Here is a 283,835-nt window from a genome sequence, read left to right as displayed (position 1 = left end):
TTTGATTTATAAAATTGGAATGAGAAATATGTGATAGGGAAAAAAATTTATAAAAATGTTTTAAGGTCCCCTGAGAAAAGCACAATCAGAAACCACTGCTGGGTTGGTTTTTTTAAACTGAAAATATCTGATCTTGTCAGTAAACCTCAATTTGAATATCACTTAGTTTATTTTTTTAAGCTGTCATTTAATTTCAGGTGCTTTATGAACTCTTCAATTTGTTAATGGAAAGAAATGCCATTTACACAGGATGGCTACATAGCAACTTTATTCTGGTAAAATAATCCCTTAAGTCTTTATACACACAGCCCCTAAGTGCTGGCTTTATAAGCTCAGTCCTAGCAGACCAGCCCTGTGGCTGTCAGGAGCCTGACAAGTCCAAGATAACAGCAACTCCAATACACACACACACACACACAACACAAGAGTTTAAATGGTACCCAGTAATTCCAAAGTAACCCAGTCTGAACAGAGGACTCAAGGAAAGAAACTCCCTGTGAGTTACAGAGACTGTCGTGTTGTGGAGTTTGTCGTTGTGTGGTTGCTAAGTGATGTCCGACTCTTTTGTGACCACATGGACCGTAGCCCTCTAGGCTCCTCTGTCCATGAGATTTCTCCGGGCAGGGATACTGGAGCAGGGTGCCGTTTCCTTCTCCAGGGGATCTTCCCTGCCCGGGGACGGGACCCGTGTCTGCTGCGCTGGCAGGCGGGTTCTTACCACTGAGCCCGCAGGGAAGCCCTTGCGGGGTCCAGCTGCTGCTGCTGCCGAGTTGCGTCCGTCGTGTCCGACTCTGTGCGACCCCAGAGGCGGCAGCCCACCAGGCTTCCCCGTCCCTGGGATTCTCCAGGCAAGAGCACTGGAGTGGGGTGCCATTGCCTTCTCCAGAGTTCAGTTACGCCTTCGTAAAGAGCAGAGGCTAAAGAGTGGAGTCCCGTCCACTGAGGTGTTCCTAAATGAGCAGGGACCCCAGCTGCAGGCCGGCTCTTATTTCTGACTGCTGCCTCCTTCTCAAGGAGAAAGCTTTGGAAACTCACACTCCCGTCCCCGAGGCTTCCAGGAAGCCTGGTCCTGTGAAGGAGTGGATTGTTTGGGCTTACCAGAAGCCAGCGGCTCGAGGAACTGGGAACGCCAGGCCCCTGGCTTGTGGGTTCCCGTGTTGACCCTGCCCGTGAGTCACCCTGACCAGTCAGCGCTGTCTTGAGCGTTTCCCTCTTTACAGAAGAGCTGAGACTGTTGACTTTTTCAGCGGTTGCAAAACACACTGCTGAAGGGTAGAAAGTCACTATGCAAACACGTAAATACGAGACACTGGAAGGGCACACTTGAATCAAGATAAACGCATTCTTTGCATAATTGGGAGTTTGGTTTCAAAATAGATTTTATGCTTGAAATTTTTTATTTGGACAGTGGGAACTTGGGTCATTGTTCTACTAATTGTGTTGCTTACTGAAAGGAAACTGTTACCAAGTTGCCTTCCTAGAGTGGTTAATTGGTTATCAGAGATCAGACCCTCAGGCCTTCTTAGAAAAGTACATTAAAATTTAGGAACCTGACTTTAGGAAAGGGAGACTAACACTGGTAGTCTACTGGGCACTGTCCTTAGGTTGCTCTAGGGACCTTACGGAAGTGTGTGTGTGTGTGTGTGTGTGTGTGTGTGTGTGTGTGTGTGTGTTAAGGAAACTGAGGCACCCATTTTATCCCTCACTTTCTCAGGATCACTGTTCAGTGCAGGTTGGATTTTTAAATTCTGACTTCTTGTTGGACATCACCTGGACGTCTCATTTATATGGCAAGCCTTTCTTATATGGAGCTGAATGCTTTTTAGTTCTTTTAATGGTACAGCCAGCCTCTTGTCAATTAAAAAAAAAGTATAATTTAATTTTTTTATTTCTAAAATTAAAGTATTTTTAAATTGGAGGATAATCACTTTACAGTGTTGTGTTAGTTTCAACATGAATAAGCACCAAGTCTACATATATCCCGTCTCTCTCGAGCCTCCCCCCAGCCCCCGCAACCTACGCCACCCCTCCCGGTCATCGCAGAGCACCAGGAATAGAGGCAGAGACGCAGAGGACGAGCGTGTGGACACGTTGGGGCGGGGACGAGGTGGGACCAGTCGAGAAAGTAGCATTTCCGTGCTGCACAACCACGCGTACAACTGACAGCTAGTGGGGAGCTGCTGTGCGGCACAGGGAGCTCAGCTCGGTGCTCCGTCTTCGGCCTTCTTCCTCCTAGTCCCGCCTGTCCTGAGAGCCTCTTAGTTTTTCCATCTGTGTCTAGCGGCTCTCTTCTGACTCCCAGTAGAAAGTACTGTGTTCCCATCATCTGTAACTAACAGCTATTATCAATATAACAACAATATAAGTATTATAACTATTTCTGTTGGCTTCCCTGGTGGCTCAATGGTAAAGAACCCACCTGCTTCAGTCCCCGTGTTGGGAAGATCCCCTGGAGAAGGAAATGGCAACCCGCTCCAGTACTCTTGCCTGGAGAATCCCATGGACCAAAGAGCCTACAGTCCCTGGGGTCACAGTCAGACACAGCTGAACTACCAAAACGAGCACTATCATTTTCACCATATCTGTTTCAGTTCTTTAAATGAATGAACTATTGAAGACAAGGTCAAGTTCCCTTTGAATAGGAATTCCATTCCTTCCCTTAGCTGCTAAGTCGCTTCAGTCGTGTCCAACTCTGTGCGACCCCATAGACAGCCCACCAGGCTCCCCCGTCCCTGGGATTCTCCAGGCAAGGACACTGGAGTGGGCTGCTATTTCCTTCTCCAGTGCATGAGAGCGAAAAGTGTAAGTGAAGTCGCTCAGTCGTGTCCGACCCTCAGTGACCCCGTGGACTGCGGCCTCCCAGGCTCCTCCATCCGTGGGATTTTCCAGGCGAGAGGACTGGAGTGGGCGCCGGTGCCTTCCCTGTCCTTCCTTCTACCTTCTTCTATCTTGCAGAGTCCGTGTTCAGTTTGATTTGTGCCTTTAAGACATTTTACATACATTTACATGTGCTCACAATTAGTATGCAGCACCGTTTTATGTATGCATGTATTGTTTTATGAGTGCATATATGTATATGCACATATGGACCCATACATGCCCATTGTTCTGTGATTTGCTTATGTTCACTGAACAGTGGTTTTGAAATTTACCCCTGCTGCTGCTGCTGCTGCTGCTGCTAAGTCGCTTCAGTCGTGTCTGACTCTTTGCAACCTCGTGGACTCTAGCCTGTTAGGCTCCTCTGTCCATGGGATCCTCCAGACTAGGATACTGGAATGAGTAGCCATTCCCTTCTCCAGGGGATCTTCCCAACCCAGGGATTGAACCCAGGTCTCCTGCATTGCAGGCTGATTCTTTACCATCTGAGCCACAAGGTATATATGATATATAAATACACACAAACACCTATTTTTTTAATTAATATTGCCATTCATCCCATCACATCATGGTATGAATAACACCACATTTCATTAATTAGTCCACTAGTGGATATACAGATTAATAAAAAATTTTCACTAATAGAGATAACGCTTGGATTACTTTTCCCTAAGCTGGACATAGGAAATGTTTTCTAAGGCAGATGTCTAGAAGCAGAATGGCTGCATGGTGAACATGCCCAGTTTCACTTTTAAGAGATACTACCAAATTTATTTTCAACTGTTTCCCCAAATATTCTGCAACACCGGTCAACTTCTTTTTATTCATTAAAGGAAAGTTTTATTCTTGTGTGTGACGATAGCGTTCAAGCTCTGCTCTCCTGTTGTTTAGTTGCTTGACCCCGTGGGCTGTAGCCTTTGAGGCCTCTCTGTCCATGGGCTTTCCCAGGCAAGCAAACTGGAGTGGGTTGCCATTTCCATCTCCAGGGCGTCTTGCTGACCCAGGGATGGAACCCGTGTCTTCTGCGCTGCAGGCGGAGTCTTTCCCGCCGAATCGCCCCGGGAAGCCCTGCAAACAGGAGGACCATGTTGTCGCGTTACCTCCCTAGCAGGCTTCTTCCTTGTTGCTGACTGCGGGGGGACGTGGTTTCCACTTGGGTTTTCCAGTTTCACTTCCATCTGCTGCCCTGCAGGCCCCTGGGCAGCTGCGCCAGACAAGTCACCACCTTCCCAATCCCAGCTTTTCCTTTCTGCCTCTGCAACTTGATCCTGCTCTTCTGACTTTCTTTATTGATTCAATAAATATTTATTGAGTCCCTTGCTTCCTGCCAGGTGCCGGGGGCATGAGGACGAACACGAAAGACAACATCTAGGCTCTGCTGGTGTAGGGGGTGGAGGAGGAGGGGCAGAAAGGAAACGAGTGAAAACACGGACAAGATGGCCTTTCACAGTTGTCAGCGCCGTGAAGCAAGTAAAACGGAAGAAAGTTGCCGTGACTCTGTGCGTGTGTGTGCGCGTGCGTGCGCGCGCTGCATAGAGTGTGTCCGGGGCCTTGGGCATGTCCATCCAGGTGCCCAGGGAGACTGTTCCTCCTGAGATGTGGCATGAGGCTTACTCACAGGCCCGGGTTCTGCCGAGCCTGCCCAGGTGCCCCCAAGCCCCAGGCTGCCCTCAGGGCTCTGTGGCAGGTGGGCCAGGAGGCTGGCAGACGCGAGGGGGAGCAGTGCCCTTTAGAGCTGAGATCGTGCCCTCTCTGCACAGCTGTCCCCGAGCCTACCTGCTCAGAGGCTCTTCCCCGATGTCCGCATGTCCACAGCCCAGGGTGGCGCCCCTCATGGCATGTTGCAAAGCGCTTTGGGATCTTGGTGACCATTCGTCCCAAGAGCTGGTTGGCTTTCCTTTTGCCGTTGTGCTTTTTTCCTCCTAAGGGGCTGTCTTCTGCTTCTGGAATGAGGAGAGAGCGGGGTAAAAGGTGCAGAGCAGGGGGGTCCTGTCCCTTCTCGCAGCGTCACTTTGGAATGAGCCACATCTCAGCAAAACCCACATTCCTTCAGTGTGTCCAAGCTAACTTTCAAATGAAAGAAATCTCATTTTCCTTAGTGCGTGTTAGTCACAGTTGTAGATCTCAATGGGACGCTCTTCACCCCACCTAGCTTCTTTTCTCAGAATAGCAATGGGTTATTAATACGTAATAGTTGTAAACCATCTTGTTAATGCTGCACCCACTCTGGGCTTCAGCTTGTTCTCCTGAAGGGATGGTGTGTTATCTGCAGTGGGGACCTTCCTCTGGCATTGCCAGCTGTGAAGGTACCACCGCGTAGGAAAAGTGGAAAGTGTTTTGCTGGGAGTCAGGCACCTTCAGGATCATCTTTGAGTTGTGTGTTAGAGTTCTTTTACAGATGAAAATCCTGAGCTTCATAGAGGTCCTTATTTGTCCCCAGGTTGCAGCAGTCAAGTGGGCGAGCAAGAGCGTTTAAATTTGGGGCTACTGACCACACCTCTGTGAGGCCGCCTGCTTTAAATAATAATAGAATAAACACCAACCCACCGCTGCTATTTCTAGACACAGCCTCGCGTAAGCACTGAGCTACAGTCTTGATCACCCTTCCTTCTTTAACTCTCGTCTCCTCTGAGCGTTCGTCAGACGGCGAGTGGCACTTTGTACAGGAGCTGGTGCTGAGCAGCGGCTTGGTCTGGGGCGCCCCTGCCGGGGTCAGGGTGTTCTTTCCGAGCCAGCTCACTGCAGCTTGGGCAGGCTCCTCACCACGTCTGGAGACGGGGTTCGGTTTCCTCATTCTCGAGGCAGGGATACTATGGTATTGACGTTCCTTGGGTGGTTCTAAGGATTGAATGGGATGATACGTTCCATCCTTAGCAGGCGTGGAAGGAGCCTGAACCTGGGGAGCGCTCAGGTGATGTTTCTGCGTCTCAGGTCTCAGCTGGCCTGTCCAGACCCCACCGGGTGCAGGAGTGTCCCCCACTCCTGGCCCCCGCACCTGGACTTGTCTCTGCCTTTGCTGCCTGGACTTCAGGGCAGGCTGTCTCGTGTAGCTGGCCCCTGCTGCCTCTTTGTTGAGTGGCTTTCTCTCTCTTTTTTTTTTTAAGATTTTTTTGTTTTGATGTTGACTATTTTTTAAAAAGTCTTTATTGAATTGGCTATAACATCGTGTCTATTTTGTTTTGGGTTTTTGGCCTCAAAGCATGTGGGATCTTAACTTCCCGACCAAGAATCAAACCTGCGCCCCCTGCACTGGAAGGCAGAGCCCTAACCCCTGGACCACCAGGGACGTCCTGCCGAGTGGCTCTCTGCCTGCTGCTTTGGTCCCCAGCAGCCTGCCCTCGGGACCCCTGGTCCCTGAAACTCCACTCCCGCAGCTTCAGCGATGACCCTGAGTGACCCACCACCTGGTCTCCTGCCCCTGCCCCTAGCTCCGTCTGTATTCCCAACCAACCACAAATAGAACAAAACCCCGCCGCACCCCAAGCCCGAGATCACCCTGTTCAAAGTGAAGGCCCCCCTGCCTTCTCATTCAGGCTGGCCCCTTGCTCTGTGTCCCCCACCGGCTGACCACGTGGGCCTCCCCGCCGCGGAGAGGCCTGGGAGAAGACCTAGGCTCGGCACCTCCCTCACCGCGCTCAGCCCGTCAGCCAGCAGGGCCGCCCAGCTCCACGTGGGGGTCTGGCGCGCGAGGCCCCTGCCCCAGCCTCAGGGTCACGGTGGGCTGGTCTGGCCCTGGTGGGTGCAGCAGCCTCCCAGCTGCCCCCAGACCCTGCGCTTGCTGCGCAGCCCACGCCCACCCTGTGACGGGCGTCGCATCTTTCTGGAATGCGGCTCTGCCCCTAGGAGCCTCTGCTGGCTCTTTCAGTGCCAACCTCACCCCACATGGCATCAAGTCCCTCTCTCCTGCCCTGTCCCCTCTCCTGCCGGCAGCTAGACCAGGGCACGAGGCGGGCTTGGCACGTGCCGCTCGGGGCCCAGAACACCCTTCCTCCTCCTCGCCGAGTGACACCTTGTCATCCTTCAGCTCACAAGCCACATCCTCTGCGAAGCCTTTCAAAGAGGCCCCCGTGGCTCCTCCTGCCTAGGCACCCTCTGCTTCTGAATCTCAGAAGGGCGGCTCCCACAGCGCCGAGTGCGCTCCTGGAGACAGAGGATTGGACCAAGACCCCGAGGACCTCCTGAGACCCTTCCCTTTTGGCCCTCGCTTCCCTGTGAGGGCCCTTCCTGGGCAGGGAGCTGTTGGCCTTCCCTGGATCTGCCCAGAGGCTGACCCAATGCCCCAGCACAGCCAGTGTTTCCAGAACGTGTGAAAATGATGCCACGTTGGAGAGTCCAAGACCTCAGGGGTAGATTCCTCCAAACAGCCAACCTCCCCACCCGCAGACCAGTAAAAGCCATCGGTGGGAATCTTGGCTCTATCGCCAGAACAGTCAGCTTCTCTGAGCCTCCACTTCCTCATCTGTGAAATGGGGCTGCTTGTAACCACCTCCAGGGGTGGCTGAGATTATAGGAGGGAATGGAAGGAAATTAGCTAGCCCAGGCCCTGGCTGGGAAGTCTCTGTTGCATACAAAGATATGTGTAGCTAATCATTCTAAACAGGAACTGGGAGGCAAGGTCACATCCTAAAATAACTGCATAAATTAGAATTTCACTGGGAATTTTAGAAGTTAGGACAGTTAAGTATGTCACTAATGTTTATAGCAGCTTTCACCTAAGAAGATGCATCCAAGTACATTTTAAGGCTCTCTGAGTTTTCTCGCACAGGTCGTGGAGGCGCCGGGGGCGCGCGATGCGTACAGCGTGTTTTGCTGCGCCTGTGTATTTCACAAGCTCCGTCTGATCCTGCGCCCAGTGGGTGTCGGGACCACTGGGGGAGCATTTTAGATTCCGAGGCCCCATCCCACACCTACTGAATCAGAATAGGGGCCGGAAGGGGAGCCACAATCTGCATTTAAGAACCTCCCTTGTGGTTTCGTAGTCTGCTGGGTTTGGGAACCGCCAGCACATACACCAGCAGAAAAGCTCAAAATTCTCAGCTTTATAGCTTCCGTACATAAAAGAAGAAACTGGCTTATTTGCCGTTTTGTCAGGGATTTGCCTTCTCCAGGCCTGCTTTCACCCTCACTGAGGTCTGTTTATCTGCCAGTGGGAACCCGGCCTTCTCCGGGCCTGCTTTCTCCCTCACTGTGGTCTGTTTATCTGCCAGTGGAAAAAACCTGGCTCTGCTTGAACAATGGGAGGAGGAGAGGTGCAAACCTCACCGGCTTCCCTGTCTTTTTAGCACCAGTGGGGTATTTCCCCCGCATCCTACTGGGGTAATTTAAATGCTAATGCCCTTAAGTCCAGCAGTCTTTTTAGCAATCAGATTAGAATTGTTTTTATGAGAATCTTATTTCTCTTTTCTCTGTTCTATATTTGTCTTTTTGTTATTATTTTTGCTAGAGAGGCATATGTTTAGATTCGTTGACCTTTTAAACCTTGAGTTAAAAAAAAAATCCCATCCTGATATCGTCTCAGCAGTATCTTCTAGAGGAGAGGAAGAAATCCACCCTGTAAGCCTGAGGTCTGCAGTTTCAATATGCTGAGTCACCTGGTGTTTGCTGGGTCAACCCATTCTGCGCCCGGGAAAAGAACAGCAGAAAAATCGAACTGCGAGCTGGTCTGCCGTTAGTTTAAATGTGAATGAGACTGGAAGATGCTCGTGCGTTGATGCAGAGTGACTTAGTATTAGTTTTAGAACTTATCTCTGGAGATTTCTTTTCACTTGTTTGTTTGGCTGCCCTGGGTCTTTGGTCTTAGCTGTGGCGTGGAGGGTCTTTCCCTGACCAGGGATCCAAGCCAGGCCCCTTGCGCTGGTAGTTTGGAGTCTCAGCCACTGCACCACCAAGGAAGTCCCTGGAGGTTTCTTATGGTCTGATAAGTCCTTTTTCTGATGCTCATATGTTGGTGAGATTTTGTAAATGTTTCTTCCCATTCTTAGAAAGTGAAAATGAACATAAATGGAAAAGCCCTGGTCTCACATGGTTTAGAAAAAAGAGAAACTTAATTCTGACCATTATTCTGAGGTTTTGCCTAATTATGTTTCTTGAATTGGTTTTCTTGAAAAGAGCTAATAACTGGGAAACAAACCACATACAATAATGAACCAGATCTTGAGAGGTGATGTCCACCTTCAGCTGAACTTTCTGGAAGTCTGTTTTCCTATTTTGATTGTGGAGTTGAATAGACCCTGAGGAGGTCTGGCTGTGACTGTTACTAGAGGAAGCGACAGGAAGCTAGAGTTTCCTTCGAATCAGAAAGTTTATAGAACTCTAGATGGGGACGCAGGCTACAGATGAAGATGAAAGTCAGAGTAATTTGTACTGCTGCTTTATTTTTATCCTTTAAAAGTGGTTCCTGTAAAGTCAGTATCTGGGACTAGAGAGGATGCAAACACTCCAGGAAGTCAGAAATGTCTGTTTACCAGTGTTAACAAACATCCTGGGGGTCATTTCACAAGGTGGGAATTTGCCACGGGCCAGTTACCGTGCTTGGCCTCCAGCAGGTTCGCGTCCCAAGTGGGGAGCAGCTTCTGGGCCCTCTGTGGCCGAGCCTTGGGCACGGCGCCCCTGGACCCATCTGGGTTGGAGCACTGGCCGCTGCCCCATGTGAGTGCTGCCCACACCCGCCACGGTGCCAGGAGCCTCCATCGCCTTCTCCAGGCCGGCCTCAGCCATCTTCAGAGAAACAAGCTGCATTTTTTGTTTTAATGACTGACTGATGGCTGTGCTGGGTCTCTGCTGCTGTGCGTAGGTTTTCTCCAGTCGCGGCGAGCAGGGGCTGCTCCCGGCGTGGAGCTCGGGCTTCCCGTGGCGGTGGCGTCTCTTGTTGCCGAGCGCAGGCTTTAGGAGCGCGGGCTTCAGTCGTTCCAGCACGTGGCCTCGAAAGCTCAGGCTTAGCGGTTGCGGCCCACGGGTTAGTCGTCCCAAAGCATGTGCGATCCAAGCTCCCAGGCCAGGGATGGAACCTGCGTCCCCTGCAATGACAGGCAGAGTCTTGACCACTTGACCACCAGGGAAGTCCTGTGACTTGCATTTTAGATACCTTCAGGCTGAGTGTATGAAATCTCAGAGGCCACACCGTCCCCACCACCCTCCTTGCCGTGGCTGAGTGAGTCGGCCCCCAGGCAGGACCCTATGCCCTGGTGTGCCTGCAGAGAGCAGGGAAGGTCGTTGTGATGACTCACGGGCAGGAACGTTGTCAGCGGCTTGGAGAGCGAGTTTCCCTCAGTGACTGGTTTCGGGGGAAAGGGCAGAGAAGCTGGGCGGCCAGACGGGCTCCGAGAAAGAGTCTAACGTGGTGCGCTCTGTACTTGAGGCTGTTGTCTGAAAACGTGAACCGTATTCAGTATCGGTTGTGTGTTTTCCCAGCCTAGATTGATGGCCGTAATATGGTGACTTGGCATTAAAAGGACAAATTACACCCCTCAGCTACCTGCCTTTCACTCGACTCTGCAGAACTGGAGGTGGGAACAGGGCACGTGTTTGCAGGACGAGGGCGCGGGGCTCCAGCAGTTGGCCGGGCCTGAAGACCAGGTGCAAGTGGGCTGCAGGCGGGTGCGGCTCTGTCTCAACTGTCATGAGCCTGGCGAGCGGGGACAGTTGCTTTGATCGTCGTGAAGTTGGACGGTTTCTTCACAGGTCCCAGTGTGGGCCGGAGGAGACACGCAGCAAGGGGGAGCTTCCCTTCTCACATCCTCAGAGGCCCAGGCGCGACTGGTCCGCAGCACAGCATCCCCGAGTCCCTCGGAGCAGAAAAATGCCCTCGGGGCGGGGCGGGGGTGCTGTCTAAGCTGCTAAGTCACTTCAGTCGTGTCCAACTCTGTGCAACCCCATAGATAGCAGCCCGTCTATGGGATTCCGTCCCTGGGATTCTCCAGGCAAGAACACTGGAGTGGGTTGCCATGTCCTTCTCCAATGCATGAAAGTGAAAAGTGAAAGTGAAGTCGTTCAGTCGTGTCTGACTCTTAGCGACCCCAGAGACGGCAGCCCACCAGGCTCCTCTGTCCATGGGGTTTTTCAGGCAAGATTACTGGAGTGGGGTGCCATCTCGAAGATGGGCTTTGAGCAAAGATCTGAGGTCAGTGAGTGCGTTAACCCTGTTGGGGGGTCTCAAAGGGAGTGGTTTTAGGCAGAGGAAATAGCTGAGGTGAAACGGGAAGTTGCCTGCAGGCAAGACTTAAGATGAGCAAGGAACTCAGTGTGGCTGGAGCAGAGAGAGGGGCGCTAAGATCTGACGGGCCTTGGGCTTTACTAGGAGAGAACTGCAGAGTCACTGCTGCGTGTTGAGCTGAGGAGGTGCTGTGACTGAGGTCTTAAGAAGATCGCTCCGATGGCCGGGTTGAGATCAGACTTCCGGAGGCAGGTTTGAGGCAGGGAGGCCAGTGAGGGGCCGCAGCCTTGATCCAGACAGGAGAGGGGAGGAGAGCGTTGACCGCTGCTCAGAGAGGCAGTGAGTGGGATCAGATCCCGGGCACATTTTGAAGGTGGTCTCAGTGGGATCTCTCAAGGACGAGGCACGGATGTGTTCGGCATGAATCCTTGGCGGTAGGAGTTTGCCAACACATGGGGTCGGGGAGGAAAGGCAGATGGAACTGAGCTGAGGGGAGACCAGGATGGCATCTTTGTCCACGTTGAGTCCCATCCACTGGGTACCCAGGTGGGAAAAGGGGTGTGTCTGGTGACACATTTGCAAATTTTCAGCGTCAGTTCAGTTCAGTCAGTCAGTTGGGATCCGAGGTCTCGCCCCCGCGTGCTGAGTGCCTGGCCCTGTGCTGAGAGAGTGGCACGGCCCTCTGGCTTTTTGCTTCTTTGGCTGTGCTGGATCTTGCTTGCGGCCTGTGGAATCTTAGCTCCCCAACCCGGGCGCCCTGCCCTGGGAGCCCGGAGCCTTAACCACTGGACGACCAGGAGGCCCCAGCACGTGACACACCTTCAGTCCCTTCATCCTGATACCTGCCCTGTAGGAAAGGGAGTGTCCTTATCTGCAGGTGAGGAAACTGGCTCAGAGAGATCAGAGGCCACTGCAGGTTATCTTCCTGCAACTGCTGGTGACCCAGGCGGCCCCGTCCCCAGGTCCATCCTCTTAACCACCAGCCTGCCTTCTCCTGGGTCAGGTCCTTCTCGGCCACGCTCAGATAGTCAGAGGCCAAGGGCTCGAGGCCTTCCCCTGGAGACTGCGGGCTTCCCTGTCTCCCAGAGGAGGCGCTCTGCAGGCAGAGGGAAGGATGTGCTCCTGCACCTACCGGTCTGGCGGCAGTGCGGGGCAGGAGTGCGATCTAGGGGAGCTCAGCTGGGCGTGGAGCTCTTGGGGCGGCCTGAGGGCTGACCAGCCATGTGGCGGCTGGAGAAAGGCATAGAGTGGGGAACCAGGCTGGGGAGAAGAAGGAGCCTGCGGTCTGGGTGATGACACCCCTTTCTGAGAACAAGCACGTCCCCCTCCCACATGGCAGGAGAAAGGCGCGTCTCCTGCCCTGTTGTGTTCCGGGGCGTGTGTCCCCACCCCTGGGCTCCAGACAGAGGGAGATTCAGGGGGCTGGGGTGGTGCTCGAGGGCCCCGGGATGCTCCCCCACACCATCAGGCAGTTCGAGGTGTTTGCTTCCACCTCGCTGGGGGACCGAAATGTGGTTTTTGATGAGAGGCCAAAGTGATCCTGGGGCTGTGATTTGCACAGATTTCAAAGATTTGAGTAATGTTGCTCTGAGTAGAAAGCTTGTATTTCTTCACTTATGTGAGAAGAGTTCCTCAGGGGCTGTGTCTATAAAAAGAAACGCAGAGACTTCCCTGTTGGTCTGGCGATTAGCACTCAGACTTTCCACTGCAGGGGGCACAGGTTTGATCCCTGGACTCAGATCCCACGTGCCTCATATGTAGCATGACCAAAAAAAAAAAGCGGTGATGCCAAGTTATGCCAAAATGTTTCATTGTAATAATGAGGCGTCCACAGACCCATGCGCTAACCATTGGGATATAAATCCAGTTCATCTTGTTAAGGGATGTATTTTCATTAAGATTTTATCTTTTATGTTGAATCATTGTCAAAGTTTATGATATGCTTCTGATGCTTCGACTAACTCTGTACTGTTAATAATTGGGATTTCAGTTCAGTTCAGTTGCTCAGTCGTGTCTGACTCTTTGCAACCCCATGAATCCCAGGACGCCAGGCCTCCCTGTCCATCACCAATTCCCGGAGTTCACTCAAACTCATGTCCATTGAGTCAGTGGTGATGTCATCCAGCCATCTCATTCTCTGTCGCCCCCTTCTCCTCCTGCCCCCAATCCCTCCCAGCATCAGTCTTTTCCAATGAGTCAACTCTTCGCATGAGGTGGCCAAAGTACTGGAGTTTCAGCTTTAGCATCATTCCTTCCAAAGAAATCCTAGGGCTGATCTCCTTCAGAATGGACTGGTTGGATCTCCTTGCAGTCCAAGGGACTCTCAAGAGTCTTCTCCAACACCACAGTTCAAAAGCATCAATTCTTCGGCGCTCAGCCTTCTTCACAGTCCAACTCTCACATCCATACATGACCACAGGAAAAACCATAGCCTTGACTAGATGGACCTTAGTCGGCAAAGTAATGTCTCTGCTTTTGAATATGCTATCTAGGTTGGTCATAACTTTTCTTCCAAGGAGTAAGCGTCTTTTAATTTCATGGCTGCAATCACCATCTGCAGTGATTTTGGAGCCCCCCAAAATAAAGTCTGACACTGTTTCCACTGTTTCCCCATCTATTTCCCATGAAGTGATGGGACCAGATGCCATGATCTTCGTTTTCTGAATGTTGAGCTTTAGGCCAACTTTTTCACTCTCCTCTTTCACTTTCATCAAGAGGCTTTGTAGTCCCTCTTCACTTTCTGCCATAAGGGTGGTATCATCTGCATATCTGAGGTTATTGATATTTCTCTTGGCAATCTTGATTCCAGCTTGTGTTTCTTCCAGTCCAGCGTTTCTCGTGATGGACTCTGCCTAGAATTTAAATAAGCAGGGTGACAATATACAGCCTTGACGTACTCCTTTTCCTATTTGGAACCAGTCTGTTGTTCCATGTCCAGTGCTAACTGCTGCTTCCTGACCTGCCTACAGATTTCTCAAGAGGCAGGTCAGGTGGTCTGGTATTCCCATCTCTTTCAGAATTTTCCACAGTTTATTGTGATCCACACAGTCAAATGCTTTGGCATAGTCAATAAAGCAGAAATAGATGTTTTTCTGGAACTCTCTTGCTTTTTCCATGATCCAGCGGATGTTGGCAATTGGATCTCTGGTTCCTCTGCCTTTTCTAAAACCAGCTTGAACATCAGGAAGTTCACGGTTCACATATTGCTGAAGCCTGGCTTGGAGAATTTTGAGCATTACTTTATTAGCGTGTGAGATGAGTGCAATTGTGCGGTAGTTTGAGCATTCTTTGGCATTGCCTTTCTTTGGAATTGGAATGAAAACTGACTTTTTCCAGTCCTGTGGCCACTGCTGAGTTTTCCAATTTTGCTGGCAGATTGAGTGCAGCACTTTCACAGCATCATCTTTCAGGATTTACTGCTTCTCAATCCAGAAGATTTTTTGTGTGCTTGAATTATGGTCACAGCAACTTTGAACACTTTAATTTTGAATTATGTACATAGCTTGTGGATGACTTACACGGAAAAGTTGTCAGTAAAAGACTTTGAAGCATAAAGGTAAATTTGGCTTAATATCGGTGAGCAACATAAAAGCTTGTTCGTGAATGTCTACAGCAGCAGTGTTCAAGACAGCCCACACGTAGGAACAAGCCAGCGGTCCACCACTGAGGAGCGTCCGAACGGAGTGTGGTCCATCCGTCCAGGGAGCAGCTTTGGACAGTAGGAAGGAGAGAGCCTGGATCATGGAAACGCGATGCTACCTGAAAGAAGCCCCTCACAGAAGACCGCATGCTGCGTGATGGCCTGCGCTTGAAGTGTCCCGAGGAAGTGAACCTACAGACAGACTGCCGTTGGCTCTGGGCTGCAGTACAGGAGTGGGGGATGGGGGTGATTGCCAATGGCGATGGGTTTCTTTTAAGGAGATGAGAGTGTTTTAGAACTGGGTGTGGGGGGCGGTAAGAAAAGAGGGAAAAAAGGGTCCGGGAGGGGGGTGTTGTGGGCGGGAATTCCCTGATGGTCCAGTGGTTAGGACTCAGCCCCCTGGGTCTGTCCCTGCTTGGGGAGCTAAGATCCTGCCAGCTGTGTGGCCTGGCCGAAAAATAAGCAAAATAAAGAAAATTGATTGTGTTGATAGTTGCACAAATCTATGACTATGTTAAAAACCACAAAATCTGTACACTGCAAATGGATGAACGGCGTGTTATACGTCAGTAAAGCAGTTAAATCTGGGGGTGAGTGGAATGGAAAAAGAGAGAAAGAATGATGTGCCATTTCTGGCTTCATTAAAGAAGATCTGCGCACTGACAACACTGGTAATGGGTTGCTTTGCAGCCATTTAAACTTGGGTTAAAAAATGTGGATGTCAAATTGAATATTGCCTAGGGGCATGCAGTTTTCATTTTAGGATATTCATGAGGAGAAGAGTTTGAAGCCCAGTGAATCTGATCTCCTAAAGGCAGTGCTTAGGTTGGGGGAGCCCAGAGGCTGAGGAAGGAGGATTAGAAACAGCAGCCTTGGGAATCAGTGGCTCGGGCTCATCGTTTTCACCGCTGGAGCCCGGGTCCTATCCCTGGTTGGGGGACTAAGATCTCAAAAGCCCCACGAGCAGCAGACTCAGAGCAAGGAAGGGAGGGTGTGGGGACCGCTTCCAGGTGCAGGGAGTGGCTGGAGTCCCCTGCGGCTTTGCCCTCTGAGGACACAGAGCCGTCTTTGGGGACCATGATGGGGGCAATGATGAGGTCCTCGACTTGGTTCCATACATTTTAATGACCTTGTTGCAGCCTCGTGCAGAGTTGGTGGCTGGAAGCAGAGTTCCGGGAGGTCAGAGGAGGGGGTGACAGGGAGGAGGAAGTGAAGACATCGGCCTCGGAAGCTGAAACAGATAGCGGGGCGGAAATGTGGTAACTTTGGGCAGGAGTGGTGTAAAGGTAGTTGCCGCTCTGTGGACGCAATCTCCATGAGCGTGTTTGTGGATTAAGGTGAGAGGCTGGTGAGCAAGGCTGAGGGTGGGGGACAGACGCCCTTCCCTGCACGGCGCCCAGAGTCCTCAGCGGAGGCAGGGTGAGGGGAGCCTCCCGTGACCCCAGGACCCCCAGCAGCCAGGACGCCGTGGCCCTAGGGAGTCCGCCTGTCTCCCCGCGGCCCACCAACGACGTCGAGGGCGTCTAGGCTATGACAGCATCAGGGGAGGGGGTGGGTGCGTGCCTCACCTCGCAGCAGTCTTGAACTTGGCTGAGGGTAAGACTGACTCCCAGTGTCTTGGGTAGGAGAGGAAAGGGATGCTCAGGTTTACTCACCTCAGTTAATTTGAAAGATGCTGGATGAAAAAAAAAAAAAAGAAAGATGCTGGACGTTAGATGCTGATCCACCTCCAGAGCTAGAGGAAACGGGTGGGTGGGAGGGTGGAGCTGCCTCCTCCAAGCCTGGCCACACCCCTATGTCGCCCTGACCCCCTGGGGGCAGGAATCACAGCCCCATGACCGGGGATCCTGTGAACACTCACCGGGGACCGGGCTGCCCCCTCGGTGCTCCGCGAGCACCCCATTCCAGCATGCTTATGCTCATGGAAAATGTTCTCAACAATAACTGCACCAGCAAGAGAGAGGAAAAGAGGTGTTTAGACACAGGAAGAGAGAGGTGCAGTTGGGACGAAGCATCTTGCTTAATCTCCATGGCAACAGGTGGAACAAAAGCCTGAGCGAAGGCAGGTTCTTGTGGTTGTGCGTCTGGACCTTCATGGCCATTGAAGGTCACATTGTACGTGGCAAGGTCATGGCAAGGGAGCTGACTACCCCCGCCCAACCCCCACGTCCCCTGAACCTTCTCAGTACTCTTTCCATGCTTTTATGTTAATGCTGAGAGAACCAGAGACTCTTACAAGGAGGCCAGGGAATAACGTGGTCCCAGGTAGATGTATCTGAAGCCCCGTGGCCGTCAGTGAAGTTTCCCAGGTTACACTTGGCTGTGAGCACCCTAATAGTAATTGCAACAGTTTAGAGCAGGAGAAATTATTAATCTTTGTTTTTGAATTCATATTTAGTGTTGTCATTGTTTTTACAGTGTTTGGTATCTGGATATTACGTTCCTCTTGTGTGCTAGGAGCTTTGAGAACACAAAGATAAATTGCACATGGCCTGAATAGCAGTTCTTACCCGGGCGGCCACGGATCCTTGTCCTTGGGTGGAAGTCAGGGGCTTTGTGAACATGGATGGGAAAGAAGGGTACATTTTCAGCAACCTCCAACTGCAACGTAGCGTTTCCTTCAGAGATGAGCAGTGATAGAAGCCCAGGGCCGAGCCGTCCCTGTGACTGTCGGGCGCATCACAGCTGTCGGTAGCTCTCTTGAAATACAGTGCCTTTGTAGCACTACTTTGAAATAATGGCAGCTACCTGACCTAGACACCCATGTTACTGTGTACATCAAATGTGTATTTTACTATTTCATAATTGTTGTTTCGTCGCTAAGTCATGCCTGACTCTTTGCAACCCCATGGAGGCATGCCAGGCCTCCCTGTCCATCACCAACTCCCAGAGTTTGCTCAAACTGACATCCATTGAGTCAGTGATGCCATCCAACCATCTATCTCATCCTCTGTTGTCCCCTTCTCCTCCTGCCTTCAGTCTTTCCCAGCATCAGAGTCTTTTCAAATGAGTCAGGTCTTTGTATCAGATGGCCAAAGGACTGGAGCTTCAGCTTCAGCATCAGTCCTTCCGACGAATACCCAGGAAGGATTTCCTTTGGGATGGACTGGTTGGATCTCCAAGACATTCTAAAGAGTCTTCTCCAGCACCACAACTCTAATTAGCTTTCTAATTCATAATTTCTAATTCTATAACTAGCTTTCTGCATATGTCTATGTATTTTGCCTGATTGTGGGGAGGTTTCACACAGCTGCCAAAGGAAACCAAGGCACCAAACAGGTTAAGAACCCCGTTAGGTATAGTCTGGGGTGAGGGGGGGTGATGGGAGCTGAACCAGAAGCCTGAACAGATAGTCAGCACGAAGTGGTGAGAGGAGGTGAGAAAGATACCCGGGGGCCCTGGGCACCTGGGGAGGGGCCCCTCTGCAGACCCCAGAGCTGCACCCGCAGGACTGAGGAGGGGGAGAGAGGCAGGGCCGCGGGGTGAGTCCGTGCGGGACCCTGGGGGAGGGGGAGCGCCGAGGCCAAGCGCTGGCTGGGCTGCGTCCCGGGGGCTCCAGACTGACTCACAGACAGCTGGGGGGCCAGTGAGCTCGCCTTTAGAGGCGGACAGGGTGGGCGATGCTCACTTTTCTTGAAGGAATTCAGTGACATAATAGAATTTTTCAAAGTGGCATCATCAGTATGTGATTCACATACAGTCAAGGCACATATGTGCCAAGTTTTAACATTTGTAGCCACCTTGCTGGCTCAGATGGTAAAGAATCTGCCTGCAATGTGGGACACTGGGGTTTGATCCCTGGATTGAGAAGGGCCCCTGGAGGAGGGCATGGCAACCCACTCCAGCATTCTTGCCTGGAGAATCCCAGGGGCAGAGGGGCCTGGTGGGCTACAGTCCATGGGGTCGCAGAGTCGGACACGACGGAGCAACTGAGCACGCGCATATGCGTGCGCGCACACACACAAACACACACACACAACCCGTGAAAGCATCAGAGTCACGGTAAGGAGTGACTCCATATCGCCCCCCGCAGAGGGTCCTGCAGCTCCTCCCGCCTCCATCCCCAGCTCCTGCCTATCCCTGGCCCTCGGGGAGACCCACAGGCCGCATCCTCTCCTGGCCTGGCTTCTTCCAGGGTAGCACGTTTGAGATTCAGCAGGGCTCTTATAGTCACTAGTTCCTCCCTTCTTACTGTTGAGTTGTATTTACTGTAGAATCATGTACTTATTTACGTTTGGCTGTGCCACGAGGCGTGCGGGATCTTGGTTCTTAGTTCCCCAACCAGGAATGGAACCTGAGTCCTCTGCAGCGGAAGCGAGACCACCAGGGAAGTCCTGAGTCGGGTGCTTTAAAAAGGGGAAAAGCCCAAACCTTTATTTTCATAACAAAATTTGTAAAGGGAATGAAGTTCCTAATGCTTATCAAATGGGAATGTGGGTTAAGACGTGTGGTCAGAGTGCATTCCGGCCCCGGCTTCTCTTACCAGCATTGTCAAATTTGAACACATTTGGAATGTTTTAGACCTGCAGGACGGCAGGCCCCCAGGACTTGGACATAAGCACCTGCGTCTGAGCCCACAGGCTCTCTGGTGGGAGGACTGGGGAGGACGCTGAGCGACGGAGCACGGCTGGCGGCCTCTGGGTCGTCCCAGCCTCCTCCTTCAGACGCCACCAGGCAAGCACCACGTCCCGCCTTGCACAGAGAGGAAGCGGGGTGCAGTGAGCTGTGAGGATGGTTACTCAAGACAGATGTGGCTGCCCGTGGCCGCGCCCCCGCCTGGCTCCCATTTAGGAGAAAATGCAATGATTTCACTTTCACTTTTGTTCTTACATGGCCTGTGGTAGGATCTTTAAACTGGAGGAGCTAAGGTTTTCTTCCCAACACTGTCCTCTTTCCACTGGGTCTGGGCCAACATTTATCAAGGGTTCACAGCCCAGTGCCCTGTGGACCAGGGGGATGCGGGCCCAATGCCCTGTGGACCAGGGGGACGAGGGCCCAATGCCCTGTGGACCAGGGGGACGCGGCCCGGTGCTGTGTGGGCCAGGAGCACGCGGGCCTGGGGCTGTGTGGAACACAGTCACTGGGGTTGCTGGGCTGGGTCAGTCCCGGCGGTGACCCTGGCGTGGGTGGGGCATGTGGACTGAATGAGGATTCAGTGGTGTTCTGACCCCTCCCGGGTCACGGGAGGTTTGAGGACCTGGTGAAGTCCTGGGTCCTCTTTCCCAGAAAGCGACAGCTGTGCACACACACCGTTCTGCAGTGATTCCAGAGTTCAGAGACTCCCCGCAGCTGGTCCGTAAGAATGACATCAGGCTGAGTGTTTCGGGCACTGGATGATGTGGCCGTGCCTTCAGAGTCACTGAGGAGAAAGGTCAGAGATGGGGCCGGGTGGGGGTGGTGCGGAAGGCGGTATCTTGATAGGCCTATCTATCAGAGAGGACTAACACCCCACCCCAGCCAGTGCCCTGGGCAGGGTGGGTGTTAGTGTCTGGGAGGCGGTGCTCCAGGCAGAGGGAAGAGCCTGAGAGGGGAGAGTGGAGCCCGGCCTGGATGGAGAAAGATTATGGACTCGCTGGAAACAGCCCCATAAAAGTGAAAGCGAACGTGTTAGTCACTCGGTGTGTCTGACTCTTTGTGACCCCTGTGGACTGTATCCCGCCAGGCTCCTCTGTCCGTGGGATTCTCCAGGGGACAATACTGGAGTGGATTGCCATTCCCTTCTCCAGGGATCTTCCCCACCCAGGGACGGAACCTGGGTCTCCTGCATTACAGGCGGCTTCTTAACTGCTGGCGCCACCTGGGAAGCCCCATAGAAGTGTCACGCGAGTGTATGCTCCTCGGTTCTTTGTCTCATCACAACAAAGATTTGGAGTGACGGACGTTAAAGTCCTCGGCGCGTCACAGCTCTCGGGTCTTGGACAAACCGTGTTCTAGCTCTTAGGCAAATCAGTGTTACAGCTCTATTTCATTTAGAAGATAGCAGGAGAATCCATCCTCGAAGCGTGAGGGCATGCCAACCCAAAGATTTGAAGGGAAGAGAGTGGAGGATCGCATGGGAGAGGGGGAGAGAGAGGGAAAGAGCACACGCACGCGGGAGAGAAAGAGAGAGAGAGAGAGAGAGAGAGAGAGAGAGAGAGAGGGCGAGCGCTTCGCCGCCTCCCCCTGGGCCTGCCCTATGCAGATTGAGCTCAGCCAGGAGTGCTGTTCTTCTGCCTGGAGTCTTCACTCTGGTCCTCGGACCTTCCTTTGACCTTCCTTGTTTTTTAGCCACCGCCATTTTGGACTCCGTTTCCCTGTTCTACCTACCTAACAGAAGAATCGTGAGGGGTCCTATCGCAAGTGATACTAGAACCAAGGAAAGCGCTGCTCCCCACCATCACCTGGTGAAATATTCTGTGACTCCTTTTATTTTATCATTATTTTTTAATGTGGGGTTTGGGGATGTATATAGGCGAATAATGCATATTTGTTGTCAGAAATTAAACGTGGTGACAAAAATAGTTCTTATATAATACGCTCTGATCTCTATTAGTAGCTGATGAAAGTGAAAGTGAAAGTGAAGTCGCTCAGTCGTCTCCGACTCTTTGCGACCCCGTGGACTGTAGCCCTCCAGGCTCCTCCGTCCATGGGATTCTCCAGGCAAGAATACTGGAGTGGGTTGCCATTTCCTTCTCCAGGGGGTCTTCCCGACCCAGGGATCGAACCCAGGTCTCCTGCACTGCAGGCAGACGCTTTAACCCAGCTGATAGTTTTGCTTTCTTTTTTTCGTCTTCTGGCCGAGATGCGCTGCATCTGGAATCTTAGTTCCCCGACCAGGGATTGAACCGAGGCCTGGCTGCCTGCTGTTGGATTCCCTTCTGCTGATTTGACTTCCTTGCTGTTTCCCCCTAAGTGTCCTGTGTCTGCTCCTTAGCCTGTTTCTCAGACACTGGAGCTCCTGCCCACCACCTCTCCTGGACCTGCACTCTGACCTATTCTCTTCCTGATCTCCCTTGATAAGGCAGCCTGTGTCAAGCGCCTGTCGTGCACCCAGCACTGTGTTGAACAATATCACACGTAATTTTCACCACACCCTCGTTGCATAAGGGTTCATCTGTCCCCTGCACAGACGTGGGTGCTCAGGGCGGAAGCTGCTGTCCCGAGGGCACGTCCCTGGGTGCGTGTCCCCAGGTCTGCGGCTTCCCTCCACCCAGCTCCGGGGCGGCTGCACATCCCTTTCTACCTGGGGTTTCCATGGATACCCAGCTCAGCCTGAATGCCACCCTCACCTGTCAGCAGTGACCCCCAGCCTGCCCCCTGACATCGCTGAGCCCACGGATCACCCTGACGGTGTCTCTCCCTTCTTGACCCCCCGCCCACGGCGTGCCTGGGTTTGGGGTCGGTCTCCATCCTCCGGCCTCGAGGGGGCCCCCTCGGTAGAGGCCTCCCCACTGGTCTGTCCGTGCAGCCGCAGCTCCACGCAGCCGGTCCCCTGCCTCCCACTGAGCATCCACTCAGCGTTCTCCCCCCAGAACCTGTCCTGTCTTCTCCCTGCCTCAGCGACGGTCAGTGGCTCCCCTTTACCTTGAGAATGCGATGCAGCAGACTCTCAGCGGCTGAACCACCAGGGAAGGCCCAGGGCAGTGTCTCAGGGTGATACGCTTGTGCACTGTGATGCCCTTAGCCTCCCCTCCACCCCTCGGCTCTGCTCACCCTGCTGCTTTCTCTCCTTGCATCCTGGGTTCCAGTGCCACGAAGGACTTGAAGTTGTAAAGAACAGGGTCCCAGCTAGGTCTGTCCTTTGCTTCTCTGCCCTGAAAACCCCCTCCCCACTTTCCAGGCTGACTCCCGGGCCTCAGGGCCCGGAGGTCTTAGTCCCATCTCTTCCCCTCTTCTCCCGCACCCCCAGCGATGCTCAGAGTCTCTGATTCCGACTGTGCTTCCCCGTTTCCTCGAGTAGGGATTTGAGGGTAGAGCCTGACTCCTTTGATCACCTCCAGGCTCCTGTGGACTCAACAGATGCTGCAGAAATGCCAGCTGAGTAAACCGCAGGGTTGTCCCCGAGCTTCGGTGGGCTTAGCAGTGAGTAAACCGCAGGGTTGTCCCCGAGCTTCGGTGGGCTTAGCAGTGAGTAAACCGCAGGGTTGTCCCCGAGCTTCGGTGGGCTTAGCAGCACCGCAGTGCTCGTCACGCCGCCGTCTGGGGCAAGTGGACGCGAGCCTGCATCTCTGACGTTGTAAGAATGAACCTTGTCAAGTGTGTGAATTGCAGTCTGTTTCAACGTGTCAGTCGCTCAGTCCTGTCTGACTCTCTGCGACCCCAAGGATTGTAACCTGCCAGGCTCCTCTGTGCATGGGATTCTCCAGGCAAGAATACTGGAGTGGGCCGCCATTCCCTCCTCCAGGCATCTTCCCAACCCAGGTATCGAACCCGGGTCTCCCGCATAGCAGGCGGATTCTTTACCGTCTGAGCCACAGGGAAGCCCGAAGTAGCGTTCTGAATTGTGAAACGTTGTCCCGTTTTAATCAAATGGCTTCTTGGTAGGACCACAGTCCCTCCAGCTCTTGCCAGATTTAGTGGCTTCAAACAACCAAGTCTCTAGCTTGTGATTCTGCGGTCAGAGGGTTCAGCTGTGGCAGCTCCAGGGATTTCTCCTGGGCGGGTGGTGTGTCTAGAGTCAGCGGTGGGCTAGATGGTGGCCACACACCCAGGAGGCCCTGCTGTGGTGCCTGGAGGGTGGCTGGATTCTGTGCTCCACCTGGCTGACTCGCTCGTTCACTCGGGGGTGCTGGGCCCCCAGGTGCAGGGAGAGAGCACCTCTCACACACGGGGGGAGGCGGGGTTAAAGTCACGACTTGCATCTCATTTGTGTCACAAGCCCTGGGACGGATACGCAAGGCATGGGGAAACTGACTTTTGACGGGAAGGACCTCGCTATGACTATAAGAAAATGGATGCAGGGAAGAGATATTTTGGTCACTTTTACAAACTACCTCACGGGAAATGGAGTTCTGCAGTGTCTGATCGCTATTAGGCACTTAACAAAAACCTGGATTTTTGGATAAATTTTTGGCTACACAAACACATGTACATGCATTATATTTATTTCGCAGATAAAGTTGAAGCTTTTGTGGGAAAAACTGACCTTCTCTTTCCAGGTCATTTTATTTTTGGATCTTTGACATTCGTGTTATGTAGAGCTCAGCTATTGCAGAGCTCCTAATAAAATGCATCACTACCTCAGATGCAGTTTTGGAAAGGGGAGTTACTGAAGAATACCGAATTCAGTGTAGAATTGAATTAATTAAAGATGATAACCGAAGTCTAATATTTTGGGGCCAGTGCCTGAGGTGGTTAAAAAGCCACAGAGGTTTGGTTTGCATTTTAAGAATCTCTCAGGCACGAAGCCTCTCCGTATCTCCGTGCTTTGTTGTTGTTTCCAAGGAAAACATCTAGCGACTAGAATAACTTCATTTTTCTGAAGTTGTTTGCGTTTCAGTGGTCAGGTCAGAGTTCAAGCTGCCTAACGTGATGATTTTACAGATAAGCAGGCTGGACTTGGGTTACAAAACAGTGGCGGAAATAAGGAGTCAGGTGGGCGGTGTTTATTGCTCTTGCATGCCAGGGTCCAGCCACCCGACTCCGTCTGACGCAGCAGCCTCAGCAGCCGCTGTGACACACGGATGGATGGGGCCCAGACCCGCCCCGCCCCCCGGTCCCCCACCCCCCCCCAACCTCCGGTGCTCAGTCAGAGCTGGGATGGAGGGACAGGCAACCTTCCCAGAAACCCCTGCTCAGGAAATTGTACAGCTGAGCCTCAGGTTTTTAAAAATCCCTTCCCTCCTCCCTTCCTTCTCTCATTTGGACCTAGGTGTTTTCTTTCTCTTTTTAAATATTATTTGGTTACGCTGGGTCTTAGTAGCAGCATGCAGGATCTGGTGCCCTGACCAGGGACTGAACCCACGCCCCTTGCACTGGTATCACAGAATCTTTTACCACCGGACCACCTGGGATGTCCCTTTCTTTAGTTTTTATTATGTGAAGCGTTGGCAAGCCAGGCTTCCATCATTCAAAGGGTTTTGAAAGATTCTTTTTTAAGTTCATTTCTGATTTTTAAACATGGCCCTGGAATCATTTTGTCTTATGATATCCTTCATTATTCTCCACCCAGTTTTGTTGAGCTATAATTAACATGTACCGTTGTGTTCATTTCAGTCGTACCTCACTTGTTGTTTTGAGAAATTTCAAGCCTAGAGAAAAGTTGAATGAATAATACAATGAACGCCTGCATTCTTTTTATCTGGACTGACCGGTTGTTAACATTTTTGGCATTACTGGCATTTTTGAAAAGTCCAGATCAGTTATTCTGCAGAATGTGCCTTGATCTGGCTGTGGCCGTGTCCTCCTGGGCAGAGTCGGAGGGACAGCTGGTGTCTTACTCAGGCGAGGCGGGTCCTGTCAGAGCGTCCCATCGGACGGACGCCAGGGTAGGAGGAACTAGAGAGCCTCTGGCGAGGCTGAAAGAGGACAGCGCGCAAGGTGACTGGAAACTCAGCATTAAAAAGACTAAGACCGTGGCATCCGGCCCCATCACCTCATGAAATGGGAGGAAGAAACGCGGAAGCAGTGGCAGGTCTAATTTTCTTGGGCTCCGAAACCACTGCAGATGCTGACTGCAGCCCTGAAATTAAAAGATGCTTGCTCCTTGGAAGAAAAGCTGTGACTAACCTAGACAGCGTATTAGAAAGCAGAGACAACACTTTGCCAACAAAGGTCTGTATAGTCAAAGCTGTGTTTTTTTCAGTAGTCACATGCAGATGTGAGAGTTGGACCATAAAGAAGGCTAAGTGCTAAAGGCTGATGCTTTTGAACTGTGGTGCCGAAGAAGACTCTTGAGAGTCTCTTGAACTGCAAGGAGATCCAACCAGTCACTCCTAAAAGAAATCAGTCCTGATACTCATTGGAAGGACTGATGCTGAAGCTGAAGCTCCAATATTTTGGCCACCTGATGCGAAGAGCTGACTCAGGAAAAGACCTTGATGCTGGAAAGACTGAAGGCAAAAGGAGAAGAGGGTGGCAGAGAATGAGATGGTTAGACAACATCACTGACTCAATGGACATGAATCTGAGCACTGTCTCTAGGGGATAGTGGAGGACAGAGGAGCCTGGGTGCTGCGGAATATGGGGTTGCAAAGAGTTGGACAGGACTTTAGCGACCGGACAACAATAACAAGATCTGACCACCTGGCAGACTCCTTCCCTGCCAAGTCATCCGTCTCCTTTTTAACTAAGAAGTAGTCTGAGGCTGGGAGGGATTGGGGGCAGGAGGAGAAGGGGACGACAGAGGATGAGATGGCTGGATGGCATCACTGACTCGATGGACGTGAGTCTGACTGAACGCTGGGAGTTGGTGATGGACAGGGAGGCCTGTCGTGCTGCGATTCATGGGGTCGCAAAGAGTCGGACACGACTGAGCGACTGAACTGAACTGAGTCTGTTGAGTGATTCGTAGAGTCTGTGTGAACGTCCTTTCTTCCAGGAAACTTTTACCCCTTAGCTTTAGCCTGCAGGCTGATCTTTGCCCGAGTCAGTTGCTCCCGCGGTGGTTTTCCAGTCGATCTACGTTTGTTTGTTGGCAGCCAGTGACGGTGCATCCAGGCAAAGATAGTTCAGGAATTATCTTCACCTGTGACTGTTATCTTTTATTTGGAAAAAGGAGTCTTTGCTGATACAATTAAGGATCTTGAGATGAGATTATTCAGGTGGGCCCTGAATCCTTGAAGGATGTCCTTGGCAGGGGGAGACAGTGTGGCCGCCATGGCCCCCCGATCCCCCCACTGACTCACGAGCAGGTGCTTCCTCAAGCAGGGGCTGAGCCACCGCACCCCCTGTTCTTATGGAGCTTTCGAACTCAGGGTGGTGTTTACATTTTTCAAATTTGTTGGAAAAAATTAAAAGAAGAAGAGTTCATGACATGTGCAAATGATACAGACTCCCCATGTCTGTGTCCAGACACAGTTTTACTGGAGGACAGGCACACAGACATGCACACGTGAAGGACAGGTGCACACACACGGACCCGTGAAGCTCAGGCACACACAAGTGCACCTATGAAGGAAGGCGTGCACGAGGGACAGCCACACACACGTGCACACGCGAAGGACAGGTGCACACACACGGACCCATGAAGCTCAGGCACACACAAGTGCACCTATGAAGGAAGGCGTGCACGAGGGACAGCCACACACACGTGCACACGCGAAGGACAGGTGCACACACACGGACCCGTGAAGCTCAGGCACACACAAGTGCACCTATGAAGGAAGGCGTGCACAAAGGACAGCCACACACACATGCACACGCGAAGGACAGGCACACGTGTGCACATGTGAAGGACAGCCACACACGCGTGTACATGCAAAGAACAGGCACATGTGTGTACTCACAGGCACACACAAATGCACACGCGAAGGACAGGCACACACACATGTACACATTATCTCGGCTGCTTTCCTGTGAGGCTGTAGCCTCGGCTCATTGTAGGAGAGCCCATCTGGATGGCCCGGTCCTGACTGTTCACTCTGGCTCTGACAGCAAACATTTGTCCTCCCCGACCTCAAGGATGAGCTGGAACTGCTGGAATACAGACTGGTCTCTGCTTCCTGGCCCTCAGGTTTTCACGTGTGTGTTTGACTCCACTTTGCCCAAACAGTTATGTGTTCAGGAAATATTTAGTGAGGTCAAGGGGCTCAGCCCCGGGTGTCTCCCTAAGTCAGTAGAGGGGTGTCCGGAGCCCTGGGGGCAAGGGACTGAATCTGTGTTAATTCCTCCCCGGCAAGGGGTGTGTGGCGGCTGTCAACAGGAAGAAACCAGGGGCAGGACTTCCCTGGTGGTCTAGCAGGTAAGAAATCGCCTTCCAACGCAGGGGGCTTGGGTTCCCTCCCTGGGTGTGGACCTGAGAGCCCTCATGCCGCGGGTCAGATAAGCCCCCAAGCAGCAACTGAAGAAAGGCCGTGTGCTGCAACGGAGACTCAGCGTTGCCAAAGCGGAAAGAATGAACGAAGCTAAAGAAATCGGTGGAGGAAGCCGTGTGCTCCCTCGGGATGGACGCCTCGCCCTGGGCCACGTCGGCTCCCTCGGGATGGACGCCTCGCCGTGGGCTGCGTCCGCTCCCTCCAGGAGGGGCTCCCACTCCTTTCCAGCTTGGGCTCGCCTGGTACTTGCGGGGCTCAGAAGCTCTGATCTCCGCCTTGCCTCTGCCTCCTCCACCTGGGCCTATAAACGTGTCTGAGACACCCCAGAGGCCCCCTTTCCTCTTCCTCCATGGGTTCCACTTCCTGCCCCTGTCCCAGCTGTTAAAACTGCTCTAGCTGCAGAGGAGCTCAGAGCAAGGAGAGCCGCCAGCCGCGCCCAGGACAAGCGCCCTCAGCACGCTGCAGGCACGGCCGGTTTTAATCTTTTTGTTCAAGTCTTTTCTCTAAATGGGAAGAAAAGACAGTGAAGTCGCTCAGTCGTGTCTGACTCTCTGCAACCCCGTGGACTGGAGCCTACCAGGCTCCTCCGTCCATGGGATTTTCCAGGCAAGAGTACTGGAGTAGGTGCCATTTCCTTCTCCAGGGGATCTTTCCAACCCTGGGATTGAAGCCAGGTCTCCTGCATTTGCTTTACCATCTAAGCCACCAGGGAAACCCATCAAGTGGGAGGTATTATTGTTCTCCTATTTTGCAGATGAAAAGACTGAGGCTCAGGGAGGTGAAGGAATTGGCCCGAGGGAACAGGGCTGTGGAGCATGGAGCCTGGAACTTGAAGAAGAGCAGTTCGGTCCCGAGCCAGGTTTCCTTGGGGACAGGCGCAGCACTCGGCGCACTCTGTGACCAGAAGGACGTGCCGGTAGGAGCCGTGGCCCCTTTCTCCGTAAAGGCGCCTTTGCTCACATCCTCGGGTACATTGTTGCTGTTGTTCAGTCGCTCAGTCGTGTCCGACTCCCTGTGACCCCGTGGACTGCAGCACGCCAGGCCTCCCTGTCCATCACCAACTCCTGGAGTTTACTCAGACTCATGTCCATTGAGTTGGTGATGCCATCCAACCATCTCATCCTCTTCCGCCCCCTTCACCTCCTGCCCTCAGTCTTTCCCAGCATCAGGATCACCCCCAGGTACAGGCTGAGGACAAAATCGGTCTCTCGGGCTGACCACCTTCCACCAAAGGGACTTGAAAGACCTAACAGGCCAGACGCTGAAGGAAGGATGGAGGGATGGAGAGAAGTGCTTTCGTCGTCTGGGGTTGCCACGCCTTGGCAAGATTAAAGCATCTCCCCAGCCCAGGGTGCGTCTCCCTGGGACCCCGGTTGTTCAGAATACCAGCAGCCAGGCCTTCAGCAGGACCGGCTACCTGGCAGTGCCCGAGGCATCCGTGGAATGTCACTCAGGTTCCCAGAAAGGTGGAGCGGTCAGATAAGGACGGGAATGTGGCGGCCAGGCAGGATTCTTGATGGAGCCTCCCAGGCCCTCGGGCCTGGAGCGGGAGGCTGTGCGCGCTGGTGACCTGACTCGGCATGGCCCCGCCTGCTGCAGGCACAGGACAGGTGCCCCTGGGCAAGGCTGCCCGGGCCCCTGCTTGCTCCATTTCAAGTCCCAGACACGGAGGAGGCCTACCTTGGGAACTTGGGATTAATAGATCCGTACCACTAAATAAAAGATAGATAAACAAGGACCCACTGTTTAGCTCAAGGAACTAAGAAATGGCAATCCACTCTAGTATTCTTGCCTGGAAAAAATTCTTGTCCATGGAAATCCCATTACAGAGGAGCCTGGCAGATTACAGTCCACGGGGTCAAAAGAGCTGGACATAACTGAGTGACTGAGCACACACACGTTATAGTCAGTATCTTGTAATAACTTATATGAAAAAAATCAGAAAAAAATAGATATGCTGTTGGAAAAAATACATATATTGTTGCTGTTTAGTCACTCAGTTGTGTCTGACTCTTTGCGGCCCCAGTGACTGTAGCCCACCAGGCTCCTGTGTTCATGGGATTCTCCAGGCAAGAGAACTGGAGTGGGTGCCATTTCCTCTTCAGTGGGATCTTCCTGACCCGGGGACCGAACCTGCGTCTCCTGCATTGCAGGCGGATTCTTTACCACCGAGCCGCCTGGGAAACCTATGCACATGTTATGAATGTGTGATTGAATTGCTCTGCACTAACCTGAAGCATGTTGTCACCCTGCTTGCTTAACTTCTATGCAGAGGACATCATGAGAAACGCTGGGCTGGGTGAAGCACAAACTGGAATCAAAATTGCCGGGAGAAATATCAGTAACCTCAGATATGCAGATGACACCACCTTTATCGCAGAAAGTGAAGAACTAAAGAACCTCTTGACAAAAGTGAAAGGAGAATGAAAAAGTTGGCTTAAAACTCACCATTCAGAAAACGAAGATCAAGGCATCTGGTCCCATCACTTCATGGCAAATAGATGGGGAAACAGTGGAAACAATGAGAGACTTTAGTTTTGGGGGCTCCAAAATCACTGCAGATGGTGACTGCAGCCATGAAATTAAAAGGCACTTGCTCCTTGGAAGAAAAGCTATGACCAACCTAGACAGCATGTTAAAAAGCAGAGACATTACTTTGCCAACAAAGGTCCATCTAGTCAAAGCCATGGTTTTTCCAGTAGTCATGTATGGATGTGAGAGTTGGACTATAAAGAAAGCTGAGAGCTGAAAAACTGATACTTTTGAACTGCGGTGTTGGAAAAGACTTTTGAGAGTCCCTTGGACAGCAAGATTAAAGCAGTCAATCCTAAAGGAAATCAGTCCTGAATATTCATTGGAAGGACTAATTCTGAATCTGAAACTCCAATAATTTGGCCACCTGATGCAAAGAACTAACTCATTAAAAAAGACCCTGATGCTGGGAAAGATTGAAGGCAGGAGGTGAAGGGAACGACAGAGGATGAGATGGTTGGATGGCATCACCGACTCAATGGACATGCGTCTCAGTAAACTCTGAGAGCTGGTGGTGAACAGGGAGGCCTGGCGTGCTGCAGCCCATGGGGTCACAAAACGTCGAACACGACTGAGAGACTGAGCTGACTGATACCTGAAGCACTGCAAATCAGCTGTACTTCAGCTAAAAAACAAGCGCAGAGTGATACGCACAGGCTCTAGGGAATTCCAGGAGAACGGAAGTTCCCTTGTGCTCCAGTGTGTGTGGAGGGGAATTACTAAAACAAAATGATCTTTAAAGTTTATTTTTTTTATTGAAGTATAGTTGATTTACGATGTTAATTGCCACTGCACAGCTAAGTGACTCAGTTAGACACATTTACACATTTTTAAAAAAATACTTTGTTCTTTAAGCTTCAGTAAAATTATAGTCTTCAAAAGGGAAAAACAAAGAAGAGGTCCAAGCAGTCGAGTGACTACAGGGAGGTCTGTGGCTCATGTCAATTCACCGCTGCCTCTAGGCTGGAAGGGGACGAGCGTAACTCCAGGTTTCCTGGATCTATAAACCCTTGTTCGGGAAGTTTTGTAGAAATTAATCATTCGACGTGATATTAATGGCACAAAATTAGCTTGGCGTTTCCTGACGGTTTTTAGTTATAGCAGAAGTAAACTGGGGGCTTCCCTGTGGTCCAGCGGTTAAGACTCGCCCTCCCACGTAGGGGACACGGGTTCAACCCCTGGTCAGGGAACTAGGATCCCACATTCGGAGGCGCAGCTGAGCCCTGGAGCCCCAGCTACGGAGCCTGGAGCCTCAAGGAAGACCCAGCCCAGCCACAAATAAGTAAATAACTGCCTCATGTAAACCTTTCTCAAGTGTTCATGTTTTCTGCATTTTAGTTTGTCCACTCCTTTAACAAAGCGTTCCAAACAGCAGGACCCCGGAATACAAACCACGCCCCATCTCCAAGGATGGACGTAAGCACACACTCGTGCGACTCTGACACGGGACTGCGGCCCCTGGGCCCTGGCTCACTCCTCGTGGGAATATGTGGAGTTTACTTGTCGTTTTCAGGAAATAAGGTGTCATTGTTAGGAAGGTTTCCTGTCATAAAAATTTCTCTAATTTGGTTTTAAAATAGCAACTTTAGATGTTGTTTTTGACTCAGAAATCTATAGGAAATCTAAAATTGTATCTTGTTTTTTTTTTCCTTTTTATGTGTGAGCTTGAGTGTATGTGGGAGAATTTTCCATATTTTCCACAGACAAAAAATGAGCTGCTTCTATTCCTGGTAGTGAGCAATGTGGTGATGTTTGTATTTTTTGCACGCACATGTGCAGACGCCCGGACGTGAAAAGGAGGAGAACTCTGTGTTGGTTTTGGTGATGGGTTCGAGGTACAGAAACCATCCTTCTCACTCCTCGAGCCCTCGTTCTGAGAGCTGGTCAGCCTGCCAGCCTTAAGGTCATAGCCCGGGGCCAACAAACAGTTTCCAACCCGGAGCTTCCCTGGCTTGGCCCTCCTGACCAGGCTCGCACTCACAAACAGAGCTGGCTGTTTCTGGTTTGCTCAAGCCGTGCCTTATTTGTAAAAGGAAGAAATAGTCTGTCCTTAGTTTCTTTACATAAAGCATCAGGAAAATAAATACTTCACTAAAGTCTTCGGAGTGTGATTGAAGAAGTTAAATATTGAAGATTCAAAACCCAATCAGACAAAGAAAACAAACAAGGCCGGCTGGGAGGAAGCTCTGCTCTTTGTGGGAGCAAGAAGCTGCTGCTTTGGGGGACGGCGGGGGAGGGGGCTGTGCGGAGGGGAGGGGAGGCTGACGCCGACGCTCTCGAGAGCTGTGGGCACCGGACCAGGTGTCCAGGACCCCACACCCTGTGGTCTCCTCTTAACCCGCGCCTTTTTAAAAACTGTGATACAGAGTATATGACAGAATTCACCGGTTTAACCATGCCAAAGTGTCCAGGTCAGCAGCATTTGGGGTTCCCAGTGTCAAGCCCATCACCATGGTCCAGTTCCGGAGCATCGCCCACCCCACGCAGCAGACCCGCCGCCATGGAGAAGTGCCCCCGCTTCTCTCCCTGCCGGGGTCCCTGCCATCTCTGTAGGGCCACTTCACGCAGCAGAATCGCACAGCGTGCGGCCTTTTGATGGGCTCTTCCTGCGCGGAGTGTGTTTCTGGTGCCGGTCTCTGCTGTGGCGTGCGTCAGGATCGGGTGCCTTCTCAGGGCTGAGCTCCATTGTGCGGATGGACCATGTTTCATTCGCCCACTCATCTGTCGCTGGGCGTCGGGGTTATTTCCACCTTTGGTCTGTTGTAAATAATGCTGCTGTGAACATCTATGTGCAAGTTTTTATTTGAAAACCTGTTTTTAATTCTTTCTGGTGTATAGCTAAACGTGGAATAGCTGGGTTATATGGTAGCCTGCAATGCAGGAGACACTGGTTCGATCCCTGGGTCAGGAAGATCCCCTGGAGAAGGAAATGGCAGCGAACTCCAGTATTCTTGCCTGGAAAATTCTATGGACAGCGGGGAATGGCAGGCTACAGTCCATGGGGTTGCAAAGAGTTACGACTGAGCGACTCAACAGCAACACAGCAGTAGTCCCGTGTCTAACTTATTGAGAAAACGCTAAACTGTCTCTTCTCTTGCCTTTTAAAAGAAATGGTCATTTTGTGTCTTTGGCTGCACCAGATCTTAGTTGCAGCGTGTGGAATCTAGTTCCCTGGCCAGGGATCGAACCCAGGCCCCCTGCATTGGGAGTACAGAGCCTCAGCCACTGGACCAGCAGCAGAGTTCCTCTCTTGCCTTTTAAATGCCCCTCTTAAACATTTACCACACAATTGATATTCCAAAATAAATTATGGGATGTGTTAAAGAACGGTTATATTTCTAGACAGAATGTTAAACATCTAAGAAGTTTCTATGGCGCCCAAATGCACTCAGCACAGTTTGCTAAATAAACAAGCAAACACGCACCACTTAGATTCATTTACTTCCTGCCAGAGCTGGCTCTTTCCTACAACATTCAGCCTTTCACACAATCCAGCGTCTCCTAAGAGGACGGTTATAAATGGATTATACGGTCACTGTCCACTTTGGTTTTCCACTTTCTGGGTCAGACGGCAGCTCTCTAATCTCTGATTTGGCTGGGTGCAGAGTAATCCCAGGGCGGATCTGAGTTAGTGCTCGTCTTCCATTGTTTGTTTGCCACTGCTTAAATGTCCTGGTTCCCCAGGGCAGGTAGGAGAGAAAAGACATGATCACAGATAATACTGATGGCTGGGGACTTCCTGGTCCCAGCTTCCAGGGGACATAGTGAAGACCTGGACGTTTGCCTGCCTGGGACAGTGCGAGCTCACTGGAGGGGCCAGCCCGTCCCTGCAGGGGCAGCTCCCACCCCCAGCTCCTCCCTGGGTTCCAGCCTCTCCAGCTCCCTGGATTTGGGGATGTAGTTCAAAGGTGCTTCTTTACAAGGCGTCCACTGTCACCCAGGGCAAAGATCCAAAGCACTCAACAGTCATATGGCGGAGGCACCAACCAGTTGGCATTAGGCTGTGGGCTGGGGAAGGGGCAGCAGGTTCCGGAAGCCCTCCCAGGGCTCACACTCCAGCAGCAGTGGCTGAAACGCCAGCTGGTCTCAGGGCCCTGGGTTAGGATGCAGAGGCAGCGGCTCTGGGAGGGAGTGTTAGGGTTGTGACTATGGACCAGCTGACATGCAAGTATTTTAACATCTTAGCAAGCAGCGGGGCTGTCCCGCCAGGCGAGGAGGATCTATCTTCTGCAAGGCTGTCTTCGTGTGTCCTCACAGTGCAGCGATGCCCCATCCGCAGAGGGTGAGGGCCTGGGGGAAGGCAGGGAGGGGAAGGTAGAGCCTATAGAGGAGAGTTCCGGCTCCCTCCTGTCTTCAGAGACGAGGAGCGTGTGTTGAAGATGTACGAGGCAGTGGTGGGGCCTGGAGAGGGCGCTGTGGGCGGGAGAGGAGGATGGAGAAGCAGCCAGCAGCAGGGGAGGCCCCGAGACGGGGGTGAGAAGGCAAAGGTCACATCCGGGGAGGGGGCGGCGAAAGCGGGCGTCCTCTCCCAGTACGGCCGCCAGGTGGGAACTGGGAAGGCTCAGCTGCCCTGGGCGAGGAATCTGGGTGGCTAGGGGTGGGTGGGGCTCCTCTGGGTCTCCAGCGTTGACTTTCCAGCCTCCCATCTGAAAGCTGCTTCTGCCAGGTCCTTGGGTGAGGAGCCGGAGAACAGCCTTCCAGCCTTACCTCTAAATCGTGTGCATCCTGGTAACGCTGAGGGTGCTGCTGCTAAGTCACTTCAGTCGTGTCCGACTCTGAGCGACCCCATAGATGGCAGCCCCCAGGCTCCCCCGTCCCTGGGATTCTCCGGTGCTAACCCTGGCCTGCAGACACTGAACTCAGAGTAGTGATAAAAGCAGCATTACTACTATTGTGTTGATCCATTATATAAAACCTACTGTACTAACCCCATGTAAAAAATTTGGCTTCTGTAGAAGTTTCATAGACTTGGTTTCATTCCATTTGGGGGGGGGGCGGGGTCCTGCACCCTGTGGCTCCTGGGATCTTAGATCCCCTCCCCACCTCCCAGGGGCTAGGTCCATGCCGTTGGCAGTGAAAACGCAGAGTTCTAACCACTGGACCACCAGAGACGTCCCAAATTGCTCTCACCGATTTTGTAGTGATGACATCTCGTTTGAAGATCCATGGGTACCTCCAGCTCTTTGCAGCTTGTTATCCCTAGAGATTTGCTGTTCATTTAATGTACTGACAACCACAACAACAGATGTCCTTTGCGGGTCCATAAGCCCCAGCTCTGGAGAGAGGTCACCTGGATTAGAATCTGACCTGACCCTCGGTGACTGACGTGCCTGGGCCACTTACAGGCCTCCAAGTCCTCTCTGCAGGACGAACCCGAGTTACGGGGTTAAACATCCTGGAGCGTGTGACGTGACCGCACAGCCTCTCGGACCTAACTCGCTCTCGGTCCAGGTGAGTTTCTACGAAGGACAAATGTGCTTCTCCTCCATGCGCGAGGTAGAGCAGCTCTCTTCCCGATTCCGATTCCGTACGACGGGCTCACATTCCTTTCCTTCCGTCCTTGAGGAAGCGAGGGTCAGAGAGGAGGGGTCTGCCTTGTTGGTGAGGGAGGGGCGGGAGGGCTGCGCTCACAGGTGCCTGGCTGGTCCTGGGGCAGCTGCACCGTCGTGTCCCAGGAGCCCAGGACGCTGCTGGCCACACAGGCCGAGGGCCTGAACGCCGGCGTCTGCCTCGCCCTGCAGGCTGAGTAGCTTCAGCCGTGTCCAACTCTTCGTGACCCCATGGACAGTGGCCCACCAGGCTCCTCTGTCCATGGGATTCTCCGGGCCAGAATACCATTCCCTCCTCCGAGGGGTCTTCCCGACCCAGGGATTGAACTCATGTCTCCTGCAGCTCCTGTATTGCAGGCAGATCCTTCACCACCAGCGCCACCTGGGAAGCCTCACTGCCGCTTCTTCCATTCCACTTTTGGGCGCTGCAGGGTTTGGCTCCCGTGGTATCACAGCCCTCTCGTCAGTACTTGGTTTCTTGTCTCTAAGCCTTCGTTTGTGCCTGGCCTGATGGCCGGGGTGGCCTTGTGTTCACGGATGCAGCAATAAGGCTTCAGCCTGAGAGAGCTCAGGCAGCACTTTCCAGAAAGATTGTTCTGAACATGCAAGGAAGGGGTGTCCTGACTTCCTCTGATTTTAAAGATTCAGGTACCAAATGCACCCTTGACTGGCTGATTCATGTTTTGCTTTTTTTCTTAAGTTGAAATATACTCGATTTCCATATGAAGTTAAATTCTGCTGTCCATCAGAGTGACTCGGGTTAGACATAGAGCCTTCTTGTTCGCATTCTTTTCACCGTGGTTTATCCCAGGACACTGGATACAGCCCCGTGCTCTACAGGAGGACCTCGTTGCCATCCGTTCTGTGCGTGATACGCGCTTTGCATCTGCCAGCCCCCCACTCCCATTGCCCTCTCCCTTGGCAGCCACAAGTCAGTTCCCTGCGTCTGTGAGTCTGTTTCTGCTTGGATCCTTCTTAACTAGGATCGAATGGATGAAGCTCTTCACGTTGGCAGCTCACCCGGAAGTGGACGTGTGGCCGCTTCCAGGTCTGCTGCTGCTCTTGGTGTTGGAGGCTGGGGGCTCAAAGGACAATCCTGGGTGTGGGCTGGAGCCCCTGAGCCTCCTGGGCCTCCGCTTCCTCACTTATGCGCTCCTCAAGGTCAGTAGAGACGACCTGTCTAAAGGGCATTATAGCCGCAGAGGCGCATGGAAATCCAAGGGGCCACCTGGAGAGCTTTAGCGATAAGCAGGAGTGGGAACAGAGCCCAAGTTGCCAGTTTCAACACAGAGTCTCAAAAGAACACGCCCGAGATTCTGCTTTTGTTATCTCTGAGTGAGAAGAACAGGGTCATTTTATCTCCTCTGTTTTGCCTATCTGCATTTCCTAGCTGTGCTATTATCAACTTTTTTTTTTTAACTTAGTTGAGTCATTTTTTAGAAAGAAACATCTTTAAAGATGTCCAAGAAGAGGGTTGTACTTACACTCTGATATTTAGTTGATATTTGAGGATCATTGCTGTAAATATCTGGTATTGTACAATAGCTGTAGTTAAGTGACCACCTAGCTAATACAAAATGGATGGATAAATAAATAAAAATATATAAAAAAATAGAATGGTCTCCATTGAATTTTTTTTTTTAAGGAGCTGTGTTTTCCTGCCACATCTGGTGGCTGGTTTGGTTCCTTCTCCAGCCTGGCTTCTAGTGTGTGGCTCAGACTCACGGCCCTCTGGGCTCTGCCCCTCGGACTCCTGAGTTTGGATCCAGATAATCACAGGGACACAATTTTGCAAGTTCTTAGGGGTTGTTGTTCAGTTGCTCAGTCGTGTGTCTGACTCTTTGCAACCCCATGAACTGCAGCACGCCAGGCCTCCCTGTCCTTCACCATCTCCCGGAGCTTGTTCAAATTCATGTCCACTGAGTCAGTGGTGCCATCTCACCATCTGTCATCCCCCTCTCCTGCCCTCAGTCTTTCCCAGCATCAGTAAGTTCACAGTAGGCATGGCTAAATTTGACACATGGACTACGACAGGGTCAAAAGAAATCCCATGTCATCTACGACCTTTTGGTCCTAACATTTCTGGGGAATTCTTCGTATTCTCCTGAACTTGACCCTCTCAATTTATTCTTCAAAAAATATCACTTTGAAATTGTCCGGGAATTGTGCGTATTCATTACCAGTTATGCTTCTTTAAGCTGCTGAGTATTCAAAGTTGCCAAGTTCCAACATTACATCGCTCCTGCCTTCAGATGGGCCAGCTACCCTTGAAATTCCCTGGGTCTGGGTCAGCTAGCAGTTAAGGTTGAGAGGGACAAGCTCCGTGTGTGGTCCCCCGGGGTCCCAGGCTCGTCGGGCATTCTTTCTGCTCACCCCACGTTGGCCACCGATGTGTTTATTGAACTCAGTGTTCTTGAAATGTATTTGCCCATATATGCCTCTTAAAAAAAATTGTGTTCTCTCTTGCATAATTTCTAGTGGACATCTAACATTTTTCATTATAAAGTTAAATATTAAACATTGAAAAAAATCTATAAGAAGTGTTCCATTCCTTGTCTAAGGCTTCTCGGGACTTCCCTGGTGGTTCAGTGATGACGACTCTGTCTTCGAGTGCAGGGGGTGTGGGCGTGATCCCTGGTCGGGGAGCTAGGACCCGGCATGCCTTGGGACCAAGGGGCCAAAACACAGAGCGAGAAATGGTCCTCTAAAAACAGATCCTCCCAGGAGGCATCTGGGCAACTTCTGGAGGCATTTGTGGTGTCACACAAGTGTGAAAGAGCATGTACGTGTGTGTGTGTGTGTGTGTGTACACTAGGCAAGCTGCTCAGCACGCTACAATGCAACGTGCAAGAAAGAGTTATCAGGGCAGAATCCCGACAGTGCTGAGGTTTGAGGAACTGATCTGAATGCTCCCCAAGATTAATGGAGAAGGCAATGGCACCCCACTCCAGTACTCTTGCCTGGAAAATCCCATGGGCGGAGGAGCCTGGTGGGCTACAGTCCACGGGGTCACGAAGAGTCAGACACGACTGAGCGACTTCACTTTCACTTTTCACTTTCACACATTGGAGGAGGAAATGGCAACCCACTCCAGTGTTCCTGCCTGGAGAATCCCAGGGATGGGGGAGCCTGGTGGGCTGCCGTCTTTGGGGTCGCACAGAGTCGGACACGACTGAAGTGACTCAGCAGCTTAGCAGCGAGAAATATGAGCATCATGGCGAGTTTATGCTCAGCAGCATCCACTCAAAAAGCACATCACGATTGTCTATGGCGCTGTTTCTTTTTCTCCCTGAAACTGTATTTCCATTCTTATCCTCATGAACGATCCTTACTTTCCAAAGCCTTACTAGTTGTCACGCAATTCTCTGCTACAAAACTCTACACATAAACTGAATTTGGTTTTAACTCCTGCACTATAAGGTTCTAAAAGTCAACATTTTCCTTCTGTATGAGGTAGTATTAGAAAGCGATCACATGACATCACTATATTACAACTTTCGATAGATGGGTTTTAAGCACAGAAACCTCTTGGGTGAAGTGCGTCTCTTCACGGAGTGAGTCAGGGAGGATCTTCAGGGACCTGGTTGATAGTTTTTGGTGATACAGAGATTCTCACCTTGGGGGCCAGGTAAGACTCTGGGGGTGAAAGGGGTGCCTCTTGAGGTAAGGTTGGAGAACCGCAGTGGAGAACAAGGGTGAAAAAACCGAATGGGCGTGATGTTTACTGAGTGAGACCAATTTTGGGGAGAAAACATACAGACGCTGAGGATTTTGAAATGGCTTTTCATGCGCACACACCTCCTGGAAAGTCTTCGTGTTGTTTACATACTGGTTGGATTTAAGGAGCTGAGTAACCCAACAGCTCTCTTCTTTCAATGATTCAGATGTTTCTGCACAATGCTAAAGCATGCTACAGGGCAGTAAGCCAACGTGCATTATAAATACTTTGTGGATCCGGCAAGTGGGCTGTCTTGCCGGGGGTGTCAGTCTAGCAGAGGTGGCCTAGCATGTAGGGGACTGTAACTAGTTCTGGAGCCAGACCCAATGTTTATTCGCTTCTCCATCATCCAGCTGTGCGACCGGGTCAAATTATTACCAGTTCTGGTCCATCGCGTTCTCACCTGTAAAGTGGAACTAAAAATAGATTTCTCATCGGGTTGTGAGACTTCAGTGAGGTCAGGCATGCAAAGCACCCAGTGCCTGCCCCGTGTATGCTAAGTGCTGGGTGAATATTAATCGTCGTTTGGCTTCAGGAAAGAGCTCTGTAAGGGTGGTGGGGTCATCATCTCAGCCTGATTTCTTCCGTCTCGTGACTCTTCCGTGCACAGGGTGGTGTACAGCCCGCCCTGGTTTTACGGTCGACTGTAGACCTTTGAGATTCCAATTGACCTTGGGGCTCTGGAGCTCCCTGCAGGGGTCTGCCCACACTAGCCGGGCGCCTCATTTTCCACTCAGCCTCTCAAGGACACACACAATCACGCTAAGGCCGCCTGCCGCGGGGTGGTCCTCTGAAGACCTGAAGGCGTCTTGGGTTTTCTCAGAACACTGTCTAGGAGCTGTGTCGGGTGGCTGGCCCACGTTGTCTCCTCCGGGGCGACTTGCACAAAATCCATGTCAAGGCAGAGCTCCCAGGAGCAGCACACGCACCTTAATCCTTGTACCGACAACTGTTCCATTGGGTTACACAGTTTTCATCTCAGAGGAATTGTCTCTTGACATTAAACTGTCCAAACAGTATTTATATCTGCGACTGCCCTGCAAGATCACTTAACCCCACACAGCCGTTTAAAAGTAGTTAATGACAGAAGCGGCCTGACTAAACCCTGATGAGTGATGGGCCACGTTCGACCGGGCCTGTCATGGTTTATGGAGGAAGGCGGTTTGTCCATCGCTGGCTTCAACCACAGCAGGTAATTTGAAATGAAATGAGACAGTTTCTACAAGCAGATTGATTTGGGAATCTTGCCTGCTCTTCCCTTTGACCCTTGACAAGTTGACACTACAAAGATTGTGACTTTAAAAAATGATTGGGTGCAAATACGTTTAGGTAGATGATTTACTGGGTGCCGAGGTAAGGACGGTGCGTTTGGAGTAATGCTGGGAGAGAAGGTAATTGTCCAGTCTAACAACTAGGCTTCATGTTTCTCAATCTAATTAATTATCCCACCAGGCCAGTCTGTTAATGATCCTTGATCAAGGTGTCCATATTCTTGGTAAGAGGCCACAGACCCAACTGCCTGGTCAGAGACCAGGTAGCCGACATCAGGATGAAGACTCTGTCTCCTATTTATGTTATAAATACTCTTACTTATGATAAACTTATTAAAAGATACTGATTTGGTTTGTCATTTTGGTAGAAAACCCACAGCTTCCATATGAGGATAAGAAATTGCATTCTCTTTCATGGGTTTCCTTTTTTCTTTTTTTGTAAATGTGGCTAATAAAATACATGGGGGAGACACTGTGATTTAAAGGATGATAAGATTCAATTTTTTGAAGAGTTACCAGACATACCAGGGAAAAAAAAATCCTGCAGTATCAAAAAATTTTTTTCTAATTCTTGGTAATCACACTTAGGTTTTCCTTCCAGGTATTCTACACCTACTTTATGTGTATGTAAAATGTTATGTGATACTTTAATATGTAACAACTAAGCAAATATTTTCCACATTATTTTGATGCTACTCTTTGGCAGTTTTTTCTCTTAGAAGCGAAGTTTTGTCATGAGTAAATGTTATCTTACACTAAATTTAAAAATTAACTATTTTCCAAAACAAGAATAAAAATGACAGTCAGGAAGATGACTTTTCAAAAGCAGTTATCTCAGCTCATGATTATGTAATATTTATGCCCGGATTTCTTAAAATGAACTTGGCAATGGAACTGTTGATTCATTAATGTTGGGATTTGCCTTGAAGTAGCCATGTTCCGGAACATTTGCCATTGAACCCGGGCTGTTAACTGCAGCTTTTGTGGTTCTCTCTATTCTAACCACTTTGTTTGAAATATAATTTTGAAGATGCTAGTAAAAGATATAACAAATTCCTTATTGGTCTCCGTTTAAATTATTTACTACCCTTTGGAGCCATATCTTCATTGAACTATGCTTAAAGTATTTTGCAGAAATGTTTCTTTATGTTGTCCATCGGGTTTAATAGACGTGCCATTTAATAAGCTCTCTACCTGTAAGGATAGACTATTTGACCTCTGTGCCCTGCCACGGGTAGACATAGTATAAGATTGCTTTGTGAAATAAAGCTGTCGGTAACATCAACAAAATAAAAAATGATCGTATTCCAATACCCTCTGCTGAGTCCTATGACAGCGCTGAAATATGGAATAAAATTGAAAGTAGATTAGTTTTGGGTCTTAAGTCATGTTTTGACAAGAAATAAGAGAGGAGAACATATCTTTGAACTTTTAGTTTTAAAGTTTTTTAATGGAAATATTTATCATTTTGTAAGGTTCCTTCTTTCTTTATCACACCGCGGCTGTATAACCTGAAAACAATCCGTTCTCTTATTGTGAGGGATATAAATACTGTTCTGTCTTTACGTTAAATACCAGAAAGGGAGCTCGCGGGGAGAGACGGCCTGACACTCGTAAGGGGAGGAGTGTCACGATAATAAAAAGGCTTATTGAAGAGGCTGGGAAATCAGTCATTAATAAGCTACGTATTTTTAGGGCATGTAACGCATGTAAATACTGTAGACAAGCGGGCCGGGTTTGCTGTATTTTTTGTTTGCCTTCGGGAACGGTTTGAATCTGAAGAGGAAGAATAAATATGTCTGGGTGGGGAGAAAGCCGGGCTGGTGATTGCTGTTGACCTGGAGGAATCCGAAAATCCGGGCGGCTTGCAGGTTGTGAAATGGTTCCCTTCACCCCCGTGGTTATCTATTAATTGAGGCGAACTCGCTGCTGGTCCGTGGCCCGGGCGGTCAGCAGGGGGTGTGGGCTGCGGACACTGACCCTCCCCTCCAGGGCTCTGCGAGCAGCTGGTGCCGGCGGAGCTCTTACACCCGCGGCGCCCGCGCGCGCTTCGTTCCCCACGCGGGCGGTTGCCGCGAAGGGGCAGCGTGAGCCGCGCCCCCGGCCTCCTCGGGATGAACCGGGATGCGGACTCTGCACACGTTTGCCTCTTCTTCTGCTCAGAGGCCCTCCTTCAGGGCGAGGCTCGTGTCTGAGAGCCATCTAACTAGGGCTTCTTTGGAAAAAAAAATAAAAAATCCAAGTTGGCTTTTCCGCCTAATGGACGTGAATCACCCACGCACGGCAGCATCGGGCTAATAATGCTAGCCAGACCCTCCTGGGACTCTGCTGTTAGTTCTGAAAAAAGCAATCCTGCTGTCCTAATCTTCAGTATATTCTATAGTCAGGGGTTTTGAAAGTAAGTTTAAAAAGTAAAAGATTATTTTGGCTAGCACTTCGCTGGTGGTATAGTGGATAGGAATCCGCCTGCCAAAGTATGGGACACGGTTTGATCCCTGGTCTGGGAGGATCCCACGTGTCGCGGGGCAGCTGAAGCTATGCACACAGCGACTGATCCCGCGCCCTAGAGTCCGGCAAGGAGAGAAGCTGCCGCATTGGGAACCCAGCCCCCCTTGCTGCAACGAGAGAAAGCCTACGGCGGCGGTGTAGACCCAGTGCCACCGCAGAGACATAAATTACTTAAAAAATATTTTAAAAAGATGATATTGGCTAACAGTTCTGAAAAAAGCTTTCAAGAGGGCTCTGACAATCTCTCCTGATGTATTTTGAGGCTGTTCAGTTCAGTTCAGTTGCTCAGTCGTGTCCGACTCTTTGCGATTGAGGCTGTTACAAAGAAAAAAATTTTTTTTAATCTGAGATGAGTAGGAGACACAGCATGGCTGGGTTGAGGTGGGTGCCAAGTCTTGCGGACTCCGTTAATTCATTCTGAGACATGGCATTAACCTTGGCTTTGCTAAATAATACCTTTAAACAGGACGGTGAATTACTGAGGTCATTACGTTGGCGTCGTTTGTCATCACGCTGAGTCCTGAGTGCAGAAGGTTTTGAGTAATAACTGTATAGTCACTGATGACGGAGACCAGGTTTACATGCGTGTTTTATTCATGATTTTCTGTCAAATGTCAAAATCCAAGAGGAGCCCTGAGCATCCCGGGAAGGGTCGGCGAATGTGCTCAGACTCCCGGAGGGCTCAGGTCACAGCTGGTCACACCGTGTCCTTGGAGGTGGAGGTCACCAAGAAGAGAACGAGGCCGGGACACCCAACCCCAGAGGGGAGGTCGGCTTCAGCCTTCTAGAAGCCAGGAGAGAAGGAAAGCGCGGGTGTGAAGAGGCTGCAGCGCACGCAGGAGAGGGCGGGGACGCCTTTCGGGGCTGAGGGGCTCCGCGCAGGTGGGTGGGACAGCTTTCACAAAGCCCGGCCCTGCTCTACCAACAGCGCGTGCACGTCCACCTGGGGTCGGTACTGCTTCTTGCGCTGGTAGCTGTGGCGCCTTCAGCGTCAGACGGCAGTCTTCTGGGCCCCGAAGTCTCTCATCTGTGGAGCGGGGCTGAGACCGCGGCGCCTGTCTCCTGGGTGAGCCGGTGAGGTACGGGCCCACCGAGAGCCCAGCTTGGGGCTGGCCCCTGGCCACTGCCCCGGAACACACGGCCTCCCCTCTCTCTTGCGGGCTCTGAAATCAGGATGTCAGCATCTTCTTCCCCTTCGGTTTCATGAGCCCGGTGAGGCCTGTCCCCCTCTTGTGAAGAAACGTGTTCTAGAAGTCGTTGTTGGTTTTTTTCACCTTCTGCAAACCAAAAATTCTTATTCCTATTCCGGTTAACTCTGGTTTCTGGTTTAAGAAGTCTAGACTAGACCCTTGATGTCGCTGAGTTTGAGAGATGATCTTTTTGGTGGTAATCAAGCTGGAGTTAGCATTGTTTTAAATATTATGGGCAGAGACAGATAACCCACAAGGACCTACTGTATAGCACCGGGAACTCTGCTTAATGCTCTGTAATAGCATAAATGGGAAAAGAATTTGAAAAACGCTAGACTCGTGTATGGAGAAGGAGATGGCAATCCACTCTAGGACTATTGCCTGGAACTCGTGTATACAGATAACTGGGCTTCCAAGGTGGCTCAAACAGTAAAGAATCTGCCTCCAGTGCAGGAGACCCTGGTTCAGTTCCTGGGTCAGGAAGGTCCCCTGGATAAGGGCATGGCAACCGACTCCAGTATTCTTGCCTGGAGAATCCCATGGCGGGCTACAGTCCATAGGGTGGCAAAGAGTTGGACACGACCCAGTGACTAACACTTTCAAACATATAACTGAAGCATTGCACTGTAACATGATGCTGTAAATCAGCTACACTTCAATTACAAGGAAAGGGCCAGGGCACTGGGCGCCTGAGTCTGGTGAAGCAAGGCCGTCCTCCTAGAAAAATGGACTGCAGAGATCAGGGGAGCGGGGGAAGCTGCTCTGAGATCCTGTCCAGAGGGTCTCCCAGGGCACGGGTGACAAGGGTGAGTCACCAGCAAGAGTGGGCAGAGGGGCTGGGGGTGCCCCCTGTGACCTGTGCACCCTTGTGGTGCCAGGACTCACTTCTGGGGTGCCATCCCGACACAGTTAACCTCTTCACCACCTACGAGTGCAGCACCGCCTCGAGAATGTCTAGTTCTAGGAAAGAGAGGCAAGGTACAAGTGGACATCATTTCTTAAAACGATGAACAGGGACAACTTTACAAGAACTGATGCCATGTCCCACGTCTACCCTTCTCTTGTGAGACTGAGCTTTAGGGGAGCTCTCTGGCGGTCCAGTGGTTCAGACTCTGTGTTCTCACTGCAGGGCCCCAAGTTTAGTCCCTGGTTGGGGAACTAAGGTCCTGAACGCCGGCAGGCCCAGCCAGAAAACAAACAAACAAAACACCTCAGCTTTAATTGACTGTGTTCACTTTTTTCCTTGTGAGGATCATGTTATGTTTATGAACAAATGAATTTAAAATCAACTTTTGGAACAAAAGCTGTTATTCAAGAGAGAATTGCTCTCATATGAGTATAATTGCTTCTAAAATATCTACTTGTAGACAGACTTGTATACACCATCATTAATTATTTGTATAACTCATGTATAAAATGCAGCGTTTCCATTAATGGAAAAGGAGACTCAAGCATCACACTGACAATATCAGTAATATGCATTTGTAGTTACATGCTGTAGATAGCTGTGAAAGCTACATTTTATTATATTAATAAAACTCCTGAAGCAGCCCAGCTTGGGCTAGAGGTGACATTATTAAGGCTCATGGCTTCAGCAGCTAAGAGTCTGTCAAATCAGTCTTAGTTGTAGCAACACACAGCATGTTGGGGAAGCTCTCTCCCACCCATAAAATAACGATGATTATTTTTCAGGATAAAATACTACATGCTGCTGGAATGACACGCTACCTGAGAGCTATGAGAGTAACAAAGCAAAGATAAAACTCAAACTCAGTGAGAACAAAAAGCAGATTGAGAGGGCCTCTTGTCCTCTGGGCAGATGGGGCCATCAGGTTCTGTGTCCAGCAATGTTAAGCATAATTTCTTCCCCGAGTCTACAGCGGGCACAGGGGACCCCGTGAGGAGAGTGTTCGTCTCGAGGAGGGGACGTGTGTAAGGTTCCAAGTGTTTCTGGGTCAGCACCTTGGGCACGCTGACAGGTAGAAAGACCAGGGCATTGGACCGGCCGGGTGGATCGATAGCTCTTTAGGTGTCTGCCAATCACCCATTAGGGAGGAAGACCAGGTGGATGAGTCCCAGCAGCTCCTCAGATGCTCTAATGACTGTGCGTCCCCCTCCCTAGGTGGGAAATGGGAGGCAGGGCGATGGGGAGGACTCCAGATCAGGAAAGCACAGAGTATGTTCAGAACAGGGGGGCTTCCCAGGCGGCTCAGAGGTAAAGAACCACCTGACAATGCAGGAGACATGGGTTCCATCCCTGGGTCGGGAAGATCCCCTGGAGGAGGGCATGGGGACCCACTCTGGTATCCTTGCCTGGGAAGCCCCATGGACAGAGGAGCCTGGTGAGCCAGGGTCCATGGGGTTGCAGAGTGGGACGCACGGCACGGCTGAGCGTGCACACACCATTCAGAGCAGCACAGAGGCAGCAGAGCAGGCTGGGCACAGTGTTCACAGGACCAGGTGACATCGCTGCGAACCAAGCCAGTGATCAGACCACAGGCTCCAGACTGTCACCTGCCCATCGCTGTGAACCAAGCCAGTGATCAGACCACAGGCTCCAGACTGTCACCTGCCCAACAGTCAGCTCCGGGACGACTTGCGAGATCAACACGGGGGTGTCAAAACATCATGCTTCTGTTGGAAATGTCACCTGGAATTCCCAGTGAGCCTTTCCCACTGATTAACTTTGAAATTCAAACATTCTCGGCTGCAGGGAAAGACTGATGGAGGTTATTTATTTATTTTTTAAAATTCTTTCAATACACAGCTAATTTTGAACTAAAAATCAGAATTATCCTTCTGAATCTCGCATTCTAGTGATCCTCCCGGATCGCCCACTTTCTTCCACGCTACAGATTTTTGTGGTCATCGCACAAAACCTGAGGCTGCGCCGCTGGGTGTGTGGTGTACTCAGGCGTGGGAGCTTGGGAGGCCTTCAGGGTCAGGATTTTTATGTGCACGTGTTTTTCCCCAGAAAGAAGGTCCGGGGCTTTCACAACTTTCTCTCCAGGAGGGTCTCTGGGCTCCCTTCCCCTCCTGTAAAAGCACGAATACCACAGGGAGACAGCTTGCGACACGGTTCTGCATGGAGGTGTCGTTTCTGGTAAGGCCGAGAGGTGGCAGGGTAAACAGCAGCCTGCAGCGGCCCCATTTTCCCGGAGAGAAGCCCTGTGAAAGGAGAGCCTGTCTGTAACCTCGCCTCTGCTTGCACAGACTGTGGATACGGGGCCTCCATCCCTGGAGGAGGAGAGCAAGGCTGAAGGGGCAGCCTGGGGTTTTAAAGGTCACAAACATCCAAAGACAACATTTGGTAAATGTTTCTTGGGGTGCTGAGCACCACGCCAGAAATGCACAGACCTCAATCATTGGCAGAATCAAAAGTACTTATAAAACTGATGATAATTTCCCAAGCTATGATTAGCACTTAATTTTACCACAAAGTATCATTGTTCAAAGATGCTATAAACTGCCTGAAGAAATGACTTCTGAACAGAAAAAGACCAGTTTCCTTGCATCAGCACCGAAAGATCTCTTTCAGTTCTTCCACTTCGTGGGGGTTAAAAATAACAGAAAAAGGGGAAGTTGCCTCATGTAGGTAGATTCAGAGGGTTTTTATTTTGATAGTTAAGTATCACTTTCATTTTCTGTGAAAGTATGAGAAGCAGGGATCTTTGCTTGCAAATTCTTAACCAGATCCCCACTGGATAACATTTTCTACTTTAAACATATCTAGCCAATTCAAATATGAGTATTTAAAGAAGCAGATGCTAGGTTTCATATAGCTGAGCACAGTGAACTTTCTCAAGGCAAACTCACTTGTTTAATGGTATATGTGATGTGATAACCTGTAGTTCTTAGTGATGAAATTAAGCTTATTTATATCTTTAAAAGCAATCATTTGGTGGGCTGAGATGAATCTATTTTTGCCTATCATTTCCATTCCTTTAAGAAGTTTCCATAAAATTCATAATTATTAGGGGACAGAAAGCAAATATGCACGGATTCCAGCTATTCTGGGAGAGGATGATAAATAGGAAGGGCTTGAGGGCGTTTGACAAATACCATCAGACGTAATGCAAATTTTGTGGGTGGAATAGATTCTGAGAAGTATCTGCCCGCATGTTCTGGTTCATTTTTCACAGTCCAGTTTAAACTGTGAGACTCCTTTGAAACAGAAAATAATCTCCTGGGGGTAAAACAGGAACAAAGTGTTTAAAGTCCAGGTTCTCTTGGTTAATAAATAACTTTAGAAGGGGCATCAGCTGATCAGTTAATTAACCAATCGATTAGTATTTGTGGAGCATCTATTTTTTTTCCACTCAGTGTTGAGAGGAACATGAGACAAATTCAATGCATAATTTCTTAGTTATATTCATGTTACCTGTTGTGCCTCAATGTGTGTGTGGGGAGGCGTGCAGAGAAAGGGTCCTAGTGGGAGCCTTGGGTGGGAAGGGTTATCTAAGCCCGATTTGTTAAGCGTTTTAGGTCCCTTTGCTGTCTACCTGAAACTATCACAACATTGTTAATCAGCTATACTCCAATACAAAATAAAAAGCTTGATTTAAAAAAATGCTTTTCTCTCACTTTCTAAAGACTCTGATGGAGAGATTTCAATACAACTTTCACGTGGCTGCTCCTTGCTTCCTATTACGTCAGGCGCTTGAAACACCTAGAATTCCTTTTATAAAATGTTTTATTGAATCCAAGTTGGTCCGATGGGCCACAGTTTGAGCAGCCATTAGGCTGCTAGTTTGACTTTCTTGATCTCAAGGATGGTGGTTGTGTGTTTTTTTTGCCCTCTGCTGTAAGGGAAAGAAGAGGTTGAAAAGACTTGTCAGCCATGCAGGCCTCTGGGAGCATAGAGCCGGTTGGCGGGCAGGATGGTCTTCTGGGGACAAAGGCGGGGTTCAAGCAACAAAGCAGGTTTGGACTGGGGGCCCCTCCCCTGAGCACAGCAGGAGACTGTATCTAGGGCAGGGGTTTCCAAAACCCCAGCTGTGCTGGGGGCTGACTCAACAAAGATGGTATCTGCCTTACTTGGGGTTGTAGCTCCCACGGGCAAAAAGAGATTATTTCTGGAAACTTCTTATTCTGTGTAGTTCCAGAGTTTTGACACAGTGTCTATTTATATACATTTATATAGTGTATATACATATATACACAGAATATATATATATATTTTCCCAGTTTTATTGGGAGGTAATTGACATACAGCACTATGTAAGTTTAAGGTGTAGAGCATAATGATTTGACTTAGAAACATTGTGAAAAGATTATCACAGTTTAGTGAACATCCATCACGTCATACAGACACAAAATTAAAGAAATAGAAAAATTTTTTCTTGTGTTGAGAACTCTTAGGATTTACTCTCAGTAGCTTTTGTTTACAACATACAGCAGAGCTAAAAACTTTTATTATATTGCACATTACATCCCTAGTGCTTATTTATCTTATAGCTGGAGGTTCGTACCTCTTTTGGGGGGTCAGGAATATAGGAGATTTTTTATTCCTTTTTTTTTCTCACGTTCCTTTTGCTTTCAAATGATCTACATAGAATCAGAGTGCTTTCACAATAATTGATACATTTTTAAAATTTTTATTTTATTTTTATTATTATTTTTAATTTTAATTTTTACTTTATTTTACTTTACAATACTGTATTGGTTTTGCCATACATTGACATGAATCCACCATGGGTGTACATGAGTTCCCAAACATGAACCCCCCTCCCACCTAATTGATACATTTTTGAATGTTCTGTTTCCTCTGAATTCCAGAGATCGTCTTACTTTTTAAAAATTTATTTTTATAGAATTATATTTGATTTATAATGTATAAATCAAAAGTATATATTTGATTTATAATGCTGTGTTAGTTTTAGGTGTATAACAAAGTGACTCAGTTATATACACACGCATATCTATGTTTTCAGGTTCTTTTCTTTTATAGTTATCACAAAGTCTTGGGTATAGTTCCTTGTGCCATACAGTAGATCCTTGTTGGGGATCCTTGTTGGTACCTTTTGAGCACTTTCATCGAGTCCCCCTTTCCCCACCCCTAGCTTCTGGGAACCACAAGCCTGATCTCTTTTGCTATGAGTTGTTTGTGTGTTTGTCTCTGAAGTATAATTGACCTATATAGCACCATGTGAATTCTTGTTACACAACATTGTGATTCAATATTTCTATACATTTGAAACTGATCACCATGAAAATCTAGTCAACACTTGTCACTGTACAAAGATATTACATAGTTATTGACTCTATTCCCCACCCTGTATACGTCATCCCTGGGCCTCATTTATTTTGCAGCTGGAAGTCTGTACCTCTTAATCCCCCTCTCCTGTCTCTCTCCTCTGTTTCCTCCCCTCTACACTGACCACCACCTGCTTGTTCTTTGTGTCTATAGCTCTGTTTCTGTTTTGATATGTTTATTTGTTTCACATATACTGTGAAATTATAAGGTATTTGCCTTTCTCTGTCTGATTTATTTTGCTGAGCATAATACGATCCAATCCATCTATGTTGTTGCAAATGGCAAGGCTTCCTTCTTTTTATGGCTCAGTAATATTCCAGTATATATGTGTGTGCATGTGTGTATCCATCTCTATATATCACATCTGTATCTATTCATCTGTTGATTGTTCACCTAATATTTAAAGCATTTTTTAAATGCAGTGGATTTATGAAATTCACTAAGGGCAACTAGGGTCAGCTTCCTCTTCATTCTCTGAAAAAAATTCTTATGCTGCAGCTTGGCTTATCCCAGCTTTGAAAGACCCATCCATACATTAGGTGGTTTAAATCACTAATTCCTAACACGTAATCCTAGAAGTGAAAGTCCCACAGCATGTTACTGAGCCTTGTTTGGACACAGTTTCCACACTCAGATCTGAGAGATGCTGAACCATGGAGAGCTCTGCAGGTGTCTTGACTGAGTGCCTGGTGTGATGTGGAAACACCGCAAGGGGAGAATGAACAGGGTTTTCCCAGGTGCTCTGGCCAACTTTCTTCCCACAGGTGATCTTGCAAGACTGGTGGTGGAAGAACCACACTGTGGGAAATGCACATTTATGGATTTGTTCATGCTTAAAAACACTTTGTCAGAGAAGTGGGGAAAGCTTACAGAGGAAGAGTGGACCTAGGAAAGACCGACCCTAAAGGGGCTTATTTTGCAGGAGATGGGCGTGAAAGAGTGCATCATTTTGGAAAACCTCTTTTTATTGTACATTCTATCCTTTGTTCACCCCCAAATAACCTAAGACCAAAAAGAGCAACCACCCTGAATATTCACTGGGGAGACATGCTGAAGCTCTCGGCTCTTAGCTCTTTGGCTGCCTGATGCAGAGCCAGCACACTGGATGAGACCCTGATGCGGGGAAAGATTAAAGGCAGAAGGAGAAGGGGGCGGCAAAAGATGAGACGGTTAGATAGCATCACCCACTCAGTGAATATGAATTTGAGGTAACTCTCCATATTCGAATTTCCTTTTGCAAGAGCAAGAGGAGCCTGGCATGCTGCCGTCCATGGGGCCGCAGAAAGTCAGACACGACTTAACAACAAACAGGCCCGTCTTAAGGTAGTGAATGAACATATTCTAAGAAAATGTACTTTACAACAATTTTTAGGAAATGCATTTAGGGTTACAAATTGGTCAAAGTATAAAGAGTGATCTAAGATATAGCACACTCTCAGGCATCATTTAAAATAGGATCTCATTAAGATTCATGTTCTGAAAACGCTGCATTTCTAAAACAGGCTTGGTGGCCTTTTATGTATAATTTAACAACGGAAACCATAACAACAATAATGTATGTCTAGGAGGAATTTATCCTCTTGAATGAACAAATTAGGTCATCGTCAAGTAGTTTTATGTAATGGGAATCCCCGAGAGGTGCTTACTTAGAGGGAAATGGCCCTTCTCCAGGGGCAAAGGTCTGCTGGAAAGGCCGTTCCAGCTGGTTTCACACGCGCGTGGGAGCGCACATGGAAGCTGGCCGTGGGTTAATCTCTGTGGAGCAGGCGCGCGTGGGGACCAGGGCCGGCCTACACGTGCCCGCCGCGCAGCCTGGGCGAGTCCGGACTGTTGGAAGGAAGGCCACGTCCCCCTTGGTCCCTGCCCTGCGGCTCCAGCTGGAAAGGAATGGGGGTCTCCAGAAGGCCTCGGATGTGGGGGCTTGTTAATAATGGAAGTCCATCGATTAAACATCAAACCACGGACACCAAGTGTGCCCGAAATACCACTTCTTACTGATGCTGGTCATAGTACTAAGGACGCCGACGTTCCAACTCAACTCCCCGCGGGCGAGGGGCGTCAGCTGGTGCGGAAGGTGCGGGTAACCCCTGGGGGACCCGCTCCCGCCCTTTTCTCTGCTCTGAACCGGGAGCCAGGTGGTGTCTCTGGCACCGGAGGAGGGGCTCTCGACTTGTCCTTCCTCGGGAGCGAGTATAAGCTTCCGAACAGATGCCCCGAGCAGGACGATCATTCTCGGACGGTGTGGATGAGAGTAGCCCTCAAAACGGCGCTGCCCTTGCAGCTGTGTTCCTCGTGGCTCTGCAGTGTGAACGTGATTCTTCCCGGCGAGAGAAGCTCGGAGACGCCTGAGCTCTTTTCGGTTTTCCTTTCGCGACAGCTCGCCCCGCGTCCGGTCCCCAGGGAAAGCCCCGCGCGTGGCCTGGCCCTGCGCTCCCGGCCGGCTCCGCAGGGGCTGCGGACTGAGGAGCGGGGCCGAGGGCGCTCGGGGCACCGGGGGGTGGTTTGGGGCCGCGGGCGGCGGCGCGCGGGTTTCGGGGGTGACGTCGAGGAACCAGGCCCAGGAAGTCCCCGCGCCCCGGGCACCAGGACCCCGGCCGCTCGAGCCGCCCAGCCGGCGGGAATCACTCCTGGGGACAGTGTGTGTGCGCCGGGGAGGGGAAGGGGCGGTCAGTGGCGCGGACGGGGCTTCTCTGCCCCCTCGAGACCGCTCCCCCGCGCTTTGCAGGCGTCCTGATCAAGGTTGCCAGGTGGGTGAGAAGGCGGTCCTGGACGCGGCGAGGAAGGCCGAACCCCGAAGACCGCGGTCCTGACTCTGCCCGCCCTCCGCCGCCCCCACCTCGGGAAGAAGAGTCGCTGCGGGGAGGCGGCGGCCGGGCGCTGCGCTGCGGGCCGGGGCCGTCGGGGCGCCGGGGAGGCTTGGGAGCGCGCGCGCGAACTGAGAGCCGCTCGGCCGGGTCCGCGCCGCGCGCTCGGGGGCGGGGCGGCCCTCCTGGGGCGGGGCCTGGCGCGCTCGGGGGCGGGGCCGGCTCTTCCGGGGCGGGGCGCGTTCAGGGGCGGGGCGGGGCCGGCTCTCCTGGGGTGAGCGCGCCCCTGAGGTTGCACCCGCCCCGGGGTGGGAGGCCGAGGAGGGTCGCGAGCGCGCGGCGGGGTCAAGGTCACTGGTCGGCGTCCGGGTGTCCCCGCGGGAGCGGAGCGGGTCCCGGGGCCCTCCGGAGCACAGCGCCTCCTGCCCGAGGTTAACGCAGGCGGTTCGCAGGGAGCTGCCGTCCCGTCCAGTTGGCCCCGCCGCGCGCCTCCTCGTGGGTCCACGACTCTGTCCTGCTTGTTCCTGCCTCCCTGACCCCCGCACTCACTCTCCGCCAGTGTCTGCTTCAGCCGGCTGCTGTGTGTGTGTGTGTGTTGTGTGTGATGTGTGTAATGTGTGTGTGGTATGTGTGGTGTGTATGTTTGCATGGTATGTGTGTGTGTGTGGTCTGTGATGTATGAGGTATGTGTGGGGTGTGCGGTGTGGAGTACATGTGTGTGGTGTGTGTGATCTCTGAGGTGTGTGTTGTGTGTGATGGGTGAGGTGTGTGTCGTGTGGCATGTGTGGTTTGTGTATGCTGTGTGGTGTGTGTCACGTTGTGTGTGCATGCTATGTGTGTATATGATGTGTGTGTGATATGTGTATATGTGGTGCGTATGATGTGTGTAATATGTGAGTGTATATTGTGTGGTGTGTGGTATACTGTGTGCGCTGTGTATGTGTGTGATGTGTGAGTGTATGTTGTGTGGTGTGTATGATGTGTGTGGTGTATGTGGTGTGTGTCTCGTGTATGGTGTGTGGTGTGTGGTATAGATTGTGTATGTTGTGTGTATCATGCATGTGGTGTGTGAGTGTATGTTTTGTGGTATGTATGTTGTGTGATGTGTCTCATGTGTGTGATGTGTGTGGTATGTGTGGTGTGTGATACAGATTGGTGTGTATGATGTGAGTGATGTGAGTGTGTTGTGTGGTATGTATACTGTGTGTGGTGTCTGAGTGTATGCCGTGTGGTGTGTGTGCTGTGTGTGGTGTGTGTGTATGCTGTGTGGTGTCTCGTGTGTGATGTGTGTGGTGTGTGTGTATGTGTGTGGTATGTGTGATGTGTGTACTGTGTGAATGTATGTTGTGTGAGTGTGTATGTATGTTGCGGTGCGTGTCTCGTGTGTGTGATGTGTGTGGTGTGTGTGGTGTGTGATATGTGTGTGTGATATAGATTGTGTGGTATGTATGATGTGAGTGGTGTGTGTTGTGCGGTATGTATACTGTGTGTGGGGTGTGAGTGTATGTTGTGTGGTATGTCTGATGTGTGTTTTGTGTGTCTCATGTATGGTATGTGTGGTGAGTGTATGCTGTGTGGTGTCTCGTGTGTGTGATGTGTGTGGTGTGTGAGTGTATGTTGTGTGGTGTGTGTCTTTGTGTGTGTGTGTAGTGTGTGAGTGCTGTGTGGTGTGTGTGATGTGTGTGGTGTGTGTGTATGTTGTGTGCTGTGTCTCATGTGTGATGTGTGTGGTGTGTGTGTATGTTGTGTGTCTCGTGTGCATGATGTGTGTGGTGTGTGAATGTGTATTGTGTGGTATGTATGATGCGTGTGGTGTGTGTCTCGTGTATGATGTGTGGTTTGTCTCTTATGTGTGATGTGTGGTGTGTATGTATGTTGTGTGTCTCGTGTGTGATGTGTGTGGTGTGTATGTTGTGTGGTGTGTGTCTTGTGTGTGTGTGTAGTGTGTGAGTGTGTGCTGTGTGGTGTGTGTGCTGTGTGTGAGGTGTGTGTGGTGTGTGTGCTGTGTGTGTGCGTGTGCGCCGTGCGCTCTTTGATGCACGTGGTGGACCGCGCGCTGTGTTTGTGTGGTGTGTGTGTGTGCTCTCCAGGAGGGAGAGCCGGCGCTGCAGGCGGGGCGCCGCGGGCTCTCAGGGGCTTCCGTCTGGGGGAGCGGGCCAGGGCCTGGCCGCGTGGACCCCTGAGGCGTGGACGGGAGCGCCGCCCGGGCAGCAGGGACCCCCGGAGAAGGCGGCGGGACGTGGAAGGGGGTCCGGGGACCGGCGGGAGCCTCGGGCGGCCGGGAGCCGAGGGAACCCGGAAGAGGGGTGTCTCCGCGGCCTGATGAGCGGTTTGGCTGAGTTTTGCTGAGACTGTGAGAGGCGGAAGGGAGAGGGGTGGGGGGTCCTGGCCCAGCGGTGAATGACCGGCCATGGTGAGGGTGGGCTGCCTCGCGGGGCCTTGGCCTGCCTTCCTGCCCAGGGCTGAGGTCGCTGGCCTGGGCTGGAGGGGAAGGCCAGAGGGCACCTTTCCGTTTTCATGCTTCCGGGGCTCTGGGACCTCTTTTCTCATAGAAACCTTCTTCCAACAAATGTGTCCAGGTTCCAGAGCAGACTCATAAAGCCTGTTTAATCCGCAGTGTTTCACATCATGTCATAGCACATGAAGCTTATGCAGCTCAACAGGCATACCAGTACAGCTGGTATGAAAATTACTAAGACCCTGTCTTAGAGTTTACTGCCTGTGGGAAGATTCATTGCAAATCCCAAGTAACCAGCTAGAAACACTACGGTCAGATGGGGACTCTCTGATGTGAAATGGTTACACAGGACAATACCTGTCCTGTTACAAATGACCAGATATCACCAGAGTTGGCAAAGGAGGAAAGTGCCTTAGATTTTAGGTTTTTTTTTTAATGGTTAGAACTTAAAAGTCAGCAAACGTTGTCCTTCTATCAGATTTGCAGTTAATGCATTTTTATCTGTATAATTGAGGGGAAAAGACACTTCACTGACTGCATTTGTTTTCAGTATCCGTTCTTGACCGTTGGCCTTTTAAACTGGTGCTAGGATTGTTTTCCTGTCCTGGGGTTTTAGGATCAATGCTTAATATCAGTATCATAGGTCTGGCTTAGACAGCTGTCAGGGTGAGAATGGCAGAGACCTCAGTCGTGTGGTATTTAGAAAGGGGCTCTTCTTATATTTTGTTACGTTATTGTTGCATTTGTGGTTGTCATCGTCAGCAGCAGCAGCATCACGACTGAGATTTATTAAACGCATACTGTGTGCCCAGCACCACACTTCGAGAGCCTCTTCTTTAGAACACCCAACAGTTGGCAGCAGAAACTAGTTTCTGCCAAACGGTGTTTCGAGAACTGCCCTGGCCGTCATTCACGGTTTTTGGTCAGTCAATAAACACAGAGCACGCTGCACGTACCAGATCTTGCGGTGGACCCTGGGGGATCCGCTCTGATGGAAATGAACCCCAGACATCGCAGGACTGCGAGTGGGAAAGACACCTTGTTAAACTGATAACAAAGTCCGTCATTGCAGATGTTCGAAGGGCAGACATCGCACAGAGGGCCCAGGTCACGGGGCCTGTCCTGGGGGCCAGGGCTGGGGAGGGGTTTGAGTGCAGGCGTGGTGGACAAGGCAGAAAAGCAGGAGAGGGAGCTCCCGGGGGGAGCGGGCTGTGTGGGAGCTGGAGGTGGTGATGGCCCAGCATTTGAAGAACCGAGAAGGGTGGGAGGGGACATGATGAGGGCGAGAAGTTGACCGAGAAGCTGCTCTGAGGGGTAAGGCTGGGGACCAACGGAAGTCAGAGCATTCGGGGCCTTGGAGACCCTGCCTGCGGAGTGAGGTTGTTTAAGCCGAGAGAGATGGGGTTTGTACTGGAAGGTCGGACTTGCTGGAGACACTGCGGCTTTGGCAGCGGGGTGGGGCAGGGACTGGGGGCAGCAGAGGAGGGGTGCGGGGAGGGACGGTGCCTGCCGCGTTTGGGCTCAGGCCGGGTGGTGACGCTGGGTCAGGAGGACTAGCATTTCAGGTAGGCCATATTGATCACGCTGATTTTGGAAATGTACATGGTCTCTATCTTCATCTTTGAAACTGTGATAAGCTTAGATTTGGCCTTTTTTTTTTTTTGCCTTTTACTTTTTTTCCTTTGAGGCCCAAAAGATAACAGTGCATCTAACAATCACTGGCTATCTATTAGGTGAAATACATTGGGTAGGAAACACAGCTTGGGGGGGTCTTGGTTTCCCAGAGGTCAAGGGGCCAAGAGTGCCCAGCTGAATGGCAGGGTGGAGGCTGGGGTGGGGGGTGGCTGTTTCAGTGGAGAAAAAGTTCTGCGGGCACAATTTTATTCTTACGCTTTTTTAGAAGCAAATTTGGCACAGTCCAAGTCAGAAAAATCATTAGTTAATCTCTACCAGGAGTTGAATTGCCAGTTTTGAAGACTGTGAAGTAGAATGTTGTTGTTCAGTTACTAAATCATGCCAGACTCTTTGTAACCCCATGGACTGCAGCATGCCAGGCCTCCCTGTCCATCACCAACTCCTGGAGCTTACTCAAATTCATGTCCATTGAGTCGGTGATGCCATCCAACCATCTCATCCTCTGTCGTCCCCTTCTCCTCCTGCCCTCAATCTTTCCCAGCATCACGGGCTCTTCACATCAGATGGCCAAAGTATGGGAGCTTCAGCTTCAGCATCAGTCCTTCCAATGAGCAGTCAGGGTTGACTGTTATCTATGAAGCAATTGTGCTGCTTACAAATCGCTTTCACTTGGCTTAACTCATTTAATTAAACAGTAAACTTTTTAGTATCAGAAACTACTGTTTTTTCGCTTAAGTGAACACTGGTCTGAAGTAGGATATCTCCGTTTTAATTACTGATATTAACTGTAGCTAATTGTTGCTATTAAGCAACTTTTGTTAATTTTACTAACTCCGGTTTTCTTAACTGTTGATATGCAGCTAATTTGGAGTATAGACTCGACCTCTCGGTCTGCACAGCTCTCCCTTTAGGGCAGGACACTCATAGTTCCTGCTCCCTTTAGCCTTGCTTTCTATCAGTTTTGCTCCCTGCCTCTTGTGGACACAATAACTTTAATTTATACGTAACTGACCACGTGGTGATAAGCACACGTTTGTCGTGTTGGTGTTTTTATGGCTCAGATGCTCTGGAATGTCCAGGCTTCCACCGCCTCTTGGCAAAGTGATCAGATTCAGTATAATATTTGTCAGGGAACAGGAGTCATTGCTGGTCTTAGACAGTGAGCAGGTGTAGTTGTCTTCCAGTTCACCCGGCATGGGGGGTTCATTACCTGCCCGTGGGCTTCCCTGGTGGCTCGGATGGTGAAGAATCCATCTGCAATGCAGGAGACCCTGGTTCAATTCCTGGGTCGGGAAGATCCCCTGGAGAAGGAATAGGCTGCCTGCTCCAGAATGCCTGGGCTTCCCTGGTGGCTCAGCTGGTAAAGAATCCGCCTGCAGTGCGGGAGACCTGGGTTCAGTCCCTGGGTTGGGAAGATCCCCTGGAGATGGGAAAGGCTACCCACTCCAGTATTCTGGCCTGGAGGATTCCATGTATGGTTCAGGGGGTCGCGAAGAGTGGGACACGACTGTGCGACTCTCACCTTCACTACCCGCTTGTAAGTACTGGTGGTAGTAATCTGAACAAGACATCCCCGGGGTCCTACCCTGGCCTGGCCTGTGGGGGACCCGGCCCACTGATCTGTTGCTCTTCTCCGTCCTCCGCGTAAGCCCAATGGTTTAGATGCGTGCTTCTGCACTTCTGACTAACGATTCTGATTTGGTGGTTAGTTGTTAAATTCCTAGTATTGATTGGAAGGTGATCATATTTATTCACATTTTAAATGCATGCCACATTTTTACCGATTTCTAAGTGTTTTCCCGGGTTTCCCAAGGGGAGCAGGTGGTAAAGAACTCACCTGCCAATTCAGGAGACGTAGGAGATGCCTGTTCAATCCCTGGGTTGGGAAGACCCCCTGGAGAAGGGCATGGCACCCCCCTCCAGTAGTCTTGCCTGGAGAATCCCATGGACAGAGGAGCCTGGCCGGGTCACAAAGACTTGGGCACGACTGAAGTGACTTAGCATGCACACACAAGTGTTTTCCTGTGGAATGGATTTTACAGCAGACTGGGAAGGTCATTTGACAACTGCTATGGGCCTCCGTGCAAGCAGGTTCTTGGGATCCGGGGCTTCTGTTTTGGCGGGGTCATGAGGTGATCCCCTGTGTTGTCATTTGCTCTGGGGAGTAGAACTCTGGAATCCTGCTGGGTGATTGCCACACTTGCCCTGCTCACACGATGAAGCCATCCGTGTGAATAGAGTTTGGAGAAGGTGGTTCAATGGAAAGGATTCATTTGTCTCACTTGCCTGGAAATGCAGTGAGTGGTGCCTGACTTAACTCAGCCAGGCCTGCAGCTGAGGCTTTCTGGCTGCTGGAGTGGAGAGACCGGGAATATTAAGTAAAACAGCCTGAGCTTGCGATAGAGGTGAAGCCACGGCCCGTGCCTCCTCTGGTACAGCTCTTTTGCCCACAGCTATCAATAATCGTTTAGCAAATCCTGTCTTGGTTTATATGTGCACCAGTATATGTTATTAAGGGGAATAACCAAGATTAATTTATTTAGAATGTAAGTAGTCGTTTCATGAATCAGATGATCATGTTGATCTCATGAAACAAAACGAAGGCTGGCTAGTTCCCAGACGCGCAGGGGCGATTACAACACTGCCTGCCCCTCTTTTTACCTGTCGCTTTAAAACAGTATGACCTCGGCTGCAGCCTCCATACGCCGCCGTGACAGGCAGGATGCTGGGGGAGTGAGCCCTCCTATGCTTGCTGCTCTGGCACCTGCTTTCAGGATCTGTACGAATGAGAGTTATTGGCTTGGGTACCTCCTCAAGCTTCCTGACTGTGAACATTAAAAATCATTATGAACATCTTAGATTGTCATTGGATAATTTAAACATATATAAGTGCTGGAATGCTGAATCTGTATCTTTTGTTTTTCTCTGCATCTGTATGTTGACTATTTCTTGAGAATACTTATCTCATTGTTGGTAACTGATGTTTATTACTAAGTAATAAACGATCAAAAGCATTTTATAATAATGAATAAATTATTTGTAATAAATATGTAAAAGGGGTTGATGTTTTCACTAGACAGAGAATTATGGCTCGGTGTGGTGCACTCGTGGGAAGGAGAGGTCCCTGGTCAGATGAAGCTGGGCTGACAGGATTCCGTGTGTGTGAAAGGCGCTCAGTCTTGTGAAACTCACTCTTGACCCCATGGACTGTAGCCCACCGGGCTCCTCTGTCCGTGGGATTCTCTAGGCAAGAGTCCTGGAGTGGGTCGCCATGCCCTCCTCCAGGGGATCTTCCCCACCCAGGGGTCGAACTCGCGTCTCCTGTTTCCTGCATTGGCGGGCGGGGCGGGTTCTTTACCACGAGCGCCACCTGGGGAGCCCCCTTAACCCCGGGCTAGATTTTGGTTCCGTTGATAAAGAACAGCCATTATGTGTCTTTTGTGGATAAATAAAGCCTATGCTGGAGCTGTGGGTGGATTAAGGGTCTTGATAGAAAGCAGACTAAGGTCCCTGTGTGAAGCCTGGAAAGGGACAAGGAAGGGCTCTGCCGCACAGGGGGTGCTTCTGAGTGACGGGCAAAGGTGCCCTCCCCGTGCACACGGCGCGCAAGTCTGGTGGCTGATGGGCTCAGACTCGGCCCCAGCTGGGCCCCGAGCCCTGCCTCCGGAGCGACCCGGCTCCCGCAGGTGACCCAGCATGTCTCGGGGGCTTGGCCCTCCGCCCCGCTGCCCCGCCGAGGCTGTGAGGGGCTGCACCGCGGCATTGTGACTGCCGCAGTTAGTGGAAATGGGCCTCCGTGCTGCGGTGGGGTGAGGACGGAGCCAGGTGTGGGCCGCCTGCCTGCGGGAGCCTGGGGTCTCGGGACATCCCCCGGGCGGGGAGGACGTTCCTCGACACGCCGGACGCTGGCACGTCAGGCTCTGGCTCCACAGTCCCTTGCCTGGTCCATGGACTTTGAATTGGGAATATTCCGGAACTTGCCTCTGTCTGATCCCGCCCCACGCGTGCTGGCCCTGAAGGGACGGGCGGGGCCAGTGCCCTCAGCCCTGGGCTCCGTCACCTGCTCTCCCGTTTCATCCGAGAGGGGGAAAACTTCTGCTAAATTCACAGGCTGCCTCAGCTCCTCCCTCTACCTGAGTAAACAGGGAAACCGTTTATCGTTCGACTGGGCTGGGCCCCTCATTTTGCATGACACCAATCTTACTGCGTGTCATTAGTTGCTGAACTCGCAGCAAGCAGTCCTGGAGTGCCGTTGGTGGTGAGAGTTCCAACTATAAAAGAAACAGTGAGAGCAGTTCCTGGATCCTGGATCATAAGACTCGAGCCAGTCGCCGCTCGAGCAGAGTAAAGCCCCTGCCGTCAGGAAAGGATCCTTAGAAGAATCCTGTTTCTTGTGGTTTTTTTAAACACACTATTTCAATGCCACATGCACAGTGTAGAAAACCTGAATAAGGAATGGAAAAGTCCAGTTCATTAGAAGTAGAGCCCCTGGCCCCAGGATTTATGTGTCATAGATACACAGTTTTCAGCTCCCCTGTGGAAGATATATGTTCCCTGATTTTTAAAAAGATACATGCTCATTGAAGAAAATGTGGAAAATACATGAAAATACAGAAAAGAAAATAAAAGCCATCCATAACATCACCCCCAAGAAAGAGTCATTTTGAGTTTTTTAAGATTTCAAACATATTCAGTAAAATTCTGCAAGGTGAATTTTGTCCTTTTTAAAAAATGATTGTTTTTGTATGCGGGGAAAGTCGCGTTAATATAAAGCATATTACTTTAACCATATTTAACCGTACAGTTCAGCGGCCCTCCGTGCCTTTACACTGTTGGGCAACTCAGAGTGGTTTTCGATTGCCTCTTGTTCTGAGCCCCCCACACCCAGCCCCGTGATTCTTGTGTGCGTGCGTGCTAAGTCGCTTCAGTCGTGTCTGACTCTCTGGGACCCCTGGACAGTAGCCCACCAGGCTCCTCTATCCATGGGATTATCCTGCCATGCCCTCCTCCAGGGGATCTTCCCCGCTCAGGGATCGAACCCATGTTTCTTGCGTCTCCTACGTTGGCAGGTGAATTCTTTACCACCAGGGACACCTGGGGAGCCTGATACTGGTGTAGTCTAGTTAAACTAAGTTTTCCAGCCTTCACATCTTCTGAGTGAGCTGGCTAGTCAGTGCGACCCCACCCTCCAGGTCACAGAAGGTGATCACGCTGGGCCTACCAGAGTCCCTCTGGCGGGATGGCTACCGGGTGAAGATCTGGGCTCTGTTCTCCAGGACTGTCGCTCCAAGGATGGTGTTGCCGGGGCTGGGGGCACCGTCTCTGCTGTGGGGCTGGAGCCAGTAAATGAAGCCAAGTGGAGGCGAGAGCACGGCCAGCTCCTCTCAGCCCTGGGTGAGGCCGGGCCTCCAATGTGAGAGTTGACTCCCAGTGCGGGCTGGGCTCTTCTCCCCTGGGAAGGTAGGGCTTCTGACGGAGGGAGGCTCCAGGACTGGCTCATCATGGCAGCAGACGTCTCGCTGCAGGTGCTACCAGAGTGTGTGCTGCAGAGCTTGTACGCTTTACACCCACACTGAGAATTGCTGTCTTATCAGACGCAAGCCGTGGCTTAAGCACCACCGATTCAAATTGGTGCTAATCTTATTGGTTACAAATGAAAACTTATTCTGGATTTCTTTAATTATGAGGTTCAAACATTAAAAAAGTGTTCATGAAACTATATTTTGTCTCATCTAGAATTTCTAGTTTCTATTATTAATTTCGGAATCTTTCCTTGTCATTAACGTCTTAGTTTTCTTTTTCCTTTAACTTTTAAGCCATCTTAACCATTTGGAGTATATGGTTCAGGGGCGTTATTCACTTGGTTTTGCTTTTTTTCTTTTTAATCAATCTGTAAAATCTCTTTTAAAATAAGATACTTTAATGCTTATGGAAAATTTTTTCCTGCTTTCTCCTTTTCTTTCTTCCATCCAAAAATGTAACAGTTTTCCTAGTCAATTAATTTCCTTTGTGATTTCTAAGGAAAATCACAGGGTTTAGGTTTAGAAAAGATTCCTCACCTGTGATTAGATCAATCTTCAAGTACATTTTCCTTTAAAGTTTGTGTTTTGTTTTAATTTGCCTTCATTTCCACATGTGATGTTTCATTGGTGGATTTTGGTGAGCGGTGTGAGGCACACCTGGCGTTTCATTGGTGGATTCTGGTCACATCTGACGTTTCATTGGTGGATTCTGGTGAGCAGTGTGAGGCGCGAGTCTGATTAGATTTCTTTCTGGGCACAGAGTGTGCGCTCCGCCTCTTCTGTGCAAGAGGGAGTGAGTGGGCGACGCAGCGGCCCCCACCGAGGGCGCTTTGGAAACTTTGGGGCGTTCCTGGTTGTCTCGATGATGGGGGCGCTGGCACTTAGTAGGCAGTTTGGTCCCTTTCACTCTTGTAACCCTTACTTGTCTTTCTCCAGCACGGATCAGTTAAAAGCTGCTATGATCTCCTCCAGTGTTCACAGCTGCTCTGTTCCCAGGAGCCCAAAGGTAGAAGCACCCAAACGTCCATCAGCAAGTGACTGGCTCAAGAAATCGTGGTGCGTCCACGCGGTGGAATATCCTTTGGCCACGAGAAGGGATGGAGCCCTGACTCCTGCTACGACGTGAACCTCGAGAGCGCTGTGTCAAGTGAGAGGAGCCGGACACCGAGGGCCCCCATGGGGAAGGTCCAGACCTGGCAGAGACAGAAGGCAGGCCGGGGGGCCGGGGGCTGGACGGGAGGAGATGGATGTCCCGCAGGTGTGGTTTTATGTGGGGATGAGGGAAATGTTGCGGAACTAGACGCGGGGTGGTTGCTTAGCCCGTGACTGTCCTAGATGCCCCTGCTCTGGTCACTTGGAAATAGTTCATGTTGGGTTAGGTGAATTTCACCGCAATTTGAAAAGTCAAACAACCTTAAGATGATCCTTAAAGACAGTGGGCCCACTGCCAGCCTGCCGTCCCTCCCGGAGATCACAGCCTCTTCTCTTCTCTACCGCCCCCTCGTGGCTGCCATCCAAAGTCCAGGCACCGTCTCGATTCCAAGGCTTCTTGAAGCAGTTTTCTCCGGGTCCTCTCCCCTTGTGTGTTCAACCACAGTCGCAACCGACTCTGCAGCCCGCCAGGCTCCTCTGTCCATGGGGTTTCCCAGGCAAGAATGTTGGACTGGGCTGACGTTTCCTTCTCCAGGGGTCTCTCCCCTTACCCACCTGATTTTGGAGAGAGGGATACTGAAAGAGCGCTGAACATAGGTGAATAGAGGGAACCTAGACTTTTTGGAGTAAAAAAGACCTGGATTCCATTTCTGTCCTACTACTTACCCGTGACTTTGAGGACATGTTGACTAACCTCTCTGAGCCTCGTTTTCTTAACCCTGTAACACCTTTAACACACACAAGGTCTGCAATCATGGTTCTGACGCGTGGATGGCATACCGCACATGAAGCTGCCTGAGCAGTGCTGGCCCCAGTGACCTGGTGATGAACGTTGGACGTCAGGGTGTCTGTTAGTTCCTAGTCCTCCTTCAAGGTCTTGGCCAGAGGCCGTCTCTTCTGTGCGGCCCTCGTGGCTCCGCAGGGAGAATCCCGTCTGTGTGTGTATATATATGCACACACTGGATGCAGACCACCTTTAAAGTCTTCATTGAATTTGTTGCAATAGTGCTTCCGTTTTAAGTTTTGGATTTTGGGGCGAGAGGCGTGTGGGATCTTAACCACCTGACCAGGGCCAGAACCCGCAGCCCCTGCCCCAGAAGGTGAGGTCTTAAGCACTGGACCCCCCGGGAGGCACCTCCATGCCGCTTCCGGCTTTGAGCTGGCTTCTGTCTGCCTGCCCTGTGCTTTTTGTCGCACTTGCCTCTTCCCTGGGGGCCCGAGAGCCCTTCAGGTCGGAGGCTCTCCACCAGTTGTCAGATGGGTCAGACGGCGTGCATTTCCTGTGCTCCTGTCTCCCTCAGGGCTCCCAGGTTTCTCTTCAGCTGCCTCATCCTCCTCACGACCCAGAGCCAGTCGGTTGCGTGATTGGTGGTGTGGACGGAACCCACTGCCCCCTGTGAAGTGCTGGGTCTCGGCTCACTTTCATCTCAGTGAGGGGCTTCCCTGGTGGTGCAGTGGTTAAGACTCCGCCATCCTGATGCAGGGGCTTGCGTTCGATCCCTGGTGGAGGAACTAGGTCCTACATGCTGCAGTGATGGTCCCACTTGATGCAACGAAGACCTGGCACAGCCAGATTTAAAAAAATAAAAAAAATCGCAGCAATCATGTGGCCCCTGTTCTGACTTTGGAGCCTTTGGTGGAAAACTGTGTAAACTCTTAACATTCCTCTCTGTCTCATCCGTGCTGAACCATGTCATCTGCTCCTTTCGGGCTTTTCTGCTGACAGTGCTGTGATGGTTTCTGGGGTCCTTACATACCCTGACTACAGCGTGTGGCCAGATTGCACCCACACGTTGGGGAAGAGGAAGCCCAGTGCTGGACGCGAGCCCTGGGATGGCTGTGGGATCCCAGCTGGTCGGAGCTTCTTGGAACTTTCATTTAAGCCCAGTAATTTTTGCCGGGAAGAGTATCTGTGGTCCAGTGTTCTCAGAGTCCTTGGATGGGACTGTCTATTGGCGACTTTGTGCAGCTTTTTAAAACAGATGATCTGCCTGCTTGCTTCAGGCAGTGCTGGGTCCTCACTGCTCTGTGGGCAGCCCTCAGCTTGCGGTGAGGGGGCTGCCCTTCCTGGTGGTGGGCGGGCTTCTTGGCGGGTGGCTTTCTCTCACTGTGGGGCACCGACTCCGGGTGAGGGGCCTCCGGTCACTGCGGCTCTGGGGCTCTGGAGCACAGGCTGTGTCGCTGTGACACACGGGTGGAGTTGCCCGGTGGCAGGTGAGGTCTTCCTGTACCAGGACAGAGCCGTGTCTCCTGCACTGGCCGGTGGATTTGTAATCACTGGAGCCCAGGGAAGTCCTCCCTTGTGATACGTTACGTGCCTCCTGTGGCCTGCTCACTCCCCCGCCCCCTGACACTCATGAATCCTTTTCAGAAAAGTGAGACATTTGTCTGGGTTGAAGCTTAGGAAGAGGCGCGAGAAGCGCAGAGGCTCAGGAGCAGGTGGGCGCGGCTTGGGACCCTTGCGCCCCCGCCCCAGCTCAAGGAGAACTTTCGGCGAACCTCCAGCCCTCAGCTTCCTCATCTGATCAGTGGATAAGATAATACCCTAAGGCTTGTGTTGTGCACCAAATAAGGTTTTTCTAAAGAGCTGGCACACGGTAGATTCTCAACAAGTATGAGCCCTCCTTGGCTGTCTCCCTCTTCTCTCTGTGCCCCAGGTCGTAGAAGTTTTCCAAAATCGAACTTGTTAAGAGTTTGAAAAAAGGCAGAATTACTGTTTTTCCTTTTGGTGCTCTACTGCTAAGCACATGAGCTTTTCAGCAGCAGTTCTGTTGAAAGAACCGCACGCCTTGTGTTGCTACAGTGTTAAACCGGCTGGGGTAATGGGCGCCCTGTAGCATCAACAGATCAGGCCTGTGATTACCGCGTCGCTGGCTCTCCAAGGCCTGGAGCATGGTGGAGAGAGTAAGGAGCAGAAGGTGGTATATAATCTAATACCACCGAATCAGTGGAAAATGCATGCAGGGTCCTGGGGATAGGACCCACATGTGTGAGCTCACGTACACAGATAATTCCTGCAGCTCTGGTTGTGGTGGTGAAACACTGAGCACAAGCCCCCTGCCCATCTGTCAGGGAAGGGCAGACGGGACAGCTGGGCATCTGTACCAAGAAATATTATGCAACGATTAAGAAGGATGCACGAGGCACGCATCTACTGACCTAGAAGGGTGGCGGTGAAGCGACCCTACGTGAGAAGAGTGAGGGGCAGAGACGTGGCTTGTGAACCCACTTCCACTGAACCAGATGCTATGTCGTACGCACACACATCTTTACGAACAACACCGCCACCGCACGTCTTTCAGTTCAGTTCAGTTCAGTCGCTCAGTCGTGTCCGACTCTTTGCGACCCCATGAATCGCAGCACGCCAGGCCTCCCTGTCCATCACCATCTCCCGGAGTTCACTCAGACTCACGTCCGTCGAGTCAGGGATGCCATCCAGCCATCTCATCCTCGGTCGTCCCCTTCTCCTCCTGCCCCCAATCCCTCCCAGCATCAGAATCTTTTCCAATGAGTCAACTCTTCGCATGAGGTGGCCAAAGTACTGGAGTTTCAGCTTTAGCATCATTCCCGCCAAAGAAATCCCAGGGCTGATCTCCTTCAGAATGGACTAGTTGGATCTCCTTGCAGTCCAAGGGACTCTCGAGAGTCTTCTCCAACACCACAGTTCAAAAGCATCAATTCTTCAGCGCTCAGCCTTCTTCACAGTCCAACTCTCACATCCATACATGACCACGGGAAAAACCATACATATCCATAAATTTAAGGGAGTGGGTGGTCTGGAGGAGTTGTGTACACAGACCTTGCCCGTGCTGTGAGGAGTGGTCACGTGCTGGGGGTGCAGGGAGATAAGAAAAAAAGATGACTGAAGACCGGGAAGAAATGTGAGACGGACGCTGGGAACACAGAGTCGCTACCTCTGCCCTCACTTACAGTGTGTAGGCGATGAGAACAGACAAGCACAGACCGGCTTGCAAATGAGCACAAGAGATACTGGGTCAGAGGCAGCTGAGCAAAAAGAAAAAGGTGTGAACCCAAACAGCAGTGTCTGAGTATCCAGAAAAAATTCCACATTCAACCCCTCAGGGGCTGCTGTGGCTGGGGGGGAGGTGAGTGGGAGTGAGTCGAGGATCAAAACGGAGTTTAAAGAAATTAAAGAGCAGGCATGTGTGTGGGTTGGTGGCGTACCATGGGCTGTGGCATCTCAGGACTCCACGGTCTGCACCTAGGGTTAAAAAGTCACATGAGGGGCTTTCCCTGGAGACGTCGGTGAGAAGAGTGTGACAGGAGTTCCATATGGAGGACAGGCCCTGGGCCTGGGTGTCTGCTTCTCTCTTGAACATAAGGTGAGGGCAACTGTGGTCGTAATCCAAGGGTGACTGAGGTCAGAGCCTGAGGGTGACTGTGTCGTAATCCAAGGGTTACTGAGGTCAGAGCCTGAGGGTGACCGTGGCTGTAATCCGAGGGTGACTGTCGTGAGCCAAATCCTCCAAGACGGAGTAACGACAATTTAGGAAGGGCCTGGGTAAGACCTACTAAGTGTGGCCACCATTCCTGGCCTGCGGATTCCCACCACCGACCTGAGGGGATGCAGACCAGCCTTACTCTGCTTTCTGATCTTTATGCTCCGGCACAGTTAGAACCTTGGCACACTTGCTCTCGTCAGCCTTCCAGGGGATCTCTCTTTGGGGAATATTAGCAATTATTTCCCTTAAATAGTGGCTTTGAGCTTTCGGAATTAAAATTAATCGATGCTCTGAAAGAACACGTTATCATTTTCATGGCCCTGAGACTATTTCCTAGAACTCATCTAACTGTTCTTCCCCCTTGTGTCCTAGGGCGCATCCTTTTAGCAGCTGACCACACTTCTCCTTTGAGCTCTGGCCCTGCCCCAGGGGATGAGTACTTTCATGAAGGTAAACAGTTGCCAGAAACAGCTTGACAGTGAGTGGCTTGTTCGGGATCGCAGGCCCGGCCTGCTGTCTGATGTCTGAGGCTAACGTCTCAAGCCTGCTGGTGCCCAGAGCTGGGGTCCTTTTTTTTTGGCCACAGTGTATGGCTTGTAGGATCTTAGTTCTTGGACCAGGGATCAAACCTGTGTCCCCTGCAGTGGAAGCGTGGAGTCTTAGCCTCTGGGTTGCCAGGGAAGTCCCTGCAGCCCCCTCTTTATCAGCTGCCCCACAGGTGTGTTGACCTCTCTTTGGCTACAAGGAGGTGGTATGAATAAGCTGGGGGTGCAGGGCCGACCTGGGAACCAGGAGGGGTGGGTCCTGACATCAGGGCCAGTGCCGACCATCCTGGCTGCCCGCCTTCCTTGTCGCTGAAGGGCTGTGTTAGCGCAGTGGCCGTCTGTCTGCTGGCACATGTCCTGTAGGATGGCCCTCATTACAGCTAATGAGCTGTTAGCATTTCCATTAGGGATTTTTTTTAAGGGTTTATAACCTGGTAATAACAATCATTTGTTTTAGCCCCAAACTCTAGTAATAGGTGAATAGCCCAGCGATCGCTTTTGTTCATGGTTGCTGGGGTGGGGAGTTGGTTCTGCCCATGTTCATAGCAAATGGAAAAGAAGCGTGCCCGCGGCAATCATGTGACTTTCCAGGACGTCCAGGCACAGTCTCTGACCTCTGCTGTCCCAGGGGAGTTACTTGTGTATGAGGCGGTGGAACCGGGGGTTGGGAGCAGAGACGGGGGAGTCCGGGAGCGAGGGTCATAACTCATCAGCTTTGTAATTAAACCCTCTAGTTATTAAAGCAGAAATTCGTCAAGGCTCCTGCCTGTGTGGGACTGGGGATTATTTATCACGGGAATTCAGTCTGCTTTGCTATAAAAATGTTGCTGTATTATCGTGTTCAGGAGATCTAGAAATTGATTCTTAAATATCTGTGTGGACATCATGTCAACGTTCCTTCTAACGTCAAGCTTACTGATTTTCCTGTGTACATGCGTGTGTGACTAGTGTCTTGTGGGTGTGCTAAGTCGCTTCAATCGTGTTCAACTCTTTTGGCCCCATGGACTGTAGCCCACCAGACTCCTCTGTCCGTGGAATTTTCCAGGCAAGGATACCAGACTGGGTTGCCATTTCCTTCTCCTTCTCCAGGGGATCTTCCCGACCCAGGGATCTAACCCTGTCTCCTGCGTTGGCAGGCGGGTTCTTTACCACTAGCTCCACCTGGGAAGCTCTGTGACTAACGTCATACCTTTTCTTTATTCGGTCTTGCCTTTTTAGGGCACCAGGTAGGTGTTTCAGGCTCACAAGAGCAGTTAGGTGGGGAGCAAATGAGTATATAGGGGCATAACGTCTCCCTCTGCGACGTCAGCCTCCGTGCGGTTGCGCCCGCCGCATTAGTCTCTACTGGGGGACTTCACTGATGTAACTGGAGTCGAGAATTATCCAGTGAGCTTTTCCTTCCACGTGGGGCCAGTGACCACTTGGCACGTGTGAAATGGAGACAGACACACATTAAAATATATTGACATAGGTTTAACACCCTTAAAAAAGTCTAGTTTATTTTCTGGCTGTGCCACATGGCGTTTGGGATCTTAGTTCTCCAAGTAGGGATCAGGCCCGCTGCCCCTGCATGGGAATCGTGGAGCAGGGAGGTCCCACCGTTGGTCTGTCTTAAATAAGACGTGCTGGGCTCTCAGCACGATCGGATTCAAGCCTACCATCTTCGCTTCGCATCTGCCCCAACAATTCTTTGTTCCTCTCCTCCTCCTTTCCTGCCTTCCTTTGGGTAAACTGAATATTTTTCAGGATTTCATTTTATCTCCTCTATTGACTTTTAGCTAGACCCGTGTGTGTGTGTGTGTGTGTGTGTGTGGTTGCTTCAGAGATTACAGTACGTTTCTTTAACTTATCACAGTCTACCTTCAAATAACATTATATTACTTCACTACCATCACTGTAGTTAATTTTTTATATGATCGCGAGGGAAAAATCAATGCTCTACCTATTATATTTATGTGAAGATTAGTTGTGTCCAGATTTGCGTTTTAAGATCAATGTGGACGCGCAGGGCTCCTCTGCCTGATCACGGAATTGATCATGCAGTTCACAGACATTGCTGGCTTACCTGAGTACTTTATTTATTCCAAGACAAATCATTCTTTCAGTTACCCTTTTTGTAATATCAGATGTAAATTAAGAAAACAAAAGGAAACATTTAGCAGACATTTTTCTTTAAAGGGAAATTGAAACAGGGCTGCCGAAGCACAGGAGTACAGGTCTGTGGTATAGCGGCCTTTTTTCACAGTGAAGGTGATGGGATTTTTCACCACTCAGACGCAGGTACCGTTTTGTTGAGGTCCGGTTTCTCATAGTTTGAGAAAGTGAGTGGACTTGTGGGGCTCAGGCTGGGGGTGAGTGCCCTTGGTGAGTGACGGAATGCCTTGCCGTGGTCTTCATGTTTCCATATATGTATAATTTTATGTATTCATTTAGGCTGTTCTGGGTCTTCGTTGCTGTGTGGGTTTTTCTCTAGTTGCGGCGAGTAAGGGCCACGCTCGAGCTGCGGTGCTCAGGCGTCTCCTGTTGCAGAGTGCGGGCTCTGGAGCACAGACCCAGTAGTTGTGAGTTTAGTTGGATTCCCAGGTGGTGCGGTGGGAAAGAATCCACCTGCCAATGCAGGAGGTGCAGGAGACCCGGGTTCGATTCCTGGGTTGGGAAGCTTCCTCTGGAGGAGGAAATGGCAACCCACTCCAGTATTCTTGCCTGGAGAATCCCATGGACAGAGGAACCTGGCGGACTACCGTCCACGGGGTCGCAAAGAATTGGACAGAACTGAGCCCTCACGTGCGGGGTTAGTTGCTCTGTGGCCTGTGGGACCTTCCGGGACCTTCCGGGACCTTCCGGGACCAGGGATTGAGCCCATGTCTCCTGCATTGGCAGGCAGACTCTTCACCGCTGAGCCACCGGGGAGCTGGTCTTCACGTTTCCTCGAATTCCTGGGTGACACCTGAGCCGCATCCCCTGTGTCTCTCGCAGAGGTCCGTGTCTTGTGGGCTGGGGTGTGGGGAGCCTTCTGGCACAAGGACACGGACCTGCTAACTGCTCAGTGCAGATGAGGAACCAGAATTTGGCAATGAATCTGCTATGTCTTTGCAGACTGTCCATCTCTGGAAACTAATTTTCTTCTAAAAATCAGCGCCTTTACAAACAGCACGGTGAAACATTGCCCCCTTCAAGTGCTGAATCCTGCAAAATGCCATCTGTTAACTACTTTACTATGTACAGGAATTCACATGACTTATCACTGCTTGTGCGTTTAATTTTCGAAGTGGCATTTGAGTGGCCTGTCATATCATATAGAAGGTGATGCGTGAGTGGTTATTTTAGCTGATTAGAGAAATTAATAGGTAGGTGTTTGTGATGACTGAGAAAAGAAAGAAGGGCATGCATTATTATTCAGAATTACTTTCCAGAGTATTTTTACCTGTTGAATAGACACATACATCATCAGATAACTATTTTGCTTTTAACTGGATACCTGGAATCATTGCTTTCCAGGTTCTTTTATTAGGAACTATAATCTCAGACTCACTAGCATTAATACCTTTCAAGAAGCCCTGCAGAGAGAAATAATATTTACGGAGGAGTGCCTGAAGGTTTCGCGGCCCATCCGCTGTTTCAGTTATCACCTCCTGTCTGCAGTCTCCCAGACCCCTGGGGGTGTGTGAAGTGCAGACAAGGTTGCCTGCGTTCCTCCATGGAAGGTGTGAGTATTTCTATCTTATTATCTGTGAGGACTTCACAGGGATGTCGAATAGTTTGTTTAAGGGAATAGAGCCTTCTCCAACAGCCGGGTCTTTACTCAGAAGAAAATCGTGTAACAAATGAAATCAGGGGTGGGAGATGGAGCTGGTGTCTCCAGGCTCTGAACTTAACCTCGGGTATTTCACACACCACTTGGGCATCGCGGGATCCAGCACTGGACAGGACCTGAGGGCTGGCCACTTTGCTTATCTGGGCGGGGTACCAGACAGCCGGTGACACAAGGAGGGGCGTTTCCTGGGATTAGCTGTTCTTTGCAGCTGGTATCCTGGAGCTGTGGTATGTGGGAAGTGTCACTATACTGGAGGTGTGCTATGCAGGGAGTGTTAGAATACTTGAGGTGCAGTACATAGGAACCGCTGGTGTGCTGGAGGTGTGGTGTGCAGGAAGTGCTGGGTACTGGAGGTGTGGTATATAGGAAGTGCCGCTGTACTGGTGACGCTTGTATACTTGCAGTGGCCAGCATAGGGACACAAGGACACAAGGGCCAAGGTCTCTGATGTCATCGTTATAAGACTTGCAAGTTAAATGAATTAGATTTATAAGTATTATTTAGGTACCTGAGATTTTTTGTTATCAGTCAATTGAAATACTTAACATAAATATGATAGATTAAATTTATAAATGCAATTTAAATTTTTGTAAAAATGTAATGTCCTCAGTGAAAGGCAAGACATATTAATCATACCCTTAAAAGTGGTGTGAATATCTGTAAATATTTGTAATAAGTAAAATAATATTTGTAAATATTTATAAATAAATATAATAATAAGATGTGATGTCGTTCTTAAAATATAAGGAAAAACTAGGCTTTTGAATTTGAAAACAATAAGAATTAAGTATTGATTAGAGAAAAAGTAATTTTCAAGTCAATTGAGTGTTCTTTTCTACATACTAAAATTATCCTCAAGAGTACTCAGAAGTTCACGTTTCGTGAAGAGGAAGCCAATCCCCATGGACTCAGGAGCCTGGTGGGCTACAGTCCAAGGAGTCGCAAAGAGCTGGGCATGACTGAGCGACTCAGCACAGCACAAGGCGGGGTGCTCCTGTGGGCGGCGGGGAGCGGTGTGCTGTGCGTGCGTGCGCTCAGTCGCTCAGTCCTGTCTGACTCTTTACAACCCTGTGGACTGTAGCCAGCTAAGCTCCGCTGTCCATAGGATTTCCCAGGTAAGAGTACTGGAGTGGGTCACCATTTCCTTTTCCAGGGGATCTTCCTGACCCAGGAATCTAACCCCCATCTCCTTCATTGGCAGGCAGACTCTTTAGCACTGAGTCATCTGGGGAACCCTGTGATGTGCTGGTAAATACTTAATAGCCATTCTCTGGCGGGAGGGTATATGCCAAAATACATTTATGGAAGATTATTATAATTTTACAGATATAAAGAGTGTGTAGATACGGGAACATTATTTCATGCGTGTTTTGATTCGAGACAACCTCATTGCTTTCCCATTGCTTTACAGCAAATAGATGGGGAAACAATGGAAACAGTGACAGACTTTGTTTTCTTGGGCTCCAAAATCACTGCAGATGGTGACTGCAACCATGAAATTAAAAGACACGTGCTCCTTGGAAGAAAAGCTATGACCAACCTAGAGAGCATATGAAAAAGCAGAGACATTACTTTGCTAGCAAATGTCCATCTAGTCAAAGCTGTGGTTTTTCCAGTAGTCATGTATGGATGTGAGAGTTGGACCATAAAGAAAGCTGAGCATTGAAGAATTGATGCTTTTGAACTGCAGTGTTGGAGAAGACTCTTGAGAGTCCCTTGGACTGCAAGGAGATCCAACCAGTCCATCCTAAAGGAAATCAGTCTGAATATTAACTGGAAGGACTGATGCTGAAGCTGAAGTCCCAATACTTTGGCCACCTGATGTGAAGGACTGACTCATTGGAAAAGACCCTGATGCTGAGAAAGATTGAAGGCTGGAAGAGAAGGGGACAATAGAGGATGAGATGGTTGGATGGCATCACTGACTCAACGGACATGAGCTTGAGCAAGCTCTGGGAGTTGGTGATGGACAGGGAGGCCTGGTGTGCTGCAGTCCATGGGGTCGCAAAGAGTTGGACATGACTGAGCAACTGAGCTGAACTGAACTGAACTGAACACTGCTTTCAGAAAAGAGCCAGCGGTCAATCAGTAGAAGCACAGGCCAAAAGGAGTCTGGTAAAGGTCACAGGTGTGTCCAGTTTCCCTGAAATCAGCATATCTTTCCTGAGAACCTTGAGAGCACACCGTGGTGGGTGCTGAGATCAGGTGCGCACTCTTACCCCGCGAGTCCAGAGGTGGGGCCTCAGGCCTCACTTGCAGGGGTGTCACAGAGGACTTCCTGGCCTGGGAGGCAAAATCTGAACCAAACTTTGAAGGGTACACAGAAGTTGGAGACAAAGTGCTCGTTACCAACCACACACAGAGTTGGTATAGTTTTCAAAAAGTTTCAGCAGAATTTCTTTTGCTGAAAACTCTAGTATTAGATTCAACAGCTGTTGAGATGAAGACAGCAGAGGATTCCAGTGTAAACAGGGGAAAGCAGCCTTCTGAGGACGTGTGATTAGTGGGGAGTGGGTCAGAGACATGGTCCTTGCCTTCGTGGGTGTAAGGGGACTGGAGGAAGACAGAAGAGCAACAGGTGTGGGATGCCTATCGTGATGGCCGGTGACAGGAGGCTCCAGGGGCACACAGAGGCAGTGGGTCCCAGAAGACTTCTCTCTGTTTAAACCCAAGCACTGGTCAGGAATTAGCCAGAGAAGGGAAGAAGAGTTTCTCAGGAGGAGGGAACAACAAGTGCAGAGGGCTAGCGATGAGACCTTGACATCTTATTCTTATTTATTTTTTAAATTTTATTAAAAAAAAAATTGGCTGCACCGTCCGGTGTCCAGGATCTTAGTTCTCCGACTAGGGATGGAGCCCAAGCCCGCTGCAGTGGGAGCTGGGACCACCACTGGACCACCAGGGAGGTCCTGATGACTTTTTATTAAAAACAAAAACATCCCTGGTGGCTGGAGCCCAGGAGGAGGATGGCTGGGGCCCAGGAGGAGGGTGGCTGGGGTCCAGGAGGAGGGTGGCTGGGGCCCAGGAGGAGGGTGGCGGGGGCCCAGAAAGAGGTGGCGGGGGCCCAGGAGGAGGTGGCTGGGGCCCAGGAGGAGGGTGGCTGGGGCCCAGGAGGAGGTGGCTGGGGCCCAGGAGGAGGGTGGCTGGGGCCCAGGAGGAGAGTGGCTGGGGTCCAGGAGGAGGGTGGCTGGGGCCCAGGAGGAGGGTGGCTGGGGCCCAGGAGGAGGTGGCTGGGGCCCAGGAGGAGGGTGGCTGGGGCCCAGGAGGAGGGTGGCGGGGGCCCAGGAGGAGGGTGGCTGGGGTCCAGGAGGAGGGTGGCTGGGGTCCAGGAGGAGGGTGGCTGGGGCCCAGGAGGAGGGTGGCGGGGGCCCAGGAGGAGGTGGCTGGGGCCCAGGAGGAGGGTGGCTGGGGTCCAGGAGGAGGGTGGCGGGGGCCCAGGAGGAGGGTGGCTGGGGCCCAGGAGGAGGGTGGCGGGGGCCCAGGAGGAGGTGGCTGGGGCCCAGGAGGAGGGTGGCTGGGGTCCAGGAGGAGGGTGGCTGGGGCCCAGGAGGAGGGTGGCTGGGGCCCAGGAGGAGGGTGGCTGGGGCCCAGGAGGAGGTGGCGGGGAGGTGAAGCTGGAGAGGTGAAAGGGTTCTAGGGCACCATTGAGAGGGGACTGGATTTTAACCAGAGGCAATTGGAAGGCTTTGCAGAGTTTTTACTAGGGAGGGGACAGGATGAGATCTACATTTTCAAATAATCACTGTGGCCACGACGATTGGACAGTTGCTGGGTGGTCTCATGAAACTTAAAAAACAAATGAATCTCCAAATACCCTTTTTTTATTTGACTGGAGCGACTCTGAAGCTAGCACAGAGAAGATTTCAGCACATGATGACTTGAGAAATACCCACAACCCTCTCGCCTCAACGATACTTAATTTCTCCTTCTTTGCCTCCTGCTTCTCCTTGCAAATTCATTTCTTAGTCCCCGTGGAGGGGAGGGGCTACCTCAGCGCTCATTACCCACCGCTAAGTAAACCCCAGCTGCTACCCACCCCGGAGCGCGCGAGGAGCGCAAGTCCGCTTCCAGCGACGGCTCTGATTGGTGGCTTAGAACCTGGGCTCGTGTTTGGGACCACTGTTTTCTCCGATCCCAGCGGCTTCATGGTCGCACGTGCCCTCGAGCTGCGTGACAGCGGTGCCGCGTGTGACCGAGACTCGGTTCTCCACAGCCTGGCCTCGGAGTGTCTGTTGCTGTTGGCAAGCATTCGTTCCCCTCCACTGCGGCAGATATTCTTCTCTGTCTCATTCATTTTGGACTTGGCCGCGTGGCTTGCTTTGGTCAGAGGACTGGCAGTTGCTGTCCCTTAAATGGTGTGGATGGTGTGGGCCTGAGCTCCAGGCCTCTGCTCAGTTTCTGCTGATTGGGGAAGGCCAGGAACCCTGGTCTGCAAGATTAACACTGAGAAGGAGGAAAAGCCGTCACAGGGCTTCAAGCAGGGCGGAGATGGGTGATCCCACCAGCTGACCTTCAGTCCGGGGAGTTCAGCTGGTGAGTGAACCGTCGGAAGAGCCGGCGTGGGGGGGATGAGGCGTCAGTAGGGGCTGGGGGCTCCTGCAGTCAGCCCGGCCTGGAATCCCGGTGAGGGGCCGGGGTGACCGGGGCAGCGGTGGGCGGAAGGGCGCACGGTTGAGCTGTGTCGGGAGGTGAAGTCTGCAGAGCTTAATGCTTGGGGAGAACATTGGTATTGCTTTTCAGCTTCTCTGCTGAAAACAACGTTTTACGTGTAACTCCTTGGTGCCCGCTACCCCACTCCTTGGTGGGCTTCCCCGTGGAGCCCCAGTGCTCGGAGGAGAGAGTGGTTTTCTGGTTCAGCGACATCTCCTTGAGGCTGGGGAGGAGACCCCGCCTCCCCCCTGCCCCAGTGAGCCGGGGCGCCCAGGCGATGGCCCAGCCCCTGCTGCACTGGCCGCGCTCCGGGTCTGCCCCCGCGCTTCTCATCCGGAAATGGTAGGAACCCGACAATGTCAGTGCCTACAGTCCACAGTGCGGGGATTGAAAACTCCCCGTTTCGGAAATGTTGTCTCTTAGATCTCCGGGAGGGGATGGCGGCTCAAACGGAGAATACCGAATGAGCCGGGGCGATGCCTTCAGGGCTGACGGGGGTGAATTTCGTGCTGCTTTCCCAAGGTTTAGGAGGGTATTAGGCCCTTTCCTGGGATGTAAGGGTCTGCTCAGTGAATGCTCCCTAGTCTTAGAAGCTCTTCTTACCTACGCGTGTATTAAACCTGGAATGAATGCAAATTGAAGGGAGTTTACCTATATTCTGTTCGCCTCTTCCATTTCAAGGATATCTGATTTTTGACTTTAAATGCCTTTGGAGATACACTGGACCATTTTAGGTGATTAATGGGTTAGGAATCGTTTGCTTCTGGTGGGTCTTTCCTGAGCATTTTATTTTTTATTTTATTGAGGTGTAGTTGATTTACAATATTATATTTGTGCAGATGTATAATATAGGTTTTCAGTGCTTCTATGGACTCCATTTAAAGTCATCAGAAAACAGTGACTGCATCTCCCTGGGCTGCACAGTGTCTCTGGGCTGCTGATGTGCTCCTCACTCAGTGCTCTGTGCCCGCGGCCCCCAGCCCCCGCCTCAGCCCTCCTCTTCCCCTCTCCCCACTGGTGGCCTGCGGCCCCCAGCCCCCGCCTCAGCCCTCCTCTTCCCCTCTCCCCACCGGTGGCCCCCGCCTCAGCCCTCCTCTCCCCCTCTCCCCACGGGTGGCCTGTGACCCCCAGCCCCCGCCTCAGCCCTCCTCTTCCCCTCTCCCCACGGGTGGCCTGCGGCCCCCAGCCCCCGCCTCAGCCCTCCTCTCCCCCTCTCCCCACTGGTGGCCCCCGCCTCAGCCCTCCTCTTCCCCTCTCCCCACGGGTGGCCTGTGACCCCCAGCCCCCGCCTCAGCCCTCCTCTTCCCCTCTCCCCACGGGTGGCCTGCGGCCCCCAGCCCCCGCCTCAGCCCTCCTCTCCCCCTCTCCCCACTGGTGGCCCGCGGCGCCCAGCCCTCCTCTTCCCCTCTCCCCACTGGTGGCCCGCGGCCCCCAGCCCCCGCCTCAGCCCTCCTCTCCCCCTCTCCCCACTGGTGACCTGCGGCCCCCAGCCCCCGCCTCAGCCCTCCTCTTCCCCTCTCCCCACTGGTGACCACTGGTTTGTTCTCTGTGTCTGTTTTGTTAGACACATTCATTTCTTTTTTTTTTAATTCCACAAATAAGTGATAACATAGAGTATTTGTCTTTCTCTGGATGATTTATTTCACTAAGTATAATACTGTCTAGGTCCACCCACATTGTCGCAAATGGCAGAATTGCCTACTTTTTTATGGCTGAGTAGCATTCCATTATGTATATAGACCATGTCTTCTTTTTTTTTTTAATTTTATTTATTTTTTTATTTTTTAAATTTTAAAATCTTTAATTCTTACATGCGTTCCCAAACATGAACCCCCCTCCCACCTCCCTCCCCATAACATTATACCATGTCTTCTTAATTTGTTCGCCTGTTGACGGACATTTTGGTTGCTTCCACGTCTTGACTATTGTGAACAGCACTGCTGTGAACTGTCAGTCATACAATTTGCAAATATTCTCTCCTGCATTAAGGTGTGTTTTCATCTTGATGATTTATTTTGCTGTGCAAAACCTTTTATGTTAAATTGGATCCCATTTGTTTACTTTTGGCTTTATTTCTTTAGCTTTAGGAGACAGAGCCCCCGAAATACTGCCTGATTTATGTCAAAGGGTATTCTGCTTATGCTGAGTACTTTATATTTCGAATTTTCAAAGAGAATTATTTGATTATAATTTGGAGATACCAATACCATTTAATATAACATCCTTAATACAAAGCTTTCCAAGATGAAAAATGGGACTATAACTAATATATAAGATGTTTTGTATCAAAAATAGTTTTACTATTAAAATATGAGGTACAAATTTTCAATTATAATGTAAATAATTCCTGGGGATGTAATATATGGAGACCACAGCTAATAACATGAGTGTGTGCTCTGACTCTGCAACTCCCTGGACTGTAGCCGGCCAGGCTCCTCTGTCCATGGGGTTCTGCAGGCAAGACTACTGGAGTGGGTGCCATTTCCTTCTCCAGGGCATCTTCCTGATCCAGGGATGGAATCCACAGCTCCTGTGTTGGCAGGCGGATTCTGCACCACTGAGCCGCCTGGGAAGCCTATAGTTAGTAACACTGTATTGCAGAAAAGATGTTTGTTATATAAATATATGAGCAGCATATATGTATTAGCTTCTTGCTGTAACAAACTACTACTATAAACTAAGAGTGTACAAATAGCACACCCTTCTCTCACTGTTCTGGAGGTCAGGGTCTGAAGTCAGCTCAGGGAACCACAGTCAAGTTGCCAGCAGTGCTGCGGTCCTTCCGAGGCCCCTTGGAGGAGCCCAGGTCCCTGCCTCTTCCAGCTTCCAGAGTGGCACTCTGGGATCCCGGGGCTCCGGATGTCTTTCTCACTTTCGGAGCTGGCAGGGAGCGGCTGTCCTCCCCTGACTTTCTTTTCTGTCAGATCTTCTCCCTGTCACCTATAGGGGCGCGGTGATCACAGCTGAGGTGCACCCAGACAATCCAGCATCCTTATGTTAATCCAGGATCTTCATCTCAGCATCCTTATCTGAATCACACCTGCAAAGTCCATCTTGCCGACAACCATTCTCACATTCCACGGATTAGGGCCTGGGTGTTTTCTCTGGGCCATCATCCAGCTTCCCAGGCTTCCTTGGGTTAGGGTTAGGGTTAGCACTGCAGGAGATGCGGGTTCAGTCCCTGAGTAGGGAAGATACCCTTGAGGTGGGCGTGACAACCCGCTCCAGTATCCTTCCCTGGAGAATCCCACGAGCGGAGGAGCCTGACGGGCTATGGTCTAGCGGACCACAGAGTCGAACACGACTGCGCACAAGCAAGTCCAGTTCTAGGGAACAGTTTGTGTAGTGAGGCAGGTTCAATAAGCACTCGCTTTTTTTTTTTATTGTGGTGAATGAAGATTTAGCATGTGAACCATTTTTAGGTGTTGTGAGTCCAGTGGCTATAAGTCCTTTCAGCCGTCAGTCCTTTCAGTCCTGTGCAGCCGTCACCACGTCTATCCCCAGACTTTCTCCTCCTCCCAAACCGAAGCCCCGCCCCTCAAACTCTTCCCCCTCCCCAGCTCCTCCTCCCTGAACTGAAGCCCCGCCCCCTCAAACTCTCCCCGTCCCCCAGCTCCTCCTCGCTGAACCAAAGCCCCGCCCCTCAAGCTCTCCCCCTCCCCCAGCTCCTCCTCCCTGAACCAAAGCCCCGCCCCTTAAACTCTCCCCCTCCCCCAGCTCCTCCTCCCTGAACCAAAGCCCCGCCCCCTCAAACTCTCCCTCTTCCCAAGCTGAAGCCCCGCCCCCTAAGCTCTCCCCCTCCCCCAGCTCCTCCTCCCTGAACCAAAGCCCCGCCCCTCAAACTCTCCCCTCCCCCAGCTCCTCTTCCCAAGCTGAAGCCCCGCCCCTTAAACTATCCCCCTCCCCAGCTCCTCCTCCCTGAACCAAAGCCCCGCCCTTCAAACGCTCCCCCTCCCCCAGCTCCTGGCAACCGCCTTTCCATTTCCTGTCTATTAATGTGCCTACTCTGGGGACCTCATACAAATAGAACCGTACAGTATTTATTTTATCCGTTTATACATACTTTTCTTTCTTTCTTTTTTTTTGGGGGAGGATAATTGCTTTACAATGTTGCGGTGGTCTCTGCTATACATCAACATGAATCAGTCGTAATTATATATATATGTATCCTACATACATTTTAAACAATTTTGTGAACTTGTTGATCTTAATACACATATTCTCAGACTTTAATTTGCGATGTAAATGTGGGAACATCTAACATGAAAGTTGGATGCAGTTAAAAAGGCATCAAACTTCTTGACCATTAGAATTTCTGAGAGTAATTGCTAGAATCTGCTGGAGACCTTGACTTTTATCCTTCTAATAAAGAGACGGAAGATCAAACCAGTCAATCCTAATGGAAATAAACCCTGAATATTCTTTGCAAGGACTGATGCTGAAGCTCCAATACTCTGGCTACCTGACGTGAAGAGCCGACTCATTGGAAAAGACCCCGATGCTGGGAAAGATTGAGGGCAGGAGGAGAAGGGGACGACAGAGGATGAGATGGTTGTATAGCATCATTGACTCAAACATGAGTTTGAGAAAACTTCAGGAGATGGTGGAGGAGAGGGGTGGGAGCCTGGTGTGCTGCAGTCCACGGGGTCGCAGGAGAGTTGGACACGGCTTAGTGACCAAACAGCAGCAGCAGCAAGGTCTACCCTGTGTCTGGCTCTCTAAGCATCCCTGAGTCCCACCTGTGTCCACCTGTCCCCACCTGTGCCGGCTCTGATGCACCCCTGGTCTTTCACGCCCTCCCTGACCGGGGCCGTCTGGGTCCTGTAATCACTCCTGTGGCCCATGATCCTCATCGTGGGTGCACTTCCTGATCAGAGCTTGAGAGAGACGGGCTCTTGCGAGGGGACTGGATGGTGGGATGGGAACCGCCCTCCCACCACCTCCAGCAGCCTGCGTGGCAGCAGGGGGCTCCCCTGCAGCGCTGAGGACACAGCCCGCGGGGACGGGCCGCTTGCCCAGCTGCGGGGCCCCGGGTGTGCAGCGTGAGGCTGCTCCCGCCCCTAGCCTGTCGCCTGCTCAGGAGGCGCTGCGTCCAGTTCAGTCCCGCTCGGCCACACGAGGCCACCATGTGCTTGCAAAGTAGTTCCTACAACTTGGAAAACTCAATTTTAAGTTGTGACAAATTAAAAGTAAAATTAAAATAGGAAAAAGGGTGACTCGAGTCAGTTATCCAAAAGCTTTCAGTATGATTCGGAACAAAATAAGTACGTGAGTCTGCATTTTTTACTTTGAATTTTGTAAAACCTAAATGTATCCATTATATCTGATGAAAATTTATAGTTGAAATCGAAAAACCTTCTGACTGTAAAGTATACGTTGTGTTTCAAAGATTTCTATGAAATAAAGATCATAAAACACCATGTTAATGATTTTGTTCTGTAAATTACATGTTGGAATAATAGCATTTAAATGAAACAATATATCTGTAAAATTTCCTCTGTTTCTGTTTCCCTTTTTTAAAGTGGCTACAAGAAAATGTGAAGTTTAGTATGTGGCTGGTGTGTTTCTATGGACAGGGCTGCTCTAGAACTCAAAAGCAGCACTGTGGATAAGGTGACCTGCTTACTCGTTTGTCTTTCTGTCAACTGGGGTACAGAATTACCTCCTGGCAACATGGCTGGAATTGGTCTGACACCTTGAAGAGGTCCTGAGCTAGGGTTCTACTGGACCGTCCAGTGTGAATTAGACAATGTCTTTACACAATGGCGATATGTATATTTTTTTTTGGCTGAAGCTATGACGTGAATGGGAGACAAATATATAATAAACTACAAAACACATTTCACAATGCAGGCGACAAAGAATGTCTTTCTCTTTTCAGGGGAAATTTTGGTGAATTTAAATCTCTGTGTTCCTGGATATTTAGGAGAGTTTGTATTTAGGGCAGTTTTCGAACTTGGATCTGAGATTGATCAGCCCTCTTTGGGGAATCTCACAACTCTGGGTGTTAAGAAGCCTGTCTTTGTTGAAAAAGAGGCTCAGGACATTTTGATAAATGCTGACATGAGGTAAGCACAAATTATATGCAAATGGAATTCCTCCGGGCGTGGAATACTGACTCCAGAGCTGAAACGGCTTTGTAATATCATTCCTTTAATTGGTACTTGTGAGGGTCAAACTGAGGGACTTGTGAATAAGAGCACAGCTGGCGTGAACTTCTAAAACTTTCTGCATTAATCGACAGAGATGCTTTTCTGTCCCATCAGACCCAGGCCCCTCGGTGGGAGATGATGGGAGGAGTGGGGGGCAGTGGAGGAAGAGGGGGGGTAGGGTCCACTCTCTGCTTGAGCTCCTAGTACTGCCACAGGGGCCTTGACCCATGATGGGAAAAGCACTGCCTCTGGGGGCTAAGTAGAAGCAAGCTAAGCGTGAGTCCAAGGGGAAGTGCAGAGGGAAGGCAGTGACCGTCTTTAGGAGCAGTCTAGGTGTTCCCCGATGCCACCCACCCCTCACGTGGTCTCCGTATTGTGCTTCTCATGAAAACAAAATGTGGAGAAGAGCAAGCGAGGGCTTGACCATCATGGCTGCGGCAAGAGCCGCTTACGCTGAATGGTAGCTCTTTGTGGAAAGGGCTTTATGCTACAATTTTTAAAGCCCTTCACTGAAGCTTTCAAGCAAAAACCTACCCTTTGTCTATGTGCCTCAGCCTTTCTTGTGCCTTGGTTCACCAGGTCCCTGGGGACGGGGATAGCAGAGCTCAGAGTGGGAAATAAGATTACTGACCCGTACTAAAATGTTGGGTTGGCCAAAAACGTGGTTCAGGTTTTTCCCTCAAAGTGGAGAAACCCAAATGAATTTTTTGGCCAACCCAATATTACCGTGAGAACTGGTAAGACTGAGTCAGTTCTAGAGAAACAAAATCGGTTGTTCATCCTTGGAAGAGTTCTAGTGAACACACAGGCAAACACTTGTTCATGTGTTCCCCAGTCATTAATAAACAAGCCAGTTTAGCAAAGGGACTTTTGCTTACCCCAAGTTGCGACCTCTCCTCCTCCGTCCCGGTTATCCGTGAGTCTACCTAGGCAGGCATTGTGTGTCTTTAGGAGGGAGAGACTGGGCGGGTTGGCATGGACACTGGCTTGTTTCGACTGCACTGGGTCTTCGTTGCCGTGAGCAGGCTTCTCTGGCTGTGGCGTGACGGCTTAGTTGCCCCGTGGCATGTGGGATCTTAGTTCCTAGACCAGGGATGGGACCGTCGTCCCCTGCATTGGAAGGTGGATTCTTAACCGCTAGACCACCAGGGAAGTCCCTGGGCCTTGGCTTTTAATGTAGCCAAGGTGAAGTTTTGCATTTCCTCTTGGGGCAGGGAGAACCGGGGCACTGTTAAGTGGCCCCGCGTCCTTCTGCCTGGAGCAGTTTTCAGCTGTGCACACCCCTCCTGGAGCCTGGGAACAGTGTGTCTGCTGGTGTCCAGCGGTTTCCAAGATAGAGTTCGCAGACTGTGGGCCTGCTGAAGGGGAACATGAGTGCTCCCGTTTCTATCTCATCTCCCTTTAGCCTATCTTTTTGACCTAAGTTTTACCCCATAACTGTGTGGCAGTAGAGGTTTGCAATCCCTTATCCTGATGTCCAAAAGCTCTGAAATGCACAAGCTAGTTTGTAATTCGTTTGTGGACTTAGCCTGAGCTGACTGGAATGGGTGTGTGGCTATTTGCAGCTTTTACTGAGCACAGTTGTCCGAGTCCTCAGCATAAGCACAGGTGTCTGCAGAAGTCCTGACGCCCCCTCGTGTCGGGTGGGAAAGGGGGCACCCCGGAGCCCTGGGAATGTTGTGTGATGACCGGCGCCCTGTGACCTTGCTGAAATCGGAAAATTCCAAAGCACATTTGGTTCTGAGGATCCTTGGGACCGCTGGTGGTGTCTAATTTATAAACAAATAAAAGTACAGGTGGAGGAATCAGGTCCTGGTAAGTCTTGTGACCAAAGGGTCTTGGAGTCCAGACACAGGCTGGGGTCTCTGACCTTGACCTCGTGTGGATGGGGACCTCCTGACTCACAGGGCAGGTCTCCAGGCCTCCCGAGCGAAGACTGCAGAGCCTATTGACCCCTCACCTCAGGGTAAAGACAGCAGGGAGGATAGATGTGCGGGGCAAACCAGAGACAAAGAGGATAAAAGTTCTCTGCGCCTCGCTAAGAAATTTCTGGGACTTCCTGGTGGTCTGGTGGTTAAGAATCTGCCTTCTAGCGCAGGGGACCTGGGTTCGCTCCCTTGTTGGGAAACTGAGATCACATACACTCCTCAGATCAGCTGAGCCCGTGCACCACAGCTAAGACCCAACACACTCAAATAAATAAATATTCTTTTTAACAAAGAAATTTCTCACAGTATAGAGCAGCTGAACTGTGGACTCAGGCTCAGCTGTGCACCTCGGCAAGGGGGCGATGTGGCTCGAAGCTGTACCAGCTAATGATGTCTGTGGATGCCAGCGACACGCAGGGCAGGATGGAGGAGACCTGGGGCTGGTGATGCTGGTCCCCTGTCCCCTGAGAATGAGTGCCCCCGCCTGCTGGGAACGGGACCCCTACCACAACAAATGTGTCTGGAAGGTGTGGGCCAAGTTTGCCCGTTAGAAGCCAGATCCAAGGAACCAGAGGGAACATGCAACTCTCTTGAAAACTGAGGGTGTGTATGCTAGAGAGGAAGCTGAATTCTGTCTAGGCAAGGGATGTGCTGGCTAACGTGTACAATGCCAAGCACAACAGCAACTCTGAGGGGAGGTCCTCACAAAACCAGAGTCACGTGGGGAAAGATAATTCGCGTGCGTGGAACAGTGGCTTTGGGGAAAGATAATTCGCATGCGTGGAACAGTGGCTTGGCTTCTGCCGAGTCCCGAAGCTACCTTCCTGCTGGGCTTCCCTGGAAGCTCAGCTGGTAAAGAATCCACCTGCCATGCAGGAGACCCCAGCTAGATTCTTGGGTCGGGAAGATCTCCTGGAGAAGGGATAGGCTGCCCACTCCAGAATTCTTGGGCTTCCCTGGTGGCTCAGACAGTAAAGGATCCGCCCTCAATGTGCAAGACCTGGGTTTGATCCCCGGGTCGGGAAGATCCCCCAGAGGAGGGCATGGCAACCCACTCCAGTATTCTTGCCTGGAGAATTCCATGGACAGAGGAGCCTGGGGGGCTATAGTCCAGCGGGTTGCACAGAGTCGGACATGACTGAGCGACTAAGCCCAGCACAGCACCTTCTTGCTGAGGCCGTTAGACACAGAGTCCGTGGGATGCTGTCCCCTTCAAGGATCTAAACTTATTGAAAAGTAAATATGTAAGAGTGTGGATTTGATTAAAAAACAGAACAAAACAGGAAACATCTCGCCATTTAGAGCCTGACACTTCCTTGGGATGGGGTACCTCTGGCTGATATTTTCTGGCCAGGTAATCTATTATCTTTTTCATAATAAAATTTTAAAAATCATTCTATAGATAATGACTTTTTGACAGTCGATGGAAGCGGTGATTCCTATTTTGAATCTGAGAGAAAGAAACATGGTCCTGAAAGTTATTAATTAAGTGGAGAGTCCCAGTGTCCTGGCTGCCAGGATGGAATGATGAAGTCACAGCGACAAGAAGAACCAAACGCTGGAGAGCAGTCTGGCGAGGGTGGCCGCGTCCCCTTAGCTCCCTTAGCTTTCTTGTGAGTTTATACAGACTCAGCGCCTTGAAAGACACACTTGGTGCCATTGTGAGGGCTTGGCCCATCCACTCTTGTGTTCACCATGATGCCAAAGATGCCAAGGTGTAGCATCCTTTCTGCCGGGCGCCCTGGGCACCTGCAAGGCGTTTACCCCTGGGCAGCAGGGCGGCCCGTGCAGGGCTTGCTCCTGGAGGTTTTCGGTCATCTCTGGGGACACCGAGTGTCACTCCGACTCCAGTAAGTAATGCCAGGGGCACAGGTGGATGGATCTGACAGGCCCGAGGACTCACAGCGCCTCAGCAGCCTCTCTCCAGTGAAGGCTATCCATCAGCGCTCGGAATCTGCTGGAGCCGCAGAGGGTGACAAGGGAATAACATCCCTTTCTCTTCCATCGACAGGGGTAATAACTCCTCACTCTCTGGGGACAGATTGTAAAAGCCAATAGCCAGGAGCTGTGAAGCAGGGAGGGTGGAAGAATTGAAAATTAAAGAGGGAGTGGAAATTTGGCGTTAAGGCTTTAGTGAGATGGAATAAACCATCACACCTCAGTCTTTTAATTGCCATGTTGTTGACAGGAGCGTTTGCAAATACCCGTTTTGATTGCTTAAGTATTTTAAGCTGATTATTAAGATTGGGTACATTTCATAAATGTGGGTTTATGCTCCATGCTTGTATTTCAGTCGTGAATGTTCAAACAGGCTGAGACTTATTATCTGGGTATTTTTGAAGTCGCTGCTGAAGAGTCCTTTTTGACAAGGTATTTGAAAATATCACCATGAAGAAAGTTGCTAGAGCACATCTCCTTCGAATGTTTAATCCGATGTCTTTATTTCCTCTTGCGTCTCTGCGTAGTTATCGAAGTGGAATTGGACGCGGCTCCGTTTAGGCATATCACATACGATATTTTTGCACGGTTAACAATTTCTGTTTTCGAGTAACCTTCAAAATGACTTCAGTGCCGTGGGGACATCTGTCTTCTTCCGGTAACGATGATGAACAGAGAGCTCTTAAGGTGTGTCGTTTTAACGAGAGCTTCACGTTCAGGGCACCACATTGAAATAGTGAGGTTGGGGGCCCACTCGTGGCTTTGCCTTAAACGTAGCCCAAAGAAAGGTTTCGCTTGTTAGAAAATCGTGCCGTGGGCAAACAGATGCCTTTGAACGCCTCCTGCTTTGCAGGAAATGCACTGCCTTAGTTTTTAAACTAGGCCTGGCGTTTAGTTAAATCTCCCGTGGACTCAGTTCACTGAAGGTGACGGCAGCCCTCACTCGGGCTCAATGAGAAGGAGAGGAGACAGTAAATTTTTCCCGCGGCGACAGGAGATCTTGTTATAGGAGTCAGAGCGGGGGTCAGGGCAGGGCCTGTTGATGACGGAGGAAAAGAGAAGTAAATCCATTCTGCTTCAGGCACTTTGTCAAGTGCCAGGAGCTTACCATTGAGAACTAGTCACCCGTCCCCGTCTTACGGCCCTGGAGGTCACCCAGCGCATATAAATCACGGCCCCGCGTGGGCGCAGCCACCCATTGCAGCTCGGGGATGAAATAAAAAAGAGAAATGCAGCTTTCGGAAGGCGAAGGGCTGCCGGCGCCCCACCACATGTTGCTGTCCAATGCGAGCTGCGGCTCCATATTGATCTCCCGAATCAAGTCATTAAAATGTGCAGTTTTTGTTTATTGGAATGAAGCAATTAAATGGTTCAGTTATGCCAGACCTTACCTTTTCTGATGAAAACTATTGATTTCTTGCCACAGCTTTATAAGCGACAATGTTTTTGATTACTCTTGACAAACCTCCTTGGAGTGTTAATTAAAATTGTACCAGATGAGCAGGTGGGGGAGATCATTAGATCGGCCGGATCACACAGCCACACTTCATATCCTGCAGCCTTGCATAATGAATAGGGCACGAGAGGGGAAGACAATGTCTTCATCAGCAGAATTAGCATCTTCACTTTTTAAAAAACTAGGTGCCATTCCATTTTACCGTACAGATGCTCTGGGATCGCTGGCTTGCTCCTTCCACTACGTTTGATCAAAATTTGCTTTTTATGTTTTGCTTTAATTTTTCCAGTGTCTAATGAGTTGCTGGTTTTGTTTCTGAGGTAGCAAATATTTAAACACATATTTATACAGAAAACTGAGGAATCAAATAAGGCCCTTCCAGTGGTTATGCAGATGAAGTCATGAATATTAATTTGATTCCACTGAACACGGTCAAAATCCCCTCCGTAAACATCTTCGCTGTGATTCTGAGAAACATTTAACCTCTTGTTTTGGGGACCCGCATGAAATATGCTTATTTAGGCAAAGCTCTTTTGAAGACTTTATTAATTTATAGTCTCACTTTCTTCTGTAGCTATTGTAAGAGTGTTGCATTTTAGAAATTAAAAATACTAAAATCAGAGGCAAATAATATTCATGTTTATAAAATCAGAGGCAAATAATATTCATGTTTTTGGGAAATGAACGATTTTTACATTTGTGCTATTTGTTATGAAAAAGATTCAATTATCACTTCACTGATATAGGCCTTGAGGTGAGCGTCTTTATTTTTGCAGAACACACAGAACTTAAGTAATTGAAATTAAATTCAAAATCCTCTGTGATCTGGTGTCTGTGGATAGTAAGGCAGCTTGCATCTCTCGGATTCATGGGCCCTGAAAAGAACTTTGAGAGGTCATTTAATCCAATCCCCTCTTGGCAAAGAAGCTGTTTAAAAATGCACAACTTTTCATTCGTCTGGAATTTTTAAAAGGATTAATGACTTTATAAATGTATTATTTACAATGTTCTGGTCATGTATATCTAACTGTAGCCAACTGTTAGATTTTGAAGTGATAAGCTTTTTTTAAAATCTCAACTTCTCTTAGGAAAATGTTTTATATATAGTTCACAAAGTGTTTTTCCATTTATATTCCTTCATTGAATCAACAACCAAACTTTATATTGTACAAAAAGGTTTTATAATTTTTGAAGCACCCTTCTGGATGGGTTGTTCAGCTTAATAATAACATTTATAAGCTCTACTTGTTTGAAGCTATGTTGTTGTTTCACAAACAGCTTCTGGAGAGCGTAAGTGAGCGCTGCACGGCCACTTGTGTTTTGTAGGTGAAAGGGAGTTCGGATAAAAGCTTCAGGGTAGTTTGTTTAGCACTAAAATGTAGCCTACTATTTTAGAGAATAAATGTGTTTGTTTTCTCAGCTGTGATGAGTCTCAGTTGCAGCACGCGTGGTCTTTAGCTGCCTCCTGGGAACCCTTAACTGCAGCATGTGGGATCTAGTTCCCTGGCCAGGAATTGAACCCAGGCCCCCTGCATTGGGGGTGCAGAGTCTTGGCCCCTGGACCATCTGGGAAGTAACCCACTATTCCTGAGTTCTACAGCTAGTCGCTGTACTCAATCAACCACTTGAGCAAAATGTTATAAATAATAGAATAGCTTTTGCAGGATCTTTGAATTCTAGTGTTAGAATGTGTACTTGTATCTGCATACAAACGTAGTCATCTGAAACAGATAAATCATTAACTTTATTACCATTTATTTGAAATGCTCATGCATTCTCATGTTGGGCTGAGTTCATCCACTGAGCCGGGGGCTGAAGCTCCCTCGTCAAGGCAGCTCCTTCAGATGGTTGGCAGGTTGGCGTGGGCTGCGAGCTGCAAGCTCGGCCGGGGCTGTGATGTCCCCTCATGGGCTTCCTCTAGGCAGCCTGGCCGAGTTCCAAGAGCAAGTGTCCCAAGAGAATAAGGTGGAGGTACACGGCATTGTACAGGAGACAGGGATCAAGACCATCCCCATGGAAAAGAAATGCAAAAAAGCAAAATGGCTGTCTGGGGAAGCCTTACAAATAGCTGTGAAAAGAAGCAAAGTGAAAAGCAAAGGAGAAAAGGAAAGATATAAGCATCTGAATGCAGAGTTCCAAAGAATAGCAAGAAGAGGTAAGAAAGCCTTCCTCAGCGATTAATGCAAAGAGATAGAGGAAAACAACAGAATGGGAAAGACTAGAGATCTCTTCAAGAAAATTAGAGATACCAAAGGAACATTTCATGCAAAGATGGGCTCAAGAAGGACAGAAATCGTAGGGACCTAACAGAAGCAGAAGATATTAAGAAGAGGTGACAAGAATACACAGAAGAACTGTACAAAAAAGATTTGCACAACCCAGATAATCATGATGATGTGATCACTCACCTAGAGCCAGACATCCTGGAATGTGAAGTCAAGTGGGCCTTAGAAAGCATCACTACGAACAAAGCTAGTGGAGGTGATGGAATTCCAGTTGAGCTCTTTCAAATCCTGAAAGATGATGCTGTGAAAGTGCTGCACTCAATATGCCAGCACATTTGGAAAACTCAGCAGTGGTCACAGGACTGGAAAAGGTCAGTTTTCATTCCAATCCCAAAGAAAGGCAATGCCAAAGAATGCTCAAACTACCACACAATTGCACTCATCTACGGAGAAGGCAATGGCACCCCACTCCAGTACTCTTGCCTGGAAAATCCCATGGATGGAGAAGCCTGGTAGGCTGCAGTCCATGGGGTCGCAAAGAGTCGGACATGATTGAGTGACTTCACTTTCACTTTTCACTTTCATGCATTGGAGAAGGCATTGGCAACCCACTCCAGTGTTCTTGCCTGGAGAATCCCAGGGACGGGGCCGGGGGGAGGGGGGGTGCCTGGTGGGCTGCCGTCTATGGGGTCGCACAGAGTCAGACACAACTGAAGTGACTTAGCAGTAGCAGCACACGCTAGTAAAGTCATGCTCAAAATTCTCCAAGCCAGGCTTCAGCAGTACGTGAACCGTGAACTCCCTGATGTTCAAGCTGGTTTTAGAAAAGGCAGAGGAACCAGAGATCAAATTGCCAACATCCGCTGGATCATCGAAAAAGCAAGAGAGTTCCAGAAAAACATCTCCTTCTGCTTTATTGACTATGCCAAAGCCTTCGACTGTGTGGATCACAATAAACTGTGGAAAATTTTGAAAGAGATGGGAATACCAGAGCACCTGACCTTCCTCTTGAGAAACCTGTATGCAGGTCAGGAAGCAACAGTTAGAACTGGACATGGAACAACAGACTGGTTCCAAATAGGACAAGGAGTACGTCAAGGCTGTATATTGTCACCCTGTTTATTTAACTTCTATGCAGAGTACATCATGAGAAACGCTGGACTGGAAGAAACACAAGCTGGAATCAAGATTGCCAAGAGAAATATCAATAATCTCAGATATGCAGATGACACCACCCTTATGGCAGAAAGTGAAGAGGAACTAAAAAGCCTCTTGATGAAAGTGAAAGAGGAGAGTGAAAAAGTTGGCTTAAAGCTCAACATTCAGAAAACGAAGATCATGGCATCTGGTCCCATCACTTCATGGGAAATAGATGGGAAAACAGTGGAAACATTGTCAGACTTTTTTTTGGGCTCCAAAATCACTGCAGATGGTGATCGCAGCCATGAAATTAAAAGACACTTACTCCTTGGAAGAGAAGTTATGACCAACCTAGATAGCATATTCAAAAGCAGAGACATTACTTTGCCGACTAAGGTCCGTCTAGTCAAGGCTATGGTTTTTCCTGTGGTCGTGTATGGATGTGAGAGTTGGACTGTGAAGGAAGCTGAGCACTGAAGAATTGACGCCTTTGAACTGTGGTGTTGGAGAAGACTCTTGAGAGTCCCTTGGACTGCAAGGAGATCCAACCAGTCCATTCTAAAGGAGGTCAGCCCTGGGTGTTCTTTGGAAGGAAAGATGCTGAAGCTGAAACTCCAGTACTTTGGCCACCTCATGAGAAGAGTTGACTCATTGGAAAAGACTCTGATGCTGGGAGGGATTGGAGGCAGGAGGAAAAGGGGATGACAGAGGGTGAAATGGCTGGATGGCATCACCGACTTGATGGACATGAGTTTGAGTGAACTCTGGGAGATGGTGATGGACAGGGAGGCCTGGTGTGCTGCGATTCATGGGGTTGCAAAGAGTCGGACACGACTGAGCGACTGAACTGGACTGGACTGAACTGACACGGCATTTGGGCTTCCATGTGGTTCAGATGGTAAAGAATCTGCCTGCAGTGCTGGAGACCAGGGTTCAGTCCCTGAGTGGAGAAGATCCTCTGGAGAAGGGAACGGCTACCCACTCCAGTATTCTTGCCTGGAGAAGCCCGTGGACAGAGGAGCCTGGCGGGATACAGTCCATGGGTCGCAAAGAGCTGGACACAACTGAGGGACTAAATGAGAACAACATCTCTAGCCTCAGAAGTCCCAGCATTGCCTGTGCCAAACTCTTGGCTGACGTAGGCATAAAAGTCCACTGAGGTTCACAGAGAGGGGACAAAGACCCTACCCCTTGAAGGGGGAGCATCAAAGTCAGATTTCAGAAGAGCTTGTGGAATGAGAGACTCTGACGTCACGGTTGCATGATACAACTTGTTGCAGAAGCTGCGTACTCCATCCCGTTGCATAACATTTATTATTTTGGGTGTGATTTAATTTGAGAGAGGCAAAAATGAATAGAAAATCAAACAAGATTCTAATGATTCAACTGTAGTTATTCTTTAAACAGCATACTTTAAATTGTGTTCTTTTTGTTGTTTTTTTCAGAGAAAAGGGAATAAAGGCAGGTCATTCTTTCTTTCAAATATTTTTATTTTATTGAAGTACAGTTGACTTATAATGTGTTAACTTTAACACAGGTCATTTCTAATGAGATAATGAGTGTGAAAGTACTTTGAAATCTATCATCTATAATGTAAGATTCTATGGGAAGTAAAAACTATGAATTAAAAGATATAACCATTGTTTAGTCAATATCTACTTCATCATCCTTTGGAAATTAGTTAGGTTCTGATGAAAAGAAGCCACACGCTTTCCCGAAATTCTGACTATTGCCAGTTTTTCTGTTGTGTGGTCGCTTCCGGGGCTCACTTGCTGTGATAATCATGTTTGCTGTTTGCTGGCAGTCGAGATGGCTGTGTTGCAGCATCATGTATCCAGGGTCTTTAAGAGTTCCTCCTTTAGCCAGTGAATATTTGTTGTGCTTCTATCCTGAACCAGCGAGTATTCTAGGCACTTTGGAAATTATTCTCAGAGTGGAACTTTCAATGTACACAATGATGCATGTATAAATTTTATTTAACAGATGTAATATGTTTCTCTGTGCTCGTTTCTTTTGAACTATGGAGTAGAGTTTCTTTGTTTAATTTGGTTTTTAAATATTATCTGTTGATGTACTTTTGGCTGCGCCGGGCCTTTGTCGCTTTGCGCAGGCTTTCTCTGGTCGTGGTGAGCCGAGGCTGCCCTTCACTCGGGTGCTGGCTTCTCATCACGGGGGCTTCTCTCATTGGGGAGCACGGGCTCTGGCCACGTGGGCTTCAGGAGTCGCCACACACAAGCTCAGTAGTTGCGGCACCCAGGCCACTGGGGAAGTCCTATTTAATTTGTAATAAGGAAAAGAATTGAGAGATAAAGGCAATTTTTAGGAGCCATTGGAAGATGTAATTTGCTCTTGATACACAATTAATCCACAAGTGTAACTTAGAATGTTTGGTGTAAATTGTTTTAGAGAACACAGAGCGCAGCCTCACAAAGATAACTGACATAGCTATTTATCAAGGCATTTTAAAAATATTCATTTATTTTCATTTCTTTATTTGGTTGCACTGGGTCTTAGTTGCAGCAAGTGGGATTTAGCTCCTTAACCAGGGATTGAACCTGGGCCTCTCCAGAGCCCATGCAAAAACTCTGCATAATCAAATTTTCAGTATAGATTTTCTAATAATAATTTTCAGCCAAAGTTTGTTGAAATACATTACATTGTATATATGTGACATCTTTTTAAAAAATTTTATTTATTTTTTTATTGGTGGATAATTGCTTTACAATTTTGTGTTGGTTCTGCCATACAACTTGAATCAGTCATAATTATATATATATACATGCTCAGTCACTTCAGTCAGCAACACGTGAACCGTGAACTTCCTGATGTTCAAGCTGGTTTTAGAAAAGGCAGAGGAACCAGAGATCAAATTGCCAACATCCACTGGATCATGGAAAAAGCAAGAGAGTTCCAGAAAAACATCTATTTCTGCTTTATTGACTTTGCAAAAGCCTTTGACTGTGTGGATCACAATAAACTGTGGAAAATTCTGAAAGAGATGGGAATACCAGACCACCTGACCTGCCTCTTGAGAAATCTGTATGCAGGCCAGGAAGCAACAGTTAGAACTGGACATGGAACAACAGACTGGTTCCCAAATAGGAAAAGGAGTACGTCAAGGCTGTATATTGTCACCCTGCTTATTTAACTTCTATGCAGAGGACATCATGAGAAACGCTGGGCTGGAAGAAACACAAGCTGGAATCAAGATTGCCAGGAGAAATATCAATAACCTCAGCTATGCAGATGACACCACCCTTATGGCAGAAAGTGAAGAATAACTAAAGAGCCTCTTGATGAAAGTGAAAGAGGAGAGTGAAAAAGCTGGCTTAAAGCTCAACATTCAGAAAACGAAGATCATGGCATCTGGTCCCATCACTTCATGGGACCAGATAGGGGAAACAGTGGAAACAGTGTCAGACTTTATTTTGGGGGGCTCCAAAATCACTGCAGATGGTGACTGCAGCCATGAAATTAAAAGACGCTTACTCCTTGGAAGAAAAGTTATGACCAACCTAGACAGCATATTCAAAAGCAGAGAAATTACTTTGCCAACAAAGGTCCGTCTAGTCAAGGCTATGGTTTTTCCAGGAGTCATGTATGGATGTGAGAGCTGGACTGTGAAGAAAGCTGAGCGCCGAAGAATTGATGCTTTTGAACTGCGGTGTTGGAGAAGACTCTTGAGAGTCCCTTGGACTGCAAGGAGATCCAACCAGTCCTTTCTGAAGGAGATCAGCCCTGGATGTTCTTTGGAAGGAATGATGCTGAAGCTGAAACTCCAGTACTTTGGCCACCTCATGAGAAGAGTTGACTCATTGGAAAAGACTCTGATGCTGGGAGGGATTGGGGGCAGGAGAAGAAGGGGACGACAGAGGATGAGATGGCTGGATGGCATCACGGACTCGATGGACGTGAGTCTGTGTGAACCCCGGGAGTTGGTGATGGACAGGGCGGCCTGGCGTGCTGCGATTCATGGGGTCGCAAAGAGTCAGACATGACTGAGCGACTGAACTGAGCTGAACTGAATTGATGGATTGTAGCCTGCCAGGCTCCTCTGTCCATAGGATTCTCCAGGCAAGACTACTGGAGTGGGTTGCCATTTCCTTCTCCAGGGAACATTCCCGACCCAGGGATTCAACCCGAGCCTCTTACATCTCCTACACTGGCACCTGGGAAGCTGCCCAATTTTATATACATACATTTATTTATTTATCTCCCCTATTGTATCGACATCTTTGCATGACTTTCAGTTTAATCCTCAGAAAGGATGAGCATACCCATTTCACAGATGAGTATGTCTGGTCTTCAGTATTTCTTCTGTTCCTGCAGGCGTTTTCCAGGCCTGTATCTGGCCTTCCAATATAAAGGACAGTGCCACAATTTCAGGCCTTGTCAGAACCAGGTGTTATCTGAATCTTGTATCCAGGGTTACACAAATCATAGATTTCACTTATGGGTAGAATTTCTGCCCCTCATGTCTCCTGTCCGTTGAGATTTGGCAGCACTCCAAACACAGGATGGTATTGGTGTGTTTCCCACGTGAACAGCCTGAGATCAAGTCTTACATATCCATCATCCAGTTTCTCTGTCTTGTGCAGTAATGCAGAGTTCCATTTAGTAAACCATTTTTTAACTGACATAGTAAAAAAAAAAAAAAAAAAAAAAGCGGAGCAGTGTTTCCATCTCAAGCACTCGGGGCTCCAGGGCTGGCATCCCCCGGATTCACGCAGAGAGGGCAATGCCAGCAGTGGGTCCAACAGGGGGGCATGTGACACGTCTCACAGGGGCTCCCGTGAGGCCGTCGGGCTGGGGGTGATCGGGGAGACTTCTGAGCCCTCCTGGTGCTCCGTGGGTCTCCACTGTGCTTGTGGCGATTTTGTTCGGGGCTGGATGACGCGGGGAGTCCTCCGGCTCTTCCCACTCCTGCAGCGCCAGGGCCAACAGGAGGAACCGCTCTGAGTGAGCAGGGGCCCCTCCCTGGGCACAGATGCACCTCGAGCCCGCTTGTGCAGGGGAAGGAGAGTGAGCTTTTAAGGGATGCTCTCTCCTTTCCAGACCCCCAGCGGCTCTGCGTTCATTGGCGGGGTTTTCTCAGTGGCGCTTTACTGGCTGGCTTGTCAGGCACATTGCGCGTGAGACCAGCAGAGCCTGCCTGCTCCCAGGATGCCTTTCTTTTTTCCTCCACGTTGAAAGTAGGTCCTGTGTGCCCGAGCTCTCCACGCTGCCTGCAAGAACTTTGGCATGTTTTTCCTAACCTTTCAAACAGCAAAAACAAAACTCTCCTTTGATTATTAAAAAAAAAAAAACAAGCCGGAGGACTCTGGCACGGAGCCACGAAGGATGCAGGCGATCTGAGGGAATATTCCACAAAACACTGCGAGTTCCCTCTTGGGCCCCAGCGCCGGCGACGCACTTTGCTTGCACTTAACATACATCAACTGTCACCCAGCGGCAGTCGGCATCCAGCCGAACACAATGGAATATCCAGATGGTCTGAACAAAGCCGACAAATGTTCACTGCTATTAAAAGCTGTTTACAGCAGCTTCCAGGGTTTCACGGATTGGACGTTATATTCTGTCACCGCCGAGGTGCACAGGTCCGCGGCCAGGACTGCCTCTTACAGAGTCTTGCTGCTGACGTTCCCACACCCGGTGGAGACGAAGTGAGACAGTAACTTAGGAGGCAGGATAATGTCAGCTAGAGCTGTCACCGCAGGCACGCTCAGTGACTTGCCCCCAGTTCTGTTTTATGGATGGTCCATCACAGCCTCGGCCCCAGACCCAATAAACACACAGTGGACCCTCCCCGCTGGTGGTGGTGGTAGGCCTGGGTGGATGGGTGGGTCCCTACCTGCCCTGCAGGCAGGCCTCTGGGCCTCCTTGCTCCCCAATGGGGATGTTTTAGGCCATGAACGCTTCTGTTTTCTTCCTCCGAGATGCTCTGCTATCAGGCCCTGTGCAGCTGGGGATTAATATACTTGAGTGGCCGACCTGCATTCTTTTTCTTTCCTTGTCTTTGTGGCGTGATGCATCGCTGGCGGTGTGGGAGGTGTGTGGCCTCCGTTGTGTAGCGGGAGGTGTGTGGCCTCTGTTGTGTAGTGCCATTCACAACACTATCCCCGGGAAGGATGTCCAGCTCGTTTCTTGTTAAAGAAGAATCTGAGAAACTGTCCCTGTTTTTAACAGGGTATGCTCACCATTGCCAATTTCTCTCATTATAACATACCTGTAAAGTGAATAAACATGGAAGCGTATTGTACATTAATTTGCCCTAACATTCAAACCAGTACAAGAACAGAAAAGAGCCTCAACAGAATAATTCAAATCATTGTTTTCTACATAAATAGACAATCTTAACTTTATGTCATATTTGGGTTAAATTTCACGCGTTTTTTGTTGCGTCGTTTCTGAGTCACCACGCTTCAAGTTTTCTGATGTATTTTTCAAGATGGGGGAGCTCATAAATGACTAAAGTAAAATGTTTAAGAAAATATGATTTGTTGGCCTATTTTCTCCAGAAATAACCTTTAAGATCAAGATGGGTAGGGAACGAGGCCGTACAACGTGACACAGGACTGAATTTTACTGATGCTATGTAAAGGTCCTCAAAGCAAGATTGATGTGGGCTGTTAGGAACACAGTGAAGACAGGCTCTCCCCTATGGATGGGGACCAAGCTCATCTTCGCAACTGTCCTGCTGGAGCAGATCATTTCAATAAATTTGATAAGAAACAGGTTTTGATCTCCTATATTTTTATAGGGTTATAGGCTTTCTTTATATTATCACTTGAAATTCAAAGCTTTAAGCTCCCAGGTTTGAGCAAGAAAAAGATGTTGTCCATAAAACGTTAGTCTAGGACTTCCCTCGTGGCTCAGTGGTAAAGAAGCCGCCTGTCAATGCAGGAGACACGGGTTTGATTCCTGGTCAGGGAGAATCCCACATACTGCGGAGCTGCAAGAGTCTGTGCCCTAGAACCCAGGAAAAGCAACTCTTGGGCCCACAGGCTGCAACTACTGAAGCCCGTGCTCCCTAGCAAGAAAAGACACGGCAGTGAGAAGCCCGTACATCACAACTAGAGAGTCGCCCCCACTTGCCACAATTAGAGAAAAGCCTGCCCCGCGATGAAGACAGACCCAGTGCAACCAAAGATAAATAAATAAAATCATATATTAAACAGTTGCTCTACACTGGTGTATTTCATGATCATGATGCTACTGAAACAGAAATGAGGAGGTCCTCCTTACAGAGCTTGTAAGCATTTGAAACTTTTCGCTGATAATAGTTTTGTCAAATGCTATTTCAGGAAGGCAGCCTGGGAGCGGTGAAGACGTGATTCACACCTCTATAATTTGGATTAGGGAGATCATTTTATTGGCTGTTGGTATGTGTGGTATTTTCATAGATGTCTCAAGAGTGAGACATCTTAAAGAAAAAAAAAAGGATAGCACAGAAAAGGAAAAAAGAAAAATGTAACAGAGCCAGGGTGTCGGCTTGTGCCCACCCTGGGGGACGTGCTCCCCGCTGCCTCTTCTGAACCAGCGTGGGCTGCTCCCTTTCCTGTTTTTCGGGGAGCCCACTGGAGCGGCAGGCTTTTCCGCACACCCCAGGAGATCGCTTCCTTAAAATGGCTCATTATTTATCATTTAAGTAAGCCATCGGAATTTTGTTAATTCCTGTTTGACTTAGCACATGCAAAATGCTATCATTATCTGGGGGAAGATAATGTTAACTTATAACTGTTACCCAGAGTACTAATTAAGTGACCTCTGCAAAACAAACCTGATCAGGGAGTCAGCCAAGGAAACCGCCAAGATGGAGGCCAAGTTGATTCCCTTCCAGGCCTTTGGGTCTATAACCTGACAATGCATGGCAGTTAAAGACTGTCTAGTTATTTGAAGACATTCTAGAGTTTGCCTTGACTAATGTGGTCCAAATTTTAGAGATCTCTTTAGCTTCAGCCAAATATCGAGTAAGCTGCACTTCAGCCTGTGTGGTCCCTCTCTTTACTGCCTCTGTCTTCCTCCTCTGCATCCAGATTCTCCATCGTTTCTGCTGGTCTCTTGGCAACACTCAGAGAGATTATGATACCCTAGCTTACACTCAAGTATAAATGACAGTTTGCTGAAGAGTTGCATAGTCACCTTTCCTAGGAGCATTTTGTTTTAAAATGAGACAAAATTCTAAGCTGGAAAAATAAGATTTTGGAATTTTAGGTTTCAATGAACTCAATTCAGTTCAGTCACTGAATCATGTCTGACTCTTTGCGACCCCATGAATCGCAGCACGCTAGGCCTCCCTGTCCATCACCATCTCCCGGAGTTCACTCAGACTCACATCCATCGAGTCCGTGATGCCATCCAGCCATCTCATCCTCGGTGGTCCCTTTCTCCTCCTGCCCCCAATCCCTCCCAGCATCAGAGTCTTTTCCAGTGAGTCAACTCTTCTCATGAGGTGGCCAAAGTACTGGAGCTTCAGCTTTAGCATCATTCCTTCCAAAGAAATCCCAGGGCTGATCTCCTTCAGAATGGACTGGTTGGATCTCCTTGCAGTCCAAGGGACCCTCAAGAGTCTTCTCCGACACCACAGTTCAAAAGCATCAATTCTTCGGCGCTCAGGCTTCTTCACAATCCAACTCTCACATCCATACATGACCACAGGAAAAACCATAGCCTTGACTAGACGGACCTTAGTCGGCAAAGTAATGTCTCTGCCTTTGAATATGCTATCTAGGTTGGTCATAACTTTTCTTCCAAGGAGTAAGCGTCTTTTAATTTCAATGAACTCAATAGGAAGGGTATTTCAACTTCAATGAACTCAATAGGAAGGGTATTTCAATTTCAATGAACTCAATAGGAAGGGTATTTAATTTCAATGAACTCAATAGGAAGGGTATTTTTCGAGTGTGAAGAGACTTCTCAGTGGCCCTGTAAACAAATCAATGAAAATGTGTTTCTTCAAAGCCAGATCGACACTGTATTCTCTTCTATTTATTAGATAGTATAGAATGCTTTTTAAAAAATTCAAATTTAGATGCAGTCCAAGTTTAGTCTTACATAGTGAGAAATTACACACCTGAGATGTCTATTTTTTCCCGCCCCAAGTCTTCTGGTGACCTTATTTCTTAATTTTGTCTCAACAGAAAGGAACCCTTACTTTTGTTTTCTTACTTCTCCTATAATGGACCATCCTTTCAAACATTTTTTAATTTCAAAAATCATTTATGGATGTTATATTATTTTTAAAAATTTATTGACTTTTTAAAAACTGCCTATTTTCTTTTTATTGCTTATAGTTTATTTTTGATAATTAATTAATTAATTATCTTTTAAATTAATTTTTATTGGAGTATAGTTGCTTCTTTTCATACTGTTCATGGGGTTCTCAAGGCAAGATCGATAATCGATGGATCATCGAAAAAGGAAAAAAGTTCCAGAAAAACATCTATTTCTGCTTTATTGACTATGCCAAAGCCTTTGACTGTGTGGGCTGTGGAAAACTCTGAAAGAGATGGGCATACCAGACCACTTGACCTGCCTCTTGAGAAAGCTGTGTGCAGGTCAGGAAGCTACAGTAAGAACTGGACATGGAACAACAGACTGGTTCCAAATAGGAAAAGGAGTATGTCAAGGCTGTATACTGTCACCCTGCTTATTTAACTTCTATGCGAGTACATCATGAGAAATGCTGGGCTGGAGGAAGCACAAGCTGGAATCAAGATTGCCGGGAGAAATATCAATAACCTCAGCTATGCAGATGACACCACCCTTATGGCAGAAAGTGAAGAATAACTAAAGAGCCTCTTGATGAAAGCGAAAGAGGAGAGTGAAAAAGTTGGCTTAAAGCTCAACATTCAGAAAACGAAGATCATGGCATCCAGTTCCATCACTTCATGATAGATGGGGAAACAGTGGAAACAGTGTCAGACTTTATTTTTGGGGGCTCCAAAATCACTGTAGATTGTGACTGCAGCCATGAAATTAAAAGACGCTTACTCCTTGGAAGGAAAGTTTGACCAACGTAGACAGCATATTGAAAAGCAGAGATATTACTTTGCCAACAAAGGTCCGTCTAGTCAAGGCTATGGTTTTTTCCAGTGGTCATGTATGGATGTGAGAGTTGGACTATAAAGAAAGCTGAGTGCCGAAGAATTGATGCTTTTGAACTGTGGTGTTGGAGAAGACTCTTGAGAGTCCCTTGGACTGCAAGGAGATCCAATCAGTCCATCCTAAAGGAGATTGGTCCTGGGTGTTCATTGGAAGGACTGATGCTGAAGCTGAAACTCCAATACTTTGGCCACCTGATGTGAAGAGCTGACTTATTTGAAAAGACCCTGATGCTGGGAAAGATTGAGGGCAGGAAGAGAAGGGGACGACAGAGGATGAGATGGTTGGATGGTATCACCCACTCAATGGACATGGGTTTGGGTGGACTCTGGGAGTTGGTGATGGACACAGAGGCCTGGATCCCTGTCATGGGGTCGCAAAGAGTCGGACCTGACTGAGCGACTGAACTGAACTGATAGTTGCTTAACAAAAATACTTATTTTTAAACAAAGAACTTACATGCCATTCCAGTTTCCAATTTTCCTCTGTTCACCTACTTCCATAAGCTGTCCTGGCATCAAATTTCACTCAGATATTTGGGGGATAAGAGTATAAAACATGTAAAATAAATGATAATATATATTTTTTGAAAAGCTGAAAAACATTCTGATTGAAGATTGTTGCTTATTAATGCTCTGATTCTATAACATTTGCCAAATTTATTTGTAGCTTCTGCCTTAATTATTACACTAAGAGAATTTTTTTTTTTAGTAATTGATGGAGAAATCTTTCAACACACTGCTCTCTGATTTATAAAAGAGCACAAGATTAAAGCTGGGAAGACTGGATTAATCTGACACTAGGTTTTCCTATAACATAGTTGATATATGGTACGATACCAGTAAACATGTAATAAACAGTCAAGGGAGTTTATCCCAATATAATTTTTTTAAAAAACCAGACACTTAGTGGCTTTACAAAGAATTAAAAATACAGCAATTATTTATCTGACTAGGGTTGAAATATATCCAGGTCTGGATATAAGATTCTACAGAATTGAAATGCTAGTAGCTGGAATATTACTGCACGTGGTACTTGATTTTACCGGGTCTTGGGGATGAGGTTAGTAATCAAGGTCTTTTGATCTGTAGGGGGTCTTCTCCTTCCAACGCTGTATGACTTGATTACTTTCTCAGATTGCTTACCCTCATCTTTCGACACCCACAGTCCTTTCCCAAATGTCCTTCTGTACCACCGTTTCCTATTATCTACAGCTTGGAATGATTTATTTTTAGATTACTGGACAATATTGCTTACCTACACTCCCCCTTTTTTTTTCCTTAAAGAACATTTTCATGAACCATCATTGTTCTGTGTTATATGGCTAATTGATTAAAAGAGTAAAAATCCAGCATCTCAGCAAGTACTCCACAGTCAGTCATATTTATAAACACAGCTTCATAAAAATATTCCATTGGCCGTAGAATGACTAACCCCTTAATTCCTTGGAGAATCCTGCTCATGTTCTGTGACCCATTCACACACATTTTATCTATCACCAAAAGAGCATCCCAGTTAGAGCCTTTCCCCATGGTAATCAAGGTTCAAGCCAGAGAAAAATTATATTCCCTTCAGAGACAACATCAAGATGAGCTGAATAGTTATAAGAGGCGAGCCTGCTGGATCAATTTCTTTCCGTGATAATATCGTCTTGACTAAACTTGACTAAATTTGACTTTCCCGTTTCACTGCCAAGATGTTTGTTGACTTTTTTCTTGAAAAAAAAAAAAAATCAATTTCTAATGCCTTTTGCCTGGAGGCCGGAGTATACTGTTTCTTTGATTATTACACTTTCTCTTTCTTCAACTGTTTGTTGTAAAGATTGCTGTAAGATTTGTTTGGTTCAATGCTCACAGTTTCAGCAGAGTTTTGGCAACATGCTAATGTGCTTGAAGCTGTAAAATACTTTTAGTATGCTAGTATTCCTAAGCCAGGCTTCCCTGGTGGCTCAGCGCTAAAGGATCTGTCTGGAATACGGGAGATGTAGGAGGCGCGAGTGTGATCCCTGGGTTGGGAAGTGCCCCTGGAAGACGGCATAGCAGCCCACTCCAGGATTCTTGCCTGGAGGATCCCACGGACAGAGGGGTCTGGCGGACCACAGTCCATAGGATCACAAAGGGATCTCAGAGGGCCGGACATGACTGAAGTGACTGAGCGTGCACCCAGGCGCGCATTCATGGGTCAGTTCTTAAGAGTGGTCAGCCCTCCTAATCTTGCTTCCAGCGTGAGGTGCTCCTGTCCTCTGGACAGCTGCAAGTATAATGAATTCATTCAACCCATAAGTACTTACTTAAATCTCCTATATGCTGTTCGCTAGGGTCGCGGTGGAGTAAGTCACCATCCGGGGAGCCTAGTGTTAATAAAGGAGGCGACCAACATTCATCTTACAGTGTGAAACCAAGACGTAGGGGCTGGCTTTAGGAGCTGGGAGAGTGGGGGGATAGCCCGCCTGCGCTGAGCTGGAGTGGGAGTAGGTCCGCTGACTGTGCTCAGCCTGGCGTTAAGGTTCCTGGTGGAGGGAACGGCCTGTGCAAAGTGTGAGGGAAGAGGGCCATGCCCAGAACGAACCGCAGGGACTTTTTGGGGATCCAGGGGTCGGGGCGTCACCTTCCGATGCGGGGGGTGCAGTTTGACCCCTGGTTGGGGGCTGAGATCCCACATGCCTCGTGGCTGAGAAACCAAAACATAGATCAGAAGCGGTGTTGTGACAAATTGACTCAAAGACTTTAAAAGTGGTCCGTGTGAAAAACGACGACAGAATCCCAAAAAACTAACCGTGGGGCATGCGGGCGGGCAGGGAGGAGGGGCCCCTCTGGGTGGTGGGGCTCGAACTTGACGGCTCTTTAGGCAAAACTTGAGGCCTGAGGGACTTTAGGTGATCAAGTGACAGGAGAATACAGCAGTGTGATGGCTGAGCGCTGCACTGGGTGGGTCAAATCCTGTCCCAGTTACTTTATTTTGTTTGGAATATAGTTACAGTTTTTCATGTGTACAGCAAAGTGATTCAGTTGTACATATATGTATATGTGTGTGTGTATGTATGTATAACTGAATCACAGAAACACACACACATGTACGTTGTTGTGCATGCTGTTGCTCAGTTGTGTCCGACTCTGCAACCCATGGACTGTAGCCCGCCAGGCTCCTCTGTCGGTGGGATTTCCCAGGCAAGACTCCTGGAGTGGGTTGCCGTTTGCTCCACCAGGGGATCTTCCCGACCCAGGGATAGAATCTGCCTCTCCTGTGGCTTCTGCGCTGGCAGCTGAATTCTTTACCCCCGCGCCCCTGGGAAACCCCCCACCTCCACACACACACATACATACTTTCTGGCCATGCCTCGAGGCCTGTGGGACCTTAGTTCCCCAGCCTGGGGTTGGGCCCATGCGTCCGGCCGTGGAGGCCCAGAGGCTTGGCTATGGGATGGCCAGGGGCTTCTTGAAACACAGCTTAAGTTCGTTTGACTCTGGTGCAATTTGAGCAGGTTGTCTTGCACGTGGCAGAGCTGCTGGAGAAGATTAATATAGGAACTAGCTCACGGAGAAGGAAGGAATTTTATCGTGCACAGAGAATTTCAGTGGCTGGTAGCACAGCTTGTGAGGTGGTGTGTTAACAATACCTGGCCTTGACTGAGTTCTTACTGTCTGCTGGATCCTAGGTCAGGGTCTCGTTAAGCCTTCACAGTGACCCTGTGACCTACTCCTAGAGCATTACCCTTGACAGGTGAGGAGGCTGAGGCTCCTCAGGTGAGCAGGTGGCAAGGCCGCACACTTGGGAGGTGGCAAGGAGGCTTGCGCCGGGGTCTGTCTGCAGAGTCTGTCTTCCCAGCCCGGCCCTCCTCTCTCCTGAGGGTGGAAGCCAGCCCCTCACTGAGAACCCGCTGCCTCTAATGAAGTCTCTGGTTTCTTTCAAGCCTTTGCCTTCAGTAAGCTCTGGAGTATTTAGCTGATGGTGGGCTTTCAGCTATTTCTTTTCACTGCAGCTGTTTCTCCCTCAGAAAGGCTGAGAGAAACCATGGCTCGAAGAAGGCTGGGATGTGGGTCTTACCCTCTCTGGCCATTTGTTAAGGCTTCCCTGATAGCTCAGCTGGTCAAGAATCCGCCTGCAATGCGGGAGACCTGGGTTTGATCCCTTGGTTGGGAAGATCCCATGGAGAAGGGGATGGCTACCCACTCCAGTATTCTGGCCTGGAGAATTCCAGGGACTGTATAGGCCATGGGGTCGCAAAGAGTCAGACACGACTTTTGTCATTTGTTACATGTTCGCTCTCAACAGAAACCCAGCTCAAGTCCCCAAGTTCCAGATTCAAGAGGGAGGCGTTTTTATAAGGGGCCCAGGAGTACATAGGTTTGTAAGCATTTTATGGGGGAAAAACCCAAGCCCCATGGCCCTGTACGTATGGAGCATTCAGGAAACGGCAGCTGAGCCCGGGCCTGTGGAGGGGGCCCGGCTCCCGGCTCCAAGTAGCTGGGCCTCGTGCTAAAGACGGCTGACAGGGACTCCGAAGGACCTCAGTGGCGGGGAGCGTGTGTTCAGAATGTGGGGAAGGGTAGACCAATATGGAGTCAGCCTTTATCATGGATGTATGTGGCCAAGATGGGAGGCGGAGGGACTTCCCTGGGGGTTCCGTGGGTAATACTCTACGCAGAGGGCACAAGTTCGATACCTGGCTGGGGAAATAAGATTCCACATGCAGTGTGTGCGGCCCAAAATAAATAAAAACAAATTTAAAAAATAAAATCAACTGCACTTTAAAAAAGTACTTACTGCCTCATATTTAAAATAAAGATGGGTGGCCGAGAGAAGAGTTAGGAAGCCATTGGTGAGGGTCTAGGAGACGGAGCGGAGGGTTGCCGTGGTGGATGTAAGGACAAAGCTGAGGCTGGGGAGTGAATCGGAGCCAGGGCACAGAATCAAGAACCATTTACCAGTTGAGAGGGTTCTGGGCTGGTTGTTGGGTTTCTGACCGGCTGACCGGTGGTGCGTGTCACGGGGACAGCTGGAGAGCAGGGGGATGGTGGGGTTGGGTCCTTGTCCAGAGGGTCCAGGGTGTCCCACATGAGGAACCCAGAGGGGAGCCAGGGGGCCCAGAGATGCTATTCTGGGGGAGAACAATGCGATCAAAACAACAATAAAAAAAGACAAATGATTAAAAACTCGCGCTTTTGCTTTCTTTTCAGACTAATTTTCCCAAGGTGGCATTTCTTGAAATGCCATATTTCAGAAAAATATGAGAATTTCCTCTTTATGGCCCCCTGGCCTGTGAGATGAAGACTTCTTGCAGTTTCAATCTCTCTCGTCAGATCCGGGGGTAAATAGGCTTCAGTCACCCCTGACAACGGCGTGAGGAACAGCCCCTCCGTAGGATGGAGCGGCATTGATTTTTCATAAAAGTTTAATAAGATGCTACAGGTCAAAAGCTTTGCAAAGTTTGCTATAAATTTTAGTGAGGAACTGAGCAAGCTGTAATTGGATGAGAAAATGGAAATGAAACTTGGATCAGGGCAGCAGCGTGGATGGGGGACAGGGACGAGGAGGCCCTCCCACCCTCCCACTGACCTTCAGGAACAAGGCTCAGGCCTGGCCACTGGCCACCTGGAGCACCTGTTACCCACCAGTTACCTGCATGTCACTCACATCGCTCAGGCTCATTTAGGGGTACCCATTCCATAGGACTACCAGTATGCTTTGCAACGGACTTGATTTCCAGGTTGTACTTTCTGGTTATGTTTGTTTAATCCCAGAGTAAAGAACAGTGTAAATTATCTTCCTTTAAAACCAGCACCACAATTTCCAGCACCTATGATTTATGCCATATTGATTTACTTCGAATTTTCTAGATGAATGCAAATTTATATCACTTTTATGTGAGATACTCTCTCTTCCTAAGTAGGACTCTGTGTCTCCCATCCACAATCCATCTTAATTTAAGATTTTTAAAGTCCGCTTTCTTGCATTAGCATTGGAATGAGGGCCATCCGTGCACTCCTGTTTTCTCATTACTACAGAGTGATGGTCTCTTTAAAGACCTGTGGGTGGTGTCTGCCATTGGTTTAGATTTTCTTGCTCCGTGCTCGCTTCAGCAGCACATATACTAAACATCCTGCTCAACACAGCACACTCTACCCAGCCAGTCTGCTTGTAATCAATTTAACGTCATGGAATATCACACATACACATGAACGACATTTCTCCCAACTCTGTTCCTGTGGAGATACGGGGGGAAGATAAGCTTGTTAGACTTAATCGTGTGGGTCCCTTTGCCGTATTACTTTCTCAGTTGTCACGTAAACCTTTTATCCCCCTTGTCGGTGAAATTTAGGATAGAGGGATGCTTTTAGAATCTGTTCTCTGCTATGCTAAAAGCAGCTAGTTCTCTTTCTGGTTTAAAAGCCCCGAGCCTAAACGAGACTGGGAGGGTGAGATGATGGAGGCAAAAACATTTTCAAGAAGCAGCCTTATAATTTAGGATTCCTGTAAATTACTAGGAAGTTGTGCAACTGCTATTTAATAGACACGGACTAATTATAGCCCCAAGTGCTGAGTCCCATCCTGCGGATATGCAGTGTAATTCCTTTTAGAGAAGCAATGACATGTTGTTAATACCAGGCCATATTAGTGTATATCCCCCCAATCTCAAAGGGCTCTCTAAAAAAAGGGACATGTGACACAGAACCAGCAGGTAACACTCTGAGCTTTGGAGCTATCCTCTGGTGGCTCTTTTGTAAATGGATGTACGTAACTCGAAATTCTGTGTCACAGTCCTCTGCTCCTGCAACACTTGTGTCTCCATAACAACCGCTTGTATTTATTAATGATCACAGCCAGTGATTGCTGAACCGTCACTCTCTCCTTAGGGGTTTATATAACCTGCCAATCACCCTGAGAGAGTGTCATTCCATTATCTTATAACGGATGGAAAATGGTGGCTCAGAGAGGTTAAGGAACTTGCCTTGTCACACAGTTAATAAGTGGGGGAGCCTGGATTCACACCCAGGTCAGTCTATGCAATATCATTCATCCTATTCAGAGATGGCTAATTGGGCCACTCCTAGTTCTGGGGCTCAGTGTGACTGAATTTTCCTGTCCCTTGAAGCTTTCAAGGGTATTAGATGCTCTTGAAGGAAAAGAGGCAGGTTGGCGCTTGAGCTCCAAAAGGACTGAGTTCTGTAATTTGACTAAGATTGTCCGGAGAGCTGGGTTTCACGCCAGCGGGTCTCTGGGAGCTGCTCCAGGTCTTGGAACCCTCAGATGCTCCTGGGGTCCTCCATGTCTCCTTAGTGGGAAGCATATTTATCCACATGATGCGTTTATGCCTTGTAAGATCCAGGAAACACCTAGGCATGTACATATGTGAACCTGTTGGTTTATTTGAGATCTGCTTCTTCAGTCTCTAAGTCCTGCCCAACTCTTTGCAACCCCATGGCCTGCAGCACGCCAGGCCTCCCTGTCCATCACCAACTCCCGGAGCTTGCTCAAACTCATGTCCATCGAGTCAGTGATGCCTTCCAACCATCTCATCCTCTGTCGTCCCCTTCTCCTCCCGCCTTCAATCCTTCCCAGCATCAGGGTCTTTTCCAATGAGTCATCCACTCCAAAGTATTGGACCTTCAGCTTCAGCATGAGACATACTGGTAAGATTCAAATCCTTTTGGGTCTTTGAAGAACTTAACTTCCTGCCAGTTGCTCTTCTTGCCAGGAACCTCGCCTGTTCTAGCCACCGGGCGTCCTCAGGAGCTGGGGCTTCTTTGCAGCAGCCTGGGTGAATTCTCCAGTCTTCACGTGGTCGGGTAAGACAAGGGAGCCTCTCGGTGAGGAGGGCTCCCCTGCCCCCAGGTCAGCTCCTCCACCAGGCACCGAGCGTCACCCCTTCACTCCTTTTCTAATGTCATGCCAGGGGTCGTGGAGACTTCCTGGGGAAGGGGAGACTGCGGCGAGGCGTGGGGTGCAAGCAGTGATTGGCTGGGCAAGGGATAGAAAGCGGGTTCCAGGTGCAGGGACTCACCCACGTGGGGTCAGGGGTTGCAGGAGGGTGGGGCAGCAGTGCAGTGTGGGGGCAGCAGTGCAGTGTGTACACAGCAGGCGGTGAGAGGATGGGTTCGCAAGACTTGCAAATTGTACGTGACGGAGCTGTGCACGAATACATTTTTAAAAACGAGGTATCACTATTCTGTGATAAAGACTCTACAAAAGAGTGAATATATGTATATATGTAACTGAATCACTTTGCTGTACACCTGAAGCTAATACAACATTGTATATCAACTACACGCCAATAAAATTTAAATTTTTAAAAAATCAAGAAAATAAAAATTGAGGTATCATCAACATATCAGTTTCAGATGGACGTGATGAGTCACTATTTGTATACGTTGCAAAACGACCACCACAGAAAGTCTAGTTAATATCTGTTGTATTATGAGCATTAAACCCAAACACACAAATGCATTTTCGTTTTATTTTTTGGTTAAAATGGGATCTTTATTCAATTTCAGTATCAGTACCAGTTCAGTCCCTCAGTCGTGTCTGACTCTTTGCAACCTCGTAGACTGCAGCAGGCCAGGCCTCCCTGTCCATCACCAACTCCTGGAGCTTGCTCAGACTCATGTCCATCGAGTCTGTGATGCCATCCAACCATCTCATCCTCTGTCATCCCCTTCTCCTCCCGCCTTCAATCCTTCCCAGCATCAGGGTCTTTTCAAATGAGTCAGTTCTTTGCATCAGGTGGCCAAAGTATTGGAGTTTCAGCTTCAGCATCAGTCCTTCCAACGACTATTCAGGACTGATTTCCTTTGGCATGGGCAAAATAGAACTGTTAGAAAACAAAAATTTCAGAGAGAACTCTGTTAGGAAACCCCGTTCACATGTAATTATGTACCCAGCTGAGGAGTGTGCTGTGTTTTTCTCATTTCACTTACTCTTCATAGTCAAGGCTTGGTACATAGGATGAGTGCCAGGCATGCGTACAAACGCCCTTTTAAACTTCAGAAACAAGAGAATACACTGCCGTGAAAGACGCAAATCACAAAGGGGAGAGAGAAGGGAGCTATCTGCAGTTCGCAGAGTGAGGCTCTGGCCCTGGGGCAGGGCTCGTGTCCCCCGACGCTTCTGGAGGCCGAGGTGGAGGAAGGCGCACCCCTGGCCTGGCCCCGCCCTGGCAGGCCCTTTCCCGGCACGCCCAGGCAGCGCGCGTGCCCCTGTTTTCCGTAACCGACCCCCAGCCCTTTTATAAACAAGTTATCTTGGTAACAAAGGATGCGGCGCGGGCAGGAAGGAAGGTCAGGGAGCGCCGGAGAGCCGGGGGAAACACATCACGCCTGGCCGTCCTTTCCTGGGGAGACCGGTCTGGCCTCGGAGGGCGTCACGTGGGCCGACGGGGAGGTTCGGAAGCGCCGTGTGTTTCGCTGGCCCGGGACGGAGGGAGGGAGGGGCCGCGCACCGTCCGCGGGGCGGCGGGTCCGGGCTCCCCCGGGAGGCCCCAGTCGTGGTGCGCTTGCGGGTCTCGCCCCAAGACTCCGCGGGAGGAGGAGGGACGTTCTCGTGCGGTTCATGGAATTCGATTTAAGGGAAAGCGACTCACTGTGCTGCCTTGCTGCACCGGTGAACCTGAGACTCACGTACTTATTTCCATTTGATTTTTTTTAGTGAACGTTTGTGTGCAGCGTCGCATGTCTCCTGTGTGCAACGCTGTTCTTCCAGTGCTGTTGACACTACCAGACGCTCACCGCCAGAAGCTGAGCATCCGGCCATCAGCGTTGATCCCCTGCACCGGCCTCCTCTCCCCCACCCCAGTGGAAGCCCTCGGGTTGCCACTACGCTGTTCTCTGTACCTACGTGATAAACCACGCTATTTGGTCTTCTGTTAATATATGCACTATGTTAATGAAGTAGCTGGCAGATCCTTTCCCAAGGTGCATCTCCTAAGGGCAAAGATCGCTACTTTGCAATAAACATGCCTTTTCGCATATTTTGAAACCTCACTGGAGCCCCAGGCTCTCTCTGGAAGGTTTGTGGGGAACAGTTAGAAGAATTAGGAAGCATTTTATTTGGATGAGTGTGAGCAACTCTTGTTTACTTGAGGCAGTTAAAGACAAGACTGCTAGAAAGTCCCTGGCGGTCCAGTGGTTAGGACTGCAGGCTTTCACTGCTGAGGGTGTGGGTTCAGTCCCTGTGTGGCACTGAGCCAAAAAAAAAAAAAAAAAAAAAGACAAGATTCCTCAAGAAACCATATAATAATACGTTTCTTAATAAGAATTCTGGTATAACCATGAATTTCTAATTTTCTTTGAAGGATCTAGGCAAAAATGCCCCAAGACATTGTTATGTTTATTTGTGTGTTTCAAACTATTCTTTATGGTTCAGTTCGGTTCAGTCGCTCAGTCGTGTCCGACTCTGCGACCCCATGTACCACAGCACGCCAGGCCTCCGTGTCCATCACCAACTCCCAGAGTCCATTGAGTCCACTCAAACCCAAGTCCATTGAGTCGGTGATGCCATCCACTATCTCATCCTCTGTCATTCCCTTCTCCTCCTGCCCCCAATCTTTCCGAGCATCAAGGTCTTTTCAAATGAGTCAGCCCTCCACGTCAGGTGGCCAAAGTATTGGTTTCAGCTTCAGCATCAGTCCCTCCAATGAACACCCAGGACTGATCTCTTTTAGAATGGACTGGTTGGATCTCCTTGCAGTCCAAGGGATTCTCAAGAGTCTTCTCCAACACCACAGTTCAAAAGCATCAGTTCTGTGCTCAGCTTTCTTTATAGTCCAACTCTCACATCCACACATGACTACTGGAAAAACCATAGCTTTGACTAGACAGACCTTTGTTGGCAAAGTAATGTCTGTGCTTTTTAATATGCTGTCTAGGTTGGTCATAAGTTTCCTTCCAAGGAGCAGGCGTCTTTTGATCCTTTATGGTAGGAAACTACAGATTGCATATACGTCTCTCTGCTTGTGTAACTATATATATTTTCTGGTGGTTGTTCAGGCCCTAAGTCGTGTCCCACTCTTTGTGATCTTATGGACTGCAGCACGCCAGGCTTCCCTGTCCTTCACTGGAGTTTGCTGAAACTCGTGTCCATAGGAGCTGGTGATGCCGTCCAAACATCTCATCCTCTGTTGTCCCCTTCTCCTCCTGCCTTCAGTCTTTCCCAGCATCAGGGTCTTTTTCCATTCATATATTTACCTATGCATAAAAATGATACAGTGCCAATTCAGCTTAAAAGCTTAGAAAGAAGCGATTACTGCATACTGGTGAAAGGGGCACCAAAGTTTTACTTTGTACCCTGATTAAGGGACTTGCTACAGAACTTCCTTCCTCTTTGCAAATAAGGCACATAGCCAGGCTGACCATAAGGCAGGAAGCAGGCAAATATACAGAACGGCATTAGGACTGTCTTCAGTCTTTACAAGAGATTGTATCACACCGTCTGTTTCCCGCCTTTATCAATACCCTGAGTTGCACAGCTGCTCTAAGAGGTGCCTGCTCCTCTGCCCCCACCCTCCTCCCACACCCCCACCCCCCTGCTCCTGGAGCAGGTCCGTGGTCCTCAAAGGGTATTTTTTCTGAAGTTGCTGAGGTTGAGCTTACTGCGTGTCTCTTAGAAAGCGTGTGTTGTTATACACAGCAGCACTCGGTCAAAGCTCAGAGACGGTCAGCCTCCAGGGGAAGCAACACAGGCTGGGGGAAATCAGGAAGGCTTCCTGGAGGAGGAGACTTGGGCTTGGCTTTTAAAGTAGGAGCTGGACTCAGACCAATTGCAGAAGATGAGGAAAATGGTTATTCTGGACAGAGAAAAGCTTCCACTCCTATCTGAGCCCCACGGAGTGTAATAATGAGCAAATGCTTCCAGAATGGTCCAGGAATCACAGAGCCCCTCGGCATTTCATGAGCCTCATTTGTAAAACCAGGGTCTGGACTCGTCTCTGGACCTCCCCCCAGAGCTCTGTGGTTAACTGTGGTTCAGAGGTAACCAGGCTCCCTTTCTCTGCCTGCCTTCAAGAACGAAGTATAAACCCATCTGGTAGAGTCTTTTCAGCCCAAGCCCATCACAACCCCCCTGCTTCGGAGTCGAGAATCTTTGTCACTCTTGCCTTTTCTGCCGTGAATCTTCCTGTCTCTTCTCCGGGGCTTTCGTTTTCTATCTGCTGATTGAGACTAAAGTGATCACCGAGCTCCGGGCAGGAAGCGCAGGTGCTGAATCGTCAATTCTCCCTAATCCATCCTCACACTGCCGGCTTCCCTGCAGCCTTCAGCCCGGATGAAGAGAGGAGGGGGAGGGGATTCACTTCCGATGTCAGACATCGGAATGAGGGCCGGCTTTCCTGCCCCGAGGTGCTCAGAGGGATCTAGAGTGATGGACTCCCGCCCGCCTGGGAAAATGGCAAGAGCACCCCGCTTAGGGACCAGGATGCTGCCCTGCGTTTCAGGACATGCCGAGTGCCGAGAGCACAGACGTCTGTCTCAGAGACTTCAGAAACGTGCTCCCACCTCTGCGTAGACCTGGGAGCTGTCGCTGTTGTTCAGTCGCTCAGTCGTGTCTGACTCTGCAGTTCCACGGACTGCAGCATGCCAGGCCTCCCTGTCCATCACCAGCCCCTGGAGTTTGCTCAAACTATGTCCGTGGAGTCAGTGATGCCATCCAACCATCTCATCCTCTGCCACCCTCTTCTCCTCCCACCTTCAGTCTTTCCCAGCATTAGGGTCTTTTCTAATGAGTGGCTCTTCACATCAGGTGGCCAAAGTATTGGAGCTCCAGCAACCGTCCTTTCAGTGAATATTCAGGACTGATCTCCTGGACTGGTTGGATCTCCGTGCAGCCCCAGGGACTCTCAGGAGTCTTCTCCAACAACCCAGTTCCCTTCTCTAAGTGACACTGATTCTGAAAGTTTCTTCTTTTTTAACACTTATTTATTTGACTGTGCTGGGCCTCAGTTTTGGCACATGGGATGTTTAGCTGTGGCATGCGAACTCTTAGTTGAGGCTGTGGGATCTAGTTCCCTGACCAGGGACCTCCTGCCGGGCCTCCTGCCTTGGGATCATGGAATCTCAGCCACTGGACCACCAGGGAAGTTCCTGAAGTTTCTTAGGAATTAAACTGAAAAGTCAAATCCGAGGGCCTGTGGTTGGTAGAATATCAGCGTCCTCTTCAGAAGGCCTGCTTTGGGCTTAGCTCCCTGGCTCTAATGCCTCGTTCTCCTGCTTTGTGGGTATGTGGTGTGCATCTGTGTGCTTCTGCGAGCGTGTGTGTGCACACGCCTAGTGCCTCTTTGCTCTTCAGACCATTCTTGAGTGAATGGAACTGGTGTCAGACAGCTGAGATTTGCAGTGAGAACCTGGATTAAGAGATCTTCCCGTTAGCGATGGAGTTACTGGTGCAGCGGGTGCAATTATACGATTCCCCTTTCTTTGCCAGTTCTTGTTGTGCTAAAAATAGCGACGGCCCAGGGCTGCCAGGTGGGAGGTTTGCGGTTTAGATTTAAATCCCTCTGACACGGTGGAAATCTCTCAGGGACAGCGCCTGCATCCTCTGCAGGCGAGGAGGAGGAGAAAGAAGAGATGTTCAGGCATTTGCTGTGTCAGGCTGAATGAAGCAAGCTTGCCTGTGAGTTGACTGAAGGACCTTTCTGCCCTGACATAGTTTAGGTCCTTCGGAAGGTGTGGGGAGAAGATGCTTGAACTTCATCAGCAAAACGTTTGCTCTACAGACTTGCAATTGTGACCCTGGGCTGGAGACCCTTGGAAAATGCAGAGGACCGTACATTCACTGGTGATAACGATTTTTCTGAGACTTGGCTTCGGTATTCCGAAGTGAACTTCGGAGCAAGGTATAGAGTAAATGGGGGCTTCCCTGATGGCTCAACGGGTTAAGAATCCAACTGCAATGCAGGAGGCACGGGAGATGCAGGTTCAGTTCCCGAGTCAGGAAGATCCCCTGGAGGAGGCTGTGGCAACCCACTCCAGTATTCTTGCCTGGAGAATCCCACAGACAGAGGAGCCTGGCGGGCTCCAGTCCATAGGCTCACAAAGAGTCAGACACGACTGAGTGACTACACGCAAAGTAAACAACCCAGGAAGCGTCTTGATACTTATCAGGAGCACTTGCGTCCTCGTATATCCTTGGAACATGTATTTTATTGTGGAAACTGAAAAAAGAATCGCATTTACTGAGAATAAGTTTGAAAAATACAAAACTTATCTTGATCTTTCTAGCTGTTGCTATGGTTTTGAGTAATACATCATTAGCAGCCTGGCACCCCAGTGATGTATTGAAGCCATACATTACACCAGTGCCGTAGCTTTGATGATATATTAATGTAATTCGTGGTTAAGGCGCCATTGGCCCCATGATGTACGACTCAAAACACTACCAATTGGTTAGATCAACACACAGAGACCTGTGTGTTTGGGACAGGAGAATGGCAAATGGTTCTGGACCAAAACGCAACTGAACTTCTCAGGGGTGTCTCGGTGGTCTGTGCTGTAGGTGAAGGGTGGGCGTGCGGCTGCTCTGACAGCGATGGAACCTGTGCCCGGGGCCATGTGGGCACGAGGCAGGGGAGGAGCAGGCCTCCGCTTTGCCTGCCCCAGCCGTGACCTCGTGTCATCCCTGCGCAGATGTTACTCACCTGGAGCTAGAGATTGGGAGCCCGGGGTTGAGAGGTGAGTGAGGTGACTGCCCGGAGTGACGGGGCTGTGGTGGGAGCGCTGTCGGCCCAGCTCTTGAGCCTGGTGGGGCGGGGTTCCTTCCGATTTCGTGCCCCACATTTCGAGGAAGGATATTTCCCTCCCTGAAGAGGGACTGGAGAGTGAGGTGTCTTCCCATCTTCCCCTCCACCTTCCCTGCCTCCACCTTCCCTGCCTCTACCTGTGGATGAACGGTGTCGAGGGGAGGGATTTGAAGGCACAGACCTGGGGAGGCTCAGGCAGCGTGCTGGGCTTCTGGCACATCTCCTCAGGGTCCTGCCAAGTGCCTGCCCCCCTGGCTGAGGGCGGGTGGCCCCCGGAGGGCAGCTCAGCTGGTGGCCCGAAGCCCCACTTGGCTATGCTGACCCGCCTGCTCCCTGGGGTCTAGCGTCTGCACCAGCTCCGGCACAAATGCATCCCACGCACGGTAGCCAGCATCGTCATTTAAACGTGTGAATCCCATCGCAGAGCCATTCGACTTGGGTCCCTTCGAGGCTCCCCGCTGCACTTAGAGGAAAATCGAACTCCTTACCTGGGTCCCTGGAGCCCTGACCTGTGCGGGGCTTCTTCCTGCTGCCCGAGGCTTTTACATGCACTGACGACCTGGGCTAGCACTGGAGGCTGCTTCTAAGGCCTCCCCTCAGACGCAGCGTCTCAGAGAGGCCATCCCAGACCTCCCGGGCACTCTTTTCCGGCTGTGCTGGGTGTTAACTGCAGCCTGTGGGATCTTTCATCCCATCGTGTGGGGTCTTCATTGAGGTGCACGTGTCCTTTCTAGTTGTGACTCCAAGAATCAGTTGCCCCGAGGCATGTGGGATCTTAGCTTCCGGACCAGTGAATGAACCTGTGCCCCCGCCTTTGTAGCGTGGAGTCTTAACCACTGCATTGCCAGGAAGCATTTAGGGGACCCTCAACTCAAGGGAGGTTCTGACTGCCCCTTTATTAATAGCTTAAATAATTAAGCCAATTTGTTGGGTGTCTTCTGAGTGGTAACTGCTGAGAGTTTAACAGTGACTCAAATCAGAGGCCGTGTCCCTTAAAATTACGTTTGCAGGAATTATACTTCCAATTTCCAATTTACTCCTAAACGGTCATGTTTTATGTGTCATTCACTAGTGTTAGAAAATGTAGAGCGTTTGGCTTTAATATCAAACAATTCAGGATTACAAAATTTTAGTATGCTTTAAAAACTTACCTGGCCTTAACTAACAGTGAATATTAGTTGTCTATAATTCAGTTCAGTTGCCCAGTCATGTCCGACGCTTTGTGACCCCATGGACTGCAGCACGCCAGGCTTCCCTGTTCATCACCAACTCCTGGAACTTACTATATTAATATACACAATTAGAATTCACGTGAGCAAATGAAATTGATAAGTATTATTTGTGTTTGTTGAGAGACCTATTTAGGACTTGGGAGATTGGGGTAGGGAAGACATTTCATGGTGCCTGAAGAGATAAAGCCTTAACTCGTCAAAAATAGAAATAACAGCACAAAAAATAGCAAAACAATTGTATTTCACGGTTGGTTGCTAAATTGACTTATAGGTGAAAACGCTAGGGTAGTTTTAATTTTATTTTGGTGTACAGTCAGTTTCCAGCGTACAGCAAAGTGACTCAGTTATGTGTTTACAATATTCACTCTTTTTCAGATTCTCTTCCCATATAGCTTATTACAGAATACTGCGTGGAGTTCCCTGCGCTGCACAGCAGGCCCCTGCTGGTGATCTGTTCTATATATAGTGTGTGTATGTTAATCCCAAGCTCCTAATTTATCCCTCCCCTGCACCTTTCCCCTCTGGTAACCATAAGTTTTTCTCTATGTCTGTGAGTCCATTTCTGTTTTGTAAATGTTCGTTACTATATCACCGTTTTAAATTCCGTATACAAGGGACATCACCTGGCACTTGTCTTCCTTCTGACTCACTCAGTATGATCATCTCTAGGTTCAGCCATGTAGCCGCAGATGGCATCATTTCATCCTTTCTTTCAGCTGAGGAATAAAGGATGAAGGAACCCTGAAGGACAAAAGGGCCAGGCGGCTTTATGGAGGTGATGGAATCTGAGCTCTGTCTTCCGAGGCTGAAGAGGAGTCATTAACCAGTTCAAGAGGTTATTAATTAGTTCCCTGTTATTTTATATGCTTATATCTTATCTCTCATCAGGCTAGCTGAATATGAAATGACTTCTGCCTTCAAGATACTTTCAGTCTAATAGGGATAGTAATTAAAAAGATGGAGGCTTCCCAAGGGATGGGATCATGTGAGCTGCAGGACTAGGGGGCCGTCGTGGAGCTGGTTTGCCTGGAAGGGCAATTTCCTGAGTGCTAGGAGAAGCCCAAGTGTGGATGGCTGAGGGCCTTCCAGAATTTTTTTCCCTGCAGCCAGCGTTGTTGTTCCGTCATTCAGTTGTGTCCAACTCTTTATGACCCCCTGGACTGCAGCCCACCAGGCGTCCCTGTCCTTCACCATCTCTCAGCTGCTGCTGCTGCTAAGTCACTTCAGTCGTGTCCGACTCTGTGTGACCCCATAGACGGCAGCCCACCAGGCTCCCCTGTCCCTGGGATTCTCCAGGCAAGAACACTGGAGTGGGTTGCCATTTCCTTCTCCAATGCATGAAAGTGAAAAGTGAAAGTGAAGTCTCTCAGTCATGTCTGACTCTTCGCGACCCCATGGACTGCAGCCTACCAGGCTCCTCCGTCCATGGGATTTTCCAGGCAAGAGTACTGGAGTGGGGTGCCATCGCCTTCTCCGCATCACCTCTCAGAGTTTGTGCAAACTCCATTGAGTTGGTGATGCCATCCAACCATCTCATCCTCAGCCTGCCCCCCTTCTCCTCTTGCCCTCAATGCAGCTAATAAGGAATCATTTCAATACCATGAGCACACATGTTCTCTGAGTTCTCCCCACCTCTACCCATCACACTAAGCACATCCATTATCTTTTGAGGAAAATAACACGATTGAATCCGGGGCTGCCTGGTCCCATGTTTTCAGGTGGGTGACGGTGCAGGAGCGATGGGGGCAGGACAGGGAGGATGGAGGCAGAACCGACAACAGAGGGGCTGGAGGCAGAGTCAAGGCAGTGCAAGGAGCGAATCAGGACGCGCAGAGCATTTTAACCACCTGAAACAGGAGCAAGATGCATTGCTGTGGATTAAGAAGTTGTGGGACCCGTACAAAGGAATGTTCCTCAGTCGTAAGAAAGAATGAAATGACGCCATTCGCAGCAACAGGGACGGACCTAGAGATGGTCATACTGAGTGAAGCAAGTCAGACAGAGAAAGATAAACACCACGTGGCATTACTCCATGTGGAATCTAAAAAGGGGATGCAAACGGACGTCTTTACAAAACAGAAGCAGACTCTCAGCAGACATAGAAAGCAAAGTCATGGTTGCCAAAGGAGAAGGGGGGAGGGATAAACTTGGAATTAACAGATAAAAGGAAAGATGCATTGCAACAGCTCTTCCTTTTGGTCCAGCATGTCATCATTCCCCCCGGCTTGCTGTGTTTTTTCCAGCTATTATTAGTCACATACGACCAGAACCCATGGGGCTGCCACCAGGACCTGGAGGGGCCTTGGTTAAATGTCGTTCAGTCATAGGAACAGCTGCGTGAAACGTGACAGTGGTACCTTTCCTCTAGGTCTTTCCTGTACCCTCATTTGTGCACCTGCCTTTGAGTTTTTCGAGACCAAAAAATCTAAGTGAAACATGAAGCCTGCAGGCTCTGGGGTCCCCAGGGCAGCCAGACACGGTCGGGGCGCTACCGCAGACCCCGGCTGCCACGGGGTCATAGCCCGCCTGTCGGGTTCAGGACTGACAGATGCCTTCTCGCTGTTCCCTTTGATCTGAGCTGCAAGGAGCTTCTCGGAGACCGTCACCCTCTCTTGCAGGCTGTGTCAGGGGCTCTGAGTCTGTCATAGGTGTGGCAGGGGACATGGTGTCTCTGCCTGCTGGATCGGCCCCTGGCAGGGCCCAAATCCCCCAAGATTTACGGCTGCTTGGAAGAGCTGGTGGCAGTGAAGATGCAGAGTGAGTGGAAAGTGTGCTGGTCCTGATCTCGGTGGATCAGTGCAGTGAGCGGTGTGTCCTGAGCTCCTGGCCATGAGGGAGGCCTGAACCAGAAGGAGAGAACTGGGGGCGTTTTCCAGGGGTCCGTGAAGTCACCCTGCTTATTTACCTTATATGCAGAGTGCATCATGAGAAACGCTGGGCTGGAAGGAGCACAAGCTGGAATCAAGACTGCCGGGAGAAATATCAATAACCTCAGATATGCAGATGACACCACCCTTATGGCCGAAAGTGAAGAACTAACGAGCCTCTTGATGAAAGTGAAAGAGGAGAGTGAAAAAGTTGGCTTAAAACTCACCATTCAGAAAACTAAGATCATGGCATCCAGTCCCATCACTTCATGGCAAATAGATGGGGAAACAATGGAAACAGTGACAGACTTTATTTTGGGGGGCTTCAAAATCACTGCAGATGGTGATTGCAGCCATGAAATTAAAAGACTCTTACTCCTTGGAAGAAAAGTTATGACCAACCTAGATAGTATATTCAAAAGCAGAGACATTACTTAGCCAACAAAGGTCCGTCTAGTCAAGGCTATGGTTTTTCCAGTGGTCATGTCTGGATGTGAGAGTTGGACTGTGAAGAAAGCGGAGCACTGACAAATTGATGCTTTTGAACTATGGTGTTGGAGAAGACTCTTGAGAGTCCCTTGGACTGCAAGGAGATCCAACCAGTCCATCCTAAAGGAAATCAGTCCTGAGTATTCAATGGAAGGACAGATGCTGAAGCTGAAACTCTAATACTTTGGCCACCTGAGGCGAAGAACTGACTCATTGGAAAAGACCCTGATGCTGGGAAAGATTGAAGGTGGGAGGAGAAGGGGACAACAGAGGATGAGATGGCTGGATGGCATCACCCACTCAATGGACATGAGTTTGAGTGGGCTCCAGGAGTTGGTGATGGACAGGGAAGCCTGACGTGCTGCAGTCCATGGGGCTGCAAAGAGTCGGACACGACTGAGCAACTGAACTGAACTGAGCTGTGGAGTTACCCTGCAGGCACGTTTCTCGGATGGCTGTATGGCTGTGTTTACACCAGTGAGAAATTCACCTTGAGAGCTAAGTAGTGACTGTTCTTTCCTGTACACATGGAGTACTTTTGCAAGTATGTCTATAAGCTAATTTCCTAGAAATGGACTTATTCAAGGAGTCTACACGTTTTAACTTTGTGTAGACGTTAATAAATTGACCTCTGAGAGGTCTGTACCAATTTCCATTCTTACCCAGAGCATCTGAAGTGTCAGTTTCTTGACACCCAGTGACCCTTGACACCCAGTTTCTTGACCCAGTGAATCTAAATGTTTCATTTTAGCTAATCTGACCAAAGGGTGTATCCTTGTTTTTATTTGCATCTTAAAATGAGAAATGAAGTTGAGCGTCTTTTTAATATAAATGTTTAGCCGTTCTCTATTTAACATCTGTGAATTCAGAGTCTGTTCTTTATACTATCATCAAGATACTAATGGTTGGATTATTTCCTACTCTGTTTTCCCCTTGAGAGTTCATTTAATCCTGGTCATGTCGTACGGCCTTTGTAGATTTATCATCCATCAAATCCCAAGATGTTAGAGCTAGAGTAACTCTTGAGATGATGCCAGGATGCATTTTCATTTTCAGGTAAACAAACTGAGGTCCAGGGAAGCAAACTCAACTGTCCAAGATCGGAGACTGGGTCAGAACCAGAACTTGTGCCATCTGGGCTATACCCGGGGTCTTTTATTCTGCTGTTGATGACAACGAGAGGTCTCTCTTGGACTTTGAAAGCACTCATTGTAATCTATGAACATCCCAAAGAGTTTTTTGACTGTAACCTCGGCCCAGTGAGCCAGCTTGTCCGTGCACGTTTTGGGGAATGGCGTATTCGATCACCGTCCGGTGGTCCCGCAGGCTGGATGTGTCTGCCGCGAGTGGTAAACTGCTCTGACTGCAGCAGCGAAGCCCCCTGCGTGGCCGGGGCTGCAGCTCAGGGACAGAGAGCTTCCAGTGCTCGCGCGACGCCAACGCAGGGCCGATCGAGAAGGGGAATCAACAGTCTCACTCTTGTCTTTATGGTTTTCATGGATTCTTTCATATAACAAAATAGCTACAGGAAAAAAAGAAGTCTAAAACGTACTATAGTCTCATCTTTGTAGAGCTATCCCAAATTCGTCATAAAATTATCCTCATTTAATTTCAGTCTTGAAATCGGAATTTTATCTTCTATACATTCCTTAAAGGACCCCTAAATGATTACTAAAATCTGAGCTTATCATTCAGTTCAGTTCAGTTCAGTCGCTCAGTCATGTCCGACTCTTTGCAACCCCATGAATCGCAGCACGCCAGGCCTCCCTGTCCATCACCAATTCCCGGAGTTCACTCAGACTCGCGTTCATCAAGTCAGTGATGCCATCCAGCCATCTCATCCTCTGTCGTCCCCTTCTCCTCCTGCCCTCAATCCCTCCCAGCATCAGAGTCTTTTCCAATGAGTCAACTCTTCACATGAGGTGGCCAAAGTACTGGAGCTTCAGCTTTAGCATCATTCCTTCCAAAGAAATCCCAGGACTGATCTCCTTCAGAATGGACTGGTTGGATCTCCTTGCAGTCCCAGGGACTCTCAAGAGTCTTCTCCAACACCACAGTTCAAAAGCATCAATTCTTTGGCGCTCAGCTTTCTTCACAGTCCAACTCTCACATCCATACATGACCACAGGAAAATCCACAGCCTTGACTAGATGGACCTTAGTTGGCAAAGTAATTTCTCTGCTTTTGAATATGTTATCTAGGTTGGTCATAACTTTCCTTCCAAGGAGTAAGCATCTTTTAATTTCATGGCTGCAGTCACCATCTTCAGTGATTTTGGAGCCCCCCAAAATAAAGTCTGACACTGTTTCCACTGTTTCCCCATCTATTTGCCATGAAGTGATGGGACCGGATGCCATGATCTTCGTTTTCTGAATATTGAGCTTTAAGCCAACTTTTTCACTCTCCACTTTTACTTTCATCAAGAGGCTTTTTAGTTCCTCTTCACTTTCTGCCATAAGGGTGGTGTCATCTGCATATCTGAGGTGATGAAAATGAGAGTTCATCTGTCAGACTTTAATCCAAGCACCCTAAGTACATAGACCCCAGGCTTCACTGTCTCCACCATGTCTCCTTGTTTTTTCCCCTTCCAGAGGAGCGAGACTTTTTATTATTTTTATAATTTAGATAGATCTAGGTCTTCTTTTTTAAGACTATATTTTTAAAATTAAAGAACTTATAACTTTAAGTTATAAAGGGACGGGTATAATTTTCCATTTGCTAGAATAAAAGACTTGATTTTGAGGGAAAGAATGAACAAAATGGGAATAATTTGCCATGTAATGCTTAAACTGCATGTTACAAAGTAGTCTACATTAGAAAGCAAAAAAGTGAGATCAAATATAGAAAAAAAGAGTATATTTGAATTTTAAATACTATAATTGATAGAAAATGCTTAACACAAGATCTCAGAATTTTTTTTTCAGCCCAATGTGTGCAGCTCGACTGCAGTTCGGGAGTCGAAGCGTGCTATTTCTGTTTTCTGAGTGCACTGTTTAATCCCCCCACTCCATTTCCAGGTTATGGTGAGCTAATTATGAAAATGCTGAACGTTCTGTTCTGATACTTAAAAGTTCTTGACTTCTAAGTATAATGGGTACCAGCGAAATTCTCCCAGTCCTGTTTTACTGACCTTCTCTCTGAGTACATTCGTAAGGAACTGTTCAAATCAATGGAATTGTACCTTTGGTTTCAGCTAAATGCAGCTGGGAACTAGTGTATTCCTACCAATAAAGATGTTCCTGTTTTCAGAAGCTGACTGTGGCAGTCATGGCAAATGTCAAGTGTTCGTAATACATGCTCAAGGGAGCGGATTTCTAATGAAAAGGCAGAGCGGCTTGGATGAGGCCAGGGGACAGCATCACCCTGGGCGGGTTCCTTCCGGACACAGCACAGAGGCTGAGAGCTGACCTGGGAACAGCAGCTGATGAAAGACACTTCAACCTAAGAAAGTGCTCTGTTGTTGCAGAGTTGCTTCAGTCGTGTCTGACTCTGTGTGACCTTATGGGCTATAGCCGGCCAGGCTGCTCTGTCCGTGGGATTCTCCAGGCAAGAATCCTGGAGTGGGTTGCCATGCCCTCCTCCAGGGGATCTTCCCGACCCAGGGATGAAACCCGTGTCTTTTACGTCTCCTGCATTGGGAGGCAGATTCTTCACCACCAGCGCCACCTGGGAAGCCCCTTATATCCATCTGCTGTTCAGTGGTCAAGCTGTGTCCAGCTCTTTGCAACCCCAAGGACTGCAGCACACCAGGCTTCCCTGTCCTTCACTGTCTCCCTAAGCTTGCTCAAACTCATGTCCATTGAGTCAGTGATGACATCCAACCATCTCATCCTCTGTTGTCCCCTTCTCCTCTTGCCCTCAATCTTTCCCAGCATCAGGGTCTCTTCCATTGAGTCAGCTGTTCACATCAGGTGACCAAAGTATTGGACCTTCAGCATCAGTCCTTCCATTGAATATGCAGGGTTGATTTCCTTTAGGACTGAGTGATTTGATCTCCTTGCTGTCCAAGGCACTCGCTTCTCCAGCACCATAGTTCAAAAGCATCAGTGCCTCGGTGCTCAGCCTTCTTTACAATCCAGCTCTCACATCCACACGTGATTACTGGAAAAACCATAGCTTTGAGTAGACGGACCTTTGTTGGCAAAATGGTCTCTGCTTTTTAACATGCTGTCTAGGTTTGCCATAGCTTTTCTTCCAAGGAGCAAGCATCTTTTAATTTCATGGCTGCAGTCACCATCTGCAGTGATTTTGGAGTCCAAGAAAAGGTAATCTGTCCCATTACAACCTGTAAAATAACTGGCGAATGGAAAGTCGCTGTATACGGGGAGCTCAAACCCCCTGCTCTGTGCTGACCGTGAGGGGTGGGGTGGGTGGGAGGTGAGAGAGGTTCAAGAGGGAGGGGCCGTATGCATACCTAAGACTCACTCATGTTGAGGTATGGCCAAAATCAACACAACACTGTAAAGCAGTTCAGTTCAGTTCAGTTCAGTTCAGTCGCGCAGTCGTGTCCGACTCTTTGCGACCCCATGAACCACAGCACACCAGGCCTCCCTGTCCATCACCAACTCCCGGGGTTCACACAGACTCACGTCCATTGAGTCAGTGATGCCATCCAGCCATCTCATCCTCGGTCGTCCTCTTCTCCTCCTGCCCCCAATCCCTCCCAGCATCAGAGTCTTTTCCAATGAGTCAACTCTTCTCATGAGGTGGCCAAAGTACTGGAGTTTCAGCTTTAGCATCATTCCCTCCAAAGAAATCCCAGGGTTGATCTCCTTCAGAATGGACTGGTTGGATCTCCTTGCAGTCCCAGGGACTCTCAAGAGTCTTCTCCAACACCACAGTTCAAAAGTATCAATTCTTTGGCGCTCAGCCTTCTTCACAGTCCAACTCTCACATCCATACATGACCACAGGAAAAACCATAGCCTTGACTAGACGGACCTTTGTTGGCAAAGTAATGTCTCTGCTTTTTAATATGTTATCTAGGTTGGTCATAACTTTTCTTCCAAGGAGTAAGTGTCTTTTAATTTCATGGCTGCAGTCACAATCTGCGCTGATTTTGGAGCCCCCCAAAATAAAGTCTGACACTGTTTCCACTGTTTCCCCATCTATTTCCCATGGAGTGATGGGACCGGATGCCATGATCTTCGTTTTCTGAATGTTGAGCTTTAAGCCAACTGTTTCACTCTCCTCTTTCACTTTCATCAAGAGGCTTTTTAGTTCCTCTTCACTTTCTGCCATAAGGGTGGTGTCATCTGCATATCTGAGGTTATTGATATTTCTTCTGGCAATCTTGATTCCAGCTTGTGTTTCTTCCAGTCCAGCGTTTCTCATAACGTACTCTGCATATAAGTTAAATAAGCAGGGTGACAATATACAGCCTTGACGTACTCCTTTTCCTATTTGGAACCAGTCTGTTGTTCCATGTCCAGTTCTAACTGTTGCTTCTTGACCTGCATAAAGATTTCTCAAGAGGCAGGTCAGGTGGTCTACTATTCTCATCTCTCTCAGAATTTCCCACAGTTTATTGTGATCCAGAGAGTCAAAGGCTTTGGCATAGTCAATAAAGCAGAAGGAGATGTTTTTCTGGAACTCTCTTGCTTTTTCGATGATCCAGCGGATGTTGGCAATTTGATCTCTGGTTCCTCTGCCTTATCTAAAACCAGCTTGAACATTAGGAAGTTCACGGTTCCCATATTGTTGAAGCCTGGCTTGGAGAATTTTGAGCATTACCTTACTAGCGTGTGAGATGAGTGCAATTGTTCGGTAGTTTGAGCATTCTTTGGCATTGCCTTTCTTTGGGACTGGAATGAAAACTGACCTTTTCAGTCCTGTGGCCACTGCTGAGTTTTCCAAATGTGCTGGCATATTGAGTGCAGCACTTTCACAGCATCATCTTTCAGGATTTGAAATAGCTCAACTGGAATTCCATCACCTCCACTAGGTTTGTTTGTAGTGATGCTTTCTAAGGCCCACTTGACTTCACATTCCAGGATGTCTGGCTCTAGATGAGTGATCACACCATTGTAATTATCCGGGTCATGAAGATCTTAATTGTAAAGCAATTATCCTCCAATTAACAGTAAATAATTTTTAAAAACAAAAAAAAAGAATTGTTTTCTAAGTTTTTTTTCCTTTATCTATAGATAAAGGACATAGAAATTAGGAATTGTGAAAGCACAATGTTTGGTTCTGTTTGAAAGCAGTTATAAGAAAGGTGAGAAGGAGGGTTTTCTTATATTTCAGGATGTGTCTGTCTTTTTTACGGTGAACAATCATTAATCCTGCTTTTAAAACTATTTGTGTTCAAACATATTTTAAAAGTCCCTTGGACTGCAAGGAGATCCAACCAGTCCATTCTAAAGGAGATCAGTCCTGGGATTTCTTAGGAAGGAATGATGCTAAAGCTGAAACTCCAGTACTTTGGCCACCTCATGAGAAGAGTTGACTCATTGGAAAAGACTCTGATGCTGGGAGGGATTGGAGGCAGGAGGAGAAGGGGAAGACAGAGGATGAGATGGCTGGATGGCATCCCTGACTCGATGGACGTGAGTCTGAGTGAACTCCGGGAATTGGTGATGGACAGGGAGGCCTGGCGTGCTGTGATTCATGGGGTTGCAAAGAGTCAGACACGACTGAGCGACTGAACTGACTTAACTGATGAGTAGGTATGGAGTTACAAGGGCTTCCCTGGTGGCTCAGAGGGTAAAGTGTCTGCCTGCAATGCTTGAGATCCGGGTTCGATCCCTGGGTCGGGAAGATCCCCTGGAGAAGGAAATAGCAACCCACTCCAGTATTCTTGCCTGGAGAATCCCAGGGATGGAGGAGCCTGCTGGGTTACAGTCCACGGAGTCACAAAGAGTTGGACAGGGCTGAGCGACTTCATTTTCACTTATGGAGTTACAAGACACCAAGGGTGTGAACAGGCATGGAGGTCCCTGGCAGAGAGCCTGGCCCTCGAAAGCCACACTTGGGGGTGTTGCTAGACCTCCCTGTCTAAGTCTTTAGGCCCACGTGAGGGCACGTCTCCCTGCTGGAGACTTGTGACTGCTGCTCTGCAGGCTTCTCGGACAGCACAGCATGGTCAGGAAGTTGGGGCGGGGGGATGGGAAGGATGTCTGGGCCAGGACCGGGACCTCTGCTGCCCTGAGCCCTTGATCACCAGTGGATGGTCTGCCTGTTCACCTTCCTCTGCCCAAGGAAAGCGCAGGTCTGAGACTGTGCCCCCAAGATGCAGAGAAAGACCCAGGAGAGCTGGGGGCAAAGTCTGAGGCAGGGTGGGGCGCACACATCCCTGTAACCTGATTTACAGGGAGCTGATGACAAAGCGGGAAGGTGAGGCAGGGCGGGGCAGCGGGGACCCCCTGCCTGCTGCTCTCCGCCTCCCCTCCACCTCCAGGAGCGCGACGCTTTCTCTGTCGTGTCCCCAGGTATACAGGGGCAGGCGTGTAGCCCCCATGTTTGCAAAGCCACTGCACTTCCCCCACCCACCCACGACAAGTCCACACTTCTGACCAGGGGCTGAAGGCAGCCAGGACCCCCAGGGACGCACCTGGGGGACGATGGTAGCTCCTTTCCACTCCTGACCCCCTGAGAAATTCCTGTGAGAGACAGGAGGAGGTCCCAGGCCTTTATTCTGCTTGGAGGGCTTAGAAGCAAGCAGAGAGGATTAACCATAAAAGAGTAAGTGGTTCGTGAACAGATTACAAAATAAGCAGGCTTGGGGTTTCCCTGTGCCCCTGGGACGATCCTGCACCGTGTTCACGATATTAACACACTCGCAGCCCGGGTCCCCAGCCACCCCCTCCTGCCGACACCTGCTGGGGGCTCTGTTGCCCAGCAGATCGTATCTGGGAAAGTTCCCCGCAGGGCTGGAAAAACAGGAACTTGGCACCTCCGAGGGTCATAAATCAGAGCTGGGTGGAAACCCCCTTCTCCTGACTCCGCATCAGGGAATCGCTTGCTGCTGCACGGGAAAATAAAAGCAGGAAGTTTTGAGGGCGCTTCAGCAGAGCTGCAAACCACACACCGGTGAGACCATTCCATGTCACCTCCCAACACCCCAGCTCCTTATTTGGCCACGGTTGTCCACAGAATGAGGTAATGCAGTGAAGGTTTAACGTTAGAACAATGACCCTTCTCACTGTTACCCGGCGGATCCCAGATTGCACACTTTTTCTTTTGCAGGGTGGGGTCCCCCCCACCCCTGCTTTACCCCCCGCAACTCTGGGCCCATCCTCCCATCCCGGCTGGGCTCTCGCGTTCCTTGTCTGTGTCTCCCTCATACCCTCCGGTTCCCACTTCTCAGTCGTCACCAGGGCTCAGCCTTTCAGGCCTCTGTGAGCAGCGTCCGCGTCTAAATACTGCACCTTCCACCAGATTCTCTTTGGCCAGTAATTCTAGGCACCAATGTGGCTGCAGAAAGTGCCTGCATTTTAGTGTTGAAAATAACCCAGGTCCTCATTTCAGTCCCTTTACATAAAGCACCGAAGGACTGATGCTTTCAACTGTGGTGCTGAAGAAGACTTTTGAGAGTCCCTTGAACAGCAAGGAGATCAAACCAGTCCATCCTAAAGGAAATCAGTCCTGAATATTCATTGGAAGGACTGATGCTGAAGCTGAAACTCCAATACTTTGGCCACTTGAGGCTAAGAGCGGACTCATTAGAAAAGACTCTGAAGATGGGAAAGATTGAAGGCAGGAGGAGAAGGGGATGGCAGAAGATGAGACGGTTGGATGGCATCACCTACTCCACAGACATGAGTTTGAGCAAGCTCCGGGAGTTGGTGATGGACAGGGAGGCCTGGTGTGCTGTGGTCCACGGGGTCACAAACAGCCGGACACGGCCGAGCGACTGAACAACATTCATACATTAAAATGAAATTAAGCAAAAGCAAACAAAGGGGAAAAAAGCGGCAAAAAAGCTGGGGCTTACTACCACCCAGGCTTGCTGTTTTTACTTCTGTATTTAGTTATGTCAAGGTGGCTGTTTTTACTGACACGAAATTGTCATGTGACCAGAGTGTGTTGCTTTGCTGCTTCTTGATATGGACCTAGATCTCAACTGAACTTGGGCAAAGGGACCTTGGCCCCAAGAGTTAGGCAGCATGATGATGAGATGAGGAAGCAGGCGAGGAGCTGAGCACCTGTCTCCCCGTGTGCTCTCGCGGGTCTGTGTTGATCTGGGTGAGCTGCTGGGCTGCGTGGAGAAGTGGAGCTGGGTTTGCATCCTGGCCTTGCTCCGCCAGCTGTGTGACCTTAGGAAACTACCGTGATTCAGCCGTGGTTCCTCGTCTGCGATGCGATGGTGACAGAGTCCACCTGTGAGACTCAGGGGAGGTGCTTGGACCGAGCGGTGCTCAGGGCACAGTCGCGGTTCCCCATCGTCATCCTTTTCTCATCAGCGACACTGGGAGTAAGTCGTGGAGGGGAGACCTCTTCTCCCACGGGACGGGCACTCGTACGCTTTCTGCTCCTTTAAGGGAGGTGGGAGGCTGGGTGACCCCGGCCGGGCATTGCCTGGGGAGCTTGGCTGCAATCCAGGCCACACAATAGTTGTAGGAACATTTGACTCTGGAATAACACGAGGCCGCGGAGGAGCAGAAGGGAAATGAAACCTGTTGCGGCCACACCAGGGGCAGCGCGACACGTGTTTCCACCTTATTTATAGAAGCTGCTCCTCCGCGGGGGCAGAGAGATTTTGACAGTCCTGATTTATTTCTGGGGAAAATCCTTGGGACAAGATTAAAAAAAAAAAATACTGAATACACTAGTAAGGGGGCTAATGGCAAAGGAAGTGAGCTGAATTGATAGCAGCAAATGTTTATTCTTCATGAACATTATTGCCCTGGATTCCCAGACAGGCTGTCTATGAATATATATATTTTTAATATTTATTTATTTGGGTGTGTCAGGTCTTAGCGGCATGCAGGATACTCAGCTGCAGCCGTGAAGCCTTTTCTTTTTCTGTAGCTGTGGCATGTGCCCTCTAGCTCCCTGACCGGGGACCGAACCTGGCCCCAGACACTGGGAGTGCAGAGTCTCAGCAACTGGACCGGCAGGGAAGTCCCACAGACAGGATGTTATGAACAATGGATGCAGATAGGATGCTTCTCGAATGGTTTTGTGGTGACACTAAATAGGCAAACTACTTGTTGGATTACAGTATGGGAGCTTTTAAAGTTGTAACGTGGTCAGGACTAATGGTGGACGGTGGTGGTGGCGATGTTTCCTGTCGAGGTGTACAAATAAAGGTTTCCACCTCTGGTTCTCCTGTGGGTAAGGCTCAAAGAATTTGTAGGTTTTGGGGGTCCCTGAGGCGCTTGGCAGTCAACACCTGGCTTACTGATGCATTCATTTTAAACCTTTTATTTTTTATTGAGCATAGCTGATTAACAATGCTGTGACATTTCAGCTGGACGGCAAAGGGACTCAGCCCTCGTATATTAATACACGCGTCCATTCTCCCCCAAACTCCCCTCCCATCCAGGCTGCCACGTGACACTGAGCAGAGTCCCTCGTGCTTTGTGGTAGGACTTGGTTGGTTATCCATTTTAAATAAAGCAGTGCGTCCATCCATGTCCATCTCAAGCTTCCTAACTATCCCTTCCCCCATCCTTCCCGCCGGCAACCACAAGTTCATTCTCTAAGTCAGTCAGCACCTGTTTTAGATACCAGTGATATCTGATAACTGATCACTCCTGCTCTTGTTGAGACAAAGTACGTTTTTGGGCTTTGGGTGCCACTATTTTAAAAAGTGTGTCCGTCACCATTGCGTCTTTTGAGTCCTGAAGAAAAGTGTCAGGAATGAACACGAGTCCTGGGGTGCCTAGGTTTGTGCTTCCAGGGGGTCCAAAACATGGGATCAGAACCGTGCGCACCCTGCCCCGCCGTCTCCTGGCTGGGACTTTGGCAAATTACTTAACTCCTGTAGATGCTGGTTTCCTTGTTGTGAAGATGGGGTTGCCTTGAGGATTCGGCAATATCATTTTTGTATATTTGGGGAAATATCAAGCTTTCAAAACAGAGAGACCCCATCATACAGTAGCTTAAATAAGAGCAGTTCATTTCTCTCTCCTCTGAGCCTGGTCAGTGGACGTGCCTCAGCAGGTCATTCCGGGACCCACTGTGCCCCCAGAGAAGGGACACTGGGGAGCCAACACCTCCACTACCACAGCTCACCCCCCTCGACGGCAGGTGCTGGAGAGGCAGCTTTAAAGCATTTTATGCTGTATTGGCGTATGGTGGTGTTCAGTCACCCAGTCGTGTCCGACTCTTTGTGACCGCATGGACTGCAGCACACCAGACCTCCCTGTCTCTCACCATCTCCTGAAGTTTGCCCGCTTGTGTCCATTGCATCGGTGATGCCATCTAGCCATCTCATCCTCTGACACCCTCTTCTCCTTGGGGTAAAGCTGATGAACAGTGCTGTGATAGTTTCAGGTGGACAGCAAAGGGACTCTGCCATACACATACATGTATCCATTCTCCCCTAATCCCCTCCCAGCCAGGCTTCCACATAACATTGAGCAGAGTTCTCTGTGCTATAAGGACCTTGTTGGTTATCCCTTTAAAATATAGCAATGTGTATATATCCATCCCAAACTCCCTAACTATCCTTTCCCCCCATCCTTCCCCCTGGCAACCATAAGTTCATTCTCAAAGTCTGTGAGTCTCTTTGTGCTTTGTAAGTTAAGTTCATTTGCATAATTTCTTTTTAGATTCGACGATAAGGGATGTCATATGGTATTTCTTCTTCCCTGACTTACTTCACTCAGTATGACGCTCTCTAGGTCCATCCATTTCGCTACAAATGGGATTATTTCATTCTTTTTAATGCCTGAGTAATAACTTATATGCAGAGTACATCATGAGAAATGCTGGGCTGGAGAAAGCAGAAGCTGGAATCAAGATTGCTGGCAGAAATATCAAGAACCTCAGATATGCAGATGACACCACCCTTATGGCAGAAAGTGAAGAGGAACTAAAGAGCCTCTTGATGAAAGTGAAAGAGGAGAGTGAAAAAGTTGGCTTAAAGCTCAACATTCAGAAAACTAAGATCATGGCATCCAGTCCCATCACTTCATGGGAAACAGATGGGGAAACAGTGGCTGACTTTATTTTTCTGGGTTCCAAAATCACTGCGGATGGTGATTGCAGCCATGAAGTTAAAAGACGCTTGCTCCTTGGAAGGAAAGTTATGACCAACCTAGACAGCATATTAAAAAGCAGAGACATTACTTTGTCAACAAAGGTCCATCTAGTCAAGGTTATGGTTTTTCCAGCGGTCATGTATGGATGTAAGAGTTGGACTATAAAGAAAGCTGAGTGCCGAAGAATTGATGCTTTTGAACTGTGGTGTTGGAGAAGACTCCTGAGAGTCCCTTGGAAATGCAAGGAGGTCCAACCAGTCCATCCTAAAGGAGATCAGTCCTGGGTTTTCATTGGAAGGACTGATCTTGAAGCTGAAACTCCAATACTTTGGCCACCTGATGTGGAGAGGTGACTCATTTGAAAAGACCCTGATGCTGGGAAACATTGAAGGTGGGAGGGGAAGGGAACAACAGAGGATGAGATTGCTGGATGGCATCATCGACTCAATGGACATGGGTTTGGGTGGACTCTGGGAGTTGGTGATGGACAGGGAGGCCTGGCGTGCTGCGGTTCACAGGGTCTCAAAGAGTCGGACTGAGCGACGGACTGAACTGAACTGATATCCCTTTGTATGTATGTACCACATACTCACGATCCATTCCTCTGTCAGTGGACATTAGGTCGCTTCCATGTCTTGGCCATTGTAAACAGTGCTTCAGTGAACAGTTAGGGCACATACATGCTTTTGGATCATGTTTTTCTCCAGATATACGCCCAGGAGTGGTCTTGCAGGGCCATATGGCAGCTCTATTTTTACTTTTTAAAGGAAACGCCATACTGCTCTCCATAGTGGCTGCACCAATTTATAGTCCCACCAACAGTGCAGGAGGGTTCCCTTAAAGAAGCAGTTTTGAATGAATTTATAGAATTTTTCAAAAAGTTGTTCTTGCAAGGACACCTCCCATCTCCTCTCGGCTCTTTCTCACTGACTTGGTCCTGAAAACAATTTTAGACACAGTGGCCCAGGGAGGCTGGTCTGGGGACCACCAGACCTCCCGGGGAGCCCAGGGTCCGCCCCACACCACCCTCAGCTCGGGAGGGGGGCAGGAGGGCCTGCAGTCTCTAGTCTCGGCTTTCTGATCATTTAGTGCCAAACTCACATCAGGGGATACTCAGCGATTAGTCTGATGACACCCCCTTCTTCCCTCCTTTCCAGCAACAATTAAACATGTGACGTTTCAGACTGGCTCTAAGCTTTCCTGCAAACAAAACCACCACCACAGCCTGATCTGAGTCCCTGAATTATTAATTCCTCACTTAACATAAAACAAATGCCTGTGTGTAGCAGTTAAAGTCTTGCAGGAATATTTATTTTGAGTGACTAAACTATACACTTCCTGTTCGGCGTGCAGGAAAATTGGTCTTTATTGTTCCAGGGAAATGTCAAGACCACTGAGTGTCGGAGCATTTTGACCCACGTTGCGGAGAACAAACCGTCCACATGGTTCTCATAAAAATATACATCAGCGGCGGCTTCAAACCGAACGTCAAACTTCGTTAAAGGTACAACCCCCTTCAAAGTTACTGTGAATATCGAATATAACAGTCAAACGCACATCGGCAAGAACCATTTCCCGCCCCCCCCCCGCCCCACTCCAACCCAACCCAGGGCTGGTTCATGCTGACGGACTCAGCAACTTTGTGAGAGTTATTCCAAGGGCTGGGAGTGAGGTCTCTGCTTATTAGAATCACCTTCACTGGCTGCCGGGCTGGGCTTTTGGAAAAACGGCCCCTCCACCAACTTTTTAAAAAATGTATGTAGCCTTTTAAAAAGATTAGAAAAATGTTCGATGACTCCCTTGACCTGTATACCTGTGTAAAAGTCTATGGACTTTCTGTGTGTTAAGTGGCAGATCACGAATGGGCTATGTACATATTCGCATGTGCGAATGTAGATAATGTATGAATATGTGCAGTTTTCATATTCCATGGAATGTCGGCAAGAATTGTCAGTTCTTCCTAGTAAGAGGTTGACAAGGGAGATGTCTTTTGTGGGCCACTGTTTAGTTGATTAAAAATCTTAGCTCCATGATCAGCTAGACCTCAGGCATGGCATTCTGGTTCTCTGGTATCCTTTGTGTGGGTAGCTGCTCAAGGGCATCCAATTCTTTGTGACCCCATGGACTGTAGCCCGCCAGGCTTCTCTGCCCACGGAATTTTCCAGGCAAGAATACTGGAGTGAGTTGCCATTTTCTTCTCCAGATCTTTCCCACCCAGGGATCAAACCCTCACTGCTTGCATCTCCTGCACTGGCAGGGGGGTTCTTTACCACTGTGCCATCTGGATAATATCATCGATAAAATTTGTATCAAGTACCAATAACTTAGTACCAGATGCCTGACTTTGTCTAACATATCTTTTCCTTTTGAAGCAAATCCCAAGTGTCATCCTGGCCTAGAGACAAACACAGTCTTGTGTTTAAGGGCTTCTGAGTCTTGGATCCACAATTCCCACTGACTAAAGTATCACTTTGAACAAGAAACTGTCAGGAGGAGGATGCTACCTCGAGAGGCTGGTCCGTCGTTGTCCAGGCGCTCATTCATGTCTGACTCTTTGTGACCCCTTGGTCTGCCGCGCGCCAGGCTTCCCCGTTCTTCACCATCTCCTGGGATTTGCAGAAACTTGTGTCCATTGAGCCAGACTTTGGAGCTAATCCGAGGATCAACTGAATTGACCGAACACCTGGGAAAACGACTAGGGCACAGGGAGGGCTACAAAGACAGATCCTGTAGGATACTGCCATCCGCTGTAACAGTAAGTGATACAAAACGCTGTATTTTATGTATGGAGAGGTGACGCACAGGTTGAGTTCAATGCTTCAAGTTCCCCACTGAGGACAGTGTCTGTGCGTGTGGAATTCTTCTGACTCCACTCCCAGTCAAGGGTCTCTGTTACTTTAGATGCTTTAGAACCCTGTAGAATGAGGACACCATAAAAACTTTTAAAAATGATCAGGCTGGGCATATCAATATTTATTGAAATATTGAAAAAAAAAATTCCATTTTGTTGAGAAATTCCTGGCAGGAACCAACATGACAATTTGATTTCACGGATACAGTTAAGTAATGTCAGCGAGGAACTGACTTCACACTCTCGACATCGCGTGGATTCAGATCCAGGGGGCAGCAGAAGATCCGTAGGATAAATATCCTGTCTGTTTATAAACACAGACCGACGACAGTGAACCCGGCCAAGCCCTAAACCTTCCTATCCGAGTCTGCCTTTACTAGTGAATCCTGCAGCTGATAAGGCAGTGGCTAAGCCAAGGTCTGGTTGCAGCCCAGCTAATGACAAACACTAGAGAAGGTCTGCATGCGCCACGGACGCCAAGCGGCATTCTTGTTTACCAGCTTCTGTCTTTAATGTCACCATTCGCGTGGCTTAACTCTCTACGTTCCCCATCTTTCTAACTGTTCTCATGGTGTAATTTATTAGGTTAACAACACAATAATATGTGGCCTTGTTTAGATAAAATAGTCAGTGGGGAATACTGTACATTTTAAATAAAACTTGGACTTTTGGGATCAATGTATTTGTTTTTGAAAAAAAATTTTTTTCTTTTTGCAATGTTAAGGACACTCCAAATAACTATCTCCCAGACCTAGAAATTGTCTCAACCTGTGTACCACATAGAGTGATGGAACCATCTCATAAACTGTTGACACTTTTCTCTTCCAACTTGGAGAGAGTAAAGATGCTGCTCTATTCACCGCTTTGGGTATGGACTGTGATCAGCTATCCTCCTGCTGTCCTTTGATCAGTGGAGACAACACAGGTGTCCTCTGAGTGACGAGCTATGGACGCCCAGCTTAGCTATGGGTACCCTTCACTTGGACGTGTGTTAGAGGTGATTAATAAAAATAATAAAATAGTCTTCTCTGTACTCACAGAAGTAATAACTAATATCTTTGGTATACAACTTACAACGCTTGGAAAGAAAACCAGATAAGACTCCACCCTTGTTAAATTTACTAGAAAACAGAGGAAGCTACAAGTCACATAATTTACAATAGACATTAAATAAACTACGGTAAGAACCATGAAGATTTACAGACATTTAATCAAGTGAATGATTTAAATTCATTAAGACCCCTCTCTGTCTCTGAACTATGTTCCACTAACTTGACATGCTACAATAAACACATAGATTTGGCTTCTTCAGTCTTGGCTATATTTTAGACAAAGGTGAAACCAAGGAACAATAAATTAGCATCATAATTGTCTACAGTTGAACCTATGATATACAATATAAATAAACTATTCAAAAGCCAGAAACATTTATGAAAAAATTAAGGGACTAGGAGATACTTTCATTTTTTTTTACAGTTTCTACAAGTGATTGTGCCGCCAATACTCTCAAAAAAAAAAAAAAATTAAAATCTAAATGAGATCCCCGTTTCTGATTTTAGTGTCTCACGACATACAATAAGTAAGTACTGTTAAAAATAATTACCGATCAGAAAAATAACAGTAAGGAATTGCTACTTCAGCTCTTTCGTTACATCACAGTTCCCCCCTCCCCCCAGAGGCCCTAAGGAATGTAAACACTCTATTTCATTGGACTTTAAAGTAGTAATACTTTATTTTAAACAAGTGTTGATCCACATCTGCTACCTTGGAGAATTGTGAAGTAAGGCAAGACTTCCGTGTCTCTGGCATCGCCTGTTGATAATACTGACAGCGTGGTCTGGAGACTGTTCCGCAGTTCTCTGTCCTCCAGTATTTGTTCTATAGCAGACTTTGGTCTACGTAGCGACTTAGAAAGGTCACTATCACTCTCTTCCCTTCCCTACTGGGGAAGAACTCTCTTTCCAGGCTCACCGTTTCCTCTCTACGTGCAGGGGATGGTCAACTGCAACACGGCAATCACTGTGTCTGCTCACCCCCGCCTTTATCTTGCATAGCTTAACATGCTTCCGTGTTTTCCTGTTCAGAACGGTGACTATTTGACATTCCAGCAAAATATGTTTCCTATTGTATTCTTTTTAATGAACTACAAACCTTGATGGTTAAAAAGGCTGATGTATCCTAATAAGCCTTTCTGCTGGGATTTTTTATGAAATCCAGTAATGCTAAAGCTAAAGCTTTAAAAGTTTGTAGTCGCTACCCTTAATATTAATGAGCGCTTGTAATAAGATCAGAAGAGGGACACTGCCTGCTTTTTTTTTTTTCCCCAAACATTATGAACACATGACAAAACAAACCAGAACATGGTCAAAATGGCAAGCTCACGTATCAGTGGACTGTTCTTATTAGCTGTTGGCAGGTCTAAGATACAGACAGTCAAGAATAGGCTTTTCAAGGTTCGGCGGAGCTCCTGGGGGGTGTGGCTGAGCACAGGTCCTCGGTACAGACTCCGGGATCACAGGACAGAAGGTGCCGGGTCCTTGGAAGGAAGAGGAGAAGGCTGTTATCGGTGCAGCTGAAGGATTCTTGAGGATGGTTTCAGTTCAGCTTTACCACGGAGGAAGTCTGTAAGCTCAAATTCCCTGCCACGTAAGCCTAACGAAGAACACAGATCAGTTCCTAGATTTCTTCACAGCGGAGATCAGTTTCAATATGCAAGAAAGCTTCTGTCCGTTCCCAGCCTGACGTGGGGTTGGGATCCGTCTGTGGGTTCAGTCCACTCCGCTCCAGTGTCTTTTGCACAGGACGCTTTGGGGATGGGACGCATTTGATTCACAGTTTGCGATACAAACACCCTGATACATCATTTATTGGCCATTCAGTATCTGGCTACTATGCCTTAATAAATTCAGTATCTTTAAACCAAGTGTTCAATCCATGTTGCTTGGAGCCGTTCAGAGTATTTTTTTTTCCCCTTTCTTCCTGTTCTTCTCCTCCCCCACCCCACCGATCTCTGTTCTGTTGCGAAGCCGAGCTCGTGGCGGCTGGGACTACGCTCGTTTTGCGTGCAGCATCTCGATCAGCAGGTTGTTGTAGGGGACGTCCCCGTTCAGGTGCTTGTAGTACAGGTACTCCTCGGCCTGCATGCTGATGGCCCGGATCTCCGGGAGGCGGAGCAGCAGCTGCCCGAACTTCTCTGCCTGCTGCGGGTAGTTGCACACGGTATAGTCCAGCAGGGCGGCGTTGACCTGCTCCTGGACGCCTTCCACCAGCTGGGAGTTCTCCAGGTTTTTGACATCTGGATTAAAAAAAAAACAAAACAAAACACAGTATTTCAATGGTGTTTTAATTCCTGTTTATAGCAGTGTTCAATTCGGGGTTGCATTTTCCTCCTGACATAAAGCCCACTCGATGCACCGACCGGACGGTCGGTCAGCCCCACTCATGGAGACTGCACAAACGTGCTTTAGAAGAATGTCCTGTGGAAATTCTGCCTATGCCTCCAGTCAATTAGACACCAGTGGGTTTTGAGCAAGGTCAGTTCTTTTCATATCTCACAAAAGAAAAGGTTTGAGGATTCCGAAAGTAGAAGGGTCATAATATATTACCACCAAATGAGTCCCTTGAGGAAGACTGATCTTAACCCAGTATATGACACGATGCATACAACTCTGTATTAATTTTTCTGACCCAAGGTGAAATCTGTGTCCAGGCTATGATGTAGTTAATTCTAATAAAAAGTGACAGGGTTCTTGTTTCTGTTTGACATTTCCTGGATGGTTCTGAAAGCCTCTGACTTGTCTAGCCCATGCTAATGAACCATCTGGTACACTCCAGTGACTGCCAGTGGAGCTGTCGCTGCTGGGAACTCTCTAAAATATGTGTCTCGGTGACTAATGATCTTTATCAGATGAAAGCTTCGTCCTTTAGGCAGAGTGCAAGCAGGATGGCCGGTGCCCTTTAACCTGAATGTGGTTTCTGCAGTTGATACGTTGCTTTTTTTTTCCCCTTCTAGACACGAGCCATTCCCACAGAGGGGATGGATTCAGACAATCCACCTGGCCTGATTCCTAAGGATCCTCGCCCTGCAGGTCCTCATAATGTGGAGTGAGAGGGCAACAGAGTTAAAAGACAGACTGACATGCACAGACACACAGACACTGAGCAGGGAAATGGTCATGGTGGAATTTCTCTTCTGGAGTCTGTTTATGTGAACTGTACAACTTGTTTATGGTGTGTAGACAGACGCCTCTGGGAGAAATCTACAGATACGCGTGTGCGTGTTTACATACATCATCCGTGCTGAGAAAGTAAACAGACGCAGGCACCTCTCCCCCTGCTTTATCTTCTAATTGGACAAAAATAAATAAGAACGATTCTGTAGAAAACCAAATAATACTATGGCTGAAAGGTTAAACGCACCAAACCCCGCTGAGTCACCAACTTGCGTCCCGTGTTTTTGCCACCGTTCGTTGTGACACTTAGTACACACGTGCACGGCCCTTTCGGTGTCTCTACGTGCTGCGACAACAGGCTGCCTCACATGTGCTGTTGAAACGTGCCCAGGATGATTTCGGTGTTTACATTTTGAGCCATAACTTTGCATGAAGCATGCTTCCCCAATTCCGTCCTCAAATCTCTGCCCCAAATTAAAAACAATGGGGAATTAGTACCGAAATAGCATGGGCACTGGTATGATCACATCTACTTCAAAGTGCAATGGGGGGGTCAAAAATACCTGGTCATTCATTAACGAGGCACACAGACAACTGCTCCCCGATGAGGAGCTTCGCCTTCCAAGGTGTCGCCCACCAGACGCTACGCAGGCAGCACAAGTTAGCAAGGCGTTTCCCATCGATCTCACCCATAGTGTCTTAGAATTCAATTAAGATACTTATTAGTTATGTCTGGTTCAACATTACAAGATGCAAACAACTGGAAATCCCTTGAATACGCTGAACCAAGACAGATGACAGAAAAATCCACGTTCATGTCAGCCTGGTTCTCTGCCACACCGTTTGCATTTCACAGGCGCACACCCTGGTTACAGACACTGGTCCTTCCTAAGGCATCGCGGCAGAGAACCAGTGATTCCAAAATAGTTCATCTGAATTCTGACCAGTTTCTTAGTGCTGCTTCTCTTTACCCTCCTGCTCAACCTAAAGAAAACATTAAAGCCTGACACCTAAGGAATAATTTAGTTTTTCTCTTTTATATACTACTAAGAAGTTGAAAGGAAAAAAAAAAAAAGACAAGCAAGTTCCAGTGTTATAGTGATTTTAACACAATCATAGGAAAAAAAATCGAAGTATTATTTTATGCTACAATGACAGATATTGTCACAGCAAGAAACGCTAACAAAAGTCACCGAGATTCATAGGGAGGGTGCAGGAATTGCACAGTATAAAACGCAAGATAAATGAACAATAGTCCTTTCGGAAAGTTGTTTCTGAAACCTTTTTTTGATAAATGTATTTTTTGAGAATAAGGTTCAGCCTTCTGTGATAAATTATGTCACTCTCTTAATAAAAGCAAAGCAAACACAATGAACTGCTAAGAAACAGAAAGCAAAGGACGGGTCGTAGGCTCTGGTTAAATCACTTACTCTTGTTACAGATAAACATTTAAAGTCTTCAGGTCAGCATGTGCTGGATAATTTCTAAGAATACTGGTCCAAACTCCCCGAAGTTTAAAACCACATGCAACTGTCTTTCTGAGGGAAAATCCTGTTTACTGTGTTTATCATGAACTGTAACAGAAGTTACGCTGCTGGTTGTCCCAAACGTACCTACTTACTGAATGCATGTCTACACACAGTTTGTAATTCATATGATCTGTTTAATGCCAGTGTCATGAAGTAACAGAAGTTACGCTGTTGGTTGTCCCAAACGTACCTACTTACTGAATGCCAACTTTGTTTCTATGTCTACACAGGCAGTTTGTAATTCAGTGGCAGTGATTCTGATATTAAAGCTATGCAGTGAAAGAAAGAGAGAAAGGAAGGAAGGAAGGAAGGAAGGAAAGAAAAATTATCTTGACTGAGTTCCTCTCATCCACTGACCAAGAAGCTTCCAAATCCCAGCTCCAGCTGATCTGTTTCAGCTCTGTCTCTCTCACAGCGTCTTGCCCTCTTTTATTAACCGCCCATTTCCCCATGGAAACTACCAGCATCTTGAGATGAGAACTGTGTTATCTTTTAGTCAAGGCCTCCCCAGAGGTTTCTCCAACTGCTTGCTTTATATTTAGGTGTATTTGTCCAAAAATTGCTTAATTGTAAAATGACCCATTACGTTAGCTGCTGCATATCTTTACGCCGCTCCTGTCTGGCTCTCTGCGACCCCATGGACTGCAGCCCGTAAGGCTCCTCTGTCCGTGGGATTATCCCGGCAAGAATACTGAAGTGGGTTGACATTTCCTCCTCTGGAGGGTCTTCCCATCCAGGGATCGAACCTGAGTCTCCCGCACCTCCTTCTGTGGCAGGCGGATTCTTCACCACTGAACCACCAGGGAAACCCTTGAGCCGCTATGTAGCTGCTAAGTCGGTTTCCTTTTTTTTTCTAGCTTGACACTGGCTTTCAAAAGTCGACTTATACCATAAATCTCTCCCTGAAGAAAAACAGTTTAAATGTACTAGTGTGTTCTACTCAAGAATCCTTGGTGAGCCTTTTTATGATCTGAATAACCAAGGCTGAGTTCACGTGTTCTGACAACGGGGGTCAGTTCTGCTCTAGGGAGAACGTGCCCACGCCCTCATCTGGGTGTGGGATATGGCCCCTTGTTCTTGAGTCTCTCGTATTTCCTGTCCGACAGGCAGAACTTGGCGTTTCCATGTGGAGAATGTAAATTGGTGCAGCATAGTGGAAGACAGGATGGAAGTTTCTCAAAAAACTAAAAATGCAGCTACCACATGACCCAGAAATTCCACTCCTGGGTACGTATTTGAAGAAAATGAAAACAATAATTGGAAAAGACACACGCACCCCAATGTTCATAGCGGCACTATTTACAATACCGAGATGTGGAAGCAACCTAGGGGTCCATCTACAGACGGTAAAGAAGGTGTAATGAGCTCAAGCAAACTCTGGGAGATGGCGAAGGACAGGGAAGCCTGGTATGCTGTGGTCCACGGGGTTGCAAAGAGTCGGACATGGCTGCATGACTGAACAACATATATATATATGTATAATGGAATACTTTGCCAACAATGGTCCATCTAGTCAAAGCTATGGTTTTTCCAGTAGTCACGTGTGGATGTGAGAGTTGGCCCATAAAGCAAGCTGAGTGCCAAAGAATTGATGCTTTTGAACTGCAGTGTTGGAGAAGACTCTTGAGAGTCCCTTGGACTGCAAGGATATCCAGCCAGCCTATCCTAAAGGAGATCAGTCCTGGGTGTTCATTGGAAGGACTGATGCTGAAGTTGAAACTCCAATACTTTGGCCACCTGATGCAAAGAGCTGACTCATTGGGAAACACCCTGATACTGGAAAGATTGAAGGAGGAGAAGGGGATGACAGAGGATGAGATGGTTGGATGGAATCACTGACTCGATGGGTATGAGTCTGAGCAAGCTCTGGAGGTGCTGCTGGACAGGGAGGCCTGGCATGCCGCAGTCCATGGAGTCGCAAAGAGCTGGCCACTGCTGAGAGACTGAACTGAACTGAATAATGGAACACTCCCCAGCTGTAGCAAAGAAGGAGATTCTGCCATTTGCAATAATATGGATAGATGTGGAGGGCATTATTCTTAGTGAAGTAAGTCAGAAAGAGAAAGACACACACTGTGTGATATCACTTGTCTGTGGAATCTAAAATGCAGCAAACTAGTGAATTTAATAACAACAAAAGGAAACAGACTTGCAGACACGAGGAACAGCCTGGTGCCTGCCAGTGGGGAGAGGGCGGAGGGGAGGGGCGAGACACGCCCTCCAACGCAGGAGCACAGCCAGGACGCCACAGTGACGACGAATGGAACATAACCTTCAAAAACTGCGAATTCAAGAAAGCAAGCAAGTAGAGACGAAAAGTGCCGAAACACAGCGCCGCCGCCTCTCCGAAGACTGGGAATCTTCTCTTCCACAGAGGCCACTGTGGGTACTTTTTAGGAAGAGACCAGATTAAACTGTGCTCACGGAATTCATGTTTAGGCTCATTCATGCCCTATCCTAAAACACGAAATACCTTTAAAATGCTAGTCATTTTCTCTGTGACGCCGCCTTACAAATCAAGCCCCACTCTACAAGCGACGAATGGGCGCTGGCGTGCCTCGGGGCCTTAGCTCATCTCTAGCAGGAGTCCATGACGCTGGCAACTCGTGAATGAACGGATAGCTAATTATATGGGAAAGCAAAATTTGGACAAATTATGCCACGTTCTGGGGTCCTTGGAAATCTGCTTTTCGGGACTTGCTCTTCAGCTCCCAGATGAAACAGCCTTGCCCACATGTGGGTTTGAGGAGGCCCAGCTGGGGAGATCGACAGGAGAGCAAAATCCGCCGCCAGCTCTTCTGGGGCGTCACGCCGGATCCCCGAGCCTCCTGCATTTGGCACGCTACACGTTTCTTTGAAACTGATGGAAGCTTCATCTTAATACAATTTAGAAACGCAAGTTAATGAACCCCATCATTACAAATTCTGAGTCGGAAACAGTACGTAAACAGGCAGAGGCACCCCCAACCCTTTCTCCCCCGCCTTTAAATTTTGATGACTGGCAAAAAAGCATTTTGAGCTTCTCCTCTAAGTATCAATCTCCTATCATCTGCTCCGCTTTACTCACTCAGGGACTAATTACCAACTTGTTATATGGAGCAGCCTGATGATCAGCTCACAGTGGGGGCCCAGAGCCCCTCCATCCTTATTGGAAAGTAAACCCTTAGGTCTTCTTGAATACATTACCGCTGGCTTTTCGGTCGCACGCAGCGTTCAGCCTCCTTCTGAAGCTGAAGACGCTGGTTTCTGCCGCCCTGGTCTCTGCCACATGGCACGGCTCCCGTACAGCACGCTCTTTCGGGAGACCGGTTCTCTGCAGAGCAAGGGGGCTGGGGGCTGGGGGCTCAAACGGCCGGAGAATATAATTATCTTGGCTAACTTTCCGCACATTGGGGGAAAAAAGAAATTTCATCTGGTCCTTTCAAAGATACAAAAGTGAGGGGAAGAGGTACCACTTCGCATCTGGAGAATACTGCTTCCCTTTGAGGCTTTTGGAGGGGCGACCTCTAAACTGGGTCGCGACTTGTCCTGCAAAGACCTTTTCCTCTGATAACGTCAGCAGAGGAGAAAACAAACGAATTTTCTCTTGGGAATTCATTTTTAAATTATTTTTAAAGGGCTAACCTTAAATAATTTGTAGAAATAATTTTGTAGCAACTTTTGCAGAGCAACATGCTAGAGAAGGAAATGGCAACCCACTCCAGTGCTCTTGCCTGGAGAATCCCAGGGACGGGGGAGCCTGGTGGGCTGTCGTCTCTGGGGTCGCACAGGGTCGGACACGACTGAAGCGACTTAGCAGCAGCAGCAGCGGCATGCTAGCTCTTTTCCTGTGAAGCAAGTGGCCTGAATAAAGAGCGAGGGCTGTCGGGGTGGAGACGGGCAGACGGCACTCCCAGTGCCGGCGCCTGCATTTAGAGTCTACACTTGTTTCCGGCAAAACTGAAACTCAAGACTTTAAATTAACTACCATTAAGTCCTTTATAAAGCTAGTTGAGGGGATGGAATTCCAGCTGAGAGCTATTTCAAATCCTGAAAGATGATGCTGTGAAAGTGCTGCACTCAATATGCCAGCAAATTTGGAAACTCAGCAGTGGCCACAGGACTGGAAAAGGTCAGTTCTCATTCCAATCCCAAAGAAAGGCAATGCCAAAGAATGCTCAAACTACTGCACAATTGCACTCATCTCACACGCTAGGAAAGTAATGCTCAAAATTCTCCAAGCCAGGCTTCAGCAATATGTGAACCGTGAACCTCCCGATGTTCAAGCTGGTTTTAGAAAAGGCAGAGGAACCAGAGATCAAATTGCCAACATCTGCTGGATCATGGAAAAAGCAAGAGAGTTCCAGAAAAACATCTCCTGCTTTATTGACTATGCCAAAGCCTTTGACTGTGTGGATCACAATAAACTGTGGAAAATTCTGAAAGAGATGGGAATACCAGACCACCTGACCTGCCTCTTGAGAAACCTATATGCAGGTCAGGAAGCAACAGTTAGAACTGGACATGGAACAACAGGCTGGTTCCAAATAGGAAAAGGAGTACGTCAAGGCTATATATTGTCACCCTGCTTATTTAACTTCTATGCAGAGTACATCATGAGAAATGCTGGGCTGGAAGAAACACAAGCTGGAATCAAGATTGCCAAGAGAAATATCAATAACCTCAGATATGCAGATGACACCACCCTTATGGCAGAAAGTGAAGAGGAACTAAAAAGCCTCTTGATGAAAGTGAAAGAGGAGAGTGAAACAGTTGGCTTAAAGCTCAACATTCAGAAACCTAAGATCATGGCATCTGGTCCCATCACTTCATGGCAAATAGATGGGGAAGCAGTGGAAACAATGGCTGATTTTATTTTTTGGGGCTCCCAAGTCACTGCAGATGATGACTGCAGCCATGAAATTAAAAGACGCTTACTCCTTGGAAGGAAAGTTATGACCAACCTAGACAGCATATTAAAAAGCAGATAATATTTTGCCAACAAAGGTCCATCTAGTCAAGGCTATGGTTTTTCCAGTGGTCATGTATGGATGTGAGAGTTGGACTATAAAGAAAGCTGAGTGCCGAAGAATTGATGCTTTTGAACTGTGGTGTTGGAGAAGACTCTTGAGAGTCCCTTGGACTGCAAGGAGATCCAACCAGTCCATCCGAAAGGAGACCAGTCCTGGGTGTTCACTGGAAGGACTGATGCTGAGGCTGAAACTCCAATACTTTGGCCACCTGATGCGAAGAGCTGACTCATTGGAAAAGACCCTGATGCTGGGAGGGATTGGGGGCAGGAGGAGAGGGGACAACAGAGGATGAGATGGCTGGATGGCATCACCGACTTGATGCACATGAGTTTGAGTGAACTCTGGGAGTTGGTGATGGACAGGGAGGCCTGGTGTGCTTCGATTCATGGGGTTGCAAAGCGTCGGACATGACTGAGCGACTGAACTGAAGTCCTTTATATAAATCTGTGTATGTGTACACATGTGTATGAATATTAGCCATGAACTATTGGTAGCAACCAGAACAGACAATCCAGCATCTTCACAGAACAAGAAAATCCAAGTCTTGTGTGGGAACTGCGTGTAAAAATGTGGGCATATAGGATATGTATTATTTTTGTACATAGAAATGAGCCCATACAACTTGCTCAGTTCGGTTCAGTCGCTCAGTGATGTCTGACTCTTTGTGACCCCATGGACTGCAGCACGCCAGGCCTCCCTGTCCATCACCAACTCCCGGAGTTTACTCAAACTCATGTTCATCACGTCCGTGATGCCATCCAACCATCTCATCCTCTGTCGTCCCCATCTGCTCCCACCTTCAATCTTTCCCGGCCACAGGGTCTTTTCAAATGAGTCAGCTCTTCCCATCAGGTGGCCAAAGTATTGCAGCTTCAGCATCAGTCCTTCCAATGAATATTTGGGACTGATTGCCTTTAGGATGGACTGGTTGGATCTCTTTACAACTAGCTGATGCTTTATAAATGACAAAGCACCCTACTGTGCTTTACTACTTCACACCTTATGTATACACCGTCTATGAATTCATTCATTCACTCAGCCCTGTGTGAGATGATGAAGATATAGGAATAAAAGACAGACTCTGGGTCAAGTGCTAGGGACAAACAGCGGGTGCCCCGGGCACACACAGGGCCGAGGGGCAAGCAGCGTTCTCAGGGGAGGTGACGTCTGGGAGCTTTCGAGAAACGAGGCAGAGTGAGCTGAGCAACATGGGGAAGTGAGAGCAGCGACCCGCACACAGAGCCCCGGAGACAGGGAATGGGTCCCTGGAGCAGCTCAGCTTCTGTGAAGGCCTGCGGGGCGCGGGCAGTGGACACAGCAGCAGGAGGGGTACACAGGGGTGGACTGCGAAGTTTGGGGTGGGTGGTGCTGTACACAAGAGTCTGTCTTTTGTTCTGGAAGCCACACAGAAGCACTGCAAGATGGGAAGGAAGGAACGACGTGGTCAGCTCTCCGAGTGGGAAATAGCAGGTGTCTGCAGGACCATAGGCGCCAAACTCGGTGGCCACAGGGGTGGGGATGGACATGAAGGCCATCCAGGTGGTCACGCCGCAGGGCCTGCTGGCCCAGGTTAATCGGGAGTGGGAGAGAGCAGAGGCCCTGGCTGGTGGTCTGGGTGTCAGTCAAGAGAGAGAGTGGTGGGCACCTTCACCCCTGCCCCCGGCAGGAGGAGAGGAAGAGGCGTAGGACGTGGTGAGTTCAGGGGCAGGTGGGCGTCCCCGGGGATGCAGGGCAAACAGCTGGAGATGGGGGGGGGGGTCCAGACTCAGCGGGGAAGCTGGACTAGTGTCCAGATGCGGAAGCCATCAGTGGTAGGTGAGGATGAGACCCCAGGAGTCAGGGGAGTGTGTGGAGAGAGACGAGAAAGGGCCGGGGCTGGGAGTCTGGAGACTACCAACTCGCCAAAGATTCTCTCGTGAGAAGGCATTACGGGTTATGAGATTTAGACTCGGAAAGATTAAATAGCTTTTCCATGATTTCTAAGTTAAGGACAGACCCAGAGAATGCAGGAATGGCTAACATTCAGCCAGCATTAGTCAACCTGCAAAGGATGTTTTCACAGACCTCTTAAGACTGTGAATGTGTCCCAGAGCCCCAAGTTCCTGCCACCGAAGGGGGTTTCAGAATGGGACGTACTGGGTGGTCCAATAGCTCAGCTTCTAAAGGGTCTCAAGGTCTGTGAATGAACAGTTTTCAGAGAATTTGAATGAAGTAACATACCCCTGACACTCATACTGATGCATGCTAAGTTGCTTCAGTCATGTCCAACTCTTAGTGACCCCATGGACTGCTGCCTGCCAGGCTCCTCTGTCCACGGAATTCTGCAGGCAAGAATCCTGGAGTGGGTTGCTATTTCCTTCTCCAGGGTATCTTCTGGACCCAGGGATCCAACCAGCGTCTCTCATGTCTCCTGCACTGACAGGTGGGCTGTTTAATACTAGCCCATATTTATGTATTCAGTTCAGTTCAGTTCTTAGACACCTTAATCGTCATAATGCCCCAGGTCACGGTTATGAACAGCCGCAGTTGACACTGAGCAGAGACCAGAGTCGTGAGCACCCTCCTGGAGGGCTTCTCTGCGCACCACCCCACCCCAGCCTTAACACTGGGGCTGTTTCATGGCAGAACAGTATCTCTCATGTTTTCCAAAATCAATGAAAGGTAGAGGATTCCTTGCACATTTATCCCATTCTCATTCACAAAGAATATTTAGGAAAACATGGCCAAGCCTTAACTTTCAGTTAGAGACTTACTTTCCACTCCCTTTTCTTAACTTTGAAGTGCAATTTCCCCAAACATGTACGACGCTTCACAAAAAGCTGCTAACGCGGTGCCTCCCGGAGCTGCCGAAAGCGCAGGCTCAGGAAGCGCCACTGCAAAAAGAACGTCACCTGCGGGGCCCACGCGTGCGTCAGCTTTGCGTTCAGAGTTCGTCACCCCTAACGGGCAGGAGCTTTTTCCCCAGCGGAAAAGAACACAGCATACTAACCAAACGTCACGCTTCTGGTCCCGATCCTGTCTCTAACTGTGAGATCACGGGCGCATCGCTCTTTGGGGCCCCAAAAGGCAAGGGCTGCACTCGACCATCTCCCATCGCCCCAGCCCTAAGAGTGCACAACTGCGTGCCTATGAAGCCAAGCTTTGGAAGGAAGGCGCTGGATTCGTGCTGTCAACACAAAAGTAGTGACACGTATGTCTCTACACCATATGCAGCAACCGCAGTGCCTGTTAATGGGTAAAGGAATAAAAAGCAGGGTCTGTGGATTCAGTGAAACAGTGACCGCTTAGGAAGGAGGGACATTCTGACACAGGGGACGACGCGGGGGAACCTTGAGGACACCGCGCCGGGTGCGAGAGGCCAGTCACAAAGGGACAGGTGCTGCAGGCCTCCGCTCACCTGCATGCCCGCGGCATCCGATCCATAGACAGCAGTGTGGCGGGGCTGCCAGGGCCTGGGGGACGGCGGGTGGGGGTGTCTCACGGGTTCAGCGTTCTGCAAAGTGGAAGGAGTTCCGGACACTGACTACACACCGATGTAGATGCACCTGACATCCTTGAACTGCCCACTTAAGAAGGGCAAAGGTGAGGAAGTTTATGCTCCGTAGACAGACATGCGGTTGCCAAGGGCGAAGGACGCGTCGAGAGTTTGGGGTTAGCAGATGGATAAGCAAGGCCCCACTGCCTAGCACACGGAGCTGTGTTCAACGCCCTGTGATAAACCACAGTGGAAAAGACTATGGAAAACAGGCATATAAAAATACATATGTAACTGAGACTTCACCAGCATTGTTAACACAACTGTAATTCAATGGAAAACAGCAAATTTTATGTGCTGTGTATTTCCCCACAATTAAACACTGAAAACTGTACTGTCCGTGTGGTGTTTAAACACAGTGAAACAACGCCCTGAGAACCACCACCTGCAGAACCAGACCATCCCCGACGCGCTCCAGGCTGCCGAGTCGTGCGTTCCTTCCATGGACCAGATTCCCGCAGCTGAAGGGTGACTGCTACCCATTCCGCGCTCCCCTTCGCTCACATCCTTACGCTGCAGCTTCTTGTTGGTGCCTGCTTGACCGACTTCACAGTATACAGTTACTCGTCTAATTCTTTGTAAAGTGTTTACCTGATCTTTAAGCTTGCCTGTCGCCCTCACGAGGGGCGCTGTGAAGGCAGGGGCACGTGGGCCAGGGGCCAGCACACGGGGCGCCCTCCCCGGTGTGGAAGGGATGACTGCAGAGTACACTTCTTGAGTTAATGCTGTGTGGCCCTAAAAGTATTTCCTCCTTCCCCTTTTGGCCTCTGACACGCTCTTCATGCTTCCACATCAAATTCACGCCACACTGGGTTTCCCTTTCGTGTAGAGCGGTTTCATGATCAGCAGCAAAAAGCACCAGCGCCACTATGTACTGCGCTTTCCAGGGACACAGATTCTGAACCGGCTGCTGGCTGTGTGCGCTGACGGCAGTGCCAGGCCCGCCAGCTTCCCCGGGCTCCTCCATACCTTCCGTGTGCAAGGCACTTATTTCCTCTGCCCGGGGTCCACCTTCCCCAGGCACTCAAGGCCCAGGATGACAGCTCCAGGGCGTGACTTCACTCTGTAGATCCAACCGCTTCTGGACCTTCTGGCTTCTGCACCTCCCGCCTCTGGCTTCTGCACCTCCTGCCCAAATGGCGAGTGGGCATCGCAGACTTGGGTGGTAACATCGCCCTCCATTCCCTGGGCACCCAAGCCTGCTCTCTGCCTCCGGGTTTCCCTGATCACCAGCCAATGTCCCCAGGCCTTGGCCCCGACAGCCTGGCCTCCAGGGGGCCTCTTCAATCCCATCGCTGTGGACTGTGCTGTTTGCACATCACAGGGGGTGTCGGGTGCCATGTGGTCACCTGTCGATCGTGGCGACGGGATGTCGACCTTGGCAACGGCCACCCTTCCCCCGTCCTGCCACGGGGCCTGGGCAAAGTTGGAGCCCCCTTCGCATTCGGCGAATGGAAGAAGGCATTCTCACGCTAACACACATGTCCCTCTTTGCCTTGCTGTGTCTGAAGGCCCTCTGAACATGTCTGATCGGACCCTCCCAAACCCATGACCGACCTCAGATCCAACAGCAGGATGCCTTTCTATCGTTTGGCTCTGGGACGATGACACTGAGCTCAGTGGACTTCAGAAGGAGCAGCATCTGGTTTGCCTGGTATTATGAAGCGGCACGTCATCTGAGGATGCTGAGAAAAGCCTGTCTGGGCACTGTGGGCCACGCCCAGACCACTGCTGACAGAGGGCATTCATCCTTTCCTTCCCTACACACATCTGCAGTGTGTTTTCCAGAATGCTAGGGGATAAAAACGCAGAAGGAAGCCCATACTGCAGGGGTTTTAAGACCAAGAATTGAAGCAGGTCGTACGTTTTATCAAGTTAAATGCATGCAGAATGAAAGGCCAAAAAAAAGAGAAAAATCTCTGACTGGGAATTAACACAGCAGTTTGGACCAGGAAACAGAACTGAAAGAGGCACAAGACAGAACGATTTTCCGGTCTCCTCCTAAATTTCAAGCGAAACCGTGTGTCAGACAGACTTAATCCTTAGGGCAAACGCGTACAGTGCTCGATAAACCGGAACGACCTCTAGCTGGAGCGGCCCTGGCCAGCCAGCCTTGGCAGCCTCGGTCCTTACCTTGTTATAAAGACCATCTGTCTGCTCAGAAGACAACCTGTCCACATGCAGGAAAACCTGTCCGCCTTCAGAGAAAAGCTCCTCCCCCACTCTCGTAGTCACGTCCCAGAATAGGTTTCGACTCACAAGTCTGCATTTTTGATTTTGACTCAGGAATTTCTGTGGTTTTGGCCAAGTTTTCTTACTCTCTTCGAGTAAGGTTATGGTCTTTAGTTTGTTCAGGTGGCAAGTCAAGCCTATGAATAAACCAACGTTATCATATGAAAGAGAATTAAACAGGCAGATCCAAGTGGGGATATATTAAGCCAAATTTAAGCTCCAGTTGTTGAATTTAGCCCGGGCTTGCTGTCTGGTTTGCCTGGGGATAAATTCAGCTTTCCAACTAATCGAATGAAGAAAACCGCCTCAGGTATGATAAAATTTACAAGAGAGCACTGTCCAACCGTTCTTGTTAAAAATATTCGCTTAAAGGCATTCTTATCGTCTTTGGGATGAAGACCATATTTGCATTTAATGATCTGGTTTCAAACTTTTATGAACTTGGATCCAATATTAGCTTAGCCAATTAAAATCTTATTTGGAGGGAGAGTGAGGGGCAAAAAGCCCGATCTACTCAGCTCTGGTTAGTGTTTTAGAACTTGCCTACGAACTCTCGAAGAGGTTATTTCTAAGAGAAAAAACAAAGGGGAGGGTAACATTTCAGAATATAAATGTACATTTAGTAAACAATGTTATATTCACAATACGCAATTGACTTGAAGATTTTCTGCACGTTAGAGCCTTGGTCCAGAAGACAAAAGATGTAATCTTCCAGATATTTCCACCCTACAATCAATACTCCTTCATAATTCAGCATTTGAAAGAAATGCTTTTTCTCTAAACTGCCGTTAGTCCACAGGCCACAGGGCGGTTGCAGGGCCAGGGGCGGCCTGCTCCCTGTCCAGGCCCAGGAGGAGGCAGACGGGGCCAGGGGTGCGAAGGGCTGAGGGTCCACGGGGAGAAGGAGCTGACTGCAAACTAAAGGGTGGGTGGAAACGTTGGAAAAAAGCATTCAGAATCCTCCCCCAGATAAGCAGTTTATTCCATATAACTTGCATCACGCAGACCTCAGGGCCCCTGGCTGCCTGGGCAGGAACCTCACGGACTCTCCCAGGGCACCACGTCCACGAGCAGCCCGGGGTCAGAAACACAAGTGTCCCCGCTGCCCAGCTGTGGTCCACCTTTCGGGGTGACAGCTGTGGCCTGGCTTCAGTGTCCCCAGTGGCAGCTGGGACGAGACGGAAACAAATCAGACACCCCAGGACCAATTCTCCTCTCACTCATTTCAACAGAAACCAAGACGTGAATAGAACACACAACGTCATTTGGAAGAATGAGCACCCGTTATCTAAAGGATGTAACCCATGACAGTTAGGCCAACACAAGACTGTGTGACAAGGCAAGCACTCCTGTCTCCCGAGCAGCCGGACACAGGGAGCGAGAGCCTCCACTGCTATTCATGGTTGGCTTGCGCATGAAGACCCAGCAAGTTGAGCTCTATGCACATTCAGAGGCTGTATCTGGGCTTTATTTTTGATAAGAAGTTTCAAAGGTGCCTTTCCGTTTCATGGGGCTTCCCTTATAGCTTGGTCAGTAAAGAATCTGCCTGCAGTGCAGAAGACCCGGGTTCGATCCCTGGGTTTGGAAGCTCCCCTGGAGAAGGAAATGGCAACCCACTCCAGTATCCTTGCTTGGAAAATCTCATGGACAGAGGAGCCTGGTGGGCTGTAGCCCACGGGGTCGCAAAGAGTCGGGCACGACTGAGTGACTAACACTTACTTTCTGTTTCACAGTGTAAATATCTTAATTCATGAGAAATAAATTCTATCTGAAACCAGCAGCAGAATCAGAAATTCAAGGAATTAAAAGGACTGTTGGGACTTCCCTGGTGGTTGGGTGGTTAAGAATCTGCCGTGCAATGCAGGGGCTGTGGGTTCAATCTCCAGTCGGGGAACTAAGATCCCACATGCCTTGAGCCAACGAAGCCTGTGAGCTCTATGGTCCTCAGCTCTGCAACTAGAGAAAGCCCAGCACCACAAGGAAGACGCAGCGCAGACCAAAAAAAAAGAAAAAACAAACCCCCAAACCTACTATTAATGTGTCATCTACTTTAAAACCTAGTTTTAAAATGTTAAAGGCTTTCTGTAAGGCATTTTATGAAATGTAGGCTCAGCACGTTTTCCAGTTTCTGAAGATGAAGTATTTGTTTCGCTCTTTGACATTTTACCACAGGCTTTCCCTCTAGCTCCCTTTAGCTCCCCCCGCGGCACTTGGGGCACCCCCAGCACTTGTCTTCTGAGACACCAGGGCGAATGCAAAGGCTGGATGGAAAACCGGGGATTTTTAAAATGCTGCATCTGGTGCCTCCAATCCTCTTCTCACAGCACCCCACCCTCCCATGCTGACTCTCTTATTTTAGAGGAAGCATTGGAGTGAGGTCCCAAAACTGCATTTCTTTAATTGCATGTGAATTCAGCTTTCTGTTGAAGCTGAATTGTTAGGAATCAGTGAGGTTTCTTGTACTTTGCATGTTCTGTTTTCGTACTAAAAGATACTATCACAGTCGGTAGAATGCTTGCAACCCTCGGTCCACATGAGAACTGTTATTTATATACATCTGATCAAGATGGCCAAGGTTTCTCTTTAGTTTGTGGGATTAAAATAAAACTATCCTTCAAGAGCTAGATATACTTGCTACTTATCATTATATCATTTTCCTCAGCTTATTAAAATTCTGCTCAATAAGATCAGAGGTTGAATGAATGGGGAAAAAAATCATTCAGTTGACTGATACTTATCAGAATCATTTGATATAAAAAGAAAAGAGAGGTCTTTGGGGTGAGAACCAGGGAGGAAGGGATACTGACTACCTAACAAGATCACTGAAGACAAATACTCATCAATTGTTTGGATATAAATTAATAATTCACCCAACTGCTTAGGGATATGTATTTGTTAGCGAAAGACAGAAAATCCATCACCAGTTTGTTTTCTGTTTAATGATGCGAACTTTTCAGGGACTTTCCTAGTGGCCCAGTGAAGAGTGTGTCTTCCAATGCAGGGGACTCAGGTTCCATCCCTGGTCAGGGACCTAAGATCCCATGTGCAGCGAGGCAGCTACACCTGTGCTCCACGACTCTGGACCTATGCTCCGCAACCAGAGAAAGCCTGTGCACTGCAATGAAGACCCAGTGAAAAAACAGAAAAAAGAAAGAAAGAAAAGAACTTTTAAGAGCCTGAAACATTGGCAAAGGAAGCTCTCTGCCCCTCTTCTCTGTGACTGGATTTTGCTGAGACAGTGATAGCGCTGGTATACAATACCTTACACTTAACCATATTCGTTCTGGGGAATGTTGTGCTCAACTCTAAGCCTGCAGAGCGAGGGAATGAGGAAGAGGTGGTCACCTCACCTTTCCCCACCTATCGTGGATGTCAGAGTCGGTAGACGTTGGTGCCCTTGAGGCTGAATTACAGCCAACGCTTGAGTATTTAGGGGAATAATTGGTCTGTGCATTTCCACGGCTGGGAAAAAGGAAAAGGGGTGATTTTAAATCTGTGAATGTCTCACTGGTCAAATGATCTTGGAACGAGGAAACGGCACCAGGGCTCAGATTCTTCTTCTTTGCAATGAATTCCAATGGTGATTCCACGAGGCGGGACACCCCCTGTAAGGCTGTAAGGTACCTTCAGTCATTTCACCCACAGTGATGACTTTGCTGCTGTGAAACATCTCCAGCGCAGAGAAGGCTCTTCCTGATCCAAGGGTCACCCGCAGCGGCTCTGCTAAGAGTCAGGGTCAGCAGGGATGATGCCGCACTGCCCGACCTCCACCCTGAGCTCACCCGTATGGCAAGGGGGCTGCTCCCGCGGCCCCGAGGAGCCTGGGGTGAGAAACTGCCGTGTCTCACGGGCACTTCCAACCTTAAGTGGGTGTCCAGCATGTGAGACAAAGCACTGGATACGCCTTCCCCATGCCTGGCGGTGGCCCGGGACCTGACCCACGTCAAGTTCAAGGGCAGCTCCAGACCACTCTCTGAGATGTGGCTGCTATTAGCAACAAGTCTCATCTTGTGCAGCAGGATTGAAGTAACGGTTTAAGATTTGATTTGTGGAAATCTGCCGACTTTGTGTTGTGCTTCGTTACAGAAAACCCAGAAAAATTTTTAAAATTCCCATGCAATGACATTAGATCACAAACAGCAAACTGGGAGTTGACTTGGCCGCGACCAAAGGCAACGGTGTTTCTGGAATCAGGGATGTTCTTTCAAGGGTGAATGCTCTGTGGTTATGCTTCAGTTGTGAAGGAACATGGGCTTCCCTAGCAGCTCAGCTGGTAAAGAATCAGCCTGCAATGCAGGAGACCCTGGTTCGATTCCTGGGTCAGGAAGAAACCCCTGGATAAGGGCACGGCAATCCACTCCAGTATTCCTGGGCTTCCTGGTGGCTCAGACAGTAAAGAATCCGCCTGCAATGCAGGAGACCTGGGTTTGATTCCTGGGTTGGGAAGATCCCCTGGAGAAGTGCATGGCAGCCCACTCCAGTATTCTGGCCTGGAAAATCCCTATGGACAGAGGATGCTGGTGGGCTACAGTCCATATGGGGTCGCAAAGAGCTGGACATGACTGAGCAGCTAAGGGCTGAAGCACTGTGAAGAAACAAGGACGCTTCCATTTCCCAAATTTTAGAGAAACACATCTACAAAGCATCAAGCACATCTCAAAAAAAAAAAAAAAAAAAAATTCTCCAGATGCTTGACATTTGTGGATGGAAACGCTTCTTTTAAAAAGGCATAAATCTTAGATTGTGTGAGGTGAATAGAGCAACTGTTTACATTCACTATTTCAAAGCAAACAAATCCCTCACCATCTAATCAAGACCAGTTCTTATTTCTCCGATTAAAACAGAAGTCCTGGCAGAAAGAAGTCCACTGGATGTATGCAAATAAATACATTTTAACAGCCGTCTGAGCACTTTTAGCTTGTAAGGGGGTGGAGGTTGTATATTTATGATGAATGGCCTATTAACCAACAATGTCAGCAAGTTTCTTAAGTGTCTATCTGTGTTTGCGCTCTCTCATTCAAGGCTTCAGATGACCCAGTGGGCTGACGGTGTGCTTGTCGTCTGCATTCTTTTACTTGGTGCTCGTTGGTGGCAGAACTGGGCTCTGGATTAGCCTCCAGTCTGCCCTCCGGGCCGTGACTCACGCTCACCTCCGTTCCTGGGAGCCTCGCTCGTCCGTGGGAGTGGAGGCTCGGGATGAAGCTCCTCCCACCCTCCTGAAGGGCGTTGAATTTTGCTCCCAGGGTTGCAGCATCCATATTCCCAGAGCCGTGTCTACAAAGGGGATTCCCTGAGAGGCTGGCAAGTGCAGAATGGATGGGGCAGAGACAGGAAACATCTTAAAAACTTCGGAAAGAGCTTCCAGTCGTTCAGGTAGACGCCGGAAGAGTAGAGATGTGAGACCAGCTTCAACACAAACCAGGCATCAGTGTGGGAACAGGCGGCTTCCTGAGCACGCGTCCGTCACTGTCTCTGATGAGACCCTTCCTCACCGTGGGCTTGGGATCAGGCATCCACTTCCGAGTGGTGGGACCACCAAAGGAGAGGGCTCCCTCCGTCTTGGGCATCACCCACTGCTCTGGACACTCACAGGCCACGACATCTGCGACCAGCTGAACCAGTGCCAGGCCAGCCGGTCCCCTCCTGTGGCCAGACTAGGGCTGTGAAGAGAGCGTGCATGGCCTCTGCCGCAGTGCAAGCCTGTACCTTCCTGAACATGTTGAGAGTGAGGACAGGCATCATCTCGGGGGAGCCTAGCTCAGGAAACGACGCCCCCTGTGAGGCTGGTCCTAGAACCTTCCCGCACAGGTGCTCCTGACCACGCTCACGTGCCCGGCTTCCAGACGCTGCGACAGACCCCAGGGGTTCTACACCGAGGAGCTGGAAGGGGAGGGCCAGCAGGGACCCTGCGATGGGAAGACCTCGTGATGGGGTGAGAGTGGAAAGAACGCTTGTGAAAATATTACAAATGCTCAAGTTATTTTTCTTAACTAATCTGGATAAAGAATGCACCAACTGAAGAATTCAACTGGATCGAAGACTAACGCTTATGCTAGTGCCGTTCTAACTGATCTCTCCTCCCTTCTCTTTCCTTCCCTCCTTTCTTCCCTCTTCCCCCGTTTATCGTCTCATCATTATCACCTCATTTTCACTGCATCTTCAACTCCTGCTTAAAATGTACTCTTTCACTGTACCTGCTTTTAGAACAGTCAACGCCCCCCACGGGTGGCGATGTCTGACCCGCAGCCTCCCTGGTGGGGAAGCGGGGGACCGACGGAAAGCGAGCTGTCCTTCTGGGTTTCCCCCCTCACTCGAGCCCACGGGGCCGAGGAAGCTGGGCTGGGAAGCCCCCTCCTGGCACTGCACCCCGCTCCAGGGCTTCCTGCCAGGGTCTGTGCCCCCTGTCTGTGGCCTCCAGCAGCTGTGCGGGCCGCCCCAGCGGGTTGGTATTGGGGTAGGTGTGTCGTGGAAGGACTGCTTTTTAACTGTGCAAGATAACGGATGTGCAAAGAGTGTTTTTTGGCCGCCAGACGACAGTATTATTAAAAAGCACAGGTGTGACATCGATACGCATTAGCTGAGTTCACGGGGATTCTGTAATGATGTCCGGTTGAAAACTGTCCAAATGATACTCCATTTGACTCAGATCTCCAGTTATAGAAGGGACAAGCGCCTCTAAAGCAGGTTTTTAAAAAAAATACTGCCTGTTAAGTAAAGGGGAGAATAGCAAAAGAAATACTGAGAGCAGGGATACAGTTAGAGATCGGCACTGTAGGAATTGCCTGTGCGGGTTTAACTGTTGGGGCCGTTGCAAATAAATATGGACATCACGGCCACCTGACCAGTCAGGCAGGGGAGTGCCTGTCTCCGAGGTCGTCCTGCAGAAGGACAGAGCCTGTCTGTCCTGTTGTCAGAATGTCAAAAGGAAATTTAAAACATTCTCACGCAAAATCTAGTAGCAGATAAACATGGAAGGAAAAAAAAGCCAGAAACTGGGAATACTATGAAAGAGAATATTTGAAAAATCCATCATCAAAATAGTCCTTCCTCCACCCCCATCTCCCAAGAACTCAAACTGCTTGTTGACATTCATCTTCAAATGCTGCTTCGGGAAGGTGGCCCCCTGCTCAGGGTTTTTGCTGGTTTGTTGTTTAATATTTCAAAAAAAAATTTTTGTAGTTCTTCAAGACTCTTAGACAAATTAAAAAATTATCCACGTGTGAATTTCTACTTTCTTGATAAAATATGTTATCTCTAAAGGTAATTTTTATAATGGGGGTTTGGAGTTGGCACACAGTATTAATATCGAACTATGAAATACCTTTATACAGTAGGTCCCCTACATACAAACAAGTTGTGTTCTGAGAGCGTGTTTGTAAGCCTAATTTGTTCCAAGTCCAACAAAGTTAGCCTACACGTCCAGCTAACACGACTGGCTACATATTGCTGCTTTTATGCTTGCTTCTGGACAAGCTGGGCTTGAAATTGAGATACTGTACTACCGCACTCTGTAAAGTACACAAACGCACAGCCACTCGAAAGGATGCACGCACGTGACAATGTGTGCCTCACATGTGAACTGACGTGACTGAACATGCGAACACACGTTTGCACCTTTGAAAAGTTCGCATGTGGGGGACTTACTGGATAGATCATCACTGTCAGGAAGTACTGATAAATGATAAAGCATTTCATTGTCCATGTATTTGAGACTGGGAATTCAATAGGACTTATGATTCCACACAGTTCAGATTCGAGACGTGTCAGGATCTGCTCTGTAAATTGCCTCTTTATGTTGCCGAAATTGACGCCGAAATGCTGGAGATGCCTGAGGTCTTGCCTGTTCCCCAAGCATGACCGGTAGCCAAGATCCTCTCATTGCTTTAAAATCCTATTTCTTTTCTTCGGTCCTCCAACTGGGCTCTGAAAGACTATTCAACTCATCCACCCGTCCGGCCGGCCTCCGGGGCTGACTGGACTCTGGCGACATCGCTTTGCAGGGACACGGTGTGCAGAGGCGTCACTGCTGGGCTGGGCGGCGTGTGGCGTTTGTACCTTTCGCCTCAGCAGCGGCCACTCCCGGCTCCGAGAGTCAGTCTGGGGCACGGTCACCTGGAGCATCCTTCCACGGCCCAGAGGACCTGAAGGGCCGGTGCAGAGCAGAACCCACAGGGGCAACACCTTCACGTCCACTTAAAGACGCCAGCACTCTCCACGCGTGGCCTTCCCAGGCTCTCTACCCTTCGCTTTCAAATGCAGCAGCATTTCTAAAGCCCCCTACAGCGGGTGTGCAGAATCCCACCGTCTTCTGTTCAGCCTGGCAGAACACGGTCACGTGCCCCTCTGGCGAGCTGGGTCTCACCAGGTGTGCTCCTGCCACTGGGGCTCTTTGCTTGATGTAGACGGTAATGAAAGCTCGCTATTGATTTTCCTGTAGCTGCTTGTAACTATTATAGTTGATACATCAATAGAAAAGGAAAGCACAATGTTTCACGAGAGGCAGAAAATCAGAGTCTGCGTGATGCTCTGACAGTGAATCACGCCATAATCTTAGGAATTGATGGATGGTCCCTGCGAACGTGGAACCCACAGCTTTCCTGAAAAAGACCGTCCTACGACCGCCCAATGCGTCCTGACAGACGGACTGCCCACGAAGCTGCTGCAGGATCAGGGGTGCTTCATCTTCTCAACACGCTCCTCTCCCTCGGGGCGGGGGTGGGCCGGGGGCGTGGGGCTGAGGTCCCCACCTCAGGGTGGGATGCGGGTGAGTGGGGTCACTTCAGCCGGGTGGTAGGCTGCCAGGAGGGCCATTTTCCTGTCCCCCTCCTCTTTCTCGGTCTGAAACGTCATAACCTCTGGGACACCATTAAGTGCACCAACATTTGCATCATAGGGGTCCCAGAAGGAGAAGAGAGAGAGAAAGGGTCTGAGAAAATGTTTGAAGAGATTGTAGCAAAGAATTTCCCTAACACGGGAGAGAAAATAGCCACCCAAGTCCAGGAAGTGCAGAGCGTCCCATGGAGGAACCCACGGAGCAACGTGTCAAGACACATAGGAATCAAACACATAAAAATTGAAGACAAAGAGAAACTATTAAAGCATCAAGAGAAAAGCAACGAATAACATACAAAGGAATCCCCGTAAGGTTATCAGTTGATTTTTCAGCAGAAACTCCACGAGCCAGAAGGGAATGGTACGATACATTCAAGTGAGGAGAGGGAAAAGCCTGCAACCAAGAACACCCAGCGAGGCTCTTGTTCACATTTGACGGAGAAATCAAAAGCTTCACAGACAAGCAAAAGTGAGAGAATTCAGCAGCACCAAGCCAGCTTCACAACAAATGCCAGAGGAACTTATCTGGGAAGGAAAAGGGCTACAGTGCCACAGACTCTGAGAAAGCAGCGAGAGTGGGTCATTTCCGAGGACAGCAAACGACAGAGAGGAGTCAGAGCGCACCCCACCAGTCCTTCTCTCCGTGGGCCCCGGGCGCTGGAGGGAGAGGGCTTTAGTTACTGGGTCTGCAAAGGTGCCCGGGCTGGAAGGACCTGCACTGTGGCAGCGTCTGCCTCTTAAAAAGGTACATGGCAAACTGCCACTTGTGCGTGCTGCTATTACTCATTAGAATCATTCTCAAAAAATGTCTGGGGCACCAACAACGCCCGTATCCTGCCTCTACAGAGCCTTAAAAAAAAATCTGAAATCAGTAGCACGAAGAGCACCCCTGGTGGTCCAATCGTAAAGAGTCCTCCTGCCAATGCAGGGGACACGGGTTCGATCCCTGGTCTGGGAAGATCCCGCGTAAGCGACGAAGGCCTTGCACAACTATTACTGAGGCTCACACGCCTGGAGCCCGAGCTCCCCCACAAGAGAAGGCACCGCAACTCGAGAGCAGCCGCCTCGCGCTGCAACCAGAGAAAGCCCATGCACAGCAGGGAAGACCCAGCGCGGCCACGGAAGAGTAATCCTCAAAAATAACACCGAGACCTCGGTATCAACGTGCCGTCTCATGACCTGTCTTCCCCTTTGTCTCCCAGCCTTCCCCAGCCTCACTGAACATTTGCCCACTTTTTTACACGCAGGGTTAACATGGCAACAATTACACCTATGCCGTACGCTTCGTGTTTAAGCCATCTTACAAGCATCTTGTAATCAGTCCATTAATTATTGGAGCTCTGAGCATTGTTTGAAGCTCTCCCCATCACATGTATCAATTATTTAACAAGGAGTCATATTTTTAAGTGGTGCTGATAATCAGCCAGGGTCTTACTGCTATAAACACAGAGGCATGAAATATAAATGACACTCACTAATGTAATGTCCAGGATTGTTTTAGACTCTCCATCACACTGATGCTATAAAAACAAACCTAGCAATGGACAAACTGGCTTAGCTATAACTCCGTGAAGGGATAGCACAATTTCATATTTCCCCCACTAACACATACCAAGCATGACAAGATACGGGTTAGGGTTCTTAGTTTTTCATTTGATTTTGGTCCCTGTTTGTGTCATTCTGGGGATAGAATGAATTAGAAAGTGTGTGTGAGAGAGTGCTGCTTCAAATTGCTCGACCTGCCTGCTAATCGATGACTGTTTTGCCCATCCATCCATGCATCATCCATGCATCTACCCTCCCCACTCCCTCCATCCAGCCAGCCAGCCATTCCAGGCTTCTTGAACACCGTCATCTGCCAAGACTGGGGTTACGACTTCAGCAAGTGGGGCAAACCCCAAGACAGATAACTGCAATTACTACACGGAAGCTGGTAGAAAAAATGTCGTGGGGAGTCAGGCAGCGATCTGGGAAGAAGCAACACTTAGATGGGTCCTAGGGAATGAAAAGGAGCCCACGGGTGGAATCAGAAGTTCCACGAACTTCAGGCAGGTACACCTCCTGCTTGGTCAGCGCTGCTTGGGATATAACGCAGAGAAAGATGTGCTCCCACAAGGGAGGAGCTCCTGGTGGGTGTGCTCCCAGCCCCGGGAGGCGCACACACTGCTGGCATCTGGGGCCTTCTGAGTTTGCAGCTCGTCCTTGCTACAAGCAGCCCCAGCCCGCAGCCTCTCCCTGGGAGAAAGGCCCCTCCTCCCGAATCAGATCCCCTCAACGTGCCTGCAGCGTGCGGAGGGGCGGGGGGTGTGAGTGGACGCTGTGGGTGGTGGGGAAATCCTAGTGACTCTGTGGCTAACGCTGACTTGGTGGTCATGATCAGAAACAAGGAGCCTCTTGGACTCAGCACCACCGGACATGTGATTCCAAGAGCAGCAAAGGGAGGGCCCGCCCCGAGGCGGGCAGTGGTGCAGGCACCTGGGGGCCATGCGGGCTGGGAAGCACCCTTGACCACACACGCCAGCTACCACAATCCCCTCATCAGCCACAGTCACTCTTCTGAATACAGGGGGGTGAATTTACAGCACCAAGAAGCATGAGCAAACGGACTGTCTGCAAGCAGGCTGGGACTGAACCAGGAGCTGGACCAAAAAGATGGAGGGCTCCTCTGCACCCTCATGAGGGCAGAACACGCCCTCAGGATCCCCTTCACACTTCCTCGTGGCTGGAGGTCAACTGTTATTCCATGTTTCTAGCTTATTCAGCTAAGGAAATGTATAAAAGGGAAGAGAAAACCACTCACGTAGAAATGGTGCTTTTAATACATTTTAAGTTTATCAGGGAAGTTTTTATTCTCAAAAATTGTTTTTTGCTTGTATTTACAGTCTATGTCTATCTTATTTTCGTTTTTTGAATGTAATTCTTGAAGTCTCGTTGATTAATAGTGAGTTTCAGGTGAACAGGCATCTCTGGATCACACCGTTCACCTTCTGTATTAGGACTGCCTTGCTTCTTTTCACTCTCTTGTACTGTTTTTTCCCCCAATTCTTGGAAAAAAAAAATTTTTTTTTACTAACATGATTATTAACTAGTAATTAACCAGCCTTCTATTTGTTTATAACCATTGAAAAAGATAAAACTGCCAATCAGACACCTACTCAGCATGAGATGACTTCTGGTATACTGACTTGCTGTCACCAAGTTAAAAGAAATGCTGTGTTATTTAGCCCTGGAGCTCTTACTGTAGGTAAGTGTACAGTTTCTGAATGGAGTTTTGGAAGTAGTGAAAACAGCTGGGGCGGTTTGAGTGCCCCAGAAGCTGTGATTCTCAGGATGCACAGGGAGGGCATGCTTCGCACCTCCCCCAGCAAGCTGAACGTAGCGGTTGTTAATACATTGTTCTAATTTGATTTTATTTAATATTTAAAAGCCACGAAGATCTTTTTACTAGTGGAACACTAGACACTGAACGTATCATAAGTTGCCTTCGCTGTACTCCAGCACCCAGAAGCGAAGGCGGGCGGGAGGTCTCCATGGTACCTACTGACGGCCACTCACGCTGGCTGTTAACATCACCGCTGTATCAAGCCAAAGCAAATAAGCCAAGAACTCTGTCCTGCGTCTGCCTGCACACACTTCCTGCGGTAGCCCCACCAGGTGATTCCGAGCAACAGGCCACTGAGCCGAGACAGAAAGCAGAGCTCCTCTTTTTTTCTTGTTTACACATGGAGGGCTGTTGACAGCTCATGTGTACTTTGAAGAATTCTCCACAAACCAGTGACGTATTTCCACAACTAAATTAGCAACTCAAGAAGTTTACTGTTGATGTTCAGCAACCTTATTAATCTCTAGTAATCCTGTATCTTGGATTTCACAGTATTTTTAAAAATATGATTTAATTTTATATTGGGGTATAGTTGATTTCCCTGGGTCAGGAAGATCCCCTGGAGGAGGAAATGGCAACCCACTCCAGAATTCTTGCCTGGAGAATTCCATGGGCAGAGGAGCTTGGCGGGCTATAGTCCATGGGGTCACAGAGTCAGATAAGACACAGCAGCACAGCACGGCGTGGTTTGTAATAAACATCCACCACCTGGAGAATGAGTAAATAGACTGTGGTACATTAAACACTGAAATCTATGGATCAGTGAAAATGATGACCCAGGCTCTGGATTTAGGAAGGCTTCCAGAACCACAAGAATCAAAATGCGACTCTAAAAAACATGGAGAAAAAGGGTAAATGAAGATGCGTTTTAATCCTAAAAGCCTCCATTCTTTTGTAAGCTCCGCGTTAAGTTTCTGCAGCTGCCTCTTCCAGAGAGGAAGTTCCCTGAAGTTACGATTAGAAACGATACTGTTACAGTATTCATGGACCCAATCCTTTTTGATATGGGTTGTTCTGGACAAACGCCAGAACATGTGGCTATGCAATTTGCCCCATAATTCTTTTGCAGCAAGCAATAACGACAGTAACTTTTTTTTTTTTTGAATTTTAAAAGAAACAGATAATTACTAAAACTCCAGGCTATGAGTATCAGGAATGTACTAAAGACGTTTATGATAAAAACTTTCATTTTGGTAATTCTTAACGTACTTTAAAACACGCACACACGTTCGTCTTTTCATCTCTGCTTCCTGTTCCTGCTCTACTGAGCCCAGTCCTCTGGGCTTGGAACCAGCCACAGCAGGAAAGGGAGACGCTGCTGAGGACCCAAGCTACCATGTCTGATAAATCAGAAGATTCTGTTCACAGTAAAGACCTGGAAGGTAGGAATTTGGACACCAGATGCGTCTTCTCATTAAAAAGGAAATCTGCATGGAATCAGCCAGTCAGTATGGAAGCTAAGTGTCCTGAAATGTCAACAGTGCTTTCGACTTTGCATTGAGAAAATTTGCCATCCCCTTCCTAAAACGGGTCAGGAGAAAGCAGCCCTGGGTGAAACCACACGTGGCGGTCCTGAGCAGGATGCTGGGGAGGGGACTTCCTAGCCAAGAAAGAGGTCCGGCAGGTAATCCATTCTTGTTGCAAGAAAGGTGTAGAAGACCAGACATCCTCCACATTCCTGACTGGTCCACTTAGAACGGGTCCTCATTATCCTAAATGACAAGCATTGGCTGAGAGCCTTAGGGCTTACACGCTTAAGCACTGAGCACACTCGCTAAGCAAGTACCGGTTTCAATATGAACGACCTGCCAGGCACGGCGCTGAGCACCAGGAATGCAGAATGAAGGACAGGCCTGCGGCTGCACGCGGGACGCGCAGTTCGATGACGAAACACGGAGGTTGGTGGAGATTTGTGAAAGAAGCAACAGGAGTCCAGAGGAGGAAGCGTGAGCCGGTCTGTGAGACAAGGAGGGCTCCTCGGAGTCAGTGATCTTGACCTGAGATGAGAAGGGTGACCGCACACACCCGCGAGCCAGGCCCCGGTGTCCGTGTTTACACTGGAGGCGGAGGAAGCCCCAGGGAGACGCAGGGTGTGGGAGGCTGCCAGCGTCAGCCTGGGCGTCCCAAAGCCCACCCCAACCTGCTTCTAGAACCCAGGACTCCGAACCGAAAATACTTTAAAACGCGCCATTTCTCCTATTCCATTGAGCCCCTTGAGTCGGAAGCCAAAAATATTAAAAGGTGGGGGTGGGACAGGAAATCTGTTAATATTCCCGTTGTTCAGTCACCCAGTCGTGTCCAACTCTGCAACCCCATGGACTGCAGCACACCAGGGCTTCCTGTCCCTCACCATCTAAGAATCACTATTAATAATTGTTATTAATAAAGCATCCTCTTATTTTAAAATGTGTTCACAAAAGAACAAAGTTAACGTCTCTGAAAGGTTTCAGTTTGTGAATTCCAACAACTCCCTTGGAGGGAAAAGGTTATCCAGGATTTTTGTTCCAAAAGAAATCGCTTTCTTTAAGTGAAATCTTCCATTTTGAATATTGGAAGCTGTGAGAGACCAAGTATTAATATGTCTGAAAGAAGAACTTACAACCTTTTTAGGTAAAGTTAACTACAGAGCATTGATAATCCTAGACAGTTGGAGGGAAATGTTGAATCTCTTGGAGCGAACATTTTCATAGAGAGCAGGTATTGACCCAGCTACTCCACGTGGTCAGAACATCATGACTGGGGCCCCGGCAGCTTAGAAAGAGGACCGGTTGCTTATTTCGTGTGCCTTCGGTGGAATTTGAAGGTTTGTAGAATACGGAGGGAAGGGAAGTGGCTTGAATTTGCTTCCTCTGGCACACTTCAAAATACCCAAGGTAATCATGGCGCCGTGGGTCAGTAGATGGAAGATTCCAAACTATCTCCTGGTGCTGAATTAATAGAGTAGTTTCTGCTGCCTCGAGGAAGATCTTTTTCCATATAATCTGTTCACCAGAGATTACATTTTTGGAAAGAGGCATTTCCCAATAAGGGACCTTCACTTACATGACTTCTGCTGATATAAACAGAGATGCTTTAAACAATATTAATAATTATTGGTACCTTGCTGGGACCCTGGGCCAGGTGCTGAGCTGAATTCCTCATAATAATGACTGCATTTAGCCCTCACAACAGTGCTTTTAGGAGACCACTATTATTTCAGTTTTACAGATGGGAGACAGGAGAGCTCAGCTGCCTAGGAGTGGGGATCCAGGCCTGCAGCCTTCCCTGCCTGGGTAGTAAGCAACTGGTTACAAACACATCCCCCTTCTCTCCTTTCCTACTTTAGACCCAGAATCCAAGACCACCTTCCCTGTGGGTGTAGACGGATGGCTACAGGTCTGGGATTAGAGAACTGGCTTGGGTCACAGGCTCTCAGACTCCGAGCTGTGTGGCCTTGGGCATGTCAGCCACAGTTTCTGAACCACTTGTAATGTTATGCTATATAGAAAGAGTACTTTCTAAATAAAAGCAGTTCTGCATGATGACTGCAGGTATTAGAGGGGAAAAGGGAAACTGAAGTTGCTCAGTCGTGTCCGACTCTTTACAACCCTGTGGACTGTAGCCTGCCAGGCTCCTCTGTCCATGGAATTTCCCAGGCAAGAATACTGGAGTGGGTTGACATTTCCTTCTCCAGGGTATCTTCCCGACCCAGGGATTGAACTCGGGTCTCCTCCACTGCAGGCAGCCTCTTTATTGCCTAAGCCACCAGGAGTATAGTAAAAGGCAATAAGCACCCCTTACTTCCCTGGAAAACTACTTTTATGAATCGGAATGATGACAGATTTCCTTAGAAAGATACCCAAGAAATAGCTCCGTCTAACTTTGAAATCGTGCAAAAGCAGTAACGCAGTCATGCTGAAGTCCAAGCCTGTGTGCGGAGTCTAATCCGTCAGTTCAGACTGATGCCGTGGGACCGGGCGTGGGTCACCTGACCTGTTCGGCCCCATTTCTTCATCCAGGGAGAAGTGCCTGGACTTGGCCTTGGACTCAGTGCAGGGTCTTTTATGCGTAAAGTTCTAGGATTTGGTGTCTTTTTCGGGGGCAGGCCCACAGTTTCTGCCAAAAGTCCAGGCAGCTCAGGGTGCGGGTCAGGGTCCCCTCCAGAGGTGCTACTGGACCCCACGCCCGGCTTCCCGCTCCTCCTGCCTCTGCGGGTGGTCAGACTCACGCCACGTGAGGGCTGACGAAGGCCTTCTCACTGGTGAGCCGGCCACGCCTGCGGCCTGTGATGTGGCCCCGGGAAGGAAGCAAGCAGGGAGGAAGCCCCAGCATCAGGGTATGCGGCCCAGGGAAGGCCTTTTCTGGGATGGCGTCCCTGGGTTCTGTGTCCGAGGGGAAGCTTCCTGCTCCTTGGAAAGACTGTGTGGAAAGACCCAGTGCCCAGGGCAATGGTTTTACCTGTAGCAGGCACTCGGTGTGTTTTGTCATTTAACGCTTCAAAACGATGAAAGGCCTTTATCTTTTATATTTCTTCTTGGTTCCTGGCTTGAATTGGTCTTTCTTAACCAAATATCCTAAAGCAAACCAGTCCATCCTAAAGGAAATCAGTCCTGAATATTCACTGGAAGGACTGATGCTGAAACTGAAGCTCCAGTACTTTGGCCACCTGATGAGAGGAGCTGACTCACTGGAAAAGACCCTGATGCTGGGAAAGATTGAAGGCAGGAGGAGATGGGGAAGACAGAGGATGAGATGGCTGGATGGCATCACCGACTCAATGGACATGAGTTTGAGTAAGCTCTGGGAACTTGGTGATGGACCTGGCGTGCTGCAATCCCTGGGGTTACAAAGAGTCAGACATCGCTTAGTGACTGAACAACAACAAAAACCAAATGTACCCAGAACTCAAGACTGGATTTTATCAAAGAGGAAAACGGTTTACGAGTGTTTCAGCCATGAGAGACAGACTGGCTCCATTCTAGAATGCCCCCGAGGGGTCTGGGGTTAACTAGTGTGTGGACCTGAACTGGCCACATTAACCAACTAATTTCTTCTGAGTCCAGACTAAGACAGCAGGTTCTGGGGTCGTCACAGAGCAGCTGACAGGACCAAGGCAAGAGATACCTGGGCAGAACGTCCCGCGCCCCCCACCACTTCCCTCCCTGCTCATTCCCAGTTTGCCAGCCCAATCACACTCTGAAAAATCGTCTCCCTAAATGGCAGTAGTTAGCAAAATGACAATATTGGTGTGAACAACTAAAAAATGATAAATATTTTTAGGCATAAGCTATTCAGAAATATGCCTAAATAAATGCTAGTCAAGCAATTATATTCTTGCGCCAGCAGATAACAAATGATAATCACTTCTTCCACGGCTGTAAATTCATATCGATTCAGCTCAAACTTAGAACTCCAAAATGAATTATATCTGCTCATTGCTAAACTGCTTTGCTCACTGAAAGAAAAAAAAAATCCACACAACACCTATTATACCGCATTTAATTAAGACAAGCATCAACTTTATGTGCCATTACTTGCTCCTGCCAAATCTCTATGGTGTGAATATTGAGCGGGGGCATCTCCTGAATGCTAATCAATCCTTTCTGAATTTCAAATGATTACATAAATTTTAGGAAATGCTTATTTGCCAGCATTACCTTCCGCTGCATCTCCATCAGCCGGGCATTACTGTGGAGATCTGGATAGTGTCTGGTGAGTGTTTTTCTAAATTAGAGTATCATACACGAAAAGGGAAAAACGAAGACTGAACGCTAATTGTGGGAAGAAGCCGGGAGCCCTCTCTCCCTTATGTTTCACAAGGAACAATTTAACCAGTGCACTTGGGGGACGATGTGAGGGGAATACCAGGCACCAGTCAGTGACGGCGTGTGTGTGTGTGTATGTGTGTGTGTGTGTGTGTGTGTGTGTGGGGGGGGTGGTGTGTGTGGGTGGGTGTGGGGTGTGTATGTGTGTGTGGTGTGTGTGTGTGTGTGCATGCACACAGGTGAGGGTTTGGAAGGCTACAATAAAGCAAATATTGAGACCAGCTTCAGGAAAACCAATGACCACATCACGGGAAAACTGGTTTTTGCTGTTCCATCTGTTTTGCAGATACCTTGTAAGTAGTTCTATGACGTGTAGAGAGCTGCACCTGTTTTCAGAACTGAATCAATATTCAGACACACAGGGGGATGCGCAAATAAGGAGGTCTGCTAGGGTTCCAGCCTTCGCAAGCTCTCCCAGCACTTCTGGACCGAGGCTGTAAGCTGAGCACAGCAGCACCCTCTGGGTGGGCTGTGGGTTTGCTCCGCAGTTGACCCTACGCCCGCGTGTCGGGGTCTGATTGACAGAGAGCACAGCTCATTTTGCTTCAGGCGCTGCAAACGTAGCGTTAACCACCGTCATCAAATCTGCTGGGTCTGGGCCCACTTTCATGAATTAGATTTAATGTTGCCAAAAAGCAAAGCAAAGGGGATTTTGTGTTTCCCTCGGTTCCTGTGGCTTTGCTTAGAACTGTGGTCTCATCCGCCTTCCATTGCCCCTTCCAACTCAACAGGGGCACACAGTCCAAAGGCAAAACCCCTCAAACCCAGAAAGCTGCTGGGCCTCTGCTGGAAAGGCAGGCAAAACGAGCTCTTTCTTTTGCAGCTCCTCTCCTGGCATCCCCTCCTTGAAAGGTGACTGTCCGTACTTCCAGACTCATCTAGAAGTTGGGGGGCAGAGCACGGGGCCTCTGCTGTGTCCATATGTGTGCCTCCTGCCAAGGCTGCCCGGTTCGGGGTCAGCAGGGCATGGGGGCACAGCCCAGGCCAGAACAACCCGACTTCCCATAACTCACCAGTCATCACCGGATCCTGCAAAACTGTCTCCTCCCCGCAGGAGGCGGGACTGAATGCTGATGCCTCGGTGACCTCTGGACTGGAACTGGTGAATGGAAGGCAGCTGAGCAACCAGCTCACACCCTGGTCTGTTCTCAGGGCAGAGGGGAGGAGGCGGGCGTGCAGGGGGGTGGTCTTCTCTTATTACAGGAGGGCACACGCCACCCTTGGCAATGCCTTCATGGTGGTCTTTCCCACCCAGTGAAGGAGCAGCGGCCTCGGTTAGGGAGGTTAGCACTGAACCGCTAAGGCCGCCAGGCCGGGGACACGTGGGCCTTTCCCGTGTGCCACTTAACCACGCAATGCTGACTATTCCCGCAAGTCCTGTGGCCTCTGGTTAACTGGGGTCTGAAAGCAACAGTTGCTCTGCGATTCCTGGCCCACTAGGACATCCTCATTTTAAATGAAATCTACACAGACAAGCCGGTCCTGACAGTGACGGGAGTCCCCTTCGGGGACAGCTTTCTGAGCTCTGCACAGGGGCTCTAACTGCACGTTCTTCTTTGCCACCTGCTCCCTGGGGAGCACTGACCGTGCGTCTCGGCCAGGTTCTGACACTGACAGCCAGGAGGAGAAATGACGTGCGCAGGAGAAGGAGACAAGAATAAACCCTCATGTAAAAGCGCCAAGCAGAAGGATTAACTGGACGAGATTAAAAAACAAACACAAGACAAAACCCATCCCATCAAAGAATAAGCTCTTTGGGAAAACCAGTGACCAAAAATACTTCTCTTTAACTCAAAAGACGGAACTCACCATCCACACTCTCAAGCTAGAAAACCGAGTACAATTTTATTTACTATTAGCAAAATCAACATCACATTGCAAGAGTCCGGGCGGACCCTTTAGCAAAGCAGAAGACAGAATGTCCTAATTCGTCTCCCCACCAAGGAGCGTCACGTCCTGAATCTCCTAGACTCTTTTTCTGTTTAGGGCGTTTGATGCTGTTGACCAACGGGCAAGAGGATGACTATCAAGCTACTCTGGCTAATCGTCTCCTGTGAACATCACAGAGTCCAGCTGGAGAGAAAGCAGACACATGAGTTCTGAAAGCCTGGGATCACTCGTGCAACTCTCCTAAGGGGTGGGGTTCGTGGTCAAAAGAGGCAAAGCTGAGGTAGCAACCAACTTCGACGAGGGATTCTTTGAGAGGGAGGCACCAAGGCTATGACACAAATGCTTTCCACAAGCTCGCTGCAATCCTGAACCCAGAGTGCACACAGACATACGGTATCGCACACACGCGCACATTTAGAAACCAAGGGAAGTGGAAAGCTTTGCAATTACTTAGTATAGTCAATAACAATGGGAAATTCATGCAAAGCAGCTCCCTGCTTTTACCCAAGAGAGTATGGTCGGCTCTCTGGCCCATGTTCTTCAGATGACAGTCCTGATTCCCTGCATCTTTCTGTCTGTAGAGACGGTGCCTTAGGATGCAGGGAGCATTTAGGAAACACTGCCTGATGAGCTCATAGGTCCCTGAACAGTCTGTTGTGCCAGACTGGGCTTTGGGGCTGTCAGTTCCAGACATGGCTCTAAGCCTGCAATGCTGGGGCAGACTACCTGGTCTTCTTTCAAACACGAAATGAAAGGGGGACAGTAAGACGTTTACCCACTTGAAGGCATTTAACAACGTTTTTTAAAATTTGCTGAGTCTCTGTTGCAACACGCAAGCTTCTCCAGTTGTACCACTTGGGCTTAGCTGCCCTGCGGCATGTGGGATCTCAGTTCCCCAACTGGGGATCAAACCCAGATCTCCAGCATTGGAAGGAGGATTCTTAGCCACTGCACCACCAGGGAAGTCCTGAGGGTACTTTATGGTTAACACTAGAGGAGAAACGCCTTCCTGCCCCCTCCTTCCATGGCTCACGTTGACATTGAGCCTCTTAGCGCCACCATTTCAACAGAACCTGAATACTGAGCATCGGTCCTTAATTTCATTGACTATGTTATTCCCAAAGGAGAAGATTCTGTTTAGTCTCTACTTCCCTAGCAAGAACTCCACTCAAAATGCGAAGACTCATATCCTTAATTTCTAAAATAAAAAGATGTCGAATTCTCTAAAATGTATCCAGAGGATCTATTTTCTAGCCTCCTGCCTTGAAACTCTGTACATTTCTTAAAACTAATTTTTCCAGTTTCTATTACTTAAAAAAAATTTTTAATAATATAAATATTTTATATTTTTATTGGAGTGTCATTGATTTAGGATGTTGTGCTAGTTCCAGGCGCTCAGCACAGTGAGCCAGCTACACATACGCGATCCTGCTGGTCAGTCTCCAGGCCGTGACCCCGTGGACTGCAGCCCGCCGGGCTCCTCTGTCCATGGGATTCTCCAGGCAAGAATACTGGAGTGGGTTGCCATTTCCTTCTCCAGGGGGTCTTCCCGACCCAGGGATCGAACCTGAGTCTCCTGCACTGCAGGTGGCTCTTGACCACTGAACCACCTGGAAAGGCCAGGTTTGCGTAGATGTATCTCCTCTCTTTTTAAGACCGTTTTCCCACATAGGCCATTACAGAGTACTGAGTAGCTCCCTGCACTACACAGAAGGTCCTCGTTACTCATCTAGTCTATATATAGTACTGTGTATACATCAACGCCAATATTCCATTTTATCCCTCCCCTCACCAGGTTTCACCCCTTTCTTTTTAACCCGGAAGTTGGGTGGAAAAGCATTTCATTTGTGAAACACGCAATACGTATTACTTAAAAACCTACTATATGTTCAAGAGAAAGCTTGGCACAAACCAGATACACGTCCCCTTCTCATGGGCCAGAGAGCTGGTTAATCCGGGGGCTCAGCGGCATTGACCTCACCGAGAACAACGGCTGGCCCCCGGTGTCGGGTCAGGCTGCAAAGCTTACGGCAGCCACAGATAGGAGAAAATCACTCTCTCCGGCCTTAGAAATATCTCGCTTTCCAACTTGTAATTTTCCAAGGACTTTCGGACCTGCAGGCGCTACCCAGCCACCGTCAAAACCCCTTCTGACCCTGGATCAGGCCACACTAACGCTGTTTTGTTCTTGGACACTCAGCAATTGCTTGGACGGTTGTTGGTGTTTAAGACACTGTGCCTGATGGCCCTGAGGTGCAGGGGCTGTGCTGAGCCCGCGGGACGGAGGAGCCGAGCCAGGGGACGAAGGAGCCGAGCCAGGGGACGAAGGAAACACCTCTGCTCACTCGGCACTCCTCCGGGACGGGCTGCGGGCGGCAGCTGGATGAGGGCGGCTGTCAGGCTGGGGATTTCACGTCAGTTGTCACCCGGCCCCACCTACCCCACTCCGCTGGGGTGTCTGGCCTCAGAGCATGACTCTTCCCTGCGCTGTGTTACTCGTGAGCAGCACCCCAGTCAACACCTGGACGCTTGGAGCGAAGCTAAGAGCTGCCACGATGGATTGAGACACGACTGTGTCCACCCTGAGAAGGACCAGACAGCCGTCCTCAGCCACTGTTTGTAAACATGGGCTGAAGGCTTACCTTCTTGCATTTACTTGCTTGGAACAGATATGCGTTAACCACCTGGTTTTAGCCACTGATATTCTTTCTAATGTTACTACAACTTCACTTTCCCTAAGAGCTTATAAACAATAGCTCTCCACATAACCTGGGAGAATGCAAACTGGGAATAGAAAATAATGCAATTGTGCAACATGGTTGGACCTAGAGGTTATCACACTACATGAAGTAAGTCAAGACAGAGAAAGACAAGCAGTCTAGAGTGAGTTAGCGTTAGTTGCTCAGTCATGTCCGACTCTTTGAGATCCCATGGAGGCTCCTCTGCCCATGGGATTCTTCAGGCAAGAACACTGGAGTGGGTAGCCATTCCCTTCTCCAGGGGACTGAACCTGGGTCTCCTGCACTGCAGGCAGGTTCTTTACTGTCTGAGCCACTAGGGAAGCTCATGATATCACTTACAGGTGGAATCTGAAAAAAATGATACAAATGAATTTACTTACAAAACAGAAACAGACTCACAGACAAAGAAAATAAACTTATGGTTACCAAAGGGGAAAGGTGCAGGGGATAAGTGAGGAGCTTGAGATTAACACACACACAACCAGGTATAAAGTAGGGAAACCAACAAGGACCTACTGCACAGCACAGGGAACTAAAGTTAATACTGGAGAAGACCCTGATGCTGGGAGGGATCGGGGGCAGGAGGAGAAGGGGACGACCCAGGATGAGATGGCTGGAGGGCATCACAGACTCGATGGACGTGAGTCTGAGTGAGCTCCGGGAGATGGTGAGGGACAGGGAGGCCTGGCGTGCTGTGATTCATGCGGTCACAAAGAGTCAGACACGACTGAGCGACTGAACTGAACAGGCCGTATTGAACAAGAATCTGGAGAAATATATACACGTGCACTCGTAACTAAATCACGTTGTTGTGCACCTGGAACACTGTGAATCAACTACACTTCAGTTAAAGAAGAGAGAAAGAATGAGTTTAATTTTGAGGAGGTAGTTTATAGAGTACTTTGGAAAAAAATAGTCTCTGAAAATTAACCTGCACTTGGGTAGATAAAGAACCCACCTGCTAATGCAGGAGACGTGGGTTCAATCCCTGGGTCAGGAAGATTCCCTGGAAGAAGGCATGGCAACCCACTCCAGTATTCTTGCCTGGAGAAGCCCATGGAGAGAGGAGCCTGGCGGCCTACAGTCCATAGAGTCACAAAGAGTTGGACACCCCTGAGTCAACTAAGCACTTAGACAGAACTTTCTGACTGAATACCTCCTATTACAGACCACAAACTATTTCGGTAAAGGCTTTGCCTTGAGTTTAAAACTGAATAAGTCGAACTGAATCATGTTTCTGTATACCTGAAACTAACATAGCATTATAAATCAACTATATTCTAATATGAAACAAAAATTAATAAAAGTTGCTTCTAAAAAAATAAAGCTGAGTATGCACAGTACATCATGAGAAATGCTGGGCTGGAAGAAGCGCAAGCTGGAATCAAGACTGCCAGGAGAAATATCAATAACCTCAGATATACAGATGACACCACCCTTATGGCAGAAAGTGACGAGGAACTAAAAAGCCTCTTGATGAAAGTGAAAGAGGAGAGTGAAAAGGTTGGCTTAAAGCTCAACATTCAGAAAACAAAGATCATGGCATCCGGTCCCATCACTTCATGGCAAATAGATGGGGAAACAGTGTCAGACTTTATTTTTCTGGGCTCCAAAATCACTGCAGATGGTGACTGCAGCCATGAAATTAAAAGACGCTTACTCCTTGGAAGGAAAGTTATGACCAACCTAGATAGCATATTCAAAAGCAGAGACAGTACTTTGCCAACAAAGGTCTGTCTAGTCAAGGCTATGGTTTTTCCTGTGGTCATGTATGGATGGGAGAGTTGGACTGTGAAGAAAGCTGAGTGCCGAAGAATTGATGCTTTTGAACTGTGGTGTTGGAGAAGACTCTTGAGAATCCCTTGGACTACAAGGAGATCCAACCAGTCCCTTCTGAAGGAGATCAGCCCTGGGTGTTCCTTGGAAGGACTGATGCTGAGGCGGAAACTCCAATACTTTGGCCACCTGATGCGAAGAGTTGATTCATTGGAAAAGACCCTGATGCTGGGAGGGACTGGGGGCAGGAGGAGAAGGGGACGACTGAGGATGAGATGGCTGGATGGCATCACCGACTTGATGGACGTGAGTTTGAGTGGACTCCGGGAGTTGGTGATGGACAGGGAGGCCTGGTGTGCTGTGGTTCATGGGGTTGCAAAGAGTCGGATACGACTGAGCGACTGAACTGAACTGAACTCTGTTGATGTGTCCACTTTATCAGTGACATTTCCTAAGTCCCTGCTGTGTACCAAGCAATGAAATCTGGGCTATAGAGAAAATTAAAGGACAACTTTTAACCCCAATCAACTTTTTAGGTCGGGGAAATCGTCTCAAAGAGAAGAAACAATCTCTTCCACTCAGCTGAGTATGAAAAAGTGCTGTCAGGAATGCTGAGCAGACAAGAGAGTGACTCACAACAGGCCAGGGCGCACGCCAGGCGAGACGCGACATAGTACATGTCTATTTTCTCCTGCCACCCGGGGTCGAACGGGAGTCCAGCAAGTCCAGGCACGGAGCCCTGAGGCGGAGAAGATCCTGGCCAGGGTGACCTCTTAGCTGGGACACTGCTCTGAGCTCTCAGACCGCATTCACGTCCCTGCTGGCCTGGACCGTGCAACGACCTTACCCAGGAAGCAGCAGCTACAGGCCAGGTGACCTTCTCAGCTCAGCTCAGACCTTTGCAACTCTGCATGTGTTTCCAGGTGATGCAGTGGACGGGACCAGTCTACTGGTCTTGGAAGGCACACGGTAAAGACAGTATTGGGATCATGACCCCACACGCCTACCTCTTCCTCTATGAGAGTCACCTCTGTCCTGGTGGCTGACAGCAAATGGCATCAGCAACCTTGATTCCTCTTTAAAAGGTGGGAGTACAAGCCAATAAATAAACATTTTATTTTGGCCTCTCTTGGGGCATCTGTTTGCACTGGACAATTGAGAATTGTCTCCACAGATGCAAATTATGTTATCTCATAGTAAGGTGAGAACGGTTCCCAGGTGGCTCAGTGGTAACGAACCTGCCTGACAACGCAGGAGCCACAGGAGATGTGGGTTTGATCCCTGGGTCAGGAAGATGCCCTGGAGGAGGAAATGGAAACCCACCCCAGTATTCTTGCCTGGAGAATCCCGTGGACACAGGAGGCGGGGGGACTACAGTCCATGGGGTTGCAAAAACTTGGACACAACTGAGCATATTTAGGTGAGAAAAAGAAAAAATAAGTAAGTAACAGGATTTTAAGGAAACAAACAAACAAACAAAAATATTGAGGACTAGGACTCGAGTTTATTCTATCACACAGAGAGAGATTCGGGAAGACAGGGCATTTTTTCACTTTTTCTTTTTCTAAACCAGCTTAAAGCAACTGATGTCTGCTTATGGACACAATCTGAAGGGGAAAAATTCAGGTAGCAGATTGGAAGAATTTGGGTCAGCTGCAACTTTTACTTTAGTTCTGTCATTAGCTGTTCAAGAAATCAGGATGCAGCTTCAGTGTAGGACAACTTTTAGGAGAAGCCTAGTTGCCTCCCTGGTGGCTCAGACGGCAAAGAATCTGCCTGCAATGCAGGAGACCCAGCTTTGATCCCTGGGTCAGGAAGATCCCCTGGAGGAGGGCATGGTAACTTACTCTAGTATTCTTGCCTGGAGAATCCCATGGACAGAGGAGCCTGGCAGGCTCCATGGGGTCACAAAGACTCGGACATAACTGGTTGAACTCAGTCCGGGGATGCTCCTGTAGAATCTCCTCTTCTGTGTGAGGAGCCCAGAACCCCGAGATGCATCCCAGCCTCTCCTCTGCACTCCTCTGCTCCTCACATCCTGAGGTCTGTGCCCTGTGACAAGTCCACACCCACCTCACTCCTGTCTTCAAGGCACATTAAGTCCACTGAATACAGTTTCTAGTCCACTTTCCACGTCGCTACAGGGAGGGCAAATCCCCTTCAGTGACACGCCTCCACCCCTTTAAAAAGCATCCGGACTTTCTGCAGGATGAAGACTGTGGCCCCCACTTTTGGTCTCCACTGCATCCCCATGGCTGGGACAGGAAGTGCTCAGCTCAGGCAGTGCCTCTCGCCTGCCTCTCCGGCCACATCCCCTGCTGGTCTCCAGTTCCTCTGCCCTCCCGCCTCCCGTGTTCTGCATGGCGTGGCATCCTGTGTCTTAGGAGGCTGGACCTGCGAGGGCTCACACCTACTCTCACCACATCCACCTGGAAAGCCCACCTCATCTTTCAGTCCACACAGCCCCTGACCTCAGATGAGTCCACACGAAGCCCCAGCCATCCCCAGGATCCCAGGGGCTCAAGGCTGGAGCCTTGAGATGGGAATATCTCAAGGGATATTGACCACAGCAATACAGGAATAAACCTGGGACAGGAACACTGCAGGTTTCAGACTCAGGGGCACACGGTCAGCTTTTGGGGGAGGCCCTGATCTGATTTCACATCCATCCTGGGTACCACAGGCTTTGGCGGCTGTCATAGGTGCCCAATGGTGAATTACCACATCCCTTCCAAAGACTGATTATTTATTGTTTCTACGGGGGACTAAAGTTTTCCATTCACAGATTGGAAACTACTTGGACTTTATGCCCCGAAACTATTCGTGATTCTTTAAAAATGAACCCCTGGCCAGACTTGATTTACATCTAACCAGAAAGCCATGCTTTCCTTTCTTCCTTAAGCCACAAACAAGCATAGTTTTAAGGGACATTCAACTGGGTATTCCCTGATGCTCAGGATCCTGAAACGGTTAACATACTCACTAAAACAGAGAGTGCGGTTCTGGTAAACACACGGCTCAACTGTTCAGGAGGAAAACCTGTGAAGTTCGAGTGTTTCGAGCACTTCAGAACTGCCCCTCCCGCCTCCCGGCCCACGCCCCTGACCACCCATCCATAGGATTTGGCAGAGAATATAATAATTTTGAAAAAATGATGAAGGAAGATAAAAGCGATGAAAATGAAACATGGCTGATGGTTAATCTCCGCATCTTCAAATGTCACGCAGTTCTTCAACGAATTTAAAATACCATTGAAGTGAGATGACTCTCTTTAAATATTTTATCACTGAAATGCTGTAAGATTTCTTACACACACATTACCACATTTTTCATTTAATTACTGATCAAATGCGTGAGTTGAAAAGACTAAGATCTTGCGATAAAGCAGAATAATTTGTGAGATGACAGCAAACAGGCCTGTGCGTCATGTTCCTTTCCATTAAAAAAAAAAGAAAAGCTCTTGGGTAAAAGGCAGAGACTTGGGTGAACAGAACTCTCCTATTTCTTGTGGTTAATATAGAAACCACACAGGTCCCAGGGCTGGCATGTAAACCTTTGAACACTGCATCTATGAAGTTCTGGTGTCTTTTCAAATTTTCAGTAACATTTCTTTTTGCTATATTTATCACATTTTCCAAAATATGAAAATGTCCCTTTTCTTTTAAATGTTGACTACATGTGAAAAATTAACTCTGGTTCTATTACTTCAAACTATGCCTTTATTAGCAACAGTTGTGCTGCGTTGTCAAGAAGAATTTTAAAACGAAAGTACCAAATTTGGAGCGTAGACACATCTGTTTTACTTTGCAGTGTGTTTTATTGTTTTATTTCTTAGCATATGAATTCACAACTATCTTATAACTGAAGACTAAAGAAAAAACATATGTTGGTAAATCTGATTTCTGCATTTTTTTCATTCAAGGGAAGTTGCCTCCCTCAGCTGTCTGCCAATAAGTAATAAATGCACTTGGCAAAAAGTTTATTTAAGTTGGCTTTATTAAGCCAACAAAATACAGAAATCAAGTATGGGACAGGCAGAAAAATCTGTTCCTTTGAAGTCAATAAAAATCCATCTCCTTAATCCTTTTTTTATTCCAAGCAGTGGTGATTTTTCTCAGCTGACTCACTGGGAACCTTGATTTAGCTAATCTGTCTTGCTTAGTTATCTTTCTTCTCCAAAGCTTTCCTAAAGAAGCATCCTTTCCCCTTGACAACCATCATCTTTCATGCTTGCACAGTGTGCGTTTGGTTATGCACATACTCTAGTTAATTCTGATAGAGATTTAAGAATCAAGTTTTTTATTACTCTCCATATTTTATAAGAACAAAAACAGCAGTAGCTTGCAAGCTGAAGCAAAAGGTACAGAGAAATGATTAACAGCAGATAAGGCAGCCCCAGTGTGGCCCCACGTGTCCTTCCTGGCCCTCTGCCTCAGCTTTCCATCAGGGTCAGCCACTTGTTACGGCCGTCAGTCATGACTCCTCCACGCCCCAGTCCACCCACTACGGAGCTACAACTCAGCCAGGACCACACAGGAAAACATGATCAAGCTGGAAGATGTCATGATTAGAAAAGAAAGTTCTTCTCTTTTGCAAAAACAAAACCATGGATGGACTTCAAGGCACTCAAAGGTTGGGATCATTTAGTCACTTGGATGAGGAAAGGATTCCTTACCTAAACTAAAGAGCACCAAGAACTTCAGACACACGAACTCTCGTTGATCAAACTGTAGAGAACGAAGCTTTGCCACCAATTCCTGTGCATGGCTCATGAGGTTGTTGAGCGTGGCCCCCGCCTGTGAGGCTATGACGGAATAGTCTACCTGTAACACAGAACCACGGCGTGTTAGTAGGAAAAACTGCAGGTGTGGAACTGGCAAGTCTGGTACATTGACTACTTATTGAGACTTTAAACACACATATATACACAGACATGGGGCTTCCCAGGTGGTTTAGCAGTAAAGAATCTGCCTGACAATGCAGGAGACTTGGGAAACACAGGCTCAATTCCTGGGTCGGGAAGATCCCCCAGAGGAGGAAATGGCAACCCACTCCAGTATTCTTGCCTGGAGAATCCCATGGATGGAAGAGCCTGGTGGGCTACAGTCCATGGGATCTCAAAGAGTCTGCCTCCTAAACAGCTGCAACAACTAGCTACCCTAACGCAATTATTAACACATCACTCTCTAAAGACACAACGATCTTCTTTATGAGAAGAATAATTTCTTGATTTGAAAACGAAAAAGGCTTATTTTCTTCTCTGTTAAAAGAAGGAAAAAAAAAAAGGAGCAGCGGAGGCATCCATCTCAGACTATTCACAAGGACACCAAAAGTTCGACCTACAATAGCAAGTTAAGATGTTGGGGTGGCTGTCAATGGCAGAACCGGCTTTGCTGCTGCAATTACGGCATAATGGCAGAGCCCAGTTGGTACCTGCCGCCCCCATCCTTTTCTTCACTGGCGGGCTCTCAGGCAACCAGATATTCTTTTAGGTGCATTTAATATTTGCAGCAGCAGCAAATTTGTCTGGGAGGCAAGTCCTCATCTGCCACTCACCCGGAGCAGACTGTATTAAATTTTTATATTTATTGACATTTCATTACCATAATTGACTGCACTTGCTTCTCTAGGAGAAGGCACAGGGCTGCCTCCTAAGCAGGAGAATGAGTCCCTCGAGGAGAATTTGCAATTAAAAATAAGGCAGAATGGATTTTGTGTGTGTGTGTGTAAATATGATGAGTTGAATTTTCAGCTTTAACTAGAGAATACTGGGTGCACAGAAACCTTTTTTCGAGGAAAAATTATGAGTCAGTGGAAAGACGCCGCCCCCAAAGGTGTCAATCAGTTTACAGAGAGTCAACTGTGCATGAAAAAGCCCCAGTCAATGGGTGTCCTCGGGAGGCCCCGCATCCCACCACACCGTCCTCCGCGCCTGGGCCAGGTGCCCGCCTCTCCCCCTAAATTCCCACGTCAGCTGCTCTAAGTGCTCCTGTGACTTCTGTCTCAGACCGAGTGAAAGGAAGGGCCAGCACGCAGGCGGCCTGAAGCCTGAGCCGGAGGCAGAGGCCCAGCGGAAGGATGGATGCCACAACCACTGCAGGGTCACCCGCCGGGCACGCCCAGGGAGGCCCCACCCTCCACTGGACCAGGTCCCGACAGGAGAACTTCCACCTCCAAGGACGTTCTTCTTACTTAACAGGGGCGGCTCAGCTCCAAATCCCTCGGGGACTGTACAGGGTCCACCTACTCCTCCTAATGAGAAGAATATAAATCCTACAGGGACAAAGTGAGGCAGAGCAGGCAATGGCAGCCAGGGTCAGAGGTGGGGGGCCCGGGGCAGAGCAGCAGGGAGGGCGGGGCCTGTGGAAGTCTCGGGAAGGCCCCGTCCTTTCGCGCCCTCCTCTCAGTGAGGCGTTCTGCTGGATACCAGCAAGGGGCCACCCACGCCCACCACCATTAAGAAACGAGAACAGCTGGGACATTACCAACTTGGAATCACCAGCTGAAAGCATCGTCACTACAGCTCAGAATGCACGTAACACAGTAAAAAAAGTCACTAGTCAGCCCTGCACCTGGCAAGTGTGCTAAAGTGGCCACAGACGCTGCTACTGGACATGGGAACGGCGGCCCGCTCCAGTAGTCTTGTCTGGGAAATCCATGGACAGAGGAGGCTGGTGGGCTGCAGTCCACAGGGCCGTAAAGACACAGACACGACCGAGGGGCCGAACACACGATTCTTTTTTATTATTAAGATGGGGTTGAATCAGTTCTGCTGTGTGTGCGGTTCTAATAGGTAGGCAGTAACTTACAAAGGAGATCAGTTCCTGGGTGTTCACTGCAAGGACTGATTCTGAAGCTGAAACTCCAATACTTTGGCCACCTGATGCGAAGAGCTGACTCATTTGACTCATCATGCCAGGAAAGATTGAAGGCAGGAGGAGAAGGGGATGACAGAGGATGAGATGGTTGGATGGCATCACCGACTCAATGGACATGGGTTTGGGTGGACTCTGGGAGTTGGTGATGGACAGGGAGGCCTGGCGTGCTGCGGTTCATGGGGTCGCAAAAGAGTCGGACACGACTGAGCGACTGAACTGAGCTGAAAGTTACAAAACTAAAACTTCATAGTTGCAAATGAAGTACATTGTAACTGGAAGGACGCTAAATTCATTTTTTAAAGAGATGGGTAAGTTAAAACTTGGGAGGTGTATATAGATCAGATAGGTCTGAAATAAGTTCAACTGTCAGAATTTCATACTTGGAAACATAAACACATTCTAAGAGAAAGGAACTGAAATGGTTTCACGCGACTCTGTAGTGAGGTGGACTTCGGGAAATCAATTGGCACACCAGCAACTTTATCGCTATATATTTATATACAGGCTAATGCGTGAGCTCAAATATGCTCATCAAGTGGGGGCTCTGATAACCTCTCCTTCAAGGATAATTTATCAAATCACACGGCTCTGAAGGAGGAGCAGTGATTTATTCCTGAAACAGCGCCCAGATCTGCAACTTCTTTACATTTTATTACAAACATAATTATATTTTCATTGTCGAATGTGGAGTTTGCGCTCACCGCAGGAGCAGCTGGCCTTGTCTTTTATGTACTTAGTAAAATTAATTTATTACTCCCTTACCCGGAATCTTTGTGCCATTAAATTCAAGGGAGATATTGAAGAAATACTATAAGTGGATGTCCCCTTTGGATAAATTTCGCTCATCATAAAGGGAGCAACAGTTTTAGCTAAATTGCTTTCCGTTCTGATAGCTGAAATTTTTGATGACTTGTATGCTGGAAGATGCCTGTCTTTTTAATACGACACGCAATAACAGAAGATAATGAAAAAGGTGCCAGCAGGCCCTTCCCATAGGAAAATGTTACAGCGGCTGTTCATTAGCGACAATATGTAAACACTAAAAGCAGCGTCACTTCAAAATCCTCGGTTGCTATTTCATATATGCACTTTCAGCCATATGTTTTGTGTGCATGTGGTTTAAAAATACGGAAAAGAAATGGATTCTTATCACAGTGACAAGATGCTAAATACTGATGTATAGAATTGACTTGGCGATGCTTAATGTTACTGACAATCACTTTTTTCCTTTTGGCTTAAAAAGGTTATTTAGTGCACTCTTAGAGAAGCCAGAAGAAAAGACAGCATTAAAATAGCTAACTTCAGGGTTAAGTAAGAAGTTCCCTTGTGATGGCAAAACACGAAGCAGCAATAATTGATCCTGAACACGAGAAACGCCAGCCACTCCTTGACCATTCTTGGTTTGGAAAATCGGAGGAAGAGGGCACTTTCTCTACTTTTTACATGGTAATTGCCTTTACCCAGGGTCAGCACTTAGCGCAAAATGAAACGTGAAATGAGGAGCATTTCTAAGAGCAGGAATGGAAGTGCTCTGAGAAAGAACGGCACAAACCCATTTGATTTCTGGAACTCGGAAGGACAAAATCAAATTAATTTGTGGGCTGAGTCTTGTTCTTCTAATGGAGCTCCCGTGGGGCCCGGGAGGGAGGGGGCTGGGAGGCGGGCTGTGATGAGGCTGTGAAAATGGGTACACTTCTTCCAAAGACCCGGGTCACAGGCTGGAAATGCTCAACGGAAATTCAAAAGATCAGGAAGTCAAGCCCACTGAGGCTTGATTCTAGAAAGCCTTTTTCTCAGGAGCCGTGCAGGAAGCAGGGGCCAGGCAGTGATGGTGGCTGATCCGACCTGCAAAAACTCTGAGACAGTGCTTGCCTTTAACTTGATTAGGAACATGTGATTTATCTATAATTCAGCAAATGATGTGGAAACAGCCTTTCACTTTCAAATATGCACTGCCGGGCTTTCACAGCACATAAACATTTATGGTTGGATGTAAAAGATCACGGTGCCTGAGTTCTGAGGCCTGCAGCAACCTTCAATACAAGCCTGGAACAGCCTCCCGGACTAATCGGGTCTCTGCATCCCTCCCATCCATTTCAATAACCCACAGAGAACAGAAAACGGAGTTCAAGAACCAGGAGGGACAGGCCAGAACCCGGTGAACCTGGAATCAGGTTCACTAGGCAGACTTTCTCTCCTCCCAGGTGTCCAGAAGGCCAGGTGTCTTTCTTCCCTCAAGGCTTTGCTCAAATCTCACCTTCTGAATAAGGCTCAGCCAACCTGTCCCGTTAACACTGCAACCCACGGGTCGCACAGCAGCACACCAGGGAAGGACGCCAATCCCCTTACACGGCAGTCCCCTTTTTTTTCTTTTAACTCAACAGCACTTTGACTTTTCACATTTATTAGGATTACTGATTACTGTCAGCTTCTCCTGCTAAAGCGTTAAGCCCCTTTATCGTTTGAGTACTCTGCTGTTTTGGTCACTAATATATGCAAAGCCACAGGACAGTGACCGAGGGACCCTGCAGGATACTTGTGGACCAAACAAATACCCATTCACAAAGGAGCAGGAGCTCACGGCGACTTCCTGTTTCCATCTTCCTTTTCGATAATGACTGGCTAGGGGAGAGGGGGACGAACCGAGCGAATAGGACTGACATGCACACACCCACCTGTGCAAAACGGATGGCTAGTGGGAAGCGGCTGCAGAGCTCAGGGGGCTCAGCTCGGCGCCCGTGACGACCGAGAGGGGTGGGCCGGCCCCATGGCGGGGTGGGGGGGCACCTACGAGGGGGGTGGATACGCACACACAGCGGACTCACTTCCCTATACAGAAGAAGCTAACACAGGAGTGTAAAGCAGTTGCACACCAATTAAAAAGAAAAAAATAAAGGTGGAGCCGGCGGGGGGGGGGGAAACAGTGACCGACTCTTGAAAATGAACACTGCCCTTCCTTCTCACTTGCTTGCCCTCAGGCCAAAGATATAGATGATCGACATACTGTATCTGAATCAGTCTCTTTCACCAACATGACGCCAAAATACCAAGATTTCATCATTTCCAAGTGTTTTTTTTTTTTTTTTTTTTAATGGCTAACAAACAAGTGTGATAGATTCATGCAGAAGCTTGGGGAAGAAACCCAAGGTACCAACCACTAATCCTGACTCAGCAATTGTTTTCACCCTTCAAAGCACCACTGGCAACCCCAGCAGGCTGGCAGGGGTGGGCGGTCTGGGACAAGTTTCACTGTAACCATCCGAGCAGGAACAGGGCGCCCCAAGTCAGCGTCTCTAAATTATATGCAGCCAATATATACCCCTTTCAAAGTGAAAAAGAGCTTCTGACCTAGTTGAATCCCTGCCATCCTGCACATGCTTAATAAAAAGACACTTCTTTTTTCCTTCTGGCGTCTACACTCACTTGTTGCCCAGTAACCAGGAAGATGGAGCCCTCCTTTCCGTGAACCACTTGTCGGTAAATGTGGTCGAGAATTAAGAGCTCACTCCAGCAGTTCTGAAGCAGCTTCATTTGGTCATCCACCTGTAAAAGAAATGGAAAAAAAATGACTCTGTAACTCACTACTATTTTTTATTTTGCATGTTTTTTTTTTCCCCCCACAAGAGAACCCACCATATTAGCCTAGAAAACCACCAACGGTCACCAGATGAATTCACACCCTCCCTCCTGAAAGTCATTCTTTGCATTTGGACAAATACATTTCAGGCCACAGAGAAATACTTAAGCAAAGTATCTGTAATCAATGAGCTGCTAGGAAAAGGTACTCCATCAGATGGGTCTACCTGTCACGAGTACATCTATTAGCGTTTGCTCGTGGGAGGGACAGGCGCCTCAGACAGTCCTCAGCGGACCCCACTAGAACGACCCCGGATAGGGACTTCCCTGGCGGTCCAGCAGTTAAGAGTCTGCCTTCCAATGCAGGCAAGTTGGGCTCCATCCCTGATCCAGAAACTAAGATCCATATGCCTCGGGGAGAAAGCCTGCACATCACAGTGAAGACCCAGCACAGCCAAAATAAGAATAAGATACGAAAGAAAAGGAGAAGAATGACTCCCAGAGCCCAGGCTTGTATACCTGTCCAGAGGCTAATACACTGGGCCCAAGCTGAAACAGTGTATGGATATTAGCAAGTCAGGAATTGCCAGGTGGCTCAGTGGTAAAGAATCTGCTACAGGGCAGGTTTGATCCCTGGGCAGGGAAGATCCCCTAGAGAAGGGAATGGCAACCCACTCCAGGATTCTTGCCTGGAGAATTCCATGGACAGAGGAGCCTGCTGGGCCCCAGTCCCTGGGGCCTCAGAGAGTCGGCCACAAGTGAGTGGCCGAGCACACACACACACACACACACACGCAAGCTGCCAAACCGTGAGGATTTATATGAGAAGCAATCAGCACAACAGTTCAAGTGACTTTTGAATTTAGAGGCCCAGGGCCGTTGTCCTCAGTCTCAGCTAGTCCACATCACGCTAGACCTTGACTGGAACGATCACCAAGCCCAGTCTTGATGCTCACCTGCACTTGCTTTAAGATTTGGCCAATCCTCCCACAAACTACCTCCATTTCAGTTTCGGCATGTGAAACACGGGCCGAGAACAGCACCTCCCTCCCACGCCAGCAGAGGGGAGTGAGGTGCAGAGGGCTGAGTCACAGTGAGTGCTGCAGCCACACGACGCCACCCCCTCCCAGGGGACCGCATTCTTCACACACCTATTCAGGCACAAGTCACACATCCACCGTCAGACGTGGAGGGCACACGGATCCATTGCCAGGGCTATTTGTAGCAGCTTCTCTTCATTTTGCAACTGTAACCAGCCAAAGATCTGACTGGGCCTCAATGTGGATACATCATGCTTTTACGTAGATAACACCTGACACTCAGATGTGGTCTAACAGCTAAAATGGGAGGGGTGGAGGAATAAATGAGGAGTTTGGGATTAATATTACACACGACTACACAGAGAATGGGCTTCCCTCGTAGCTTAGTTGGTAAAGAATCTGCCTGCAATGCAGGAGACCCGGGTTGGAAAGACCCCCTGGAGAAGAAAATGACAAGCCACTCCAGTATTCTTGCCTGGCTCCTCTGTCCATGGAGTCGCAAGAGTCAGACACGACTTAGCAACTAAACCACCACATATAGAATAAATAAGCAACAAGGATTTAATGTGCAGCACAGAGAACAATATTCAGTATCTTTAACAACCTATAATGGAAAATATCTGAAAAAATATATATCAATGTATGTAATTGCATCAGTTTGCTATACACCTGGAACTAAACACAACATTGTAAATCAACCATACTCAATTTTTTAAAAAAGTGCTAGCATTTTCTAAACCATTTTTTTTTCAAATTAATTTAACTCACTTTTAACAAACTCATTTTTAAGTGCGTATTCAATGAGATTTGGATAGTTGGGGATTCTTAAGAAGTTTTCACTCACACATTAGCAGTGATACGAGCTTGCTGTTGTTCACTCTCTGTCTTGTCTGACTCTTTGCAATCGCATGGACTGCAGCATGTCAGGCCTCCCTGTCCTTCACAAACTCCGGGAGTTTGCGCAAACTCATGTCCATTGAGCTGGTGATACCATCCAACCATCTCGTCCTCCTCTGTTGCTCTCTTCTCCTCCTGCCTTCAAAGCTTCCCAGCATTAGGGTCTTATCCAATGACATAAGCTTCAGTTCAGTTCAGTCGCTCAGTCGTGTCTGACTCTGTGACCCCATGAATCGCAGCACCCCAGGCCACCCTGTCCATCACCAACTCCCGGAGCTCACCCAAACTCATGTCCATCGAGTCAGTGATGCCATCCAGCCATCTCTTCCTGGGTCGTCCCCTTCTCCTCCTGCCCCCAATCCCTCCCAGCATCAGAGTCTTTTCTAATGAGTCAACTCTTCGCATGAGGTGGCCAAAGTACTGGAGTTTCAGCTTTAGCATCAGTCCTTCCAAAGAACTGACTATTTCCACGAGTCTAGGAAACGGTGAATGTGGTCAAGCCAGCCCTGAACTTAGACTAAATCAAGGATTCCGGGCACAACTGTGCGCTTTCCAGCTCCAAGGGCTTGGCCAAGCCACTTAGTTCTCTCACCCTTATCTTCTCACCTAAAAATACACGAGATAGCTCTTGTCACGAGGATGGAGTGAATAAAGTGTGAGACAGTACATTAATGAAGAAACAGTGTCAAACACGAGGCTCCCATCTGGAAGACCACACTGACCCTGTTTAGAAGGAAAAAGGCAGCTGCAGAGATTGAGGCTACTTTGTGATCAGGAAAACAGACCCAGAAACATCTCCATCAGAAATGATCTGAGCTAGTGAGTCAGCTCTGACCAAGAGGATTGCACTCCTTGAATAAACAGATGTGAAGAGCCACTTGCTGGTTGGGAGTAAGTGTCACGTCTGGGCTGTAATGGTGAACGAGGCAGAAGCAGGCCCCCACTTGTGGCAATGACTCCTCTGCGGGGAGAACGCTCAGCAACACTGGTGCGTGGGCTCGTGAGAGCAGAAGCTCAGACCCTGCTTCACAGGAAACCTTGGGCGCTCTGAGTACAGGTTGGGCTGGGACAGCAGCTGATGCAAATCCACCTGGCAGGTCTCTGAGCACAGCTCACACTAGAAGGCGTGGGATTGTCTTCACGTCCACCCCTGCCCACATCCAGAGGCAGGAAGGAGACAGACTGGCTTTGGAAATCTATTTCCTGGGTCCTCAGCGTCTTTGGACCTAGAGGAGGAAATGGCAACCCACTCCAGTATTCTTGCCTGGAAAATCCCGGGGACAGAGGAGCCTGCAGGGCTACAGTCCGTGGGGCTGCAAAGAGTCAGAAACAACTGAGCAACTAAGCACAGCTTGCTTGGGAGCTGCAACAACGAGCGAAGCTGAGCACGCCGATCTCTCATGCTAGTACTCATCTTCGGCTTTGTACTTGGTGCTGTTCATGTCGTCATTTCTTCTGATTCCACCAAGTGCTGTGCTTGTTTACCTGTCTCCCCGCTTTTTAGCCGGGGGTGCCCGGAAGCAGCAGCTCTTGGGGGTCCCTGCGCCACCTCGGCAGAAATGCTCGTGAGATAAACGGAGGAACACGTGACTGATGGAGGTACTTTCACTCCCGTAAGTGCCTGCCTGCGGCCTGTGTCCCTGGCACTTGACAACAGACAGAGCCACTACTCAGGGGCTCGTGGAGGGCAGGGCCCTCGAACACTCAGATGACCCCACATGCGGGCTGGTGGGTCTGGACCCACAGCTGGCGCTCGGTAAATACTTCTTGACTAATTGTAATTTTAACACCCCTCTCAGGCAACTGATCCCTTGTTTTAAGGCTCTCTGAGGAGGCTTTCCAGGCTGACACCCCATTTCAGTATTTCCATAATTGATTATAAGATATTTTACGTTATCTTGAAATTGGTGAGTATGCAGCTTCCCTGGGCTTTGCGTGTCCTAGCTTGTACGCAGCTCTTTGAATGAAAGGACAAGGCAAATATGACGACCAGCTTCTTCTTTATCTCCAGATAAGAGATGGTGGCAATTTAAAGATAACTTCTCTTTAGAAAACAAGCTTACAGGTGATACAGTGGAGGGGGGGTGGGGTGGGAAGGAGAAAAACTATCTCCTCCTTTCGAGTCAGTTCTCTGGGTATTCACACTGTTAACACTTTCGGGTGGACGAACGGACTATAACTTCCAGGACACATCAGAGCCTCTCGCTAGCTGGCAATGCCACTTCACACGATCCTGCGTTATCAGCTGTAATAAAAGGGAGGGCTTATCTCAGAAGCCTGGCTGCTCCGCGGGCAACGACTCAGGCTGACATTATAGATGAGCGTGTGAACAAGCGCAGGCCTCACGGGGTTGCCCGCACCCCTCCCCACAACCCAGGAGGTTAATCATTAGAAACCTGTGCTTTCTCATAAGTGCAGTGAGGCTGGCAAACAATTAGAAGAAGCAAAATGTGTGGATCTTTCTCAAGCCCACACGGAACTTATCAGAGCCTCTCTGATGCCCCCTCCCCCTTTATCTTCTCACCGTCTGGCCACGGAACTGTGAGTCCACATTCCCTCCCCCAGGGGCCTTTATTTGAAAATCAACGTCATAAGTCACTGTGGGGCAGCTTCAAGAAAGGCATTTAGGAAAACGTTCAACTGACGTGGGTCGGTAACTGAAAGTAGACAAAAACCCATTTCCCATTTCTGATCATTAAAGCTGGTGCGTACCAGGCCTCGTACTAGAGACTCGGGGGACAAACGGAGGTGACCAGGTCACACCCTGCCTTCAAGAAAGTCACACTGCAAGAAGCATGGGAAGGGTCCGTCTGTTATTATAGCCCCATGTGTACCAGACGCTGGGGCCGCTTCACCCTGCTTCTTTCTCTTTTAATTCAAACTCTTTATTTTGTACTGGGGCAGAGCCGCTTAACAATACTGTGATAGCTTCAGGTGAGCTCTGAAGGGGCTCAGCCATACACACACATGTATCCATTCTCCCCCAAACCCAACCCTGCTTCTTTCTTGAGGGGACTCCCAGGGGCTCGGGAAGCTTAGGAGAACAGTGTGTTTAAGCAGGTCTTAATGTTGTAGGATCATTTAATAGTATGCCTTCTTTTTTCTCAGTAGATTCTATTAAAACAACTCGGAACAAAATATTTAATAAGTAGTGTGATGATTCTAAGGAACAAAATATTTAAGAAGTAGTGTGACGATTCTAAAGATGACACGTATACACCGCTATATTTAAAATGGATAACCAACCAACAAGGGCCTACTGCATGGCCCAGGGAGCTCTGCCCAGTGTCACGTGGCAGCCTGGATGGGAGGGGAGTCTGGGGAAGAACGGGTACATGTGTGTGGGGTTGAGTTGCTCCGCTGTCCACCTGAAACTATCACAACACTGTTGTACTCCAATACAAAATAAAAAGTTAAAAAAGTTCATTACGATGACTGCAACATGTCTTAACCTATTTTCTGCTATATAAGTCAATAATAAACCACTTATTATTTATATTGGGCTTCCCTGGTGGCTCAGCTGGTAAAGAATTCGCCTGCAGTGCGGGAGACCTGGGTTTGATCCCTGGGTTGGGAAGATCCCCTGGAGAAGGGAAAGGCTACCCACTCCAGTATTCTGGCCTGGAGAATTCTATGGACTGTATAGTCCATGGAGTCACGAAGAGTTGGACATGACTGAGCGACTTTCAATTATTATATATATTAAGTCAATAATAAACCACTTATTATCTTAAAAAAAAAAGATTTTTCAGAATCATTATTAATAACATCCAGCTATTATTTCTGGACAAAAGAAAAAAATCGCAGAAGGTGGACTTCCATTCGTGACAATGATGATGACATTTATAAAGAAATATTCAGAAGCAGGGAAAGGAAAATCAACCCCCCAACAAATCAGCACCAACTTAGCAACTCTTAATAAGAACCTGCTTTGGGCAAGACACACACACACAACTACTCGACCCCTTTACTGTCTTTATAAGGAACACTGATGGTTATCTGCAACCTCTATAATAAACTGCTACAAAGTCCAAGAAAAAATGATTTCACATTAACAATGATTAAACAGGCACTAACAGCAATGTTGTACAAGAGCAGTAACAGCCAGTCAGGCTCCCCTGTCAATTGTTGCAAAACCCAACAGATTTACGAGCAGAAGTTCCTCCTCTCTCGGAGGACAACTGAAGTCACTCTCGGGTGTGCTTGCTAGATCGTGTGGCCGCGGGCGCACAGCACAAGGACTTACCTGGCGACACTCAGCCCTGGGCCTCAGCTCTTCTGCCCCTTTCTACGTTTCTCCAGCAAAGCAACAAAGGATTTTTTTTCTCCCCTTGGGATCGAAACTCTCTTCCCGGAGAGGGAAGCAGGAGGCAGAAGGGTTTGACTGTGGGGTATCTGCCTCTTGCTTCCACTCCCCTCAAGTCCCTTCCATGCAGGTCCCGACCAAGGTTCCATGGAAATCAGGACCCAGGTGAGTCCCCGTGCTTCTTTGTCAAGTAATTCATCACATGAAAGGTGTTGGTCGGTGAGTCCTGTCCAACTCTCTGCAGCCCTGTGGACTGCAGCCTGCCAGGCTCTTCTCTTCTTGGAATTTTCCAGGCAAGAATCCTGGCACGGGGTTGCCATTTCCTTCTCCAGATCTTTCCAACCCAGGGATCGGACCTGGGTCTCCCGTATTGCAGACAGATTCTTTACTGTCTGAGCCACCTGGGAAGCCCTCAGTTCATCACATACACAGTCACTAGAACAATCTATTGCAGTCAGGCTGTTCCTTCAGACACAAGACTCTTCCACATTCCCTAGATTCCCCTCCGAGGACCTCTCCCAAAGCAGACCTCCCTGACCAGGGCTTGGGGAATGGGCACCACTGATGAGTGTGCCCACTGGCCGTGCCATCCAGGAACTGAGGGGTCGAGTGGCTGCCCAACAGCTGGCAGCCTCGACCTCTGGGGACATGGGCCACCTCCACACGCTGGGGGGGAAGAGCTGGGAAACGAACGTGCAAGCTGTCAGCAGAGGAAGGAGGTAGAAGATTCAGCAGACCAGCCCTCGATCTACATCTCGAACGTCTCAATCCAGGGGCAGGGGATGCATCAGGGGCCCGAGGCCTCCAGAACCCTTAAGGGGACCACCCTGAGCCCCGGATCCAAGAGGCGGCGCCTGCGGCCATCGCGAGCCAGCAGAACAGGCTCAGCAAATCCTTGGTTTGGAAATGAGGGATCCTGCGACTTCTGCTGCACGCTTTCCATCCAAACAAACAAAATTCACTTCAAAGGCAGATGCTTCTGAAATTGCTTCATTTATCAAAAGTATTCAGGTTCCTGGTACACATTAATTCTCAGGAATGCTGAAGTCAACACTTTTTTTTTTCTTTGTAATCTTTTTAAAAGATTACATTTTTAAAGACTTCATTGAATTTGTTACAATATTTCTTCTGTTCTATGCTTTGATTTTGGCCACAAGGGATGCCCGATCTTAGCACCCTAACCCAGGACTGAACCCACAGCCGCTACACTGAACGGCGCAGTCTTAACCACTGGACTGCCAGGGAAAATTCTTTTACTGAAAGATGTGCTAACACCAGATACTCAGTGCCACCTTTTTATCTGTGTACGTACGAGGTAGTGAGTGAGAGACATATGTGAGGTTTGGAGGGAAAAGATGCATAATGTATGTGAGCGTGAAATATCACTTGAGATCTATTCATCAACAGACAACTTAATACAGTCTAGCCATTTCTTTCAAACAGAATGGTAACTCAATGGACAAGAGTCTGAGTGAACTCCAGGAGTTGGTGATGGACAGTTAGACCTGGAGAGCTGCAGTCCGTGGGGTCGCAAAGAGTCGGACACGACTGAGCCACTGAACTGAACTGAACGCATTTTTCTGCACCCCTGAAACTAACACAAAATTATAAATCAACTGTGTTGTTGTGCTCAGTCACGTCCGACTCTTTGCGACCCCCTGGACTGCAGCACGCCAGGCTCCTCTGTCCACGGGATTTTCCAGGCAAGAATACTGGAGCGGGTTGCCATTCCTTCTACCCAATATAAAATAAAACAAAATAAACAATAAAATAAAATGCAACAACCTTAAAAACTTCTGAAGCAGTTTCTAAGTGAATAGAGTAAAAGACGGACGAGGACAGAAATGAAAAAGTGGAGACTAAGGGAAAATAGAGGGAGGAGAAGTCGAAGCCAAGGACGGCGTCAGTCCCCAAACCAGCTGTCCCGGGCAGGGAGGGGCCACAGCGGGGTCCTGTCGCCTGAGCGGCACCCTGACTCGGACTGCGGACACACGCCGCCCGGCACGGCTTCCCTAGTGCTGGGCTCCAGAGAGAAGTCTCGTGTGCGTCTTCACAGGAGGACTCTCGATGGCATGCAAGCCAGGCAAGGACAGCATCCCGGCCACAGACAGCACTGGGCTTCAGTCAGTGAAGCTGCCGGTAAAGCTGCTGGCGACGTCAAGGGGGAGCTGTGTCAATCTGATGCTAGAACACGACTTTCTGATGGCTTGACTTCCAAAGATAAACTGGGACACTCCGGAAAAGGAGGGAAAGTCAAAGTGAAAGTCGCTCAGTCGTGTCCGACTCTGCGACCCCATGGACTTTGTCCACGGAATTCTCCAGGCCGGAATACTGCAGTGGGTTAGCCTTCCCCATCTCCAGGGGATCTTCCCAAACCAGGGATGGAACCCAGGTCTCCCACAATGCAGGCAGATTCCTTACCGGCTGAGCCACAAGGGAAGCCCATTTATCACCTGGTTCAGGACCATGTGACATTGTGAAGGGGACATTTGGGCTTTAAAGCTCGGAACCCTGGGTTCCTGCCTTGCTCCTGGGTTCCTCACCATGTAACTTTGGGCAAAGAATTCAGATTCCTTCAACCTCAACTGTTCTCACAAGCCACTGTTTTTGTTAAATGAGATGAAACACAAGTGTGCCCGGCTGGGCGGCTGGCACACTGCAGGCTAATAGTAGGTAAATCTCAATCTAACGAAATAAAGGAAGGCTAAATATAAGAGGTGTTAAATGAAGTACGAAGGAAAAGTTTCAGGTGATGGGAAATGTTGATGAATGAGAAATCTTTTAAAGCCGATTAATGTGAAGTATTTTCCAGTGCTTTCTGCTAGCAGGTATTGTTTCATTTATGACCACTGCCTGTTTCCTGTCTCGTTTAGAAGTCTCCTCTTGTACAATTAGGGTAACGTTTCTCACATGTCCGACCAGGCAGATGGTCCAGCCATGAGGACAAAGCCCTTTAAGCCTGGTTGGAAAGGCCGGAAGGCATCTGTGAATTCGATGGTCATTTTCAGAATAGGGCAACAAGATTAAGATTGTAATCTTCATTTCCCAGACACCGCCTTAAAGACAATAATGACACCAGCCAGAGAATCCTGGGGAAGCAGTGGCTCACTGTCTGGACAACAGCGGTTTAGGCATAAGTGAGGGAAGGTTTTGGCTGCCCTGTGCCCCATGAAATGGACTCCCTGCTGGAGTTCTTGGGACACCAGGTGGAGAAGAAAGATGCAAGCTCTGTGACGCCCTTAAGGTCTGGGGATGCAGCTTCCCCTCTGTAGACTGCGTTTCAAAGTCAGAAGGAAAAAAAAAAAAGTTCTTAGAGCTAAAAAATGACCTTGGGTCCTTTTTTGGCTGGCTGCTTCAATCAGGCTTTTCGCCAAAGAAAGGAGGAAAGAACCCAAGTGGCCTAAATATCACTCACCAAAAATACAATTGAAATTAAGGCAGAGGCAAAGGAGAGGTCCCTGGGGACCATGATGGGAATTCACTGGGCACAAAGGCTGCTGGGAGAATCCCTCCACCCAGTTCCCCAGTGAGACAGGAGGATCTGCTCCCTTCCCATGATTCAGCTCCCCTCTTAAGCTGGCAGGGCTGAGGTATGTGAACCTGTGCCTTCAGAGACACCCAGAAATATGTCAGAGCGCTGGTAACCTCTAGCCCTCAAGAGTCTACGTCTGTAACTCTATTTCTGTTTTGTAGATAAGTTCATTTGTAGCCTTTCTTAAGATTCCTCCTACACGGTTGGTGGGAATGTAAATTGGTACAGCCCCTATGGAGAATGGTATGGAGGGTCCTCAAAAAACTAAAAACAGAGCTACCATAGGGTCCTGCCACCCCAGTCCTGGACGTATATCCACAGCAAAACACGGTCCAGAAGGGAACATGCACTCCAGTGTTGTCCAGCACTGTTCACAGCAGCCCGGACAGGGGAGAAACCTAAACTTCCGTCGACAGAGGGATGGAGAAAGGAGACATGGTACGTACATACGGCGAGTATTCAGTTCCATTGAATATTACTGAGAAATTAAAAAGAATGAAATAATGTCACCTGCAGCAACGTGGACGGACCTAGAGATTGTCATGCTGAGTGAAGCAAGTCAGACAGGGAAGGAGAGACATTCCGACACTCCTTCTACGTGGATCCAAAAGGAACTTACTTGGAACACACAGACTCCCAGACCTAAATGAAGTTATGGTTGCCAGAGGGAAGGATCGGGGGTGGGGGGCAGGGATAGCTCAGGGAGTTCGGGATGGACATGGACACACTGCTGTATTTACAATGCATAACCAACGAGGTCCTAATGAATGGCACAGGGAACTCTGCTCAGCGTCACATGGCAGCCTGGGTGGGAGGGGAGTTCGGGAGAGATTGATACAAACGTAGTGATGTGGCTGAGTCCCTTCGCTGGTCCCCTGAAACTAACACAGCATTGTTCATCAGCTAGGCCCCCATACAAAATAAACAGTTAGAAACAAAACAAAACTCCAGGAGTCAAAGGGTGAGCCCTAAGTGAGGGATGATTATTTTGAGGTAAATCACTTTTGCTTTGCTTCGTTAATGCTTACTTGACCAGCACCGAAAGGGCCCTTTAGTTCAAAGACTTCATTTTTACAGAGCGGGGAAACTCTGTCCGGGTGGGCTGTGGTTCACAGAAGCTGACTCGGGGGCCAGAAATGGGACGGGAACCCAGGCGTTCCGAATCCTAGCACAGCGCCCTGTCACTGAGCCTTCTTCATACAGGACTTAAAAGCGAGTCTTTTTTTCTCTGAAAGTTTTTATTATTTTTTAGAATACAAATTGCCTCAATTTATTTCCTGCAGGGAAATACACTAAACGTATAATTTCTCTATTTCAGATGTAAAAAAAGGCTGATTTAAGAAAAAAAAAAAAGTCCTTTGGAAACATACAAAAACATAGTCACCCAATGACAGAAGCCTGCAGTTTTTATCTGGACATAAAATCTAGACAGGAGTTCTTCCTTATTTCCATGGAAAGACTATGAAGGTGACTTGAATGGAAGGAGAGCTAAGGCCTGGCATTTCCTTAATCCCAAGGGGTGTCTGTCCTGTGCCCCCAGTGGAAATAAGGGTGTGGTTCTTCTGGGTAAAGTAGACCCAAGAGGAAAAAGGGGCCGAGGGGGAAAAAAAGAGCGTCCTCTCTTCACGTTTTCGAAAATCCACAAATTACGGTCTGACATCATCGACTCAACAGCCATGAAGTGGAGCAAACTCCAGGAGACGAGTGGACAGGGGAGTCTGGCACGCTGCGGTTAGGAGTCGGGCACGGGGGAGCGGCTGAACGGCGATGCCAACCGTTACTCGTGTTTTCCTCTTCAGACACTCAGGCAAATAAGAACTTAATTTGACCCCTTTCCCCTAGCAGCCCCCATCTGACCTCAGAGGATGTGTCCCCTGGGTCAGGACAGAGTGAGTGGCCCCGGCCAGCTGTCTGTGGGGACCACCTTTCTGGGCTGTGTCCCTGGGGCAGCACCGGGGCTCACCTCCCTCAAACCTCTCAGCCTGCACCTTTGCAGTGATGCACCGGCTTCCCAGTACCGTGGGGCCACCACTGAAAGGCCCGGTAGCCCCTGCGTGGTCCAGCCTCAGCCCCAGAGGACCCGAAGGCAAGCTGAGTCACCACGAAACTCCGTCCTGCAGCTCGGCGGGGGAGGAGGACCTGGGACTCCTCAACCCCCTGAAGGGCCCAGAGTAACCATGAAGGACATCAGCATCATTTAAACACTGTTTCCCAACGTCGGTCCGCACTGGTTTCGAACATTTTTTTAGTTAAAAGGGGAAGACATCCTACGAAGCTCCACAGTAATGGTATTTGGAATTAAATTCACAGAAGCGAGATTTTTAGTAGCAGCATCAAGAGCTCTCTGCACCTGTATCAGGAGGGCGGGCCTTACAACACGTTTCCCATTCCTTTGGCCTGTCTTAGCGATGATGGCCACTGTTCACGAGTTATTAATAGAAAGCATAGGCCTTCCAGCTGTGACATGCAGGACTTTTCCCATTATGTCTTTATGACCAATTAGGACTTTCCCCTGCAAAAAAAATTTAACATTTTTTTCTCGACTATGATTCAGAACCTAGAAGATACCGAACAATCCTAACTCACTCCTTGGCTAGAGGGCTCAGAAGCTTCACCAACACAGGACCCAGTCAGGCCACACGGTGGGCAGGCCCATCCCCATCCCAGCTCCCCGGGGCCCGACTCAGCCCTGTCTGAACTGCAGAAGGGACGGGACGATCAGATGGGGCACCCTGGGGTCTCCTCGCTCTTTCAACTGCTCAGAAGGAGCTCAAACACCAATAAACAAAGTGAAGCAAGTCAGCAGGAGAAAGACCAATACTGTTTATTTGCACATATCTATGGAGTCTAGAGGGCTTCCCAGGTGACGCAGTGGTAAAGAATCCGCCTGTCAGTGCAGCAGACACAGAGATTCAGGTTCCACCCCCGGGTGGGGAAGCCCCCCTGGAGGACAGCATGGCAGCCCACTCCAGGATTCTTGCCTGGAGAATCCCATGGGCAGAGGAGCCTGGCGGGCTACAGTCCAGAGTCGCAAAGAGTCGGACAGAACTGAAGCGGCTTAGCACGCATGCACTCCTGGAATCCAGAAAGCTGGTACTGATGAACCTTTCTACAGGGCAGCAGTGGAGATGCAGACACAGAGAGGGAGGAGAGGGTGGGATGATCTGAGACACTGCCTGTGCTTACTCCAGTAATGGAAACATATACATTACCATACGTAAAACAGAGAGCCAGTGGCAACCTGCCGTACGATGCAGGTAAAGGAACCTGGCGGGCTACAGTCCATAGGGTCCCAAAGAGCTGGACAGGACTGACGCGACTTGGCTCACATGCACAGAGGGAACGCGAAGCCAGCGCTGTGCGCCACCCTCCAGGGGAGGGACGGGGAAGGGGGTTTAAGAGAGAGGGTGGGTGCCTGTGGCTGATTCGTGGTGATGTATGGCAGAAACCAACACGGTGCTGTAAAGTAATTAAAATAAAAAATTAAAACACAGAGCAGAGTGTTCCTTCTGGTGACCGCCTGCCTTCACAAAGGTGGGGTTGGGAACGTGCCTTAGACGGGGAATCTCACAGAAGCCTGAACAGGAGACTTGGCCTGTGAAGAAGTTTCAACATGAAAACCCGTTTCAAAGTGGTATTTCACAGACGTCCCTTTCAGAAATCCCTAGCCAAGAATGAGGTGTAAATTCCATGTTACAAAAATCTGACCCGTCTACTTGCCTCAGATACAGGCTTAACTCTCTTTCCCAAAGCAAAATTTGGCTAGAAAATGAGCAAAATGGAGTCTAGGAGAAGCTGACTGCTGCTTGCTGAGCTCGGCGCTGGGCTGGGGCGAGGAGGGGTTCACGGGTGACTGGGGAACTTCTCAGGGGGCTGTCACCCCGAGGATGGTGTAAGGGGGCCTGGGGGCGGGGCGAGTCTCTTGGAAACCAAGGCTGAGGCTTAGCAGAGTGCTGAGCGTGTTCCCGTCCAGCTTGAATCTGGAATCTACACTCAGAAGAAAGAGGAAATGTTTGCTACTGCACTTCTAGAATTCCCAAGGCCCGTTACTTCCAGGAAGACGTACACAAAGGTCACATAAATGTTTTACGAGCTGGATCCACCGAGCCAGTGCTTCCTCAGTGCTCCAGCAATTAGAGGGTGACAGGAACACAGGGATGGCAGCAACTTTTGGCAAAAAGAAACACGATGGGGTGACTCCCGGGTCCTAATGACCACGCTGAGCAGGCATCATTTAATGAAGAAACAAGCTGTGTTTGTTAACATCCACATTATGATCGAAAGCAAACCATCTGTCTATATTCAAATGCATCTAATCTCTCCTTTGGGCTCACGTGATTGAGAGAGACTGCAGAAGAGAAACAACTCCTCACAGTAGAAAAGCAACCCATCTCTTACTTTTTTTTTTCTGAGTAAATAAAAAACGAGTCCCTAGGCACCCAATGGAAAACCTAAAAACGAGGGTGTTTGCCCATCCACCTTTTGGCCTGCTAGGATCCTCAGCTCGGAAAGCTGGCCATCCACACAACCCGTGAGCTGATCAGTTCAAGGAGGGGCATGCCCACGAGCCCAGATCAATACGGTGAAGTATGGAGATGGATCTCGTCCCGGCCCAACTGCATTAACGAGCTCCTCTCCATGACCTTTGCCCGGTGGTGCAAATTAGACTCCACCACAAACCACATTCTTCAGGGGGGCCCTTCCGTCTTTGCCGGCTTTTAATCAAGCACACTGCAGGCAGACCTCAAAGATGACCGTGAGAAATTACGGTGCATCCTCTGCACAGACTAGGCCTTGAGGAATTCGTCCAGGTTGTCTGAGATTACGGACAAGACAGCGTACATGCATGCTTTTAAAGCATGTTCTCCTAAGAAGCACCCCTTTCTCCGTTTTTTCACTGAAGCTCCTGGATGTCTAAGCAGGAAGCCCCCCTAGCGGCCTCACGTCATCCTCATTCTGGAGGTCAGGAGACGCAGCACCTGTGTGTCTCAAACGCCAAGGCACCCCTAGTTCACAGGGCTCTTAAGACACAGGCTCCGATTCACCAGGCCCTGCAGCATGTCTAACAGGCTGACTGAGGCCGTGCTGATGGGACCACCACCTCTCGAATGGAAAGTTCTGCAGATTTCCAGGAAGCAGACAACCCCCTCTCCATCTTGAATGGAAAGTTCTGCAGATTTCCAGGAAACAGACAACCCCCTCTCCAAGTGCGAATGTGTGTGCACACACAGTCTAACACACACACACTCACAAACCAACGTTTTGGGCCCACAAATACAGTATAAGGAAATATACCCGATGGCAAGGGGTGAGAGCTTTGCAGTCGGTCAGGGCTGATACAAAGCCAGATTCCACCAGCGGCCCACAGAGGAAGGTTGGGCAAAGACAACTTCCTGAGCCTTCCAGCGTCCATCAAATTCCTTTTTAAACAATTTTATTGGAGTAGAGTTGATTTACAATGTTGTGTTAGCTTCAGACGTACAGCAAGGCGATTCAGTCACACACACACATATATTCATTCTTTATCAGACTCTTTTCTCACATGGGTTATCACAGAATATTGAGCAGAGTTCCTGTGCTATACAGTAGGTCCTTGTTGGTGATCCGTCTTACAAAAGTACTCTATGTATTTAATCCCAAGCTCCTGACTTACCCCTAGCCCCTCCCCAGCTCCCATCAGATTCTAATAAATGCTGACACTTTGAACTTGTGGTGGGAGTTCACCAAGCTAGCACATGCCTAGAATTTCCGGCAAGGCTTGGGCTCAGGAAATGCTCGCCATGTTTAGAGGACACCATTGTGAGTCTTTCTACAAAAGCCAGGCACAGTCCTGCATCCTCAGATCAGTCGTTACTACCACCCAAGAGTTCAACCCAAAATGAAAACCAAAGCACCAAGTCCAAGCTTTCATCTGGATGGGGTCCCTCCGCTCACTTTCTTCCCTGTCCTGGGGGCGACCAGACAGAAATTGTAGCTGATGCACAAACCCAGAGGATCTCGACCTCAGCAAGGGAGCATCGTGGTGCCCGGCCGCCCCTCACCAGGGATCATGGTCCAGGTGAGTGGGCGTGTGCTGGGGAGGCTGGGGCTGACCACGGCAGGGGACTGCGTGCCCTGTGACTCCACAACAGCGACTTCACAAGCACTGCAGCTGGGAAGATTTCATTCCCTGGGGTCTCCACTGACTGGGTGATGCGGAAATTCTGGTTTGAGAAGTGCATTCAGCTGGCATCATGCTTTAGTTCCCTTGAGAGAGGACATACCCACAGGAGGGATACCCTAAACCACCGGCTTACAAGTGCGGTCAGAAGGTCTTCCTGTTTGCGCTCGGATGAGACTCGCCCTTTGACCCTCTGCCTCTCAGGACTGTGCTGAGGCCCCAGGATGAGATGACATCACTCTCCTGCTAAGTGGAATGTGGGCTGGTGAATTCTTGTGCTTTAACCGTTTCTCAGTTCTAACTCCAAAGACATTAACATTGAGAGTTAAGACTCACATGAACTAAAGGTCTTGGAGTCCTCGGTCATTTTTAAGCACGCAAAGGGTCCTGTGATCAAAACCATGGAGACCTTTGGGACCAGACTTCCCTGGGGGTGTTCAATGGTCAAGACCCAGTGCTTCTAACGCGAGAGGTTTGAATTCAATCCCTGGTCAGGGAGCTTCGATCCCACATACTGCATGTCACAGCCAAAAAAACATTTTTTTAAAAAAAGTTTGAGACCCCTGCTTTAAATCAGTATGGCATTTTCATATGAACATGGGTGAAATTTCTGACAAATGAACCTTGCTACGCAGTGAGTTCAAAACTCTGCTCGGGTTTGTGGGAGGATCCTCCAGAGTGACAAAGCAGGGGTGCGGACAAGACGCAGAGACAGACATCCAAGCAAGCGCGCCTGGGGAAAGAAGCGGAGAGCCTCACGGGCCCCAGAGCCTGACACCCAGTTTCAGAGATCTCCGTGACTGCACTTACACTGGGCCCCGCAGTGGCTTTGAGTCTGGTGGTGGCGGTGTGGGAATATAGACAGATCAGCTGAAAAAGAAGAACAAGCGGGAAACTGCAGTTGCAGAGGACGGGGGGCAGCTAATTCCACCCCGAGCCACTGCGGAAGCTTCCTGGGTCTGGGGTTGAGCGCAGCGGCTTCTGATGAACGCAGTGAAGGGCTGCCCACGCGGGCCCAGCACAGCAGTGGCTGCGTGTGAGCAGTTCCATGTGTCTGGAGTTGGGGAGGGACGTGAACAGGCGGGGGTGATGAGATGCCTGCTGGGGAGCCGTAGCTTGTTCTGCACACGCCGTGGGCAGCTGAGAGCGGCGTTGATGAAACAACCCAGGAAACGAGCTGGAGGGGCTGTGACCCCAGGAAGCCTCTGGGCGCTGATGTCAGTGATGAGTCCGTGTGTCCGGAAACAGAGGAGTCTCGGGGAGAAGGTTTGTGGGCCGCATCTCCAAGGTCGCGCAGTGTGACAGGGAGAGGAAAATACTGTTTTGGGGCGGGTCAAGGCAGGGGAGCCGGGGAGGGAACATCAGGAGTCGCTGCAGGGGAGCCTCAGGGGCGCAAGAGGGAGAGCAGGCACAGGCCGGAGGCAATGCGGCCAAGGGCGCCGGAGGCTCTGAGACACCTGAGTGTCTCCCTGCGGGGCGGGCCCAGGGTGCGGGGACCCTGATCGGAACGGAGGCTGGTTGGGAGATGGGCTTTGTTGAGAAGTGGAGCCTTGCAACTGCCTGGCGGGGGAGGGAACCTGGTGGAGGGACAGCTGGAAAAACTGCCGGGCAATGAGACGTCTAACAAGGGTAAGAGAACGTGGGAGACAGGGCAGCGGAAAGACAGCCGAGAAGGGTCCCTCGGCTCCACAGCAGGAAGAGGGGCGCCGAGCTAAAGGCACGGCGGAGAGCTTCTGAGTGTGTGAGTGTGTGGATGGGCAGGTGTGTGCCTCTATGGATAATACCTGTAGCTAAATCAGGGCAGGGAGGTCAGAGCTAAGAAAGAACTCACCTGCACAAGCCCTTGGACTTCTTCAGAAGCCGCAACCTGCCTGCCCTTGGCTTCTCTGTCCCCAGTTTTAACCCAGGTCAGGGTTGCAGAGAAAAAAAGGGACTCACATGTGCTGAGACTGTCCTCTCCTCGGGGGACCTCTATTATTGCACTCGCCATATTGTAAAGCAATTATCTAAGGGTTTTGTTTTGTTTTTTTTTTAATTTCTAAAAAAGTTTCCGGAACTCATTCTCTCCCCGCCCTCCTGCCCCTCCATTAATAACAGACATAATTATTCGGCATAAATCAGCCTGTCTGACGTGCTACAGTACGGGGGAGCACAGAGTGACCGAGCGGCTCAGGGGAGTGGGTCATCCTTGGCTCCTGCCAGCCTTTTCCCTCCCTCCAGCATTTGTCTCTTGACCGCGGAGCTGGACAGGCTGATGGCCTCACAGCTTCCCTCCCCTCCCTCCATCCTTCTGAGGACCAGAGACAGCAGGCCTTCCATCAGACCCAAGAGATGCAGAGAGAGTCATCCAGACGCGAGAGAATTGTCTTGTAAAGGTCTGGGCAACTAAAGAAGAGATACGAAATGCATACAAATAAACACGCCTTCTGGTTGCCGGACTACACCAGGGATCTCCCTACTGCAGAGCCCTGGAGATGTAGTTCTTGCTGGGGAACAGCCTTCTCTCCTCTCCCCCACTCCAAACTGCACTGGTCCTCTCCCCCCACCTCCCAAATAGCACTGGTCCTCACATCTTACACTCACTCATGTGCTCTCCTATCTGAGGATAGAGACCATTCCATCTCCATGCATCCAGGTTCTTGCACAGTGCGCTGTGCAAATATGATCTCACTTTATTTAAAATTACCACATCAACAGTACACAATCCCTCTTTTACAGATAAGGACACTAAAGTTAAGTTCCTTTCCTGAGAGCATGTGACCACAAAGGCCAGATCTAGGATCTGGGGCAAGTCCGACTCCAAAGCCCATGCAGGACTGGGTTTCCCAGTGGTCAGTGCAGGGGACGTGGGTTCCATCCCTGGTCAGGGAACTAAGATCTCACGTACCACCCAGCAAGTCCAAAAGATTAAAAAAAAACAAAAAAACAAAAAAACCAAAAGCAAGGAACAGAGGCCATTTGATGAGGCCTCCACTAAGGCAATGGCAACCCACTCCAGTACTCTTGCCTGGAAAATCCCATGGACAGAGAGGAGCCTGGTAGGCTGCAGTCCATGGGGTCACAAAGAGTCTGACATGACTGAGCGACTTCACTTTCACTTTTCACTTTCATGCATTGCAGGAAGAAATGGCAACCCACTCCAATATTCTTGCCTGAAGAATCCCAGGGGCAGAGGAGCCTGGTGGGCTGCCGTCTATGGGGTCGAACAGAGTCGGACACGACTGAAGCGACTTAACAGCAGCAGCAGCAGCAGCCACTGCAATGAGAGGCAAGTAACAGTTTAGTCAGTGCCCAGCAGCAAGCACAGGAATTTGTATCAAAAACAGCAGCAGACTTCCAGGTATCAGTTAAGGAAAGAAGAAACTGACGTTTCCAGATCAGTGGTAACTCACCCTGGAGCCTCCCTGGGCCACAGTCCATTACCTTCAAGTCATCTGACCTGGAACAAAACAGCTTACAAAACGCCTGATGATAGAATTCTGAAATTACCGACCTGAGCCTGGATCCCCTTGCTGGCCACGCAGCAAGCCAACCTACTGACACCGGGTTGTGGCGAAGGAAAGCACAGCGTTTACTACAGGGCGCCAAGTCAGGAGGATGGGCAGCTCGTGCTCAAAAGACCTGAACTCCCCACTGGTTTTTGGGGAGCAATTTTTAAAGCCAGCATTTAGGGTGAGGGCTGCAGGGTGTGTGACTTTCTCCTGATGGGTGGGTGATCCTAAGGGGTGATGTGTGGGCAATCCTAATCATACTCCATTTTCCTTTGTTCCCTGACTGCTTTTTGTCAGCTGTGTTCCCTGACTTCCCTAATTAGTACCTGCTTGAGTCTGCTCTTTGGAAGTCAGGGAAGGCCGAGGACATAATCCCTTTTTCTACAAACACGAAACAGGGGACACAGAAAGGCTTTTGTACCCTGAAAGGCCCTGTGGTGGTGGCTTAGTCCTAAGTCGTGTCCAACTCTTGTGACCCCTTGGACTGTAGCCCGCCAGGCTCCTCTGTCCGTGGGATTATCCAGGCAAGAATATTGGAGTGGGTTGCCATTTCCTCCTCCTGGGGATCTTCCCGACCCAGGGATCAAACCCGGGTCTCCTGCACTGCAGGCGGATTCTTTACCACTGAGCCACTGGGGAATTCTGCCCAAGGGTCCTGCTCAGTTTCAATATCGGATTTTAGCACTGCCCAGCCCGGCACTATCCTGAGGCTGATCCTCCTGGTGAGTATACTTGCTTTCCTGTCACACTGTGTACCTGCAGGTAGAGTACACTTTGATATTTCATTTTGTGATGCCAAAAATGTTTATTAGGCTTATATTATCGAATCAATGAATTAGAGAAGGTATCCCAAAAGGATTGATGCATTTTTAATGAAACCACATAACTTATGCAGCTCTGGAGAGTTACCAATCAAAGTCCACAAATGGGTACCATTCAGCTGTCACAGGAAAAAGTATTTCTAGAGATTCTAATCAGGCTTTAAAAGCATTGTTTATCTACATGAGTTTCACCCTTCTTTGATTCATCTAATAAAGTTACTATTAATCTGTGAAAAAAATCATTATTCTCCTTAATCATTATTGTTCGTTTTCACCTTGACTCTGAGAGTTGAAAGGGACACTAACTATTACAATTATCTTTGAACACAGCCAGGGAAAGTATTTGAAGTCATAGTATGCACAGGATGGGAAAGCTGCAGAGTCTCTTGAAAACTTAAGCAAAGGGGGAGCAGAAATACTCCATGATTTGGACCTTTAATCCTTGATTAGGCTGGCTTGCTAAATCACAAATGCTTTTATTAAGTCAGTGTAATTACTCAAAAAGGATTCACTACCACTAAAATATATAAAAAATATACTGCTCAAAGGAGGGATGTTGAATCTCTAAGTCCTGAGATGTAACTAGACGCAACTGACCCTTGAGAAGTATTTACCGAGTGAAAGAAGGGGTCGTAAAATTATCTGACCAGCTCTATGGCAATTCAGCCGTACGCGTATGACCTCAGCTGTGTACGTGTAAGGAAATCGTATTTCGCGTTTCTTTGGTAGCGACTGTTGGTTCCACACAGGGTCCAGGCTTTCATTCTCCAGGGTCTATTACAGGGCTGCATAGGAGCCCACAGAATTCACAAAAATTCATCTCATCTCATCATTGAAATGGTTTAGAAACTCTGTATGAGCACATATTTAGACTTTAAATTACGTTTAAAGTTGATAAGAAAATTTAAATCTCAAATGACACAGGCATTGACAATTTGGTTAACAAAAAGGATATTCATTACTCTAGAAGCCCCTAGAAAAGGCAACTGTAAGTAATACTTTAGGATGAAATTAATTGATTTGAGAAATAGAGTGAGTTGAATTATAGTATATATCTCTTTAAAAAGTCCTTCTTACTCTGCCCTACCCTGTTTGTAGGCCAATCTAAATTGTTTATGTAATATCAAAGTATAGTGACAATAAGATCACAATATATGTTTTACGTTGTCGGTAGTCTGGTATCTGTAACCCACTGTCTCATTTAAAGTCACCATAAGTTCTGAAAAACATCTTAACTGGTAGAAAAATTGTGACTTTTTTACCTTTAAATGAAAATAAATGCTACTCAAAACATCAGAATTTCTAGACTGAAACACTTAAGAGACATATAGTCTGAGTTTAGCCTCTAAGGGCTTATGTTAGAAGAGCCATCCTAATTCCAGAAAAAATATATATAGATTCTTTTCAGATAGCTTGCATACATTTTTAGATGAAAAACCTGATTAATAAATGTAAAAGCTTTGTAGATTCACAGCAAGCGTTTTGGGGGCTTATGTTGAAAAGCTGACAACAACTAATTATACAAATCTGACTGGACTAATCAATTACTCAGATCAACATTAGGTGCCTATTATAGACATAAACACGGGAATTATATCTCCCTTAAGTAATGCACTAAAATCATGAGCCTAAAACATTCTAATACCAAACGTGATGGTATAAGCAGTCTAATTATTAAAAGTCCTTCCAAGCAATGAATTGACTTTTATGTGAACATGTAAGACACTTTTTTGTTTCAGCTTGATGCCTATTTTTGTAATTTGCTTTATGTTTTTATAACAACAAACGTCAGTGAAATAATTAACTAGTACCAAGGACCCTGGTGCAAAGCATCTAATGCGATGATGTCATAACCACCACAAAACATTTTTTGTTCTTTAAGGAAATTTTTAGAATTGCATACACGATTATGATCGCTAGAATGTAAACATACTGATCTTTTAAAAAGTGCATCTGTGGTTTCCCAACTCTGTTCTCTGCATCTTTCCCCTAAACCAGGGTATTCTTAGAATAATGATAACAAAAACGTCCTCCTACAAACAAGCTTTCCAGCTGCCTGTCAAATATATGCTGTTCCTTCCTCCAATGAGGACTCTGGTATTTAGGAAAAAGCAAGCTCTTAAATACATTCAAACCAGAGGAAAACCAAAAATAGCAGCAAACAGACACCTGCCGCCGAACAGTGACAAATCCCACTGACACCGCAGTGACCCCCCGTTAGTCAAGATTTAATTAAGGGCATAATTAAGGCAGTGGAACGGAACGCTAATGAGTGTTTTTTTAATACGGGTAATTATACGTAAAAATACAAAGTGTGATGGAGACTTAAATATATCATTAAAATGAACGGTATAGAATAACAAACAGAGGGCAAAGTGTGCCACTTCTATTGCTGTGAAGAAAAAAAAAGTTGAATCAGTCTCAGGTTGAATAATACTCGGGCAAGTTTATGTTGGCTCCATGCTGGGAACATTTGTTATTCTAATTTTGCAACAATAAGCGACTACGGGTATTGAGATCCTGTTTTCAATGCAGATTCCACTGGCTTTGAAGTCTTTCTGCAGTTAGCGTTCTGTCCAACTGCAAATGAGCAATTAAGAGACTGTTTGCAAGTATGTGGCTTCCTCGCTTGCCTTCTGGAAGAGTCCATCTGAGCGGGAGACTGACAGATGCAGGGGGTGGGGGCTCCTCACTAATTCAGAGTGAGCTCCCATTATGTGAGAGCCTTTGATCTGATCTCCGCCTTAGGCAGGGACAGAACCTACAGGATGGGGGTCTGCTGGGGAAATAGCAGGAGGAAGGGGGAAGAGGGCTGAAACAAAGTTGCCAACTCTGCAAAAGGTGAAAAGGAGGCGATCAAGTCAGGAGCAGAAAGTCTGCAGCCACCACTGCATATTCTGGGACAGAAAGCATCCCAGCGGGGTTTGGGGCCTGCCCTCCTGCTGGTCCCCTGGACTGGTTTGTTGTTGTTTAGTCGATAAGTTGTGTCCAACTCTTTGTGATCCCCGTGGACTGTAGCCCGCCAGGCTCCTCTGTCCATGGGATTTCCCAGGCAAGGATACTGGAACGGTTTGCCATTTCCTCCTCCAGGGGATCTTCCCGACCCAGGAATTGAACCCGTGTCTCCAGCGTCGGCAGATGGATTCCCTACCACTGAGTCAGCAGGGAAGCCCACAGGGACCTCATCCATCCAAGCAACAAGTGGACAAGGAGACGCCACTCACCATCCAACTATCTCTGTAATAAACGGTTCTGATTTTAAAGCTTTCCTTAAAATAGCCAGGGCATCTTCCTGTGGGTCTCTAAAGTCTGGTCTAACCTCCACTTTTACAATATTCCAGAGGAAAAGAAAAGAACATCTCTATAAGCCTACAGTATTTTACAGGTGGCTCAGTGGTCAAGAATCTGCCTGGACATACAGGAGATGCTGCTCTGATCCCTGGGTCAGGAAGATCCCCTGGAGAAGTGAATGGCAACCCACTCCAGTACTCTTGCTTGGGAAACCCCATGGACAGAGGCCTGGTGGGCTGCAGTCCAAGGGGATGCCAAGAGTCAGACATGACTTAGAAACTGCACAACAATAACCTAAGCATATTACTAGGAGAGCCAATGGTCAGACACTGTATCTTTCCACTGCGGGCCAGGCTTGAGGGTGTCTGAATGAGGATTGGGACAACGGTGCCTTGTCAATATATGTGAATTTGTGGCACAGCTGGGTCCCTCACGTAAAAATTAAATTCCTATTGGCGCTTATATATTATCAGATGGGTTGCCCGATATTAACTTCTTATAAATCCCAAGGTACTATGATGATAATGAGTTTGCCTTTGACAAAAGTATTCGGTATAAAAATGTCTACAAACAGAATTTTGACACTGTATATACTCACCAAACACAAGGGCACTGGGACACAAAAGAACTGGAAAGAAAACTCACCTTTTGTTTAGATGGTGAGTTTACAGAGCTCATTTTTCCTGAATGCTTGCCATGAAAACAACCATTCTCTCTCTGACAAGGCTCGTGTAACAGTTATCAGGAGTTACAAAGTTGAAGATTTTGTATGGACACATCCCACAACTAGAGTTAATAATTAGTTGCAGAAGATTTGCACATTAAGGCCTACTAGAATGCCTAATATTTTCATGATCATTCAATCTATAAATAGTAGGAGTGACTTTTGCCGCTCTATAATCTGTAGGACAACTTCTCAGAGGCCAAGGGGCACTGGTTCCATCACTCTGGGGCCAAGTTCAATTCACAAAAAACATTTGAGCCATGAGATAAATTTTTTGGTTGCATTGTCCGGCGGTTCTCACTGGGCAAATCCTTCACTGGTCTGCGTTCTTTCCCTTCCCCAAAGCAACTCAAATCTTCTGAACAAAATAATAAAGCAACTAAGGGAGCCCTTTATTCAAAGCTTAGGGGTGGGTGCAAAATGGAAAGTCCGAAGCTCTTGGTGGCCTCTAAGGAGATCCTAATGACGGAGCATCTCCCCGCGTTCGCTGTTTTGTGGTTTTTAAGATTTTTTTTTATGTGAACCGTTTTTAAAGTCTTTATTGAATTTGTTACAGCATTGTTTCGGCTTTCATGTTCTGGGTGTCTGGCCGCGAGGCGTGTGGCGTCTTAGCTCCCCGACCAGGGCTCGAGTGTGCACTGCCTGCACGGGATATGAGGCGTGCTAACCACTGGCCGGCCAGGGCAGTGCCCCCAACTACTCCAGGCTCGTCTCTCACGACCCTCACACGTGCCTGATAGCACCGTCCCTTCCACGCTCTTTTTTTCGGGCAAGGCCACCCGTATCAAGTTCTGCGTGAATGAAGAGAGGTGTCTTTCACCCCCCACTTGCCTCCTGGTTCAAAAGGAACTACCAAAATAGCAGCAGCATTCCAGCCGCAGCCTGGCAGCCGGCTTGCACGCGTCCCACCCTTGCTCCCCGGGCCCGTGAGAGGTTGGAGAGCTCAGCAAAATTTTTATGTACGGGAGCGGGCCCAAGGAAAACTCAGCCGCCATAACCAATTGTGGACAGGGGGGTCATCTATCAGCAGACAAATGCAGGAACTCCAGGATGTCTCTCCTCAAATGAAATAATATATCTTTGAAAGCCAATGCCCGTTTGAGGCCCGAGGCCCATATATCAAGGCTGAGCGGCTGGCGGAATCGCTCCAGGGCCATTAACCTTCCACCTGTTTCCCCTCGTCCTTCAGGATGAGACCCTGCCCTTGGTTTTACTCCCTTCCCCTGTTCATCTTCCGACAGAGTGTAAATGTAAAGCAGCGGGCCTGTGAAATAATTCAAGAGCAATGGACCAGGCGCACGGTTACAAATCTCTGCCACTGGCACTGTGACTTATGCAAGCAGTTTGTCACACATGAGCCAGGTGACCTCTGTGACATAACAGAGAAAAATACCGCCGGAGATCAAAGCCGGGATGTGGAGCTCCGAGGACTCTGCTCCATGGACGGAGCGGGTTATCTCGTACCCCAGCGTGTCCCTGATGCCAATAACATCTGGTCCAGAGAGTATGGACAGGAGGGCGGGGCGCCCTCCTCGGGATCACTGCTGTCAAGGGGAGCGGGGGGCTTTCCTGTAACATCGGGACTAGAATTTCTGTGTTCTGGAGAATGCCTTAGACCGGCTGGGACTGCCAAGAGGAGGCAACATCCATCTATCTAATTTGACCTGAACGCAGAGAAGTTAATAGAATTCGAAAAATGTAAAAGGGAGCCCATGAGGAATGTGTCCGCTTGAGAACTTAAACGCTGTGGTTGTGACGATAAAAACAAAGTTTGACTGAAGCTTATAAATTTGCTGGGTGAAAGAAGCAGGTGAGTAGATTTTTTGAAACTCATGTGACTCATTAAAAGGAACTGCACACATTTATCGATGTCTGTATCCCTCCCTCCCCCAACCCCCCCAAAACGATAGCTCACTAAGGACCAAATAAGATCACCTGCATGAAAGTACCTTACAGAGTCCAGGAATTCTGTGCCAGTCCAGCGGTTAGGACTCTGCACTTTTACTGCTGAGGGCCTGGGTTCAGTCCCTGGTCAGGGAACTAATATTCCACAGGCCACATGATGCAACCAAAAATTAAAAAAAAAAAAAAAAGTCCAAAGCTTTCTCCAAATGACATTAGAATTTAGAATAATGTTGAATCACCCACGGGTGGCTTAAAAATAGAGAGACCTATGCTGGAAGGTAGGAAATTAGCAGTTTAAATATTCTTAAATCTCCTTTAGGATTAATTCCTATTTTGTTCTTATATATGACGAGTTGCTCTTACTCTGTCCATTCCATATTCTGTGTAGAGTACAGAAAATGGACAGAGCTAGAAATGGTCCTCCCTAGGCTCCTAGGCTCTTTGGGGCATAAGTTCAAGTGAAGTCACTCAGTCGTGTCTGACTCTTTGTGACCCTGTGGACCGTAGCCCGCCAGGCTCCTCTGTCCATGGGACTCTCCAGGCAAGGATACTAGAGCGGGCTGCCGTGCCTTCCTCCAGGGGATCTTCCTGACCCAGGGATTGAACCCGGGTCTTCTGTGGATCCTGCATTGCAGGCAGACTCTTTACCACTGAACCACTCGGAAAGCCCTTTGTTAGGAGCATTTAATTTTGATTTCTTCATAAATTAAAAAGACAACAGAAGTCTCGATTCGCTGATGGGAGATGCAAGCAGGGCGGCTCAGACGGCAAAGCGTCTGTCTACAATGTGAGAGACCTGGGTTCGATTCCTGGGTCGGGAAGATTCCCTGGAGAAGGAAATGGCAACCCACTCCAGTACTTCTTGCCTTGAAAATCCCATGGACGGAGGAGCTTGGTGCAGGCTACTGTCCATGGGGTCGCAAAGAGTCGGGCACGACTGAGCGACTTCACTTTCACTTTCGGTTCACTCATTTCCTGCCCTGAAGCGAGCCCTGGCTGGGATGTGTGACACCCTGCCCTCCAGCCGTGCACACACACAGGGTCTCTCATACACACTGCTCTTTAGCTGACCCAGTAACGTTGAATTTCCATTCTTCAAGCAGGCTGACACCAATGTGCAGTCTATCATGTGGAAACATTAGAGAATAAAAATAGTTAACCTAAATAATAATTTTTAAAGTTCTGCTGCTAAAGTTTTGAGCTATTTTTAAATGCCTCATCAAATTTTCACAAAAACATGAAGCTGCCCAGTCACAAATGATTTTTAACCTGGGGCCCCTCCCTGGGCTCCAAGGGGTCTGTGAAGCCCCAAGACTGCATGCAAACTCCTGTTCATGCAATTTCCTGGGAAGAGTCATGATAATCCTCGTCAGATGCTCAGAGGTGCCTGTGATCCAAAGAAGGTGAACAAGGATGGACAGAAGTGGAAACTGAAGCCCTACTGTTGGTTTTACCACCAAACAAGAATCTGGAACTGGGAGAACTGGAAAGGCCCCAAAGGTCACCCAGCCTGACCCGTCACCCTACAGATGAGACAACAGAGGGTGAGATGCGGCCGCCACAGGCCACGACTTAAAACAGCCGTGTGTGGAAGGAGACCGAGACTCCTGCTTCCAGCCTAGGACTCCTCTACGTGTGATCCCAGCCTTTCTTTCCTTTGGCTGTTGTTTAAAAGTCAGATTTTGTTTCATGTCCCCTGAAATAATTTTTTTGTGATGCAGAAACCTAATTATAAGAGATACCTATGTCTTTTAAAAAAACATAGAACATTTTATAATTATGGCCTTAGGCATCTGCTGTTATGAATAAACATGAAAAGACTTTCCTTTGTGGATTACAATTTGTTTTGATAAAAACAGCGGTAGAATGATGGATATGATGCCTTGAATTCTTGTTAGGTTTCCTTCCTGAAAAAGATGTGTGTGAGTGAGTGTGTGTGTGTGTGTGTGAGAGAGAGAGAGAGAGAGAGAGAGAACACAGTGGGCCTAATTTTTAAGTAGCTTTGTAGTACCTATTTCATTGTAAGCATATTTTAAGCTTCTTTATAAATTAATATTTAATTTGCACAGATAAAACCATTATCTCTTACGGTAAGCATGGCTGCTCCTTTGGAATAACCATGAAAAGTTCAAACCAAGATCATATAACGCTGCCTATCAGCAATAAACGTTCTACTTAATGTTTGATTATTTTGACTTCTCTGTGCTTCCAAATTATGAACAAAAATAAGAAACGAGGCAGGACTCCTCAGATAAAAGCAAGGCACTGAATATTTCCAGTAAAGCACCTAAAATAGTCACTCCTTTTAGAAGGAAATGCTGGACCCCCAAAAACGGAAAAGATCCTCTAATAATAAGTTACCCTAAAATTTTTAATCCATTAATGGTCTGCGATTTAAAACAAACAAAAATATGATCAGCCTGCAGCCAAAAAAAAAAAAAAAAAAAAATTCCTGGGCATGAATCACTGCTTACATTCTTTTCCATCCACAAACAATTTCGTTTGGGCGAGTTGCCACATAGTATCGGCAGTGACAACAAATGGCATTGTCCCGTGAACATCTGTTTCCGACACCCACACTGATACTGCAGGCTGAGGACGGGGCCTGGTTGGTCTTCACAAGTTGCCACAAAGGAGCTGGAAGTCACTGGTACGCTGAGGTTTTATTATTGGAACACAGGAAAACTTTATCATCATGCTGGGAAGTTCTGTATCTTTTGAAATATTGGAACCGGGGTTATGTTAGCACATTAAACCATGCGGAAGACCACTTCTGAAGAAAAGGAGGAAAAAAATGGTTTCTTGTCTATTATGTCCTTGGGTTGACGTTCCCACTCAATCTTCATAGAACTTCCCCACCCACCCTCAACTGAAAACCATTTTGTTTGCTAAAGATGGGACTGAGCTTTGCTTCTTGTAAAAATGGAGAGGACCGAGTACCAAAGAAATTCTAAGCCAAACATGAGAAATAAACACTATTGTTTCTTAACAAGAAGAGGTCAAATGAAAGCAGAAGAGCTTTCATATACACTTTGATTTTTTTTTTTTTCCTTTCAAAATTCAAACTACCATGCTTACATTTACTGGAAACCTGGAAACAGGGGTCTCATGAAGGCTCCCAACTAGAGAAGTCTCAGCTCAGTGCGAGCTGCTAAAAGGAGGAAGGCAGAGGGCTTCCGGGAGAGAAGCCAGTGTGAATGGACTACAGGGAGGGCTGGACCCTGGACACAGTCTTGGGACTGTGACTTTGAACTTGAACCTGGGTGGTCAGGGTAAAGCTTTATGCCAGCCTGTCAGTAAAGGAGCAAGGGCACAGACCTCCTGTTTCCCCCTTTTCTCTGCTTCTCGTCTACTTTTAACAAATGCAATATAGGAAGTCAAAGTTATTCATGATGGTAATTTTAAATGGTAATCTGTCTGCTCAAATCCTTTGCATCCTCCAAATTAATTTGAATACTGCCAAAGCAATAAAAAGAGGCTTCCCTCTTTTTTTGTGGTCAAACACTGATTCACTTATATGAATGGAGGTGCTGAGTGGGAAATGCAATCCATGACTGACTTGCACATATGTTTAAGTGTTTCATTCTATCTAAAAAAGAGGGGATATATGTATATGATGTACAACTGATGCATTTTCCTATACAGCAGAAAGTAACACAATGTTGTAAAGCAACTATACTCCATTAAAAATTAATTTAAAAAAAAGTTTCATTCTAAAAAGACATATATTGCTCGGGACATCCCTGGTGGTCCAGCGGCTAAGACTCTGCACTCCCAATGCAGTGGGCATTGATTCCTGGTCAGGGAACTAGATTTCACAGGCAGTAAGTAAGACCTAGTGCAGCCAAATAAATAAATACATCAAATAAATATATTTTAAAAAATAAGTAAAAAGACATATTGGAACATATTCCATAAGATGTTGCTCACCCAGTTTGACAATGCACAAAACAGGCACTTAAAAAATACTTGTGGAATAAATCAGCAAATCACAGCGCCAGCTAGCCAACTGAGGATAAGAAAGTAAATATTTGCTGGACAGAGACAAATCTGATATTTAATTTGCCTAAGAAAGATGATCTCTTTCACCTGAAAACACAGTTTGTGCATAAGGAATCTGTCTTTTCTTCAAAAGTGATCTAACATTAATACTAATTACCACACTGTCATAACTCCACATCCTGAAAATCACCACAAATATAACTACTTCAGAAGTAATTACTATCATTATTACTTATGGGAAAACATAACTGTATTTTGGAGGAATTCTCATTTCTTCCTTTGATTCTGGACCATACTGATCAAAAACAAGAACCAAAAAGTATTTGAGATTCATGTTTCTGTCACTTAACTACACTTTCATCGTCAGTTTTCAAATAATTACACTCATCATTAGTTATCAAAAAAGAAAAACAAAATGAGCAGGCAGTGAACTGTTTGTGCACTTCCCAGATGGCACGGTAGTAAAGAATGGGTCTGCAAATGCGGGAGACAAAAAGAGACGTGGGCTTGATCCCTGGGTTGGGAAGATCCCCTTTAGGAGGAAATGGATTCTCCAGTATTCCTGCCTGGAGAATCCCGTGGACAGAGGAGCCTGGTGAGCTACAGCCCATGGGGTTGCAAAGAGTCAGACACGACTGAACATGCTCACGAGGATGAGTACTATTTAAGCCTGTGAATCTTTGTTATTAAAAGTGAGACAGATTAGAAATTCGTTGTATGTGCCATGTGGAATAAGAGTAGCCTATGCTTATATTGACTTTTACTTGTTTCAGCTCACTTTTAAGATCTATTGGTTTCTCACTAGCCCCTTGGCAGATAAGCAAGTACAGCTGCCTCCATCTGCTTTTATAGATGAGGCAGCCTCCGAGATGGAGCTGATTCAGATGGCCCCATTTTTACAAAGCTTTCCCCAGTGCCCTTAGAGTACAGCTCTGTCCTGCCTTTTTTTTTTTTTTTAACATTCAAGTTTATTTTTACTTTGTTTGTTATTATCATCTTGGCTTCATAGCATATGGGATCTTAGTTCCCCAGCCAGGGATCGAACCCGTGCTCCCCTGCGCTGGAAGTGCAGAGCTGGCTGCTGGACCACCAGGGAAGTCCCTGCTCTGCATTCCTGCATAGAGATCGTCTCTATGATGTATTCTTCATCAGCTGCAGGTCTGGCCCCCCAGCCATGCGTGGTCTGTGGGCGGGAACTGGGTTTTCTCATTTACCCCGGAATCCCACCGCTTCATGTTGCACCCGGAGGACTGGGAGCTTGACGCACACTTGTCACGTTCATCAACCAGCAAACTGGTACAGGGGCGCATCCACAGACGCTCTGACCCGGAGCTCAGGGCTGGTGGCTCAGGTGATGCTCAGACCTGACGCATCCACAGATGCTCTGACCCGGAGCTCAGGGCTGGTGGCTCAGGTGATGCTCAGACCTGACCCCTGGCCGGGGCTGCCCAACAGCCCCTCCCAGCTTTGGTCGTATCACCTGATCCCCTAGAGAAATAATGTGGGAATAACCAAATAAGTTAACAAGGCAAGCCCTCAACGCCGATTTTAGTAAGAAAGTCAAGATAAGATTCTTCATCACACCTTGTGTCACCCGGAGGAAACATCAGCCTGCCAATTTTACAAACATGCCAGTAAAAAGAATTTCCTTGGCAAAGAGACAGCATGGAAATGTCCTTTTTAAAAATTAATTAACCCCCTAAATTCATGAGCTTGCTACAAATATTTCCTACTCCGTGGAATACAAGGCTCCTGGAGAAGCTCTTCCCCTTTCTATTTCTGGAATCTTCTTTTGTTCATCCATGCTAATAATAGTGACAGAGCACGGGGGTTATTTATAGCAGCACGGCTCTGTGAGCACTATATTCATTTATATTTCCTGTGTTTATTGTTACCTTACCTTTCTGGTAATTAAAAGTGCCCTCCAAGACTGTATTTAGTAACAAATCACCTGTAAATAGCTTTTCTTTTAATATATGAAAGCTTATATTTAGACTCAATAAAATATTTTACTCCCATTTCCTATTAACTAAAAACAGATTTCAATGGTGGTGGGGGGAGGGGTGTGTTTTCTTTTAAAATTTTATATGAAATGTTATTATTTGACCTTTAAACATTTTGATTAAAAGAACCTCACTTTATGTGGTAGCTCATGTATCCTCAAATCATTCAAATTTTGTCTTGATACTGAAACAAAGTTGCTATTATGACTAACCCATAAAGACTTTAGTAATAAACAGACTATCATTTAAAAACATATCTGATTACCATGTAGTATGACAAAAAATATAATATTAAAAAATGCCTCATCTTCTCCCCCGCTTGCCCCCAAACTGCTTGCTGGAATACAGTCCCTATAAATGGTCCCATCTAGGGATTCCCTATGGGTTTTCTGGTATAAAAAGCACCCAGAATCAGGAAGATCAATTTTGTTAGATTTACTTCTAATATTTCTTTACCTTGATTTTAAAAAAATTTCCATTTTATATTGGAGCATGGTTGATTGACAGTGTTATGTTGGTTTTAGGCATACAGCAAAGTGATTCAGTTATACATATACATTTATCCATTCTTTCTGAAATTATTTTCCCAGTCACTATCTTGATTTTTGATGAGTTAGAGCCTATCCCTTTATGAGTATTTCCTTGGAAAGACAGTCATAGGAAAGATGAATCAATTTCTTCCTCATATCTAAGACAACATATAGGTATATTCTGTCAACCTGAACCAGCGTCCCATGTCCATGGGGTCCTTTATAACACAGCATAGACTGTTTTAATCCCAAAGTCAAAGTCAGGATAGTCTGGGTACATGTATTTTTAAACTGAGCGACTCTCAAAACATTCAGAAAAAAAAATCTGCTAAATACTGTGCCTGGCTCTGTCTAGGGGTAGGCGAGATGCTGAGTCACAGTAAATCCTGTGCCTGGCTCTGTCTAGGGGCAGGTGAGGTGCTGAGTCACAGTAGATCCTGTGCCTTGCTCTGTCTAGGGGCAGGTGAGGTGCTGAGTCACAGAAGTGTACCAGCTTCTGTGGTCTTCCTTAATATCAGATCTGCTTTCCATCAGAGTCTTAAATCCATGAGAATGGAGACAATTAAGGTGGTTTTTTAAAAAACTGAAAATAGTATATTTCTCAAAAACTAAAAATATAACTACGATCTGACGCAGAAATCCCACTCTGGGTATATTTCTGAAAACAAACAAACAAACAAACACACACCAGTAATCTGAAATAATACATATATCTCAGTGTTCATAGCAGCATTATTTACAACAGCTAAGACAGAAACAACCTCAGTGTTCATCAACAGATGATGGACAAAGAAGATGTGGCATGCACACACACACCCCCCCACACCACATACAACATGCGTGTATACAACACGTGTGCACACACAACACGTGCACACACAATGCACGCAACACACACATATAACACACGCATGCACACGCACACACATGCACACACATCACAACACAGAGATAACACAAACGCACACACAACATGCACGCACAAACACAACACATGCACACACACAACACACATAACATGTGCACACACAACACGCGCACACATAACACACGCACGCATGCACACACACCACACACGCACAGTGGAGTACTGCTCAGTCATAAAAAAGAATGAAAATGTCGCCATCTGCAGCAACGTGGACAGACTTGGAGAGCACTAGGCTGAGTGAAGCAGGTCAGACAGAGAAAGACTGACACTCATGACAGGGCATATATGGGCCTAAAAATCCACCAGTCCAGCAAATTAACCAGAAAGGCAGAAGCACAGCTCTAGCGAGCACACTAGTGGCCACCAGTTTGGGGAGGGGGTGATACAGAGGTGAGAACAAAGGGTTGCTCTGAAACTCCATGAAATCGTGTCTGCGAAGCTTTTGAAACCTGCAAAAGGACCGCAGAGTAGAAAGAATCATTTATTCAACATAAAGGTGAACTAGGGGATTCCCTGGTGGCTCGGTGGTAAAGCGTCTGCAAACTCCCGAGCCCACGCACCCTACAGCCGCTGCTAGGGAACGAGAGAAGCCCGCACGGCCAAAGATACACAATAAAATCGCCAATAAACACACACCAACAGAATCATCTTAAAAAAGAAGTCATTTTTAAAAGTGAAGCAATGTTACAAGGGGGAAAAAAAAGAAAATGGTCTATTTAGTGAAACGACCAGAGATGGTTAAAGGACTCGATCTTTCTCTTTCAATAATAGATATATTTTTTACTTCTCTGCTCTCAAACTGATCAGACTAAGCGAGTCAGGAAAAGTGGGCACAATTACGTAAACATTTACTCACCAATCTCAATATGGAGTAATTTAACAACTGGCTTTGCCCAACACTCAAATATAAAGGGACAACAGATTTCGGACACCTGCTGTTTCAAGCACCCTTTCTGCATGTTTTTACCTAGTGTTTTACTCTGATAAAGTTAAAGCTAAATAGATACTCCTTATCTCAGAGACCTTTGTAAAATGTTACATCCGAGCAGCAAAGTGCTTTTGAACCTAAGCTAATTATTCATATAGTGGGGTTTTTTCCACCTCCTGAAGTAAAGTGCTGCTGCTGCTAAGTCGTTTCAGTTGTGTCTGACTCTGTGCGACCCCACCAGGCTCCGCCGTCCCTGGGATTCTCCAGGCAAGAACACTGGAGTGGGTTGCCATTTCCTTCTCCAGTGCATGAAAGTGAAAAGTGAAAGTGAAGTCGCTCAGTCGCGTCCGACTTTTAGCGACCCCATGGACTGCAGCCCACCAGGCTCTTCCGTCCATGGGATTTTCCAGACAAGAGTGCTGGAGTGGGGTGCATTAGGGCTCAAAACCATGGAAAACCTTACTGCTAAAATTCTACTTTGTGGATCCAAGCTCCTGTCTGTGAAAGTGTTCAGTGTGGCGCATGTGATTTAGAAACCAAAGAATATTAGTCTAAATGGTTCTAAAAATGATGTGACTGATGTCTAATTTCTCACCAGGCAGCCATCTGGGTGAATTGTTCCTAACCAAAGAAGAAAACAGCTCAAAAAGAAAAAAAAAAAAACAACCTCATAAAAGGATAGGAATCTGGAAAAGTAGGTAGTTTGTTACCATTTCACGTAATAAACTCATCTTAGTAAGAATCTACTGTATAACACAGGAAACTCTGCTCAATACTCTGCAGTAACCTATATGGGAAAAGAATCTAGATGTGGACGTGTGTATATGCACAACCGATTCACTCTGCTGTACGCTTGAAATACAACACTGCAAATCAACGATGCTCCAATAATTTTTAAAACTAAATTCATCCTCACTCTTTTGTTTCAAAAGGATGCCAACGAGTTTCTCCTCTGCCTTACAAATTCTTCCAGGGTTCTCCCATTTACTATCATCACCGCTCTGTTTATATGTCACAAGGGAGGGCGTGTTCCAGCAGAGTGAGGGCAGCAACCTGAATCAGCTCTAATCCAGACCCACGGACACATTCAATTTCTAGATCAGACTTTCTGTCAAATGTTACCATGCAGAAACAGTCCATGAAGTCTCCTGATTGATCGTTTTAGCAATAAGACATTCTTATAGTTTATTCAGATATAAAGTCCACAAGACACTCCAAAATATGACTTGGCTCAGTGTTTGCTGGACTCCCCTCACTCCCTTAGTTACTCCTCAAAACAAAAGTTCACAGCAAATAAATGCAAAGGGACCCACCCACTCAACCAACACATACTTCTTTGGTTCCCTGTACAGTAAATTATTTCAGTTTTACCAGTGGATTTAGTTGACATACCAAATTCTCTAAGATACTTGAAGTGTATATTGCGATGATTTGATACATCTATATCTTGGGTTTTTTTTAATTGGAGTATAGTTGATTTACAATGCTGTGCTGGTTTCTGCTTGCAGCCAAGTGATTCAGTTAAATATGCACATATTTCCGCTTTCCTTTAGATTCTTTTCCCATGCAGATCACCAGAGTGTTGAGTCGAGGTCCCCGTGCTGTACAATAGGTTCTTAGTTACCTATTTCATATACAGGGGTGTATACGTCAATCCCAATCTCCCCCTTACGTTTTGGGAGGATTCCTCCATTTAGCTAATTAGCATCCATCACCTCGTTTCTTTCTTCATTTTTGTTTTGGTGAGGACATTTAAGTTCTTTTGCACAACTTACATAGCCCTACCACGTCACAGACAAAAACCACTTGAGAAATTCACTTCAGTGTTTTAAAGCAGTATTAGAAGTGAGAAAAATTCACTTTTTAAAAACTTCTCAAAACATTTTTAATTTATTTTGGAACATTAAGCTCTCAAGAGTAAACTCTTCACCAGAACGTTCTCCAAGACTCCATTTGAAAGCCAATGAGAATCCAGCTGAGAGGTAACCACTCACGGACACAGGCATCGACCCAGTGAGTCTCTCTCCGAGCTCCTCCTGGTGAATCCCTGCAGAATTCCAGTCTTTGCACTCGGATGTTTTCAGTTCAGTTCCGTCGCTCAGTCGTGTCCGACTCTTTGCGACCCCATGAATCACAGCACACCAGGCCTCCCTGTCCATCACCAACTCCCGGAGATCACTCAAACTCACGTCCATCGAGTTGGTGATGCCATCCAGCCATCTCATCCTCTCTTGTCCCCTTTCTCCTCCCGCCCCCAATCCCTCCCAGCATCAGAGTCTTCGCATGAGGTGGCCAAAGTACTGGAGTTTCAGCTTTAGCATCAGTCCTTCCAAAGAACACCCAGGACTGATCTCCTTTAGGATGGACTGGCTGGATCTCCTTGCAGTCCAAGGGACTCTCAAGAGTCTTCTCCAACACCACAGTTCAAAAGCATCAGTTCTTCGGTGCTCAGCCTTCTTCACAGTCTTGCTCTCCCATCCACACGTGACCACTGGTTAGGACTCTGGGTAAATACGGACTTCCCTGGCAGTCCAGTGGTTAAGGCCTGTGATCCCAAAACACGGGGAGTGGGTTCTGTCCCTGGTTAGGGAACTGGAACCCACAGCTGCATGGCAGGGCCAAGAAACAAAACAATTTAAAAAACAAAAAAAATTTTTAAAGACTGGGCAGATAAAATCGAAGAGAAAATGTATGACTCTTCAATAGTTGACTGCGCTATTCCTCTTAAGAATAGAAAAATTGAATTTCCACAGTATGAGGCTCTTCACACTTTTATATCCTGCTTCACCACTCACCATAGGAAACTCTTCACCCTTTTCAGCAGGTGACTATGACACCTCCATGGACACATAGTATGCCTGTTGTTGGAGGGCGCGAATTCTTTACGAATGCTTCAGCAAAACTGACATAAAACTTATGGCCCTTTCTATTTAAATTGGTCGGATATGTGCGTGAGACACGTCTTAGGGCAAGGAGAGTGGAGCTGTGGAAACAGGAAGATGCGTGAGAGCGGCCGGCCGGTGAGTCCAGTGAGGAGGTGGGCCAGCGGGAGAGCACGCAAGGCTCTCATGCTGACAGAGCAGCTACGACCTGAATCCACAGGCGGGACCACCCTCGTCCTCCCATGCCCAGCGAGGCGTCTCTCTTGGGAAGAAAACTCAGTACCGGTGTCTGGGCTTCTTATCTGTGTTATTCAGTGTGGATCGTATTGTTGTCCAGTCCCTCAGTCTTAACTCTTTGTGACCCCATGGACGGCAGCACGCCAGGCTTCCGTGTCCTTCACTGAGTTTGCTCAAACCCATATCCATTGAGTCAGTGATGCCATCCAACCATCTCATCCTCTGTGGCCCCCTTCTGCTGCCCTCAACCTTTCCCAGCATCAGGGTCTTTTCCAATGAGTTGGCTCTTTGAATCAGGTGGCCACAGTATTGGAGCTTCAGCATTAGTCCTTCCAATGAATATTCACAGTTGATTCAACGTGGGTGATCTACACTTAAATCCTATTTGACTACTGTGTAGATTTTTAGCTTTATCCCCACCTTCTTCCTACCCCAGTGACCTCCCATGCAGGAAATTCCTAACCGGAATAGAAATCAGCTCTTTCTTGAAATGAATGAGCTTAAGCTTCAGAAACCTTCCCAACTGCAGAGATACTAGACAAAATAAATATCAAGATGCTTTTCAATGTCAAGAAGCAAAGCGTGCAAGGTACACGCAGTCCTTTCGGAGTATCAGGGGATGTAAGAATTATAATACATGGAACACTCATCCCTGTAGGCAAGGTATGATCCTGGAATGTCAGGCATACTCATGTCCGACTCTCTGCAAGCCTACAGACCGTAGCCCGCCAGGCTCCTCTGACCATGGGATTCTCCAGGCAAGAATACTGGAATGGGTTGCTGTACCCTCCACCAGGGGAGCTTCCTGACACAGGGATCAAACCCACACGTCTTACATTTCCTGCCTTGGCAGGTGGGTTCTTCACCACTAGTGCCACCTGGGAAGCCCCTGGAATATTAATGCCCATCTGAACCTGAGTGAACTCCGGGAGCTGGTGATGGACAGGGAGGCCTGGCGTGCTGCGATTCACGGGGTCACAAAGAGTCGGACACGACTGAGCGACTGAACTGAACTGATAATTTTGTAGATAAATCCCTGGATTTGTTTTATAACCCAAACCTGGCCTGCACTGTGGGGAGAGAAGTGTTGGAGAGACTGTCGCTTGGATTATCTCTGTTGCTACAGAAAAGAAAGTGAAAAGTCCTTAGAAAAGCAACAGAGACAATGAAAGGATTGGAGATAAAGCTTCAGTAGAATATTTAAAATACCCAGCAATTTTCTCCTCATAAAAAAGACAAGGCTGTGGAGGAAAACAAAGGTGGGTCCATGTCAAGGAGGTGACTCAAACTCAGGGGTCAGATTCTTCCAGACAATCTGAAAGGTCTGATGGTCCAAAGCTCCCTCTGCCTTCTCGGAAGGGGAGTCACGTTGGCCTCAGCCATTCATCAAACGTGCCACTCCGACTGAATCTGCCACCTGGTCAGTTTCTGTTGGCAGAGGGGTTTGGTCTTAACCAGACTCCTATCTTAATTACTGAAATACGTTTGGATCCCTTAAGGAGAGAATACTGGTAAGTTCTCATGTAGGTTCAACTCAGGAAGAGATTAGAACCAAGCCAGGGGTGCCCTCCTGTTTTGATCTCACCGACAGGCTGGTGACACTTGTGTGGGATGAAGGGTCTAAGCTGCAAATCAAAGAGCATCTTGACTGCTGCGGAACTGAGGCTGACTGCACGGGGCGTCAAGATCCGGGTCTCTGGGAAGAACCTGGCTTCTTGTCTGCAGGGGATGTTGTAGCTACAGAACCTCGGAGGATCCCCAAGGCAGCATCTAAGGACCAGTCCCGGCATCTCTATCTCCCTGTGCCAGGAGCATCTCAGGCGCTCTGCAGGCCCTGCTCCCAGAGATGCCAGTTTCCCTTCCTTCTCCACAACGGTCTCAGTGGCTCAAGCCACAAACCCAAACTGCGCTCATCTCATCTTTTTCTCCGAAAGCCCCTTTCAGCAAATCTGTCCACTTTACCTCAACCTGCGTCCAGAGTCCATCCACGCCGTCACTTTTCCCGTCCCATAGTCACACCCTGTCTAAGCCACTGGCCTGTTGAGCCTCCTACGTCCCTCCTTGCTTCCTTCTGAACCACTTCCCACCTGTGGCTAGAGAGATGTTTCCTGCAATGAGAATGCAGTGAAGACGCGGCATTGTCTCAAATCCTCCTAAGAGTCCCTCTCCCAAACCGTGCAAAATCCGAGCCCTGTGTGGGCTGGGCCTTGCCAAACTCGTTGACTCTCTGCATTTTGGCTTTCTTGATATTTCTAGAAAATACTGAGCTAGTTTCCACCCCGGAGCCTCTGCACTAGCTGTCCCTGCGTCTGGACTGTGTCTCCGAGCTTAGCAAGCCTGGTTCTTTCCTGCCGCTTAGGTTTCAGCTCAAGTGTCTGCTCCTCACGCTGGCTTCCTCTGATGCCCCGTGTTCCCTCTCTTCCTATCCTGTTCACCACTGCATCCCCTGGTTTAGAATAAGGCTGGTCACTTAGTGGGTAACTTTATTTTCTGGCCTCGCCATGTGGCATGCGGGATCTTAGTTCCCTGACCAGGAACTGAATCCATACCCGCGCACTGGAGGCACGAAGTCTTAACCACTGCATCTCCAGGGAAGTCCTCTCAGCAGGCATTTAATTAACATGGACTGAATGAATGAATGATTTGAACAAATAATTTAAAAAGCTGGTATGTAATTGCTCTAGGTCCACTGGGCTAGCTGAACCCTCTCACCAACACTGTCAATATAAACTGATTTGGCGCCATTAAATCAATGACTATGAAACAAACAGCTGTAGATCTGTGTAAGGTGAAAAAGAAAAGTTTCCTGGTCAAAATACGAGTTATACGGAAGGAATTTTAAAATGTCACATGGGTTCACATGAAATAAAAACCAGAACCTCGAATATATGCATGTCACCAGTGACTGGAATTTACCTAGAAGAAAAGGCCTGTTGGAAAGAATAGCAGAAATAACAAAGTATATATAAAAGACTTTATGCCTTCTTCACAGCAACAACAACGTTTAGGCAATACATAAAAAGAGGTCACTGGAGTGCATGTCAGCTAAATCCTGGGAACACAAAGGAAAATGACACCAAAATTGAATGCAAAAAATGAAACAAAAAAAAGCTTGAATAATAAAATATTATTAAAATAAAAAATTTAAAAATGAAGCTTAAAATAAATAAAGCTTGAAAAATAAAACAGTGGTTTTGAGATATAATAAACATACGAGAAAAGTAACTCCGCCCGCCAGAAAAAGAAACAGTCGGCGTGCACGCCCAACGGCCACTGCGTACACTTCCAGTCCCTCTGGGCCACTCCTCAAGCTCCCCTGGCGGCTTCCCTTTGCCTAGGACAAGATCCACACACAGGAGCCCACATGGTGGCCCCGCTACCTGCCCGGTCACCTCCCCAATGGTCACTTCCGGCGAAAGGAGGCAGGTGCCCCCAGATTACGGGGCCCAAGCCTTGTGCTCTCCACACCAGCTCCTCTCTGCTGGAGACACCCCCCTGAGCCCCGCACTGCCACCTGCTCACTGGCTGGCATCTCCTCCTCATCCTGTAAGACCTCCCCTCCCCTGACCGGCCCTGCCCCAGCTCCACGCGGGGCTCACCCTGCATTCTAGGCAAACCTTCCTCTCTTGGTACTAGTCATCGCTGGACTACCGCCAATGGACCACTGGTTGGTGGTGGTTTAGTTGCTAAGTCATGTCTGACTCTTGTGACCCCATGGACATAGCCCACCAGGCTCCTCTGTCCATGGGATTCTCCAGGCAAGAACAGGAAGTGGCTTGCCGCTTCCTTCTCCGGGGATCCTCCTGACCCAGGGATCGAACCCTGGTCCCCTGCATTGCAGGCAGATTCTTCACCAACTGAGCCACAAGGGAAGCCCCAAACGTATCAACAGGGTGTTTCAAATTCTGGACTATATACAATTAACTGAATTATATAAACGGTACTTCATTTTCCTCATCTTTACTTTCTTCGTCCACATTATTTATAGCTAAGAATAAATAAGACTCTTGAGAGTCCCTTGGACTGCAAGGAGACCCAACCAGTCCATCCTAAAGGAGACTGATCAGTTCTGGGTGTTCTTTGGAAGGACTGATGTTGAAGCTGAAACCCAAATATCTGGCCACCTGATGTGAAGAGCTGACTCATTTGAAAAGACCCTGATGCTGGGAAAGATTGAGGGCAGGAGGAGAAGGGGACAACAGAGGATGAGATGGTCGGATGGCATCACTGATGCAATGGACATGACTTTGGGTAAACTCCGAGAGTTGGTGATGCACAGGGAGGCCTGGCGTGCTGCGGTTCATGGGGTTGCAAAGAGTCGGACACGACTGAGAGATTGAACAACTGAACTGAAGAATAAATATCTTCTAATATTCACCTCTGTCAACTGTGGTTATATGAAATTGTCCCATATATGAAATTGTCTCATGTCATTTTTTACATGAAACATTTATTTTTACACTTCAGTGACAGAATTAAACCTATGTTTTATTTATCCAAGAGTCCCCTCTTTAAGATGCATAAATTGCGCATGTACTCATTTATGCAATTTACCACCGATACTACAAACCCCTGCCGTGTTTTTCAGGGGTTGGCGTGCTGTCCGTGAGAATTCGATCGTCTCCTCAGTTTCAGGATTGTTCCAACCATCAGCGCGAGCATCGTCACACGTAGCTGCACAGGTTTCCAGAGGCAGGGTCTACTGGGGGCCCGGGTGTTGCTCCTACTTGAATTGAGTAGTGTCCCACAGGACACGGCTGGTGTCGGGGGTGGGGAGCCCACCTGTCCTGCAGCACACGCATTGATGCACAGCCAGAACTCAGTAAAGGCTGTGTGAACGAGGGCGTGAACAGTTAAGACACAAATGGATAAAACCTCAGCTCTGCCCTGATCCTAAGTCGCAGCCCATCATTTACACCAGAAGTGTTTTACCAATGGCTGGGAGTCAAGCTGGAGAAGCCAGCGGCACCCACTCCAGTGCTCTTGCCTGGAAAATCTCATGAAGAGATTTTCATGAGGAGCCTGGTGGGCTGCAGTCCATGGGGTCGCTAAGAGTCGGGCACGACTGAGTGACTTCACTTTCACTTCTCACTTTCATGCATTGGAGAAGGAAATGGCAACCTACTCCAGTGTTCTTGCCTGGAGAATCCCAGGGACAGGGGAGCTCGGTGGGCTGCCGTCTATGGGGTCGCACAGCGTCAGACACGACTGAGGTGACTTAGCAGCAGGGAGTCAAGCCTTCTTGAATTGATTAGATTCTTGAAGGATTTCCTTAGAGAGATTCACTCCTAAAGAAGAAAGACCGCTACGTCCCGGTGAACGAAAGGCAGGCACAATGTGTTCTGGCTCTTTTCAGAACCCTAACCCTCAGCTGGACCCAACCAAATCCATGACTGGAATGAAGTTATGTTTTCCAGATTGTGACATGTCATTGATAAAACCATAAAAGGAATTCTCTATGGTCAAATAAAACTCCTCTGAAAACATTCATAACCACAAATCCCAATACATGAGCGCAAATTATTAATGCTTTTAAAGCAAGTGAGACCCCACAAAAGTGAAGGTTATTGTTTCCATGCTAGATATCTGGCAGGAGTTGAACCTTACATAAATGGCAGTATTGTTGTGCCCAAGCATCTTCCCTCCTTCATTTGCTTGCCAAACAGATCCAGAATTTTTTTTTTCCTCCGAAACTGGAGCAAGAATCAATTAAAATGTATAATAATGTGTTAACTAGCTAATACAGCAATTAACGCTAAGGGGCATTTCAAGCCCTGGGTTTTTAGCAACAGCCCTGTTCTTTCATTCCCTCTGTCAGATCTGTAATTGAAAGAATACCGTGAGAGAAGCCTTTCATCGGCTCCAAGAGTTACATTTCCTGCTTTGATAACCGTACAAGGAAATCTGAGGCCCTTCAAGCTTCCAATTACATTTGATTAGCCAGTCAGAATCATCTAACAGCTTTCATCACCCAAAGGAAAACTTTTGAAGAATTCTGTTGCCCACACTTCTGCACAAACACTAATCTATATCATTATTTTACAAGGGGAAATGTAATATTTAGTAAGTTTTTAAATTAGGCAATAAGCAGAAGCCTCTTATTCATCGTGTCTTTGGGATCAAAGAAGCACAAGGGTGGTTCTGAGTTGTGTGAGGTAAAGGATTTGTGGTTAGTTCAGAGGCAAGATACTCTGGTCAAAATGAAACAACAGTTCTTAGAATCTGCTAACATTTCAGAGAGCACGTCTGAAAACAGGATACGCACTCAAAACTCTTATGATGCATACACACAAGATCTGCCCGGGAGAAGCATGGAGGACCCGAAACCTACATGTGCAGGAAATTATTTCCTACCAAATGCATGTGAGTGTGGCTGTATCAGGAGAAGGTGATGGCACCCCACTACACTACTCTTGCCTGGAAAATCCCATGGACAGAAGAGCCTGGTAGGCTGTGGGCCATGGGGTCGCTAAAAGTTGGGCATGACTGAGTGACTTCACTTTCACTTTTCACTTTCACGCATTGGAGAAGGAAATGGCAACCCACTCCAGTGTTCTTGCCTGGAGCATCCCAGGGACGGGGGAGGCTGGTGGGCTGCCGTCTATGGGGTTGCACAGAGTCGGACACGACTGAAGTGACTTAGCAGCAGCAGTGGCTGTATCAGCCACATCAGAGCCACTGCTTAAGAAGTCACTGAAAACATCCTCCTGGGAATCTTCTGATGACCAGTTAGGAATTTAATACTGCTTAAAAGTGAAGATAGGAATTGTTATCAGCTCTGCCTTGACCCACCCCCATGCCCCTCCCCATCTTGAGTGTATCCCTGCAAAACAGACCTGATGTCTTCTGTGTTTCATCCTCCATAAAAATGTGTTTTTAATTTAAGTGAAATAATTATCCTGCTCTCCCAGGTAAAGTATTCTGTAAACAGGCTATTTAGAAATGCGATCGTCATTTCACAGGAGGTGGTCCTGCTGCGTAGACTTTAAAAAGCAACACTATGAGGCACGGATGGAAGGCCAGCTACCTCCACGCTCCCCAAATGAATGACAGAAGGGGTTACCCGCTGCCTCTGCAACCCTCGTCTTGTGCAATAAAAGACAGACTTCAGACCTGTTGCCCAATTAGTCCATCCGCTGCATCAAGAGAAGGCGTTCTTACAGCGTCAGAAATCGGATCACGGTTGGTTGCAAGGTTAATCCTTAATGTTACGTAATCCCGGGGACATTTCTAAATATCCAGGATAATGTGGCGCTCTTTTAGTCCTCACGGAGAAATGGAGAGCAGCAGGGCCCTACCGTCCTGTTCCCTGCAGATCTGTACAATTTCTCTTCCAAGTGTTTGGCTGTTCCTTCCAAGGGTGCTGGATGCGAATAACCGAGGCTTGGTCCTGGGAGGTCGGAAACATGGCATTTGAAATTGATTTCCAGGGGGCTTCCCTGGAGGTTCGGTGGTTAAGAATCGCTTCACAACGCAGGGCACATGGGTTTGATCCCTGGTTGAGGACTAAAAACTCACATGGTTTGGAGCAACGAAGCCTGGAACCGCAACTAGAGAATCTGTGCACCGCAAGGAAGACCCCGCATGCCGCAGAGAAGTTCCCATGTGGCGCAGCTAAGACCCCACGCAGCCAAGTAAACATTTTTTAAAAAGAAAGAGAAAGATTTCCATGGAGGAAGTAGGAAGGCAGTGACACACGGGCGGCCGGCCCTTTGCGGGACTGTGCGGAGGTGTCGCTTACACAGTGTAGCTGGGCGTTACAGGGGTCCCCACACCCCCCGGTCAGTCTCTTGTGCCCTGGCCCTGGAGGCTGACCTGCTTCTGCAACAGGAAATCCCACTGTGTGGAGTCCCCTCGCCCGGAGACAAGGCCACCCAGACGTTCCACCGACTACCCGCGAGCGCTGCCCACTCCTGGGTTCACCGACCTGACCGTTTCTCACGTCTTCTCCATCTGCCCTCAGACCTCCAGGGTGTGGGGGCCCTCCTGGCCCACCAAGTCCCATCTGCAGGGAAATACAGACGCAGCCCTGGACAGGGCGGGCTCCCAGGACCCACAACACTGCAGGCGCCTGTGGGGAGCTGAGAGACCCCGGGGGAAGGAGGAGAAGCCACGTGAGTGAGCAAAGAGAAAGGAGGTCAGGGCAGATAGAAAGGAGAGACGGAGGCGAAGGAAAGGGGAGAAAACCAAGAAGACGATACAGCAGGTCAGAGTGTCTCCAGAGACACTCTGGGGCCCCGTGCACAGGAGGCCCGAGCTTCGCCTGGTGCGTGGCGAAGGCAGCCCCACAGAGGAAGCAGGTGTTAAGCATCAGGTATTTAAGAAAGACCGAGGGCTGGCGGAGGGACGCTGCGGACCGCGCTGTGCTCGAGGGCAGGCGGCATTCTCGGGTTAGAGATGAATGTCTTTAACGTGAACAACGGCACAAACGTGCAATTTCCATGCGGCCATTCTGCAAATGGATGTGGAGCCCGCAGAGATTTGTATGATCGACTTCCCGAGCTGCGGAGAATAAGTCAGAGCAAGTCATCCTTCACTTGCCCTGGAAAATAGAAAGCCCTATTTTACCTCACAGGTTCAGAGGGCAAAGTCCTTCAAAAGTGTGTTAAGGAGTGTCACGCGTGAGTCATGTTTGTGGCACTGTCACCCACTACCACACTTGGTGTGACGGCGGACACCATTGGCAGACTGCGTCCCGGGGCTTGCAGACTCGGGGAGCTCCCCTCCCCGAGACTGAGGACCAGACGCTCTGGGCTTTCTGTAAGGTCTGTGAGCAGCCTGTGTGTCCTGCTCAGCAGACGTGTGCAGGCCTTGGACCGACCAGGGACCCAGGGGAGTCTCAGCAAACAGGTGTGGACCAGCTTCCAAGCAGACAGGCTGACACTCTGGCCTCTACTGGCCACGCGGTCGGAACCAGAGCTGGGCACTCGGGGTGGGCTTCGGGGTGGGAAAGCCTGCCCAGCATCCCCAAGAGGGGAGCACCACCCCCTTGCTGACCCTCCAGTTACACACGCTTTTACAGATTAAGGTTTAGAAGCTTTGGAGTCTGCAACCAATGGCAAACTCCTTTTCTCCGGTTCTGTATTCCAGCCCTACAAGGTCACCACCAATTAAAAAAAGAAAGAATTTACATGTTCTTGGGTCATTTTAAGAAATGGCTCTCTGCAGGTGAAGAAGAATACAGGTCCTTTAAGACCCATTGTAAAGTGGTACTCAGATGGCCGTAGTTTACAAAAGACCGCCATATGCATTTTTGGTTTCAAAGACATCATTAGTACTTAATAGCCGCGTAACTTGGGGCAAATCAGTGGAAGTGTTTAGGTCTCAGAACCTCAGCTGCACACTGGGCACAAACATGCTCACTGCCCAGGAAGTAATGAGTATTAAATGAGATAGAATGCTGGTAAAGCGATTGACAATCGTCTGACTCAGTAAGTAGCAGCTACTATTATCACCTATCGTCCAAACAAAGTATTTTCTGTTGACCTTGAGTCTTCCCTAAGCTCTCTCCTATTAACGTAACTCCAAGCCCTGGGGGCAGGTTACCTACTGAGCTTCCCGCCCACCCCTCCAGCTTTTGTGTTTCTTCCTCCATCTCTCTCATGCCTGCTTCCCACCCCACTCCCCAAAGTGCCTCGGTTAATTTTGCCAGTGACAGATTATTTGACTAAAAAACAATTTGGGGGTTTAAAGACCTAGTTCGCAAAACTACAATGAGGTAAGACCTGACACCAGTCAGAACGGCCGTTCTTAGAGAGTCTACAGATAAGAAGCGCTGGAGAGGGTGTGCAGAAAAGGGGACCTTCCTACATCATCGCTGGTGCTAATGTAAACTGGCATAGCCACTGTGGAGACCAGTATAGAGGTTCCTTTAAACACTAAAAACAAAGCTGCCTGCAATCCCACTCCTGGGCGTATGTTCAGACAAAACTGTAATTCAAGAAATGCATGTACCCCTACATTCACAGCAGCACTATTTAAAACAGCCAAGACATGGACACAACCTAGACGCACATTTACAGAAGAATGGGCACAGACATGGGCCATGCAGACAGTGCGGTGCCAGTCAGCTGCGAAAAAGAATGAAATCATGCCATCTGCAGCAGCATGGAGGACCCAGAGCTTACCATGTGACGTCACGGAGGTGTGGAGGCTAACACTCACACGGATGAGGCAAACTCGCAGACGCACAGGACGGACCCGTGGGTTCCTGGGCGGGGGCTGGGGGTGGGGATTCGCAGGAGCAAACTGTCATACACAGGCTGGACAAACAGGGTCCTGCTGTACAGGACAGGGCACTGTATTCACTGCCCCGTGACATCCAAAATAGAAAAGAATATGAGAAACAATAGATTCGTGTATGACGGAGCCACCCTGCTGTTGGAACACAACGCTGTCCATCAATTATACGGGAACAGAAGAAACTTCAAAAAATTATAAAATAAAAACCTAGCTAGCAAACTTTTATTAATCAGTTAACTCTGTGTCTCTCTGGATCCAGAAGGGATGGTCGGGCGTGTCCTCTGGAATGACCACTTTACGTGACAGCAAGGGTCCAGGGCTTCCCCTCCTGGGCAAGAGGCGACCTTGTCCCGCCCTCCCTCCCCAGGAGGGAAAGAGCGGAGCGGACCGGCGCCTGAGGAGGGCATCCAGACCTACAGCAGGCAGAGCGAGCACCCGATCAAAGGGGGGTCTTCCCTCCAGCCTCTGACCCAAAGGGGCGTCTTCCCTCCACCCTCTGACCGTGAGCAGAGCAAGGGAGATGTCTGTTTTCCACCCACCTTCACCGTGCATTCCTGACGCCTGACCGCGAGCCAGCCAGTTAAACACGGCGCCCCTGGTGTGGCGGGCCTCTCCCACGCTCCCCACCGTCCCGGTAGGTAACACACAGATTAACAGGAACAGGAAGCGCGTCGGGTATGTGAACAAGCAAAGCCAGCACGAAGCCACGCTCATCGCTCCCAGCCCATCCCCTGGCGTCCACCCGACTGCACAGTAACTGCCCGCGTCTGGTCCCACGGAAACCCAGAGTCTAACCTAGCCCGCAGCCTGCAGATGCCTCCTCACTGAGTAAAGCAAACGGGATACTTCTAAGGGCTTCCCTGGTGGTTCCACGGTAAAGAATCCACTGCAGTGCAGGAGACGCAAGTTCGATCCCTGGGTCGGGAAGATTCGCTGGAGGGGAAATGGCAACCCACTCCAACATTCTTGCCTGGGGAATCCCACGGACAGAGGAGCCTGGTAGGCTATAGTCCACAGGGTTGAAATAGCGTCCAACCTGACTTAGCGACTTAACAACAACGATACTTTAAAAGGAACTGAGAGAGTGGAGGACCTAGCACTCCTCAGTCAGGGGGTCATTTCTGCCAAAGAACAACACCTCCACCTTAAACAGGTATTGATTGATGGGGGAGAGCTGATTCACCCCGCACTGACCAAGAAGACTTCAACGGCTACGGGAAGATCCCTCAGTCAGTAAGCGACACGGGTGCAGGAGCACACAATCCTGGACAAGCGTGGAGAGCCAGAAAGACCCACATCTCAGCACCAGCAACCAGCCCAGAGGCTCTGTGTCAGCTCTGCCCGGAGGAGCCACAGAAGCAGACGTCTGATGCCGAAGAGCCCCGAGTCACAGAGTCAGACCTGCAGCTTCCAACCTTCCCTCCAAACTCACAGGCAGCAGAAAACTTCCATGCCCACCCCCAGTGGAAGAAAAGCCAGTTTTCCGGTTTCCTTGTAAACCTACGAAGGTCCATTTATTTCCTTCTGATCCCTTTTTGAGAAATAGGTTTCATGGTCAGAGATGTTTTTATTTGCCTTCGAATAGCAATACTTCTCTCCTCTTTATGGGAAATCACATTAAATGCTGATCAACTGCTTCCAGGAGGAACTACTTTGCATCCAAAGAAATGAAAACACAGGCAAGTAAAGTGACAGACGATAATTCTAGACGATGATCCTGAAAGCTCAGGCAGAGGCGAAAGGGAGCAGCAGGTGTGTGTACACTCAGCTGTGTCTGACTCTCTGTGACCCCATGGACTGCAGCCCACCAGGCTCCTCTGCCCATGGACATCTCGAGGCTAGAATGCTGGAGTGGGTTGCCATTTCTTTCTCCAGGTAATCTTCCCGACCCAGGGACTGAACTCGAATCTTCTGTTGCGTCTCTGTATTGGCAGGTGGATCCTTCACCACTGAGCCACCTGGGAGGCATTAAAGAGAGCAGGATGGCAGATACGGCAGGTAAACACACACACACAGCAAAGAACGGCTAAGCAAGTCTGCTAAAGCACACGGCTTCAAACTGGGGCCGATCCAGCAAACCGCAAACTGCAGGCCTGTGTTGGTTGGGAGAAGTCAACTGAGGCTTGGGAAAAGGGATCTAGGGTGTTAACGATAAATAAATTAAAACTCTGCTCAAAAAGCATCCGCACCAGAGCAGAGAAAAAAGGGCGGCTGGCTTTCGAGAAAACTGGCTTCTGCGTGGCTGAATTCCTTTGGCACAAACTCCCTGAGCCTCTGAGCCCTATTTTCCACAGAAACACTAGTTATGCGTTTCAGTCAGGATTAATTTAGACTTTTTTTTTATTCCTCCATGTACAAGAATCATTCACGGAGGGGAAGTTCTTCTCCATCTATTCCCAGAATCCTCGGAAGACATCTGGTCTCATTAGACGATCAAACAGACCTGCAGACTCGTTAGTTGCTCAACAAAGTGGGAATCACTTGCCCGCTGCTCTTGTTTGTGAGATACTCAAGACACAGATGAGAGAAAATGAGCGAAGGAAAAAGAGCACCATCGTCTTGACTCGCGACAATAGCACTTTCTGGGACGTTGGGAGAGGGGGGTCTGGAATTCATTCTTGATTTCCAAAAATACAAGTTAAAGTCAAGAACAGAGGCCACCATAAGACAGATGGAGCTTAAAGATTCGAAGGTATACTGAATGCATGCCTTGACCCCAGAAATGCTGCCAGGCTGGGGTAATTCAGGGCCATCTACCACCTGGTTACAACCCTAAGCTCCCTTCCTGACTTTCCACAAACACACAGAAAGGAGCCCAGGCTGATGCACCCGGCACCCAGCCGGACCCAGGACGTAACTTCCTTTATCTACTTTACAGCAGGGCAGAGCCCCACGTGGCCGCCTGTCCTCCCGAGGGCGGTGGGCAGAGGGGAGGCACTCAGAGGGGTCTGGACCCTCCTACAGGGCTCAGGAGTGCTGGCGGGAAGACGCACTTCACTCACTGAGGCCCCCGTAGCCTGCGAGAATTGCAGCTGCTTTCTAAAGTGACGCCCTCCCTCCTGGGGACGGGTCTGGGCTCAGAGAAAATCCATCTCGCTGATTATCCGTGATGTAGTATTGGGTAGTAGTGATGGGCTTCAGATAACCAGGAGGTCTGCCGTAGCTTCCCTGGGAAAGGCGTGGATTTCTGGAGTCAAAGGTTACAGGGCTTGTGTGTGTGTGTGTGCATGTGTGTGTGTGCGCGCGCGTATGTGTGTGTGTGTGTGTGTGCGTGTGTGTGTGTGTGTGTGTGTGTCCTGGCGGGGGGCGGGGCTGAGAAGCACAGCTTCTTGTAACCTGAATGGCCAGCCCCCCAGTTCTTCCATGCGGTAGACAGCTGTATAATCTCAGACAGGCCACAGGCCCCCTGCCTCAGCTTCTCCACACGTAAACAGGGGGGCTACAATCCAAGGACCCCCACCATCTCGTCCCGTTCTGGAAAGCCTGTGGTGTCCAGGCCACGAGGATTGCTGGACACACCAGTGCTGGCTGGACAGCTACCCTGGCTAGTTCACCTTTCCCATGCCACGACTTTGGACGGAAATCAGAACTGCCCCTCATATAGGAAACAAACCAGCTCACTTAGGTGTACTCTCTCTTCCCCGGTCATCACCTAGCTCTGAAATTGCACGGTTTCTATATTGTATTTTTTTATTTTTGCAGTTTATGGACTGTTTTTCAAGATGCACGTATGGGAGTTAAAATTTCCTCTTTCCCATTCCAATATTTTGAATGGGAACCAGAATATCATTTCTTTTTCTTTTTTTGCATCGTGTAACTAAAAAACCCACCAGCTTTCCTCTGGCCCTTTTGATCCCTTAGACAGTAAACCAGTGAAACCTGCATTCCCCTCTTCTCCATGCAGAGAGTGTGACGTGTCCTGTGAGAGTGAGCAAGAGGTCGTTTGCAAACTTGCCCGGTTATCTTATTACTTCTCCTGCAGCAAGCGTGTGCGCTTTTCCGGGGTTGTGGAGCTATAAGCAATCTGCTCTATAAGCACACCGCCTGATGGGTAACTTACGGTGAAGTTAACAAGAGAAAGACAAATGTGAAAAAGGGGCCGTGCATCTAAATCATCCCAAACGCTATTTTAAAATCACAAGGTTTGCAGGAAGATAGGCGGGGGATCTGGCTGCAGGTTTCCAGGGGGCCCTGGAGGCCAGGCTGGGGTGAGGGGGGTGGTGGGGGGAGGCCTCGTGCAGGAGGTGTTCCTGGCCTGGGCTGGTGGACCACGCCCCTGGCCCAGGAGCAACCACTCCTGGACTGCTGGGCCTGCCTCCTTAGCGGGTCAGGAAATCAGCTCAGGGGGTCGTGACCAGGAATTTTTTTATTTTAAAAGTATGAAATAAATTCAACTAAAGCAAAACAGAATAGAAAATATCAGCATGAGTGGCAGGACAAAAGCACACCCTGTCTCGTGGAACTCTGGCTCAGTTGAGCGTGTGCGCAGGCGTGCGTGCGTGTGTGTGTGTGTTTGGTACACCAGGTTCCAATGTAGAATATGTTTCTTACTGCGGGCCTTAGTTCACAAGTTTGCAAGCCTCTGCCCTGGAGAAACAGTGGGCAGGGCACATTGTCTCCACGCTGGCTTCAAAAGCCTTGGTCTGGTTTCCACAAAGCGACTTTATAAACAAAGGAAAAGGAATTCTTCCGAAACAAATGGTCACCTCTCAATTCTGTATTTAAACAATCCCTAAGTTATTCTGGAATTCTACTTTTAGTCCTCTGAAAAATACTTCAAGGGTAATACCTCTTTCAAAAATATAAGTCCAAGGCCAACAGCGAAGAGGGTCTAGTTGTTTCTCTCTCCTGGGGTCACCCCCACCTTTTACAGGAGCCAGGCCAGCATTTACATCTGTTCCCTTCTCTTCTTTAAAGCATTTTCTCACAGGAGACTGATAAATGCCTTAAACAACAGTATAAAGGACTCAGATGGACATGAGTTTGGGTAAACTCCAGGAGTTGGTGATAGACAGGGAGGCCTGGCGTGCTGCGATTCATAGGGTCGCAAAGAGTCGGACATGACTGAGTGACTGAACTGAACTGAACTGAAAGGACTCAGAATGCTTTAATATGTCCCATTCCCCAAAATGTTCATATTTTAACCAAATATGAAATCTCATGCCCTAGAAAAGAATCTCATGCAATTTAACTACAGGGAAAGGAAAGGAGAAATTTGGAGAGCATGTTTTCCCAGCACTCTTAAAGTCCCACCTGAGGTCCTCTATACTCACTTCACAACTTTCTCTTTTTTCATATAAATAACACGCATGATTTCTTTCCTCATGATTTTGTGAAACGAACTTCAGCGTTGTTTTTTAAGTCAAGATATTTATGAAATTGTCTTCAACAGCAAATATTTTGTCTTATTCAACCTTGTATCCATCTTACACCCAACGTACTACCTGGCAAGTTTGAGGTCCTCAACTGGAAGTGAGTGATTACTATTATAGAATTTTACTTTTCTGTCATGCACACGGTAATTCTGCTTTCCAATGTCAAACTAAAAAGAGTACAAGTGCATTTTTTTTTCCTGAACATAAGAGTATTAAGTAAAGCCTCCACAATCTGTCATAAAACAGTAAGAACAATTTTAAAATAGCACTGATTTACTAAGTATATAATGTATGCTGGGTTCCCAGGACTAGATGCTTTGCCCATACAGTCTCGTTTATTCCTTGAAATATCTCAATATATGTGTTGTTATTCCCTACATACCTCCACCTCCCCCACAACACCACACCTGTAATTTCACAGACTAGAAAACTAAGGCTCAGAGACTGACAACCTGCTCAGCACAGACAGTTACTAAGCAGCAAGGATCTAACGCCAACTGGGTCCCCTGCGAAGGCGAGGCTTCCGTCCTCCTGCGCTTCCTAACCTGTCAGCTGCGTCGGGAACAATCATTTTCGTTTTCGTTTTCCAATCCCTTACCTGTTCTCTTAAGGGACAAAGCTGCGAACCCCAGATCACCATCAGGAAAGCGCTGCTTGTTGTTGATGATAAGCACCTGATGACCCCAGGGTGGTTCCACGCCAGAGGGTCTGGTCTGGCAGCCAACAGGGCACCTTGCTCACTCCTGGTGTGAACCCCACCACTGGCCTTCTGCACACACAGGACAGGCGCTCCAGGAGCAGGGCTGGACCCGATGGCGGCCCAGTGACTCCCCTGGGCCCATTCAGATAACTCTTCCGTTTCAGATCACGGTGCCGAGAGAAGGCGGCCATGGAAAGCCGAGCTTTCCATCTGCACATGGTTTCCACACTCCAGCCCATCCACACGCACACAGCTTTAGACAGAACCTTTAAATGAAAAGTCTGCTTTGTACTGTCCTCCTTGCAGAGATTTTAAAATCTCCTCCCAAAGGCTGAAGCCACCACGGCAACAGGAAGAAATTGATTTTGTAACAGATAGACTAGAAATCAAGCCCAGAATTCAGTTCTATCTTTAACACAGAGAATGAAACCACTGACCACCAAACGCTTCTACTGGTAGTCCTGCCGTAACTCCACGGTCCCAAACTTCCTTACAACGTTCCCATATTAATTCAGTCTTCAGTTTCAGGAAATAAAATAATTATGCAGTTAAACAGAGATCCTTGTACAAACAAGGACTGTGTTTACAATGTACCAATCCATTAAAATCAACGACAGACACAGATGATGAGAACCAAGGCCCAGCCCAGCAGGCTAGCACTCACACGGGGCCCATTCCCCAGCCAAAGGCAGTGAACATCCTATTGGAATCTGCTCCGAAAACAACAGGTTTACCAACCTAATGTCAAGGCAAACAGGCAGTAAATGCCTACTTGATACGCTTAACCAGCGGTACCATTTGGATTCTTTAGCGTCTAAACACAACCAAACGTTGGCATTTTTTTCCTTCTAAATTGGCACCATTATAATGGCGCTTCTTACTTGGTAATTCCTCAAAAGTTTACTGCGTTCTGCTTCACTGTTTCACGTCGGCTTCAAAGTTTCAGCCATAAACCAAGGTAGAGGGAGTAAGGTAATAATAAGGGAAAGGGAACCGCATTTTTCCTGTTCAGGAAAAAAAACCCAACTAAGTTGACCGTGTGTGACATTAAATGCCACGCCCCTAAACGAAGAGCTGCAGGAAACACAGGCCCATAGAGGGGAGCCGCGGCAGCCCCGAAGTCAGGGTCTAAAACACCGCTTTACAAGGAGGGACAACGCGCGCGCGGCACCCAGGCCCTGCGCAGCGGGCACAGGGCCGGCGGCGCGGAGGGAAGCGGGGCCCTGCGCCCGGCGGCCGGCACGTACCTTGAGCTCCCTGAAGAAGACGCTGCTGCGTGCCCACTCCACGATGGAGAAGAGCGTCTGGTCTGCCATCTTGCACATGAGCCCGAACGTGCTGAGCCGCTCGTGCTTGCTGCGGTTGGCCTGCTCCTGCTGCAAGTAGGCCATGATCTTGGCCTGCACCTGGGGCTCGTCGGGCTCACACTTGAGCAGTTCCAGGATGAGGTGGGGGATGCTGGCCGGGGAGCTGGTCTGGTAACTATCCACGTAGGAGTAGCCCATGATGGACTCCGGGGAGCTGGTGTAGGGGTCGGGGTACTCGGACTTGATGGCGCGGCCGGGAAAGTGGCTGTAGGTCTGGTAGCCGGGCAGGCTGCCGTGAGGGGGCATGGTCATGCTGATGGGGGAGGTCACGAAGGGGCTCCGGTCGTAGTCGGTGGGAGGCAAGGCAGCGTGGTTCAGAGGTAGGCCTTTGGAGGCAGAGTGGATGTTCTGAATCGCAGAGGAGATGCTCAGCTCGGGGGGCATGGCTTGGATCACCTGAGACATGGCTTCCAGCTTCAGTCCGTTGGCCCGGATGAGGGCTTTTTTCTGCTGTTTCAGGGCCCTGTCCCTCTTGTACATGGGCCCGAACTTATTCCTTCCTCCGCGCATTCGGTCTGCCCTTACCGCTGTTGGTGTGGGCACGAAAAAACAAAGAAAAAAAGGAAGTAAGGGTATAAATAAGATGTGAATCCTGGGCACTGTCCAGATCTCTGGAGTGTTAGGCTCAAAATGGACCAGAAGTGGTCTGTGTGCGCTTATTTTCACCACAATAGCTCTCAAAGAGTCCCAGAAAAGCCATGTCCTCTTTATTTATGAATTCTTTCCTCCAAGTGTGTTTGTCATCAAAAAAATATTTCGGCTATGTGGGGACACATTAACCCTTTGGTGGGCTGAAGAGACTCCTAGTCTTTGCTACCCATGGGGGATGCTCTGTGCTGCTAAGGACGAAGATCAGATTCTGTCCTGCCAGCGAGGCTGGGCTTCTCTTTATGGAAACGCAAACTGCTCAGAGGGTGCACCCCCCCACCCCAAATCAAAGGGGCCATTACTGGATCAAATTGTGACTATTTCTCCTGAGGACAGCTTCCTCTCTCAAAGTCTTTTTGGCTAATTTGCTGCAAAATTGCTAGGTACACGCTCTTCTTGGGAAACCATCCTCACCCAGACTTGATGGGTACCCACCAGGTAGCCACCGGTTATTGTTTTCAATTAAGCAGAACTGGACCTAACTAAAGCAGATTCATTTCCGAAGCTGTCAAAACGGCCCACCATCACGATACTGGGTGGTGTCCGGGGCCCCGTCTAGCAGTGTCCGTAGTGGGTCTCTGCTGGCTCATGGTGACCAATGGCAATTAGACCAGACACAGCGACCTCTGACAGCTTGTGACATGGAGAAATTGCTGGAGGTTAAGTTCTGGAGCTTTTTATCTCAGGATTAGTACAGCATTAAAAATTTATTGTGAATGCTAGGCACCTAGAATACCACACAAGATAATAAAGAGTTTTTCATCCGGACGATCATTTATTGAATATTTGATTGTTTCATCTCACTGTGAACAAAGTATGAGCATGCACCGCAAGTGACTTCCTATTAAGAAAGCACACTTTTTAAGGTAAAGAAAGGCAGCCTTTCCCTTTTTTTAAATCAACAACATCATATGCGATCACACGTTTAATTTTTAACATTTTATCTTCTGAGCCTCATACTGTTGTAAGCATCTACCACAATGTTTTGCTGTTTGGAAAATAATAAAGTGACTGGTAATGAAAAAAGCAGTTACATCTTTTCTCAATCTCATCACACACAGTCCCCGGATAACCCATGAGGCTACTTCTATTGGGAAGGAATCTATCAGCAATTTCTGCAGAGTATTTGAAATTTGTTGAGTATTTCCATCAAGTCCGAGTGCCATGCAACAGAAAAGCGCCACAGACAGCTAGTCTGTGTCTCACCGATCAAATGGAATGGGCCCCGCGTCCGGCACATCTCCGGGCTCTGTATCCCTTCTATTACTTTATTCACAGTATATGTGATCTGTGGAAAGCCAGTAGATCCGAGACCGAAAACCAGCCAGACACCGTGACACCCATGAACCACAGGCTATTTACAGCCGTCACATATTAACTCCACTTCCTCCAGCCGCACAGCATAAGCAGATCCTGCTTCTCCGACATAGAGCTTAACGCGGCTTTGGGGGAACACTCTCTCGTTCTCGGCAAACCACTGCTGCCAACATGACACTTCATTAGTTTTCATGTTTCCTGATTCTCAAATTTTTTTTTTTTTAATTTTGCAGGCTCAGTCATCTTCTTAAAAACATGTGCTTTCCTACACAATCAAAAATGACACCCTCCATGAGAAAAATCTCTTTACAAGTAAAAGTTTTAACTCTTATTCAGGAATCATGAAACTAACAGTAACAATTAAGACAAGTTAACCTATTTAAAAAGATTAAAATCAAACTTTTTTACTAGGGCATCCTGATTTGAAACCTTTAAAGGACTTTTAAAAATATTTTGGCAGATTATTGTTACTTGTTCTCAGCTGAATCACATTGGTCTTGCTTTCATCTACCCTGTGAAATGCATCTGCTTCTCAAACTAAAAAATGAGGTGGGGAGGCGAATCGCCAACGTTAAAAAATTTTTTCCTAGTAGATTTCACCAGCCTTTAAATGAGACTCAGACTATACTGCTGACAGAACATAAAAGGACATTATTGTCAATAGTGTTAAAAGACTAGGAAAATACTGTTACCATGTTCTAAGCACAATGTTGTTTTAAATCCCATGTCCTTGGAGAATTTGAACAGGCAGCAGTCTTCAGAAAAAACTTACCTTCTAGCTTCATTCCAACACTGAGACATTTTTGAAATCGACAGTAAGGACAACGCTTTCTCTGTGTTTTGTCAATTTGGCAGTTCTGGTTTTCTATACACGTGTACCTTTTATTATTTTGGACTGTTCGCTTAAAAAAGCCCTATAAGAGAAAACAGTAAGACATCTTATAAAGCTAATACCCATCTCTTCTATTGTTTCATTTTAAGGAAATCACTAGTAAATCTTTTCATTGCACCATTTGAGTCCTTATGTGGTTCTGTGGCTTGTTCCACGTTTTAACAAGATCAACCCTTCAAAACCAGGGTAGAGATTTTTCTGACATCAGTTATATTTCACAAGAATCACATCAAATCTTGGAGAGCTTTGTCTACACACCGTCTTATCTCAACATTCAGAGGAAAATACATGCTATACTGACCAGTAATTTTTTTTTTCCTTATTAACCTTCATGTTCCAGACAAGGCACTTTTAGAGAGCTGAATTATTTTTAAGTAGTCTGATATAATTTTGGTGGCAAACTACAATAAAATATCAATAGAAAAAAATGAAAAAACACTTCAGATGTTTTATAAACGTCAGCACTAAAGAGTTAAAAGCAAAAGCATTTAAAGAATAAAATGGAAAAATGTGGAAAATGTTCATAATTCCATTGGAATACATTCAAGTTGGGGAACTGCAAAGAAAAAGGTGAAAAAAGCATGTAGAGCAGAGAACTGGGTTTTAGCAGAGTGTATGCCTTCCTTACATTTCACCCAAAAGAATTAATCAGAAATAAAATCCGTAGCTTTATAACACAGTTACTGCTTGGATGGTATATTCTTTGTTTGCCCTACTGACCACAAAGTGAAACCATCTTACTTTGTTATAAAAAAAGAGAGGAGATTTTCTTGGCAGTGGTTTAGTAATTGTACTGAGTTTTCTACTTTTAAAAATGTTGAAAAATAAGGAGTATTAAATTTACTGACAGTATATGAAAAAAGTCTGAGATAAGTCCTCACTGTATAGTTGATGTTGTTAGTAATAATACAGTATATCTCACATATTAAAAACTCTCACATTTAAATGAGTCACCATATACTTAAAACTACTCGTATTATAAACTTAAGATCTGGTTTCTTATTCTTTCTGATATAAATTCTGAAAGCCTTAAAAATTATTTTTGGAATAAATCAGGATGAAATCATGCAGTTGGGAATTTAGACTTTTATATCTGTGGATAAAAAATGTTTGGCTGTGTAGCACTGAAGTTAAAATGTATTTGGGAAATACTTTGTCATGTTGGCTCTCAAGAACAACGCTGCTTTAAATATATATAAGTCAAGCAAAATCAATATTCTGGACTGTTAGAAATAGAAGCCTTTCTACAGATACATCACTTTCCTACAATAAACTATTTTAAAGTCATGATACTGGCAAAGTTTTCTAAACAGCATAAATTTCTTTGCTTTGTGGATTAAATCAGACACATATTTCTAAGAATCATCTCACTAAGACTCACTCCTTCCCTCTCTCATTTTGAGTCCAAAAAAGACAGCCTACATTTAGCTTGAAGAAGCAGTCCAGTGGTTTATTTTGGTTTTGAACATTATATTTCTCAGGTAGCAACGTGGGAGCAAACCTTGCAGCTTTCACAGGTGAGGAGCCCATAATGGTACCCAGACACTTTATCTCCGCACACGGGACAGAGCTCTTCCAGATCTTCATCATAGGAGTAATTCACCATTTTAAACGGGGACACTGAAACAAGAAGAGGGATGCACACATCCAGTTAACTTACTAGGTAGGTTTCAATCCTGCAATAAGCTAAGCTAAGTCACTTCAGTCGCGCCCGACTCTGTGCGACCCCACAGACAGCAGCCCACCAGCCTCCCCCGTCCCTGGGATTCTCCAGGCAAGAACACTGGAGTGGGTTGCCATTTCCTGCAATAGGAAGCATTTTGGTGACTGGAGGGCAAACATCACCAGGTAAAACAGAAAATAAAAATGTCTCACAGGTGGACTGCAGAGTTATTTTTACAGTCAAAGCAAAACCTCTTTTGGCATCAATGAGTAAGCACTTTACATTATTTTAATTTAAAAATAATTCTAAATTCTTTTGTTAAACATTCTTAAGTTGACCCCTGTTGAACACAAGTCTCCTAACTGCAAAGAAAGAGATCCAGAAAAGAAACACGAACTGCATAAAGGAAGAACTTAGAATTCCTTTTAAATCGCCTTGCTGATAAGTTCCAAAACGTCACCTTTTCCTAAGGAAGAGAAAGCAGCACACAGCGTCATCCTCGCACTAGAACCGGGTTTGCCCAAAGTTCACCGAGCCTTAAGAATGTCTGGGTGAAAGCAACGCCGAACCTCCACCAGGAACTGGGAGCCCCGGACACTTTGCCAGCAGCACTGTTCAGCCACAGCCCGAGGCTCCCAGCGTGCAGAGCTGTTAGATTAGTCCAAACACCCAGTTACGGACTGGTTGCGCTTTGATCTCTGCACGTTTGAAAATCTACTGTAAAAATTACTAGAAAGAAGGGGAGGGAGCACGGACGGAAAGGGAAAGAAAAGAGAAGGGAAGCAAAAGACACACGAGAGTTCGGCTTCGTCGCGAAGCCCTGGAGCCCTTTAATGAACTTCACATGTTTCCGACCATCACTGCAAAATATAAACACCTCGAGCTCCCCTGTTAAACAGAGACCAGGCGGCAGCTTCGCGCGGCTCCCTGCAGGGATCGGGTGACCGTCCAGCTCCGGACGCAGTCCCGGGAAGGCGTCTTCGCAGCTCCAAGACCGAGAGAAACTGTGCAGGAGGGGCGGAGGCCGGGAGACCCAGGTAATACCTGATCCGGCCCCTCCCGGAGACTCGGTCCACGCCCGGGGAGCCTCGCAGCGCGGGCCGCGGGGCGGGGGAGCGGGGGTGGACGCCGAGGGCAGGTCCGCGCGGCCCGGCCGCCGCCCGAAGCCTCCGAGCACCTCCCGCGAACCCCGGGGCGCACTTGCCTCTCGCCCCTTGCTCAACTTTGGGCTACCCACAGGCGCACAAACGCCCCAGTCAAGTTTGTTTTAAGTTAATCAGTGGCATTTTCAGGGGGCGGGGCGGGGCTGGGCGGGGGCGGGGGTGTATTGAGAGCCGGCAGGAGTTTCCTCTGATTTGTTTACCGAAAAGGAAAAGGAGAAACAGGCCCCCCACCCATCCCCAAAGTGCCGGGACACTCCAGCACCACTGTGGCCTCCTGGCCAAAGAGTTCTGATTTTTTTTTGTTTAATACAGTCCTGTTTTCTTTACGGATTCTGGGGGCGTCTGGAAAGGGCCTTGGGGGGGGGGGTCCCTAGCCGCGCTTCTCGACTGACCCCCCTACCGGCAGCCTCTCTCGAGACCTGGAGTCCTGGGCTGGGGCGTAGATCGGGATGAGTTACCCGAGTTTGGGGAAGGGGGATCCCAGGAAAAGATGAGAAAAGCCGAGGCAGGCGTCTGAGCGCCAAGAAATAGACACGCAGAGCGCAGTCCTCTCGGCGGGGCCAAGGGAGGTCCCCGCTCGCGTTTGGGGAGCCTGGGGGTTTGCCTGAGGCTGAGGAATCCAGAAGTTTGTTCCTACCCTCCGGAAAGGTCGTGACTGTTGTCTCCAGGCGTGTTTTCGGACAGGGGAAAAAGTGTGCTTGACCAAGTGTGTGCCTTTCTCCTTCCCCCTTTCCCCAGCAAAGTAAACTCTTCACTTAGCCCTCGAGAGGTGCGGAGAGGTAAGGGACCCCTGCGAACCTCGGGATCCGACATCCTAAAGACCGGGGCTGGGGACCCTCTTGGAAAATCCCAAGACCGAGGCCGCGTGGGGAGACCGACGCCGTGGTGAGACCCGGGCACCTTTCAGAGGCGCCCACGTGCTGTAGCTCGAATGAGTGAGTCTTCGGAGAATCCAACGCATCCGACAAAGAAATCTCGAGAAAGCAGAGGGGGACGCCGGCGCCTGGGACGGCAGAGGCCGCGCAGGCACGGGGACGAGTTCCCCGAACCTTCCCGGCACCTCTCCCACACCCGCCACGGTTCGGACCGCGGCGCGGCCAGGCCAGGGCGTGGGGTCCGCGTCCCCAGGGGCTCCCCTCGGGCCGCAGGCCGCGTCGCCTGGAGGAAGCCGCGCCGGGCGCTTCCCACCAGCTTTCCACCCCGGGGCTGAGCAAGGAGCCGGCGACGTCCCAGAGGCCCAGGCACCAGGGAAGGCCGGTCAGGAACGCTGGGTCCGGTCAGGAACGGCCCTCTCGAATTTTACACAGAAAATACCGCAGTGCTATCTTCCTGCCATCTGCCCCCACCCGACTTCCTGCTCCAACTTCTCCAGCGCTTCTTTTCCCGAGGCGCTCAGAATCGCGCCCGGAGAGGAGAAGCCGAAACTTTCCCTTGGACGCCAGCATCTCGCCGGCTCCGAGGGCGCCCAAGGGACAGTCCTGGGCAGTGGCGGCCGAGGGGCCCGATGCGGCGCCCCGGGGCCGCTTCCCCTGAAAAATTCCGCTTCGCGGAATCCCAGGTGCCCGGCAGGAAAGCCTCTTTGGGCCAAGCGGGTCCTCCCTGGGGCAGCCAGCCTACAGGTTAGACTCTAGGGGGCTCGGTCCCCGGGGACTTCCACGGCCCTCCCTGGAGGCTGGGCGAGACCCCAGGATCCTCTAGCCTTGACCGACCCCACCGGCGGGAACGCACGCCCACCCGCCGCCCCCTCGTCTCCAAACAGCGGGGCGACCTCAGGCCCCGGGCCCAGCGCCCCCTCCTGCACCGCCGCGGGCGCCAGCCCTGAACTCTGCTCTCGGCGCGTCCTCGGCCCTTTCAAGTTCGCTCGAGGAGATGGCAGGAAGCGCTCGGGATCACAGGCCCGCCGGCCCGCACATCCTGCGCGCTGGCGGGGGCGAGGATGGAAGGGCAGCGGAGACTTTTCCTTGCATTGTTCCCTCCCTGGCCCCGAGCAACTGCGATAAACTTCTGAAGGGCTTAACACGGCCAAGGTCTAGAATCGCTTCTTTGGAACGGGGCGAAAATACAGCCTACGGGATTTGCCATTCCGCCTCGCGCTTGTTGTCAGCAATCAAAAGCTGGGGAAACAAACGGGACTTCCAGATTCCCAGGTATCCGACCGAAGAGGCTGGAAGCTAAGCCGCCGCCCCAGCCCTGCACTCACTCCGCAGTGCCCGGCTGGAGACAACTGGTTCTTTCCAGTTCTGCCTGCCGCTTTAAGAAGTTGTTCCAGTGCCAGCCGACTCCCCGGGTGCACCGGGGCTGCAGGGTGTCCAGGCGTCCTGACACCGGTAAGCCTGCTCTTCCCGAGGTTCTGCGCTTTCTGCAGCTGACTTTCCCAGGCAGAGGGTTCTTCTGCACTCAAGAGAACTGGTTCAAGTTCCCCCGATTTGAGTGACCGGGAACCTGCTCGGGCTTCCCGAGAGAAGTTCCATTTCTTAGAAAGATCGTCGGAATAATTAGATCTCTAGACAGAGGCTGCCCCGGCTCCGGTCGCCGGAGCTCGAAGCCTCTCTTCTTAATTAGAAGCGGCCAATTAGGCATTGCTCGGAAAATCCCCGCCCCGCATTGTTCAAGAGCCATAAACTTTTATGCCTTCCCCTGGGGAGGGGGCCCGACGCCCGCGCGCCGCCCCGCAGCCCAGCAGCCCCGCGGCGGCGGGCGCCGGGCGGCCAGTCCAGCGCCCGCGCGGGGCCGGCGGCTGCAGCCCGCGGGGCGAGCCAGGGGCGGGGGAGCCACGGGAGCCGCGCGCCGCGAGCGCCTCCTTACCTTGCATGTTTTCCGGCATCTGCCCCTGGTCCCCATGCGACCGAGCCAGTCCCAGGGCTTCCGTCTCCACTTTGGGCAGCATGACAAGGCGGCCGCGGGCGGGGGCAGGGGGTCCGTGTCCGTCCGGAAGCCCTGCACCTGAACGCGGGCGGCACGGCTTCACCTCCGCCGGGAAGAAGGAGGGGGCGGCCGGCCGGCTGCTCTCTCGCTGGCGCGCTGGAGCGCGTCCCCGTCGCCTCCGGGGCTGCCGTCAGGACCCCGGAACCCCGTCCAGGCTCGCTGCTCCTCAGCCACCCCTGAACCGCGAGAAGGAAGCGGCGGGCACCGAGCGAAGACTGAGTCCGGGCGAGGGGGCCTGGCTCGGCAAGGGCGCAGCTGCCGGGGGCGCGGGGGCGCGTCCGGCCGAGCTCCGGGCGCGCAGCGGAGGCGGCGGCTGAGCTGCTGCTGCTGCTGCCGCCGCGGCTCCCGGACGGCTCGCCTCGGCGACCCGCGCCCCGCCCTCCGCTGCCCTCCGCTCGGGATCCGCAGGGTCTCCCGCTCGCGCGGTCTCTGGCCTCCGTCTCCTCTCCTCCGCCCCTCGCCCGTGTCTGCCTCCCTCCCGCTCACTCTCAGGCGTGGAGCTGGAAGTTCCAGCCTCCCTCCGCCGCCTCGTCCACTCCCGTCCGGGAGCGGTCCTCTGCAGCCCCGGGGCGGCGAGGCTGGGGGTGGGGGAGAGGGAGGGGAGGAGGACCGGTTCGGGGGAGGCCGGGATGAGGGTGAGGGCCGGGGATGGGGACGCGGGTTCCGGACTCGGGTCGGACCCCAGGCGCCAGCCAATGAGGACGAGGCCCAGGCTTCCCGGCCCCTCGCCGCCCCAACCTCTTCACCCCGCCTCGCCCCCTCCCACACCGCCCGGCCCCGGGCGGGGGATGCGCGCGCGGCGGGTCTTAGAGCGGCTGAGAGGCGACCTCTGCCTGAGCGCGGCGGCCGAGGAGAAGCTGGTTGGAGGTGTCGGCGCGAAGGGGGGAAGCCCGCGGGGGTGCGCCCACCGTGCGTGCTAGGTGAGGGGGAGTTGAACGCGTTTCAGCAAACCAGAAGAGAAAAGAAGAGCTGGTCTGCGCTCCAGGGTCTCCGGGCCCCATTCCCCTCGGCAACTAGTCCACAGCCCCCCCACCCTCCACCCCCAGAGGGGCCCAGCGGCGCGGTCCACCTGCTCAGGAGGAACAGCCGCGTCGCCGAGAGTTGGCGCAATTGCCAGCAATCCGAACGGCCCTCCCCAGCCCCCCATTCTCCTCCAGCTCCTTCGCTCACTTATAAACACCACCCGGCTCCTCGAGCCCCCAGATCAGGCTGGCGACAGACTTCCTAAAATGTTAGTGAGCCGTGTTTCCATACTGAACGCAAAGAGCAGCGCCGGCTTCCTCTTCCATCCCCAGGTCTCTGGGGTGGGACGGGCCACTTGAGGCCCAGAGGCCCAGCACTTGAAAAAAAGTTTTAAAGAACCATCTGTTATGCAAGCTCTTCCACACCAGCCCAGCCCCATCTTCAAAGTTTTCAGATCTCATCTCAACAAGATGAAAACACTCTATCCCCAGCCTCCTGACTGCTTGTGAAACGCCTCATATTCAGTATCTGCTGAGAGTCCACCCACAAGGGGGTGAATTTGAATCTCAAAGGCTCTGAATTTGTTCTATGTTAATGGCATAGAGATCACACACACAAACTGGCCAGTCCAGTATTTGATGAATTGAAAAGTACTCCAGTCACTGCCACGCAGAGTCTACACTTTTGAATGAAATGGGTTGCTCGCCACATCCCCAGGCCTGGCCATTCACGCACTGCTGCCTCTCAGAACTGACAGTACTCAGAACCCAAGTTATTCAGACCTCAGTTTTAGTAGCATCTGCAGGTTTCATGAAAACCTTTAAATCTGGTAAGAAGGCCGCCCCTTAGGTGGTAAAGGGGAGTGGGTTGCAGTGACCCTTCTGATGCTCACATTTTGGTGAGGATATCACATACAGTCAGTCCATTTTCAGTATTGCCTGGTTGTTTTAAGCATCGTTGTGAAGGAAGCTCAGAAAGGGCTCAAATCAATGCTAGCACCTTGCGTGTGGATTCAGATGAACTTTCAGAATAAGTTTATTACGAAGCCCTCCCACTGCAGAGAGCGTCTGGGGGCACTTTGGCCCTCCTTACCAACACCAAACTGGCAGCTGGGGGAGGGGGGTGGCTAGTGCTCCCCGCAGTGCGGGAGGGGAGGCCCGCCGGTTGCTGGAGCGGGAGGAAGAGACTGGAGGGCTGAGAGAAGGGTGCAGAGCGCCTAACAGGGCCGCGGGTTGCAGTGTGGCCCGTCTCTGCCCGCACTTGAGGACTGCCTGACCTGGCCGCAGGCAGAGGTCGTGGTCAGGTTCAGAGCCCAGCCTCAGCCCAGAGAGGGCCTGTTGAGGCCACGCAGGTGTGGAGGCCACTCTCCCCTCTCATCGCTCCCCAAAGGCCTGGCATGAGGGTGGCAGAGAGCCACCTGCCACCCATTTGTCTCACAAATAGGAGCGGCGACGGTGTGAGAAAAGGGGCCCGGGTCAGGGTTTTTTAAAACCTGCTCTTCAAAGAATGCGCAGGCGTGTAAGAGCGGAAAGGTTTCGCCTTGCTTGGAAGCTCGAGTCCAGGCCATGGCTCTGCCCGGTCGGCTGCGAGCCCAACGGGCACCGAATGCGAAGGAGGCCTCAGACCTGGAGAAAACTTCCCTTCCCGAGAACCCCCGGCCCGAGGGCTTGTTCCAGGAACGCGGCGGGAGAGGGCTGTCCCGAGGGCCAGAGCTATGCCGATCCCTCCGGGGGACGTGGAAACCCCGCCTTTGGTGGACGAGGCGGGAAACCTCCCGCGGGAGAGACCCGAGGGCCGATCATCTTTCCCCCCGGGCGCTCCGCGTGGGGTCTGGGCAGCAGGCGCCGAGGGAGGGGCGGCAGGCCGGCTCCGGGCGCACCCCTCCCCCTTCCCACACTCCCTCCGGTCCTTGTCCCTTCAATTCCGCGGGGCAGGGGCCCCCGCCGGAGCCCGGGACCCGCTCGCCCTGTGACCTGGGATGGGCCTGGGCGTCTCCCCGAACACCCTGGAGGAAGCACAGCGCCGGGAGGAGGCGCCCAGCCCGCCCGTGGTGCCGGGAAGGTTACCTGGAGATGGTTCCAGGTGGCAGAAGCCGCAGCTTGAGGCGGGGGCGGCTGGGGGTGGCGCGCGGACGCCAGGAAGGGCGGGGAGGTGGGGCTGAGGGGCAGGGCCGGGGTGGTCTACTTGTCCAGGCCCGGGGTGGGGGGGGGGGTGTCTGCGCTCTCGGAAGTATACACCCACCGCCTTGGAATCACAAAGCCCGGGCCCGCAGGCGGATGCCTCCCACCCTCGGCGCGGGACGTCTCGCCTCTGCGGCCTCCGGGTAGAGAGCCCCGAGGAAGCCACCCCGGCTGCGGGGCAGTTAACTGGTGGGGACCGGAGGCCCAGTGAGACGGCTCCGGCTCCAGCCACCCCCAACATACTCAACTTGCTCTCCTCTCCCCTGCAAACTTCGCTCCCCTTTCGCGCCGCGTCCCCCACGCTCTATCTCCCGTCCTACGGGGCCGGTCTCCAGGCTCGCCCTTCCCGGTTCTGACTTTGTCTTAAAGCCTTGATTGACGGTTGCAATTACGAAAGATGATGGCTCGGGGAGGCTCCCGCAGCCTTGACGAGCCTGAGAAGCGCAGTCCCGGCATATTTTATCCAGGCTCAGCGTCATGGGGCCGTGCGCCCCCTGCGCCCGCGGGCAGCAGCGGAGGGGGTCTCGCGCCCCCGGCCCACGAGGAGGCTACTGCCCGGCCCTCCCGCCTCCGCCTGCCCACAGCTCGGGGTCGCGTTCCCGGGCGCGCCGGGCACCGCCTGCCCTTGACCTGACCTGAGGCGTGCCTGCCCGCCGCGCGCACTTCCCGCGTGCAGTCTGCAAAGGCGTAAAATGTCAAGATTTTCAGGACTGGTTTCTTGGACTCGACAACACGGGTCCCCGGAGGAACAGCATGGAAGATCCTTGTCCTCGCGCGCCTGGGTGGGGGAAGCCCCCCACTCCACGGCCCATCCCAACCTCTCAAAAACTTGCAAATCCGCATCCTTGAAAACTATGTCTAGCGCCTCCTCCATTCCTACTTTTAGGTGCTTTCGAGAAACCGGAATACTTTTCTCGGAGCACGTGTCTACTCTTCAGAAGAAATCTAGATTCCCACCGCACCCCTCCACCCTTTCCCCAGAACGTCTCCGCGGCCAGGCTAGGCCAGCTTTGGGGGGAGACAGAACACACCGCTGAAGCGCGAGCTCTGCTTCATTTCTCCGCCCCTGCCACTCGAAAAGCCCATCAGAAATCACTTTTGCTTTCCTCTGAAAATTAAATTTAGCAATAACTCTGGAGTCGCGCTCCCGAGCTGGAGGGTGGGGTGGCTGGGTTGGAGGCGTCCCACCCCCGCGCTGGAAGCATTTTTTTTTGAGTTAAGTTTTCCTGCGGACATGTAAGTTACCGAAGAGCGTGGAATTGGCTGAAGCGTTCAGAAAATAAACTGGAATAGGTGAAAAGTCGTGTCTTTTTTTAAAAAATCTTTTTCTGACGCCTGCGTAAATAACTACTTCCGACATCCTCGACAACAACCTCCAGTCCAGGAGGAAGAAGGGCAGCCAGTTTAGACCTTCCACCCCGGAAAGACTGCCTGGCCGGGTGGCCACCAACAGCGATGCGAGCTCGCTCACTGTGGTAGCATCTGAGTATACCTCCGGCCCCTCTTGCCCAGCGAGGCAAACGCAAGGTGACACAATTCCTGGGTAAGCAAGGCCTCTCAAGCCCTCCCCAGACAGACTCGCATCTTTGTCCCGAGGGAAAGGTGAGGTTGGGGAGACTTTGGCCTGGAGTATCAGAACCTGCCGGCCTTGGCGTGAAGGCTTCCTTGCAGAACTTCTGCTTTGCAGAGAACTGCCCCAGCCCAGGATCCAGGCACGTCCCACCTTGGTAGAGCCGGTGGCCCTCGAGGTGAACGGGGACATCCGGTCTTGTGAAAGGAGCTGGCTGGGACCTGACCTTGGGTAGGTGCTGGTCCAACCTGATCTGTGCGCTCAGTGGCTTCAGTCCTGCCTGACTTTTTGCGACCCTAAGAACTGGGGTCCACCAATCTCCTCTGTCCATGGGATTCTCCTGGCGAAAGTATTGGAGTGGGTTGCCATGCCCTCCTCCAGGGGATCTTCCCAACCCAGGGATCGAACCTGCTTCTCTTAGCGTCTCCTGCATTGGCCCTTTACCACTAGCGCCACCTGGGAATCCGCCAGCGTAATCTCGCTGTTCCTCTCTGTGATTGAAATGGAAGCATGAGTGAGCTGCAACTCAACTCTGGGAACCACCCCGTCCACGTTGTTGGGGACAAACCAGAATGGTGAGTGGCAGCCACGAGGGCGTTGCTGGCCCAGAGCAGACCACCAAGCCCTGGGTGAGAGCTGCTCCCCAGGCGGCCCCGCTCCCCAGAGCTCCCCAGAGGAGGAACTCGGATTCTAGCATTAGATGGCTCTAGACTGGCGCCCCACTGACTCTGGCCAGACTGGAAGCTTCACGAGAGAAGGGGTGATGTGCCACCCCCCTTCCCGTTCCCGGGCTGGGGCCATTCGGGGATGGACCGCCGCGAGGCTGTGTCTTAGAAAGGAAGCCCCCCGGGGGTTCTTAAGATCTAAGTGTGCCAGACCCGCTGAGCTGTGGCTGTCAAGCAATGTGGGTGCCTCTTACCCAGCAAAGAAAGTGTGGGTTTGGAAAAGCAGGGCTCGCAGGGGGACCGTCCCCCTGGGACTTGCCACATGGGCAATTTAGGGTCCCCCGAGGGGTCGCGGATCGCGCGATTCGGAGGGTCCTTTTCCAACCTGCCTCCAACTGGAAAACAACTTTCGTAGTTAAGAGGTGGTGGCCAGCTTGCACGGAGCCTTGGGGCGAATCCTTTCACTTTCCCCTGGGTTTCTAGTCTGGACGCTGTGGGGCGTCGCTTCGGGGACAGGATGGGTGAGGGGCGGGTTCCAAGCAGTTTTCTTTCCAGGCCCCCAGAGACCACTGGAGGCGATGGAGCATTGGAACCCTGAGGCTGCAGACGCCCAGACCCACAGCCAGAAGCAGCATTTACTGTGAAAACACGTTAGCGCCTGGCGTGGGAGACACACCACTTTTTTGTCAAAAGTGCTTAAAAAGGGCGGGGGAGGCAGTGTTTAAACTCTTTCCCTGTCCCCTCCCCCCAGGAGACATTTGCTTGTTTGTTAGGAGTAAAATGTTGATCTGTTGGGCTTCCCTTGTGGCCCAGCTGATAAAGAATCCACCTGCAATGCAGGAGACCTGGGTTCGATCCCTGGGTTGGGAAGACCCCCTGGAGAAGGGAAAGGCTACCCAATCTGGTATTCTGGCCTGGAGAATTCCATGGACTGTATGGTCTGTGGGGTTGCAAAGAGTCGGACACGACTGAACGGCTTTCTGTATTACATATAGGAATAAAAAGTCCTCTGTAAACACCCTCATTTGGAGGGATTTCCCTGCCTTCCTCATACCTCTGGTGATAACAAGTGGATGCTGTGAAGTTTCTATTTCCTGGTCATCTGCTCAGTAACCCCACGAGTTGTCACCAGAGGCCACAGAACTGCAAGCTCAACGTCAAAGATCCTTTCAGGAAATTCCAGAGTCTGAGACAAGCAGGGCCTCTCTCCCCACACGCCCCCATACCGCCCCCGCCCCCCGCCCCTGCCCCCCGCCCCTGCCCCCCGCCCCTGCCCCCCCCCCACAACCACCTCCCACTCCCCATGGCTGCCCTGCCCTCAGGGCTCCAGACGCTGGCCGAGCCCACCCTTTCAAACTCTTGGGGGTTCTAAACCTGATTTGCACTGTGGTCGGAGGAGGAAGACAAAGAGCCATTGACCAGGGTCTTTCTTAAGTCCAAAATGCCTTTCGGAAGAAAGTCTGAATAGATCAACACTGCTGTGATCATCACTTCTTTATATCAACGGGGGCGAAAAGGTATAACCTTGAGGAAAATGCATGGTTTTCAGAGTCCCATCCATGGGTTCCGCTTACAGCTCACTCTTCTGACAAACTGAGTGACCTTGGGTAAATCACTTGACCTCTCTAAGTTCTTTTTTTTTTCATCAGTAAAATAAGACTTGGACTTCGCTGCTGGCTCAGTGGTAAAGAATCTGCCTGCCCATGCAGGAGACGCAGGTTTGATCTCTGGGTTGGGAAGATCCCCTGGAGGAGGAAATGGCAACCTACTCCAGTATTCTTGCCTGGAGAATCCCATGGACAGAGGAGCCTGGTGGGCTACAGTCTGTGGGGTCGCATAGAGTCGGCCACAAGTCAGTGACTAAACAACAAAGTAAGGTTCACAAAGAAAACCTTTTTTTAAACAAAATAAATTTTACATGCAGGCGATTGTGTCAGGAGAGCAGCCCACCACACTGTTATTAATATATTTTTTATCTTTTTCTCTTTCCCCCTAACTTCCCCCAAAGCATCCTCTGTAAGGAAAACAACTAGGAAGGGAGTCACTAGCCATTCTGCATGCTAAGTCGCTCAGTCGTGTCTGACTCTTTGGGACCCTATGGACAGTAGCCTGCCAGGCTCCTCTGTCCATAAGATCTTCCAGGCAAGAATACTGGAGTGGGTTGCCATGCCCTCCTCCAGGGGATCTTCCTGCCCCAGGAATGGAACCCATAGCTCTTAAATCTCTTGTTTTGGCAGGCTGGCTCTTTACCTCTAGCGCCACCTGGGAAGCCCAGTCATTCTAAGGACCAGGAAAAATGGATCCTTCTAGTGGAAAGTTCTTGCCAACTGCACTGTCTTGCAGGGTTTGACACTGTCCTCAGGACTCACTCGCATTATCTGCAGATATTCTGCTTATTTGAGATTTAAAAGTTAAATATATCTTTTCATATGAATCATGTAAACACACATGACAGAGCTTTCTAAAAGACTGAGAAGGAGGCAGCCTTGATTGAGTGGTCTGGTCAGTTTCCGTCCTCGTGGGTTTCCAGGCTCCATCTCTCATACTCACACCATCCATATTCAGTTCTCTGCTAGGCCCTCCCCGGATACAGTGCCCCCCCCCCCCAAATTCCTGAAGCTCCCTGAAGCCAAGTGGATTTCTCAGAGAGGTTCCAACAAGGTGAGGAGTAAGGACGAACCCTCAAAGGGAGGTTCTGGACTGGGGGCCGAGATGTGTGCTTCTTGCCCTGCATAGAGCATGCCAGGAGCTGTCTGGGGAGGTTGGACCATGGAGGGAGACAGTCCCAGAGCCCTTCTCTAGCTCAGTTCAAGTTCAAGGCTAAAGCCAAGATGACCCTAGACATGGCGTCTGGGTGGAAGAGTCAAGTAAAGGAAAAAAGCACCACCAAACCTCTGTTCTCGCTTTCTCTGCACATCTCTCTTGGTTCGTTAAAGACGTCCTTTAAGCCCCATCACAGTTGTGGATCCAGGCCAGTACAGAGAATCTCAGAAGCAGTGTTTGGGAGGCGGGCAGGAGCCAGGGAGGAGAGGAGGCTCCAGGGCTCAGCTTCCCAGACGAAACTGGCTGCCTGAGCCCAGCTCGAGCACCAGAGCATGGGCGTGGGTGAGGGTGTTCTCAGCGGCACTGCGAACGGAGCCGGCTAGAGGTTAGGGCGACACAGCGGCTGTCTCACTGCCCACTGTGTGACACTGCTTCAGAGACCCTTAAGGGCACAGAGCGCTCTGAAGCTTATCACCCGAATACAGTCAGTCTCCAAGAGCACTGAGGGGCCCAGAGAGTGGCGCTGACATCACAACCTCCAGGCAGCACTTTCGCTGTGCCTCATGCGCCCTGTGTGTGCTCAGCCACGCAGCCCTGTCTGACTCTTCGCAGCCCCAAGGACTGTAGCTCGCCAGACCTCTAGTGGGCTGCCATTCCTTTCTCCAGGGGAATCTTCCTGACCCAAGGATCAAAGCTTGCTTTCCTGCATTGCAGGTGGATTCTTTACCATCTGAGCCACCAGGGAACCCCTATTATATACCCTAACTACACAGAATGCACGTGTAAATACATATGTAAGTGTATGTAAAATGTTTTAAAGGCACATATCAAACTGAACATGGACTCTGCGAGATAGAAGGTAGAAGGAAGGATGGAGAAGGCAATGGCACCCCCCTCCAGTGCTCTTGCCTGGAAAATTCCGTGGACGGAGGAGCCTGGTAGGCTGCAGTCCATGGGGTGGCGAAGAGTCGGACACGACTGAGCAACTTCCCTTTCACTTTTCACGCTCATGCATTGGAGAAGGAAATGGCAACCCACTCCAGTGTTCTGGCCTGGAGAATCCCAGGGACGGGGGAGCCTGGTGGGCTTCTGCCCATGGGGTCGCACAGAGTCGGACACGACTGAAGCGACTTAGCAGCAGCAGCAGCAGCAGCAACTACACAGAACTTACTGCGGCTCATATGCGACGTTATATAGACTGTAAAATATTCTTTGAAAATGCACTCAATTAGAAGCATTACATAAACTTAACACAAATCAACCGTAACGTTGAGCACATAGCTGGAGGACTGCAACTCCTTAGATGACATGTTTCCTATGACACAGATTTGGCTCTTTTGCTGACACAGACAAATACTTTATTCTCTCTCTCAAACTATTACTGCATAGCACTCTGTAATGTCACCCTATTTATGAGAATGTAAAAAACCTAAGCCAGACACCGAGAGTCTGGAGGGCATCTGAGACCAGTTCCCTGGAAGGAACAATCCAGTTATAGCCCAGGTCTGCTGGCCTCATGCTCTTGGACAGCCCTGCCGGCGGGCAGAAGCCACGCCGGTGTCTTATTTTCACTTTATACGAGCACAGACTACACGCAGTTGTCATGGAACCACCAATACATAACACTGTCATGCCAGCTTGGACCCACAGAGACTGCTTTTTAGAGAAACAGGCACATTCCCAGCAGAACAGAGAAACTGAGGCAGAATTCAGTCCCTGACTGTGCTGTACATACAATGGGCTGGGTTTGGGGGGCCTCTCGCCCTGGTCCCAAAGTGCCATTTGCCATCAAAGCCCAGGGGACTGCAGACACTCTGAGCTGCGCTGGCGGTTCTCCTCTGTGGGCCTGCCCTGGGGGTCAGACCACCCCCCCTCCAATTCTAGAGGCGAGTGGCCATCAGGGACTCACTGAAGGGGCTGATGCAGCGCTGTCCCTCTGAGTGAACGTCTGGCCAAGTATCCCAGAAAGGGGCCCCAGCACCGGGGGAATGACACCCCCTACCCCAGCACCCCGGGAGGCTACGCTGTGGAGCAGACGATGCTCAGAGCCAGCAGCCTCCCCGATGTGACCAGAGGGTTCCAAAGAGAGCGTCTCACAGCCACCAGCGGGGCTGCCATACCGGGGCACCTGGGGGGCAAGGGGGGGTGGGGGGAGCATTCCTGGGCCCGGAGCGGGCGGTGCCCGCGAGTGAGGTCCGGGGAGAGGGCTCCTTGCTGAAAACTGTTCTCCGATCGGCCTGTGATCTGGCGCCCTAAAGTGCCCGCACAGGTTTCGGGGGCCGGGGTGGGCTCCTGGGTTCTTCCTTCAGGACCTTCTTGAGGCTCAGCCTCCAGCGGTCCCTCCAGGATTAGACGGCCACCCCCACCCCGACCCCTCGGCCGCCGGCGCTCCGGCCCCTGCGGACCCCAGAGGTGAAGCGGGTCCAGCCTCGCTCCCGGACCTGAGCGCCCGACGGGAGCCGAGGCAACGCGAAGGCGGTCCCTTCCACCGCCTCACCCAGTTCATGCACCCCGGGCTGGCGCCGCAAAGTGAGGGTCCCCGAGCGCGGCCCCGGATTTCCTCGCCCTGAAATCGCATCCACAGGTGGGTGCGTCTCCGAGCACGCCCTCGCCGCGCGCCCCCGCGCCTCCGGGGCCTCGCCGCGCGTCCCCGCGCCCCCGCTCGGGCGCGCCCTCGCCCCAGAGGCCCCACCGTCAGGGACCCTTTGCCCAGGCGCGCCCGGCGGCTGCTCTCCGGGCACAGACGTGAAATCGCCCCTGTGCTCTCTACCAGCTCATTTCTGTGCCCCTATTTTTATCTGCAGAGCAACTGAATTCTGTTGCACTCTGCCTGCCTTCCAGTGTTTTCCTTTTCGTAAGTACAGAACCTTTTTTTTTTTTTTCCTGCCGTTTCCTCAATTGATATACTTTAGGGTGTAGTTGACCCATAAAAAAGCAATCACTGCGTTCAGTGGAGTCAGCTGGTTATGAAGGGAGAACGAGGAAAATCCCAGACCTTGGTTTTCCTTCTCAGCAGGGCTGGAACTCAGGCCTTTGCGAATTACAGGGACATTCCAGTTCATTCCAAAGCCTAAGGAAAGTGCTGCAAGAAAGGGCTTAGGGCCTTCAAAAACTAGTGCGGAGGAATAAGGGCACGATTTCCCACAGAGCCATAATGACAGATGTCTGGGAGTCTTGTCTTTTTCACCCTTTACGTTTAGGGTTAATTGAAAGTGTTCTTGCTGAAACATTAAGGCTTGTGACTTGGCATTGCTTGTACTTTTAAAAAATGAAAATTAGCTTTGTGTACTTATTCTGTTTATAAAAAGAAGATAGACTCGTTATTTTGAAAATCTGTAACCCTCACCTTCTTAACTAATGACGGTATGATTGTGGGTTTTGATTTTGTCTTTTGGATCGAAAAACAAAAGTTTTCTGTAGTATCTGCAATGAATGAGACACACTGTGGTGTGGCTTCAAACTCCACAGAGAGTTGAAAGCGTTCGCTAGGGTGGGATCAATGATGACTCCATATGGGTAACCTGTTTCAAGGGGTTCCACTTTTAATTTATCATTTCTCATTTAAAAGTATCAGAAAATATTAGGGATGAAAGGAATATATGGTACTTTTTGTTTTCTGGCTATTTTAGGCTGGTAGAATGACGTCCAAAAACAAAGGCTATAAGAATATTTGAAATATTCATTTACGTCTTTAACGCCAAGAAAGATCAATGTGTGATATATACATGGACTTACATGCTTTTAATAAACACAACTGGAAAAGCAGTGACTTATAATAGTAAATACGTCAATGGCATTGAATTACATGTATTAGTGCCATAGCAGGATAATAAATAGATGATAAATAGAGCAACTCCTACTTACCAATAGGTGTAAGTCCGTGCTTTAGAGATTCTTGTAAATCCCCAGTATCCGAATTAGAAGACATTCTTAATGAAATTATAGGCAGTCCTTTGGTTTAGAGCAGAGATCATTGAGTGTAAGAAGGAAGTGCCGCTTGTCCAATTTTGTAGCCTTGGGCAGGACACATCAGACTACAATAACCCTGAGTGAAAGTTAAGAAAAAGAGAGGAAAAAAAAAAACAAAACCTCCAAGAATCCAGAAAGTTACAAGCAAGTCTTTCCCTGGACTCTGTACTTTTTCCAGCATTAGTGATCTGCTGTAAACCTTGTATCCAGTTTCGTGATGGTTTCTAATCAGAGGCATGGAAACTTTTGATAGGCTTGGACGAATCATGTGACTCCAAGCAGGTTGATAAGAGGACCCTGTTATAAAGTGACAGCGAAAGAGATAAGAACTCTTGGCAGATAATGGCACAGAAATGATTAACTCAGAAGCGGAGAGTTGGTGTGCAGCACAGAGTAGAAGGTTGTAAAACTGAGGGGTCAGAAGATCACACTTAGTGGGGAAAACTGCAAACCAGCTTAAATCCACTAACTAAACTTAGGCTTGTGACATACTCCCTGGATGTCATCACTGCTTTGCATAGAGGAGGACAGGCGTAGCTCTTCTGACCTCTGTAAATATATTTTAGATGATAACGTGGGCAGACATTCATTCTCCCAGTGATGACCGGGGGCATGATCGACACTTTGGAGCCCTTCAGGCAGGCTTGCTGAGCCTGCGCCCATTCGTCTCTTCTTGTTTTGTCAACCAGCTTTTTTTTTTTTTAAATCCTGCCTGTTTATTAGCTGAGGAGTTAACCTTAGCTTGTTTGTAGATTGGTCAGCTGATTAAAAGGGCATACTATTTCTTTGCCCCCCCAAAAGTAACACTTTACACTTTGAGGTTAATGCTGGCAAATACATTTCCCATAATTTAAAAATTATCATTCTTTCCTTGAATCCATGGGAAAAAAAGGGTTACTCCTCACATGAAAGAGATATTATTCAAATGACCAAGGTTAGTTTTAGGCTCTTGTAGAATATCTCTGTTGTTTTCCAAAGTAATAAAATCTGGATTCTTAGAACAATGTGTGTCTTTTCCTATGTTGTGAAACAGTTAGTCATTTTCTTGTATGTTTTGATTTTGCTAATGGAGCAGTGTTTTTATTTTATTTTATTTGCCTAAGATTCCATTGGAAAACCCAGAATGTTTATGTACAGCATTTTCCCCATCAAAATTATATTTTTTGGATTAAATTTGACTGCATATAATAGAAAACCAGAAAGACTGGTTTAAATAAGACGTTTATCTTTCTCCTATGAAAGCATTTCAGAAGTAGGGATGGTATCGTGCCCCTATGAAATTACACAGGACCTCACTCCTTCCCTTTCTCTGTCCTCTGGCTCTTGTCCTCATGTTGCAAAACAGCTGCTAGAGGCCAGCCATCACTACCAGGAAGCAGTGTGGGTGAAGGGAGAAAACATGGATTCCTTTTTCAGTACATTTCCTGAAAGTACTGCATAAACACTTTGCTTATATTTCACTAGGCAGAAATTTGACACATATGCACACTTAGCCACTTCCCTGGTGGCTCCGTTGGTAAAGAATCTGCCTGCAATGCAGGAGACCCTGGTTCGATTCCTAGGTTGGGAAGATCTGCTGGAAAAGGGATAGGCTACCCACTCCGGTATTCTTGGGCTTCCCTTTTGGCTCAGCTGGTAAAGAATCTGCCCTCAATGTGGGAGCCCTGGGTTCTATCCCTGGTTGGGAAGATCCCCTGGAGAAGGGAAAGGCTTACCACTCCAGCATTCTGGCCTGGAGAATTCCATGGAGTGTATAGTCCATGGGGTTACAAAAACTTCGGACACAACTGAGCGGCTTTCACTTTCACACTTAGCTGCAAGGGAGGCTGGAAGTGAAGTCTTTAGCTGGACAAGTAAATATATATTTCAAGCTACAAAGGATTGGGTGATTATAATTATCCATGTCAGCTCTTTGTTGTTATTTCTTTAAGCAGTCAGACAATATTGTGGTGTAATGCCAGAAATGTGCCTGTGTAGACGTTAAGGGATGTGACGTATGACCCTGAGAAGCAGCGTTCTCTTAAAAATTATTAGGACTCCAAAAGGTTTTTGCTCATGTGAGTTATATCAATTCGTGTTTATTGCATTTGGAATTAAAATTGAGAAAGTAAAAATTATTAGTTATAAGTATATTAATTTATTGTTATCGAGGTGTATTATGATAACACATTGAGAATTGAAAAGAGCTATTTTCCAAAGGAAAAGAATCTTTAAAAAGCAGCGTTTTCAGAAGTCTTTTTAACGTCTAGCTTAATAGAAAGCTGCCTTCTCACATGCACGTCTGCATCCAGTCTGTGGTAATATACTGTGTTTTTTTTTATTTCAATCTTCACCAATTAAAACGATTTTTTGCTTACTTGTGTCTTGGCTGTGCCGGGCTTGTTTTTGCGCCAGCCTTCTCTAGCTGCGCCGAGTGGGGGCCCGCGCTTCTTTACGGCGTAAGGGCTTCTCTTGCTGGGGAGCACGGGCTCTAGGTGTGCAGACGTGAGTGCGTGTGGCGGGTGGGTTTAGTTGCCCTGCAGCATGTAGGGTCATCAGGGATTGAACCTGTGTCCCCTGCCTTGGCAGGTGGATTCTTAATCACCAGACCTCCAGGGAAGGCCCAGAAGTCTTCATGTTTTAAAGTTATTTACCTGTTAAACTTCTGGCTCTGCTGGGTCTTCGTTGCTGCCTGGGCTTTCGCCAGTCATGGTGTGCGGGCTTCTCGTTGCAGGGGCGTCTCTTGTGGCAGAGTCTGGGTTCGAGGCGAGCGGGCTTCGGCAGTTTTGACGCGTGGGCACATAGCTGTGGGTCTGGAGCTTGGGTTCCACAGTTGTGATGTACGCTCAGTTGCTTGCGGTACGTGGGATCTTCCCAGACCAGGGATGGAACCAATGTCCCTTGCATAGCAAGGTGAATTCTTAACCACTAGACCACCAGGGAAGCCCTCCAATACACATTTTGATGTCATTAAAAACCTCGATGGACTGTGTGATGGGGTCTTGGGTGAGAGACTCATCTTCCATAAATGGAATTTTGGGAGATATATGCAAGTTTCTTTTCTGCGTTTTGTTCTTGACGCCCGTTCTTAGTCACAGGCTCGACCTGACACCCTATGGAAGACCTCCCATGGTTTGTAATTCAATAGCGTGGCGACGTTCTTTGCTCTGGCCCTCTTCTTTTGTGTGTATGGCTAATAAAACATGGAACGATAAAAAAGATTGGATTCCATGGTTTGTTATATACGTCTGATTAGACAGGCTTATTTACAAAATATACAAAAAAAATTGAAAGATGATAGTATTACTGGGTTCCCTTAGCTCCCACTAGAACCTTTAAAAAATACAGTTTGCCATTTGCCTGTCTTATTCACGTCCTGTAGAGCTTACTGGCATGCTGAGGAAATGTCGCATTAATGAGTTACTTTGGTCTGTTGAAGCTTATCTAGGAGGCTAATTGACTAGAAATAGACACTCAGAACTTTGTGAGAAATGAACATATTTTTGTGAAAGAAGGCTGGAATAACATTCGCATGTGCTACAAATAACAGGTGCACGGAACTCAGTCTGAGAGATGGTTAATGAACAATTTAGGTTCCAACCAGGCTGGGGGAAAAGCAAAAGAGGAATTACAACCTCAGCTTTTAGTAATTATTCTTCCCAGTCAAGGCACAGTCTAACCATTTCCTTGGGGCAGATGTGGGCATTTAATCACCTTCGCTATCCCACCAAGCTCATCAGATACCAGCAGAGAGCAGGCCTGCAGGGACTCACATGTACAGGGATCCCTGTTTATACTGATAAAACATTATTTGCTAACTGATTTCAGGAAGGATTTGTAAATGATTGACAGATAACTAATGACTCCGGGACATCTTTGCCAAAATCCAGAAGGCATTCAGTAAAGTCGTCTGAACCCATATTGCATGACGATGTTGAAGCTGGGTTAATGAATCACAGTCGCTGTAAACTTCCTGAATATAGTCTTCCAAGACATTATGACAGATCCATGAGGAACTGAGAGTCTTGTAAAATCAGGTTTCTGGTCAGCACTGAGCGTGAGCACATAGCAGAAAGCCCCGTGGGTCTGTTTATATTTGGATTTACCAAGATCAAGCACCCTAAATGACTCATCACTCAGTGGCACTGATTGTACCAGTTATTGGGGAGTTTGTGTGCTCAGACACTCTGTCCTGTCCAACTCTTTGCAACCCCATGGACTGTAGCCCGCCAGGCTCCTCCGTCCATGGGATTCTCCAGGCAAGACTCCTGGAGCGGGTTGCCATTTCCTTCTCCAGGGGATCTTCCTGACCCAGGGATCGAGCCCACAGCCCTTGCATCTCCTGCGTTGGCAGGCAGATATTTCACCACTGTCATGCAAACCACACACACACACACACACGTGCCCCATTGCTCACTGGGGCACTTTTGCTGGTACCCTTCACTAACAAAGCCACTTGTCACTGATTTCGTTTAAGCCCCAGGCTAGCACTGGCACTTAAAAAAAAAATCAGCTTCCTTAACAGCCCGCACGCCCCCAGCCACGTAAGATGATGGGGTGGCGAATCTGGAGAAGTAATGAATGTGTAAAGATTTCCTTTCGTCCTTTTTAATAACTGTGAGAAATGGGGCACCTGGCAGGACAGATAAGTTGCTTTTACACAGTACTATTATGGCCAGGTAAATATTACTCACTTTTTATAGCACTAATAATTAAACAGAGCCTTAGTCAGTCTTCCAGCAATTGAAATCTTTCAGACTTGATTCTTCTGTAGGCTTGTGTTGAGTTCCCCACGTTTATCACAATCTGTGATCTGGCTCTGATGACTTTTGGTTCATATCTTTATTTAGAGTAAATGAAATAAATCCAGTGCCGTTTTGTTTCCATTCAAGGCCTTTTAAAACATTTAGGCAAATAACGAAATTATCTAAACTATTTTTAAAAGAGGGATATGTGGAATGTCCAAAGTGATTTCTCGAGAAATTACATAGTAATTATTTTCTAAAAGATATGGAGCCGCAGATAGATCTCAGACATTTTAAATTCATGGGCCTGAAGGTTGTATGTTGCCTGGCATCGTGTGGCAGACTGCATGAGTGAAATGGCCTTTCAGGCAGTCAGTGTCCCTCTAGGATGAAATGCTCGCATGGCTAAATCTTCCATAGGGCCAGACGACTCCATCTTGATTGTGTTGAAGTTATTCTAATACACACTGTTGCACTGTTATTTTTTTGCCCTCTCAATCCTTTGTGAAATAAGAGAGCATTTAATAAGAAATGGTAAGTGAGGAAGGATTTTAAAACATCAATGGCAATCCACTCCCATATTTTTGCTTGAAAAAAATCCTGCCGACAGAGAAGCCTGGCGGACTACAGTCCCTGGGGTTGCAAAGAGTCAGACATGATTTAGCAACTGAACACGCGTGCACACACACACCCATGTAAGCAATCCTTAGAGCGTTTCCGAACACACAGCAATCTGTGATTAGTCAAAACATCAAGCATCAATCTACTGAGAGTAATAAAATAAGGGCATAAATGCACATTACGTTTTGGGAAAGAAAAGAAACCGAAAAAGAAAGGATTATTTGAAGATACTGGGTTAGCCACAAGGTTTGTTCTGTTTTTTTCTGTAAGGTTTATGGGAAAACCCAAATGAACTTTTTGGTCAACCCAGTACTTAGAAAGGTTTTCTTATACTGTGTGAAATAGAGAACAACAAAAATGAGTTTCAAAGAGTGAGGCATAGTTTCTACCTGCTATTTTTACTTCCATGAATCTAACAAGTTATATCCTCAACCATTATTTATTTAATTAATATTATATTAATAATACGAATGTATTTTTAGATCTTTCCAGTTCTTTTGTATTTCCCAGATAGCCACAAACCATCTTTATCTTTAGCTAATAATCAAGAGAAAAGAGAGTTCATTTTTCAGGTAAATAAAAAATTTGGAATTGTGAGATTTCAATTATCCATTCTCTTTGTCACTAACTTCTGTTACCACCCAATAGAATGCCACCAGACTTAATTGTGCTGTGCTTAAATTCAGTGTCTTTTCTGGGCCATTATTGTGATCTTGAAGTCTTATTCCAATCAGCTGTATTAATATTAGAATGTATGTGTGATTTAGAATAGCTGTAACTAGGCATGTGATTCTTTGCTACTTTTCTCAACTTCTCTTTCCTTTTATGTCCTCGTGTGTCAGTGGTCCGTTTGCTGAACGCATACAATAAGCCAGACACTCCTCGAAGTGCTTTACATACGTGCTATCATTTAACCCTAAAACTAATTATTATGAATTAAATGGTTTATATGCCTGGCGCACAACAGTCATTCCATAAATATCCACTAACACTATTAATATTGATGGCTAGAAGATTTAAGCTGGGGAAATGCACAGAAATTTAAACATAGACTTGGTAATGTACAGTGTCCTTACATAATATAAATATATACATAAATATCAATAAATCCCGAGTGCAGATCCAATTCAGCATGTCCCAAATGGAATTCATCGTCTTTCATTTCAAATGCCAAATTTTTTGAATGAAGAACACCGCCAAACTGCTAAATCAGAAATGTGAGTATCCCTCTAAAAACCTCCCCCTGATTAACTCGCTGTGTCCATTCAGTTGCCCAGCTCAGCCCCTTCTGTTCCCTGACATCCCTGAGTGGCATCCCGTCTCCTGGTCCTGCTCTTGGCATTGGTTTCTGCCGTCCAGACCAGACAGCTCACTGGCCTGGGGCCAGAGGGGCTCGAGGTCTGGGCCGGCGCCTCACTGGCCACCAGTGTGACCCTTGGTGGGCTCCGTGTCCCCTCTCCCACTGGTTCCTCAGCGTGGGTGCAGCGTGGACCGCGGCTCCGCGGTCGCGGGACGGCTGAGTGGGAGCGCAGCAGGTCTAGCCCCGCGGCCGGCGCGCCCTCTCCGCCTCCGGTTTCTCTGTCCTCTCCCCTTTGCGCTGGCTTCCTCCAGGCCTTTCCCCACACTCCTGCTTAACACATTTCTTTTTTTAAAGTGATTAATTATTCTGCTGCTTTAAATTCTTCAGTGGTTTGCCCTACTCTTTCGAATAAAATATTCATACTGTTTATCACACAAGACCCTTTAGGATCTGACCAAATTGCTTTACGATATTGTGCTGGGTTCTGCCATACATCAGCATGAATCAGCCATGGGTGTATATATGTCCCCTGACTTTTTCTTTTTTAACTTCTCTGATCTGTCTTCTCCCCTACCTTCTCGTTCATTCTATACTCTGGCTGTAAAGAACTACTTGTAGTTCCTCAAAACATCCTAACATTCATGCCTCTGTCTGTTCACTCGCATCTTCATCTGTTTGTTTATCCATCCATCCATCTGCTTCATCAGCTAAAGTGTGCAGGAGGCTGTAACTGTTGCTGGGGATGAAGAGCAGGCCTTGTGAAGTTTGGTGTGGTGGAAAAGAGAAAGGAGGGAAGCTGTCATCAGAGTTTAGGATGCTGGGGGTACCAGGCATCCCTAATGCATCTTGGGAGGGATGAGAGGCAGCATTCTGGAAGTGGGCTGGAGCATCCTTGAGAACACTGCAGAGTGGGCCGAGTAACAGGGGGTTCCTGAGGGGCTGTGGAGGGCTCGGGGTCCTAACTCCATTCCACCTGAGCAGAGCCTGGCCTGTGTTTGGCGTCTGTCCTGGGAGCATGGAACTATACAAGCAGAAAGACCAACCACCGATTGGGGGATAACTGAATAAATTATAGAATCTCCACTTCGTTGGGTCTAATGCGGCCATTAAAGAAAAGCTGCACAGAGCCTTCTCAGGGAAGCTTGGAGGGGGTCTCGTGAAGATTTATAGTAGACGAGCAAAGCCAGGTCATTGCGTGAGTGGGAGAACCAAGCCAAAGAGAAGAAAAAGTAGGGGTGTATGATCACACTTATGCATTCAAGTAAAAAAATCTAGGTACATGTAGATATGTGTACAGAAAGAGATTAAGACAACTTAGAAACTGCAGCCAAGTATGGAGGGAGTCGCCTGTAGCCCTGGCATCCTGAGATCTTTCGTTGTTATCGCTGTTCAGTTGGGTCCCACTCTTTGCAACCCCCCGGTCTGCAGCACACCAGGCTTCCCTGTCCTTCACCATCTCCCGGCGTTTTGCTCAAACTCGTGACCACTGAGTTGGCGATGCCATCTCGTCCTCTGTAGTCCCCTTCTCCTCCTGCCCTCAGTCTTTCCCAGCATCAGGGTCTTTTCCTACGAGTCGGCTCTTTGTATCAGGTGGCCAGAGTATTGGAGCTTCAGCTTCAGCATCAGTGCTCCCAATGAATATTCAGAGTTGATCTCCTTTAGGATTGACTGGTTTGATCTCCTTGTAGTCCAAGGGCCTCTCAAGAATCTTCTCCAGCACCACAATTTGAAAGCCTCAGTTCTTAAGCACTCAGCCTTCTTTATGGTCCAGCTCTTACGTATATACATGACTACTGGAAAAACCATAGCTTTGGCTACACAGACCTTTGTCAGCAAAGTGATATCTCTGCTTTTTAATACACTGTCTAGGCTTGTCATAGCTTTCCTTCCAAGGATCTGATCTTACGGTTTGAAATATTTTCTTCTAGTCTTTTTCCAGTGTATTTCAGTTCTGAAATACAGACAAAACTGGTGTCATATGTATTGTTTTATGGTTGCCCTTGTAGACCTTTACATTATATGATCAGTATTTTTCCATCTGATATGTTTCTTTCTAAAACATAATTTTGAATTTCTGGTTGCGGTTCCTTTAGACGGCTCCTCTGTAACTTACCATTCTCCTATTGTTGGCCATTCAGACATAAACCCACAGATGTAGAAAACAGATTTATGATTAAGTCTGTGGGAAAGGGTGGGGGAAAGACAAATTAGAAGTTTGGGATTTGCATATACACACTACTATATATAAAATAGATAATCATCAAGGACCTACTGCCTAGCACAGGGTAGTCTACAAAATATTTTGTAATAGTCTATAAGGAAAAGGAATCTGAAAAAAAAGACTATATATTCTGAATCCCTGTGCTGTACACCTGAAACTAACAGAACATTGTAAATCACCTATACTTAAGAAAAATGAGGGAAGTGGAGATTCGTGAAGCTAAATTATTTTCCTGGAGTCAATCAGCTCGGGAATGGAGCTGTGACTGGCCCGTTTGTCTGGTCCTGGAGTCTGGACACTTGTCACTCTGTTTTCCCCCATCCTTTAAGGAGATCGGACCAGACCTGGCTTCTGTACTTGTCCAGGAAGGTCAAGTGTGTCCTGTCAGTCGCCGTGGTGAATTACACAGCCCGCCCAGCTCTCAGTACCCCACTCTGTAAATAGTTGGGCATACGGTCGTTGACATTCTTATCGTGCTCCCCGGTGACCCGTGAAGAGACAGAGGCCTCTAGTAGAAGTCAAATGAGGAAGGTCAGCATGTCCCCCGAGAAATGCCAGAGAGAGCCTGCTCCATGTGGGCCGAGCGGAAGGTACACTGTGGGCGTGCCCCTTGCCATCCGCAGCCGTGCAGCTTGGCCTGCCTGCACGGGCACAGCTGTCATCTCATGGCTCATGAGTCATCAGTGAAAAGCCAAGGAAATTGAGGACAACGAGCAGACACAGGGCAGGAGACGGCATTTTCCTGTACTCAGTGCTGGAAGGGTAGCACAATGTTGGTTCAATTGGAAGGGAGACATTAATAGCAAAACCAAAACCTATTTTATTTTTAAACAGGGATGTGAACCCAGGAACCAGTTGAAAAACTAAAGGCCAAAACACTTGAGAATATATTTTTAAACACATGAGCCTCAAGAAAGACATAGTTGAGATGCCAGAAATGAAAAGGTTACTTAAAAAAACAAGACTAGAGCTGAGGGCGCCCAGTTTCTCCTGCAGGTCAGTCCGTTTTGATGGGGTAGTGCAGCAGGTGGCCGAAGTGCTGGAGCTTTGACTTCAGCATCAGTCCTTCCAATGAATATTCAGGGTTGGTTTCCTCTAGGATGGATTGGTTTGATCTCTTTGCTGTCCAAGGGACTCGCAAGATTCTTCTCCAGCACCACAATTTTTCAGCGCTCAGCCTTCTTTATGGTCCAACTCTCACATCCGTCCATGACTACTGGAAAAACCGTAGCTTTGACTATGCAAACCTTTGTCAGTAAAGTGATGTCTCTGCTTTTTAATACGCTAAGTTCATCATAGCTTTCCTTCCGAGGAGCAAGCATCTTTTAATTTTGTGGCTGCAGTCACTGCCTGAAGTGATTTTGGAGCCCAAGAAAATGAAATCTGTCACTATTTCCACTTTCCCCCCATCTGTTTGCCATGAAATGATGGGACCGGATTCCATGATCTTAGTTTTTTGAATGCTGAGATTTAAGCCAGCCTTTTTACTCTCCTCTTTCACCCTCATCAAGAAGCTCTTCAGCTCCTCTTCACTTTTTGCCATTAGAGTGGTGTCATCTCCATATCTGAGTTTGCTGATATTTCTCCTGGCAATCTTGATTCCAGCTTGTGATTCATCTAGCCTGGCATTTCTCGTGATGTACTCTGCATAGAAGTAAAACAAGCAGGGTGACAATATACAGTCCTGATGGACTCCTTTCCCAGTTTGGAATCGGTCCATTGTTCCACGGCTGGTTCTTCACCTGCATACAGGTTTCACAGGAGGCAGGTCAGGTGGTCTGGTATTCCCATCTCTTTAAGAATTTTCCATACGTTGGTGTGATCCACACAGTCAAAGGCTTTAGCATAGTCAATGAGGCAGTAGATATTTTTTTGGAATTCTCTCTTTTTTGGAAATTTTCTATGATCCAGTCTGCTGCTGCTAAGTTGCTTCAGCTGTGTCCGAACCTTTGTGACCCCATAGACGGCAGCCCACCAGGCTCCTCTGTCCCTGGGATTCTCCAGGCAAGAATCCTGGAGTGGGTTGCCATTTCCTTCTCTGATGATCTAGTCAGATGTTGGCAATTTGATCTCTGGTTCCTCTGCTTTTCTTAATCCAACTTGAACTCTGGAAGTTCTCGGTTCATGTACTGCTGAAGCCCAGCTTGAAGGGTTTTGAGCATTACCTTGCTAGCTCAGTCTGTTTTTTTTTTTTTTTTTAATTAGTTGTAAATCAAATTAAGCAGCCTAAAAACACAGCATCCTTACTGTTGGATGCCAATTGTATTCCTTTCTCAAACTGGAAACCTTCTGCAGAGTTGAGGTTTGCCTCCCAGCTGACCTGTGTGGGCGTTCACAGTGCTGGGTGTCGGGTCTCTGCGGTATCAGGTCTGTGTGGACACTCTCCTCCTCCTCTTCTCCCATGTTCCATCTCTCTCCACTTTCTTCTTTGCTTGCTCACTCACTCAGTCACAGAAAGAAACTCTCTCAGTGACTTACTTCAGTGTGAGAGCCATAGCTCTGATCACTGGACAACATTTCTAAAAACTAGAACAATAGTGAAAGCTGACCTGCGCTCACGTCTCAGTCCCCTCCCCCTGGTTGTTCTGTCCACTCCGTGGTCTTTATCTAGACTGACTGGCTGGACGCCCAGCCGCTACAGAAAGTGCCAGCAATTGGGCTGACTTTGTTTCTAAGTTCCATCATCCATTCTTCAGGATTATCAAAATCAAGTCAGTAGGCAGTCCTGAGAGCTGGCGAGGTCCTCCCAGAGCTGGCGAGGTCCTCCCAGAGCTGGCAAGGTCCTCCCAGAACTGGTGAGGTCCTCCCAGAACTGGCAAGGTCCTCCCAGAGCTGGTGAGATCCTCCCAGAGCTGTCCTGGGCTTCGTGGGGGACACACAAAGGCAGACCAACAGAGCAGCGGGCTTTGGACCTGAAGGGTCGTCTCAGTTTCTTTCCTTACTCGTGTTTGGCGTGTTATTAGATCACGATGTCCCCTGCATGTCTGCTGGGAGACTACATTCCTAGTACCAGACGGGAAAGAGGGTGCTCATTTGGAGTGAGCGGAGGGTGTCGTGCGTGTGTGCCCGGAGGCAGGGAAGTGCTGGAGTTGCTGCCTGAGAGCAGTGGCATTGGTGTGCTGTGCTGGATGACCTTGGGCAAGCGCCTCTGCACCTCAATTTCTTCATCTGTAAAAGAAGGGTTGTACCTACGTCCTAAGGTGGTTGTGAGGGTTGAATGAGCTAATTACATTTAAAAAAACGGCACACAGTAACAATGGATATCGGTTATTACTTTCTCCCCATTGTTTGCAAACCACTCAGATCTTCCAAGGTGGGTGTTTTTGGCTAAAGTTAGAAAATTATTGACTATTGATTGAAATTGATTCTAACAGTCACTTATTCATCTTAAACCTACATGTAAATTTATTACAAGAAATCCCCTTAATATCTCCTTGGGACAAATACTGGGAATTGTCACTGTGATTGGTGAAAGCTGCTTTCTAGACCTTCTGATCTCAAAGTCAAGATGGCATAAATGGAATATGGAAATTAGTCTGGTGAAGTGGGGCAGTGTACACGCAGATTTTTTTTTTTTTCCATTGTCGGGGAAGGGAATGGTATGTCACTGATTTTGTTCACCTGGCCTCAGCTTGTGGGGAACTTGGTGAAGTTGCAAAACACAGATGGCATGTTTGTGTGATATTTTCTATAGAGAGTACCCATCTGTTCATTATTTGACAAATGAAGGCATGGGAGGTTTGCTCAAGTTTCGAAACAAAAGGCAAAGCATGGAAAATAGAGGGCCTTCGCTGGTGGTCCAGTGTGTTAAGAATCCACCTTCCAATGCGGGAGACCCGGGTTCCATCCCTAGTCAGGGAACTAAGCTCTCACGTGCCGAGATGCAGTTAAGACTCGACACAGCCGGAAAAAGACAACAAAAAGCAGAAAATTGAGAAACCCTTGCATGCATGAAACAAGTTAGGTAATTATTATTAATTTTTTTAAGAATGGATTTCCAAACAGTTTGATAGCAAATTAGGTATTTCTGGTTTTGTCTTATTTGACATCAGTGAAAGCATTATTTAAAGCTGGCCCAACTTAGGAACCTGTAACACTTTGTGCTCTTTGTTAAGCCTCAGCCGGATTACTGCCATTGTTCTAGAAGGAGTTTGGACGGTTCTGACTGACTGCAAGGATCTGCCTCAGTCCTAAGGGACACCAAAGACCGATGGCGTTGATAACTTTTGAAGTTCTCTGTGAGCTGCATTGTTAACTCCTCCTAAATGTTTTATCATGTCATTTCAAATGTGCAGTTTCTTAAAAAAGATAGAGTTCAAAACCATTGCTGAATGCTGATTTAAATATCTAAAGACCTTAATTAAATTCACAATGAACCTGTGAATCTGAAAACAGAATTTTTTGTTATACCCAAACACTGGGGAACTGGATTTCAAGAGCTTCAATTTGTATTTTTTTGTGATAATGTTTTTGTTTTTGTTTAATTCAGCTCTAGGTTACCTCATCTGTACACACTGGTTACAGTTACAAATCTGTCTCAGACCCTGAAAGGGGGGAGAGAGATGATTCCAGAGCCTTTGGGCAGTGTTTAGTTACTTTTCTGTATTCAGCACAGAAGTTACACTTTATCACTTTAGGGAATTTTCTTTACAGCTTTTGTAGCCTACAATCTACATTAAATATTTTATTCTCCTTGGCTTAGTTTAAAATATAATTCCATAGCTAGAGACACGTGTGTGCATGTGTGTGTATTAAAAAACCAAAATACTATCTTGGAAGTTTAAAATCTTACCACTTTGAAAGCTTGTTGTTCAGTTGCTAAGTCGTGTCCCGCTCTTTCTTTGTGACCCTATAGACTGCAGCACTCCAGACTTGCCTGTCCTTCACCATCTCCCAGAGTTTGCGCAGATTCATGTCCATTGAGTCGGTGATGCCATCCAACCATCTCATCCTCTGCTGCTCCCTTCTCCTTTTGCCTTCAGTCTTTCCCAGCATCAGGGTCTTCTCCAGTGAGTCGGTTTTTCAAGTCAGGTGGCCAAAATATTGGAGCTTCAGCTTCAGCATCAGTCCTTCCAGTGAATATCCAGGATTGATTTCCTTTAGGACTGGTTTGGTCTCCTTGCTGTCCAAGGGACTCTTAAAGAGTCTTCTCCAGCACCATAGTTTGAAAGCATCAATTCTTTGATGCTCAGCTAGCTAGTGTTTGATTTTATTTAATTTTTAAATTGAAATACAGTTAATTTATAGTGTTGTGTTAGTTTCAAGTGTATAGCAAAGTGATTGGGTTATATATACATATATAAGTTTAGCTCTTCTTTTTCAGATTCTTTTCCATTATGGATTATTACAAGATATTGGGTAGAGTTCCCTGAGCTATACAGTAGGTCCTCGTTGGTTATCTATTTTATATATAATCCTCTGTGTATGTCCGGGACTATATATGTTAATTCCAAGCTCCTTCGCCCCTTTCCCCTTGGGTAACATAAATTTGTTTTCTATGTCTGCGAGTCTGTCTGTATCATTTTCAGATTCCACTGATGAGGTGATAACACATGATAGCGTCTTTATTACCACCGCTTTTCTATTTTAGATGAGGGAATGTAAACCTCACTCGATGTCGCTTGGGATGACCTTCCATTTGGGGTGTGTGTGTGTGTATCATGCTTCTTTCTGAGGTGTGTTCTGGGAAGCCTGGAGGGTGTCTTTAGACTGCCAAGGGTCTTACCCTTCGGCTCCATTCGCTCCCCTCTGCACCGGGAGGGACGCGTGAACAGCGTTTCCTCCAGAGTGAACGCCAGAACGCACGCCAGAACGCACGCCAGTGGCGGGGCGGGGACTGTAAGTGGGGACCCACAGTGGGGGCCCCTGCCCAGCACCCGCTCTGTCCTGGGAGACACGACTCCCGGGGGACCGCCGCCCTGAGAACCCGGCCGTGATGCCGGCCGCAGTGTCACCTTAAAAACCCGGTCAGTAAACGCTCCTCCCTTGTTCACACCAGCGAATGTCGGTCCTCTCCTACCTCCTGTCGTAAAACAAGCAACCTGTTTTGTTTGTTCATTTTTGTTTCTTAGGGGAGTGGAATTTGGTTTGGTATTTTGCTAAGCTAGTTAATTCCTGTCTTCATGTAGTCAGGAAGGTCGTGAGAAAAAGAAAATGTAAGCGCTATATCCAAATATACTACTTCTGTACTCTGAGGTATCTGCTTTCTGGTTCTCTTGGCTCTGAAAGTCCAGAAAGATGATTCTTCCCATTAAGTAACCGTGAATGCGGTACCTCTTTCGTACCGTATGGACACTGGAAATGGTGATGAGAGCTTATACAATGCCCACATCCAATTGTTATCCTTCACTTGCCCGTGTTTTATAAATCTTAAATGTGATTGTTAGAATGGACCCAAATGTAGTCTTTTTTAAGAACAATGTTTCCTTATGTATGGATTTGGCTGCACCGGGTCTTGGTTGCTGCACTCAGATATCTTTAGTTGCAACATGAGAGATCCTAGTTGTGGCATGAGAGATCTATCTCTGTGACCCAGGGATGGAGCCCGGGCCCCCTGCGTTGGGACCTTGGAGGCTTAACTGCTGGACCCAGGGAAAAGCCACCCCTCCATGTGTCTTTTAATTTCCTCCACAGTTTCCAGCTGCATTTCCTTTATCTGTTTGAATCTAAGTATTGTTTTACAATCTGCTCCATGCTTTGCACTTTTAATCTGAAATCCCCAACCAGCTGTTTATGCCAGTGTAGCCTGCACAGCTGTTCACTGAACGCACAGGACTGGGCACCTTTTGAATGACGCTCGCTGGCCGTGATGAGAAGGGCAAGGGGACAGTTCACGGTCACATGGAGACAAAAATGTACTGTGATCAGAGCCACCGTCATGTTACCTGTGGACTTGAGAAGCTCTGCTTAGCTGGCATTGGGAGACTCGAGATGTGACTTACTGCTCAGATGTCATCTTCCTGTCCCTGAATTATTCTCCAGGGGCCTTTCTTGCATATTACTCATTCGTCCTGTTAGTATTTGGTGTTTACCATAAGGAGAGACTGATGGGAAGAGACATAAGCAAAGTGAAAAGGAGCTTTTCTGTTTGCGGTCAGTGGCGGGGTGGGTGGGACTTGTTCTCGAGAAATCTCTCCATCCTTGGCACAGTCGCCGATGGGGAGACATCTCTGGGTCACCCACACCTGAACCTGCGAGAGGAAAGGTGAGAATCTTGAGTGGAACCAAGGGGTTTTGCCCCTAGAGAGTGAGTCCTGGTGGTTGAGTCAGGAAGGCTGGGCGTTTTTTTCAGCTTCCAGTTTTAATTTGGGGCAAGGTTTGGGGCTACAGGCACAATGAGAGCTGTCTGCCAGACTTTTTAAAAATCAATCAGACACATTGTTTGAACAATGTGGGTTTGATAGACATGTTGTAATAAGGTCCTGAACTGCTCCTCTCTCTCTATGTACCTTCTGTCTAAAGGCTTGTTACTATTGTGACCTATATTCATGGGACCACAAACAATGGGTTTAACCATTAACTTTCAGACCACCTCTAAATGAATTCTTTTATAAGATGAGAATTATACGGGCTTCCACTGATTGCTCAGAGGAAAAAAGAAAAGGATTCAGGTTGAACTAGGTTGTTAAGGACCTGGGAGTTGATGGCAAGGATGCCCCTAGACCGGACAGGTAACCTGCCTGGACCTGACCATATCAGATAACACTGTTTAGCTGACATCCCCACATCCCTGGAGATCATAAGGTATTCTAAAATTGGTCTGTCTGAGAATAAAACAAATTGTGGCAGTGTCTAGGTTCATTGAGCTAAACCTGGCAAGCCACGTGAATACTTAGTGTCCATTAAGGCACCATTTGATGTCAGGCATCTATTTTCAGGGCCTTTCCTGGTGAGACTCGGGCAGGTTCCCCTACAAAGGATACATTGTTTTCTCAAATGATGGGAAATAAACACTGAAGTCCTGCCCTCTCCTATTCATAATTATCTCTATGAATTTTCTCATCTATTTTTAATTGAGCAGCAATCCAAATAAACGGTGTATTTCAGAAAACTATACAACCCATTAGTGACTGATGTTTCAGGTGAGAGAAAAGGACCATCCCACTGAGGTGGGGAAACCGACCTTATACGGATGGCTCATGAAATGCTATCAGAATCAGGAGCCCCTCTTGGGATCTTCCAGAGTTTTTGCTTTTTCAGTGGGGTGTAATTTGCACATGCTCCTTGGGACCCATTGGACTTACTCCATCGTGTAGGATTTTCTTCCCTTATAACATTAGAAAAGCCCTTTTTTCTGTCCTTCAAGTAGATTAATTATTTTCCAGAGTCTATCTCGGGGCTGCTTTAACCTACTGGCCCCAATTTCGGATAGAAGCACGGCGAGAGCAGGTGATGGGCTGAGCACAGTGCAGGAGTCAGCAAGAGCCGCCGCTGGTTCCAGCCTGAGTTCACCATCAGAGTCACAAAGCAGTTCCCGAGTAACTCCTTTGGAGTCAGTTCTGTGATCCACAAACATACAGGCTGCTTTTGATGAAAGTGCTTAATCTGCTTCCTCAATGCTTTGACAAGTTCATGTATATGCTCTCATTTAGCAATTCGTTATATAATGTGCCAGGCTTCTCAAGTTATACAGTGGGTGCTCAATGAATGTTCGCTGTCCTCAGGCCCTGGAAACAGTAGGCATTGGCGTAAAAGCCAGCATGGGAAGTAAGGACATATGTGATCACAGTCGTGAGTTTGAAGGGTTCCGTTCATGTCTGATTCTTTTCCTGGGACGCGCCGAGGACTGAGCAGCCTCTGTGAGTGCACTGGGTCTATCTCGGGGCTTAGTGCTGTCGGGGTGCAAGATGAACTGGACGTGACCATTTTTGCATCGAAGAGCTTGGGTTTATTCGGGGGGGAGGCTCCCGGGAGACCCACATGCGTGATGGAGAGGGAAGAGGGGAGGAGGGACACAGGGCTGGAGTCTGGGTTTAGGAGGGGAACACAGGTTCCCTAAAGCAGAGCCACATGGTGAGAATGGGGGACGTTGTCCTTCCTGTGTTTGCAAACCCCCTCCAGCAGCTGCTTGGATGTGAGTCGCTATTCCTGTATGGCTATCATGTTTCACTTTATGGAGTTAAACCGAGGGACGAGAAAGGGATTTCTGTTTTGTTTTTCTACCCTTTAATTGGGGTGTTTAGACTCTTCACATTTTTTATTGTTATTGATATGGTTAGATTTAAACCTATCAGCTTTCTGTTTATTTGTCTCATCTGAGTTTTATTTTAAAAAACTTTTTGTTTTGTAGGGCTTCCCTTGTGGCTCAGCTGGTAAAGCATCCGCCTGCAGTGCGGGAGACCTGGGTTTGATCCCTGAGTTGGGAAGATCCAATGGAGACGGGAAAGGCTCCCCACTCCAGTGTTCTGGCCTGGAGAATCCCATGGGACTGTATAGTCCCTGGGGTCGCAAAGAGTCAGACACGACTGAGCGACTCTCACTTTCACAGCCAGTTAACATGTTGTGACAGTTTCAAGTGAGCAGCACAGGGACTCCGCTATACATACACGCGTGTCCATTCTCTCCCAGACTCCTCTCCCATCCAAGCTGCCATGCAGCATTGAGCTGAGTTCCGTCTGAAGAGCATGGGTTTTTGAATCATACTGATCTGGGTTTAAATCCTAACTCTGTTCCCTGCTGCCTGCTTTTGGGCAGATTTCCTAACATGCTTGAGCTTCTGTTTCCTCATCTGTAGGACGGGGATGCCATGCAGAGTTGAAGACGGCTGAAGATGGGTGTGTTTAGAGCCCCAGCACAGGGACTCTGATCAAAACTCTTGCTAGCGGTGGTTGTTGCTGTCGTTAATAACGGAGCTTATAGATTCTGGAAGGCTTTTCTGGCTGAGATGTGATCTGAGAATTTGCTCATCTGGAGAGTTGTCAGAGGAGAGAACGTGGCGTGCTAACCCTCTTTTCTTATGTGCTAAGTTACCTCAGTCACCTCCGACTCTTTGCACCCCTGCGTATCCTGCCAGGCTCCTCTGTCCATGGGATGCTGCAGGCAAACGCTCCTAGACGGTTGCCATGCCCTGCTCCAGGGGATCTTCCCGCCCCAGGGATCAAGCCTGAGTCTCTTACGTCCCCTGCGCTGGCAGGCAGGGTCTTTACCGCTAGCGCCACCTTTCCCCCTCCCTTTGGTGACTTTGAAGAAAGGGAATGAGATCTAGGAGTTTGTAGCCCCTATGGGAAATGAATATTTCATTTTACTGATGGCTCAGTGGTAAAGAATCCGCCTGCCTGTGCAAGAGCCACAGTGGATGTGGGGAATCCCTGGGGCAGGAAGGTCCCCTGGAGGAGGGCATGGCAACCCACTCCACAGTTCTTGCCTGGAGAATCCTCATGCACAGAGGAGCCTGGCGGGCTACTGTCCATGGGGTCGCAAAGAGTCAGACATGCCTGGAGCGACTGAGTACACACTGGTATCAATCTTAATTGATCACGTCTCCTGTCCAGTTGATTCCTTACGTGGCTGTTTCCGACTTACCTACCGGTGAGTTCTCTCTCTATTTCTCGCTTCTTCCTGCTTTAGTCTAAACTCAGTAAATAA

The 283,835-nt window shown here is 48.8% G+C and overlaps 1 protein-coding gene across 3 annotated transcripts; it reads right to left on the bottom strand.

Annotated features, from left to right (window-relative positions):
* NR5A2 (nuclear receptor subfamily 5 group A member 2) lies at window positions 139,211–264,580 on the bottom strand. Of its 3 annotated transcripts, XM_018060819.1 has the most exons (8): window positions 264,281–264,580; window positions 252,156–252,293; window positions 248,026–248,144; window positions 246,405–246,546; window positions 243,548–244,194; window positions 188,154–188,273; window positions 182,528–182,675; window positions 139,211–140,242 (listed from the first exon to the last, which is right to left on the bottom strand). In XM_018060819.1, the coding sequence occupies exons 1-8, from the start codon at window positions 264,342–264,344 to the stop codon at window positions 139,995–139,997; spliced, it is 1,626 nt and encodes a 541-aa protein (XP_017916308.1). In that variant the 5' UTR covers window positions 264,345–264,580; the 3' UTR covers window positions 139,211–139,994. The 3 variants fall into 3 exon arrangements, with proteins under 3 accessions (XP_017916308.1, XP_017916307.1, XP_017916306.1); XM_018060818.1 differs by lacking the exon at window positions 252,156–252,293; XM_018060817.1 differs by lacking the exon at window positions 264,281–264,580 and having other exon boundaries at window positions 252,156–252,909.

Source organism: Capra hircus, chromosome 16 (genome assembly GCF_001704415.2).
Source record: "Capra hircus breed San Clemente chromosome 16, ASM170441v1, whole genome shotgun sequence".
NCBI classification, from domain to species: domain Eukaryota; kingdom Metazoa; phylum Chordata; class Mammalia; order Artiodactyla; family Bovidae; genus Capra; species Capra hircus.
The sequence above is the reverse complement of the archived record's forward strand: the minus strand, read 5'-3'. Positions and strand labels throughout refer to the sequence as shown.

Bases quoted from the DNA above. Each gene is read 5' to 3' on its own strand.
- NR5A2 (XM_018060819.1), bottom strand. From the start codon at position 264,344: ATGTCTTCTAATTCGGATACTGGGGATTTACAAGAATCTCTAAAGCAC. The intron at 248,145-252,155 runs GTAAGGAGGCGC...TTCTTGTTTCAG, and splicing joins GATGCCGGAAAACATGCAAG to TGTCCCCGTTTAAAATGGTG. The intron at 244,195-246,404 runs GTAAGTTTTTTC...CCACACCAACAG, and splicing joins TGTTGGAATGAAGCTAGAAG to CGGTAAGGGCAGACCGAATG.